The sequence below is a fragment of the Lates calcarifer genome, linkage group LG12 (assembly GCF_001640805.2).
Source record: "Lates calcarifer isolate ASB-BC8 linkage group LG12, TLL_Latcal_v3, whole genome shotgun sequence".
Classification (NCBI taxonomy): domain Eukaryota; kingdom Metazoa; phylum Chordata; class Actinopteri; family Centropomidae; genus Lates; species Lates calcarifer.
In genome coordinates, this window is record NC_066844.1 from 27,095,033 (window position 1) to 27,383,390 (window position 288,358).

The following is a 288,358-nucleotide window of genomic DNA, read 5'->3' on the forward strand; positions in this document are numbered from 1 at the left end:
ATGAATTTTATTTTGTATTTTACTGCTCTCTGTACTTTGATTTGAGAAAATGTTTGGCTTCAAGGTTCAGCTCTGTTGAATTGAACAGACTCTGCATCCAGTTTGAATTTATGGAAATGTCTGTTTTTATTTGTCATGTTGCATCATGGGGATAGCTTAGTGTCTTGTAAGTCCATATAAACAATCAAAAAAAATAAAAAAATAAAAAAATCAAGGGTTGGATTCAGGAATTTTTCTATCACTTTCTTTAAGATTGCTTTCCTCAGTTTTTCAAGGATGTAATGTGTGAATATTAATTACAAAAATCAGACATATTTATGTGGTTGACATTTGTACAGTTTGATGCAAAGGTTACACAGACGAGTGCGACTGTGCTGAGGAACAAACTCTGCTGAGTAGGTGACAGAAACTAACTCCACATGCAGATTAAATACACACAGAAGTGATGGGTGAGATGGTCTGAGTGATTGTGATTCATTTTAGTCAAGAATTTTAATATTAAGAAAGAAATAATTCCTAAAACCAAGAGAATGCCACGTTATGTGCTCTCTTAATAGTTTTTGAGTCCTAAAGCTACCTTTCAATCTTCAGCACTATAATCAGGGAATGACATGTACTTTATGAGGCTCAGTTAGAAATGAGCTGGAAGCCAGGGAAGAGTTTTAAAAGGTTCTCAGTCTGGTAATATGTCAGACACACAACCTGTGGTTTTAATTGGTGCTTAATTGCAGCGTGGGCAGTACATTAATAAGTTATTACCTTGGTCCTCTCTTGAGATACTAGCCAGGCAACTTCTCACCGGGTGCGTGTCATCACATCAAAACTTTGATTAAGGCAGTGGGAAAAGCTCAGACCCTGATCACATTTTTGTTCGGCTTCCAGGCTGATTTAAATGTAAATTCATTTTTATTTCAGCTCCTCCCATCTCGACAGTGTCTCTGTGAGGGAGCAGGGAGGGAGCTGAAAGAAAGAGGGCCATTTTTGCCCAGGTAAGCATATTTAGTTTGTGAGCGTTTGATTCTAAACTAATTTGAATAACTGTGTGAAAGCCAATTTGGTTTAATTGAGCTCTGCTCTTCTGAACACCTGCAACTAGATTAGTGACTGACATTAAGTTGTTTTGCTGCGCTGGGCCTCCAAGTGCTGCTTCAGCCGCTTCATAACTCTGGATTTACCTCCAAACAACACCATATGCTATGTGCTTTGCAGAATATGCAATGAGCTTGGCTTGGTGTTTCACAGAGCAGCAGTGAAATATGGCCAAGAAAGGGAAAATAATACCTGGGCTAATCCATTCTACTCTCCTATGCCTGAACACTGTGACAAAGGTGGTTTATTACCATTACCATCAGTGTATGATTATCAATATGTATTAGGGCACCTCACCATCGAGCAAAGCCCCAACAGGCCATGACAGGCCTAAAACAAACTACGTCTCTGCTCCATCGACGGGAAACATTAAGCACAGATGCACATCCCCCGGCACCACCCCAGTGTTAGCAGAGACCAGCATACACTCTCTCCTGGCCTCTGTCAGCTCTGTGTGCACCTGTGTGGCTGTATGATCTGTGCACCACCAAACTCACTGATCCACTATTACTGTTGGTGAGATATCTGTTTGAATTACATCTAATAACACAATGTAAAAGCACTCTATTACAAGTAAAAGTATGGAGGTATAATGCTAAAAAGAAAAGCAGCTTATTGTCACATTTCAGAAGCTGGAACCATGAAATACCTTGAATGTATTAGAGCTTTAGAAAGGATTAAAACACTATCAAAATAGTTGCAGGTCTTTTGATACTGGGGCTGATTAATGAAGTCGTAGTGGGTCAGTGCTGTTCCGAAAAAGGTCGACAGGGGGCGATCTGAGCTCAGCTACGTCACTGCGCAGCTGCTTGCGTCTGTTCACGTTCACGTTCAAGAGTGGTAGCAGAGTTAATATCAACAGTGTTGCTAACTGTTCTTAAAATATGTCTTCACAGGTAAGAGTACGCAAAAGAACTACTTTGGTGACAAAACACAGTATAAAAGTACACTATAACGCCAGTCAACACGATGAACATGTGTTTCTGTCGCAGATAAGACTGAATTTCACGTCTGCATGTAAGACTGTGATATGTGTATGTGGTGGACGCATCAGCAGTTAGCGCTAGCCGTTAGCTTTAGGGATTAGCCACGGCAGTTAGCATAAGCAGTGCACAGGCTGCTAATGATAGCCCTTATCAAGAGTGATATCATTACAGGTTAGTTTGAGCGCGGTAAAATGTGGCAGTAATGTAGACCAACATGTAGCAGTTCATGTGGTTTTACTTGACTTTTTTAAATTAACTATAAACATTGCTTTGTGTGTATAAATCTGTACAAAAGTTAAAACATACTGCTTGAAACTCCATTAGCTAGCATAGGCTAGCAGGTAGCACGGCTAGCTAAACTAGCCCAGCAAACAATTTAATCAGTTAAATGCGTAATACATGGTGAATATTGAAGAGTTGCGTTAAACACACAGAGTTTTACTCATGCACACCTGAAAATATGTTCATTAGCATATGTTTATGTGTGTGTGTTTTTGTTTTTTGCTAGAGGAAAAGGTAACTGCAGTGTACTCTTGTTTTTATTTCTATAATTCTGTACTCAGTGTTTAAAGTTAGGTTAAGGTTATTTCAGCCCAGTTCACAATCAAGAATGATAACAGAATTGATGCATGTTGAGATGAAATACACTGTTGCAACAGTGCAACAACAGTGTTGCTGACTGTTGTTATAAATATGTTTTGCACAGGTAGCACAGCCCCTGTGAAGAAATGTGTTGCACCAGTCTGGACCAAGTGTTTAAAGCCATTTAAGCCGGTAAGGTATAGAAATATTAAACCAGACATTGTTCTTGAATAGGCAGGCAGACAACAGTTTGGGATATTTACTGATTGTCAGCAGCTAGTTTAGTCCTAGTGACTGCACCCACCTGCAGCTGATGGTTCACGCATCATCTCACTTTTTAACGAAATGGGATTTTTAAATGTAGGTTAACCAGTGGCCTCCGACAGAGCATGGAAACAAGACAGTGTTGGAGTTACCAGAAGGAGTATTCATCCTCTTTTGGCAGAGTTTGCCACCTCCCGTCTTCTCAGCCCTCGTGTCAAGCTAACACATCCCAGACCAGATGAAAATGATTACCAGCCCATCGTGCTCCTGGTAAGACAGCAAACACATTTAGAGTCAAAGTAACATTACAGGGATTAGTAAATATAATGTAAAGTAACATAATGTAACTTTTACCTAACAACAGAGTTAGGCCTCTGCAGCTATGAGTGGTGGCTCATTCCTTTTGATCCGATTTGTTAATCAATTTTCAGGTCTGGAAAACAAAGCCTGTCAGTGGTTTCCTTGTTGGATGTTAGAACACTTACTCTGTTTAGTCTTTAGTATTTTTTAACTGATATTCAGTCACAGATTACTCTTGAACTTGCTGGGTTTGATTCTGGCAGTTTAAGATGCTTACTATCACTCAGTTATGATATTTAGTTACATCGTTCAAGGACAGGCAGGTAAAATAGTTATATAATGTTTCTTTAGAAAACACCTCAACTAAAATGCTAAAAACTACTGAAAACAGTAAAAAGGCAACTAAAGAGTAATTATTTTGCTTCCTTACCAAATGTGTTTGTGCCTGTATGCACTTCCAAAAACAACACAAGTTCACCTGACTGTAGTTAGCTCTTTGTTACTGATGATAAAACACATAGGTCACAACCATGTTCATATTCTATTTACTATTGCGGTGCAGAAATCTGAGGATACTCTTAGTGTTCTTTGTACTTTGGTGTACGTCTTTCTGTCCTGTGCATTTGTCAGATTTTACTCATCAATCATCAGTCCATCTTCACATGAAGGTGGCATAGTTAAGTTTCAGCAAACACCCCCTCAGTGCAGTGTTAAGGAATGGCGTTATTTCCACATCCTGCTTTGAGGGGGGCCCTCAGTGGAGTTTATGTGATGTATATCCACTTAGAGAGCCAAGAGATCCACATAAGGTTACTACTGTCACTATTCAGTAAACCTCAGCCTGCCTGAATGCTCCTTTCAGCAGGGAGGACGCACCGGTGTCTTGTTCACACTTTCATGCTTCGCAGGGTTGATTTAAATGTTTGTATTTTTGTGTCGTCCTCACACGACAAATGCTAGACTTTAGATAACACCAAATTATAGGTTACGTTTCCCTAATTAAACAAGATATTTATGGGAAAATCGTTGTACAAAAATTACTGCTGCGTTTGTTAATAATTCAAAGTGGCAAAGGCGTCATTCCCACCCTCTGTGCATTCAAGCTACTGAGGCGGGAACAAAAAAACGAATGCCTGCAGTTAAATGTCTCTTCAGCTGTTAAAGGATCAGCAGAAACCTTTACGTGTACAGTTTAAACCAACTAATATTAATGTACTAAGGGGTGATGATGATTTAAAAACATACCATGCTGAAAATCATCAATTAAATTGAAGGTGCTTTAAATCACACTCTTGTAAAATTTATATTTGTTTACTGTTGACTATGTGGGAAGCCATGTTCATTAGGCATCATGCCAGGCACTGGGGTTTGGGAAAACACACCAGACTTCCACATGAGAAACTTTGACTTCATTTCTTTAGTATGTAGCAGATGTAGCTCTTCGACTTTGGAAGAGATTTCTGCAAAGGCACAGAGAGGCAGGTCTGTGTATGTTTTTAAAAGACATCATAAAACTCATTTTCTTCCTTCACCTGCAATGGATTTCATAACTTTGCTCTTTTAGAGATTTGTGCACTTGTCCAAATAGTACACTTGTCCTTGTTTTTATTAATTGTCTCCTGTCTCTGTTACTTGCTCCTTTCTTTTTATTTGGTCTGTAAAGTGAAAGAGGATGCAGACTAGGATATTTAATAAATCTGCACTGAACATTTTGCCATTTCTAGGACATTGTATGAATAACAGGCCAGCACCTCAGACCAGCTTTAGAAGTCGGAAGGGACGCAGGGTGAAATAAAATGAATTCTGCAGGCCTGTAATAGGGGAGACATTAAGCGGAGTCAAACAGTTGTAAAATGATGAATGGTCGTTTCAATTTGAATACATTTACACAGAAGCAAAGCCTCAAATTGAGCCTAAAATTTGTTCAAGTACTCCCTTTACTTTCATACCTTAAAGTGGGAAAATGGTGTGGCAAATATTCCTACAGCAGTAAATTATTTTACGTCCATTTTTCTAGTGCGTGACTTCAACCATAGACCTGTATTTGAACATCTTGCTACGGCCTTTTTCCTTTCTGTTTCCTGGATAAACTGAGCGGAAATGTTCTGCGCTTTGAGCACCGTGTGAGCAATGAGAATGAATTTGGACAGCTGTAAAGGCACAGATAGTTACATTGTGCCGCGACAGCAAAACGGGATCCAGGAGAAAAGCCACTGAAAAGCCCTCTGTCAGTCGTTTTAGTGACAGAGCCGCGCCCTTGCTGACAGAGCCCAGGCACTCACCTGATAGCCTCTGCAACACTGTCTGATTACACAGTGGTTACATTCAGCTCCCATTACACAGACAGGTAAAGAGATAATGAAAAAATGAATGACTGAATTCATTATTCATTCATTCATTATTCATTCATCAGTTTAGCTGTTCTCCCTTCTTAGTTCACAATGCAGCCATTGTGGGGAAACTTAAAAAAAATATATTTTTTTTCTTCCATTTTCAAAATTTAAATTGGACATTTGATCCTGTTTATGTGAGTTAAGCTCTGCACTCCCAGAGGAAATCAGTTCTCAACCACAGTAGTGGTGTTGAAAATAATCGCTTCTACGATGCATCGTGATGCGGACGTGGACCGTTCTGCATCAATGCAGTGACACAGCTTTCATCGATTCGATCGAATCGATTACAGCCTCCTGATGTTGCTTGATGACTTTCCGCCCTCGGACAATAAAGTTCTAAAGTTCAAAATGACCTCCTGTTAGCAACACATGGGATGTAGCAGCGTTAGCCGTTTTCTCCCTGAGAGGCTAACAGCTGCCACTGTAAAGGAAACAGTGAACCCAGCCCAGACAAGAACTGATGTGAGGCTGCTGTGACATGTTAGTGAGAACATGTGATTCCTGGACTTTGGTCTGATGGAACAGTAACGGTTCATTACATTAGAGAGGACTGACAGATGATTTCATCTGGAGGAGCTGCTGTCTCATGTCTGTCATGTTTGTCATGTTCTCTACATTCAGGAAGTGTCCTTTCTCAGAGCAGGAGACAGCTGCTAAAAGCTGAAGCTCCACTGCAGAAGGATTAGTTTGGTTTCTGAGGCTGGAACAGTTTCACACACAAATATAGAAAGGCTAGACCTGTACTAGTTATTTATTTTGGTTTGTAATGTAAAGACATTTATGTTGACTTTAATTTCTAATGCACTTTTTAAATAATCAAAAGGGAGTTCATATTTATCTGACTGCTTTTAGTCATTGATGAAAAAGTGGGCAGTAAAGTAAAGATGCACAGCAAGCTAGGCTGACTGACTAGTTAGTTCACTTTGCGAGCATCACCACTGATTCTAACCTGAGCTGTTCATGTTATTTTAACAGCTATTCTGTCATCAGCAGCTCCTGCACACTCAGCGTTGTTCCCACATTATGCATGTACCGGGGGGAGGGGGTCTAAGTAGCATTAGCGTTGTCCCTCTCATGGGTCCACTTGTGGAGACAACAAATGCCCAATGTCACAAATTCAAAGCAGCTGGTAGTCTTGTAAACACTGCATGGGATTACATTACTGGGATTTAAATCACGACACAGAAGAACTAATGTGTGGAGTCACAGAATAAAGGGAGAGTTGCATATAAAAGCAAAGTGAAATAGTTCTGACAGATGGACTGCTGGGGTTGTTATAAGCATAACACCAGTGACCTGCACAGGCTGTGTGTATTCAAAGAAGTCACCTGAAAAACAGCAGCAAACTGTGGCAGCTGGTGAGAGTTTGTGCAGTTCTGAACTGCCTGTAGGAGATTATTCTGAAGTGTATTTCCTCTACACACACTGCTGTCACACATGTAGTTCATTTAGACAATAGTGGATGGGAAAATCAATTAAATGCCTTTAAAATGAACACAGGCTGAAGAAACACGCAGCACTGAAGCTAAAGTTGTGGAGGACCTTCACATGACACTCTGCATAACAAACACAATTCAAGGCTACAGCCAACCATCAGTAAACACAATCCCACTTTTTCACTATGTCCTCTCGATCATACACATCCTTGGAAGGAACATAATACTGGGCCGTAGTGGTGATTAGTACATTTGCCTTTTGTACATTTCCTTTTTGCAATTACATTTGCTCGCCCAGGGCTGTGTAAAAACATTAATCTGGCTCCTGGCTTAACCAATCACAGGAAGAATTAGGGGCAGTGACATCATCAGAGCTGTGAAAATGACTGAAAATGACTGAAATGACTTTGTTCTGACCTGGTTGTACTTGAGGTTAATTGTGATGTGCTTAGAAAAAGGGGACAGGTTTGTTTGAGTCCAGAAGGAGCTGTGGATGAGAGTGGAGTGCTTTGTGTACCACCTGGAAACCACTGCAATTTTCTTTCATCCTAATATTTTGCTCGAAAGGGAGGAGCCCTTCTGTGTCCTCTGGTGCAGCACACAACTACTTTTTAAATCCTCACAAGAATTTTAAACATGAAACTACTCACTGTTTTCTGTAATTGTATCAACATTCTGTGTGTACAGCTTGTTAAAGTCTGTGTCTGTTAAAAGTAAACTGCAGCACCAGAGTAGCAGCCAGGAACACAATTCATGAAATTAAATTGTCAACACACTTCTCATGTAAAGATTATCTACTTGTTGTAAATGTAAACAGCACATTTCATCTGTAGGAAACGATGTTCAGCGAATGACTCGGATCGCTCGGGCCGCTGGTTTCTGCCGTGCTGTCTCGTCCTCCTGACAAGCATAAGCAACGCTAACATGGATTGTAGGCTATGAACAGTGACGTCTCTCTAATTGGCTCGCCGCTGTCTGTACTGATTTACAAGTGTATTGAAGCTGCTTTCTCATGCCATGCACATTATAAACAATTGGACATGGCTCCTGCCCTGCAGCTTGCTCACAATTACTTCAGTTCAATCTGCTGTCTGTGCGCCTCAGTGTGTGTGTGAGAGAGAGGGTGAGAGAATCTGTACACACTGTACTACAATTCATATAAAAAATATTTGTTGGAGAAGTACTGAGATCTACATAAGTAAAAGTAAAAAACAATCCATAACAAAAAATCATTATTTTACTCACAGAAACAGCAATGAAATATACTTTAAGTATCAAAAAGTAGTTTTAACTACTTTATAAACTGTTGGGATGATCATTTTGAATGAATTATATTTTGGTAACACATTATATTAGGATACACACATTCAACACAACGTATGACATCACAGTCCGTCACTATATAATCATTTAAAAGATGTTCTACAAGTTCTACAAATACTTTGTTATAAACAGGAGTCAGGTTTACCCAATATCCTGCTTTAATGTTACAAATATGAATTTAATGTTCCTTAAGTTTTTTCTTTGATAGATTGTGAAAAATTTTAAGCTCAATATTATCAGATTGTGTCTCTTTATAGTGAACAGGAGTTATCTGTTTTTATTAGAAGAGAAGATTGTTTTTCTTTTAAATGTCTGGTTGAGCTCAGTAATAAAAATGTCAGATGATATTTTATTGTTAGTTTTGTGATTTGAATGGAAGGAAGTGATTGTGTTAAATCAGCAGATGATATTGTCTCATACTGATCGCTGGATCATCAATGGAATCGAGTTGAAATTATATCGTGGCAGACTTTGTGATATTGGCAAACATCAAATCATTGTCCACTGAATCGATATAATATCGTTATCTATCTGTCTATCTATCTATTATCTATCTATCTATCTATCTTCTGTCCATCTATCTATCTGTCCATCTGTCTATCTGTCTGTCATCTTCATCTGTCTGTCTGTCATGTCTGTCTCATCTGTATCTTCTATCTGTCTATCTATCTATCTATCTATCTATCTATCTTCTGTCCATCTATCTATCTGTCTGTCTGTTTTTTTTTTTTTTTTTTTTTTTTTTTTTTTTTTTTTTTTTTTTTTTTTTTTTTTTCTTTATCTATCTTTTTTTTTTCTTTTCTTTCTTTCTGTCTTCTTCTTCTGTCCATCTTATCTGTCTATCTGTCTATCTATCTATCTATCTTCTGTCTGTCTGTTGTACTCTTTGTCATACTGCATCCCAGGTCTTTTGTTGTTGGGGAAACAAAGTCTTAGTGACTCACATCTACCATGACATTAAGTAATAACACATAGACAATTCTGTTGACTCAGCACACACCCACTGAGGCATTGAGAAGAAAAAAAAGAAAAAAGTTGAGCAGTGCAACAGATTAAAAAAAAAAAAAATCCTGTGCCCAGTCCGAGAGGGGAAGTTTTCCATTTTATTTTTCATTTTCATTATCTGTCTGGTGAAAGTATAAATGCCAGGAGGATTAGAGAAATTACATGGGCTCTCGCCTTTCCTGGCCTGGTGCTTATCCTCCTCTCTGCTTATCTCTCTCTCTCCTTCTTTTTTTCATCCGTCGCTCCCTTACCTTCTTCGCCCTGCTCTCTCCGTTTACCCACCATCTTTCCCACTCCACTGTCCTTTTCTCTCCTCTTTGCCCGTCTCTATCAGTCTCTCCATGTCATAGCTGCTCTCTTGCCTTCTTCACCTCGCTCCCCTGTGACATACCCCTATTTCTCTCTCTCTCACCCCATCTTCGTTTTTAACCGTGCGGCTGCTTCTCCTGCCACTGTTTTTGTGAGTGTCTCTCTCTCACCGTCCTGCTGGCGCTCCCAATGCGGCTCACGCTGGATCAGCATGACTGGCCCCTATGGGTCCTGCTGGCCGGCCGGTTCTCAGCAAAGAGAAGTGTCTTAAGAAGGGCCCTCCTAATCCTTAAGATCTATTACAGATAGCAGGGCTAACACAGGCGACAGAGATTAGAGGGGGCAGATACTGACTGTATTGATTGGCCTTCTCATCCTGAGGCCAGCCCATCAGCTAGCTCATGTAATAGCATGCTGTAATGAAATTCAGTGAGTACGTCAGAGCCAGCAGCTTGAAATGCATAAAGACTGGACTAAACTGAGGGGAGCTGGTGATACTGTAGAGCCCTGCACTGAGGGCAGCGGACAGAGTGCCTGCTGGTGTGCCACTTTAAGTGGAGGTTATCATCCCTAAATATGTGCAGGCCCACAGTGGCCCAAATTTGCTGAAAGGAAAAAACACTCTATGTTTGGACCCAAGGGTGATTTTTTTTCCTGTAATGTCATGAACTTGTGTTTCACTGAGCTGGTTGGGGATTTTTCTTTGGCAGTCATATTTAGGCATGGTTCTGGAGCCAAAAAACAAAAACCAGCTGGACCACTCACTTTGCAGTCTATTACTGGAGGTTGCAAGGCCAAATTCATTTTGTGCTTAGCTCAAAAAGATATGTGCCAAATTTTTACATTTTTGGATTTTGATAAATGTTGGAAGCGCCCAAGGCTCATTTAGGTTGGTACTTTAAAATTAGGATCAGTATGAAACACTAATTAAACTGATACTTCATTTAAAATAAAGACTGATGATGGTGCAAGCATCTCATCAAATATATAATTGGAATGGAAAAGACTTACTAAGTTTAAAAAATGTTTCACATTTTATTTTACAGGTACAAAATGTTAAATGTATCAAGAGAAATGGGATTTGAATGTTCAAATTGCTGGTAATGACAGGAATTATAGTCTTTATTGGGAAACATGCTGTATACACCAGCATTGGCTCTGGGAGGCATGAGCTCAGAGAATACACATAATATCATCAATTATATGTGGTGGACAATGGTATGTCCCAAACATAGAGACTGAATTAAAGCATTTATCTCCATCCAAGTAATATTATGCTTTCTACAAATTTTACTAGAAAGTTATTAATTTTTTTTCAATAAATATAAAATCCTGCCAAAAAGACAAAAAACCGAGTTGCTCTGAGTTCATACAACACTGAGTTCATAGTTTTTGAATATTTCTCCCCCTGCAGTGGTAATCCACAGCGTAAGTGGTGGACTCGTTGTTGAAGGCCATGTGCAACAGTACTGGGCTCTGTTGTGTAATTTCAATGCAGTGGCCACAGTCACAAGTGTGTGTCACATGATGGTTTGAGTGCATATCTCTTTTCTATGCACTTGCTCCACCAAAGAAAGAGCTGGAGAATCATCAAGAGATTTCCTGAGAGAAATTCTCAATTTACTTTAAAATCCAAACAAAAACACACAGTCATCCTTTGTTTGTTGCTTAAAATCTGTTGTGTAGAAGACAGATTTCTGGCTGTTAGTGTGACCGCTTCCCTATGATAGAACAGTGTCATTACTGCTTTATGTAAATACAGTTTACATTGAAATGATATAATTATTTGGCTGTATAAGCTCTTCATCTTCATCGCAGGAGAACTAACGACACTCAGGCTCTGCTAACCAAAAAAAAAAGATGTAAGTTTCTCCCTTTTTATTTCAAAGGAGAGCATAGGAAATAATTAACAGAGCAGATATAGTATGTACGCAGTAGCTAAAGAAAAAATAAACATTAAAACTGATTTCAGTTGGACTTAAACCCTCCAAGAGCCACATCAAAATAATGATTTTAATGACATTTACACACACACGCACACGCACACACACACACACACAGCATGCCTTATTGGCACCCAGTGAGACAGTTTTGCAGATTATGCCCTGGTGAGCTTTCATTGAAATGAATGGTCCAACATGTTAAGATTCCACATGACTTTAATGTATTGCCTCCAGTGCATTGGCTCCATTTTGAAGGACTTTACTGGCACTGTCCACCAGGTGCAACATGACAGCTGAGTACAGAGGATGTCTCCAGCAACAAGAAATGAACACAGATGAACAGAGGACTGTACCTGTTCAGTGTATCCAAAAGTAAACCTGAACCTTAAAACATGATCTTTCAGTTTTAGTTATTTGGTGTGTGACATACCTGCCATGATATACACTAATAGGCAGTTTTCTCACTTATCTCTTCTGGAGTGTTATGTAAGTAATGCATAAACCAACAGCTTCTTGATGTACACAATACTGTATGAGAAGTACATCTTAGTGTGGCTCATTTTATTGGGAGAATTACAGTTTTTCATTTGCTTTTCAAACAGAAAAGTAGAACAAAACTGACAGTTAGATCCCTAAGAGAACATATACGTATTCAATGTTCAAATAGCTCACAGTTTCCCATTTCGACCATCTGTCTGCCTCCTTTTTTAAAGCAGTTTATGTTTCCTTTCTGTTTTTGTTTCTCTCTGTCTTTCATTGCAGGACACCACCACAGCGCTTTAACTACATTATTACAACAGAAAAAACTCTAGAATTTGTTCTGATTTATTACCAAACAATGCACTATTCCTTAATGTTTAAATCATTCAAGGAGGAGAGCAGAGAGTAAATATAGAAAACATGTGACATTTATTTTTGGCATAACACTGTCAAACATCTGTTATCTATTTTAAAAGCTTACTACATCTGGCCCTGGTTAGACCTCTTTTAAGCCTCTTTCTCACGCACGCCGCCTCCTTAGGCCTCCATGCTTGGAAGGAGCAACAGCCCCCCTGTCCCCTGGGTTTAGCTTGATGCAATGGATTGCCAACAACACGCTATAGCTACAAGGCCTCTGCTAATCACACTATTGATCCTGTAATTCCACCCATTTGAAACTCTTTACCCCGGTGGGCGGTATCAATGAATAAAGTCCAATTCCCAGTCTCTTCCCTCGTTCGCAGAGGCACCTGGTGTCTCTTGGGAGGTGATTGAGACCTGTGCGCCTTCTCCACATCACAGCCCAGCTCTCTCTTTAGTATTCAGCCGCCACAGACTCCACAGGAAAGTCTGCCACGTTGAGAACAAACGCAAATGGAGAATGGCTGATCGACCTCCTTCCCTTTGACTGCATCTGTGTGGAACTGTTGTGGTGTATTGTGTTGTTTTTTTGTTGTGCAAGTAAAGATTGTCACATCAGTGCAAAGAACTGGGATGCAAGAGAGGAGAAGCCTTAGAATGTGAACTCTTATGGAATATCAATAGGCAGAGTAATGGCCTAGTTTTCGAGGTGGCAGAGAAGGCTTTGGTCCGTTGCATGTCACTTCAAAAGCTGGGCCTCTAGAACAAAAACACAAATACACATCTTATTGTCCCAACAGCTATCTTGTGATTACACAACGTCCCCAGGTAGTTAGTTTGTCTGTCATATTGTCAGTGAATTAGATTAACTGTGACAAACCTCCTTGACGATAATTATGCTTTACTACGACGGGAGCAAACTCAGCAATGCATGCTCTCCCGAGAAAAATCAGGCTGAAATTTACGACATCACTCTGCGTGTGCACTTTGCAATAACGCAGATGGCGCGAAGCAGCTAATGGTGGGTTTAATTTTTCTCAGCACTTTGCATCATATTATTGACCCTTTTACTGTGGATCTATGAGAAGATGAGCTTGAAGTCCCAGTGTCATAATGTAATGTTTTGTATGCCTTTTAATTAGACATGCTGCATTAAAGAGAGAGAGAGGAGGAGGAGAAGTGGGAAGGAAACATATTGCAGTGAGAGATGCCAAATCACTTATTCTTGTTTACATATGTCCTTGAGTGGATGTAGGTCAGAGGGCAGGCATGTTAGAATGAGAAGGACATGATGAAGACGTGAGGTGAAGAAAAAAACAGAGATGGGGAGCTGAGGATTATAGAAATAAGAATAACAGGAAGGACAAAAAAATAAGAACAGGATTTACATATAGTTCTCAAATGGATTTACAGGGAAAGAGACTCTATCTGATAGATTTCAGAGAGTGTATCAGTGGTTCTGAGAATACGTAGGTGAGCTCTGTGTGATGTTGACTCCAGGATAAAAGTATTACATGAAATGAGCTTAAGTACTGTAGGCAGAGAAGAGCAGATGAAGTGGTGTCATTTGGAATGGGAAAGAAGTGAATCGGTTGAACCAGAAATGTGGTTTCCTCTCTCGCTCCAAAAGTAAGAGCCTAAAAGAGGCAGTGGACACATGATAGCTGGAGGGGATTTTAAACAAAGCTGCTCAGGCAAAAAAAGACAGATGACAGTCGATGACATGACCAATGTCTTTCCTTAATTCTGATTTATAACTTGGGTCTAATGCTCTGAGCTTTGGACATCATTTTTATCGGTTATGGTGACCTGGCAGCTTCGATTATTTCCAACCAGTTTCCAGGCATTTTTTTTTCACTACTGGCAGAGCGAGCCAAGCTGTTTCCCCTCGGTTAGGAAGTGAACTTTACTTTCAAACTGAAAGCGAGTGCACCCAAAATGTCAGTAATAATCTCTTGTTACACAGAAAGTGTAACTGTGACAGAACAAGTACAGTTGAACCAGAACTTTCTGATGTGCCATGGACAGTTTTGTCAGTAATTTTACTGTTGACTAACTTGATTGTCTGACCACTCATGTCTTTTCCTGTTGACTTCTTTTTTAGCAATATTGCCACATTCTCAGATCTCTGAGTGACAGTGGTTCTATTACAGGTCAGATGAATGGCTAAAACAAAAAGGGGACGCCACCTAGTAGCAGTCATCCTTTAAGAAATCTAAAATGTCAAACAGAGGATAAAAAAGTGTTTTGCATTGAGTGTTAATGTGGTAAAATCTGCTCATCAGATTTAGGCATTTAGCCCATGCAGCGCGGTCACACCTGTTTCCCAAGGTCATAAAAGTTTAAACCTTCATTTACGGATCCAGGCCAAACCGAGTGGAACAGCTCCTTCTGTTTTTTGAGTGTTATTGACAGATTGAAACTCCATGACAATATTTTCTTGGTACTTAATACCAAGCCTTCAGCAGACCTTATATCTACCCAGCTATTATTAGCTCCAGCGACTCACACGGACCTCTGGACGATGAGGGATTGCCATTGTTCAGCCTCTCACTCTGTGGTTCATGTGCTGCTTCCTTTTCATTATGGTCCAAAGAGATAATACCACTCAACAAACCCTAACCGCCCATCCCTTCATTTGCTCTCATCATTATCGAAAGTAGTGATTGTGCTGCTGTGGCCCCCTCCCTTTCTTGCCCTCGACTCACCCTCTTTCTCTGTTATAAGAGGCGCTCTTTGCACTCAGCAACGGCCCATTAAAGTTGTCCCACAGCAATAAGCCTTTGTCTGTGTGACCAAACAGTTGATGCTTGATAAGCGTAATCCTGGCCTGTGTTTTAGTCCCCTGAATGGCGCTGTGTGGGCTGTGAGGCCCTTCACAAAGCTGTTAGCACTAAATTGCTCACTCTTGCTTTGCCTTTTGTCTCTGGATTTGTGAAACACTTTGAGCCGCTTTGCAGTTCTGAGGGCAGTGGCCTCTGTGGGATGGAGTTTATTGAGGACTGTGTTTTGTAGCTGAACTGACCACACAGAAACACGACGTGGCCCAGTTCCATTTGTTTATTGCAAAAGTTTAATTCCTTCATGGCTTTGCTATGATATATATTTTAAAATGAAGTTTAAGTCAGCTTAAAGTTTTCTAATAGCATGCGTCTGAATAACATATGGCAAAGTAGCTCATCTAATTTTGTATAAAATTGAGCTGTCAACTAATTTGTGTTTGTCAAAAAAAAAAAAGAGCGGCTGACAGAGGACTGAATCATGTAACAGCTTCACAGCTACTCAACACGTTTTTCAGAATTAAAATTAAGTCATTAGTTTTCATCTACCAAACCACTGTTTAATGGATAGACTGACTGAAATGTATCCTCTCTGCTGAAATACTGCATCGTACAAAAGGCGCACGTTTGTGCAGCAAAACAGCAGTGGCCCTTTTTTGTTTTAAGATGGTTGTCAAAGTGATTTTCACTTTATTTCCTTGGGTTGTGAAGTGTAAACATACGTCTTCCTGTCACTGCTTTTATTCCCCCATTAAGTCTATGGTCACCCACATCCAACTAGCTTTAGCCACAATCCCATTAATCGCATTAGCACTCAAAGGGGAAGCAGCCAAGTTGGATTAATTGGCCTGTGCTATGCAAAGCAGGCACAATGTAACAGGAATTCAATACAGAGGAAGGCTGATGAGTGATTACAAAAACATTTCACTGCCTGCCCAAAGTTTAGCAAGAAATTATCTCATGCTAAGTGTTCTTTCCTGTGTTCCTCTCCTGTAGACGCTCCTTTTGTCTCTGTATGAATTGACTCTGTCTGCAGCTGACAATGGCTGAAATGCCAGTGCCCTGTTTTCTCTCTGTGTGAGATGTCAAAGCGTGTCAACATTCTCCACCATCACTCAATTCATATTTGTGCAGACTTGAGCCAAGCTAATGCATCCTGTATGTCCCCTCTGGGCTCCCATACATCAGCCCTTGACCCACGGGAGAGGTTCAGGAAGGAGGGATCATTCATTATTTAAATGTCTAAGGCATATTTTTTTCTGGATGCAGTGAATCTGCAGGAGGACATTTGGGTTAATGTGGTTGTCATAGATCCACCAGACACAGAGTCCCACTGTGGAATATGAAGACCTCAGTGTGGTCAAATATGCACACATTTGCAAAAACTAAATTACCATGCTAATGTTGCTACGACTAAACTGAAACTATTTTGTTGAAAACTCAATATTTGAGGTTTGAAGTTCAAGTTGTGTAATGTGAATGAATATGGATGGTGACTAGCAGTTTTACCTGGCTCCATTTTAGGGCACCATTACACACACTGGCTGCTTTTTTTTTTAAAGTTGGACACATTATTATTATCTAAATAAATAAATCTGATATTAAAATTAAAAGTGATTAAAATGATGAATAATTCTCGGATGCAAATGCTGCTGTGATAACTGTTTCATTCTATCACAATTGTGCACGAGAGCTTAGCACCAGACCTTTCTTTTTCAAACAAAACACACCTGCAGTCAAACATAATACAGATGACGTAAGACATTCATAGTCCATGCAGTGCACTGCTACACTGTCACCGGTGGACAAACAGTCTGTTGTGTGATCAACGAGCTTGTGTTGGAAATCATGGCACAGCTACAGTCTGTGCAATACAAAAGTACCTCATATATCTGGAAAATGCCTGCAATAACTGAATGCTATGAATAATGTACAGTGTACAGTATACAATAAATAAGCAATGAGTTTCTTTTTACCAGTCTCGTGTGTCTCTCAACGAGCCTTGGTTATTTCAAAAGGTTGCACATTCATCAAAGGTGCTGGCAGAATAAGAAAGGTCAAGGTTGATGTTTTTCTCCTTTGTTTTTCCTTCGTCTTCTGTTTTTTTGGACCCATCAGACAGATAGTGGAAAACAGATAACTGGATACTTATTGTATGATAGAAAAACACCTGTCTTAAGCAGGGAATGGATAAACTGGCAGCAGATATAGATAGATGTATCACCATGCTTCTCTGGGAAATTCCAGACTACTGTACACATTAAACATAGAGGATTAAGTGTTTTTCCTGAGGCAAGAATGAATATTTAATCAAACCTGGGCTAAAATATCAATTAACATTGCAATAAACTAGAAAAAAATGGTCAAAGGAAGCAGTACATGTTTACCAAATGACTATGAACACACCAGCCACACAGAACAGATGGATACCTGGTCCAACCCAGATGAACATTTGATGTTTGCTAGATTTGAAACATCTGTTTTTTTCTACCTGTACTGAGATCAGATCGAGTGTGGATGATTGTGTGATTTCACTGTATGATTCACTGATGTCGCTGTATGGTGACAGTCTGTTGTCGACTCGTCATTAATGACGTTTTAAGCGTCTGATATTTGACAGAAGTTGTTTTGATTTCATTCAGGTGAGATAAACATGCAAGTCTACTTTTAAACCACAGTTTATTAATGACCAAACTTAAACTGTGCTTTGCCATACAGTTTAAGTGCACATTTTTAATGCACTTTAAATATACTGCTCTGATTTTTCACTTGGGCCCAGTGAACCTATCATACTGTATGTACAGTGAGCGTTCAGCTGATTCTCATTGAGAGCGAACGTGGCCTTCTGATTAAATTGCTGGCTCTGCGACTTAATCGTCAGTGAAACATCTTTTATTCATTACATTGGCATTATAGCCTCATAGGTCTTTGGTGCCTGGTGGAGCAGACCTGTAATTCACTGAAAATATAACTCACTGGATGCAACAGCGACGTCATGTTTTCTGACTGCTAATTGCATTGTCAGACACCCCTGGTGCTTCTGAGACTTTCAGGCCCTCTTTATATATACAACTGTAACCTCGGAAAGAGCTCACCAGTGTGATTTGCATCATCTTTTCCCTCCAGTGTCTCTCCCCTTTAAGGTGTTTCAGAATTAAAACTCTTTAAATGTCATGGCTGCAGTGTCTTGGGGTGATGGGTCTCAGATGGTTGCACTCAGGAGCATTACAGAGTAAATCTGAAACACTGCTGTACACACACACACACACACACACACATCCTCATGCACTCTTGGCTGAAACCTAAATATAGTATCTTATAGTAATAATAAAAAAAACAATTAATTCGAAACAACATGGGCTTGAGTCTCTGGCTTGTTTGTGTTTTGGTCTTTAGACCTGATTCTCAGGAAAAGTAGCCAAAGGGTGAAAGTTCATATTAATTATCAGGTTATTAATTAAAAACAGCTTATAACTAAATCCATGTACATGTATAAATGCAGCTCTTCTACTTCTGATTAGTGAGAAAGCAACAAAATGTCATCATCTTTCTTTAAAAAAAAAATCTGATTAGCATGATGAATTATGAACACACTCACATATTCAGGCTGTGACAGTCTGGACTGATGACACCACAGAGACTTTATATTTACAGTTTGTCAGTAAACAATAAACCATCTGTTGCCTTTTTGTCACTTGTCACTTTTGACACTTGGACACTGACGATGCAAAATGTAGAGAGATCCACAGCCTCCGATATCGACCACAATCATTGACCACTTGTCCACTTGGGGCATTAAGCCTTTAGTGTTTAACAAAATAGCATCTGTTGAAATGAACAGCTTCAGGTCTCTGTCAGACCAACAGAGCATGAAGATGTGAATGAGATGTAAGACAACATCTGCCATATAATGGATGCTGTAATTCAGAATGCTCCGCATGATAAATTTCTTTAAGTGCTAGGACTCCTGCTAACCTTGGCAGTGGTTGTGACAGGCTTCAGACACAGAGTTAGTGTAGACATTAACTTCTGGACGAGCCAACAACTGTAGGAAACTTGAAAATCCAAATGTCTGCATCCGTTTTAATCGTAAAGTCTTTGGTACCTCCAGCATCACTTGTAACATGTCAAATGGTGATCTTAATGGATTCTGTTTGTCTATAAAGAGTAAAATACAGTTTTGTTATACAAGCAAGAAGCCTATTCTCATCATAATCTTGATGAGTTCTGATCAAAGTATCCATGACAATGATGTTGTTTTGTAATGCTGGTATGTGTGCCTGTTGGTGACTGTGATGGATTGACGTTCATAGTCCACAGATGATAAATCCTACTGATTTAGATGATGCTTTGACTTTTTACTGGCGCCACCATGAGATACATATTTGTGTTTTTGTATGTCCCAATCAACTGGATTGATTACCATCAAATTTGGTGCAGACATTCTCATTCCCATCAGGAGGAACTGTAATAACCTGTGATTCCTATACTTTACATGTAGCGCCATCGTCAAGTCAAAATCTTAACTTGCCCAGTACTTACACTAAAGATGAATATGATGAACATTATACCTGCTAAACAGCTAGCAGCAGTTGTGGCTAAGGTCCCTGGCTCCTCCAGGCTGCATGTTGAAGTATCTTTGGGCACGATAGTGAACCCCTTATTGTCCCTGATGTGCCGTGGATGAATGTGTGAAGTGCTTTGTCTGGTTGTTAAGACTAGAGAAGCGTGGTATAAATGCAGTCCATTTAAACATGAGCTTGTTAGCATTGTTGACTTGTTAGCTCCCACTGACCTTAGCATTTACCACTGGGCCAGAGAACAGAGCTGCTTGCCTGGCTGCAGACTCTTGTTTTTATATTTCTAGGCTGCTGTCTAATGGTCTTGATTGTCTTTAATATTTCAGTGAAGGTCACCCTCATGTGTTGTAGTTAAATCCCATAACTGGCACCTGTATCTACTCTTCACCTACTTGTGTGTGTGTTTAGAAGTTGTCACTGAATAGTTGAATACTTCATTGCAGATTCCAGAGGATGAACATGGTAAAAAAAAATGTGTCAGCTTGCATGGAAAATCACAAACAACTCTCCTCAAGGTGCCTTACAATTAAACTCTAATTACAAATGACTGTACCTGTTAGACATTCAGCTCCATACCCTGCCGTGTACACTGTGCTGCAAGAAAAGGTTTTTAGTGAAAATAAGCTATTCAGTGTAGACAAGTAGAAAGGATTTTATTCAGTGAATTCTAACTATATTCTTTTAAGTCTGAGGTCACGGTTTAGCTGTGGATCAGAGGGAGAAAGTTAGGCAGATACCCTGTGAACTCGTGCGCTCTGGAGAACTCTACTTCTTATTCTCCAAGGGTTTACTGAAGTAGAACTGTAACAATTTCTATTCTGATAGGAAGCAAGTATGTGGACCGAAGGGCAAAATCAACTAAAACTGTTTGATCTCCACACCAGCTGATTTACATTTGCAGACCACAGTTCTAATCTGCCCATTTAGAACCACCAAATAAAGGAACAGAGACAGAGAGAGAGAGACTGACCTGAAGCCAGTGAAGCCTAGTGTTTTGTACCCCTGTCCTCCCCCCATCCTCCCCTCCCTCTTATTTTAGGACTGCCTTTGCCTCCTTGTCTCTCTCTCTTTTTCTTTCAACATCTGTCCCATCACTTTCTGTTGAACTGACTCTCCTCTCTCCAACTCTCTCCCTCCATCTTTCATTCTCTGTTCTCATCTCCCTGAAGGGTCTCCATCTTATCTCTGAGATAAGCTGAACTGCCACAGAACCACATTGGTCTTCATCTCTGTCTGTATTCCTCCCTTCTGGGTTTATGGAGGCACATTTGGGAGGATAGATGCAGTTTAATGAAGCATTCACAGTGTGCGTGTGTCTTCAGTGTGCGCACGTGTGTGTGAGTGTGTGGCGCCAAATCACTTTTTACTTCCTTGGATACTCGAGAAATGAAGGGAGGCGCACCTCCTGCACACTTGACAACATTATAAACCTCCATGGTCTTTGAACCATGAGGCCCCTTTGGACTCAACATCAAATAGTTTCCTGTTCAAGGAATTTATTCTGAACTTCTTAATGTAGTAGATATCCCTTGTGCGTTTACCTCGTGAGATATAATACGCCCAAAAACATGCTGCACATCCAAAGTGTAAAAATTCATTTAAATTCCCCATTACTTTGTTGCTGTTCTCTGCATAAATAAGAGGAAAAATATCATTCTCTATTTTGTTGGCTGTATTCCTGCATACTGTAAGATCTCCTCATTCATCATCTCATTCTCTCTCTCTTACATAATGAACACACAAAGACACCACCCACACACACACACACACACACACACTCTCTCTCTCTCTCTCTCGCTGCTTTCGTTCACCCCGCTGGCACAGGTGGTCCGCTCCTCACCTCATGAGAAGCACGCCTGGCCTTACTGCCGGTATGATCTCCCATGAGCCTCTGCTCTACCATTCTGAGTGAGACAGGAAGGAAGTACAGTTGAAAACCTGATCTGCTCTGTTCAGCTGCCGCTCGCTGCCATCTGGCTGCCCAGCATCGCGTGGCAGTACGATGATGCGTGCAGATGTAGGGGAAATCTGTTTGCTTCCAGTGTTGGTTGTTTGGTTTATAAGGGTGGCAGACTGGCAGATGTTAATGGTATGCATGTATGCACATATAGTGCAGTATATAAAATATTCCTGCATCTCCAGTGGTGTATTTTTCATCAGGTGAAGGCCTCAGCTGACGCTGTAGTGTGTGTGTGTGCATGTGTGTGTGATATGATTTATTGGTCAACCGGTGTGTGTTGTTGCTGAATCTGCAACTGTGCTACAGTGCCAGCAACTGATCTTCATAACAACATGTTGTTCTGTGTTAGCGACAGGGACGGAGGAGAAGAATGAGAGGAAGAGGAAAGCAGAGAATGAGAGAGCTTTCCTTTACCTTTGATGCAGTGATTATTTATGGGTCTGTGTGTGTGTGTTTACAAGAGAGACAGACGGAGGAGGAGAGGGAGCACATAGACACTGTTGTCTGACCCTGCCCTTGGTTTAATGTATTCCCTCTGGAAATGCAGAAAGTGTTTTTTCTTTCTTTAATTATAACTTCAGTAGATGTGATAGCTTGTTCTGTTCAACAAAACCTGTTTACAGTTCAACTGTATCCTGAGAATAAGAAGCACACAGTGATGCTTTCCAAAACACTACAGAAGTTAGGGCTGTAGTTTCTTTTAGTTTATATTACTGATGTTATTAGTAGTCATAAGACCTTTATTTATTACATAGTAAAACTTCCATAGTGTAGGTTTTATCAGTGTAAATTCTAGATAAATAAAGGGGTAGTCAAGCTGGAGGAGTTGTGAGAGACAGATTAAAAGTCTGTAGTATGGGTTGAGCTGTGAAAACATTGGATCCTAACTGTCCTACAATAAACCTCATTAATGTTGTTCAGTAGACCCTCCATTATACCGCTGTTTTCACAGGCTGTGTAGGACTCTTCATGACCCCATTTAATATCAGATAGCATGTTTTTAACATCACAGAAATGCAATCTGAAAACATTCTGTGAACATTTAATATGATAATTTGCAGCACAGCTGGTTGCTTTGCCTACTTTGTCCTACAGATGGTTTTTACACAGATGGCTTTTATTTTTTAATACACAGAGCCAACTCAGAGTGTGTGCAGAAGACATAATAGACACTAAACACTGAATTTAGCCTAGGACGTGCAGAACACAATAATAATGGAGAAATATGTTATGACTGTGGAGAGTTAAGAAATGATGGAAGGTAGAGTAGAGAACCTTCTTTAGTCTCATTATTAAAGTGGTTTGAGTTGGTACCCAGGATGGATTAATTGGGAAAGGTGGGCAGGTGCAGCAGGGCCCCAGAACAGTAGGGTCCCTGAAGGCCCCACATTCACTGTGTTGGAATTCATCGTGGTAATTTGATTAATTAGACCTTTGATTGGAAACAGGGCAATATGCACCACTGATAGCACATTATCAACTGATATAATATACTGGGCTGTTCTTTATTTCCTGATTTGAAGATAAGCCTTAATTATTTTAGCTGTTACATATATGGTTTCATATTCTTAAATTAATAATTCATAAGTTTAGTTAAATTACCAAACAGTAAATGTTATAGTATTCCTCAAAAGGAACCTGGAATCAGGGTCCAGCAGCTCATTTTAGTCCTGCCAAGCTAGTCCAGCCGCAGTCAGGACAACTCATATATCCAGATATACACATTACATATTTTTTTTTTTTTTTTTTTTTTTTTTTTTTTTTTTTTTTTTTTTTTTTTTTTTTTTTTTTTTTAGTCCATTTGTTTTTTTTCTCTTAGTTTTCTTAGTCTTCTTTATTTTGTTTTTCTCTGTATCTTATAGATAAGAGTACTAACTCTATATATCTCAGATATTCTTGAATCATATAAATATTTGCTTGACTAGACACTGAAGAAAGGTGACTCTGTTAGACAAATTAAATTCCTGAATTTTGCAGCTACAGTTGAGTATTTAATGATATTGTTTTGAAATATCAAAATATTTTGTGATAAAACAGAAATATATGTTGATACATGTAAGATGACAGCCACACACTGTCTGTATTTGTTTAAACATTTTACACAACTACAAATCTGTCTGTGCAGTGCGCTGTAGCAGGTAGTGTCCCAAAATAAAGGCAGTATGGTAAAGGTCTGATAACGTTTGAGGATTTCCTTCTATAAAGGCCGAGCAGGATTTTCTTGAGCCCTGAGAAGAGATTTAATAGGCAGTTATGCCTTTACTCTGCATTATGGCCAAAGGCGCAGATAGAATTCACATGATGTTGAGTCTGCCGTAATCAATAACCTGTAAACCAAGGATGGATGGTGAGCTGTTATGGCCATAAAACAAGGAGCCACTTGTATTGACATGGCTATCCATACTACTCTGCTAACTCTCCGTCGACTGGAGAGAGATATTTTTCTACCTTTTCCACCTTTATTTGGTGTCATGCTGAGTAATATTAATGCTCAGAGAGATCAGAATCAGAGGATTTCTTGAAAGTGCTGTTTCCTTTTCAAACCTCCTCCTTCAGGAGTTTCATGGACAGCTTTTAGCACTGCACTGCAGAACACTTTTACAGTAACTTGGAAACAAAAAAGTCTGTTGGTGTATGAAGAAACTTAGTGGCACATTTATAGCTCTAATATAGCTGGTTGATGATGGAATAACACCTTTGCATGCTAGAGGACACCTAATTGTAGATTTAAAACATTAATTATACTTTTTTCTTGGCCCTTTATCCAATATTATATCTACATCTTTTAACCTTTACCAGGTTGTTTTAACTTTTTGATATATGAGTACTAAAAAAATCTATGTATTTTAACACATAGTTGACATATACCAACTTTGTTGAATTTGTTTGATGCAGAAGACTGCAGTGTTGCACAGTGTGTAGCAGAGATTGTTTTTTGGTCTGCCCCTCTTAAGCCTCTGCAGGCACAGTTACCAAGAAACCCCTTCTGTGCATGACAGCACACACACGTATCCTCAAGTATGTTTTGGCCTTGGGTAAGTAAGTGGATGACTCAGTGAGTGACTGAATTTTGTTGTTTTTATGAAAATAGAAAATAGAGGGTGATTAATGTTTCAGAAGTCAGATAAGTAATCAGTGTGAAGCAAACACCTGAATACCTACTTGATACCGCAGAACATCCACAAAGAGTAGTAATGTTGTTATTTTAACTTAAAGGAGAAGAAGCTAGTCCCACTTCTTACACACACACTTCTTTTGCCTACAGCTTAATTCATATAGTATCCCCTGATGCTACACTGCAAATGCTCTGCAAAATCATGCCAGATGAGACATTTGATGGAAGTGATATGTATTGATTTTTAATAAGAGACTTCTGCAGCTTTTAAGATATTGCTTTCACAATTAGAGCATCAGCATGAGCCATTAAGCTGAGTGTTGCTTTACACCTACTGTATTTTCATCATTTGGCATTTTGATGATAATGGAGTAAACTATCTCAGGCACCATTTCAGAGTCTTCTCTAAGTGCTGCTAACTGAAGTATAGCTTGTGGTGTATTGGTGGTGCTGGTATATTGTCTGTGCTCATTAAGCAGCCACCTGCTCTGTGTAATAGAGGACTGAATATATGTGACAAAACATGAAAAATAAGATTCTCTGTTACTGCAGTTTGTAAGTGAAAATTTGTGTGATAGCATGCAGACAGTGTGAAGGAGAAAGATGATTTCATCTCTTACAAAAGAAATGTCCTGTGTCCTCCAAGCCCACTTTTCTTCCTTAGTTTCCATCAGCTGTGACATTCAGGAGAAGGCTAAACTCTGAACACATTTTGACAAATTGTATTGGCTATTGTAAAGCACTCATAGTCATCAGGAAAGGTTTTGTGACCATCTTACATCCTATTCAGAATTGTCATTACAAATTAGAAATAAATCAACAACAAGAGAATAAAAGACAAGGGAGCTCAGAGAAGACGCTTTTTCTCTGTAGAAAGAAAACACAGGTGTAATTAATTAACATTAGTAATAGCTGCAGTCGTCCATACATGCTGGCTAAGTTTTGTATTAGAATGCAAATATTTGCTCATTAACTGAGGCTGATGGGATGTCAGTACTGTTCAACAAAATGAAATTTTGAATAGATGGTGGCTCAAGATGATAAATCAGGAGATAAGTTAGTGTTATTACAGTTCGTCCTCTGGGGACCATGAATGTGTTTACCACATTTCACAGAGATCCATCCAAAAGTTAAGGAAATAATTCAACAAAGAACTAAGTCAACCTTTGAGGAAAAGTCAGAGGATCACCAAGGTTTTAAAACATTACATATTGATCCATCAAATAGTTTTTCAGATATTTCAGTCTAAAGTGGTGGACTGACTAAGACACTGAACCTGCCATCCCTGAGCTATGGCTAAATATTAATTTGGAAAAAAAAGGAACTGTGCTCTTTACAGGTAGGAGATTTCCAGTGCCAAATGTAGTTTCAAACAAGAGCAGTGACCTCATGGCACTAAGTCAATTTTAACCAAGAAAAAATTATTTTGTAAATACTTCAGTAGTGATTTCTGTGGAGGATTTTGATACAGGAGACATATTTCACATTCAGAGTTTAGGCAACAAAGGTGAGTACCTGAACAAAACCATAACACACGTAATCATGTTTTACTTGCCCTATGAGAGGATGTGAGAGATGTTGCAATGGCAGATATTTGAAAACAAATGTTGTACTGATATTTTCTGTGTCAACATTTTGCAGCTTGCTAGTAATGTTAATTAAAAATGTTTCCTTTTTAAACCACAGTCTGGGTGACATTACATTTTCCTCCAGATCAGTTTACTGTTTCAAATTTGTTGCACATAAAACATAGAGTCTTAGAGTCAGGATTGTTGTATGTGTGTTTGCTTTTTCTCTGCTGGGTGGATATTTAACCAATAATGTCTCTGGTAATGATGTTATTGGCTCTAATTTTCTCGCTGGGGTCACTTCATAATGTCCACCTCAGGATTTGGGAAACAGTTAAAGCTCAAATGTGTTCAGTGAGCTGGTAAACATGGAACAATGTTAGAAAAATGTTATTTATTTTAAAATGGCGTACAAACATCTGAATATGTACTGTGTATTCTGTTGTGATATTTCATGATTCTCCTTGAAGCAGATACTGAACTCAGTGTCCTCGACCAATTTCCCAAATGCATTTCCGGGCTAAGATTATCCAGGACAGAGCTGTTATCTTAGCGTTGTTATGAGTTTGGAAAATGAAGGGTAATTGGCTCTCAGAAAAACTTCCTGCAATTTGAAAAAGGACTACAAAATTTTTACCATCTATAAAGACACTTGTTTACTGAATGTTAATTAAGAAAACAGCATAACCTTTCATGAGCTAGACTTGAGCATACAATGTCATTTAGCATTAGCAGTATTGATTTTTTACCTGGTACATTGCAGGGAAAAAATTTTAAAGCACGGCACACATGTATGATGTTTTAGTGAGAACCCAGTGATGTTCTGACATCAGTATAGACTCCTACAGAGCAGTCACACCTTTACAATCATATGATTGTTAATCTGTGTCAGCGTCTGCTTGTGTGGTGCAGCAGAGCAGACCGATCTGTGCAGGCTTTCCCACCAGTGGTCAGAGTGATTGAAGCTGGCATTTCAGCATCTGGTTAATGTGAACTGTGAGCCACCTAGCCAGCATCAAAATATGTATCACACCAGTGTCCCAGCAGGTGAACAGGTGAGACCCCTCAGTGGAGCCTCTGGGATTTCTGTGTTTAATCTCTCTTGCCCTTTGCTAAGCAATTTAGGAAGAGAACTGGGATGTGAATAAAGGGCCGTGCTGCTGTTGCTCCTATATCTGAGCTTTTTTTTTTGGAGTTTGCCTCCATGTTAGTGGTGGCTACAGGAGCAGTGAACTTTTTCATGACAAATGAATTTTAAGGTTCATGAGATTTTATTTCTGTCACTTGACTCACACGTCCCTGCACAGTTACACCAGTCTCATCTACAGTTGTAGCCATTTTAGTTGTTACCGTTGTGTCGCTGTTTTTCATGGTAGATAGCAGGCTATGCAGCCAGATGATGTTATTATTATTAACCCCAGCTGCAAAGCTCAGACTGGACGTCAATGAGTGTGTGATATCTTTATGTCAGATGTCTATATATAGTGTTTGGTTTTCAGGCACCTCCATATTATTACGAGCCAGAGCTTTTAGAAAAATTTCCCATTTGTAATTATGAGTGGAATGTAACTCTGATAAATGTAGGTATGGCTCCAGACTGCGACCACTTAGTCACATTTTTTGAGACAGTGTGACTAAAATATGCTTCACATCCTCAGGTTGTGTCCAGAGTTTCCTATACATTACTTTATTTAACTTTATTCAATATCAGTGTTGACTTAGACATATTGATTCTCTAGTTTTTCAGTTATGATCGCACAACTTCTCTGTCTTCTGTCTGTATATCAGCACATACTGAGTTGATAATGACTTTGCTGCTTTTATTTTCACTGGTCTAGAAACAGTAATTAGTTGGATTTAAAATATAAATCAGTTATAATCCTGATTTGAATTTATTCTTTTTTTAAATAATAAATTAAAAAAAAAAAAAAATCCAGTTCTTTAGTAATGAAAAAGAACCAGTAACAGTATGAGCTATACTGATCAGGTACAGATAAAATACTAACCATACCGTACCCATCCCTTCAGCTGGTTAGAGGCTTCACTCTGACTTGAGGAGGATGAGCAAATCACAGTTCAAGTCCCTTCACTATAAGTCTGTTTATCCAGTGATATTTTGTGATTATTATTTTTTATTAGGCACAGTCTGAACACTCACAAACGTGTGAAGGGTTATTTAATCCTCTCACATGAAGTGTAACTCAAATCATTCATGTAGATTTTGATAAAACTTTCCTTTATAATAACACATTGCTATTTCTGTAAATTATCTATTTATTACCAAAGCAATAATCAGTAATATAGTTTCGATGGAAAAAATGTGACTGTGTTTCAGTGATGCTCCTAAACTTTTGGGACGGTGTTATTAATGCTGTTAGTGAAAAAAGTTGGCCTGGACCCCTGATAAGACGTTAACACCAGACCTGTTTGAACTCTGAATGAATCAGAGATGTGCTTGTTTATTTCATCTGCTGTACTGTGCACCGTATATATCTTAGATCTAGTTGTTCTTCCATCACCTGCATGTACAGTTACCCAGCTATAAGCTCATAAACTGCCAGTCCTGTTTAAGGAAAGGAAGATGACATGATTTGCAGTTTATCCTTTGAGAGAAACAAAGTCTAGTAGTTTTTGTCCAAAGAGAAAAAGAGAGTTTCACTTCAGAGTTTGTCCATTTATCTCAGCACCTCAGTGTTTTTTTTAAAACACATTCCCAAGTGTTATTTTCTAACCGCCTACTTTTAAGAAGGACTTCTCTCTTTTCAAAACTCTTGGTATGCACAATCAGGTGGAGAAAAAAAAAGCATTTTTGACAGATGCTGCTTAATCAGAGGCTGAAAGGATTTGGAAAGATGTCGAACAGTGAGGGCTGGTGTTGTAGGAGTTCTCTGCACTTTCCTCCTTCTGGATGATCTGGGCTGAGTAATGACTTTGGACTTTGCACTGAGTTGTAACACTGAATAATGAGGTGAGAAATGGAGTCAGAGGGTGGAGGGCTTAGTGTTGACACTGTTGACGTTTCATGTCAGTGAGTTCACAAACACCAGAGAAATCACTTAGAGCCACATGACTCAATGTATCAGAGATCTGGTGGAGGATGGTTCAGGGCTGCAGTGTTATAAGCTTCTCTGTGTGAATGAATCTGTAATATAAAGAAAGCTGTTGTATTCAACTTTCAAACCCATTAACAGGTTTAATGAAAACTGGTTTGATACTTAAGTTAACACATAGGGCTATGACTAAAAATTCACACGAGCAGTTCATGTAGGGCTGGACGACAAATCACATTAATTTGAATAAGTTGAATTTGGGCTTATGTACCATGTATAACATTTCTACATCGTGAAAATGAAGTTGCTGCAATTTGCACAACAGGGTTGCTTTTAGTTGGATGTCATGCAGATAATAGCCGGCTACATTAGCTGCTGTGAATCACGACAGTCTCGTAAACTGAGACCTGCCGCAGTTTATGGCAGTGTTGTGACTCCAGCTGGATATAGCTGCCTCTGGCTATCTGGTAGTGAATTTAATGTCTGCGGCTGTGAGTGGGACAGACTGAAAAATGGTAAAAAGGTATCAAAGAGTGGAGATTCTGCTTCGTTCAGTCTGTCCCAACCAGCCGGGTACAGCAGTGAACGCTTGTTGTCTTCAGACATCAGGCAGATGTCCACACTAGTTACAAAACACAAACTGAACATGTGGAGGACAGCGCTTAAAGCAGGCTATGTATGGGATAATCTGTATTTTTTTAAACATGCATAATGACGACAGCTTGGCAAGTGGTTCAGTGGTTCTTGCCCAAATATAATACACATTAAGTCCATGTAAAATATGATTTTTCAAACACTAAATGTGTATGTAATTGGTTAAAATTTCAAATGGGCCCCAAGCTTGAAAAAAAAGTGAGGTTTTATGTTTTTTTGTCCACATTGTGCAACCCTGAATTCATGTATCAATTTGTTTAGATTAATCAATAATCACAAGCTCCCAGGGCTGTAATATATGATAATGTCTTCAGATATCTTTCCCCCAGATATTCAGTTTATTATCACGTTAGACAAAGAGACGCAGCAAATCCTCATGAAGGAGAAGTTGGAACCATGAAATGTTTCCTGTTTTTATACCCATGCCATATGGCATATACCCATGCCATATTTTGCTGTGGTAATTGACCATTAATGTGGCAAATATATGATGCCTACAAACATGACAAATGAATGGCCAAATAAAGTATTAAAAATGCCATACATTAACATTAACTCTGACCCCAGATTTCCCTGCTCGGCCTTTCACAATATTTCCTAAAAGATAGTCTGCTCCCCAAGAGATAATGTTATTATCACTGCATCCCTTAGTAAAATGTTGTTTATTCCGTTAATTACCATTCCTTTTTTATATCTGCACTGTAGCTGTGGGTACTATCTGGCACATGCAGCCAGGCAGAGCCTGTAAAAACCCTTCTGGAAGATTCATAAAAGTATAAACCACAGGCAACTCCTCCTGAGGGCCTCTTAATGGGTCTGTGTCTTTCAGGAAGTGTTAAAATGTAAATTATGGAGGATTTTATACTTCTCAATGACAGCCTGGGGAACAGTGAGAGGCAGACCCGGGGATCCTTATCTTGGCAACGGTGTTCCAATAATCTATTTCAGCAACTGCCAATGGCCAGGATATACCTGCAGTACTGTAACATAAAAGCCACAGGACTGCAATAAAGGAGACACACCTTTTCAAGTATAAGCTGCTGTATAAAGATAGACAACAATACTAATTCAGTCTCTGGAGAGTTTACAAAGCCTCTGTGAGAGAAGATACTCATTTTTTACATCTTTACAGTGGCAGCTCCATAATCTCACAAGTACATTTATAGGCTTTAACAATGCCATAACACTCAGTTAGATTGCCTGGCCTGTCAATGAGTCGAATGACCAACTTAGTTTAGAAAGTACTTCTCATTGAGCCGTTGTGATGTTGGTGAGTGAAAGTTAAAATCCCCCCAGAGATGCAGCACCAGTTATCAATGAAAACAAGGCAATGAGCCAGCTGCTCTCACTCTGTGGATGAGGGGAATAGTTTGAGGAAAATGTCTGATAAATCTGTCAGAGGGACTGAGACTATGTGAGAGCAGTGAGAAAAACTAACAATGTACAACTGTACGTACTATTTGTAAGAGAAATATTTTGTAGTTCACTTTACAAGATAGAGATTAGTGTGTGTTTATTTTATCTGACATATTTTACTTTGCTTTAAGAATTATAAATGAAGAGGAACTTTCCAACTTATATGCCTTTTTTCTTGATAAACCATTGCCACGGGCTTAGTTCTTGAAAATTTGACTGCATGAGTAGTACCAGCTTAAGAGCTGTGAGGTGTAAAGTATGGCATAGTAATAAGTCTTTTTCTCCTACGTCTGGTCACATTTGTGTCTGAGATGAATGTCAGTGTCAGCTCAAGGCCATGTATTTGAGTCTTTTAACACCTCCTTTGTGAATATGAAATGTAGTGAAGCAGAATTCACTGTCTGCTCGCCTACTCAACTCATTTCAAATAAAAAAAATTTAATGGTCTTACTAATGGCAATCATCAGGGTTTGGAAAAATGTTAAATTGCCTTTGAAGAACCTGCGTAAACCACCTGATGAAACATTAGGTATAAGCTATCAGACTGGTGAGCAATTTGTTACTCATTATGTAAAAATCATACTCCAGAAGTAGAAGCTACTAATATACAACAGTTTAATTATATAGCAACAGCACAGAGTTGAACATTCTTATTATTCCCACTCATAAACTTCCAGCCAATTCATATCTGTCTCCTGTGAGCAAAGGTTATACCTAAGAAACACATCCTCACTTTGATGAATCTTTGATTTTGTGTCATCTTCTGAGTGAACAACAGAAAAGTCCCTCATTAACCAGAGTGAGCCAGAGGTGGAAGGGGAGATAGAGGGATGGAGAGGAGATTACAGGGCTGTAGATAAAAACACACTTTTAACACAGAACAGCCAAACAGGAGAGGAAGAGAGGAAACCTCAAGGAGATGAAGAGATCTTTGAAGTGACACTCAGGACTTCTTTGAAGCTGTTCACTTGTCCAGAAGGAAAGATGTGTCTGTACTGTGCATTTGGGTTTGGCCTTACAATTTCACCTTTGATGACAAAGTATATAGCACTGCAGTGTGGATTCAGAGCAGTGTAGATTTACCGCACGTCTCCTTCCAGAGAGCTTCGAAAATCTTAAAAGAAAATGGTTTGATTTCAAAGTTATCACTAAAAAGCACATTGCTGCCAAGTGAAGGAACATGAAGTCCACAGGAGCAGGCCAGCAGTCATTTGCTGCTGTACTTTAGCAGGCAGATTAGCATGTTGGTGCCATCAGTGGGGAGGTGTTGGCCTCTGGCGTCACGGCAGATTGGGACAGTGAGATGAAGCTTGTGATATAAACCGTTCACTATCTGACATCAGTTATTGGAATCTGAATGCCCACACCTCGCTGTCCCTCACTTCTATGTCCAGACTGAAGCTTAACAACACTTCAGTCATCAGACTAACTGATCTGTCACTAAGCCCTGGTTTCCTGACTTATTACTGCTGTTCCTGGTCCTGAAGTCTGTGTAAAGCAGTAATATTTATGCTTTCTGAGTCAGTCACACCACAGTAAAATGTGCCGTGAACCACCCAGCTAAATGTGAATGGTTAAAAAAATCTGCAAATATTTCATGAAACAAATCAAATCATGAAAAATTAAGGAGCTCTCTGCACTGAGACGCTGGGGGAGCTGAAACCACGCCCACTCTAAGGTCCCTGTTAGCATCCTCTTAGCACACTGTTAGCATCCTGTTAGCACATTCTTAGTAAAGGAAAACAGTCTTTACACATGTTTTAAGGAACAATTTTCAAACATATAACACATTTGAACAGCGAGTCCTTATTTTCTAACAGAATTAGGCAAAAGCTGGCCTCTTACTTATACAGATCCTCTGTTTCACTATCACTGTGTTTTCACTACCTGCCTCATAAACCTGAAGAGTATTATCATATAAAATATGACTAAATACATACTAACTCTGTCAGTCATTAGTTACGTCTCATTTGCATTGTCTGCCGTTCCCACGTTGCACTTGAGTACTGAAGGGATTTACAGGAAACAGTTCTTGCCACATAAGAAGACTGTGCATATTGCATGTAATTTGTGTGATTACACATTTATCATGTAATATGATCCAGTATAGGCTGCTCAAAGCTGTCTAATACCCCCAGAGATCAATAGACGAGCCATTGTCAACAAAGCTCTTGAGACTTGTATTAAGAGGTTTTTAGTGTTACCACAAGTAACCACAGGTGTCGCCAAATCAAGCAGAACTGAAGTCTAAAGGATTTATTTCAAGATGTCTCCAGCTGACGTGTTTGTGCTTTCAGCTGCCTCAAAGAATGCTCGATAAAAACTCAATTACAGAATCAAAAGTTAATCAGTTAGTCAGGTCCTGAAACAACATCTGTAACAAATAATTGTTTGGTTAAGAGAGAAAATGTTTAAAATTCACTGAAGCCACAGATGAAAATGAAATACTGTTCATACATACTCCTGAGTCAGGTTTATTTATTTTAACACCTGAATTAACCCACGTGTTTCTGATTCTTTGTTCGTCTCACATTTCATGTCCATTCTCTGGAGGATAGTTCGTTTTCTGTAATAGCTCCTTTGTTTTCTGCTGCAAGGTCATGAGTGATCCTGTCTTTCTGCTGAATTACAGTAAGTGGGACATAACAGAGTAGGACACTGTAATCCTAGCCACAAAGCCCATTCCTATCTGCACTGAAACAGACAGGAAAGAAAGTAAGATGAAATAAAGATAACAATAAAAGAAATTTGTGTACAGTCACAAATTGTACATCAACAGTAGGTCGTCTTTAATTTTCAAGGAAAATTCACCCTCTGTGATGTTCGCTCAGAGGTTTTTCTGTGGGTGAAGCTCTGCCTGGAGGGCTTTTTGTGAAGAGAAAAGAAAAACAACAATGTGCCTTGTTTCTGTAACAAAAGCCTCTCATATCATCTTATGTGTCTCTGTCTTATTTAACCTGCCAAAGATACTGGATTATTTAAGAATATTCACTCAGTATGACATGACAGATTTCAAAATGTTGACTTTTTCAGTTGTCTTTTAACTTTTCTTTTTTTCTAAACTTTATCAGAGATTCGTACTGCATGTTCACAGGCTTAGACAACATGTTGGCTGTTATTAGGCCACATATTTACCACACAGCATCTTATCCAGTTTTAAGACCTGGATTATAGTGGCAGATTATATAACAGCCAGTACACTCGGGCTACTTGTCCCTAGATAACACACTCACTGACAAGGAAGACCATTTTTCATTTGTTGTTTGGTTTACCAGCTGTGAAGATATCAACAATTAGTTTCACTGGCAAATGACATTGATGAAGCTGGTACAACTCTTTAATTTATTTAGGAAGAAATTAATGAATGAAAAGAAAAAAACCAGAATGAGCTGATGGTGAGCGACCGACCCGTGACGTCCTGGTCAAAAATGTTACTGGACTGTCTTTCACATACCCAGGAACTACTGTGTGGACTAAGTGTTTTTTTTAAGTTGGTGAAGCAGAATACACACTACAAATAAAAGGTGATTTAACATACACAGACACCGTCTGCAGGTGGACAGGTGTTTTATTGTGTTTTATTACAGTGATACAGGGCTGCCACTTGTAGTGGTCACACTCCTGACACTGTGGAAAGACGTGTGTCCTCCAGGTGACGAGGCCGTCTCCCAACCTGAACTGCTCTCAGACCTTTGGGAGGGAGTTGGCTCTTTGTTGGGTCTTTTTCCTCTTTTCCTCCTTCCCTCTTCCCCTCCCTCCCTCTCTCCCTCTCCTCCTTCACAAACAAGCCACTTGTGGTGAAGTCAGTTCAGGCCCCAGCAGCTCACATCTGCCTTTTCAGTCATTACCCAATATGATGAGGAGATAGTTTCATATTTCACAGTGAAAGACATGATGTCCGTTAGAATAGTGGAAAAAAATGGGTTTCAGAAACTGATGAAAGTGGTTGACTCCGGCTTTAAAGTCCCAGCATGGAAACATTTTTCAAAGCAGTGCTGCCTCAGCTTTATGCAAAAGGCAAGGAGCAGCTTTACATACTCTGCCACCACTACTGACATGTTATCTAACCACACAGCAGAGCCTTATAGAAGCATAAATGTTAATTATTAAAGCTGAAATAAATGATTGTGATTTCTGTGGGACTCAGAGGAGTCTGAATGTACCACTTGAGATTCAAGTGAAAGGACCTTGTGGAGTTTTTAGTAAACAAACCAGGGTTTATATTCACCGTGACACCTGGTGTGTATCCTTGAGCTCCTATAAACATGCTGTGTGATATATGTATGAGTGTGTCTCATTAATGGTATATATTGGTATTTACTGCAATCAATCAATATGAAAAAAGAATTATGATCAGTCAGACCTTCCTTCACATTTTCATCATTATTTCATTAACAAACAGCTGAGGTCTTGAACCTGATGGCTTTCCTCAGACAGCACTCCAGGGCTGTATTTCTGGATCAGGGCTGTTTGTAGTTACCAGTTTATAGCTGTCTTTATCACACAGTGTTGGCCTGCTGCTCCTATTACTTTTTTCATCTTTCATTTGTTGCATGTGATCTTTCTCAGGCCTTGTTGTAGGAAGAGGTGCCTTCTGCTGCCTGCAGTGTTTACAGTGTGCTAACGGCACATGACGATGACACATAACAAAAACATATGCATGTTACTCCACCATAACTGTCCTGGAAATGCTTTTGCTCATGAACAATGTGGTAATATCTATTGTTCAGTAGCTACACTGCAGTATGGTGCTCTACGTGCCGTAGTAGCTCTCATTATGTGCTTTGTGTGATGCGTTCAACCTTAAACACAACTGTGATTGTTATGGTGCATCCATAAGTAGTTTGTGTTTGAATGGAAAAAAAGAAAGACTGCTCACTGCTTTGTCAACATTTAAATATCTCATAAACATCTGCTTATCTGTTTGCACAATTTCAAGGACATACCCCCTGAGGTTAACTACCTTTTCTTTTCGAGCAGGTCTGTAAAACACAAAGAGACGTAAATAAACATTGATAAACAATTAAATAGAAAAAATAGTAAAAACATTACAAACTTAGTGATAGTATACTTCTGAATTAATGCCCCTGATAACAACAATGAGCATAACAGTAAAAGTAAATAGTGAATTAATGGTTAGCATTGCATTTAAGTATTCAGATCCTTTGGGAGAGTAACCTCACCCTAACAAGGGCTATAAAAGCAGAAAAAGACAGACAAACAAGGTTGCCAGTTTGGGCAGCCATTAGAGACAGACTCACATTTTGGTCCTTAGAGGGAGTAAATAGGATCTACTGACAATGTTTACCCACAGGCCATCCAGATCTAATCAAGAGGTGAAAAACGCAGAGCTAAATGAAAATGCCACAAATCTTGTGCTGCACCACTGCTTTGCCACTGCTGTTTTAAATAGATCAATTGCTTCAACTCGCATTGTCAGGCCCTTAATGTCCTCCCCCCAGGCTTGTGGTTTAGCTCTTTAGTCCCATAAAAATAGACTTGATGGATGGCATTGCAGCACTCTGACAGAGGCAAGGGAATCCCCAAACTGCTCCCCCTCTCCACACTCAACCCCACTCTCCATCACCACCACCACCGATCCATCCACCCTCCTGGAGCCAGTTGGCAGGCTGTTGTTCAGCATTTCACCAGCCTCAGTTTGCTTGTATTTTTTTTTTTTTTTTTGGTTTGATTGCATCACAAGTTCATTGTATTCAGAGGTTCTTTCAGGGGTCATTCAGACTGAGGGACAAAGTGTATGTGTTGTAGATGAGCAGATTATAGCCAAGAGGCACGGGGCAGAGAAACTGAGACAGAGAGGCAGCTAAAGAGAGAAAAACAGATAGAGATCTAGTATCATGTTAGTCATCCAAGCTGAGAGGTGCAAGCAGGGGAAAGAAAGGTTGAGAATTAAGCAACAATGTGAAGATGAATGTGTGCTTATGCATGCCATATTTTACTCAATTGTTGCCTCATTTTTAAATAATAGATTCCTCCTTCAATCACCATCAATGGGTTGAGAGATATTGATTGGCCAGCTGGTCTTCTTAAGCCAAAGGCTAATATCCGCTGTTTACTACATATAAATCTTCTGCTGGTACACTAAATAATGCAGTGCCAAGCACGGGGAAGTGAGAGTGAGAGAGGAGGCACATGAGGCTCCATAAGGCTCATACAAATAGAAAATGCTCTAGATCTGCCAGTGATCATACTAAACTGAGACATTTGTCTCTGTTGGTTCTGTCCTGTTGTGCCTGCTTTGGGACGATTAAACTCCAGCCGACATCGGGCTGTCCAGGAGCAGATGAAACCTTTTTAAGCCACACTATGAAAAATGACTAGGTGCAGAAGTGTTTGCTCGTAGTTTTGGTTCGACATTACTCAGTGTAGGACGCATTATTCTACTCCCACCAGTCAGTATGAAGTATTGAAACAATTGCACCTCGGGAAAAACTCTACAGGCTCTGACTTTTAAAGGAAATTGCAAATACACCATTAATGATATAACACAGGCTTTCTCTCTCTTTTATAACAGAGAAGATGTGAAAGTGCAAGGTGCCAAGATCTTGAGAGTTTCATGAATGCAGCGTTTTTTTTCTCTCAATCAAGGTCTAACACATTTTGAATATTCTCACTGAATAGAAAAGCCCCAGTTGTTTTTTTTTAAACTGACTAAAATTACAAAAGTAGTTTGAGAACATGTATTTGTGGCCTTCTGTGCAGATGAAGCAGATTTTAAAGTGACAAAAATGTAGTCCTTATGTTCTCACATTCACAGAAAGCCAGTATAGAGCTAGAGTGAGCTCCTTTTTTTATTTTCATCCTGTTAGCATAATTTAAATTCCACAGTCCAATATGTAAAGTAACTGAAGCCCTTAGTGCAAAAACTCTGGAAGGCCTTTCATAAGCAGTTGTGCCATTTCTCTCGCACGGAACATAAATCAGCTGCCAGCATTGTGTGTGATGTGTGAGGGGTGAAGGGGAGCAAAATATCCTGCTGAGACCTGATGATTACTTCACAAGATATGTAAGCAGCAGCCTTAGGCACAGGCCCACCTGGTTATAGCTTCAGTGTGTACCCTGAATCCCTATGACTGTGAAAATAACACAGATCTCCTCAGTACAGTCAGACCATAGCCACACTCCAGTTGCTGATTATGATTCTATTGTGGTTTTATTAGCATCTCATGATTTTGGGCTTCGCTCTTTAGTGCACATCAGTTTCTAGACTAAATGTTTCTAATTCGCCCTCAGTCTTTGTGCATCTAACCCAATGTCTCCCTGGCTGTTTCAGGGTGGGTTAATGTATCCTCTGCTCTGTTCCCCGGTATGTCCAAACTCTCAAAACAAGGCCTATGTGTCATTTACTTTTCAAGGTGTATTAAATGCATCAGACCGTGGGGTGTATTGATTATTTAAAAGCACCACTGGATGAAATAGATGTGCCAGCAGTGGGAAGGAGCAGAGGGTGAGCTGCATAAAACAACCAATTATATCATTCTTCACCCTCGCCTGCTGCTCTGGACTGTGGACTGAAATTATGGCTATTTAAAACGTTATACAAAAAACAACAAGGGCCTGGGTGGAATATGAATGTGTATTCGGGCACGTGTTGTTCAAAAGTAATCCTTCTCTTTTAGTTATTGTTGCAATTTTTGCTGTTTCTCAAACTGAATAGAAGGTCACTGAATAGAAGGAATGCAGGGGTATTTTTTTCTTTCCCTAAGGCATTTTTATGTGAGAGAGACCTTTTCCATTTTCTGTATAAGGTTTCTCCCACACACCTGTTACTGAGAACGTTCAGGTGCAGAAAAGCCTGTTTGATGGTGATGCCATAACCTGGGTGAAAAAGTGAAGCATGAAAAACTTTGAAATACTAAAAAACAAGTAAGCAAAAAATATAAAACTCATGTCTCTGCCGGTACGGTGTGACACCCCGAAACAGCCATCAAGCAGAAATCAAACAGAAATACAAAATGAATATTGAGGCTACCTGTTCAAAGCACTGCCAGTGGTCACAGTGGCACAGTGTCAAAAGAAAGTCTTGACACAGGACGTTCAGCTGAGGCATTAGCCATTTTTTCACCCTTGAACTCCTGGCTATGTGAGCTCTCAGGAGTCGCTGCCAGCGGGCACTGGTGCAGCAGCGGCTGTGTTCTGCTTCCTGGACTGGAGTGAACAGGAGGAACGGTGGGGATGTTGAGGCTGCTGGACTATCAGGCGGCACACAGCTCTGCCTTTTGACGGCCTGGAGTGTGACTACTGGCATCACTACACAGGCTGAGTACCATCAGCAGACTTACAGGCACACACACTACATGGCACGGTGCACGGTCACAGTGTAAAATCACTTTGTAGTCGACGTGCATCACACCCTAGAGGCATGTGTATGGAGTGTGTGTGTGTGTGTGTAGTGTGCTGTGTGCCCCTGGGCTCGTGGGTGCTGAAGGGGAAGGTTAAGCTGGAGCCAGATGTTGCAAGACACCGCTCCAATAGAGTCCCCAGTGTGAGGATTATGAAAAGGGCTTTCGTGACTGTTGTGCTGCCGCATTTAGTCTTGTCCAAGGTTTTGAACTTTTATTTGGGCAAACAAAGAAACAAAAACTACCAGTATTCATCTGCCTGTGAAGAAAGGTGCGTGATTCAGCGTTGGGATGGTTTTCTTCTTCAGTTTATGCAAATCTAAAACATCACACATTACATATGCACAATGACTGTAGCTGACAGCACTGACACAGAAATCTAAAAAAAGAAAACAAACAAAATACAACAGAAAAGAAAGCATGTTTAGAAAACTTATACTGAAATACTGTCAATGATCTCACAGCATTGATCCAAAATGAAAACATGGATCAGACATATTGTAATGTCCTTCACCAAGCAGCGCACAAAGATGTCAGCTGGTTTCATCACAACTTTTATTAAGCGTGATAACACAGGCTGCTGTGGGCTGCAGCCAATGCTGACAGAAATAACAACATCCCAGAACTACCTACATCGACTCACCTTCAGCCTTTTTCTCTGAGGAGAGACTGTACCAGCCAATCACAGGCAGCTGACATGACAGACAGACTTCACCAACACGTTCATTAACTCTGGAATAACACTTCTTCAACTGAACAGTCTGAACTCAGTTTCTTCAGTAACCCAACACTAACATAAAGTATAACATCACAGTCTGTCACAATGTAATCATTTATAAGATGCGCCTTTATTTTGAAATTCCCCTGGCACTGCACACACCTCCAAACAAACTGGGAATAAAAATGTCAGATGATATTTTAGTTGTTTTTGTGATTGGATATGAATGGAAGTGATTATGTTAAATCAGCAGATGATCTTCTTATATCGATCACTGGCTCCTGAATCGAATGGAAGCAAAGTTGTATTGTAGCAGACTTTGTGATAACGGCAAACATCGAATCATTGTCCATTGAATCGATATAATATTGTATCGTGATGAAGCTTGTGATTTACACCCCTCATGATAAGGGCTCCTCACAGACTAATTACCCACTGTAGACCGAGCTGCTTTACATCTTGGTCCTCTTTGGTGTAATTTTCCCTCTGTAGACACAGTGTGATAAGAAGAACTCGGCCAGCGGGATCCTCTGACCTCTGCACCTTTCCTGTGGATATGAGGGTGAGCACCCTCAGCTCCTCCAGCCCTCATGGGCTCTGATAAGGGCTGGTGTGACATCAGGGAGGAAAGCTATTGGGGGGGGTGGGGGGTGGGGGGCTGCCTGCCGTTGCACCACCTTGTTGCAAAGATAACGAGACCCCCTTGTGATTACGAAGTGTCAGATCAGAGGATTTCATGAAGCTGTGCTGGATTACAGACTCTCTTCCCTGTAGCGCTCTTGGGATAGTTCTCCATAGTGTCGCCTGGGAAGAGGAGGATTATACATACTGGGAAATCATATGGAATTACAGGGCTGTACTCTGTAGTTTTGGCATAAGGCTAAGCGAAGCTGGCTGGGTTACTGAGAGAGGATGAAAGAAGGTAGTGAAAAAATAACTGTCCGTGCTGCAAAAGAAAGTGGGAGAAAAGAGGAGTGATTAAGTTTTTTTTAAGAACAGTGTGGTTTCTTTTCTCATGCATGCCATCCTCAGCTTTTACAGCTTCCAGTTACAGTATACAGTAACCTGTGGGCCCAGGGCTTAAGGGGATAATGGAGAGGAAGTTTTCAGCTGCATGATGTGGACGTGACTGTTTTCTGTGTCTGTCATGAAACATGGAATGACACTCAGAAAATTAAGGAATGATAGGAGAGTTTCAGCACTGAGTTTCGGCACATATTTGAATATCCCTTCTTTTTCTTGACAGCTTCACTTTTTTGACAGAAAAACAACCAAACTGGAATAACTAAATTCAGAATAGTGCTTTATTATGTAGAAACATATAAATGGTAAAAAAAAAAGATTCCAAATGAGACACACAAAAAAACACAACACTAACTGTGACAAAATAATTCTGGACCAGAAAAAAGAAAGCTTCATTTAAAAACATTAAAATAATCATTCATCTAAAGAGCTTTGATTTTAAAGTGATTATGATTTTAAAGTTGCAATCATTTCTTCTTTTGAAATATTAAATGAAATGAAGCTCAGGTATAATTTTTTTTCCCGAAATAGATATTGCATTTTGAAATGGAAGCTGGTATGTATTTGATTAAGGACAGAACTCTGTTTAATATTCTGCTTGTTGTTGGGACTGTCAGAGCTCCTCAGTCAGTCAGTTCTATCGTAAAAATCCACGTCCAGCTTAATCAAGATTCACCTTCTGTCTGCAATAATACTGACGTGTGCACAGTGGTAATATGCAGATCGCATGCATACTCTGTGGACTCAAACAGGATAGAGCAGTTTTTTTCTTGGATAATAGATGGAGACAGGACTAAAGATAGAGGTTTGGTTCGTGCTGCTGGTGTGGTGTCTTAGCTGTCGATGCTGCTCACACAGTGTGACTGTGAATGCCAAGTGGATCTGAGAGCAGGACCTTTGATCTTGCAAAGCATGCCTTTAAAAGGGAGTGTCAGACCTCGTGGAGTGTACATGGCAGACCTGACACAGGTGACGTTAGTATTTTCTTTCATGTCAAACATTTCTCCAAATACTAATTAATCACAGTGTATGGTGAACTGATAGATGAATGGTTTAGGTGAATTTAAAAGTCTTTGAGTCTCAAGCAATTCAGTGCAACAACACCACAAACGTCAAACCTCACTGTAGAGTTGAATCAACACCTCTTTGATAAACTCTCAACAAAAACTAAAAAAACATTAGAAACTTCAGTGGTTGGATTTTGTAGATCTGTTGCAGTCGATTGCATTAGACTGTATATGGAACCTCACCCCACAGACAGTATGTGAAATAAAACACACATTACAATTGTATTAACTATGAAATATATAATCTGCTTGTATGCAGCAAGAATTAAATATTCATTGCAGCTTTCCACAGACAAAAAAAGGGGAGAAAATTTTCTGAATTAGAGTCTGTGATGTTATGTTGATGTGCCGCTGCAGAAATAAGAATTTGTAACTTCAGGTCATCTTTTTATTCTCTTTCTACAATATTTTTATGATTAAAATTCTTCAAGTGAACTTACCGTTTTACTGGGGAAGAAAAAAGAGATCTGAAATTGCATGGGCTTGAGTGGAATTTTACAACACAATTCTACCAAATCTGTCTCCATCTGATGACACAGACACATGCACTCATATTGGAATGAAATGCAAATTGGATAAACTCAGAAGAATTCATTCTGAGTAAGTCTGTCATATTGTCTACAATATCAGTAATGTCTGCGCTGAAATGTGCATATAAGCCTTATTCTTATCTCCTTAAATAAGGGATGAACCTCAGGGCTGCTGTTTGACCCAGAAAGTCGACGTTCTGCTGTTATTTTTCAGAAATTATTTATTGTTCTGACCCACACTTTGAGTGTTAACAGGTTTTATCCCACACTGGTAAAACACACACACACATACACACACTCACAAAACACAAGAGACACAAACTGAAGGAGAGACAATGAATATCAATCAGAAATAAGGTGATCATCAAAACTGAGGTCTCTTTTTTCTCTCCATCTGCAGTTTCCATCAAACCCTCAATCTACCAGCAAACCGTGATCCTCTGACAGCAGCAATCACAACCTATTGAAAATGTCCCTCTCATCAGAAGATGGCAGCATGCAGAAATCTATAAAAGGTTTTAATGTTGTGGGCCTGCTATGATTGCCCGGGCTTTTATCTGTTATTCACCAGATCACAGTGTCCCACTCTCTCCTGCTTGTCTCTGTCAGGCTAAAGACAGGCAGAGAGCATTAGCTGTAATGGCAGCTCCATTGTTGCAGGTAGATAGGTCATATCTTACCAATACTAATTGTGTCTGCTTGACAGAGATAGTTTCTTCCTGCCTCATAATTTGCCTTTTGCCTGCTTTTTTCAGAGGAAACAAGACAAAAAAGAGAAAGGACATGAATATACAAAGATTTTCTTCCATGAGTTGGTATATTGATAATCTATGTCAAAATTATCCTTCCATATTTTGTATATAAGCGAGTGTATGTTGCTCCTTGATTCAACCTTGTGTTAGACTAGAAATTCAAAACTACTAAGATGTTCTGTAATGAAATCGGAGGTCATTTTACTCCTCTAAGGTTAGGCAGTGGACTGAGGGATTTTTTTGTCATTAGTAATAACGATAACCATAGTCAATAAAGCAAGATAAAGTGGTGGGTATTTTAATGGGTAAAAGTTGGTGTTCCAGAAATTCATTTCAGCTCATTTACAGCAGCTATTTTGTCATGTTCTCAGTGGCAATGATCAAAGGCACCACTCAGTCTGTTCCATAGACATTAAAGGAAAGAAATGATTTACCTCCACAAATGAAATACCTCCTGGAGAGCCATGCCCATGCATTTCAATGACTCGCTCCAGAATCCAAGAATGGCATGTCGAGAAATATTGAGGGCAGGGGGTTGTGTTAATAGTTTGCCAATCAGACTGGTCCACCATTCTGACGAGTGCATTCAATTAGATTTTCACATCAAATGAAATTCAGCAACACATTAATTGGTTTGGTCATGCTTTGATTTCACACAGTGAGATTGTGACTTCTGCCAAACATGATGTACTGTAAAATGTTCAGTTCTGCATGTTCCTGCAAACATCAATGAGGAAAACACTGCAGCCAGATTTCATACGCTGAGGAAGTAAAACTACCAATCCTGATAGCATTAAAGCAGCACTCATTTTGACAAGTGTACAGAGGGTTATCGCTTCACATTTGGCATCAGTTGGAGAGCTGCACCCCTTCAGGGCTCAGAGGAAGTGTGCTGTGTTGACGGACACTGACCTCCTCTTTCCAGAACATCACTTGTCTATCAGACTTGCCTCTGGCCCGGTGGTTAAAGAGACGATCCTGTCACAGATTTGACCCCACTGATAAATGCTGCCCGTTAACAACAACATATTCTGTCAAAGTGTCCTTGAGCAGGACACTTAACTCTCATCTGCTCACTCAACAGAGTGTTTTAGCTTCGTGTCAGCTAAAACTCCCAATATGTACAGGAAATGGAGATGAGATGTTCTTCAAAGCTGACCCCTGACCCCTGACCTCTCTGTTCTGATGCCGTACTGTACATGTTTATCTGTGGCAAACACAGTGTCCCTGCTCAGGAGAAGATGCTGAAGCATTCCTGGAGCTTTGTCTCAACTCACCAGTGCTGTCATCCTTCATTATACCATCATAATGTCAGCAGACACACATGAACAGATGCACTGTTTATTTTCATACACACGGACCCTTCATCACTTATATTTAGAAGCTGATTGTGAAATAGATTTAGTATGAGTAGTAATTCACAGTGAGATATATATATGTATACACACACACACACACACACACACACACACATATATATATGTAACATCAACACTTCTGTAAAATGCAGTGAATATCCTTCGCAATTTAACCAAAGAATAATATCTGTACTTTACTAAAACTATCTTTCACTAACTTATTTAAAGATACATATAATAATAAAAAATTATATATACAATATAATACGCAATTGGGACAATCACACATACACCACAACAGCTTTTACTGCTACATATAATTACATAATAAAGACAGGTTAATCTCAGGAAGGATCAGCATTGTAGGAATAGTTAATATTTTCATAAACAAATTTGCTATCTTGCCGATCGATACCACTTTTACAGAACAGTAAATGTGAAGCCACAGCTAGCAGCCAGTGAGCATAGCTTAGACTGCCAACAGGGGGAGCTAACCTGGTCCTGTCCAACGGTAACAAATTCAGACTACCCCACAGTCTAAATGAACAGTGTCATATCTCACTCCACAACAAAAACAAATAAAGTGTGATAATGACACATTTTTGGGTTTAAGGTGGAGTTGTTACTATTATTTACTATATCTTCTTACCTGACTCGTGGCAAGAAATTGAATAAGAGTATTTTCCGAAATGTTGAACTGTCCCTTTAAGCTCAGGGATCTTTTCCCTTTTTGCCCATTTGAAAAGGATTTTAAGTCCAGGCCTGCTGCATCTCATATGGGAGCTGTCTCGCCATCCAGCTTCTGGTAATCCATGCTTTACCTGCAGTGCCAGACGTTCACATGGGCATTAATGCTGGACATCATTTTTATGATTTCAGCCAAGAATGTTCTTATCCTTACAGTAAAAAGTTTTATTGCACATAACTCGCTCAAGCTGCAGGGCAAGTTTCAAAGATAATCTACAATCTTCAATTTGGGGCTGATGCTATAGCTTTAAAGATGGATGGCAGAAGGGGTGAGAGGGGGATGGAAAGAGAGAGAGGGGGAGGATGGGAAGCACAACCTCTCTGTCTCGCTTGCCGGCCACAAAAAAATGGCAGCCTGTTTGATTTCTTCCCATGGTCTCATCGGGGCCTGAGTCACTTCCCTGCTGAGCTTCACCACTGCTTCTCTTTGAAGTGTGCAGCTGGGATTTTCACACAAACTCAGTTCTGTGCGACACATGTACAGAAACACAAGTGCTCATGTCTCACACACACACACACACACACACACACATGCACACAGACACAGGATACACATATATACGGCTGAGAACTTAATTACTTCAGACAGCATGGGCACACTGCTTAAGAAAACTATGAACTTATTGCTGAAGCCAGTTTGGTGATTTGGAGTGTTTGTTGAGTAAAATGACACCAGCTCTGCTCTTACGCCATATTTTGTATCGTTTCCAATAATTCTTGCCTGAGACTGCTTGAGTGAGAAAGGATGTTATCAGTTCATCTAAGGTAGAGCTGTGCATCTTTATTTATCTCATGATGATGCCCATGGCTACTTTTTCATCAATGACTAAAAGCAGTCAGATAAATATGAACTCCCTTTTGATTATTTAAAAAGTGCATTAGAAATTAAAGTCAACATAAATGTCTTTACATTACAAACCAAAATAAATAACTAGTACAGGTCTAGCCTTTCTATATTTGTGTGTGAAACTGTTCCAGCCTCAGAAACCAAACTAATCCTTCTGCAGTGGAGCTTCAGCTTTTAGCAGCTGTCTCCTGCTCTGAGAAAGGACACTTCCTGAATGTAGAGAACATGACAAACATGACAGACATGAGACAGCAGCTCCTCCAGATGAAATCATCTGTCAGTCCTCTCTAATGTAATGAACCGTTACTGTTCCATCAGACCAAAGTCCAGGAATCACATGTTCTCACTAACATGTCACAGCAGCCTCACATCAGTTCTTGTCTGGCTGGGTTCACTGTTTCCTTTACAGTGGCAGCTGTTAGCCTCTCAGGGAGAAAACGGCTAACGCTGCTACATCCCATGTGTTGCTAACAGGAGGTCATTTTGAACTTTAGAACTTTATTGTCATTGTAATCGATTAAGCTGTGTCACTGCATTGATGCAGAACTGTCCACGTCCGCATCACGATGCATCGCAGAAACGATTATTTTCAACACCACTACTCCAAGGGTATCATTTCCTGTCACAATATAAGTGTCTGGACACTATTGTGGATCTGGGCAGTAACAAACGATAGGTCCTCTGGACAGAACTGTAGTTTAATTCCAGCTGCAGTGGAGCAGAGTGAAGGGAGATGAATGAACTACAGAGACCATCATCCTTTGCTCTTCGCTCCCTTCTTCTACAAATCAGTGAAGCTGGCGGATGCTGGTGTTGGAGGCGAGGGAGAACAGAGCAGAGAGAGACAAAGCCTTTGAAACTGTGGATGCTCCGGCGTCTTTAATCTGACGTATGGAAGCTTTTCAGTTTCCCTGTGTTATGAAATGAGAGAAAGGAGACGGAAACAGAAAACTATACGCAGACACAGTCAGACTGAGGTTATTGTTTATTATCCACTGATTTTTGAACTTTAAAATGAATGCCTTGTTCATTGTTCCATAAACAGGTTTTCTTCATTTGCCTTTTTTAAAAAATCTCATATAGTCATTCTCATCAGTTCTGATTGAATTGATTGAATTCTCCTCCACTGTACTTCTGATACTATCTTTAATCTGTTAGCATTTTGGGAGCGGTCACTGCAGGTGTGTCACGTTCATGTCTTTAGAGTATCTATGGAGAAAATGAGATGAGACCCTCTATCTTCTTTCTTCTTCCCCTCCTCCATCAGTGCCTGCTGTGAATAAGAGTGCACAGTCATCAAATGCATAGTCATCATACCTCTTTAGCCAATCGGTTCCAGGCCAGGTGATGGTGGGGGCGGGGGGCTCAGGTCCACAGAATGAGGTTCTTCCTCAAATGAGCTCTGTATTCATTGGTAATCCTTCCTTGTAGCTTGTAGCCTCTCTCCGTCCCTTCCTGGCAATCTGAAAATTTAAATTGGTTCTGCACCAGTCATAGTCAGAGGCTCTCCTTGTGCTCATCACTCACACTAGTGTAGCATATTACAGATAGTGGAGATGGACTAGATTATGTTGGCAGCCTCAGTGATATGTGTGTTCATACAGTGTGACTGTGTGTGTGTGTGTGAGGGATGAGAATATAGGCATGTTTTATTTTACTCAGCATGTTCATGAGGTGTGTCATCTGTACAGCAAAGGGCAACCAAGGTGAATTTAACAGCTGGCAACAACATGATATAAATAATCCCTACTGCAGCCAGACCTCATATAATATAATGTGCAATCCACTATATTGAAACTGCCTACAGGAGAGGAGTCTTAGAAAATTGGCCATCTGCCGGCAATTTGAATGTAAGTTAGTGGTTGTAGTCAGTCAGATGTTTCTTGTGTGTTCATAGTTTAATTTCCTCGTGTCAGGTGCCAAGTTAACCATGACTCAGTCTGACTTACAGTGCTGTGCCAGTGTAATCTCACATACACCCGATGGTGACAGGATAGGTCATGTTTGCCGGCTCAGATGGACAAGAAACATCTGACTTAATTAACTGGTGCGAGGTTTCACACTGGTTTGTGGTCTGATCTGGTTTGTTTTCACACTTTGTCTTGTGACGAAACCAGCTGACGTCTCTGCGCTCTGCTCTGCGAGGGGTGTTACAACATGAATGATGACTGATTGACGGTTTCATTTTAGATCGATGCTATGGGATCGCTGATCATTGAATCGATGTATTGATCTAGATCAATGGCTTGTTACACCCCACAAACTATAGGTTTGAAAATGCACTCGTTCCATTTGTTCAATCTGCACCAGACTGACTTAACTCCAGCTAAAATGAACCAAACTAACTGGTTTATTTAAACCAAACCAAACAGGAGGAAAGCGTCCTCTTCTCTGATCCAGCTCTAATTTTATTTGTGACTGGCCGTATTCCTTACATTTAGCACATGGACCATATGTGGTTATCCTAGTGTAAACAAAGAGGAAATGTGTTCCATTACTGTTTTGCCTATAACCCTGACATGTTTACTGTCAACATCATTATTTTACACTCAACTGCAGAATTATCTGCTTTCATCATATTGCGGAGCGTGGGCTGTTGATTCATGGGAGGATGCTACGTGACATCTCTCTGACTCAATATATTTAATTGAATTTTTGTAGTCCACAACAGTGTTACTGTAGTGTAGATGATTTACAGTGACAGATGTGACGTGTGCTTCAGTATTATAATAATAATCATATTTGTCCAGTACAGTATGCGTACAGTGCAGATGGGGGGTCGACACAGGTGGTGATTAGATCATGTTCAACTGCACCAAACACGTTTTAATGGTCTTTACTGAGTCACTGCCGACTATTTGCAGTGCAGCTAACCCAGAGAAGTAGATCACAGAGCTGTGAGCTGCTGAACCAAGTACAAAAGGAATTCAACACAACAACAGATGTGAATAAATTGTAAATCACCATAATCGTGTACCAGGAGGCCGCAAGAAATGGATGATGTCATTAGGGGCACAGCCGGCGCCTGGTCCCAGAACAGCCTCTCAGGTGGAATGAACTGCAGTCCCACTATTCCCCTGTCGAAAGGTAATGTAGAGTCCAATATCTACTCTCTTCTCAGAGGGGGAGGCTGCTTTCTTGTTGAATAATTGAGACCCAGATAAAAGACCAATGGTTTTGCATTAGACAACAGCGTGGCCTCATTGGCTCTCACTCTCTGTTAAAAGCTGTGTTTCTACACCTTTTGTACTGTCTGCGTTTTCCTTCTCAGTCTCTGTCTGACCCAGTGTCTCTCTCTCTCTCTCTCTCTCTCACACACACACACACACATTCTGCTTTTGGGGGGATAATTGTCTTCATAAATAATTAGGTGTTGGTGTTTCCCCGGCTAATAGCTTCCCTACTGTTTGGATAAGTTACTGATCGGACTGTCCTGTGAAAGATAAACAGAGGTAATGTGTAGGTTAAAGCAATGAGACCTCATCTGTTTCTCCTGAAGGTGAAAATGTGGTCATACAAACTTCCAATTGCTTGGCAGAAGATCTTATCGTCAACATACACATTCCCACCCAGCTCTTGTATCCAGTGATATCCAGTGTGTGGCTTATTGCTCAGGTCCCCTCACCCCTGTATCCTCTGCCAACAGGCAGGTCAGTGCACCGACACATGGCAGAGAGATTAGAGGTGCTGGTCCTGTACCACCACACACTCCTGTTAGAGGATTCCTTTCAACCCTCGAGCTGAATGCCAGGTCCACACTGGCCTTTGATGATGGCTTTGTGGCTTTATGTCCATAAGATATCATTCAACATGCCAAGGTAGAAGTAAGGATCAGACGCACAGTGAAGTGTGGTGAGAAATATCTTCTTTGATTTCTTCTTTGCTTTCAAGACTGTCCAAGTGCTGTTTTGGCACAGGTATTCATTATAGTTAGGGCTCCTTATGTTTGTTTTTATGTTCAGAAAGAAGCAAGTCAGTTGTATTTATTTTTAATAGAAATGATAAAATCAGATTAACAATACAGTAATAATACAAGAACCAAATAATAAAACCAGGTTAAAATTGGATTCAGAAAATAACATTTGCTTCTCAAACCTGCTAAAGTCTAACTGTGAGTTGATTTTTTTAATTACACTGAGAGATGGTGGAACATGATCAGCAGTTTATTTGCATTTTCCTCGTTATCTATCAGTGGAAGCTAATTCAGAGCAGTACCTCTAGACAACAGCTTTTATCTGACTGTGATGCTGAATGTGTTTCAAATTTTTAAAGCTGTGGGAACGTTTTAGAGAGAATGGCTGAAAACACATAATGATGAGCCCTAATTGTACCGTACAGCTTACATGCTGGATCTGAATGGAAAGTGAAAATGAAGTGTGCGCAATAATTGGCTCCAACTTGAGTATGATTAGCACTTACCGTGAAAGGTCACTCGTTGTGACGCGCTGAATAGGTCACCAAAGCCCAGGTGGTCATGGGTTTCTCGTTCCTCTACCACTTGAGGGTATGTCACAGTCCTATGGTGTCCTGGATTTGAGGTTGTCTGTGTCTGGGACAGTCTGCTGTACCCTCAGAAAGATATGGGGAAGAAGCAGACCTTCCTAACTCTCCTCGATTGTTCGTCTAACTCTGGGCCATGCTGTCTGCTAGCCTCTGGATGACTCCTCTATTGTCGGATAAAAGAGTAGGGGGAAGGAGGAAGAGCAGCTATCACGAGCTCCACATCAACACTGAACCAGACCGAGAGAGAGAGAGAGAGAGGGCCCAGGGTATAGAGATGTTACAATAGTCTATTCTTCCTGAAGAGGCACAGATTTTCAGTGAATGCAGCAGACTACATGTTCTGTGAATCAGTGGTGGTCAGCACAGTAGTTTTGGAGTGGTGTGCTCGGGGGCTGACGACAAAGTGGTGCAGGCAGGTGGGATGAACCAAAAAAAAGAAAAAGGGCTGGCTCTGCTGTGGGCCTGAGCTTTAACAATACTGGAGAGGAGCATGAGACGAAAGTGAACTCCATTTGAGATTACACATTCCCACCCAGTGCTGTGATGCAGCTACAGAGCACATTCAGCCTCACATATTCAGATTGTGCAATGATTTATGCCCAGATGTCCCCAGCTGGCAGGGTGCCTGTCAGCTCTGTCTGCATGAACTACCCAGGACTGTCTTCTGATTTGTGTCGTACCAGGCCTTGTGGCACTTTCATGCACCCTCTCTCTCTATCATATGCATATATATATATATGTGTGTGTGTGTGTGTGTGTGTATATGGTATAATGTAATATATATATATATATATATATATATATATATATATATAATATATGTGATAGATTATTTTGTTGTACTTGCTGCAAAATCTTAAATTTGATATATTCCATGTTACTGGTCGTAGGCTACTTCACTGTGAGCAGTGATTCATTATGTCTTGTTATATATCCCGTTACAACCCCCACCCCATCCTTGACCCCTCTCTGATATCACAAACTCCCATTTCTACTCTTCTTTTTCCTGCACCCAGTAAAACTGACAGCATGGTGACAACGTTGCGTCTGTCTCGCCTGTATGACAGAGACTGTATCTGCAGTTCCATCGCAGGTTATTGATCTTAAATACTGTACATCCAGACATTAAAAACATTTTTTGTTTAAAAAAGAGAACATCCATCATCAACCTCTGGATCAGACAGTGAAAACAGTTTTTATGTGGCTTGTGTTTTTGAACGGTTAGAGGTTGGAGGTTACTATGGTCAGAGTCCACTACATATTTTAGTGCAGTATGTTTGGATACCGTACAGTACTGGACAGAGATTCTGGTTGAAAATGAAAAGGTCATGATGAGAGATCTGTTTGACACTTAAACTCTGCATATTCTGTATTTCACAGCCTGTTTAGCCTCTGTATATCTGTATATACACATTAATACTGAAGAAGCTGTGGGACCAGTGTAGGTAGTCATTACACTCACATATGACATACTCAACTCTACTGGAAATGCAATAATGCTAGTGTCCCTATTAGCTATGGTTTAATATCTGTACTGCATCTAATTACATGGATTCCTGTTGTATATATATTTATTTATTTTATATTTTCCGATTATATGGTAATAATTTGTAATAAAATAAATAGTTACATGTTGTTCACTACTCCTGCCAACATTGCAGCTTGTTTTCAGTTTAGTGTGGATGCCTGTGTTGTAGCAGTGCTGTAGATGAGACTAATAGAAGAGGCAGGAATTTATTTTGGAGTTTGTGTAGTTTATTGTAATTTACTCTGTGTTTCAGCATGTGTGTTACGATGCTCCCATGTTCGGAGAAAACACAGGTCCTTAAGTGCAGCTCCCTGTTTTAGTCTCTGACAGCAAAGCTTTATGTGCCGTGCTGAAAACAAAAGCACAAAAACATGTATTTCCACCCCGGCTGTTAGAGCGCACCATCTCTCGTCCTTACACACACATAGTATGACATTTTTGGGCGGTTGCAGTGGCCAGAATCAGCCAGATCCCCTCGGGCTAAACCTTTCACTATATCCAAATTCTATTTTGAACAGCTGTGAGATATGTTTGAACTAATTTTTGGAGCATGTCATGTAGAGCCTGTATCAGTGTTTGTTTATGCTTTGTGGAATGAATGTTTCAGTTTTTCCATCTATATTGAAGATTTTAATCGTATATACAGGATGTTTTTAAATATTTACCTTTCTTATTTAATGTCGTAGCATCCTACAGATCACAGCAGTGCTGTAAAATATTTACAATCCTGATATTTGCTCCAGGTTTTGAGGATTTTTGGCGCACACATCAGGTCAACTCTCTTATGATGTTGTACATGCATGATACAAGATGTTGTATGTTGTATTTCTTCATGTATAATAGAATAATTCAGGGGGCTACTGAACATAGCTGGTGTTCACAATGACAGCTTGACTTTTAGAGGGAGAGACTCTGAACAAAGACTCATATGATGTGGTTATACCGTGGTTAATGAAAGCACATTGAACTGAACATTGAACAATACAAACCACCTACGCTGGCTTTTCAAAGAAAATCCATCAAAAGGCTTCAGGGCCTGTGCCTCTCTCCCCACCGGTAGAACATTAAAATAATTGCCAACAATTATTATGATTGGGTCCAGTGAGTTTGCTAAGTGACTGACAGGTTTTTGTTGTTGTTGTTGTTGTTGTTGTTGTTGTTTTTACTGTTGATTTTACTGTTGAGAAAATGGATTCACTATTAAGAAATATGTCAGTGGTGTTCATTTCTCAGTCAGATTAAGGGCTTAACAAACTGAAACACTCAGTGCTTATAGTGACTGCTTATTCCTTCTTTTCCCTTTGAAATATGATATACTATCTAACATAATTTTGTGTATATAAGTGCGCTCCATTCCCAATCAAACTGTCAAATACGAACTCAGAATCAGTTTTTGACAACACTTAAACACGTAGCAGTTTGGAATGTCCTGTACTCTATCATCAAATATTCTTATTTTCTTTCTTGTGGAGAGTTAGAGAAGAAGATTGATGCCACTCTCATATACGATAAATAAAAAGCTTGTTTGGCTCAGCACAACAACTAAAGCTGTGAGAAACAGAGAGGCTTGCTCTCGGCTTTCTAATTAGTCTATTATATCTTGTTTGTGTAGTTTCGATGTTAATCTTTTTAACTGTCTGGGTGCAGTGACTCCCTGGTCACTAGTAAAGACACCAGGAGAATCACTGTTGTCAGCCAAGTAGTCTTGAAGTAGAATCATTTGCATTTATTTTATCAGGATAAACCAACTTTTAAGTGTCACTGGCATTTTCCATTCATCTCTTCATATATAGAACCAGTGCTGGGTTTTCCACACGGACCTGATCATTAAAACTGGAGAAAACACTGAATAAAGTAGTGTCATGTTAAAAATCAGAGTGGGACATCAGCTGCTGACGTTAATGCGAATGTTAGTGTATCTGCTCATCTTGTTTTTATTGTGGGATTCCTTCAGCGTTCATCGTTCAGAAGGTTTTTACTGGGAGCTGAATTATCCACAGAGGCCTCTTCTCTAAAAAAAGGACGAAATAATTAAAATCTGTTAAAATAACACTGAATAAAGCAGTTTAACATTATCCACAATTATAAAACCCTGCCAGCGTAACATGGAATAGCATGTACCAGTGCCGCAGATATAAATGGATTCCCAGTTAACCAGTGAAATGGATAAGTGCCCTGTAACCTGCACTCTCATGACACTGTGGCACGTGGGTAGTCATCGCTGCTGTAATCAAACATTGCCAATATCAGACATGTGACTGATGAAAGGCCACACCACAGTCTGATGTATTTAAATTCAGCAGACTAATCTAGTGCGGATGGTTGACTGATGGAGTAGCCTATGGCTTCTCACAGGACCTATGAATAATTTAACAGAGACCCAAGTTTAATAGGCTCCATTATAGAAGAGGAGGAGGGGTAGAACTTGTGGTATTTGTTTACCAGGCCTAGGTCTTACTGTAGTTCCAGCTGTTGCATTGATATTTTATTTTCTCCCTCTGATCTGATTGAGACATTTTGCCACAAATGTCACAGCACTCAGAGTCATAACTCAGTCAAATAAAAACACAGACGGTATAATCAGGAGAGCGCTGAAAGAAAAGAAATCACATGCTGCTTTAAATGTGATGATCAAAAAGTTTAGACTTCCTTCATGATCAGATGAAGTGTGGTGTTTGTACAGTGGAAACAGGAACTGCTAGTAGTCAAAGCAACATGACTTTACCATGTGCAGATTTCCAAAAATATAAACAGCTAGGCTCACAAGCTCCATCTATCTATCTATCTATCTATCTATCTATCTATCTATCTATCTATCTATCTATCCTTTCATCCCTGCTCTGTACACCAAGTGTCACAAAAAGAAAACATCTCTCCATCTCACCTATAGCTACATTACCTCTGCTTCAGATTTTCGCTCGGGCACACAGAGATTCATGTGTTCCTTCATCTGCTGGCAGCGGCGTATTCACTGGCACTGACTGATTTATACACAGGATTAAGGCAGAAACACTCACACACAATACACCTTGGCTACCTGGTGTTCAGTGGTCGTTGGTGAGGGAATGGAATCCAGCCAGAAGCTACTGTAGCGCTCTGACATGCTGAGTTTAAAAATTCATTGCTGTATAAGCCACATAGACTGTAACATAATATATGTCATGTAGACTGGAGGGGGGTTATTGTGTGTATTTTGTCCCTGAATGTGTAAAGAAAGAAAATAGAAAATAAAACTTTAAGAAGACTGATTTTGCAGTTTGAAGTGGGAGATACTGAGATGGGCCATTTTCAGCCTAGTTCCACATGCAACCACTTCATTTTCCTGACCTGATGCATGCCAAGTGGCTCGAAAGATCAAGAGCAGAATCTCTTATCAGAGCCATAGAAACCAAAAAGCAGAGGAAACTATTAGTGCTATAAAAGGAGACATCTGTAGGCTATGGACAACTGTTTCTTCATCATATATTTAGAATGTCTGACTGCAGTAGCAAGTAATATATTTTTTGCATATAACATAAAGTATCTATGTTCAAATTACTGTAATAGGGAAAATTAATTTGATCCATTCTGCAATTCTATTTTCAGAATGAATTAATAGTAGACCTAAAATGTTTTCGTATTGAGCCATTTTCAATTTAGTGAAATTGATTCAGAAGATATTTAGAAGGAAAGCTCAACAAAACAGTCCTGACAAGTTTCATTTTGTGGCCACGGCTGCGTTTTGTTCCCCGTTTAGGGATCTTACATAACCAAATAAAGATCTATAAATGAGATGAGCATTTTGTCTATTTCTTTTCATCATGTCTGTGCAGGATGCAGCATTCATTCATTTCTATCTGAGAAACAGAAAGGTCACAGATGTATCATTGTCTGTTTCCCTGTCAAAATGCCCCCTGAGGTTGTCATGACACCAGATACTAAGTACAAAGCCTGGTCTTGCTTTTACCCCTCTCTGAAATATGATGCTTTAGCACCGTGTTGCAGCCCACACGTATGAATATTGGCAGCGATGTATCACTCTGCACACATATCCATCATGCTTGGTCTCACAGTAAATCAGGGTAAGTTAGGTCACTGGTTGACTGGTTGTTGACTCTGTAGTACAGGGTGAGCTGGGACCTGGGCTCGATGCTGGGTCAGGTCCCATTAAGATGACTTTAGCTCATCTCACACATTTCAACGACAGTATCCAAGGTCAGAAAGATGAATAGATATTTCAGCTGTGGATTTGGCTGTGATTGGTGCGCACACACACACATACATACACACACACACACAGGTTAGTGCTCCTCCTATAGATCATGTCTTTCAAAAGGTAATTTGTACTTTTTATGTTCTTAATTCTGATGTGTCAAAGTCAGTAATTCCTCTTCAAATAGGTTATTTTTCCTGTAAATGTAGTTTAAATACAATATTAAAACTAAGTTTATTTTTACTGTTAAACTTTTTAGACATTTTATACAAACTGTTTTCATTTTTCAGTGTTGTGTGAATATCAAGTAGGAGTTATTAGACCCTATATAACTGCAAAAAAAAAAAAGAGCCTTGTATTGTCAGTAACACAAGAGGTAACGCTGCCACATGAAGGGCATTTTGATTGTGATTGTGCCAAATAACCCACTGTTCACTACCTGGGAGGCATGTTTTTCAGCTCAGAGGTACAGAGATTTGATTGAGATTGTTAACTGTTAATGGGTGTAACATAATAGGCTTTGGTCTCAAGGTTTATTTCATATGAAACAGTTAAAAAATCACCACATTAAACTCAGTTGTTGATGTTAGTGGAGGTGGACGACTGGAGCAGGTCTCTGGCACAATAAACACTGCTGAAACAGAATATAGTTACTGTTTAATTAGAGTGCATTTTTAATGCTGCTGCTTGTACTTTGACACCATCAAACCAACACAAACACACACGCACACACACACACACACACACGCAAACACACAGTCTTGGGTAGGGAAGGATCCCCTGCTGAAATTCTCTGAAGCCTCTACTGATCTTTTGAGAGACACCCGTCCAGTCCTCAGGTCCACTCAGCTCTGCTCCTCTCACAGTGCTAATCTGGGAGTTATACCCTGGATCTGCCGGGGTAAGCCGTAACATCCCAAGGCTCCTGGAAATACACCTGGCCACCTGAAAAACAACCTCTAGGGGAAATATCCCAACATGACAGCTTTTATTCTGCTTCATCTACCCCATGGAGTTCACAGAGTCGTGCCAGGTCTCCACATCCCAGCAGGAGTGAAGAGACCTGGCATGACTCCATGCATCTTCCATGTGCAGGAACCCAGACAGGGACAATCCTTTTGACCATCTGGCATTTGAGGCAGAGTGCACTCTTCTGGCTAAGTCTGCAAAGGGACTGTATCTTTCTTTCTATAGAAAGACTCATTTTGATCAAAAAGCCCTCTGATATCCAACTGTGTCCAACTGACTAACACATAAAACCTCCAAAAATATGTGAATATCTTTGAACCTTGCAGCTAGAATACGTCCATGCATGGCCTGAGGTTCTAGAAAATCAAAGTATTATACAGCACATTGGATACTTAACATGGTTGATTCAGCTCTGCAGGTAAACCAGCAGAAAAGATACACCTCTAACATACAGCCCATGCCCCTTTGTAAGAATTTCAAACACCCACGCTGTAGTATTTATTCATTCATGTCTCTGTGGATAACATGAAAAACATTCAGCCGCTGTGGTTACTTAACAAAGGTCTCACAAGGTTGCCCTGTGAGCCACATCAAGAATAAGCCTGTTGTCAACTTGAAGGTAAAGTGGGAATTACATGAGTAATGTCACCATAAGACACAGGAAACATCGTCCAGGCATTTATTTTTAGTAGGCTGGACTACTGAAGAGTGACTTTATAAGTTTCTGTTTGAGTTTTAAACCTAAGAAAATAAAGTAGAGTTCTCACACCAATGCACTGGCTATATCTGGTTCAAAGGATTGCTTTTAAAGCACTATTACTTCTTTAATAAATGGTTTAAAGCCAGAGTACCTATAAATCTGTGATGACTGTTCAGACCTCTCCGATCGACTGGGACTGGTTTACCCAGTGTTCCAGCTGTTGAAACAAAGCCTAGTGAAGCATCTCTTAGTTTCTTTTGACCTCATCTCAGAACAAACAGTATCTGACATCTGCTCCAACACTTACAAATCAAGACTAAAAACTTTTCTCTCTGCCACTGCTTTTTGTATTAAATTTGGGCCTGTTTGTTTCTGCCCTGTAAACCATTATATAACACTTAGACATCGTTTTTATCCATTTGTATACGTCATGTAAAACACTTTAAATTGTCCTATTTGTTCGTGAGGTGCTACACAAATACACTTTGGCTTGCCTTGATTGTCAAATTTAAGAAGTCAAATGTAAGTTAAATGCTTAATTGGTCTCACTTTACTTGAGATAAAAGTACAAGCCACTTCATTTAACTGCAAAAACATATAATAGGAAAATATGTCTGGGAGTCACTTGGCTTTTGTTATTGGTAAATGTTAGAATTAGGGTTTTGTTAAAAAAAACTCTGGGTATAAAAGTCCCAGTAGCAGCCACTAGAAACCATTATACCACTGATACTCAGTTGCTTTGGTTTTCAACCTGCTGACCAACTGAAACTGGCATCCTTAATATTCCTCATCCTCTGTATAAAAACAAACAGGCTGCATGTTCACGTAGAACCCCACTCTCTGTTTATCTGCTTCAGAGCAGCACACACAGTCTGAAATAACTGAGCAGCACAGCTCGGCTGCAGCAAACAGGGGGAGACAGAGGGCTTTGCGACCATTCATCACCACTAATAGGTCAGAGTTTACAACCTGACGTCGGGCATACATCATCGGTCAGACACAGGGACCAGGGGAAAATGGAGGAAGAGCTATGACGGTGCAGGAGGAGTCTGGAGAGATTAGATTATATGATGTCAGCCGCATTCAGTGGCAAACTAAATACAAGAACATCTAAAAGAACTGGCACACTTCGATTCTATTTTAGAGTCAGTCCCACCAAGGACTAGAAAGCAGACTGGACTGAGGTGGATGAAGTTCTAAGCAGTTTAAGGTTGGAGGAAGAAGGTTTGCCAGGCTGCAGGTTTCTGCAGGAATATTTAGAGTATATACATTAAACTCCTGGGATTGCTTCAGGAAGAGTTTGACCATGCGTCATTCATGTTTAAGCTCCTCCTGAAGCAAACCCAGCTCGACAGTATTTCTCACCTGCTGTGGCCTGTGGCTTTTCTTCAAAGTGCTGTCCATCTCTTCTTTTCTCTGCTGTTGAATCAGCTGAACATGAAGCTGAACATGGCTCTACCAAACCCAATTCCCATTAAATCTGTCCTCTGCTCTCCATCTGTGCCACTCAGACAATGCAAATCTGAAAAGGTAAACTTGACAACAGTCTGTGTCTGCGAACCCAAACATTTTCTATGAGTTTAAAATTTTCTGTTTGACTGGAATCCTCAGAGGGAAGATCACAGAGGGATCCATCCTGACAGGGGACCTTTTTTCAGCTCTGCGGATTACAGATTCTCTGTGTTGATGATTGGCGGAGCCCAGCTCGTGTTGACATCCAGGCAGGTGCCTGCCTGTCATTAAGGTTTAATAAGACTCACCACACAGTTCCTCATTAATAGCTGCCCACAGGGCACACTCAGGACCTTTGCATAGAAAGGGGAGAGAGCAGCAGAGAAGAGAGGGTGGGGTGACTTGAAAAGAGGGAGACACTTTCATATGGCTCTACTGATAGAATACTAATAAAGCTGGACACATGTTCACATGTGCACACACACTACCCATTTGTAAGCCTGTACAGTCCTCCTCTGAACTTGACTGCACTGCGAAGCAATCTACTGCCTGTGAAATTCGAATTCAAACGCCAACCAATTACTTCAATTCAAAGGAAAGAGTTTGAGACTCTCAGTCTAAATATTTGAGCTGAGGAAGCGAGTGGAGTTTTGGGAGTAAACACATTCTCTGTGTAGGCCTGATAATGTCAGGAGTGTGTGTGTGTGTGAGTGTGTGTCGTGCATGCACAGGACTGAGGACTTAGAAATAACTCAAACACTAAATCAAAGGAAAGAGTTGTAAATCTACCCTCTAGATACTCACTAACTGCTGAACTCTAAAAAACATCAACCACACAGCTCCTGAAGCCAGCAGTACCAAAACTGTTTTTGTTGATCCTGTTCATGTGCATGAATCTAGGAATGCCGGGTGTTTTCTAATCCCTAAAAAAATAACACAAAAACAAAAACAAATCTGATTGTTAACCAGCTCCTGTGCTTCCTCTGTTGTTTTAGCGTGAGCAATTTATTTGTCTTTTATAACAAAAATGCTCAACACTCACCTTATATAACCTCCAATATAAAACTCTGCTGTTGCATTGCTGGGGAAGCTTTTTGGTGATGTATGTGCTCTGAGAAACCATCTCTGATTGTAGGGTGGAGTGTTTTAGGTGTAAACACAGCACAGACATTAGAGTTGAAGGGGAAGCACTTAAAAGGTTCTGCTGTTCAGAGGCTGAGATCCGTGAAGGGTAAAAACATGTTAGGCAGGTGAAGTGTAATAAAGACAATTGAAGGTATGCACATGTCCTGGTTGACATTCTGATGGGAGGGGAGCAAAGTGTGAGTAACCCTGTCACCTTTTTTTTCATAGTCAGAAGCAGCTACATCTCCTGTGTGAGCTGATGTTTCACAGATGGTTTGGGGATTCATTCCCTTCAAATAAGTCAGCAAGGGAAAGGAGAAGGAGTTAGATTTGTGATAACACACACAAAAGGAGAAGTTGATTATTATAATAATCAACTCCCTTTGATTATTATAATAATCAACTTCTACTTTTGTGTGTGTTATGTTCAGAATTTATTATATTCTGAAGACAGTTTTTATAAGCAGGACTGCTCTGGGTGACCAGCAGAAAGCTGAAAAATCTGGCCAAACTGCTTGAAAAGGCAAGGGATATGTTTTGGCAAAGTTGCCACATTAGTCAACTCAGTCACCTCCTCCACAGGAAATGTAGGGTCTGCCAAGTACATACTTAGCCAGATCTGAGTAACTGGCAACAGGAAACTGGACTTGAATGCAGACACGGGTCTAACATGTGCAGGTTGTGGTTTTAAAAAACGTTTTTCATTAACGTTTTACCACCAACTGTCCAAATTCACAAGGGTCGTACAATCAAAGCTGGTTATTTAAATGTAGGCAGACCTCCTCCTAAAGTAAAGTGGATGTTACAGGGTTAAAAAGACATTAAAATAAAGACATTATGCTCAATGTATCAGCGAACAGTTGCCTAATTACACAGCCACCAGACATGGAGCAACATTAGCATTCATTTATAGTCACGTTTCTGGCAATGTTAAAAGCAATATACACTCCTATTACCTCTGGCTTTGTCCTCACCAGCTTCTCAGGGTAAATATCTTGCTCTTAATCTGCTAAATGTTCCTCTGTTTGCCAGATAAAGCCCAGTATGTTAAGGAATTATGTCCCTATTGGATGAAGCTGCACTTCACTGTTTGTGTCTAATGCAGACATTCAGTGCCAGTGATGTAGTGTGGCCCTTATCTAGTGAGGCGGACAGTAAAGGTGCAGCCATCAGAGTGGTATATAGGTGTTTAGCATAGACACAGACCTGCAATTAACGTCTGTGTTTTCATTAACTTGTGACATATTGATGCTTTTGTCTGGTGATAGGGTTGGATAGTCAGTCTGCCACGTGGTGCTGGGTAGGTAGCGTACAGTGGGTTTACAAGATATTTACTTTTTTGTTGAAAACAGCTGCCTGCAGCTGGTGGATATGAGAGCAGTGAGACTGAACCAAAACAGAAAAGTTACAGGCCGATAATTCCCTGTGGGTTTGTCGCTCAACATGGCCTCACACTAAGCAGCAAACACAAAGACAAGCTTCAGAACACATTTACAAACCTACTGTACTGTATGTCAGTGTACTTACTAAACGGTGCTAGCACAGACTGTCTACTGTATGTTCATAGAGTCTGACATGGAAGAAGATAGCATCATATACAGCACAGACAACAGTACATAGCACTCTGTCTGCAGGAGGTGAGCTCCTGGCTTATTCTAGGCTGATGCATCTCTTTCTCCCTTCACCTCTTCAGCAGTCTCTTCTCCTTCCTCTACTCCCCAGTCTTCTTTTGTCCTCGAAAAAACATTGAAAAACAGAAGAAATTCTGACAGGGACATATTATATGCTATTGAAAAAACAAATAAATGTCTGTAAATAAATAAATAAACTGCACTGAGACTTCCTTTAATGCACGGGGCTTTAGTTTATTCAGGGAACGGACAATAGATGTAACGTTGTCAGACGGAGTAGAGACCGGAGCAAACAGTGTGTGTGGGCGTGTGTGAATGACAAACCAGAAAGTGCTTGTTTTTAAAATGTCCTCTCCATCTCACAAACTGAGTAAAATATAGTGCGATGCCAGTGCTGCTGGAAACATATGGGCATCACATTTTGAGCAGGCTACAGAGAGCAGATAAGAGAAATGTCACACACATAGCTCACCTGAAAAGGCCAATGCTGTTTCATCGCACTTTTCTTCAGATCAGACCCTCATAACTGCCGTTATTTCCACAAAAGCCAGTATATCACTGTGCTCCTCCTTAACCTTGTATTTACTGACAAATTATTTTGACTTGTTGTGAGGTTTTATGCCTCACTCTGTTTGAATCTGAGCTTCAAAAACCCATCTGCTCCTGTTTATTCTTTCATCTAAAAAAATTCTGTTATTATATTTCTAATTATAGAAAAGTTTGCATGAATAAAAAAATGAGAGCAAATTTAAATCTCTCCATTAAATCTGTAGCCACACAGTGACGACCTCACTCAATCGATATTTTCTTCTCCCTATCAGTTCCAGGCGAGCGAGCATGGTAGTGGCATACTATTAGGTTATTACAAAAGCAAATCAGTCAGCAGAATTAATTTTCCTGAAAAATATGAGTCTGGCCAAAGGGAATTAATAACCATTGCAGGAGCATGTAGATGCTGAATTTTCATCACTTTTCCCCAGCCATTTGTACACATGTGTCTGTCTGCTTTGATGATGGCTGGCTGTTGTTTATCATGAGAGATGTTCTCTTCAGTGGGCATCACAATGACGGTGAGTTCTCGAACAGAAATTCTCTTGGAAGTCTGATAAGCATGTTGTCTGCCAGAGGGGACAGAGATATAAATATTCAGGTGCAAATTTACACCTCAAGATGGAATGTATGTTGTGTAATTGCACGTCATGAAAGACAGTTCACATATATGTGTGTCAGTGAACTTCAGAAGTCTTTGCTGTTGTGTGGAGAATCTGTGTGTGTGTGTGTGTGTGTGTGTGTACTGTAAACCATTTATGTGCTTGATCAAGATGAATGTCTTTATCTATCCTCTATCTACAAAGACAAGGGGTGATCAAGCGTGGAGTTGTGATGTGTGGGGCGATGAAAAGCTCGTATGTTCTTCAGGGTGCAGTGATGCTGAGAGCGACTGGAGAGTGGTGGGTTTAAAGGGCCTGAAACGGCACAGACAAAGCACAAAGTGTCTGGTTAAAAAAACATCTTAACCATTCACAGAAGCTGTCCTCTGGTTTCACAGTTGCACAGAGCCAGTGTTCTGGGGTTAAATTCTGAATCTTTATTTATTCAGCTGGCAAGCACTGAAATTTGAAATGGCTTTTGAAAACTCTATTATGAAAGTATAGTGTTGGTTCTCAGTTGTGAGGTTACAATAAGCACTGTAAATATTCAGCTTTATTTTCTTATTTGCTTTATTTTAACACTCATAATGTAAGGCCCCAGATGATTTAATCCTAAACACAGCCCTGTGTGACACCAGGTCTAACATGAACCCTGACCAGCGCCGTAAATATTCATAAACTCCTCTTTCACAGTATTGCAAGAATCACCTGAAGCTCAGTGGCTGTTTCACTGGTGAACAAGTTAAATTTTTAGTAGAAGGCTGCATTAATTAAAGGACTATTTTCCTGAAGCAGCTGGACATTGTCATTTATAGAAAATTCTGATTTGCTGGGGACTATTTTAGCTGTGTACATATATGTGGTGGTAGTGAGGACAGAGTACATAGGATCCACTCAGTAGAAACAGTAAGAAAAATACTGCATTAGACCTGTGTTTTACATGTGTGTTTACTGCATGTGTTTGGGCATTTGATAAAATGATAGCTGCAGGCACATGTATGTGTAAATATGCTAAAACATGCAGAGAAATCTAAAAAAAAAGTCTGAGACTAAAACAGCTGGACTCCTGATTTCCTGCACTGTGGTTTAAAAAGTAAAATAATCTGTTTAATAGGTCTTATCTTATCTGTGGAGAAGGTAATTGAGGTCAGGTAGTGTGGTGTCGTCAACATCTCCACTCTGCAAGTGTCCTCGCTTTCTCCAACTTCAAACACTGACTATCAGACTATGAAACACAGAGTAGAAAGTACTGTACCTGAGGTCAAACACATTAACCGAATGGGAATATTACTATGCAAGCTGCATAGTAACTAATGTTTAGGCTTCGGGGATACTACAGGGCTTTCTGATTAAATGTGCTCATGCGTTCTGTCCCTGTTTCCATCATACAGATGAGGACTTAGTTAATAAGAATGCAACACCACTCTCTCACTGTTACTGTGGGTAGTGTGAGTGGGACAAAAGCAAATTTGCATTCGACAGTGGCAGATGTTGTCATATGCTTAACTTCACTTAATCACCTCTGCACAGTCATGAAAAAATATTCTTTCTGTCTTGATCAAAGAATGACACCTAATGTCCCCCGAAACCAAGAGGGCCACTTCTCTTCCTTCCTCTCTGCGGGAATTATTTGTCTCTCATGTCTTTCACTGTAGCTATCACATATTTCCTGAACCCAGACACCTAACTAGAGAAAGATTTAATGACTGCATTTACATACATGCAGTCTGTATTGATCCACCTCAGATCCCACACAGTCAGCAGATTCTGAATCACCACCATCAACATTAATGTCATAACATGCCAGTTTTAGAGACAGGCCTGTAATGGCGCCACAAACAACTGTAATAGCACACTTAGCTTTTAGCTATTGTGCGTACAAAACAACAGTGTTGTCATCAGCTCCCATGGGGATATACTGTATGTGAATCTTATTCTGTATGTTGTAAGGATTTTTATTTGTCCAGTTAAGTTTGTTGTGCTGAATATAATTTACAAATTGCATACTGATTATGGGAAAGAGAATGTCCACTATTATTAGTTAGTTAGTCTGAATTTTTGCTGCCTTTGAAGTTGATTTTATTTTCTTACCCCATAAAAAATTAAATATGTTATGGAGCCGAGCTCCTCTTAAAGCTTCAGAAAATCAAATTAATCACTGCTATGTGAGAATTAGAGTTTATGACCAAGCCAATAGAGGTGAACCATGTCTGTAATTGCCATATAATACTGAAGCATGACTTGTTGGAAGTGAAATGTGAAAACTGCCTTGCCATCATTTTCTCCCTCATATATGTGATTTCATGCAAATGTTCTAAACCCTTGGAAAAAGAAGTAATGGCTCAGTTTGTATAATGACTTTTTATGCCACGTTTCACTGTTAGAGATAGGAGGAGGCTCAGAGGTAGGAAATCCTGTATATACAGCACGTGTTCAAAACATTTAATGCTGATTTTCTACATGAAATGTTTATGTTAGAATAACAGTGGTTGACGGGTGCTGGTCCTGACTGTAGAGATAAACTGTTGTTGCGTTGTTGACAGACCCTGGTGATGTCTTTCCAGATGGTCTCAGTTTTTTGGCATTACGCCACGCTGAATCTTCCACCACAGCAGCTGAAGTACAATATATTTGTGTTGTGGTACTCAAAGCATCAAACAGTTACACTCATAAAACTCATCAGCAGTGTTTCACAGTAAGGCCTCGGTTATGCATGATAAACTGTAGATCTTGGTGTCAACAGACCTCTCTGTTCAGAATGGAAACAAATACTGTAGTCATCAATGTAAACTGTTCACTGCGAGTTCTGGGGATTAGTTTTTCTGTACCACAAACAGAACTCCATGCAGCTCCATCGTATTAGAGAGGTGGTAGAAGTGTCTGAAGGACCTTGCCAAACAAAATTATTTTGCTCAATTCCATTAAGTGGGAAACTGTAATTTTATTTTGTGAACTAAGTTACCTGACTCAAGGTCAGTACGCTGACATGTTGTGTTTTAACAAAAAAGTTTAGATTTCCTCCATTAAAGTTGTAAAGCTAAAACATTTTTAATAACAGCAACATGTACAAAAACATGTCATACTCGTCTAATTCCTGTCTCCTACATGTGTCCAGATCTCATGAGAACGTCCTGTGCACTGTGGTTGTTTAGTCAGATGCGTACGTTTTAAAAAATCTCTCCATCTCTCCTCTGGTCAATTTATCAGGTTGCCCGCTTGTGTCAGGCTGTCGTGTGGCAGCGGACTCGTGAATGACTGATGACCGTCTGAGGTGTGTAGAGAGGGAGGTGCTGCCAAGACAGACCCCTCCGTGGCAGAGGCAGTCGTCGTGCACGTCAATCAGAGCTCCCTGTGACCTTGTGTCAAATTAAACAGCTCCACCGCTGTAAGACACAGGAAACGCAGCAGAGGCCTTTTCACCAATGGACTCCAGAGCCAGAGGTAAGGGCTCCGTCGTCCTTCCCAACCCACATCACCGTTACGTCACATATCACAAACATATTAAGATATCCATCCACAAATCAGCCATGCCTCTACTCATTTAGTTAGCGGCGAATTGAAAATTGAAATTATGGCTTTAGGCTACCACCCTGATAGCAGTAATTAGCTGTCAGAACCACACATTCAGCTGTTTCCTGATGAAAACCTGTCACTTTAACCAGCACAAGAATCACCTTGCCAAATTGTATATATTATACCATATTCTGTTCCATGAGTTATGGTAGTGTGTATAACTACTGTTTATCACAGGGCTACTAAAGGATTATCACTGTAGTTGTGATATAACGTTAACATAAAGAAGACAAGGTGAGACAGAGACAGAGGAGGAGCACGAGGCTTTTAAAGCTCCTTCTAACATCAGTGTTACACTGCAGTCAGTGGTGTCAGGAGTGGAGTGGGATGATCTCAGCGCTTTCACATTAAATTTGACAATAAGCCAGAATTAACTGTCAGATATAACACAGACTGTTACAGATGGACGCAAAACAATGTTGCTTGGCAACAAGGAGCAATTCTTTTTTTCTTGAAGGAGAAATTTAGATTTTTCCAAACAACCCCAAAGAATCTTTCTCAACCCAAGAAATGAAAGCAATGATAGGCTAAAATACTCCACATTGTGGACTATCACCCAACACTGTGTGTAACATTCCCTTCATATGTTACTGCTTATTATGTTTGAGAAAATACACCCTCTCACTTCTACACCCTACAGACTCACAGCACTGAGTAACCAGACTGACTCAGCTCCCTCATATGCTTCATATCTCCATATTTGGATAATATCATCATCTCATATAATAGGTACAGTATATTAATAACCTAACACTTAATCAACAAATACAGATTTATAGCTAGAATCAGACATTTAAATTGTCTGTACCTTATGTTGTGTTATGGCAGTGGTGAGCTGTGAGTTTCACATCCACCTGAATTAATCCACCTCTTAATACGTCATTATGATGTCACGGCTATAGAAAGAATATAATATACAGAAACACAGTATAACACAGCTTTGCATCACAGACAGACAGGTCATGTAGCCAGAATAAATGCAGTTACTAAAGCAATGCTATAAAAACCCAATTAACACAATTCAGTAGATCTCCAAACACTGCAGCCACAGCTGCTCCACACACATCATCTCCAACAGGAGCAGCAATATTAACTAATAAAATGACAAAGATGTAAACAATAAAATATGGGTAAAATACATTTTACTCACTGAAACTGCTGATTATTTGTAGACAAATAAAAAAAAAAACACCTTCTGTCTAGCAGACATTCTCAGCGACTGAGCAGAGTCGACAGTGTACAAGATTAGAGTGCAACCGGTCCAATACTATGGTAATAAGAGCAGTATTTAGAAGTCCATTAAAATACGTCTTTAAATGAGTAAAGAGAATAAATAAATCCAATAAATAAAGTTCAGGGAGTACAGTATCAGCTGTTCACATCTCTCCAGGTCCAGGGTGCCAGGTAGTTTGGTACAGGGATTAGCTGACATGACTTGAGGGATGTAATCTGCCGTGATGGATGTCAGGGGAGGCAGCTTAGTGGAGGGAGGGGGGCAGGGCAGCTGGAAACATGGAGGTGGCCTGGCTTTACAAACAACCAACAAGAGAAGAGGAGCACAGAGTCCTGGGAACACAGATCCTCCAAAACCCCCTCTAAGAGGGAGGAGTCAGAGGGTCGGACAGCAGGCAAACACCAAACTATTCAAGGAACATCCTGGAAATAAGGGAAAATACAGTTTTAAGAGCTACGAGACAGAAGATGACAGAAGATGGAGAGTCAGTCAGTAGGTTTGATGGCAACATAGAGCTGAGTGTCATCTGCATAAAAAAGAAAAAATAAAGTCAAAGCTTTGATTTAGTGCCAGGCAGCAACAAGTGGAACAAGTGCAGCACTGTGAGAGATGAAAAGCTTTTCTTAAGAGAAACACATTGTGATATTTTGATTAGATACCACCCAAAACATGAGTGCAAGATATTGTGAGTTCTATATGATTTTTAAGATAATCAACTAACACATAATGATGAACCATGTTGAAGGCTGCAGAATAAGGAGAATTAAAACAGACTGAGTTGGAGTCTATATGAGTTTATACTTTTACTATCTGCAACCATTATATTTCAATGTTATAGTAGAATAATGCAACAATGTGAAAAAGACAAAATAGAGTGACAGATTTCTGAGACATCTCTTAAGTGGCCTGAAAGCCTCACACTCCCAAGAAATGATCACTTTCAATCATAAATACACGGCAGTTAACAGTGTGGAAATAATTTTTTGGGCAGAACTTTCTGAAAGAAAAGTAAAACTTTAGTTTATGGCGTCACAGGTTAAGTTAATGTGCTCAAGAGGCCTTGACTAGTGCTCATTCAGTATATTTGGCAGTTACTCTAAGATTAATACATGAACATCTTTCAAAATCAGGCTGACAACCTTGAGATATTCCTATTGAATTGTATGTTCGCAAATTTGCAAAGAGCTTTCCAGCCTGCTGTAGAGTAGCAGTATTCACACAAAGTACATGGGAATCTAAGAAGCAGGGATTCAACCAAAATTCAATCTGGATCCACTTATTGTATATCGTGTCCCTCAGATATATAACAGTATGCACAAGCATAATATAAGAGTGTGGTAGAATATTGCTCTTTCTCCATTTATGAGCTGTGGATCCACAGTAGAATTGTGTTATGAACACAAAATGCTGATATTTCCTCCTCACACATTCTTAAGCTCTCAGTGAAATAGACTGGTGTGCAATAAATTGCTTCTGCGTTGGGAACAAGCCCTCCCCTTCACACACACACATACACAATGTAATGCAATGCCTTGGTAATATTATATGACTAAAGAAACTCTCTTTGGGAAAATAACTGGATTTTACCCCCAATATAATGTCTCTGAGGGGCGTAGAGAAAGATTAATGTGGTAAATATGAAGGACTATTTTTAGGTCTCCTGGACTGGTTAGCATTGAGTCAGTCTGGTTGCTGCTCCACAGTGTGAGGCAAATGAACATTAAGTTTGATGAGGAGAGTCACACTTTGCTCTGTATATTCACGTTGACGGTGCGGGGCCTTGATTGGAGCGCAGATTCCTTTATTTTCTCTCACCAGGCTCCAAAGCAGCGTAGTTTCAAGCTCTGATGTGGTGCTTCAGTGTCGTTTAGGTGAATGGATGGATGTAAAAGAGCTGCAGTGACATAGAGTCTGCAGATAGTTTCAACTGGCAGGGTTCCTTTGAAGGAGATCCCACTGCCTGCAAGAAGATAGGATCAAATCAGCGCAGATTATCAAGTCGTGGTACTTTACAACCCCTGCTGGGGGACTGTGATCTGCTGTGGGCAACAGGAGTCTCAGTGATATCTGAGAGTCTTTTCTACCCACATGCTGCAGAAGATGAACAGAGAGATAGAAGCTGATATACTTCAGATGTCTGTCAAATGGGTGAGATAACTGGGCTCGCCTGTAGCCTGAGCAAAAGACTGGGACAATGTTGCTTGATGTGATTTGTTGTATTGATTTGTGTACACCAATGTTTTATTTACGAATCGCACTCTAAAGTCATCTTCACACCATCACACATACAGATGGGAGACAAATTAATAATACTGAATAATGAATGAATGAGACATTTAGAGACCTGATCGTGGCTGACACTCAGATACTTCGACTACAGCCCAGATCTGAACCCAACTGAACCCCTATGGGAGGTTTTGGAATAAAGTGTCAGACGGCATCTTCACCACCATCATCAAAACCTGAGACTGAGAGTGTCTTTAGGCAGACTGTTCATGAGTCCAGGAGAGCTCAGACTCGTAGAATCTGACAGAGAGGCAGTGAAGACACTTTATGTTGGTTTCTCCATTAATAATTCGTCGTCCATCTGTACATAAGCGCACACATGGAGTTATCACTGTTGTGTGGATATAGTTTATGATACAGATGAATACAGACGATGTGTATTTTTCGGTCTCTGATGTATGTTTTAGCTCTGTCTGTTGTCTGTGGGCTGTAAAGCCACAGAGCCTCTGTTTATTTTATGATGTTTAAAAGCACTTAAGTGGCTGTGAGTTATAACTGCAGCCACTTTGTTGTGCTGTACTGGCTTTTCCTTGTTGTCAAACTCATTAATAAACACTCATATTAATAAACGTTTTTTTATCCCAATATATGAGTGAGTATAAATGAGCATTTCATGTCAACCATAAATGTGACAGGGATATAAAAGGATAAACTTGTTTTTTATTGACATAACATTAGTAATATAGCACACGGTTAGTTTGCAGATCTGACGATGACCTTTTTGAAGGTTTAGAGAAATAGAGGAAATGCTCAATAGATTGCTAGAAATTGCAGAAGAATTGTCTCTTTTATAAACTCAATAGGAAAAAAGCCTCTTAACTCAGAGCTGCCATACACTGAACCACCATGTTTAAATGCATTGGAGGTGGTGATTTCAAGTAGAAGGCAGTGGCTTGAAATACACATAGTAAAACACGGATGATGCACTATTGATTTGGGCCTCCGGTTGCTCTTCTCTGATCTCTCCAAACTGAGAGGGGTATGTCTGGCAGGTGTGTTGATTTTAACCCAGGGCCTGCAGCTCACTTTGACACGGCTAAGAAAATACTCCAGTACAACTATAGATAGATCTGATAGAATGTGATAAAGAGGAGAGCGAGACAGAAGAGCTGCACTGAAGCTCCAGGATGCTGTTGCTCCACTTTGTATGAGCTTCAGTGTCTTGTTTTAATCTGTCTTCATATCTGAGGTATTTAATGTTTGATAATTGCAGCCCTGTTTTTATTTGTCCTCTGGGGCTAAACTGCCTTTTGTTGCTAGTGTGTGACTGAACATCTTCTCTGCCTCAGGATCTCGAGGTTAACAGCTAATTGTGCTCGTACAGTTTTAAGACTTGATTGAAAATAATTAAATGTAAATGTTATTTTTGCTTATGTAAGTAGGCAGGTGTTGGTTAGAATAGAGTTTCTGTTAAGGTGAATTTTTGTGAATTGGAAACTCTTTATATTCATAATGTGTGTGTGTGTGTGTGTGTGTGTGTGTGTGTGTTGTTTTAATGTATTTTTATCCACCGTGAAAACTTGCCTGCAGGGATAAATAAAGTTTATTGGATTGAATTAAATTGAATTGAAATGGCCCTGCAATGGCTAGAGTGAACCTTCAATAAACCAAAGACCCTTAATTTGACACATAGCACAGACAAACCTTTATTCAATTAAAAAAAGAAGTGATGGAGTTGGTGTGTATTGTCCTGTATGGAAACAGTATCTGCTCATTTCTAAATCTTGGCAAGCTGTGTTTAAGTTTTTGCTGTAAATATCCTGATAGTCCTCTTTTCTTTTTTTTAACTGATGCTTTATATATTTTATTTTAGTTTGTGTGTTTTCTATAATATCTGTGTATTTTTTTAAATAACATGCCCTCAAACCAACGACTGGCTTCTTCTCTAAGTCATATAGAAGTTAGACCACTATATAAATTGAGTTATTTGTTTCCATACTTTGATTATGTCTTCTGTTCTGTCAGAGGGATGATTGTTTTTTACCTGAATTTGTCCCCTACAGCACTCCCTCATGCTCATCACACTTGCCCTTCAAACTTGTATTATAATTTACTCAGGCTCTTTGAACCATTTTTAACCAGAGGATTAAAAAGAGAATTTGTGGTGTACTGTATGACGTCAATTTTTAAATATTGCTTCTAGACTTCTTTGTCTAGAGCTGCCGTCGCCGCCCAAAGGAAACACACTAGGGTTGCTTCCCGTGCCATCATAAGAGCAGAAATTCTGTTTGGTGTAGTGAGGTTGCATGAATAATTTATGCAGTTCATGGTGCTGATAAAGGATCAGCTTTAATTTAGCTCTCTCCTACAGCCCTCCATTTGAAAATGAAGAATTGTCCGTGCTCCTGATATGAGATTTGCTTTGAAGCAGCACTGTCCAACAGTCTCCAGTAGGAAATGTTCCTGGTGCTGGTTTGGGATCAGCTTTGAAGCAGCTCTTGCCTTCAGTCTCTACTGTTTGGGAATGAGAAGTTGTCCTTGGTGCTGATTTGGGATCAGCTCTGAAACATCTCTGTCCTACAGTCTCTATTAGTCTCCTGAGTCTGGTGTACATGGTGCTGATCTGGTATCAGCACTTAATTAGACCCTTCTCACAGTATTGTATTTGAAAGTAAGGAGTTATCCATGAAGCTGATTTGGGATCAGCTCTGTCCTTCAGTCTCTCACAGGCTGCTGTTTAGGGATGAGGAGCTGTCCATGGTTCTGATTTGGGATCAGCCGGTCTCTCCATTTGCAGATGAGGCGTTTCCTGTGGTGCTAAACTGGGCAGAGGACCATAAACAGCAGCTGACAACATTTTGACCTACGTGCTGCTGCAGCTTCTCAGTGCTGTACATGTAAACATGCCAGGTTAAATCATACTGCAGGGCTGAGTGTACGACGTGTTTAAACCAAATACAGACAGTATGAAGCAAAGTTTGAAGCAGCAGCCACAGTAATGGGGCAGAGGCAATATTGGAAGTGCAGGCCAGGATACAGTCATGTGAGGAGATGGCTGTAATACACAGCAGCAGTGTGGCAGGAGAACCATCTCTTTATTGGGAGAAAATAGATTGCTTCAGTAACCTTTGACTGGTGGCTTCCTTTATAGTCAGTTTGCACATGGGAGCTAGTGTAGCAGCAGCGAAGTGTCCCCAACACCACCTTTACCATCTACGGACCTTTTACCCATGACCCCCCCGCCCCCCGTGTCTCTCATGCTGTCCTGTATTGATCTGTTGCTGCTTGTGTCTTACAGTACTATATCCACAGATATTTATGTTTGTAGCTGCTGGTCTCTGGTTCCTATTATGGGCTTGAGCGATAGGCACGGGCAGAGTTTCAACACCTCGCTGCTGAGGAAAAATGTAATATTCAAGAGACATGCCCTTAGTCAGCACTTCCACCCCCCAAGAGCTGGCTGTGTAAAATGACCGGGGACAGCAAGTATACTGAAGCGTGGGGTAAAGGTTGAGCTGTGAGGAAAAAAGATGATTACAAGACAAAATCTTTGTTTAACTCAACATCGAATGAAGTCGGTACTTTACTTGTTAATCATGTAAAAAAAAAAGGTCTCAGAAATCATGAAAACAGACTACATGTATCCACAGCCAGAAATCTTTTGTCCATTTCATGTTTCTACAAGTATTTTTTCCCTCTGGGTCCAGGAGTTGAACTTTCCAGTTACCAGGTTATAATCTGTAATCTGCCACTCATGAAATCCTTATTTGGAATAAACTTCAGAGCAAATATAACCCGTCTCTTCTCTCTGACTCCCCCTGCTGCCTCCTCTTCCTCTCTCTCTCTGCGTCTCTTCATCCTCTGTTCAGCAGCTCAGCTCTCTGTGAACAGCCTCTGCACACTGGCTTTTAAAATCCTTGTTGGTACATCAGCTTCCTAACCTCCCTAACCCTGCTGACTGAGCCTCCGAGAGACTCCAGCTGGTTGTTGGTAGTCTGCACCCAAAAAACCTCTCCCTCTTTTTCCTTCTGTCACAGTCTTGTCCCTCACTGCATATTTCTCAGCCACACACACACACACACACACACACTGATTAGCAGGTGAACCACTTCAAGGAAACAGCCACTCTTGACATTCTCACCTTCTCAAATGCCCGAGGAAAATTCATCTGAATACCACCTCCGGACTTCATCACAGTCCATTGTGCTCGAGTATTTCTTCATTTCCTTTTACCTTTGTTTTCTACAACTCATGCAGGTCATAAAAACTGGTATTGAAAGTCATCTGAAAACCGCGGTGGCCCCATCTGTCTCACACTGTGCTGATGAGAATCAGCGAATCAACAATTTACAACACTGCACAGAAAATCTACGTCTACACTTTTGTATGGACTTTCCACTGAGGAGCAGAGTTACATTGTGGAGTTGAGGAGTGAAGACATGGTGGACAGTGTAGCTAAGTTTACCCATGCTGTAGCTCTGAACGTTCTGAATTCACTTTATATTTTAGCGTCAGAACACAGAATTATACGAACATATCTTTGTGTCTGTGGACTGTAAATGTAATGGTTGTGATAATGGACTGATACACTGAGTAATCAGGCTGTAGTTTAAAGTGAAGCCAGTGAAGGAGTTTACACACCTTTTTATACTGAGGCACGTGCTCATACCTCTCTCTCTTTCTCTCTCGCTCTCTCTCTCTCCTCCACCTCTCCTTCATTTGTAGCTTCCCTCCATCACCACCAGGGGCTTCTCCACACCGCGCCGTGTGTGTGCCGAGAGCGGCTCGGCCGTCCCCCCTCTCTCCCCTGCACTTCCTCGGAACGGAGACTCCAGACGCGCAGCGCGGTGGCAGACAGGGCGCACGGAGCGTCTGTCCTTCTCATTTTCACCATCACACGGAATCCTATACCTTTCATTCCGGGAAGAGGCAGCAAGTTGATGCCCCCGGCACCGCATCCCTCGGCAACTTGACACGGCCAAAGGCATTTGTTTCCGCCCGCACGATAACAGAAGGTAGGACTTTGTTGGGGAGGTGTTTTAATTCAAAGAGAAAGTTCACTGTGCAGCGGCTTGCTCTTAAAACATGCAACTCCGCCGGACTTGCATCACGCCCCTCGACGTTGCACTGTCGGAGTTTTGTGTGTACTGCAATAGGGGGGAAATTGCATAAATGCATACACGGTGATTTTTGTGTGCTTGTGTTTGTGTGCGTGCGCGGAGACAGAAACTGTGTGTTTGTGTGCATTTCACTGAGCCCCCTTTTTCATCTTCACTTCAAGGCTGAACATCACCTTCTAACTTGTTGCCACTTGAAACACAATTAACGGCGGGTTTAGTGCAGGCGCTGATGAGCGCTGCGCAGGAGAGCAGCCGTGGTTCCGAGCATAAGAAACGATTTAGACAGTGAACGGTCTAATTCTAACGGAGTGGGAGATTGTGTCCGACTGGTGAATGTGCGTTGAGAATTGCGTCATGTAAATTTATTGTTGCAAAATTGGAGTCAGATCTCCACAGTGAGATTGGGCAGCACCAGTGTGCGCCTGCGTTTCATTCCCTGTGGCCTGGCTGCACGAATTTAAATCCTCCGGTGTGAAGAATTTGCGGCTTCCTGTAATCAGGAGTAGAAATGTGTGTAAACATGCAGGCCAGGCTAACAGTGACAGCAGTGGCCCCTCCGACTCGCATAAATGAAATGACATGGGTGTAAAGTGATCGCACGCACCCCCTGCACAGTGGGATGCGTTTCCGAGGACTGCAGCCACTTGATGCGCCAACAGGATGCATTTGGAAGTTGGATGTGTGCCACTGTGCACTAAAGCCACGCTGCTGAATGACTGAAAGCAGACTTAAACGCACGCTACCGTCAGAACAGTTTTGTCTGGAAGCAATGCTACACCGTGTATCTGGCTTTGTGTTAAGCCTTTAACGTTAAAGTGTGTTACAGAGAAAAAGGGGCACAATTAACGATCCTTTCCTTTTGTAAATGAACTCCATCTCTACTGTGCACATATTCATATTAACACAAATGACTTAAGGCTTAGTCTCATGTGTTTAATATTTTGAATGGTTTTAAATCTTTGCGTGGATCTAATGGGTATTCACAGATCAAATTAGCATCAGCAGCAATTCCTATCCTGTTTGCTTCACACATTTTGCTGGACAAGATCCAAAATGTAGTGCAACATGCGTTTCTCAGCAGTTACTGTTTGTTTGAATTCTGCTTCTCTCCCTCTCTCTGCAGCCTCTCATTCAGCTCTGCTGCCTAAGATTTCTTTTAAGTTGATTCATGCAACTCAACCACTCAAATTATTTGTAGATGTGACATTTAGATTTCTTAAATATCATCTGACATTTGTGTAGCTCATAAAGCCGTCTCTGATGAGACAGATGGATGGCAGCTCCTGCTCTTATTATAGAAGAAGCTTCATTGTGATGTGATTGAGCTTCTCGTGATCTCAGAGTCACTGCACGGCCGTACGTACATCACACCTGCAACACTGATCCATTTCTCCCCATCACAACTTAATATTTGTTTTGTTGGGAGGCAGACCCTTCATCTCCGTGGTATCTGGATGAAATACAACCGATTCCCAACAGGAGGACTCGTGTGTGTGTGTATATGTGTGTGCGTGCTTCATATTGCAGAATATGATTTGTGACCGTGGGGTTACACTACACTTTAAGCTTGGATATTACTGCATGACCTTGGCTGAGGTTAGAAATGCTCAAGTTTACTCCTTTAGGGCATCTGCCTCGTTGACCGTGTGTGTCGGCATGTACGTGCACGTGCATGTGTGTGTGAACACATGGGAGCTGTGTGTGTGTGAGACTGCTGGCACGCCTCAGTTTACCATTTATCCCGAGCTAATTGGTGTTTGGGAAAGTGAAAGAAATGCCTCTCGTCCCAATAGACAATCAATGACTTTAATTTCCCAATTAGATGCTGATGTGTGAAGGAATCGGTCACAGAGGCAGGACCTCTGGGTGAAGCCCGTGACCTTTACTGACCCTGTGTTTGGAAAATTGATTTTGCAGGAAATAATATAGGATGAAAATTGGTCGTTGTGGAGATCAGCAAAACTTACAGCAAATTTACAGCAGAATCAATGCTTTAAAGTTCTCTTTAACATTCACTCTCTGTAAGAAGAGGCGATTATTTTTATTTCAGTGTTTATAAATGATGTAATCAGTGTAATGAAATTATAACTCAGTATGATTCTCTAACAAAATACTTTGATTTTTTGGAGTAACAATATCTAAAGAGATGGTGTGAAAATCCTGTCTGAGTAATTAAGGAATTAAAGTATTGAGTCATTATTTTAAACTGTAATCATGGTGCGATGTGGACTGCATGCTGAAATTAATTTTCCATATCTACTCACACCTCTGTAACATTGTTCAAATGCCTCTCTGTGTGGTGTTTGTTATTCTTATTGTAATTATGTCATATTTATTTACTGAACCCGTCTTTTGTTCGCCTGCCTACCATCGCACCCGTACACACTGTGGATGTTGTTACGAGGCTTTAAGATCAGTTGATTGGCTGATGTACAGGGACACGTGTGTGTGTGTGCGCACAGCACCATACACACGGAATATAAAACCTTTTGTCAGCAAGAAAAAAATAGGAAAAGGAATAAATTTGCCACCTTACTGTCCATTACAGACACGTATCTGCTTTGTATCCCAGACTCCTCATTTATTCAGCCGGTGGTCTAACCAGCGTGTACATTACAAGGGCCATGTAGCAGTAACCCAGATGGCAGAATGGGCTGATTGTGATTTATGTACCAAAAGTGAATGCATTACTGTGAGCTTCTGGAGTCAGTGCCAATTCCAGACAGGCATTTTCACACATTTTTCAACACGCAGACCCACACAAATCATGGATACACAAAAATAGAAGTTGACTTATATACAAAACTTTAATGCTAATGTGTGTGCATGCAGTAAAAGTTCTGTCTCTCACTCTTTTTATTTCCCTCCCTCTCTCTCTATTTTTGTCTCTCTCTCTCTCACACACACACACACACGTCCTGAAAAATCGTTTAGATGAAGCAGTCCACTGTTGGGAGACATTGATTACCGTTTACCAAGCTGGAGCATAAATGTAGTGTTAAAGGAGAGATGGCTTGGATAGACAGAGGGAGAGACACAGAGAGAAAGAGGCTGATAGATGGCAGTAGTGTGGCAGTAAAGATGACTGATACAGGGGTAAACAGAGGGGACTGATTAGGCCAACTAACTGATCTGGACCTGTGGTTAGGAGCCTGGTTCATTCTCAGCGAGCTTAGTATCCACACACACACACTCTCCTTCTCACACACACCTTCAGAAAGTCACACTCCTCACTGCTCACACCTGCTGTCTTGTCGCCGGTCAGGGACGGTCAGCCCTTAGTCACTTCATTACCCCCTCTGGGCAGGGACTGCATCAACCATATTAACTCTTAAGCTCTGTGATGGAATCTCTGGGTAGGAGGAGATAGAGAGCTGAGGGCTGCAGACAGGCTCCGTGCTTGATTTTCCAGTCCTGTTTGCACCTGATTTCAAGGAGAAGGGTTACAGGCAACACTTTTAGAGCACTGTGGCTTTGCTGAGGAAACTCTGCTAGTTTTTTTGATGCTTTTACTTGTGAAGAAGCAGGCTGCTAACACAGTATTTTTGTCATTGTTGGAGCCGTGTTAGAGATTCAATTTCTGTGAGGCTGTGTTGGAGCACCTGTCCAGGTGTATACCATGTGGTTCACTGTATCATCGTCATGTTTTATCACCAGTCACTCAAGAGAAAAATTTTAACATGTTTCGAAATAAGCTTGTGTTTTGTGTGAGAGGATTTATACCACGCTGTGTCTGTATGATAAATATAAAGCTACAACCAGTCAGCAATAAGTGTAGGTTAGCCTAACTTAGCATAAAGAGTGGAAGCAGGGGGAAACAGCTAGCCTGGCTCTGTCCAAAGTTCAAAAATACACCCACCAGTACCTCTGAATTTTACAAACCAAACACTACATCTGTGGTATGTGCCAGAGGAAATCAAGTGTTAACTTGTAAACCTTCGACATGCTGGTTGGGAGATAGCTAGGCTAGCCTTTTTAACCTTCTCCCAGTCTTTTTTCTAAGCTAAGCTAATTACCTGCTGACGGCATCTGCATGTTTAACATTGTCATAAAGACGTGACAGTTGCATTGATCTTCTCATCTAACAGATAATACTATTCTTAATCCTCTAAATTAAATGAATCATTTGAAATATTTAAAAAAACACTGACACTTGTAGTCATTTTACTCTGTGTCAAAAATCAGTAAAGTCTAAACATGCATGGTAAAACAACCATATTTTTTATGTTCACCTACTGTATCAGACAAGTGCTTTGGTGATTTTATATTTATATTTAAAAGCAGCTCAAAGGTTTTCTCTTAATAATTATATTGTTTGACCCAAAAGCTGACAGGACATTGCATTGGTTAGATGCACATTTCTAAAGGTCACAGGCATCATAATACTGTAATTCCCAATGGAAGCAAAACAGCAAAGAATCAAGCAACAAGAGCAGCACATGGACACTAACAAGTTTCAGACAGCTGCTGGGTCCATCTGTCCTTATAATGCAGTGAAATCTGTGGATATGGAATCAGTCTCTTCAGTCTCTTTGAAGCCAAAGGAGTAATATTGAACGGAGAGTTCAAACAAAATCTGAATACATGCATTCAACTATACGGTAAATGGAATAATCAAAGGACTTTTGGGCAGTGAATTGAAGAAGAGATTTTTGGGCAGTTACTGAGATATGGAGATAATTTTAAGCATCGCACTGAAATGAAAAAAAAAAGAAAAATTCTATTTAGGTTAGTTAACATAACACACAGTTAACATTATAGCATCATTCTTATGTGACAGATTAAGGAACATACAGTATATTGTGAATTTAGATTTTTTTTAATTAATCTGATCATTTTGTGAGTTTGCTTTGTTCATAGCTGAAAATTACAAAGATACAGGGAGGAGCCAGCCTGATTGCAGTGATGAACAAATTGCACTTGACGTACAGTACACTGTTGATGGTTTGACGAAAGAAAGGTATTTCATGTTCTGTTCTCCCAGTGTGCTGTTGTTTGTTCTCCTGTCTTTCCACCTAATGTACACGATTTCCTGGAGGCTGGATTCCATCTCTGGTGATGGGATCCAGGTAGTCAATTCTGCCTTCTGTAGCTAGTCAGCTGGTCCAGGTCTGTGCCTCTTGCACTGGAGTGGGAAGAACAACTGATTTGTAAACAGGCAGTTCTTCACCTGGATGTCACGGTTCACAAAGACTCTTCCTCGGAGTCTGGCATAGCCCCACTGGCAGAGCTTATGCGGTGGTGTATTTCTGCATCAGTGTCGGCTTTGGAGGGATGAAGGCTGCCAAGGTAGGCAAAGTCATCCACATTTTTGAGGCTGAAATAGTTGATGTCTATTGAGACACACAAACGCGGTGAATTACCACACACACACACATGCTTGTGCACACATGTACACGCACAGATATAAGGGGATTTTTTTGTACGCAAGGAGATTACAATGAAGGATTAGAGGTGATGTGAAGAAGAAAGTTATTATCATATTGTTTTGTTTGTGCTTCATAGATTTATGCATGCATCCCAGTGTGAGAGGAGGCTTTGGGGTCATTTTAATAAGTAAACAGTCTACATTCAGAAGTAGTTAATTTTATTCTTTGCTCGGCAAGTGACTGTGATGCCAGTAAGTATGAGCTTCATTCTGTTTGACAGGGGAAGCTCATGTTTTTTCAGCTCTTGTCTCATCTCGATTATCTACTGGCAGTATAAGGTGACATTTTTGCAGAGTGAAGATGCTCATTGACAACGAGTGTCCCTGAAATGAGATTTATGATGGGCTGTCACTTTCAAATACTTGCAGAGTGACTCAGGTACAGCCATGATAGAAAAGACCCATCTCTCTGTAGTTTAGTTGGCCTGCAAACTGGACCATGAAACACTTTGTTATCAAGATAAGCCTCTTCTATGAGTTTACCTGGTTCATTAGGTTAAAAGCTGGATTATTTTCAGTAGAAATATAATGTAAAATAATGTAGTATTTTCTTTATCTTTAAATCAGTGGATCTGAAAGTTTCCTATTTGAGCTGTTTTAAATTCAAAGAGTAGCACTGTGGCTCAGTAGTTAGAACTGGTGCTGCAGAGCAGGACACCCACGCTCACTGGTTTCCTCCAGCTGTCCCAGTTACCTGCCATAGTTCAGATTCATGTGTGTTATGTTGACTGGAGACTACAGATTGTCTATAAATGTGAATGTGAATGCAAGCGAGTGTCTATCTGTGTAAGTCCATCTGTGAACTGGCAACTTGTCAAGGGGTATTTTCCTGCCTTCTGTACAGTCTACGCTGGGACGGGCTCCAGGACCTTGTGACCCAGACCAGGAATAAGCGGATAAGACAATGGATGCATGAGCAAACATCAATACACAATTTGTATATTTGTCAAAATTACCCCCAAAGCTTTTCATTCAGTGTGTGGTGATATACAGCCCAGCAACAGACACTTGGCTCTGTGAGCAGCTAATACAGGCTTTTCTTTGTCTTCCTCTCTCTTTCTCTCTCTCTTGCTCTTTCTCGTTCTCATCTCTGTCTGGCAGGATTTTAATCTAGTGGCTGATGAACAAGGTACAGTATATATAAGTCAAATGAGAGACAATTAAAGAAAATGAGGAGGAGTCATAATGTTGATGTCAAGTGAGATAGGTATTGTATAGTGTCATATACAGTAGTTGCTAGCCTACAGCAAGGGTTGATTTATATAAATGTCATAATACAGTGAACATGTCAGTTGTTTTATAGGCTGCAGTAGAAGCTCTTTTCTCCTTCCTGCTTTGCAGCATTAAACATGGGAGGTGATGAATCGCACTGGTAACATTATAATAAGTGTTTGCATAATGTAGAGCTCATAGAGTTTCAGTCTTACACTAACTCTTGCACTGTTCTAATTTGTGGCAGTTACATTGTATGTGGACTGACAGAGAGCAGCAGGTGTGTGGTAAGTGGCAGCCTTAAGAAATGTGTCTGCAGTCTGCATGGATATCACTTTCCTCCAGGCAAAGTAATAACTCTTATTATAGCCCCTTTTAAGGACTCCTTGGGACTGGAACTAAGTTGTTTTCCAGTGTGATGCTGTTGGCACCTTGCAGAGGCATAATAGAAAAGACATCCTTAAATAATTGTGCTTAAAGTGATACCAAGCTGTGGAGCAGATCTCTGTCAGGCATGAGAAAATGAGTCCCCTTATGAAATATGATGTGATGCAAAAATTACAAGTTTGATTGTGCAGTAGAATTTTCCTCTGTGGGAAAGGGGGTGGATGATTGAATAGTTTAGATATGAGAGCATGGTATGATGGTTTTCTGAAATACTCCTTGATGTTCTTTCCTCTTACTGCCACCCACTAGTGCACATACACAAACACCAAGAAGAACATTTTATGTGTTTGCTGAATTATGTATTGAGAACACACTCTTGGGGATAGTTGTACAGTCTTACTAATGGTATTAGTTTTTTCTGGGTAAAGCATGTTTACACACACACACACACACACACATCAGCATGCGCAGAGATAAGTGCATGGGCATGCGCACACACACAGTCACATCATACACATTTTAGAGTAATGCAGCTTGCCTCCATGCTGAAAGGTTCAGAAGTTCCTTCCCCTGTGGAAACATTTCCTGTTTGGGTAAAAATTTGGAAACTTAAACATGCACTGGTCAACCTGCTTCAACTCCGAACTAACTTTACTTCAGACAAATACTACTACTAGTTACTGCCTTCAGAGGGCATGAAGATACAAGAAACCCTCAATGTTCATCAATATAACTCCTGATTTAAAAAAGTGAGTGATCATTTATAGACTCCGTTACCCTTCAGGTGTCTCTGCGATGCAGCCGACATACACCGAGGTCAGTCTGTATGAGTGATCACCTTGCATCACAGATTATGGTCTGGAATCCATCAATTGAGCTGTCTGTCCTGGACAACAAAGCCCTCAGCTCAACATCCCAGACAAATAGCTGATAATGTTGAGTTATAGCTCATTTTTCCATTGAATAGCAAAATAATAATCTCCTCAATACCTCATAATGGAGCAGAATTTAACAGTAACCCCCAGACGTGTGCCCAAGAGGGGATGAAAAAAAGCTGTATTGTTAAGAAGTGGTGAAACTTTGACATAATCCTCGTGGCTCCCTCAGAAGCAGACAATGAGAAACTTGCATAAGACTCAAATATCACTTATTCAGTGGTATCGCAGTGCTCTAATTGTGCCGTGAACGTCTGGAGTCTCGAGTGACTATGTCAAAATCAATACTACACGAGCTGGCTGAAATGTCACCAAAATGAAATTAAATTAATGGAAACTGATGTGTAATGAGGAGCAACTGTTTTTGCACTCAGGTCACTGTCATTGTTGTGTACTCTCCTTTTACCCTCTCCTCAGTCAACACGTTCAGCTCTTACATTCAGATATTGTGTCCGTAGTTACCTGTTGTATATCAGCACAGCACAGATATAAAATGGCCTTTTCTCTTGTGTTTAGTCTCCTGTCTGTTTGTCTCTGTATTCTTTGTCTTAGTCCCCATCCTCAATCTCTCTCCAGGTCATCTCTGACTTGCTTTGTAATTCTTCTGCAGTTCTCCCTCGGTTCTGCCTGTCTGTAACTGCAGTTCACGGTGACTCAGTGGTTTCAACTGTGGCTTTACATCAAGATGAATGTCATTGCTCCACGCAGCCTAATTCTTTCTGTGTGGGGTTTACATGTGAACACATTAACGTGCTGGGATAGGCTGCAGCAGCACAGACCCTGTACAGTGTAACCTCTGTAGAAAACAGATGGACAGAGGATGTTTCTGCTTCTTTCTCCTGCTTCTTTTGGTCTCTTGCAACAACATGCAACATTTCCAACAGCCACAGCTCTGCTGAGCCCAGACCATCATTTGTCAGCTCAATGACCACTGAGGTGTCATGTTGAGTCATAGTGATGACATATTAAGGTTTATTCCACTCTCCAATTTAAGCTGTGCTGAAAGAGTGTGGCCCATAATTTCTTCCTCCATCTAACCTCTGCAGGTTTCCTCTTCTTTCTGACATTCCAAACAAAAAATGTAAAAGTCATTCCAGCATTGTGTGTGTGCAGGCAGCCTGGGAAAAAAGCAAAACGTAACCAAGACATTTTAAAAGCAATATCAGCATTTTAAGATTATCAGGGGGCTAGAGCTCTAAGTACAGCAACAATTCTAGTTTCTTATCATGTTTTTACATGTTAAACATATATAGTATTAATTTAACTAATAGTCATGAATTGCCAGTTTGAAGGGCAAAATATGAGCAGGATAACATCTCAGAAACTGTAGCAGTGCCTTCCCCTGCTTCAGAATGAAGCCAGGTTTAAATTTGGCCTGATTCTGATGTTGGTGGAATTTTCAGAATATTCAGGGTGTGAGACTCCTTTTATGCCGATGATGCCGTTCTTTAATTAACCAAATGTTTACAGTTAAAAACATTAATGAACAAACTGCGAAGGTCTGATCCATCAGAACAGGGGGTGCAGATGTTGTCCCATGCTGGCAGACGTTGTGTTTATCATCTACCACAGTGAAGAAGAGTGCATCTCTTCTCTTATCGTGTATCTCACAGGAAATTGTGAAAACGTGAGCAGAATAATGAATTTGCTCTTAATAAAAGGCAGTCAGGCATTGATTTGGCTCATGATAGTCCTGGTATGATCTTTATCTGTTAACTAATTTTTCAAGTCCACAATGATCGGACTAAGTGGTCCACAATGCAGCTGATGAAATCGGTATCAGTAGTGTTATAATGCTGGATTAAATCAGTCATTAAGATAAACAGTAGAGTAAAGCTGGCTCTCCTGTCATTAATCCTCATACATCCCAGTGTGTGTAACATGTACAAGGCTGCACAGTTCAGACATTATAGTTACTTATTTGACTGTTTGTAAAGGACAGAAATATTTATAATAGCTGAGCTGATGTGGAATATTTTTACCATGCAAGATAGAACGAGTGGAAGTATGTAGATTTTAATTTATCCATTAAACTAACTGGATTGTTCATAGAGAAAATAATGAGAGAAGAGAGGCGATGAAAGAGAAGGAGAAGGCGAGTAACATAAGAAGAATGGTGTGTGTGTTTTTTGTGAGTTTGTTTGACTGTTTAATATATTCCTAATCTCCCCATTAATGCTTGCTTTGGAACTTTCTGCAGTATTAGAAAAAGTATGCTCAGAAGCCAGTTTTCAATTATAAGAACATTTCAAATTGTAATGTAGATATAATGCTGGAGAAGTTCAAACACAGACACTGGCTGCTCTGGGAGCAATGGCTGTTTTTTCCTCTCTTTCCTTACCTTGACTAAAGTTGTCTGCAAAATTACAAACAAGGAAAAACCTGAGCACAACTAAGGACTGTTGAGGAATGAACATGATGAAGAAATAATTGTGTTTTTGTCATCACAGTCAATAAATAAGGGTTGATGTGGTGACATCTGCAGGTGTCAGGTTACGTACTCTGTGCAACTGTGCAACTATAAAAAAAGAGAAAATCTTTAAGGCACTGTGAGCATCAAGGTCATAGTCAACCAAACTGTATATCAGTACTTCTATTCTTAGAAGCTATAAAAACAAACCAGAGAGGAGTTAAAGACATAGACAACAATTTCAGTATCAGATTGGATCATGTACTGCATGGTACCCTCAAGAGTATGAGATATGCAATCTGGCAAAAACCTTAAATCTCTCAGGCTCAGCCAGCAAAGTTAGTACAAGCAGATCTGCAGACGTTGAAAGTTCTCAGTGAGCTGAGGCTCTTCCAGAGAGTGTTGACTAGACTCTAAAACATAGATAAGTTGAGCCTTTAGATGAAGCTACATGGCAGTCTGATTCTGAGGTATCTTTGAACAGCTGCCGTGGTTGTGTCATTTTGAGCAGGGATGTACTCCCTTACAACACAGCCTCAGTAGTCTTCAGTAGATAGATGCAAGGGAAATTCACATTCACATATCACATACAGTATCACATACAGAGTATCATACAGAGTATCATACACAGTAGAAAAAAGAGCAAAATAAAAAAGGAGTAATTAAAGAGCAAAAAGAGCAGGCACGCACGGAGCTGCTGAAATGGCTGCCACTCTGGAACAATGTGACTGTCAGTGTGACTGTAAGTCATTACTCAGTACTGCACTGATTTGAAAACTCCTACCTGAAAAACATTCAATAATGATACTATACAGGAGTGTGTGTGTCATGCTCTCTACTGGCCTCTTGAACTGGTTGGTGGTCGGCTGTAGACTAAAGAACCGAATGATTGACACAATCAAACCACTGTGGAGCTTGTAAAGCCTAGCTGTTAAATCTTAATTGCAGAACAGCAGTACAGTCTGCAATTTTGTGCACAGTGCATGTATTTATATTGCAACATGAGTGCTCATTTAACAGAATTTTGGAGACCGGGATCACATCTGAATGAGCAAGTGCATAAGCCTCTGACAGCACCAGTGATTATGACTGTACCGACTTAATTCACTGAGCATCCACAAGAAATTACAAGCTTCAGTGGGTTATGTGGTGTAAGTGTTTGGGTGTTTTTTATGTACTGTTTACACATTGCTGAATTTGCTGTAGTCACATTATCTGTCTCAGAGAATTTATGATATGAAAATGTCACATCTGTTTTTAATGGTGCACAGCTGCATGCACACATATCAGTAATCCGGGGACGCGCTGGGATTTGTACTGATAATACATATCTTTGTAAAGATTAAACTACCATGTGTGCATGTGGCAGTGTCTGTTGTGTGTGTATGTTTGCGTGCACACCAGAGTTACTACAGTTCTGGGCCTGTGTCTCCTCTTTGTTTCTGCAGCATAATGGGCTTTGTAAGATAATACCCAAGAGACATAACAATACTTCTGAGCTAGGGGATTGTGAAGCCGTCCCAGTTCGCAGCGCCGCTTTGGCTCCGAGCTCCGGCTATGATTGGAAAACCAGCGGAACCTGGATTTACAGGCAAATGATATTAATCGCTGCCGTGGTCCTCTTCACTTCATCATCTCCTCTCTTTTCAATCACCTCCCTCTCAGTTTCCAAGTTATTTTCTCTGTACTTTACAATTCACTCCAACAGTGACACCCGGTGTCGAGATAGGTTCATTCTTTGCAATGTTTATCTTTATCGCAGCAAAAAAGACGGACCTTGGAATGGACCTTCAGCTTTATACTAGCAGTAGCCAGTTTACTATTGTCAGACCCCTCATTGCCTCAATAGCAATTTGCAGGAAAGAAAAAAAAAGAGAAAAACGTTGTCCTATTTAAAATTCATCATCATTATTGTGAGGTTACAGAACATCGGTCTTTAAATCTTTTGCAAACATCTCCATATTGACAGAGAAATACAAATTTTCTGCTCACATAAATTATGATTCTGACATAATACTTCAGTGTGTTGTTAAATAAAAAATGAAACAACTTTGCACAGTTGGGAAGGGTCTGTGTGTTAACTAGCTCCAATTAGCAGCTAATGTTGGGTTAGCTAGCAGATCAACCATGCAGACCACAGAAAAATATTGAAACTAACATTGCTGTTTATAAAACACAGGCTTGAGTTAGAGAGAAACCTCTGGACAGAATGTCTTAGTCTCAAAGCATGAGAGTTCCTAGCTCCACATTTTCACACAGCTTCAGTCCCGAGCTCGTGTCAACACACCAGCCCAGTCATCGGCCAACAGCTAGACAGCAGTTGGCTGCAGCCATCAACCAGCTGTTAGTGCTGCTGGGTCAAAGATAAATCAAACAAAGCCACCAGTGCCAACAGGACTAAGAGAACAGTTTACTTCTTTGTTCCTCTGTAATCTCATGCTGTGTTTGTTTTATTAGTGTGAAAATGGTTCAGGGAAACTAGTGATCATAGCATTAGCTGCTAACAGTGGCTAGTCAGCAGAGTTAATTCAGGAGATGTTTGTTTTCTGATCAATTTAAACTCCACCAAGAGTAGGTGTTGTTTATCTGTGGTAAAATAAGTTACCTGATAAAGTTTTATCAGAGTTGTGTCATCCTCATGTTCTGAAAGGTCACTCTCAGCGTTTGTCTAAATGCTATGTTAGGTTCCTCTGCTAGGAAGCTAACAGGATGGCAGACTGATAGGATAAGCTGAACTTTAAGCCAGATAGTTATTGTGTGCTGATTATGAGAAATATCTCATCTACCAGACGGCAGGAAGCAGTGGTGTTATCAAGCTCTGGAGGCACACACACTGTGGGTAATTTTATGTTCCTTTTTTTTTTTTTTTTACTTCCCACATTACTAGGAAACAATTCAGGTTGAAAATTGGTGAAGTGGTCCTTTATTTAGCTGTTGCATTTACTGTGAGTGAAGTGGTTCAGAAATTGTTCAAGTGCTGTTGACTGTCCTGCTGTTTAACAACACTGTGTATGTTCTGTGGGGAAAAAAGAAGACAAAGCATTGTGCCTGCAGTTCTGACAGTTTGTGTGTCTGTTCCTGGCCTGTAGTGTAACCCTGTTTTGTCTATTGGTGTAAAACAAATTTTCATAAAGATAGTTTTGTAAGTTTTGCAGTCTGAGAACGTTTGTGTTCTTTGTTCGCAGCGTCAGAAGTGAATTTCTCTCTCAAATTGTTCACTTTATCACTGTGATGAATGTCAAGCATTGAGAGAATGATGTAAATATTGAATATGAATCTTTTCATTCCTATCTTTGTACCATTTATTATTTGCTATATCGTCTTATCTGAATTAGACAGTGTTGACTTTAAATTATACAATTACATCACATACACTGGAGCATAGAAATATTCCAGCAAAGCAAATTATCTCACAAACATTTCATTTCTTATTGCTCTTGTGCCATTTGAATTACTTTTTCTTTAATTATTGATGTAATTTAGTAGAGGTGAAAACGTGTCATTAATAACAAATAGATGTTAAATATAATGGTGAAACTCACCTCAGACAACAGGCATAAATGATGATTGTGACAGCAACATGTATCAGGCTCCTCTGGTAATTGCTTTGATATGAGAGACGTTGCACTCTAGAAGACATTGAAATAGATAGCATAATTCTTTTTTGTGAGGGATGCACTGTTTATTAGAGATCCATCAAGTGAGATGGGGTATTGCACTGTAACTCTCCAGTACCTGTGCTTATTTATTGCCCCAGCTTGATGCATCTAGAAGGCCTGTAATAGAACTGATAAACAGGACAATTATGCTCGGAGCTCCTTTAGCTTGTATTGATAAGGACATTTGGCACTAAAACATAAACTGTCTGGCCTTCATTTCTCATGACAGGTTACAGTTTAGTATGCCCCACAATCTTATGGCAGCTAATTTTACACCCAGCCAGTCACTTTCTCAGCCAGTCAGTTTGCTTATCCAGACAATTAGGATGTTGGAGGGGCAGAAAAAAAAGGTGAGATTACCAACCATCCCTCCAGTCTATTAGTCGAGTGCGCTTTTACATCTTAGTGTAGCAAAACTGCAGTTTATTCATCATTTTTTAAAAGAATAACTCTGCCATGCAGCCTGTGCTTTATCCACCTGTCCAACAGTCCACCTCTAAAGCCACTGTCCTCCCTCCAGTTTTGTCTTGGCTTGAGTCAGTCCTTTTAAGTTTACAAAGTCTGTCGGCCAGATAAGCATTCTCTTTGCTTCAGAAGTCTCAGGACTGAAAACCCTCCCCTGCGTTTCTAATTCAGGCGTGCTGCATGTCTATTTCAGTCCAATATTCAACGACACCTGAGAGATGATAAACAAACAGCAGAGCTGGCAGCTGACGTTTTTAACCTGTCCATCACAGCGTCCCAGTTTACATGTAATGCTGACGTTGAAGCAGCTGTAATATCAATGAGGCATTTATTACCAAAACACTGTGAATGGGTGAAACTTTGATTTGTTCTGGTTTTAAGAGCAGAGGTAACACATGACCCTGTTGAATCTCCTCTGAGGCTCTGAAGCTCCCTGCACATCTGATCTGATTGGAAAAAACACTTGACTGTCCTTGACTGTAAGTACAGTAGTTGAAAGCAGACAGCACACACTGAGTTATCATTTGTAATAGAGGAAATGGTTTTGACTGCCTGTTCCTTTGAGCATGTTTGCACCATGTATTCATAGTTTTATATCTTTTTCATGTTTTCAGGCTCTTCTTCAGCCCTGCACACTGTGCTATCTTTAAAATGGTAATGATGGTTGGGAAATATGAGATTCCAGTGAAATGTTTTCTCCTAAGCCTTTGACCCAACAGAAAAACCCATGCTCTTTGTTTCAGCACTCATTTGAATTAGGAATGATAGGTCCCTCTTGAATCAACTAAATTCTGAATTGCACTGTCCACCTCCTCTGACTTACATGGACTTCAAAGAGTGTGTGTGTGAATGGTTCCTGAGCTCAAAACTCTCACGTGAAGAGGCCTAATTTCTGCCTATTATCCCCCATACTCTTCCACTGCAATGTTAGTGGTGGGGATGTGATATGACAGACAGGTTCCAGCTATATGAGTCTTCACCCTCCTACCTGCATACTTATGAGGGATTAGGTGGCATCGCAGGCTTTATATAAAGTCTCAGTAATGGATTCTCAGCTCTGTATGTGTTTGTTTGTGTGTGTTTGTTTGTGTGTGTGTGTGTGTGAGAGAGAGAGAGAATGTTTGAGGCAAAAACAATGAAACATTGTGTGATTGTGTGTGTGTGTGTGTGTGTTTGTGCACGCACCTGGGTCTTTGTGATGTCTGAAAGGTTTCGGTGTCCACAGTGACTGGGTTGTCAGCGTGAATGACAACTGTGCATGCACCTGTCACAGTCCTTTGAATATGCTCACCACTGCAAGTGAGACAGAACCCCAGAGTTACTCAGGGTCATTTTGTGTTTGTCTGGAGTTGTAATAACACACTGATGACTCCTCAGGTAAACTCAGTGGCCTCCTTTGTGAATATGTGTGTTTTTGTGACTGTGTGTCTGTCTGGCATGACTGAACTTCTGTCCTGACAGTGTGTGCTGCACAGACTTGATTGAAGTGGAGTCAAGAGACAAACAAGTCACCGATATTGAAGTGGCCTCCAACTGCTCAGCACAACTAGTGGTTAAAATCATCTCACCTATCTGGAAATTAGAAATATAGATTTCTTTTCCTTCAGTTTTGCAGCTATGGGGGAAAGGGAGCAGCAGTGTGATGGAGAAACAGTCCCCTGGTTCGTTCTGGTCATGTTTCAACGTATGAGAGGTGGAGGAGAGGAGGGGGAACTGATGAAAAACAGAGTAAAGGAGTTGAAGGTGAAATGACAAAGTGGAGTGTATAGTAAATGTCACCCACAGCGGATTAGTGGAAGTCAGTTTCAGACCACCACAGTAAACATCCGTGTCCATGATGAGACTGATGGTGCTGATGTTGAGGATAATCTGTTGGGAAAGTTTGGGTCCAACTGGAAGGGTTGGTGCAACATTATGACGGTTTTATGTTTCCTCTAAGCAGCTGTGCATTGTTGTTGTAGATTTAGTTCCACTGTTGATATGCACCTTCTCCACATTATCATTAGGCTTACACAGAGTGACACCGGCTGTATTAAGTGTTGTGTGTATCTAGTAATGAGCCTTACAAATGTGTATATCATTTTATCTCAGTTGTGTTCAAACACATTCACCCTCATCAAAATGAAAACAGATTTTCCATTAGATGTAAAGGTGCAATGATGCGTGCACTGACAGGTTGAAATAAAGCAAAGAATATAAAAAGTTCTCACCTACTATTCAAATAGATGTATCAAGGAGGAGCTGCTGAAGTTTTTTTTGTACCTCAGGGAAAAAGCAAAATGAAAAAAAAAACAGCATGTAGTGAACAAAAAGACAGGATGCAGCTGCAGTGGTTTTTCCAGCAGAGGTATCAATCCTACATTTGTGCAGGTAAAACTGTCCTTCAACATAAATCCTAAAACTCAAACAGTACACCTCACAGATTTGTTCAGGAAATTGCATAACTTTGAGGCACAGGATCAACAAAAGATTATGTAAACAAGCTACAGGGACTTCTGAAGCTTGAGGCGGGACTTTGAGTTTTATGACCTGGATAATGGGGAAGCTGGAAGTCTTGAAATCCTTAATGCAACCACTGTTTTCATTACTTCTAGGGCATCATGTGAAGTCTGCATCAGAAAGCTTAAAAACGTTCTTTGTAAAGTAGCACACCTGAATGACTGTTGTTCTGTCGGTTGTTCTTTGAACCCCGGTGCCCAGATGTTTGCCATAAGAAAGAAAAAAAATCTTCTTTGCCTCCTTCAACAAAGTCATATGTCTAAAAACCTTAATGTGGATATTTCTAGTTATTTTTATTAACAATACAAACGTATAAATCAAACTCAAATATTGGGCTTCATTTGTCTGCCCCCCATTTCACGTTTCCTGTTTCTTGCGCGGTGGCACTGAGGATCTTTATGAATCATTGGTTGTTAATGGGACATTGACTATTCCAGTCACAGCAGGAGAGAGGGGAGGGGGCAGCTGGGAGTCCCAGGGGGGCTCAGACCCGTGGCAGATCCATTATTCATGGTTCACCATGGGCTTGTAGCGAACACTGACACCCGACCTGCCTAAATCAAACAGGGCCAGTGAGTTTAATGCCCCTTGGGAAATGTGAAGCTCAGGTAAAGGTGGGGGTGGGGGTGGGGGGTGAGGGTCAGATCAGAAAGGAGAGGAGGGAGGGGTGAAGGGGAAGAGAGGGAATGACCCTTCTTCTTACTCCACTGGCTCCTGCTTGAAAGCTGTCAACACAGTAGCTCCTGTATCAGTCTCCAGTCTGTCTTTCTTTTTTTCCTTTTTCTTTTTCTCTCTTCCTTCATTTCATCATAGCTGTCTCTGTCTTCTTCTACCCTGATGACACCAAAAGGTTTAATCATGAAGGTTAGTGCTGCATTTACATGATGGGATAAACAAGCTTTTCTCCATCATCTATCAGACGTTTAATGTGCAGATACAGTCCATACATTGTGTCTGTAGTGGTGTTAAATTAGTCAGACCTCAAGAAAACAAACTGAAGTTTATGAATGATACTTGATGAATGAAGTGGGAGAGGGAGTGACAGTGGATATGGAATTTGGGGAAGAGTTTGTCGTGACTACACTGAAGGATTAGCGAGCCCTCCGAGTGGTTGTTAAAATGGTGTGAGGGAGATCAGCGAGACCTCACTGGTGTGTCCTCTCTGTGTCATTGCTATGCAGGAGGTTTAGTAGTAAGGCTCCATTCAGCCTCTGAGCCAGAAGGTGACACTGTGTTGAAGCCAAGCACTAAATACCCAACAAGGGACTGATTGGCTCTCGTACACCAGCATTAGGATGAATTAAAATCATAGGAGGCCTGGGAAAACCTCCGCTGCTGTCATGATGAGAACAGAACACGGCTTGGTGGCGTAAATATTCCTGTAGCCTATATCTCATTACACGTGTTTGTGCATCATCTGTATGTACAGTAATGAGGTTCCATGGCTTCAAAGAAAAACAAACTGTAACTCATAACAGAAGCCATCGTCTTTGAATGAATCCCCTGCTCTTCTTGTTACTGAGCTGGAAAAAAGCCCCTAACCAGTTGACACCCTTAAGATACATTTTCCCGTTGATAACCTCTGCCTCAGTGTAACAGGTCTTTACCACCTTGTTTGTGCATGGCTGGTTTTCTGTTGAGTAATTGTGTAAAATCTGTGCAAAGCATAGCTATGGTGCAACTACATTAATATTCTTTTATTTATTCTGTGATTAGATACAGATTCTAATGAATCCAGGGACTGCTTTACTGTGTTCGTACATGATGCACAACTCATTTCCCAGAAACAAAGAGCCCCTGAAGTCTCTTGTAATTACCCACAGAGATGTTGAGTTGTTGGGTTGCGTGTTTATCAGCTTCAACTCAACACCTCCCATGGGCAGCCCCCTTCCTGTTCCCACTGCACACTCCTCAGCACTGTGTAGCATTTTCTTTGATCTTACAATATTGCTAATCTAAGTCAAATTTCATGAATTTGCTAATTAGATAATCATTATCTTGTCTCTACATAAATTGACATTGCAGTCAATAGTCAACACATGATACTGAATCAAACAGAGAAAGCAACAAGTAAACATGCTGTAGATGCTGCATGTTTATGCCGTGTATTAACAAGACAGTGAGAACTCAGAACGTGTTCTTTTTTATCTGTTCTGTCTTGCTGAATGCGTGAGCTTTTAGCATGAATTTTCTGAAGCATTTGTTGGAAGATAGCCAGAGGCACTCAATGTTTCATCAAATCTGCAGTGTCACTTCACTGAGCTTGTCACTGCATTAGCTATGTTGCCTCTAATAAATATGCTTTATTGGGTTTACAGAGTTTTAACAAGGAACAGCCAAAAAAAAGTTACTTTAATTTAAACTTTCTTGCCAGTGTTGAAAGGCTCTCACTGTATGTAGATATGCAGGCGACACTGCAATGCAGAAGGCTGAGAGAAAGAAATTGGAAAGCAATCAGTGTACCAATCAGAGTTGAAAGGAGACCGGTTGTTCTTCAAGCAGATTCATATAATGTCTGATATAGGTTCACAATTCTACACAACAAATCACCATGATGAGGGAGAAATTATCTCACAGAAAACCAGGGAAAGCAATTTTCAAGTAATTTTGGCGTCGTTGACTAGAGGTCAGTGTTTAGACAGACAGAACAAGGCAGAAAGGATTGCAGTGGTGGTGGCCAGGTGCTAAAATCTCTGCTCTGGGCAAGGATTATCAGTCATTAAAACATTAAAGAACATGGACTTGTGCATCTAGTCTTGTTTGTTTTATCTCCTCTCCTCTCCTCCTCTCTCTCTCTCTCCTCTCCCTCTCCTCTCCTCTCCTCTCTCTCCTCCTCTCCTCTCCTCTTCTCTCTCTCCTTCTCTCCTCTCCTCTCCTCTCCTCTCCTCTCCTCTTCTCTCCTCTCCTCTCCTCTCCTCTCCTCTTCCTCTTCTCTCCTTCCTCTCCTCTCCTCTCCTCTCCTTTCCTCTCCTCTCCTCTTCTCTTCTCTCCTCCTCCCCTCTGCTCTCCTTTCCTCTCCTCTCCTCTCCTCTCTCCCTCTTCTTCTTCTCCTTGTTTTCTACAGCCTCTTTCCATCCATTGCCAAGCCTCAGATTAATGCATTTGACAAACCACTGAGCAAGAAAGGGCATTAATAGCTACTCAAAGCAGAGAGCTATCATGGGAACCCTTGTTGTGAGAAAATTACGCATCTTCAGACCCGCAAGGCGGTATGCAGGGATAACAGAACACTTCTACACACTGTTTTCTAAACACTCTTTTGGACAAGCCTGAAAAGAAAGAGGCGGGGGGAGACTTGGGCTTCGACTGGCAAGACAAGGCGAGGCGAAGGGGGGGGGGTCTGTTCCCTGGATGCATGGGTATAGGCTTCTGAAACAGCTCGTCCATAAAGGCCTAATCACCAAATGACATGATGATCCAGCGTACAGTGGCAGACTGACAATGAAACACTGTTTCATTCCTTTAAAATCACCATGGGTCTCAAACAATGGCTGTACACACAGTTTTCTTGTGTGTGTGTGTGTGTGTGTGTGTCGCTGTGCATGCATGTGTGCTCACACTTGTGATAATTTCTCTTTATGCATCTATGCTGAATTCAAAATATAAACACTTGCCTAATTCTCTGGTGGTTAATTTGCATAAACTTTAGAGTGTTTCTTCTGTTTGATGTTACTACACATTTGCTCTTGACAAATGACCACAAAAATGCCGCAGTGTTTACTGGTGTCTAAATACGTAGTGTATTTTGACGACTGTGTGACCTCCAGCACGTAGTCCTCTGGTGTTTTGAAGTGGCTGAGACACCAAAGACTCAAGGTGAAGAGAACATGCATTTAGTTCCAGCCTTTGAACGAAAATAATGATCAGAATGATTTAAAAAAACTATTTCCAAATGCGTGACACATTCAAGGGAATGGTGTGAATACATTTAGCTAATTAGCTTTCAAAATAAGAACCAACCCAAATAAAACACTGTCCCTGTTCCACCCCCTGTATTTTTTACAGAGGTTTATGAGTGTCTCATTTTTTTAAATTAGTGAAATTTATTTAATGGAAAAAATGCAGTGGCCTCTCTATCTATTTTTTCTATAGTTCTAATGACTTCGCTTTTTATTCTAGCAAATATTGGCAACAAAGGTTTGCTCACAAATGCAATCAGCAGATATTTACGTAGTTTATCCCATAGGATTTAGTGGCACAATCCCAACTGTTTATTCCTCCTCATTAGTATTCAAAAATAATAAATGCACAGTCAGTACAGGAACCTACTGTAAGTGATTGATGCTGTCTGTATTTAAAGCAGCCACCCACCACCAAAATAAAGAAGAAATAAATATCTGCTTAATGACACTTTATGTAACCGCTCACACTTCAAAATCATACGAAGTGTGAATGTTATATTCAGATTCTGAACAACACAAAACAGAGAGATACAGTTCTCATTACAAACTGAACAGGAATTAAGTCGTCCATTTAGATTCTGCAATACACAATTTATGACCAGTACTGCTGTTTCCTGCCAATGCAGAGAGTGGCTGTGCCCTTTATGCAGCCAAGTGAGAGTGTGAAGGTTGGTGTACTGACTGAGCCCTCAGCGAGTCACACTGTCACACTGGAGACAGAAGATCACATCCCAACACTTAATGGCTTTTTTTAAAAACATAACCATCATCTCTCCCTAACTTTAACATATGAGTCTGTTACTACATTATCAAAAAACAACAACAAAAAGTTGTTCTTGTAGAGGCCGTTAGTAGAGCTACACTAAGTCCTGGCTTCTAAAGCTCAGTTTTAGAAAACTTAAATCTGTCGAGCTCCATGTCACCATCAGCTGACGCCTCATCTACATCTGCTTCTCCTCGTCTCTGCTGCACCTGAGAGAGTTTTCCTCTTAAGTTACGGTTATCAAAAAAATCTCAGACAGATTTTTTTACAGTTTCATTTTGCCAGATTACATGACCTCCAGTGTTGTCCTGCATACCTGTATGCTAAACTCTCTTATACCTGAACAGCCCCCATAAATAATGTGTGTCCTAACATCACCTCAATCTGATGAATCCCTCTGTGCTAAATATCAATTACAGTGATGATTCTACAGCAGAGGACTGAAGTTAGATGAACAGAGTTCGTGGTGTTTCTTAATACAAACTGCACCTGAGCAGTAGGAGATAAAGAACATTCAATTTTCTGCCCCTGATTGAATGTTTGAGAGTTAGACTGTGTAAATAACATTGGGCTGGGTGTATGAACAGGTGCACACACACTCACACACATTAAACATACACTGTGCAACTCAAGAGCACTAATGTCTCTAGCCATATTCATTAATGCACTAACTATAGACATAATTGTGTTCTCCAACTTCCTTATTGTAGAAGTAGTATGTGTGTGTGTGTGTGTGTGTGTGTGTGTGTGTGTGTACACTAAAGCAGGGGAAGATAAAAATTTGAAGCTTCATTTGAATGGCTCTGGGCTGTTGACAGGGGTTCAGAAAAATGCTTTTTCCGCTTGTATGAAAAAAAAAATCCCGCTTGCACACACAAACCATATCACACACACACACACACCAGGACACACAAACATGTAAACTTCTGCAAACACACACACACACAACTGCACAGTCTCACACACATAAGCGCACATCCAGGCAGTGATCTGACAGGTGAGAATGGCTTACAGCTAGGTTAAAGGGGAAGCACACTACATAAGCAGGTCACCTCTCCTGAGACACAGCAATTTTTCAGAGTGTTGCACTAGAGAGAGAGAGAAAAAAAAACAATGGAACGCAATGAATAGGTACAACCAGGTGATCTTTCGGTTGACAGTTTGTCTCCCTCTCACCTCTGTCTGTATCCTCTTACAAGTGGCTTCTTCATTAAATTCAATTCTGCGCCTCAAAATAAATAAATAAATAACAAGAATTCTGGCAGCCTTAAGAAAAATGGCAGTGAATAATTTAGAGTGTTATATAACAGTAGTAAGTTGTATGACCTTTCCTTTTTAACACTTTGTCCATGCAAATGGTTCATTTCGAAGCATTCCTCTGAGTTTGCAGAGCTCGGTGCAGGATGAGTAAGGCACATCTTGACCTTGACCTTTCTCTTAGGTGTGTGTGTTTGTCTGTGAGAAAGGGAAAAAGAGTGTGTATTTCTGGATTTAATAGACAAAACCACCTCTTACCAGAAACAAGAGAGCTGTAGCTATGATTCACTCTGTGCAAAAAGACTAAAACCTGCATGTTTTCAACAGAATCTAGAGGACAGTACAGTGTGGTAAATTAGTGGTGATATGACAAAGACTATTTGAATATCTGTTCAGTTTGGAAACATAACTCTAAATGTGGCTTTGTTGTGTAAATCTGGTTCTGTGAATGAACATAAAATACCATATCATCTGTGATTAAACCCTCCATGACTGTAATTTGTTGTTAGATCATTCATTCATGCTGCACAAATATACTCTCATAAATTAATGAAAGGACACACTTCGCTCACAGTGTCGAGGATAATCTCTCAAAACCTCCTACTGACTTTTAAACAACAATTTTTCCTATATTTAATGATACTTTATTGATGTGTGGAAAAAGGATGTCAGTTGTGTCTCAGTGAGTACTTCTCAAGATAAGATGAGTCAGACTGTTGGCAGAGTTTTCTACCGTGCACTCTCAACATGTAGCTAACAATGGTTTCTGTTTGTGGAAGCCAGTTGGACTTTGCTCATTGAACATGTTTGACTCCCTTGTTTTATAGATTGTCCTGTGTGCACTAATGGCTGCCACTCCTGTTAGAACATGGTCGAACAGGCAGGAAAAGTCTGAAAGACCTCTTACAATACATCTATCATCTTCTTCATAATGCGGCGGCCACAGGAGCTGCAGCCACTTGTGGAGTTTTCCAGCCGAACAATGGTTCCATTTGGACGGGTCGATGAATAGTAGTTCAGACAGGGTCATTCAGAGCACTTCTTTTTTCTATCAAATGGCTGGAGAATTAGAGGTTCAGGTTTAAAGAGAAAAAAAAAGAAGAAATAAGACAAGACTCCTAGGTCTGCCTTCATCACACTGTGAAGATAAAAGCCTCATGACTAAGGTGAGATGCATTTTAATGTCGGGGAGCTTTTCCTGGAGAGTCGACACTTTGACACCGAGGCAGTGCCTGTGTCTGCTTTCTGCTGCTTCTACTGTGCTGAAGTCTGACTGGAGAGACAGGCAGAGCAACTTTCAGATGTTGGCAGGCTGTGATTAGTCAGGCCTGTGCTCAGCATGCTGCTTATTCTCAAATTAATTTTATCATGTGCCAGTTCTGACAAAAGTAATGTGGTAATGGAGCGCAGTGATAACCGTAAGCAGCGGTACTTGTGTTTGTCATTTTAGTGGAAACAGTATCCTTTCAGTGCAGAAGTGTTTTTTCATACCATCAATATCTCGGCTCCTACATGTGTTTCCTCACTGTACAAAATCTAATTATTACAATATGACATTAACATCAACGTCCTGAATACTAATCGTTTCTTTTATTGTTTTCCTTCTTATATGGTTACAGTATTCATGATTTTCTTCACAGTGTACTTTGCATTAAATTGGATCTGAGCAGTCAATGAATCTTATTACAGTACCTATAAAGCATAATATCTAACATTATGCATGGTGCGTGTTATTACTTTTAACCTCAAAGCAGCAAACAAATCTGATAAAAGTAATAGAGGAAAAAACAGAACTTGAGCTCTGTTGTAAGTCGTAACAAAAATCTCTTAAATTCAGCCTGAAACTGCACCTGATGGATGGTAGCAGTGCTCAGCTGCTTTCTTTCACCCTCTTTTAGATAGTATCATAGCTTCAAAACAACTGAAGACCACTAATTGTTATTTTCTCAAACCATGGCCAGTGTTTTTACCTGATTAAAAGTGCAGTTTCCCCTTTTACTGCCCTCACTCGTCTGGTGATAGGCTTTATTTCCCAGTCAACCCTTATTTTCCAGGTTGTACAGTGAATGTGAGAATGCAGGGCAACCTACAAAGACCTGACGAATATGTTTGCAGCTGTGTGTGACTGTGTTCATGTAGCTGATGCATTTGTGAGTTTTCTTTTTCTCCCAGGTGTCAGTGTAACGCTGTACACATTAGGGGGCAACATGCTCACTCAGGTAGATTTAGAGACGGGGGCTGTAGCTAATGGTGCTGGCTAACAAGTGACATTCTCTCATTAAGTGGGAAGATTTGTCTGAGTGGCCAGTTAGTTGGAGGACATTACACAAGGTCAGAGCCTCTGGCTGCCTTGGGAGAATAAGTGAAGTAGAAAAGAGGCAGAGGCAGACAGGCTAAAAGACAAGATACTCGCTGTGCTGTCTGAAAGCTTCTCTCCTCTCTGACTGGCAGAGCTTGATGTGAGAGGAGTCTGAAGTCTGGACTTTGGTCACTGCTCTTTTTGAACATGGAGCTATTTCAGTCCTGGTTAGGGCATGTGTGTGTGTGCGTGTGTGTGTGTCAGTCCATGTATCTATTTAAACTGACTTTGCTGACCATCACCAAGAGGCGAGGCGGATCCTCTTCCTTCCACAAGCCAAGGATCCACCTCGCCTGGAGGGTTGCTAGCAGAATGGGAAATCAATAACGTCGATAGGATGAGCATTAGGAAGGCCAAGTGGTTTTAACAGCCCCATTGTCATTCCACCATTTTTGTAAAGCAGTTTGTGGGCCATTCTTTCTACAGTCTTCAATTTTCAGTAGGCTGAGGAAGACAGACAGCTACAGAGACAGAGAGACAAAGACAGGAGAGAGCGATAGAGAGGGAGCCCTCAGACAATCAAACTGGAAGCATATTTCTGACACACGTCTTCTGTTCGACAGGCATTCACAGCAGCTTTCAACATGTGATTTTTTTTTCCAGACCATCAGCCTCTGGATTGAACCATAGTTGTTTTCTCATCAGCACTGAACACACCACACAACCTGCCCTTCACCAAGGAGGCCGACCTTTTTCAACAGGTCTCCTAATACTACATTTTGATTTTTTAATTGTCATCAAACAGTTTGTTCTGTCTGTCCTTTTGACTTCAGACCAATGACAAAAAGAAAAACAGTCAAATATTTAGACTAATCCAAATTTAATCTGTTCAGATGTTCACTCTACTATCACAGCTTTAATAGGCCAGTATTGTGTATTGTTTCAAAGCGTAATCTGCAACAAACAACTGAATGTCTGTGTTTTGTTTCGTGCTACAGGACCATTGTCAGTCTCTGAGCAGAAAATGTGCCTCAGTATCAGTAACAGTCATCCAGGTCTATCTGGATTGAAGCTATTCTCTGGTGTGAAATCAGAGATAAGGAGTTCAGGGCACCCTCCCACTATCTATGCGACTGTGGCGACAGTAATGAAACTTTCTAGTACAGACCAGTATAACACATTCACAAGTAAAAGTACTAAATAACTGTAGTATTCTGATATAATTTTCATTAATTTGCCATCATTTCAGATGTTTGGCCTTCAGTTTCCATCAGGGAGTCTTAGTGACGTCAGATTTTTGCTGTTACAGTTATTCAGATGGTTAATTTCCCCAAATGCCACTGTTCTCATTAAAGCGTCACTTTGAGGTGTCATTTAGCCTCACATCCATCTACAAGCATCACATAGATCATCCTGTTTTTTTGGTGACATTTCCTCAGACCAAATCCTCCTCACACAGAGAGGTTAATCTGAGTGTTAATCTGAATCTTAATGTCATCCCTCATCTCTACGCTGCAGCTCTGTCCTGTACAGTTTGTGCTGCTGTGCTTAGTGTGCACAATTGTTTAAGTTAGACATTTAAATTCAGCAGCCACACTTCGCCATCATAAAAGTGTGGATCATTATTATTACGGATGAAAGCATTGGATAATTATTGGTCCAGGACAAAATGGGTTCTTTGTCACTAATAATTTCTCTTAGCGAATGCACTGTTAAGTCTTTTAAAAGGTCATCTCCACAACGATAGCTCAACATTTCTTCTGTCTTTGTTCTGGTTATACATTGTTGTTCACTGAATGTGAGATTCTGTTATGTTTGAAGGAGAAGTGCTTTTATCATCAAGTGTTGGCAGTGAATTTAAGGAGTTTACTCATGGGCAGATACACGGGTACAGTAATGTTCAGAGGTGGCAGAGAGAGATTGGTGGTGATGAAAGAAGTGTGTGGATGACAAGAGAAAGGATTAATGGAGGGTGAGTTATACCTTGTTCTCTTATTACTCCCTCGCGATTCACACGTCACATCATCTTATACAGAGGCAGTGACTGTAGAACTCGTGTCTCACTCTGAAGAGGCATTTTTTATTTTTCTGTGCAGCTCTCAGAAATTACAAATAGTTATATCCAAACTTTCTCAAACGAAGATGGAAAAGTTTTAAATGAAATAAAAATGATTCTTCTGTCTAATGTCAAACAGAATTCTACCTCAGTCTATATGAAGGATGAATGCATGAAATGGAACAAGCGTATAGAGATGTGCATTCACAGTAGGTGTTTTTACTTTGAACACGTTATTTTCCTCTTCTTTTTTAACACCTACATCATTGCACTCTAAAATCAGGCAAGACAAGTAAGCCCATGGCACAGTGAGATTGTTTGGGTCCATGCTGAGAGTCCCATTTTTCAAGACAGTTGCCTGTTGACAACTGTCTAACTGTGAGATTAAAAAAAATGCGTGTACCAAAGACAAAGAGATCCACAGAGACAAAATAGTCAATTACAAAGCCTGTGTGAGTACGTAAAGAGAATCACAATCTATCGTCTTCAGCTTCTGAATCACAGCTCAGCTCAGATTTGTGCATGTATCAAATATAAATCAGTAAGTTTCAGCTTTCAGTTGCTAAAAAGTTAACTATTAACGGGGAAGATAAAGGACTATCGCTCCCATTTCAGACGTGGTTTCTCTCTTCTAGGCTGCCATTTTCTGAGGCATCTTCAGCCTGAAACGTCTTAATGAGGTCTTCTCTGGGAGCAACAGGGTAATGCTCACACGCCTGCACACACACACTCGAGGAATGTGCTTCTGAAAAATAAGAACAGCTCAAGTGTTTCATGGTAGATTCCTGGCTGGCATGAGATGAAGTTTAAAGCTCCTGTAGACAAAGACAGTAAGGTCAGACATACTGTACAGATGGCTGAATGTCAGACTGGAGAGCATTTGAAAAACAGCTTCATATATAGTACAGACTCTGCTGTTGCTTTCTAGATAAACCTGCAGCTTGAGCATTCCTAAAACCTCAGCTGAAGCATCAGTCAGAGAATTTATGCTCTGTCTGATGATTTCAGATGTTCAGTCAATACCTGAACGAAAATAATTTACAGTTCATTGTGGATCCAATTTAAAGAATGATTCCTGTGCTTTTCAAACATGTGCTCTTTGTCTGAATGAATTTGGCATCAAGTTTTTGTACTGTGTATTATAGCTGTGTATTACTTACTTAAATATCAGCACAGAAATTTTCAGTCGTCATCATGACTGTGTTGGATAGACCAATTTAACAGGGCTTCACCTCAGTCTGGCTCCATAAACAGATAAGAATAACCCAGAGCAGCTGAGAGAGCCTTTTTCCTTGCCTCGATCATGTTATCTTAAAGGCATATTCTCTCACTTCTACCGGATACTGTCATGTTTCTCAGCCCATGTTTTATTTCTCTGCTCTGCACAGGGGAGCCTAGTGCCAACTGAGAAAGGCAAGGGAAATTGCACCTTCTCTCTCTGTCTTTTTGACTCGCTGTAGAGCTCCCCCGTTCCTTTTCGGAGTAGTAAATAATGCTTTTTCATTGTGTGCGTACTCTAGCTCAACAGTGTGTTGAAAGCATTTTATGAAAATCATGAGTTGTTTGAAGTTGAAGCTGATTTCAAACGTAAATCTCTTGGTCTCCTACCTCAGCCCCTCCCCCCTCCTCATTCTCTTTGATATGCAGGCGGTGTACACAGAGCTGATTGAATTTGTATTCATTTTTTTTTCCTCAGTCTTTTTCTTCTTTGAGACCTAATTTCATCAAATGCATTGGAATTACTGAATTTCTGGTGGTTGATAACCATCCCTGCAATCATTTAGCCTTGATGTCTTTTGGAGAAGATTGCTGGATGAGAGAAGAAGAAAAGGTGGATGATTGACTTGGATATTTGTTTTGCTTTTTAACTGCTGTTTGAAGTAGAATACACATGAGAGTGGAGGTGTGTGTGTGTGTGTGTGTGTGTGTGTGTGTGTGTGTGAGCCTCTAAAGCTTCCAGCGTCGATTCATTTAGGGTGATATGCTCCTCAAAAATTCCCCCTCCCCCTCCCCAACAACCCTCCCAAACACATACAGCTCCAGCATATTGACAGCAAAGTCACATTCACACAAATATACACACTCACACAATGCACACAATGTTCAGACTTTAACACACCAGCAAAATACATCACTGAGGGCTCCGTCAAGCCTGTCAGATTTGACAGCCTGTCTGTCATTAGCATAGTTTTGCCTCACAAATCAATACAATCTCGGGCCGTTTGAGCCACTTGTTGGAGTCGGTGTGTGTTTGAGAGTGTGAGTGAGACGAGTACAAAACACAGATTGCAACTGCTAGTTGTTAAGAAAGCTTTCGAGGCTCATGAGTCTGCGGGTATATCTAAATATGGATGAACAGATACAAACAGTGCACACTGAGAAACAGACAGTCACACATGCTCCCACATTGACACACACACACACACACACACACACACTGAGTCATAACTTGCTGTGTTTTTAGCCATAGGGAAGTCCTTTATCCACATAACTAGATTAACTCACAGTGAGCTCTGATCAGCTTAATTTGGATTCAGCCTACTTACCCCTCCCTGGTCTGTCCGTCAGTCTGTCTGCGTGTTCTTCTGCCATTCTGTCTACTTGAATGGCAAGATATTTCCCTGTGTGTGTGTGTGTGTGTGTGTGTTATTTAACCATTTCTCTCTGTGTAGTCTTTAACAAAGATTACCACCAGCAAGTTATACCTCCACACATTTTTAGCCCCCCCCCTCACCATAAGTCGTGCAAAGCTCATTTCACTATACTTGTTTTGTTGCCTCTTAAATAACATCAAAATCTTTTCCCTGTGGAGTGAACAGATTCATATATTACAGCTTTTGTTTGTCCCAAAAAGAAACACACTTGCTTCAGGTACATGATCTTTTGTCTTTTTTAAAACGACATGTAATGAACTCATTCTGTCTCCGTGTCTTGGCAGAGTGTCAATGCAATATATTGACTGCCATGGTCCCTCATTGTTTTTGGATTGCAGAATCTTTAGGATGCCCCCAGGGACACTGACTGACAATAAAATAACACAGGGGATGTGGAAACTTTCAATTTCCTGAGTAAATATCTCATTTCCCAACATTTCTACAAACAGAAAATTGGATACAGCTCTCAAATCACATCCTCTTCTGACAATTGACGACACATGATGTTATTTGTGTGCTGCTTTTGTGCACAGACAATTGAGTTTAGACAGAAGCATTCTTGTTACAGTTTACTATTTCTGTTAAAGTCAGTCATCCTTGATGTAATGATGCCATTCAAAGCAGCTGTTCTGCCCAATCACAGTCATATGCTATTAGGCATGGCAAAACCCACACCGTTTACACTGCCATTAGATTGTGTTATATTTGTGCACATGTGACAACAGGTGATTAAATATATGTTTAAATGTCAGATGGATCAATGAAACTGTGGTAATTAACTGTCAATAAATATTTAACAGTCTTGTTGTCTAGCAGTTTTAGTGGTTCAAAAAATCATAGTTCAGACACCACCACAAAAAATACAGTGAACTACTATTTATTTGGCTGCTTAGTTTGTCATTAATTATTAAAGCTCTCTGAATTGCATCACTGAACTGATGAGGAAATGTTTGTGAGGTTTATTTTGTAGATACTGTTCATACTAAACTTAAAGTCATAGAACCAGTCCATGTGTGAAGGAGTGGGTGTTTGAAACCCCCTGCCCATGGGCCAGTTTCTTAAGACTTGGTGGATGAGGAGAGATTGGTCATGGGGTGGCTGTGGCTCAGGAGGTAGAGCTGGTTGCCCACTAATTAGTAATTAGTAATAAACAGCGGTTCGATCTCTGGCTTCTCCAGTCCGTGTCAAAGTATCCTTGGGCAAGATACTGAACCCCACGCTGCCCCTACGTTGTATGAATGTGTGTGTGAATGGATGAATGTGACATGTAGTGTAAAGCACTTTGAGTGGTCAATATGACTAGAAAAGCGCTATATAAGTACAGTCCATTTACCAAGACGAGAGAGGTGGAGAGTCTCATCACAGCGCTCAGCTTGTGTTCATAGAACTAAGGTTACAGTGCATAACCATCAGGAGTTACTTACTCTATCTGGCAGAGATGGGGGCAAGATGAGGGAGGAAGATGGAGAAAGGAATGGACACAAAATGGGAGGGGAGCAGGATAAGGAGGCATGGAGAAAATTCTATGAAAGGCCAGAGGGAAGGAGGGGACAGATAGCAGGACAGAAAGCATGAGATGCAGGGGAAAAGAAGGGGGATGGAAATAATGAGGGATGGAAGGAAAGTGGGGATAAGGGAGGACTGGAGGAGGAGGAGGGGGCAGCAAAGAGAGAGCTGAGTGGAGCTGAGGAGGCGCTGGGCCTGGGGGATTGCTGCGCGTTTATCCTCCTCTGCAGCAGGCTTCTGAAGCACTACCTCAGGAAAAGACTTTAAAGCAGGGTGGCTGCTGCTCGGCGCTGATCTGTTAATACCCGCAGATACATGAGGCTTCGCCACAGTACTCTGGGGGGGTGGAGTGGGACAGTGTGTATAAGTCTGCATGTGAGTTTGTGTGTTTTTTTTTTGCTATGTGTTCAAGGATCATATCATATCTCTGCAGACGATATCCCATCCCCACCGCTAGCTTGTCCCAACTCACCCGGAGACATGAAGTTACCGAAGCGATTAAAAGATTAGATTGGACTATCATGTGGCTGTGTGTCAGCATCGTCACCTAAAGCTGCTGCTGTGAGGGGGGGTGTTATGACTACCCTGTTTTAGGATCCTGTATAAATAGACTCCCTCCCTCTGGGAGTTGGTGTAAAACTCCCTCAGAGCCACAGAATGCAGCAAAAAATATACACACTGGGAGGTGGAGAGGCTGCATGGGATTTGTGCTGGCTGCTTCACGGACGGCCATGTCCTGCTCCTGAGGGAGGGGGGCATGATTAATTCAACGAAAGTAAAAGACCTAAGGGGGAATGTAAGATGTGAAAGATCAGCTTGTGTTAAGCCATTTTGTTTCATATACAGGCTTTTACTATGATGTGAAATCACAATCTGCAGATGGAGGTTTTACAGTTGTGTTTAATTATATTTGATGATGCTGCAGAAAATAATGGTTAACATTTAATGTGCTGTGTATGTAAGCAAATCCACCTGGGTCATGGAGGAGTCTGTGCTGTCGTCCATCTTGAAAATCTACTACACCACTCAGGCAATAGAACCACCTGCTCTCAGACTGGATTCTGTTCTGTGATTGGACGGTTCAGTCACATTCAGGTGTAAAGACGAAGTGAACATTTGTGCTTGTAACTTCAGTGTGGGAACTTTGAGCAGAGTTTTTTCTGCTTAATGTCTGCACTCAGATGTTCACTGAAACACTGATAGACTTTGTTCACATGTTTTATTCACAGTCTTTTTTTTTAACAAACACAAATCTTTTCTACACATACACAAATTTTGAAAACAAAATTTCTAATGTAGATTTATTTTAAAACTACAAACTGTGAAGTTATTTGTGAACATCACTCAACAAGCTCCAAATTTCTTCAGAAAATAATTTGTGCTGTCCGGCCCCTCAGATTCACTTTGGGTGACAGGATCAGTAGCAGGTGACAAAGCAACTGGGGAAATAATACAAAGTTTCACAGAAGCAACTCACCAATGTGCTGTTAGTGTGTGTAACATTGTAGGGACTCTTGTCCCATTAGGAGCCACAGAGCTAGTCCCCACAAGCTAAATCAATACTGAGACAGTTGGTGTTGGTCAAGGATAGAAATGAGATGAAGGTCCAGGGGAAGGATTATAGGTGTACAGTGGCTGTGGTTGATATGTGTATAAATCTCCATAGAATAAGGGTCAATAAATCCAATGTCCTCACACGTTGCAGAACAGCCAAGTGAATAATAATAAAATGATTAGTAAAAGACACATGCCAGCAGCAGAGTGAGAGACTGTTAAAGATATCACAGTGACGAGGTGACTGCTTTGTTATTTGCTTGAAGTCAGGGACAAAACTACAACAAATTACCGTCGTGGGGACAGAGTAAATGATACCTTAAAATGCTCTGAAATGATGAAGGACACTTTGGCGCCACAGTAAAAAATAATATGACAGGAAGGACAGAAAGATTAGATAAAACAACAATGAGACCAGTGAAAGCCCAGTTGGAATCTGCAGCGTGTCGGTGTTTGATGGAGATAATCTCAGAGCTTCAGCACGTCCTCAGGCCCCATGCAGCTGCTCAGCAATAATCTCCAGGAGATTCCTTTTGTTTTCTACTACAGACAGTTTGACTTCATGCTTAGATGTCAAAACTCCATGTCCCAGGCATGTCCAGTTTACAAGTTTGAACATTTAGTTATCTTTTGTATCAACTAGTCAATAATGTAATGTTTTTTCACGTCATCTCAGTTTGTATATAGACATCCCAGCAGATGTCTGTGGAGATTCTGTTGGATTCCCAACATATATTTCAAATGCCAGGATGCCACCATTGTCTTAATTCCTGGGTTATCATATTTTATTTTTCCTTTTTAGGCAGAGTGCTGCCGTCTAAAACAGACAGACAGTTACAGCAGTACGTCCTCCACTCTGTTTCCACTCTCACTCACTTGATCCTGTCATTATTAGTTAGATGTGTCTGTGCCTGTAGACTATTAGTTGTTTCTTATCGACCCAGGCCACTTACCCACTTGATCAAAATCACCTGTGTTCTCAGATAACATGACAGGCTATTAGAAAGACGTGGTTAACCAGGCGTTGATATCGCCCGCAGTACTCTTTAATGACGGTGTAAACAGCAGTCCTGCTGGGTCACTGCTCTGCACCACTTCTCACATGCTCCTGTGTAAATGTGTTTTCTCATGTATCATACAAGGTGCTCCTTACAATACGAACAGTACAATATAATCTCATTAAAAACTGAAGAGGTTCAAAAATGTAAGACCAGTGTGCTGGAGATTCAACATATCTTCAACAGATTTAGGAAATTATTCACAATGTTAGCATCTGTGGCTAACAGGTATTTTCTACTAGTGTAGATAATATAGTGTAAATCTCATGTGACTGCAATGACATTTAAAGTGATTTAAAGAGATTTAGGTTCTAGTGATTTAAAGAAAACACTCACAATAAACCATTTCAGATGTAGCACAGAAACCATACAGCTCTGCCACTAGGTGTCTCACAAACAAAACAGTGACAAAAGAAGTAGTTTAATGATGTTGTGAAGTAGCTGGGATTGTGAGAGCTGTTGTCCTCATCACCATTGCCGTCACTGCAATCAGCTTCTCTTGGATAAGATTCCTTCAGTGTCAGTCGGTCAGGAGCTTTTTACTGGGAACTGAATTATCCACAGATGTCTCCACTCCCAGTAAACACACAGAATAAAGCAGTTTCATGTTAAAAATCAGTTTCTGTGACGCTGCTCGGCTTGTTTCTCTGATAATGTATATGACGCCATAGATAGGTGACCAAGCGAAACGGACTGTTACCTTGATTAAAATCACAGATTTCTCTGGGGTTGAAAATTGCTGTCAACATTTGGGATAGTGTAAGTGCACAACTCAGCAAAATATATCATAGGTCTAGTTTTTAGTTTTTAGACATTTTAATGCAGAAAAATGACATAACAGTTATTAATCATTTGATGGCTTGACAAAAGTTTCAAACACTGAAAATGAATGCATTTGTAATATCTAACATTATTAGTCTATGATGAGTTTGTTGAAGTCTCCTCAGTCTCTAAAAGAGTCAGAGCTGCAACATGAAGTAGACTGCACAGACCAAAGAATGGATGTTCATGCCTTTTGAAGTCTTGAAATTGTATTTGTGCTCACATTATATTCGGCCAAACATCTACCCAGTTCAGATGACCTCCATTCCAGCCCGTGGAGAGAGATTGTAAATAACGTTCCAGTGAATTAAGAGGCCTAAATCCTGGAGCTTCATCTTGCTGACAGAGTCTGTGGCTTCTAATCTCGACACACTTAGCGGGCAGCCGGGTTTCTTCAGATACCTTTTTTGTAATGCCATCGTCAGGACAAAGTTTGTGTGATTAGATTTCAGTTAGACTGTAATTAACATAGTTAAATAGCTGCACCACAATCTCCGGGGACCCCTGTGTCTTACACTCAAGGTAAGGAATCAGAGGAGGAGGTGGTTTGGAGACGTAAGGCAGGTAATTAAATGAAGATTGTAGGCTATTGAATGATCTCCTGGGCAAATAAAGTACCTCCTCCTTCCCTCCTCTAACCCTCACTCTCCCGCCTTACACCTGAGATGAAGATGACAGTTAATGATGGTGTTTTTTAAAACCACTTTAGCTCCTGCCCTGTAGCTCATCCCTGCTCTCAGCAGATAGACAGAGGTTGTTTTTCTTTCATCCTTTTTCATCGTGGGATCCACGCTATTTTTCTCCATGTTCCATTAGCAAATTGCTCCCCGTCTTTCTCTCCTCCTTGTTCCCACCTCTCCAGCTGCCCCCTCACCCTCCCATTAGAAATCTAACTGGGGAATTTATTTGTCTAAACTGGGAGAAACAATGAAGTTCACCCCAGGGTCTGTTTTATTTTTCAGAAGTTGGAGAGGAGCCACAGAACGGGAGAGAGACTAATGTTGGATGGCACAGTAAAGACAACCTGAAGGACCTGAGAGCCATCATTTGCACAGAGTGCCAGCAAGGTCATCTGACTGAGGGATGGTGAGTCTGTTATTTGCATATGCCGTGGGCTATGAGGTAATAAGGTCTGCTTAGCTTCTCCATTTTAATCATTTTAAAAAGTGTTAAGACAACCATTAGTAAACTGACCAGCAGAATGTTTAATTTGCGCAGCCATTATCCACTTTAATGCATGTATTGGCCTGGATAAGATAATCCTACACATCCTTTTTTGGAGAGGAGAAACAGGCAAATACAAGCTGTATAATTTTATTGTCAGTCTGTACAATTGATGCTGATAACAGCCATAAAACCTTCACTCTAGTATTACATACAGTAATTGGCTGACAGGCCATAAAATTACAGGTCTGGTTTGAGAAAGTTGGGTTTATAAAGAAAATAATTCCTCTGTAAAGCACTGAAGAGGTAGTATTAACACAGCAGGCAAGTCTGGGTGGCGTATAATCAAAGCAAAATCTCCTGCTGAATAAATACATTAATGTGATCCATTATTACTAATCAATCTCTTACATTTACCACATATTTGTATGCATAGCACAACAGCTGCATCACATTTGGGGTAATCAACACTTGATTACCATAATAAAATAAGTCAGTTAGTTAAAGCCGAGTCGATTAAAAAGAGAGAGAGACAGTGTTTCCTATTTGTGTGTGATTCACTCAATATTCTGTCCTCATTTGTGTCTCACTGCAGCATGTGTATTCCCAATGCTGTGGATTACCCCACATCCAAAAACTGCTGAGTCAGTCAGCTTAGAGCCCTCACAGGCCGCTCCTTGTCTTAATATGTCTAGTCCTGTGTCAGGTCTTTGGATATCAGGGTTAATATCTAACTGAAGGATCCAATCTTCCAGATTATGTGTGTTTGATTTTGTTTACACCATCTGCCATCAGATGTAATTGAATGTACGGCATGGTATAATCTGATACATCCGGGGGTGATGTTTTGCTGCTGCTGCTGCTGTCGTTTTGTGTGTGTGTGTGTGTGTGTGTGTGTGTGTGCAGTCTTCCATAGCCCATAGATGCCCTGTAGGAATCCGAAATAGCCTGTAGATGTCCTGCAGGAATCAGTCCTGGCCTTATGGTGAATCATGCTCTCGGAGCTAAAGTCTTAACTCATTAAGGTGATATCCGCTGCATTTGATTAAGGTGTTGAAAGATGCTACACATTCTAATGAGCATATTATAAGTATTCATCAGTGTATCCACATTTCACAAAGTTCCTGTTTTCCTGCCGCTGTAATTTGAACAGTTATAGGAGCTTTCTGATAAGATCTTTTTATCATTATTATATGATTCTTTGGGGTTAGGTATTATTAGTGTTTATAGTGGTGTATGTTTAATGTTTAATGGAGGTTTTTTAACGCAGCACTTGGTTATCTCTGTGAACGTTTAACACCACAGTCCCTCCTCATTTACCACAACCTACGGCAGCTGATATTTACACTTGACATACACATTAACATTTCAGTCTGACGCTGCCATGTGGAGTGATGAGTGAGCAGGCACAGCAGGGTTCAGTGTCAGGCTCAAGGATACTTCGTCAGGGCACAAGGCTGCAGCTGAGACACATCAGCAGTTGAGGTGATTAAATCGTCCCTGTTGCAGCCAGGTGTCTCTAACTGGCTGATATACCTCCATATCCAGTCATTCCAGTCATTCCTATCTCCATTCAGAAACACATATACAGCTACTGCTACTGAAAATAGTCATCTTAGGAGAGAGTCTGATATCTTCTTTATACTCTGATATTTTGGAATAACCCTCAGAGAGTTAGATGAGAGAAGATGGATGTCATTCTCATATCTGTCTGTTAAATATAAAGCTACAGCTAGGAAATAATTAGCTAATTAGCTAGCTCCCCCCACCCCTGCTTAAACCAGAGGCACGGGGGGTACAGCTCTGTAAAAAGAAGCCCCCAGCAAACTGGTTTTACAAGGATTTATGTGCTGGAGTTGTTTATGTGCTGTGTTTTTTGAATGGATTAAACACATTTGATATAATGTGTTCATTTGTGAGCTTTAGAGGAAGATTTTTTTCCCTCACTAGCTGTTTTACCTTGCTTTCAGTCTTTATGTTGTGCTATTTAACTATAATTTACCATTTTGTCTATTCTTCTGCTGTTATTCATGCATATCCTGTCAAAAAGATCCAGACCTCACATTAATACCTACAGGTGATGTAAAATATTAGAGGAGGGTGTGTTAATACAAGCTTCAGCAACAGCATTTGTCATTGTACAACAGTAACTACAATGACTACAGTAGACTTCAAAGCTTGAGAAATACAAAAAGAAGATGTTACATGTGACTTATTGTGTTTTTAGTTTTTTTCACCCTGCAGAGAATCTGCAGTTCAAAGAGGTGGACTAGTGAAAAGTATGTCACTGGTACCACGCCAGGAAAAGGTATTACTAGCTTTAAATCCTTCAGCACTGATCAAAACCACACTTACTACACACACACACACACACACACACACACACACACACACAAATCCATGCTTTGATGGCAATAACTTGAACAATAACACCAACAGCAGTGACCTTTGCGTGTTTGGGTCGTGGACCAGATGACAGTCAGCAGTAGATCATACCATGTGGCTGGGGATGCTCCTGTGCTGTAGTCCCTCTGTTTTCTTACACCGTCTTATTCTATATTTATTTTTGTCCATTTTTATCAACTGCAGTATCATCAATAATGCATCAACAAGCAGGGTTTTATTTTAATTCTTGGCCAAACATGGTCTTTCAGATAAAGTTCTTAAACTGTTGTTGTATACAGTGGGTCAGCCCTTAGACTGCTGTAAAATGATGTGTACACTTCTGTTTTAATCAGTCCTTCTGTTAGTGTTGGAACAATAAATTCAGATTTAGCCCAGAGGAACCGTTCTGCTCGGGGGGCTATGGAGTGATGAGAGATGGGAAATGCTCTTTTAGAGTGTGTTTCTCCAGCCCCAGAGGTTTAACAACTAAAAGATTTGGATTAACTTCTTCAAATGAAAATATGACTGTTAAGTCTGCATGTCTGCATTGGAGGGCTTTTAGAGGCTTTTCCAAATCTCAAATTCTCACAGTTTAGTAAAATTTGTAATGTGCAAGCTTTAAAATCGTGTGAATATTTACAGTAGGTTGTCAAACTATATTGGTTTTTCTCATCAGTGTGTTCATTCATGCTGTATCTGTAACTGTGTGTGTTTGGCTTTCTGAGTTCATTTGCTTGTGTTCTCACATGCCTCCATATGTCTCATAATCCAGTAGACTGGCACACATCATAGCGTTGGGAGCTGGGGAATTCAGAGCCATTCTGCCACATTCATCAGTCTAAAGAAACAGGAAGAGAGAACTTATGTGGCTGTGTTTAGCATATTACACAATATAAAGAAAGATTTCGACTGTGCATGGGGGAGAGGCTGCCTCACTGAATGAGGAATCCGCTGTGGAGAAGATTCAAAGGGGCAATTTTACACCAGCTTATGAGCAAGTAAGTGAATAGAGGGATGCACACTGTCTAGAGACCGCCAGATGTTACACATGGGAATCTATCTGCAGCAAGACTGACCAAGGGTGGAATTATTCTAAATTGGCTCTGAAAAATTGGGTCCTCACACACAAACAGATGAAGAAAGTATTTAGGGAACAGAGTGTTTTAAGAAAAATGGTTGCCAGTTTTCATTCAGTGTCTTTTTCATTACCTCTCAGAAACTAGACAACAGATTTCCATCACATTTGGTGGGAAGTCCAGCCACGGGCCAGGGAACGATTAGTTTTTGGTGCAGAACCCAATTCACATCTTAAAAGGATTTCTCCACATTACAGCATTTTTCAACATTTTTGTCATTTTTCCATTAACTCCTGCTCTTAATTGAAAAAAGGAAACTGGCTCATGTATCTCCTGTTCACATCGGTATTTAAATGTGAGCTCAAATGTGGTGGAGATTAAACATCTTAAGATATTTCTGTTATTGAAATAATAACACAGCACAGAGCAGTGTGCAGACTTGGCAGAGGTTCAGTCTGTGCTCTCTGAGTGCTTTCTAGTTTTGCAGCATAATTGCAGAGTACTGATGAATCAGCAGAGATAATGCTGTCATGCCTTATACAGTGTAATATGACGAGAGATATGTTCACTTCCGAGCCACGTAGTACAGTGGTGCATTCTTACTGCTGTCTAACACATTACAGGACAAACCTTGTGTTAGCTTCTGCTTATAACAATTTAAAATCTACGAGTAAAGACTTGACATGGAAAGTATTTACTCGTTTGTCTTTAGGAAGAATATTTCTTTTGTGGATGAGTGGATAAAGATGGATGAATAATCGTGCCACACACAGCTGAAGAAAATATATAAATGTCACACAGGGCAGTGATGACAGCAGTGTGGCCTGAGCAACCTGACAGCATATACAGGTAAATACCTCATATTCTTTATGAAGGCTACCTGGCTGTTCTATTTTCTGTCAATACACAGCAAATCCCCCCCAGGTATGATCATTGTGAGACTGAAATCAAACAGAAATAAAGTTACACAGAAAGAAAGAGAATTGTGGAGGTAACATGGTTACCACCAAAGATAGCAATGGTCAACTTTCTCTAGCTACAACAGTGCAAAGAAACAAGATATGATTTTATACTATATTTCAAAGATACTGCTTCAGATGGCTAATCTTATAAACACAATAAAAACACACCGAGTGTGAGACCGCTGTGTGTTCAAACCCTGTTATCCATCTCCAGAGATGCTGTGATTCCATGGCAGATGGGAGAGGTGAGGCACCAGCACAGAGCACACTGATCATTACTCTCGGCAAACCGGGTTTGTGTGTGTGTATCTTAGAGATTGAAGCAACCACTGGTTTAATCATTCGGTGTGTTAGCTATGGCAGGTGGTTGGCAGTCAGGCGTGCTCCATGGTAAATCCAGCTCCTGTTGTGTTTATTGATCTTTTATCTTTTAAGTAGTAACAGGCAGGTCTTTTGTTTTTGCATCTGTAAACACTGATGGTGGTTGTAGGCTGGGAAGTTGATGTAGACATTGATTGTGACTGATTACAGAATGGTGTACAGACACGGTCGGTGCATTTAGATGTGAAGAGGTTCCTCTTTAACCTTGCTGCACTCCTGCCACATTTCTTCTCTAGTCATAAATGTAAAAGAATTGGGAATCTTCTGGGTAAATCCAGATTATTGACTTTTCACCAAAGTTTACCACAATATAAATAATATAAACACTCACTGTTAATAACAGTTTACAGTACATGTTGTTTCCTCTTTATTACAGTATTATATCACATGTGCCCCTGCAACATAACCTAGCGAAGAGAACAGCGTGATTCTAACATTCAAACTAATAAGTTCCCATAAGTCTTTTCTCTCTGTTTCAAAAGCTTTCCTCACATTCTGCGAGCTTTCAGTCCTTCTTTGACTTCCCTCTCTATCTTGCACCAGCTGAAAAAAAAAAAAAGAAAGAAAGAAAACCGACAGACTTGAAACCGGAATGGAAATTCTGCCAGGCGCTGCCACCTCCTCAGATGCAATAGTGAACTGAGCAAGGGGATCTTTGAGGAAGCAAAGGGACTTTTAATGAACAGGCCCTTTATTGATCTGTGGACAAAACAGTCGTTAATTATGTGCGGGTGGGCATTTAATTGAGGGAGGGAAACAAGGTCCCTGCTTGCTAAGCTAATGCGTGGTCAAGAATGAAGAGAATTTGATTGAGTCCTGTGCCATTGGGGTAAAGGATGAGACACAAACTATCACTCAGCCAATGCCTCCGGATCTTCCCCCTCTCCCTCTCGCTCGTGTGTCTTTTTTCTTCTCTGTCTCTTCCTGTCTTTGTCTTTCAGTAAGTGCCACTCGCTGTGTTATTCCACTCCTCCTTTGTTTCCAAATTAGGAGGAAATGCCCTCCATCTCCTCATTTTCCACAACTCTGTGTGCTCCTTTGTCATCTGCTCAGCCCAGTCTGGTTCGTGCGTCTTTGATTTTCTGACTCGTATAAATGGCAGCAGTGAGGAAGTGTCTAAAGTAATAGAGAATATGGAAGAGGAACATATTGACTCAACATTGCTCTGTATGTGTGTATTTATGTATAATTGCATCCATGTTTCTGAGGTCTGTGCAGTCTAGTGTGTCTCTTTGATTTGTGGTTGTCAGTCATCATCAGGCAGCCAACTGTCTTATGGCTCTGCTTAGTAAAGTCTTATTATGAGCGAGCACAGCTCTCCTCTCTCTGTGCTGCCTGTCTTTTATTGTCTCTGTGAACTTTCTGAAACTGTTATTTAATAGGTTCTCAGTTATAGTTGTTGTCAATGATTCTAACTGCAGGATCAGATTCAGATGATTGTTCTTTTCTTTTCACTTACAAGAGCAGAGAAACAAAACTCAAGAGGAAAAATTTAAGACAAAACATTAATATTAATGACAGATTGGCTGAAAAATGAGATGCAAGTTTAACATAGAAAAGTAATTATTCTTTAAATAAATGATTGATTAAATTATGGATTTACCTTCATTAATGACAGACTGTTTGACAGCTCACCACAACACAGTAAATACAACAACACAACACAGTAAATAAGAAACAGACTTAGACAAAGCTGAGCAGCGTATACGTGGGGTCATCGGGGTGGTTCATCAGTTTAGGAAAGTCAGGTGAGGCTGAAGTCTTCAGTCCTGGTGTAGTGTACACCGTAAGCAGTGAAGTAACCTCCGTCACTCACTGCAGATGAATGGTGGTGTTTAACTGAAGAACTACACAAGGTGTAATCCCTACAGGGGATGGGTTGCGTCGCTTGAGCAAGAGTGTATAAGCTCAGCATGACTTAGATTCTCATTAAAAGAGGCTTATTTATCTCTACACCTCCTAAAGAATCAAGGCTGGCGTCTTCAAGTCTTTGGGCTGGCAGCAATTACCATACCTATCAAGTAGCTTTTATAACGCCTGTTCTGTGTCATAAGAAAGATGTGCCAAGCTATTACTCAAGCTGCCGGCACTTTTCACAAGGTGTAAGTGCTGAATGCGCTCTCAAAATGGATTTATGTAAAGGGATCAGTTTCTGTGCATGGCGAAAAAAAAAACACATCCATTTTAGAAGCTAAAAATACAGCTTTGCCATCTTTTCCTGTCTGGAGAAAAGGGAATAGTGTGATAGTTGTTTCAACCTCTTGTGTTGGGGATTTTAACTGCAGCTACGCTTAACACTATGTTTAGAAAATGGTACTCTAAACATCAACTTTTGCCTTGAATGAGACTGGCAATCAATAACAAAGCACACATATTTGTAGAGAGAAATGTTGACTATTTAATTTTATCTCATTGTGTTGACCATTAAACTTTAAGAGAATACAATATTTTTCAAAATTTACAACCAAAATAAAGAAAAACACAAATACTATACAGTGGTATAATAAAGAGATGAAGGAACAGGATGAATATGAATGAAATGTATAAGTGTCAGATAGAGTTATATTGTTCATCATCAAATGAAAGCTTTAATCTGAGAATGATTACGGGCGCCTGATAAATAACCAAATGTTACCAGTAGGAGTATTTTTAGTGGTAGTTTCATTCCTACGAGGATTCCTCATAGAGGAATGCTTGATAAATATGAGCCCTGGTTCTATATGATGAAACACAAAGTAACTCTTTGAGCTCAGCGTATCCAGTGTACATTTACCATATGACAAGATAAATCCATTTATTAGTCTAAGTTGAATTGTACCTCTTTAATAATGCAAACAGTCTTCCAAGTGTTCACCTAGTGTCAGCGTCTGGTTATAGAAAATTCCTCTGCTGATAGTATTGTGTGACCAGCCATAATATCCCACTGCTGTTTGGAGGGCTATTACTGTCATACTAACCCAACAGGGTGTCATTATAAGGCTAGCAGCTGCGACTATTTGTTTTTTCCTGTGCCACCGCAGCCTCACAGCCGAGTGTGTTTCTGTGTGCAAGCATTAATGTATACATGCCTCTGTGTGTGTGTGTGTAATCTACAATGCTCTTTTCTCCCAGGGTCCATAACCTCCCATTGCTCTATGATAAATGTGTGGTACTGTGGTGCATGTGTGGCCTTAAAAGGAAACGGTTGGCTGGCCCCTGCGGGACCACTACATACTGTGTTCAGACACGTCATTACTGGTATGGATCTATTGATTGTTTGTTGGTCTGGCTTTTTTCTTTAGTTGTTTTTCTTTTCAATTAGCTGCACTTTCACACAAATTAAACACATCAAACGTGCTGAATTATTTGCCATCGTCATTTGTGTCTGCCCTCACCAGAAAAACAGCGTGAACAAGTCTACATGTTTGTTCAAATGAAATGTGTGTAGCAGCAGTGGTCGCACTAGTATGATATTGTTATGCTGCTGAAAGCAGCTCAGGGTGAGTGAATGGACATAGAGAACAAAGTGTGTGACTCAGACACCAGAGACCAGTTTTCATTCCATCTCTGACAAACACATCTTTTAAACATGAGGACAGTCTTTCTCTGACATCAGCCAAAGACCTTTATTTGCCTAAAATTGATAACATCTTAACCATAAGTACAGCCGATCAGAAAACACTCATGTGATGCCTTTGTCATAGAATGTATCTGTCTCACTTCCATATCTGTCATATTGGATGTTGCACAAAAGTTTATTTAATTTCATAAACTATATTTCAGTCATCATTAAGAGCACAGCAGCTCATGTATACTTTACACAGGTGTGTTGTTAAAATACTTTACATTCCTTCCTGATGCTGGTTTTTATTTCATATCGTCAGGAAAGGAATGAGCTGAGCTGTAGGTGAAACTCTGTCCTTGAAGCACGAAGTGAGGACAAGTCACATTATTGATGTGTAATGGATTTTACCCAAACGCTCATCAATTACTCTTCCTTATAATCAGCTTCAATTGATTACAGGAATTACATACGCATTACACGGTTAATATAACATGAATGTATGTGTGTGTACTCGTCTGTCTGACGCTCATCACTCGGTGGAGTAAGGCCTGTGTGTTTGTGCTCAGTGTGAGGTCAGAGGCAGCTGGTTACTCACAGCCTTGGATAGCAAAGTCAACCCACACACACTACTCACACCTTCAGGGCCTCACTGTCTCTGGCTCCACACGGTTTGAATCACTTATTCTATCCTTCTCTGGACTCTACAGGTTTTTCCTTCTTGTTTTAAATGATAACATGAAAATGGAAGTTTAATTATAAGCATCTGATCAAAGGTTATTGCCTGTACAACACAGATGGTCAATGCTGCATTTGTTGCTCTTCTCTAAGTAGATTCTTTCTCATTTGAGCAGGAAAACAAAACTAATGACCAATCTGTTTTCACTTATCAATGCAGTTAGACCTTCCCTCCCTCCATCCCAAAAAACTCCTGAACCTGACAAGACATTTTCAATTTCCAGCAGCGATCTCAGCTAACAACCCTGGCCTACCAGGATATATAAGGCCATTACCATTCATAGGAACAACAAGGAACAAGGCAGAGCACAGGTCCCATAAGACTAACAGCAAATGCATGGTCTTGTCTCCCTGTGTTAAATCAACATCATGCTCTGTTTAAAAATAATTTTTCTTGAAGCTTTGCTCCCACTGTTTGTATCTTTGCTGTCTGTGAAATGTGTTTTCTCTGAAGTAGGATCAGACGAGCCCTAATGCTTTATTTTGGCAAGGCGGCACGGCAAACTTAGAGGACACTGATTGCTTGTGTTCTCCACTCTAATGCTCTTGTTAATTCTCCAATGAAGCTGATTGCCACATTCAAATATGCAGAGGGGGTTAGAGAGGAAAACTGTTAGCCGTGCAGTGACGAGGTCCTGCGGCAGCCTGCCATTAATTCAGCCACTGAGTTGTTTCACCTCTTGTCTTTCCCTCTCGCTCTCTCCCTCTTTGCCTCTCACCCTCCCTCTCTCTCCTTTTTTCTGTCCCTCACCCGCTTCACATAACGCTCTAGGAATTAAATTAGAGCTCGCGAAATCTTCAGACATGCTTATTACCGGGCTGGCATTGTTGTAATGTGTCTGACCTTGACCTGTTAAGGATTAATCCAAGCAGACAGGGCTGAGCAGGCGCCCCGGCTGATTCCCATGCAGAGCACAGACACCAGTTGTGTTTACCAATCTGAGATAGAAGAGGAGAACAAACAACAAGTACCAGCTCCTCACACAGGGAGAGCAGTTTGGACTGGACTCAGTGTGTCACCTCAGACGGCAGGAGGCGAACGTTTGTGTGTGTCAGTGTACCTGCATTAGTGTGTATTTGAATGTTGAGTGCCTTTATTTGCAAAGGTTGAAGCTGAAAGAACAAAGAGTCACTTACATCTCAGCCAGCACTCAGGTCAGTGAAGGGCTGGCATTTCTTATGGGCTCCATCTACTGTATACTGTGGTTTTCTACAGAGGCCAAAATGGGCTACAAGCAGGGGCCACGTGAGTTACTTTGTCCCCACTGTTGGGGCTGACGGAGGCTACAAAAAGCTACTGTATGAATGAGAAAATAAAATTAATAAAGTCTTATTTTTGCATTCTTCTCCATGTCTTCCCAGCCAATCCCTCCCATTATTAAACACAGAAAGCAAACACTGACTGCATTTACCAAAGGAATGATCTTTTTTTCTTTCAGAACACAAAGCTAAGAAATGTAATAATAAATCTAATGAGCCTATGTGTTGTAAACAATGCTGTTGTACTGAGATGCTGAGTGGGCCACACAACAATAAGCCTCTAATAAAACAAACTATGAAAAACCCCGGTGAAGGACTAATCAAATGCTCCCAAACTTAAGCTTAAACAAAAGGCCATATCTGTAATGACATATTCAGTGGAAGCAAAGACAGAGCTACCCACAAAATGTAGAACAGGCTTTGTAAATGTATAAAATAATTTTCAAGGCAAGACAAATGTATTTGTATACCACAATCACATACATGCATGATATTCAGCATCATTTAAATAAGTTAGCTACAGAATAAAGAGAAAGAGAGAAATAAACGATGGAGAAAACAAAATAAATGTATAAATATGTAAAAGATTCAGTGCATATCTCAAAGCAGCAAAGTTTAATTAAAAACAAGATTTAAGCCTGAATTTAAAAGTGCTCTTATATTATTTCCTATGAGCTAAAAGCAGCATCGCCATCATTCTGCTGTTTGACCTGCAGAGAGAAGTCATAATGTAAAAGATCAAAGATTCATTTTGGTTCTTAAAACATAAAAACAGTCTGGAGCTCCAGTTTCTTTGTCTTTGTAAAGACTGGAGCAGCAGTGTTGTGAATCAGATGTCTGAGGGCTTTTATAGAAAGCTGTGAAGAGTCCATCAAAGTAATCTAAAGTAGCAAAGATAAGGTGTGGATTGGTTTTTCTGAATCTTATTTGGATGTGAATTCTCTGATTTTTACTACACTTTGAGGAGCTAATGGTCTGTTCTTGTTCTTGTCTTGACATGGCTGTTTGAAATCTGTCAGCTGGGCATCGACTTTCACTCTTCTTTCTTTGGCACCAAACATCATTTCACTTTTACTCTCAGGCAAAGGAAAATTTGGCAACTCCCATCACTGATTTGCTTTTCCACTATAATCCACTTATAGGACTGTTCTCAGTAACAGTATGAGTGTAATTAGTTGAGTAAATACAATGTATTCATATAGTCGTTATCCTCCACTTCCACTGTAAACATGCAGCAGTGAACAGTTTCTGTATTTTTGTTTATCATGTCAGAGCACCGGTGCTTTCCCTCCTTTTCCACAGCACAGCGAGCCATATATAAAATACATTAAAGCACCAGCAGCATTTGAATCCACTGTGTGTGAACGTATGGCTCAGTATGGTCTGTGTCCCGATCAGAGCTGCTTCCACAGCTTCCACTGACCCCTGGAGCTGATCCTCTGTTGTGAGGGGCCTGGTGCACTGTATGAGGGGAGCAACTGCAGAGGCTTTTCCACATACTGTAATCATTGTTTACAGAGTGCTGCTTGAAATATTTGATTACTCTTGCAGTGGTTTAGCCTGGCAACATGGCCCTGACTCAGTTTTACCCTCATCATCTTCATCTTCCTCCTTGTCCAGTCCCACCTGCAGCATTTCCTCACTGTACATTATGACCCTGTCATGCAGCCAAGAGCTCACACTGAGCAGCCATCTGATTTTTAACAGGTTCAGTCAAATACAGAAAAAGTACAAGAGAAACATTCACATAAATAACTACATTCAAATGAGGACGAGCTCAGACACATTATTTAAAGATACAAATGCACAAAACTCAGATGTTGATCTTGTAGATGAAACTCAAACACACATACACACATTTGAATTAGTCTGTGAAGAGTTAATACAGTTATTACAGTCATCCTCCATTTGTATTCAGACAGGCCAAACCAGGCAGAAAGATCCTCACCGGTCTCCATTGTTTACCATGCTGTAGGAACATTACACATGGTACTTTTGTTTTCTTGTGGCACAAACCAGTAATTTAATCCGGCACATGGGCCACATGCTGATTTCTGTGCAGAATTTCAATACAGTGGAAACCAGAGCATGGCTTTGGAGCCACACAGTCTGTTCCTAAAAAGAAGCGCCACCTCAGATTTGAATTACAGAGCTGTCATATTACACAGTGGAGTATGTGATTCTATAGTGAGGTCTGTATGTCTTTGTTATCGGTGTCTGTGGGCTCTAAAGCATCCATCTAACTGAAAACAACATGCAGAGTGAATTCTCAAGTGGCAAGGTGATTTTTTCCAGAAGAGGACCATATACTCTGCTTCTATGTAGGTCATTAGTTCTCAAAATCCTCTGCTCTCAACGGTGCTAATCGGTTGCCTAAATTTAGTAATCCTGTTGGCAGTGGGGGCAGAGATTCTCTGAGTTTGGCTTCTACAGCACTTCTTAGGAGCCTGCAGAAATGTTGTCTCACAGGTTTAGCTGGTTCCAGTGTCTTCCAGTGTAGAAATAGCTAAATGATTTATGAGTTAAATAATTATTTTTGCTGTTTTGTTGTCACTGAGCCATAATTGAACAATGCTGTCACAATAAGTTTTTATCTTCTGACATTCTCTCAGTGCATCTGTGCAGTATTGATACTGGCATGGACACTACACACAAGAGACAGCAGTTTGATATAGTTGAATATAATATGTGGAGGAGGATTTGATTCAGATTGACCATTTTAAGGATCTGTTTATTAAAATGCTAAAAACACCTTACAGTCTAATGCAAGAACACTGCTATTGGATCAAGTGAGACTGAATGGATCAGTGTTTGTATGATGGCTCTTATCAACAAGAGGTGGTCCAGAGCACTTTTAACAGATAACTGTTAAAATGTATTTTTTATTTTGTTTGTTTTGGGTGTGTGACTTTTTTCCAGTTGCATTCATAATTTCTTGAAGTTTTAATATTTTAGTTTTAATGTAGGAGCTAAGAGCATTGCTAAGTGTCCTCATTACTTTGAGTAGAATCATAAGCAGTTCATATGGTATCCCGTCATACACATCTGCATTATCTCATGTGAATAAAATGACGTGTTGCTTTCTGAGAGCAACATGCTCTACCTATCATGTCTCTGGTGCACACAGCCCACCCCCACATGGTGCTAGTCTTCACTTTTCTGTCAGACACTAGTGTCAGTGTTTACCCAGGCTCCAATTAGTATACAATGTGTCTTGTGCATTTCCACCTGCACAGAGTCTTATCTGTAGCACAGAAATATGGGAATGAAAAGGGAATGGAGTTATCTTTATTTGCAGTCGTTTCCATAGCAGCCTGCAAACTTGAGCCCCTGACCCCTCATTTGGACTCTCGCTTAGACCTGTAGCCCCTGTTAGCCCTAAAAGATTCTTTGGCTTTTTGCATCTCTCTCTCTCTCTCTCTCTCTCTCTCTCTCCCCCTCTCCCCCTCCCTCTGCCCCCTCCCCACCCCTTCTTCTCTCCTTGTCTTTGTCTTTATTCCTCTTTTCTCCCTCAGCAATGTTTTGTGATTGGCAGCTGAAGCTTGACTGCAGTAGAGTTAATAGAGAATAGAGAGAAATACCTGGAGGATTTACAGCTGAGTGGAGACGCACAAATAAGATAATGACTTGGGAATAACAATTTCGCTGCACCGTTTGGGAAGGCACTGGAGAGAGCAAAAGAGACGGAGGGAGGAAAAGAGAGAGAAGAGACAGACAAAGGAAGTCTCAAAGACAGTGAAGAAGGGAGGGAGAAAGAGAGGCAGACATAAGTGAACAGATTCCAGGGGCGGCCGACTTAACAAGATTTTTCTAAATTGGAGAAAATAGTCGGGATCCCTGTGGGTTTTCGGAAAAGATAAAGCTTTGTATTTTTTAGACAGGTAGCACTGATGAACTAAAACAGTCATTTTCCTTCCTGATGCATGTGTTTTGATACGAGTCTGGCTGATTGCTGACCGTATCCTTTGTTTCCTCGTATGTGAGTGTGTGTTTGTGTGTGTTTGGTGTCTCTGCATTCGTCTTATATCGAGCTCTGTTTGTGCCCTTTACATTCCTCATCTAAAACAATGGCTAAGTACCAATATAAAGACATTTTTCCCACAATGGCAGAGCCGCCTGGTGAGGAGAGATAACCCACTAAAATTCATAATGCCCGAGCATCCCTTTAACTTTGCCAGACAGGAGTGGGTCACCCATCAAAACCATAATCTATAGTCATTTGGCTGTCAGACTTGTTGGTTGAGTTATAGAGGCTGGCGGTACTCAGAAGGCCTTCTTAAGGGACCTAATCTCAGACTAAAGACAAGGGCTCTTGGTGATATCATTTCCCCCCTCTCGCTTCACTGCTCTGTCCCTCCATCATCTCTTTGACATCACTCAACGCTCAACAAAGTAGCTAATGAAGCAGAAGAGCAGAGAATATTTGCCTGGTAATTAAGAAAAATGAAAGGAAGTGGAGTTTGAAAGCTGACACGGATGCACACTATAATTGTCCTCTCCTTGACGTGGGAGTATGGTGAAGGCTATACTTTTCCAGTACACTCCTCTTAATTCAAGTCTCATTAGCTTCTCACACTTTGCAGCCCTAAGATCTCTGTCTGTTTCACAGTTTCATTGTCACTCCATTTCTCCCTCTCTCTCTTGATCTGTTCACCTCCCCAGTTCTATTTGGCATTTATTTGTTGTATTTGTTAACGAATCAAGGAGCTGAGGAAAGAAGAATGCAGCTAATGCAGTCAGCCATTCACTGCCGAACGTGTTCATCTCCGACAGCTGCTCAAGCTCTGCTGAGTTTCTCTCATGAGGAGAACAGCCGAACCGAAATTATGTCCTAGAGGTCACCCACAGTGTTACAGGTGTTTCTATAATTCCCCAGAAATACTAAACCGGGCACAGGGTTCAAAGCTTTCACATCAAATCATTAAACCAGTTCTGGAAAAATCCACATAAAAGTCCTTAGTCCTGCTGACCTCACATTATTAACAGTATACTGCTGAGTTTATGCAGCACTGAATGCAAAGATGTGGAGGTTTCCTTAGCTCGTACACACTGTAGGAAAATTCACTTCTGTCGAGAGCACGGCTGGAAGTCTCAGAAAATTGTTCAGAGGTGTACCATTACCAAGTGGGCCCAAGGTACCAATTTTTCTCACCGTTTCCTGACAATGTTGGGTGCCCATTATATATGGATGCTCATTTTATATTTCAGTCAGAAACACGTAGAAAACTGTAATAACATAAACTAGTAATTTAGTAGAGTATTATATATTTTTGTTCCTCCTAATCGGAAGCGATCCTTTAGAAGATCACCAGAGGCTTAAAGAAGCTAGAGAGGGATTTCCTCATCTTACCTGACCTTCATCAGAAAGAAGGGGATGTACCCTAGAGTACTTCTCCTTAGCTAGTTGTGCTAACAGCAGGGTCAATACAAGTGTAATTATTAAGGTAATTTACATTTTAAGCATTTGGCAATTTTAGAGTTTGTCCTTGAAAATAATAATAAAAAAAAGGATTTCTATAGAAAATGCCCTTCTGTTAACAGAGTTTTGTTTGTATTAACAAGTATTTGGTTGTTTTCTCTAGAGCCAACATAAGAGAACAGACAGCTCAACATTTATTAAGCTCTCCTGATTTCTATTACAGATATATATTTATGAAGTACAGAACATGTTGATAAAGCTAAATTTGATAAGTCATTTCTCGAACCAGACATATCATAGCATTTGAAATGTGTATTGTAACTAATCATAACTTCATGTCAGAACGTCACATATTAAACTCTCATGTTTATAAATGAAGTCAACACTCATCAGAACTCAGGAATCTCTGTTTGTTTAATTACTGCATGTTTTCTCATAGACCGGTATTTTTTATTTTTATTTCAAGGACTTAGACTGAGGGGCAGTGCAGAGAAATTGCTACCATTCCTGGTTGGGTAATCAAAGCAATTAATATTTAAATAAAATCCTGAGCACATTATTATATCCCAAAGGGAATAATTTGGGTGTGTAAGCTCCATTTTAAAGAGCTTTTGAATGGATGACTAATTCTATGCCAAGTGTAGAATTTGACCTTTAGTTTTTACATTGATTAACAATATTTTCACATCTTAATTCTGTTACATTTGGCCATTTCAGGGTATTAGTGTGCAAATTGTGCTAGATTTTTTCTTATTTGCGAGCCCATTATTAATAAGACAAGTGTATTACTGTGTCATTTCAACAGTTATCTCCTCTCCTTATTGTTAATCCTCAGAGTAGCTGACAAGCATCCATTCTTTATCTCTGTTTATTCAACAACTTCTACTGCTGCCTGTTTTTCTGAACAGATGAGTAAAGTAGAAGTAATATCTGATGTTGTGACCAGCTGTTGTATTTTCTGAAGGTTGTAGAATAATAGGTGAGCATCTGAAGCAGTTATTATTATTCTATCATTTAGAAAAAGAAAAAAGAAAAACAGAGCTGTCTGCAGTCTATAGAGCAATTCTCCATATGCATCCAATTGTACACACCAGTGAATTTAGTGTTTTTACTTGCTGATGAAGTCCAGGAAGCTAACTCGGCTGGATTTAACCCCACCGCCCCGTCGAGCACAGCCACCCTCCTCCTGCCGGTCCAGTCCCAGGCCACATGCCGGGATTCTGATTGACTTCTGATGGACATTATTCCCTTTATGATGGTAATAATAACTTCAATATTGTCCTAATGATAGTGATCATAATGCTGGGGACTCACTCTCCCAATGGTGTGTTGATAGCCGTGCGGCAGTCTCAGCAGGGAGCGAGTGAGCTGACTTCAAAGGTGTGATTTACCTCACAGTAGAGTGCTGGGCATCGCAGCACACGGGGGTGGTTGTCATTTTCTTGGTGAACTCCTCCTTTTTGATCCTGTAGTTCAGTATTAGTGCTGTTCACCTGCCAAGTGTGTGAAGACAGAGAGAAAGGCTATTAAGGCCGTCTACACTCCTACCTCCATGTACTGTAGTATCTCTATAGATAGTCCATCCATTTAGTAATATCACTATTATGGCAGTCTTGGCTGTGCACTGTGGTGCCAGTTTGGATTAGACAGATAAGGAAAGTTACACAGAGCTCATCTTGACATTAATATTGATCAGTTCGCCAGTAAACGCCACGACTTTGCTTGGCCGCAAATTGAACTCTAACACTCATCCACTCCCCTCAACTCTCCCTGGAATCCTTCCTGCACAGGCCTGGTCATTTTCATGCAAAAGATTGCCTTTTTCTGCCTCGAGGAGAATACAATGAATAGATTGATTAGGCAATATCGTAATGGGGATAGGGTAATGAGCCTGTCAATCATACAGTGGACAGTGTCTGACAGAGAAAATACGCCCAGGCAGCAGAATTACTCTGCTAGTAGATACTGTAGGCATGGGGAGGGAGGGGGAGGGAGGGGGAGGGAGGGGGCTAAAATGGTTGTAGGATGAGCCAAAGAAGATTGCTGAAACAGAAACTCTGAGCTTAGACTTTTCTCATTAGACAGCAGAGACACTCAGATATTACTGAATGAAATAAAAGCACATATTGCACTTGAGGGTTTGTTCATTTTCAGTCATATATTATTTACTTGTTGTTAACATACACAATGAGGATTTGTACTCATGTTGATTTCTACCTAAATATCCAAACTGAACATCAAAGCATGAAGCTGTTGAATTTGTTACCACTGAAATGAAGAGCTCTTTTAAAGACAGGAGCGAGCAGCAGCATCATTATTTACAGGTCTGTGTTTGTCATTAGACATCAGCCTGTTTGTTTCCTTGTCCTGTTACATCTGGGATGTGAACCAATCCACAGGTCAAGGATCATGTTGTGATGGTTCACATGTCTAATGTGTGATGTAATTCTGAAAAGCCATACATGCAGCTCACACAGGCGACTGATAGAACCTTCATCCTCAGTGCCTGGTCATTTCCAGTGTGAACAAGTGCATTATAAACATAAAAGGAAAGAAACCTTCTCCATGCCATCCCATTTGTTTTGCTGCTGGGCATGGAGAGCAAATTCGCTCGTATCTGAAGCCGAGCAATTTGTTTCATTTGACTTCTCGCACCATAAACTGTCAACTCTGGTTCCTCTAACCCAGAAGAGCTTTGCTACAGAAAACAAATGGGCTCCATAATGACCCTCTCCAGCAGAGTTCAGTTTTGGGGTGTGATCTATGTATTTATCCAAGAACGTTTGCTCTGTTTATCTACGTCAGGGTGGATAACTAGCGAGTTTCTCACTGTGTGCCTCAGTCTTTGTCCTTATATCTTTTCATGGATCTCATCATTTCCTCAGTTGTTAGAAATTGAGGAACAACTTAAAATATTTATAGGGCTTCGGAGAAGCTGTTATAAAATCCAGGACACTTTTAAAGGTGTGTTTTTCAGATAATGGTCCTAGTATTTGTGTGTGTGTGTGTGTGTGTGTTTATTTGCATGTCTGTGGATGCTGCAGAGAGACAAATGCAGGGGGAGCAGTGTTTGTGTTTGTGTGTTTGTAACTATGAAGAAGTGAATGTTCAGCCAACTATTGATTTTGGAAAAGGCTCTCACTGAGAAGATGAGGAGGTGTGTCCTGTGAAGTGGCTATTATGTGAAATCAGTTGCCGTTGGCTGATTCTGCGCGCTCTACATTCATTGCTTCCAGTTCTCCAAAACAGCTTAGGCTGCGTCTCTTTAGGACGCGGCCAATTTCATTCAAATTCCCTTTTTTTTAAAGAACACACCAGTGCCTAAACATGCTTTGCAGGTGCATCCATCCTAATTGTTCTGGCTCTGCGCTGAATTAATTAATTGCCTTGCTTCTCTTGGCCCTTTGAAAGATTCTAAATGGATTTGTGTGGAAATCTCATGTTCTTAAAATCTTTAAAGAAAGTTTGTTGTGGTTGCTGTAAAGCTAATGTGGAGCAGGTGCTGCTGTGTATACAGAGTGGGAGGTTTCTCTTTCTCTGATAATGATCGAGGACAGAGTCCAGGATTTTAAACATGAGCTCGCAGTCGATTAGATAATTACATAGGAACTGGTATTTGGAGTAATTAGTTACTGCAAAGTGATTACATTAGCCTTACTGGTCTGATGGAAAACCTCAACAGAATAATGACACAACACATAGAAGTCAAGCCTGAGTCAACACCTGTGCAGTAAAGTTATTTTGTTTAAGGTACATTCAGACATGTTTCACAGGTGCAGGGCAGTAACTGTATGCACACAGGGGAGAAGGAGAAATGCCCACACAGTTCTCACAGAAGTGTTTCATTAGCAGGGATACCTGCAGATATGTCATTTTAAAATGAAAATACAGTATTAACAAAAATGTAAGCAAAGCAAAGCAAAGTTCTGGAAAGTCGACTGACACCATCTCATTCTCTCTCAACATATCATCTGTGGCTTTGAGGCATTTTTACTGGACACATGGACACAGGGATGAACTGATGAATGATTCTGTGACAGGTGAAGACAGGTGTATGGCCTTTAGAAAGTGAATGACGTGACAAACTGAGCACAGGTAATCAATTACTTTTCTCAAGTAACTTCCTCAGCGCTGACATTTACAAACCAGTAGAAAGGGATTGAAACAGTCTGTGTCCTGGCTGTTGGCATTTGACATGAAGTTCTCTCTAATTCCTGAGCAGCTACATAATAATTACTGCAGTTATACAACCCAGTCCCCAGGCTCAGAGGCTTGACCTTTCCACAAATAACATGTTCATTTCCCTTAATGTGAAAACAGGGATGTCATTTCCTATTGTGTTCTCCAGATGCAACAACACAGATGCCATCTTGAATGAACTGTCTGTCTGTTAACGCACACGTGTTCTTATATGTGAAGAGGAGGTCAGAGCTGAAACATCCACGGCTATGACTTCACCGCAGTGTGCCCATATTTCTTTTGTCACTGTGTTGTGTTTTTATTTTTTAGTTTCTCGATTGTTGGACTGTAGTGATTGTCGAGCCCTGACTGGGGTAGCTCTGCACCCGGGGCTCAGAGAGAGAGGCAATTTCACAAACACACAAACACTGGACCATCACAGAGCGTGGAGAGTGAGAAGAAACACACAGTCAGGTTTGGTCCTTTCTGACCACAATCTGGTCTAATGGGAATCTTATGGCTGAGTGAGCCACACAGAACACAGAGCGAGGATGTATGGCCACCCAGTGAAAGCATTCCAGCAGGAAAAATGAACTACACTGAGAGGAAAAGTAAAGGCCATATTATAGAGGGATGAAGGGAGGACAGAGGGGTGGGGGGTGGAAAAGAAACAGCTAAAAGAGGTCAATGACATGTTTCTTTTCTCTTTAGGAGACAACAGAGTTTAGAATCACGATTGTATTTTCACACCTAGATTTTACTGTATGCGTCCAGTTGTTGTCAGTAATTGCTGTAACTGACTTTTCCACATGTATTTCTGGCACATGTGGTCGTTTTTCTCTGGCAGAGGAAGTTTCAGCACACAAGAGGAGAAGCTGTGTTCAGTGTTTGCCCTGTTTTTACTTTGTACATATTTGCTTGTTGCTTTGAGCACTGAGATTGGCTGTTGTCTCAACATATTGCATTTGTGGATTCACACAGTGATGAAGAGGGAAGTAAAATAAACATGTTACTGCGTCTGAAGTCCTGCTGAAATGTTTATTCCTCTGAATATATTAAAGGATTAGAGATCGTATGTAACATGATTATGAACAAAGCAGCTGAAGTGTGATCAAAGTGAGGGAGAGAGTAAACACACACACACACACACACACAGACTTACACTTAAAGACACATACACAGGAGACAGAAAAGGTGAGGGATAAACAGGAATTATGAGATGGATTAAGAGATTACTCCAGAATGAGATTTTTTCATTAGTGAAAACAAAACATTAGCACCGTAGTTCGCGATGGGAAAAATGTGGAATCTGAAAAAATAAACCATTTACATTGTTAAGATTTTGCCTGTGATTTTTCTGAGAGCTGTGCTTAATAAACATCCATCAGACTCTTAAAGACATGCTTTCACTCTACAGGCTCGATACACAGTGCAAGCATTCATTTAAGTGTCAAAACACGATATGCTTGGCAAACTATAATTAAGTGTCTTGTTTTTCTTTTATCAGTGTTTTTTGGTTGCACAGCTTGTGTGTAAAATGTGCAGATGCTTTAATCAGATAAAGTTCAGATGCCAAGGTAATGTGATGACAACATGTGAACTAAAATATCCACATGAACTCACTGATGAGCTCTGTTTGATATCTGACAGAAACACTTTTCTGTTTTTACTTTCTTCTTTCAGATGCTCTCTCCAGCCTTTGTGCAGTGTGGTAGTAAATACTGAAAGGTAATATTGTGCACTCTTAACCATTTTTATTGGCTTTTAATTAATGATTAAAGATTTAATGGTCACTTAGTCATGAGTTCAAAGAGATACCATAGGTATATACATACAGGGTTGCAGGTATTCATCTGTACTCAGTACTTGTACTCTATCGTCTCTGTTTATTCCCTGCTTACCTTTGCATTAATTAAACGAAATGATGAGTAAGGTCAGGTCCTGTTCAAGTTCATGCATTGAAGTTTAAAGTGTTATCATGTCCTCTGTGATAATATCAACAGTTAACAGTTAGTATGTTACAGTCAGACCAGCAGGAAACAGACAGCCAGCCACTGGATGAGACTCATCAGAGATTCTTTTGATTAGAATCCTGAACTCTTTATCATGGGCAGGAGTGAATTTTACCCACCTTAAAATCAGAGCTGGGCCGGGCTTCTGTACTCACACCATCCTTGTTATGAGGTCCTTATTTGCTTTTCCAAAAGCTTGCCTCCAAATCATCTCGTACTTTCAATCCCTCACTTAGCTGTGAGACTTGACTTCATTTCCAAGATAAAAGCATCCCCAAAGTCCTCATCCCTCCTCCGGGTTCTCCTTTGGCTCCTCAGTGCACTTTGTTTGCCACAAAACACCCAGGTGAATACATCACGTACAGGTGATAAATGTGGAGAATGTTGCTCAGAGAACAGACAGGGAATGACAAATTGGTAAAAAGAACAAAGTGGATAATTTAAAGTGCATCACTGAATTTACTCTCCATACCTGCATGTCTGTTTTAATATTTATGAACAATGTAGTGAAAAATACTAAGCAAGTCTTAGTAAATTACTTCAGTGTTGTTGCATGGATACGCTGTGCAGTGGAGGAGTTTACACATCAGAGCAGGTTGCACAGGACACTGGTGCCTGATGCTCAGTATACCTGTTTATAGGCATCTCTTATCAGGACTCCACGCCAAGTGAACCAGAGGCTAGTGTGCAATAGTGTACGCTTCCATCGCTCTAAAATGTTCAGTGATGCAAATCCCTCTGCTCCAGACCAGGCTCCTGATCCATGATGCATCAAGCCTCCTTTCATAGAAAGAGCAAAGAAACCTGTCATACTTAAGATATTCAACTTGTTGACATCATGGCAGTCCATGCCAAGTCTCTTAGTCTTGCATTTGCATCAGCTAGAAGCAACTCTGAAAGGCACCAGTGGTCTCTGGTTGTCCTGAGAGGGGCCTAAGTACAGTCGGCCTGAAGCTATAAGGGCAGAGTCAGAGCAGTGTGTTGACAGACACCAGCACTCTTCTACCATCATGGCCCCATGTGCACTGACAGCTGTCAGCTACCTGGGCCATCACCTGTCTCGCACAGAGACACACACATGCCTACATGTTTGCATGTACACACACTGACACGCATAATGTTGCTTTTGCACACGCGCACACACACACACACACACACACACACACACAGTTACAGAGGAGAAAGCTTTTGGCTTGAGTGCTTAGTCCATTCTACCCCTTCAGATCCCACTGCCCTTTTCTTTTTGTTTGTTTCATTCACATACTACCTCTCTCTCTCTCTCTCTCTCTCTCTCTGCCCTCTCTCCCTCTGTCCCAGCCAAAGCTGGGGATATAGAGCGCCAGCCACCCGTGAGATGAGCGATTTAGTAATTGTGTAGCTGGCAGCCCAGGCACGGGAGCCTGTGCAGCAGTAGTGGACACTGTGGCATGTATGGGTGCAAAGACTAGTCCAGTGGGGAGACAGACAGGAAAAAAGACAGACAGGCAGGGACAGTGAGACTGAGAGTGGGATGGAACAGGGGTCGTTCTTGAAAAAGAAATTTAAGAAAAATTAATGGATGTAAAGAGAGCGAAAGAGAAAGGAGAGTGGGTGCAGGCGCATCTTGGTATGTGGGTGGAAGCTTTGAGTTTTGAAGAGTAGCAGCAGTATTGGCATGGGAGAGAGGGAACCAGGGAGGAGGAGACGCAGGGGAGAGCAGAGATTTGAAGAGAAAGGGAGGGAGTGAGGGACGGGGGTGGAAAAGCAGCAATTAGTGTAATTAGGAGACCAGCTTTAGCAAGGCACTGACAATATGTCACCTCTCATTATAACCCATAAGCAAACTCAGCAGCCTAATGCAAGGCAGCACCCATTCTCTAGACAGTTCCCTGTGTCAATGCAGATTTTGTTCTCCCCAGTCACGCTCGGCTGCATATCATTGACTTGCCAATACAACATGGGGTTTTGGATTCAGAATATAGAGTCCAGTCAGGGGAGAGAGAGACCCAAACAATAGCAAGGTCCAACTAGCATGCTGCTGGAGTACAGGATGTTTGGCAGCCAAACAGAGTCTGGAACCTTGTTAAACTACAGTGGCATTGATTAATTCAGATAGATGAAATGTGTTCGATGCCTGTGTGGAGCTGCTGTGAGAGGAGGATTATATGTTGTGGTCAGTTGAAATTGATGTCTGGATGATTATGGCATGTGAGTTGCTTTGTGCTCTGAAGCTGTGGATGATTTACATCAACTTTCATAGACTCTGTTGATGTATGATTTCACATGATAGATTTACTTTTATCTCCTTTTCAAAACACACACTGACATTTTGTGCAGTTGACAGGAGAACAGGTAACTTTGAGGTTGATTTCATGGGAAGAACCACCTGTGCAGTCTATGAACAGTTATAGACAACTCTGAGTGCTGATGCTTTCTTCAGAATCAGGCTCATTTCTGTTTATTTACACATCTTTCATGAGCCAGTACACTTGTTTTCATGGCAACACTACTGTACTCCGAAGCAAACTGTTGTTTTCTTTTATTTCTCCTATTTTTCCAGTCTCGCAGCAAACGACCCATTAAAACTTTACCACTGCTACATAAACACTTTACAGAAAGAGACATGTTTTCTGTTGTGCCTCTGGTTCTGGTGGTTTTTTCTCACCCCTCCGTGACATGGCATGGGGCTGCTGAGCCAAGTGACTGTGACAAATTGGGATTGGAAATGACAAAATAGGCTATTTAATAAGCATGGCGGAGGGGATTGGACTCTGGTGTCGGGTTCACTCGAATAAGCAGACTGTCTGAACTCCTCCTGGGCCCGGCTTTGATGGCAGCTTTCATCCATCTGATGGGGAGATTCTGGCAATGGAAGATGGAGCCGGGTATGCTTCGCTATCTACAGTGTGTGTGTGTCTGTGTGTGTGTGTGTTAGGCCGTGCAGTCGTATGTGTGTGTGTGTGTGTTTTGAGTAAATGCAAAATCTGTGCACACATCAATCCGAGGCAGAGATATACTGTGGCGAGTGAGTGGGCCCAGGGGGAGGAAATGTGGCCATGTGTTAACCTCACGCTATTAACTTCCAAATATAAACTCCTTGCTTCAGATAGTAATCACTTGTGCCATTTTTTTGTCACTGTGGACCCTGAAATGAGAAGTTGTTATTAGAGAGAGAGACGCAGTGATATTCCCTAATGATACCAGACTCAACTGAGTTGTCACACTGTATGTTTGAGTGTGTGTGGGTGCAGAGAGAAACATTAGCGTGTGCTTATGCACATGTGTAAGAGTGTGCTGAAAACATGAGAGGTGGTTCATGAAAACGTGTGTTTGTGTGTTTAAAGTACAGTCGTCATTGATTTGAAGATGCTAGCAGCGTAAAACAAAATCTGGAGAAAATGTGTTTTGAGGAAGAGATAAAAAACAGAGGGAGTGATGCTGAGACTGTTAAACAGACGACGGGAAAAAGGCAATAAAACAACAAATAAAAATGACAGTGGAGTGCAAAGGAGAAATGAGTGAGAAAGATGGTGTGGATGGGCACAGGGGAAGCATTATGGAACACAGAAAAGGTGTAAACGGCAGGGTGACGGAGGGAGACGGTGAGTAAAAGCCAAAAGAAAAGACAACAAAACAAAGTGACAGAGAAAGAGGAGAGAGCGGAGGGCTGAAGAGCAATAGGTTTTAGAAGTTGTTGACTGAGTTAGACACAGTGACAGAGAGAGACTAAGACAGAGAATGGCAAAGAGATGCATGGAATATAGAATCAGATGGTGAAGGAAGGTGAGAGATGAAGAGTGAGGGAGTGTGTGTGTGTGTTTCTGTGTCTGTGTGTGTGGTGCTTGAATACATTAACAAAATCAAATGTTTAGACTTACGTATGCATACATTCTCTGTCTTAAAAAACAGTGTGTGTTTCTGTGTCTGTGAGTGTTTGTACGTCTGAGTGAGTGTGTCAGTTTTTGATTATACCAGACTGCCAGAGGAGAAAAAAGTTTCAGCCCAGCAGGAGAATCCTGCATTTCTGACCAGCTCCAACACACACACTAATGTCCGTGAAAACATGAATTATGAATTAAAGCATGACATTTTCCACTAATGCACAAATTCAGTCCCACAAGGAATTTTATATTTCCCTGCCTCAAAACATTGCATGGTTCAAAATGTGGTTGTAGGCTATAACTCACAGCTGCTCAGAACTCGAGGATTGACCGAGTCGAGCCGAGCTGTTGGTGACTGTCATGTCAGAAGTCAGGCCTCGACCTTCCTCTGATGAGAAGAGATGACTGCACACTCTGTGCTTTTGTTGTGATACCTGTGATTAAAACTGTTGCACATGGGTTCACCTTGGGAAACTAAGACTAAGAGTCCACATAGTCTACATGCAGATCTGTGAGGCCATACACATATGTTTACTGTGATAATGCTAATTTACTAATGTCTAGAAGGTGTGTTTACACTTATCACATCTTGATTTCGTGTATTTGCATCCCAACTTAGCACTGAACACAAAGTACAGCTGATACTGATCTGCATTGGTTTTGTTGGTATATAATAAACCAATGTGTTGGACAACTCACAACTCATTCATGGCAATCCATCTTCCATCATCCGTCCATCACAGAACAGTAGATTTTAAGCCACAGCTTAAAATTCTTCTGATAATAAAAAGAGTCATTTCACAAAATGAAAAATGTATTCAGTGTTTTACAGCCCTCCTTCTTCACTGATTGTGTACGATGGGTTCCTGAGGGTTTGCCAGGGGCAGCATCTGAGTTTGACCGTTTGAGCAACGATTTTCTCTCTGAATGTGAGAACCCTGAACTAAACATATAATGGAAAAAAGTTTTTGAACCTGGACAACTTTCATAAGATTCTTTTCAAAGTCAAATATTTCAGAGCAAGAAATTCAGCAGAATTTAAAATTCAACACTGTGAATATTAAATTGAAACATTTGATATTTTGTTGACATAACTCAACTCATTATGGCATTATTATGAACCTGCTTCTGTACTGGTAGTGCTAGATGAAAAGTCAGAGGATCCATGCTCCTGGGCCCCTGAATATCTGTGCTAAACATCATGTCAATATATTCAATAGTTAATGAGATATTCCACACTAAACCAAAACTATCAGTCTTATGATGGTGGAGGAAAAGTCACAGAGCTTGGGACCATGCATGTCTGTGCAGTTGTACAATTTAACTGCTGAGATGTTTTAGTCTGTTGCTTTATATATATTTATACAGATATACTGTAAATGTGTGTGTATATGAACTGAGCCACAACATTCAAACCAGTAACAGTTTGAATGTCTGATCTGAACAAAATCCTCAGTAACATGAGGGGAAAAAACAACAAAACACACGATGCTGGTAGGGCTCTCTACTTATCTGTCCTGCCAGTACATTAAAGGATCTGATGAGGTGTTGTCAGCTACCTGCTTTGCCAGCTTTTGTCGCAGCCGTGCTGTGTGTGTGTGTGTCTGTCTGTGTGTGTGTGTTTGCAGCAAATGACAGCGCTTTAAAAATGAGCCAGCCTGATCTGCTTTACTCTGAAATCACTGACAAATGGTACAAATCATTGCAGAGACTGAATCATCATTTTCAGCCCAAGTTAAAAAGTTTTTCTGTGAAAAAAGAAACAGCCTTGTATTTTTCACTCAGTAATTCACAGTACTCATATGCACTCCACACAACTCTCTGAAGTGGCATCTAATCTGATTTGGTCAGGAAAGGCACAATAGAGAGGAGAGCAGGCTAATGGCAGAGCAGAGAGGCAAAGATAACAAGCTTATCACAGTGTGGAAAAAGTGGGCAAAAACTTGTTGTGGAGACAAATCCAAATAGGCTGACCAATTAGCTGACTTGTCAGCCTCCTCATTGCACATTTCAACATATAATCCTAAATGCTGAGCCCTTCTGATAGTTTCAGGAAAATTACAGCGATGGATAAAACTTTCCTCTTCCTGTTGTTTCTGTTGTGTGTACTGTGTAAGGTATTGTTTGTTTTATATATTGTAATCTCTCCTCAGTAAACAAATATGTTTTCATATTCAGTTACCACCCCCATAATGTTAGGATAAATTATAAAGTGTATTAAATGTTTAGTTAGTTTCTCAGTCCATAAAAACATGAAGATATTTTCATTATATTTCAGTCATTGTCAACCTGTTTGCTGCTTTAAAACCAGAGAGCATCTTGCTTTATCTTGCTGCCTCATTCATCTCTGTCTCTGCCACACACACGGCATCTTTTTAAAGGGCACAGAAAACAATATGAAACTTCATTTGTAAAGCTACATTAACCTTACCTAACCACAGTCAACAATTAGTCTGTTACAGCTACAGTAAATACAGTCAGCGGTTAGAGCATGACAGAGTTAAACAACAGAAGCTTCACAATACCTGATGTGATGAAAATCCAGTATGTAAACAGTGAGTTTCCTTTCATCTATATGCATTAAAACCATTTACAGGATAACAGTTAAAACACACTGACCACACTAATATGACCACCATCAGACTCACTCTGCGCTAATTAAAAACACCACAGTAATGGAGTAGAACCTTAGCTTCAGGCAAACATCTAAGCCTGATCATTTCTGAGTAAATCACCATCATAATTATAAAGAACAACTTACTTTACATCATGTTACACTGTGATAGACTCACAATAAAATGATGGCATAATATCATTCTAGTAGTGATCATAATAATCATTGAAGTACTTTTTACTACACAGCACTAGAAAACAAATGATTTATTTATTTACTGTTTAATCATTAATATTATTGGCCAGATGATTCGACCCACTGTGTCTGCTGTGTGTCTCTAGTCAAATGCATTGTAACACAAACACACACTGCTATATTAGAGGGCTGTCTGTCGGCCATTGGCCCCATGCCTATCAGTTCACAGTGATCAGTCTTGCCTGCCTGTCGTGTGTCCGCTGCCAGCTGTCAAAGGGCCTGCTCTGGGCATGCCCACTGATGAGAGGCTGCAGCCATGCTCTAGAATCAATCCAGCACTCTAATAGGTCACGAATGGCTGCACAGTGCTTGCCAATAGCTTGGGATTGAAGAATGAGTAGAGGAGAGGGTGGAAAGAGATAGAGGAAAGAGAGAGATACACAGGGAGAGACAGATATGTCAGCTATATTTTTCTCATCAGCACGTTTCACTGGCCACTCTATGGAAAGAGAGGGCAGTAATTGACATGCCACTAATTTGATTTGCAGTCACTAGTGAGGGCTTCAGACTTCGCTGTAGTGAACGGAAACTTTGAGTGAAGCCAGAACTCACTAACATAAATCTCTCCTCTCTGTCTCCGTGTCCCTCTCTAACTCATTAGAGTTTCCTACTTTTAGACCTAATTATGAGTAAATGTGTACACACTTAATGAAATTCCCTAAGTGGGGAGGGAGAACAGAAGAAGAAGAAGATTCATTGGAGGACTGTGGATTTTGTTTTTAGACACCACGCAGTTGGTGCTCAGCAAATGATTCAGTTTGCAAAGCAACTTCTGTGCCGTTGGTGCACACGGAAAAATATTTGATACAAATGTGCTCTAATTAAACATATTCAAACTGCCTGCCGCACTGTTAAGTCATCTAGTGTAAGGGAACAGGGAAAGTGTAGATAGGCAAAAACGAATTAGTTCTATCCTCCCAGTGCTGTTTGCCTTTGAGGCACAGAGGAATAAACAGTATGTTTTTATTTCTTTGAAGTTATCACTCCACAGCTCAAACATATCTAATTGGAAACTTGAAAAGAAATATTTTTGATCAATTTAAGTCAAGCAAGAGTTTTCTCTCCCTTTTTTTTTTCAATTGCCTGTCATTCAAAGTGCAACACAAGGTTTACTCCTTTTTATCTCGCCGAAGGTACATGTGATACATTTTTCACAGACAAATAAAGACCTTTAATTTGAACTGTAGTTGTAGTTGATTCCTGCACAATGTTGTAAAGCATTTAGCTTCAGCAGTGATCCTTCAGAACTGTACTCTGATCTGTTGTGTACTGAATAGGGAATGGGTACAAAGTTGTACTATGTGCAAGAAGTGATGCATTATTTTGATGGTATTTACAGAAAGCACCAGGCAGATCACCAGGCACCTACTTGTGTGTTGTTAAAGTTCAGACTTGAAATAGCACATTGGCGTGGGCAGGCTGCTACAGGTAGCAGTGAGAAAGAGAAATAGGATCCAGGAAGTCTACTTTAACGGTCCGTCAGAATTCCTGACACTGTACAGCAACTGTTGACATCTGTGGAAAGGTATCATGGCAGCAGTAGTTTTACTGATCCATTTTAATGATTCCAAGAGAAACAGTAGAACTGGCACAGTGCTACACCGTTCACACACAAGGTTATCTGCATGTGTTTGATTGGCAAGTGCAGTGGTTTGCCTCATCAAGCTGCTTTGCATCCTGAAATATTTCTTCTAACTCTTTGAGCTTGGATGGCAGTTAAGGATACCTAATTCTAACAACAGTAGTTGTTGCTCCAAAGATTAGGAGCTCCTCCTCTGCTGAGTGGAACCACAGAAAGAGCTTCAGTCTGACCGAGCCACTCAGACTCAGACCTGAGCAGATGGTGGAGAAGCAGGTTTCATATCTGCGAGGGATTACTAACCCCGGGAGTTCTTTGCATCTCTGGTGTAAGGCAACGCAGCAGACAGGTGACAGTCTGTGTGACTTTTGTAGACAGATAGCCAAAAACTTGGCTTACAGCGAGTGTGGAACTGGAGACTCAGAAATGTTGGAACTTGCTCTTAAACATCACAGTGGAGTTGGTGTGGCTGCACAGAGACACAGCTCTGCCTCAGCTGAGAATGATAATAGTGTGTCATCCCTACTGCCAGGCAGCATGGTTTGGCCATCATCCTCTGTGGGGGCAAGTGCTGGATCTTAGAGAGGGGCACAGGGCAGTCAGAAGAGTCCAGTCACATTCTGTCTCAGTGCTGTCAGAGCAAAACTCCATCTGAGGAGAATGCTGGAAAATAGGCCGATCACTGCCAACAAGCGCACTGAAGGCACACAGTGCACCATGGTGTTGGTCTGCCATGCCAATCAGTCCAGGGCACAAAGGGGAGAGTCTATCTATGCCGAGAGACGGCGTTATCCTCCACTGCTGAACTGTCTCTGTGGAGTTCAGAGTTGTTATGTCTGGTCCTGAAGGAGAGTGTGTGGGATATTGGGTCGGAGCAGCCATTTTCTGCACTGAAGGGTTGCTGGCAGGTTCTGGTTGATTGGAGGACATTTTAGTTTATGGTTCCTGTGGTCAGTACATTGGTATGTGTATAAACTTGCTAAACTAATGTTATTCCCATTAAAATGTACATGGTAAACATGATATCTGCTTAACATCAGTGTGTTAGTATTGTCTCTGACATTATGACTGCATCCTCACAGCTGCTAGCATGGCTGTAGACTCTTAAAAATCTGTCTGTCTTTCTTTCTCTTGAACTTGTCTAATTCAAGATTCAGGATTACTATCAGTCATCACATGATCTGATTGCTGCATGGATACTTGGCTGGATGTAGCACATCAGCCCCTGCATTACTCAACAGTATGCAGGGGCTGATGATGAACGACAGCATCGCCAGTATACTGTAGTGTGCATTACATGTATGTGTAAATCCCCATACAGTTCCTCCATTAATAACACCAACTGGTAACAACCAAGTGAACGAAGAGCTCTAAGCTGTTTAAGTTGTTCCTGAACTGTTTGCTCTGGAGATTGGACACCCCCAGAGCAGTTGGTTTCCAATACCACGGACATTGCCTTGACCAACAGTCTGAGAAGGAATTATTTCCGGAAGCTCCAAGCTTGCTACCGGGCAGGAGGAGAGCAAGATTAGAAGTCCTCTCCCAGTCGGCAGAAATACAATAGGTTAAACCACCTGCTGGCCTGAGGAGCTTTTCTTCCACTGGTGTTGCAATCTTCCTTTCTTGAGGTTGTAAGGCCAGAGACATACGAAATGTTAATGTTCCTCCTTTTTTGGTCATACGACTTGTGTTCTGAAAGTTTGAAAGAGACCATTAATCACACCCACAGCTAACCACAACGGTCTGTCTCATTCCCTCTTTTAGTCTTTCACTCATTATTTCATTTTTCAGTTCTGTCTTTGTTGTTTTGGTCTCGCCCTCTCTCATTTCACCCCCTCCCTCTGCCTCTCTGTCTCTGCCCTGTTAGCTCTGTCTTTCTGTGTAGCCTCTGTGCATGTTTCACAACAGCCAAGGACCGTATCTGCCCCCCCCATTGCTTTCCAGTGTTTGTCTGAAGTATTAGGGGGTTGTTGCCTCATTGGATAGAATTAATTGATTAATACTTTTATCCAATTAGTGCTCCCTCATGCAATTAATCAGCTGGCTGAGGTTAGGGCCGCTCCATCAGTCGGACGAATGGCAGACAGATGCTTTGGGTCTGGTGTGTGATGAACAATGACCTCCCTCTCTCCCTCTCTCCGTCTCTCCCAGTCTTTCCCTCCTCTCTACCTCCTATTTTCCACACACCTGGTTTCCTGTCCTCGTTTCACTGTTTTTTCATTGCTCTCCAGCTCACAGCACATTGTTAGAATTCTTGCTGAACACAAGAATCGCTGGTGGAAAACAGTTTCCTCCGGATAATCCCAACAAAACCAACACATTATGGGCTGTGTGGCTCAGAACACACAGAGGTAAATGAAAGGCAAGATGAACAGAAAGTGGGTGTTAGAGGATGTTTTTTTTATTTTCCTTTATTTGCTGTTAAAATGACAGAACATGAGCTATTTGGGGCTGGTAAAAATGATACCATTCTAAACCCCTGGCTGATTTGGATACTCCGATGACCTTTAAAAGTATCAAGTAGAAAATATTGCCAGATTCCAGCTTAAATTGCAATTATGATAACAGAAATTCTCCTCTCTGTTTTACAGGTTTGTCCTTTTCCTGCCTTTATATCGCTGATGGAGCTGTGAGGATGGCCAAAGAAATACCATAGAACCTTTGAAGAATGAACTTTCCAAACCACTGGATTGTTCTGGAGGGAAAAGCCAACGAAGATCAAACAAAATCACCCACAGTAAAATCAGCTGACCTTTTCTCATTTCAAGGATTCTGCTTCAGGAGCCAAGGCCAGTCGTGACTTTTTAAGGACCTTGACTACAGAGGACTTTTCTTGGGGAAAAAGGTTCTAGAGAATAACTTTTGGGCAGCTTAGTATTAAACCACCTGAAACACGCACCAACTGTTTTAAGTGACATGGCCAGAAGTGAAATCAGAAGCAAACAACAAAGACAGGAACGGATGGAGACCATTGCTCTTGAGAGGCGTGTTCCTCAGTGCCATTATATCCCTGTCTCCTCCCAGCTCCCCCACTGATCACTGAGCCAGTCTAGAAAAATCTGTTGCTGTTTCCTCCAGAAATTCAGCTTGAAAAACGCTTAGCAGAGTCTTTTTGTTTGTTACTGTAGGTCATACTTTGAACTCTGTGAGGTGGGGAAGATACTATAAAAAGAATCAGAATGACTGACCATGTTACAGTACAAACAGCTACTCTGCAGGTGGTAGGAATCCAATATGCTCAGTGACCTTCCTTGTATTCAGCAGATAACTTCAGATTGATTCGTGATCCCATGGATTAACTTTCAAGTTCTCACACAAAGACCTTTTAATTTTGCCCTGGTGGAGTTTTATTTGATACAAAACTACAAGTGAAAAACTCTTCCTGTCTGCATGTATCTTTTATATTACATGTAGACCCAGGTTGGATATCTCTGTCTTTTTTTTTCTTTTTCTTCTGTTTTTAATCGAAATGGCTCCGTCTTGGACAGCAGGAGCTTGGACACTGTTGGCAGCATTGGGTCTTCTTAGCTGCTGTAGTTTTGGCTGGTGTGAGGCCTCAAGGACTAGTGGTTCAACCACGGGAGGGAATGGATCAGAGCAAGGACCCTCATCACTTGAACGAGTTAAGCGAGGATGGGTGTGGAACCAGTTCTTTGTGGTGGAGGAATACACGGGCACAGAGCCATTATATGTAGGAAAGGTAAGACTTAAGTATCTTAAGAAGAGCTTTGTGAATAAACATTCATTCCTTGAGCTGCTTTTGAAAAGAAAAAAAATATTAATAGCATGACAGCCTCAGGATGCAGTTAAAATTCAGTCAAGACAAACTCAAGGCTAACTAAGTAACTGACATTACTCCAGACAATGTTCAAAGGGATTTTGCATGAGAAATTTCCAAGTTGTAGTTAAGTGAGTGCAGATTTCTGCACGCTTTTGTCATCAGGATGCATATATTATCAGTAAGAAGCTTGCCCAGTCACATCACCTCCACATAGCAGCAGACATTTTTATAATGAGCAGAATTAAAGTCCAGATCAGTTCCTTCCTGGTGAAAATTAGTCTTGTCCTTGAGGAGCAGAGCTGTAAATATACAGGTCTAAAATATAAATATACAGCAACACAAACATGCCTCCAAGGACAGACATTTGTTTAGAGACTGATTTACTGTTATAGGAGATACACAAATTCTTGTCAGAATACTTGTAGTGATGCACACAAGTCATTTTAGACCATAATAAAATCTCTGCAGTTAGTGTGCAGTTGCTGTACTACTCATACTACAGTGAAATGGGTTTCCATTATGATTATCTCCTGCTATATTTACCTACTGAAGGGATTCACAAGGTTACATTGAGTTAGTCATATTTTATAATGTATAAGTGTTTCTAGACTGACTGCCCCTCACAAAAAGACCCAGAATAACCCAGTTTACAAAACAGGAACTTATGATCTGGAAGAAGTTCTGATTAGAGCTTTGGTTAATTTTTTTTTTTTTAAAGGTCAAAGTGAAAGCTCAGCTGCTGTAAGTCAAAGGTGTTTGTGAACTTCAGATGCAAATTGTTGCTGCAATTTCACAGATTGACATGACCTCATGACCACAGCTTTAACTGAGCCACCCCTCTCACCTCAGGGACAAAGGTTCATTTGGAGCCAGAGCATTGCTAAACAGACAGCAGCACAAAAAACGTACTTCTATTCAACTAGAATTTCATACTTCAGAGTCCTTGAGGTCAAGACCATGATGGTTTAAGAATGAGAAGAGATAAAGAACAAGCTCTGAGAGATGCTATATCTAAAAAAATAAAACTATTGATGTTGAGAGTTAAAAATTTAAAGTACTAAATTTCAGTTTTTCACTAATGTTGTGTGGTATTCTTTAGCTACAGCAGGAATGGCACACATGAGGTCTCATACAACTGAAGAGAGAGAAGCTGCTGTTTTTAGAGGAGATTGCACCTTCAGCTGTCAGTAGTTCTGTAGCTCCTGGAGTCATTGTGGTTTTAACTTTTGTTTGACTCCTACGTTCTTGTTCCTGTTTTCATCTGATGATCGGAGCCTCGTTGTTCTCTTATCCACTCTGCTTTGTTGTGCTGTTGAGTCCATGAAAACAGTAGAGGGCAAGTGGCTACTCACAAACTGGGTACTTCCTGCTGATGCTTCAAATGAAAAGCTTTCCAAATGTGAACCACTGGAACAGCTTGTTGTGGAGCAGCTATGCTAAGTTTTGACTTTAAAATGATACATACTGCAAAGAGAGTTTGGCCCTGACTGTCTGAACCTGCTCTACATCTAGATGTGGATTTTTGCATATTTTTGCTGTCAGCTTTACCTGAAGACATATGAACCGAAACAAGAGGTGATAAGCAATCACTGTGAGCTATAAACCTCCACCACATCATCAGCTGCCTCTTTACTATGCATATTTATCCTGTGCATACTTATCCCCATCACAGGATGAATCACAAGCTCCAATCATCTGTTGATATACAGAACCTCTACAGTACAGACTAAAGAAAGCTTTGTATCACTTTGTTAAACAGTAATTTAACTCATCCACTATTCAACTAAATCCTACTACTACTAACTAAAGTAATTCTATTTCACTTTGGACTTAAGATCTAGGAACCATTTTAGGAACCTTTCAACAACTTTACCTGCTCTTCCACCAGAGAAATCTGATCTGTGATCACCCCGGGCAGAGTTTACTGTGCAGACAGTTTCTCACTGGTCAAACACACAGTAGCTTCATTCACAGGCAACAAGAGACTAAGCAACAAAACTTTAATATCTGATTGTATCATTGTGTTTATCTACTAAACCAAATATAACTAGCTCATAACTAGATCATAGCTTTATTGAAGCCTGACTCTTTCTTCTCTGCATCCGGTAATTACACCCAGTCTGTGCTGTTGTGCTTCTGTGTGTGAAAACTGTGTTCAAACATTACTCTTATTTTTTAATTCATTATCAGAGCAATTTGTTGTCCAGTCTTCACCGCTTGCTAGATGCAGTAGAAACACACACAATGTGCAAAAGAGTCTCCTCAGTCCCACTTTAGCTCCTGTGCCTCTTTAGTTCCCTCAACTATTTTGTAAGAAAGCAGATTACTCAGTGATGACAGCCTCAGCGGCATCCTTCTCTTTGATATTGAGGACAATGTCTTGACACCAGAGATGTGATTATTGAATGTTATTTTTCTAATGTAATGACAGACAATGAGTATATGTCAAATCAAATCTGTTTGCAAATCATCTCTTCTGCCACGTGTGCATTTGGGAATATTTCCCCTCGTCTTTTTTTCCTCTTCTCATTCACAACCCATTCGTCAGCTGTTTCTCAGATGAACCTCAGTGAGCTGATGAGAGTGGACAGCATGTACGATTCGATTGCCTTACATAGGACATGATATGAAAAGACGGCATATTAATGCAGACAGCATGAGACTCAGCGATGAGTCACACACATCAATCATGTGATCCCCATTGTTTCTAATCATTTAGACATGGCAATTGACCAGCTAATATTGGATCTGCATATATTGATCTCTCTATTCTTACAAATGAATGTAGATGTTCTCCTCAGCAGAGCTTGGTGTTACAGAATAATTATCCTTTGGCTATTATTTATCTACCATTGTGATTGTGCTGCATCCCTGCTGGTAAGACCGACAACAAAGCCAACAGGCAGCACTGTCTGTGTGCTGGGAGACAGGGAGATAGGACAGAGAGGAACCGAGTGATCCATGAAGAGGGGAATGAAGGAAGAGGGGACACTGCAGAGGGAGAGAGGGAACGAAGAGGCTTCACACACCGGCTCGTGATTCATTACAGGACAGGGGCCAGAGGAGCCAGTGAACTGATGTAAAAGGGTTGAAGGAGCTGGGGGGAGTGACACAGCAGGAGTGAGAGGAGAGATGACTTTATTAATAAAATTAAAGTTAAAGTTATTGCACTTCATGTGACCTGTGCACCGGCCAGCGCTATCAGTACTGTTAATGGTGTGTGTGTGTGTGTGTGTGTGTGTGTGTGTGTGTGTGTGTGTGTGTGTGTGTGTGTGCGTGCGTGTCTGTCACACAGCTGCTGGATTTTTGGTATCAACACTTTAATTTGAGCGGTGGAGGATTAAAGCCAAGCGGTGTGCCTCTGTACCGGATAATTGCAACAAGCTTTTTTCCTCTCTCTTTTTTTTCCATATTACTTTACCCCAACTCAGCAAACTTGCCAAGCTTGCTCTGTCTCACACTGTGGCTGCCACTACTCTGCTAATGAAATCAGATTTACCAATAAAATGATCACTCACATGACATTACACTGGCAGCTGTGGTCAGTACATTTAGATAATGAATCCTTGTGGACTTAAATGATCTGACAACTGTATTTTTTTCTTTCCAACCGCTCCTCAAAAACGTGTTGTAATGAAAGGAAATGGGAAGTTTACTTTAGTGTGAGACAGACTTGCTGTTGAGCCCAGATAATCCTAAATGGCTGTTGTTAAAGGTAGTAAACGAGGTAAAAATGACACATTTTTTCGGTCTTCGGTTGTGTTGCTCTCTCTCCTCAATTTTGACGAAAGCTCTCAGACATAAATCCATTGTGTGTGTGTGTGTGTGAGAGTTGGACTATGTGTGTAAGATGTGCACATGCTTTTATATTCCAGTAACAACAAGAGCACAGTTCAAGGGTTTTCTGTGTAGTTTCACAGTGTTTTTTCAGCGCTCTGGTCTTTATGGATGTATCTGGCCGAGCCTTGCTGATACCATTTCAGCTTGAACAGTGGAAAAAAAGTGCTGTCCAAGATGCTTCTTTGTCCCTTTCTAACTGTTGGCATTCAACTTGAAGCCAAATGAAACAGATGGCCTCATCTTTTTTCTTCACCAAAATGTCTACATCCCTCTGAAGGAAATCAGTTTGATTTATGGTGTATTGGCGTTTGGCTGCAGCAGGTTTGGTGCACTGTTGAACACACAGTATAATCCTCAGTGAGTTGTAGTTTTTTATTGGTTGTCTTGTTTTCTGAAGTTTGAAGTGAAAAAAGTTGTTCAAAGACTTTTTAATCTTTTAAAGATTTTCCTGATGTCGTATGAGATGTACCTGAGAGATGTTTGGTGGCATAATGTCGATGCTGTGTGTGTTTCTGGATGAGAGGAAAAAGAGTTTGGTCATGGACACAGACAATCAGACAACAAAATGCACATACTACGCCTGTTAAAGTAATTCTCCTCGTTGTAATGATCCAAGCTATAATTAGTCAGATCTGAGTCCAGTTGTAACGACAACACACAGCTCTCATCAGAGAGGAACAGAAGAGCTCAACATCGCTGGGATGGAGAAAACAGGAACTGTGGAGCTGTGGGACACGCTGTTTTAAAGAACCATACTCTTAGTTTGCTTCATCAGCTTCTGAAATTTTTTTTAAATACTATTTTAAACACTGTTTTTACCACGCTGCTGTATGTGGCTCTCTGTGCCCCCCCCATGGTCTGTACCCTTCCTTCCCTGTAGCTGTCTCCACCTAGCCTGTCTCTGATACAGTCACCTTGTTAACACTTTGAAGCTGTTAAGATCAGAGAGCTTGACAAGCTGCAGTGAAATGTGGCAGGCCTACTCCTGATTACACAGACTTAAATATAAGACAGCCAATTTGCTCCTGCTTTGAAACCCTCAATAAACCAAGGATTCAGTGCAGCCCACGTTTCCACTATCTCCACTGCAAATGTAAAATCCTGCTCCGCAAATGTCTCACTATTCTGTTCTGTCCTACTCTTAAGCTTGTCATTAGAACATGCCACTCACTGGTTGTTCAGAAGTTTTCAGTGTCTAATAGTCAGTATTTTTAACATCTCAAACTGCTCTGTCAAACATTTACTCAGAGGTTGTTTGTGCTTTTAATGTACAAACTCAAAAGAGCTGACTACCAAATAAGAAGCAAACTTTCCGTCACCACATGTGAGTCATGTGTCATCCCCCTCAGCAGGTTCGCCTACAGTGACAGCCAGACACTTTGTTATGACCCAGAGGTGAACCTGACAGGGCATCAACAACCTCACTCTCCCCTGAGTCACCCTACAGCCCTCCACTGTAAACCCCACAGCATTCCTATCTGCTGCTTGTTCAAAGTTTAACTTAAGCCAGACACTGAATCATAATAACTGAAGCTGCTGTGACAAAGTCACATTTTAACTAAGTTGTGATTTTTTCAATCAGTCATGTCCCTGTGCCATGTGCAGGTTGAGACTGTTATTGGTCGCTGTAGTCACTCTTCATACCGGCCATGAAGAAAATTCAGCTGAAGCTAATATGAAGCTTCAGCAGTTTGAGCCAAATGAAGGTGCAACCAGTAACTTGTTCACTGTGGGAACACGAGTATAGTGTTTGTAACCCCCCCCCCCCCCACCACCAAAAAAAAAAAAAAGAAAAAAAAACTTACACCTGTAGCTGTATTCTTCATGGCTGTTGTAGCAGTCCAATAATCATTACATTTATTGTAACACTGCCATGGATTCAGTGAGTTATGATGTCAGCTAAAACTTGTATTATATATTTCTTTACATTTTGGCTAATTAGCTTTATAAAAGGATGCTGAATTAGCTATTAGCTATTAAAGTACCTTAATTTCCTCCATGAGCTGTATTTTCACAGCCTCTGCTGCAGATCCCCCTGCTGACTGTGTTGATAAGCTGGCCAAATCGACGGGCCAAAAGACAATAATTAACTTCCCATTGTTTTTAACCCGTCCCTTTCACCTCATGTAGTATTTTACCTCCTGTCTGTCCCTGCTATGCTTCCCCTGCAACTCTCCTGCCTCCCTCTGGGGAGACATGCCTCACACTGGGTTATCAGAATGACACACAAAAAATCTAACTCTGTCAGTTAATGTGAAACTCAAATTGTTCTTTAAAATGGCAAATTGTGATCGGTGGTGATCCATTCTCACTGTTGAAAAAAGTATCGGCTGTAGAAATTTCTCAAACTGCAGATTTCCTCCGCTTCTCTGCTGTCCATCCATCTGCTCAGTGTGTGCCAAATACTCACAGTTGTACTAGCTGCGTCCTCACAGATGGAAGTGAATTATCAGACCAGAGTGGTCTCCTGAGGTCCTGTGTGCGTTTTGATACTTCTTTGCTGTGAAAATGGGTCACTGCTGGGGTCGGTTGTTTGTGACTGAACTCAAGCTGAGCGATGTGAGCGAGCTGTTACCTGTCAATGTGGAAACTACAAACTTTTTATGACCACCTCTCCAGGCTGCGGGGGCACTGTTTGATCATCAAAAGCTAGATTTTGTGTGGAGTATCGATTTAACATTTATGGTGTTTTTGTGGGTCTGCATGTGTATGTTTTTTGGTGTTTTCACCCCTCTCTCAATACCACTGACCAGGGCAATAAAACACACAACATGAAAGCCCGAACACCACACTAGCCCAACAGACGTAGATGCTACATTGTGAGGAGAGTTCCTGCTTTCTCCATCTTTATCTCATGTAAATTTGTTGGCGGTACGTTTGCACTCCTGGTTATTTTTTGCTAAGCGAGTGACGTCCTGGCTCTGACCTTTAGTTTGCAGAGAACAACTTAGCTAAGCCTAGTGTGTGTGTTTTTCAAGCTGCCAACTTGAATCACTCCAGTGAAGATAGACTGACAGACGGATGGGTATATCCAGCCTGAGGGGGGAGAAATAGCATCATCCCAACAGAATGATGAACTCACTGTGTGTGTGTGTGTGTGTGTGTGTGTGTGTGTGTGTGTGTGTGTGTGCGTGCGTGTGCGTGTGTGTTTGTGCAAACACGCATAGTAGGTAGGTGTGTGCGGCTGGGTGGGCACATGTATGGCAGGTAGGGACTCACATGCACGGTGCCAACATTTGTGCAATTGAATTAACACATGATGACAACATTTGACGCACATTCATGAGCTTACAATCTGATTTAGAAACACACAGAGAGGGTAAGACAGAGAGAGAGAGTCTTGGGGAAACGTATCCAGTGGCACATGAGTATTCACACTTTTATTGGATAGCTCTCACAGTTTGGACCAACGAAACTTCTTTTATTATAACTGAAATATTGATACCGCCAAAATATCCGGCAGTATATTTTCTCTTACTCTTCATGTATTTGTCTTCAGGATGATTCAGAATGGTGAGAAAAGGCAAAAACAGATAAAAAGGGAGGGGAAAATGGATGAGGGAAGCAATATCAAGGCACAGGCTTGCATTATTCCACGGTTTTACGACAAATACTTAATGAAAACCCCCGCGAGGGTGATAGGAGCCTGTATTTAATTAAGCCTTAATAAAATATTAACCAGGGAGGCCAGGGCGATTTCCCCTCTTCCCTGGTCTGCTCAGTAGATTGAACCACAGTTACACTGCATAGACAGCTCTGAATTATAATTTCAGATGGAAGGTGAGTGAGAGAGAGAGAGGGAGCAGGTCTAAAGAGCCAAAGGGGAGGTTGGGATGGGGGACTGATGCTACTCCTACTGCTGCCTCTGGAATGTCTTCTAATCACATTACAGGGAAATATAGCTCTGATTTATAAGGGCTCTTTTAAGTTCACTTTTCAGCCCCGGCACCTCTATGTCTCTACCTTTAACAATCTTTGAAATGACTTTGATCTCCTAATTTGGGCGTCACATCCTGTGAAGGGCACAATGTGCAGAAAAGGTGTAAATCATCACTAGAACTCTGGTGTCTTTTTTTTCCCCATGACATCGGTGATGGCTGCTCTATAGGGAGCTCAGAGACGGCCTTAAGCTAAAATTGCTGCTGGGGAATAAGATAAGGGAAATGTACCAATTTCTTTTGGTCACGGCCGATGACCAAATGTCATTTTCTGACAAATATCAATTACACAAGCCATCAGTATTCACAGCGGCTCAAACTTAACAGGAACTTTGATGCAAAATGTGCAACAAATAATCTCAACTGGAACGGTCTGTGTTCCAGCCATCAGTGAAAGGAGCAGGCTCAGGTGTCATCAGGTGACCTAAGTCTAGCTGGTCATGTGATAACAAGTGGTTGAAGATCATAACCTCTGTCTCGGTTCAAAGATCATGTTTGCCATCAGATGTGAATGGAGCACTTGATCTTTCTCCAGCTGCTCTGACTCCGGGTCGATTACCTCTGTCCAGGTGAGACTGTGACCAGCTTGGGTCTGCTGAAGGAGTCTGCACGTTTCTTTTGGCCAGTGCATCCTGGCCTGCCTTCAAATGTACTCCCACTAAACACAGCGTTGGCCCAAATATAAGATGATCCTGAAGATACTAAACAGTAGAACTGGTGGGAAGGTTTTAAAAAAAACCTATTCAAAAGAAGGACCGTCTTCATCAATGAAAGTTTTTCTCTTGTAAAATGTGAGAACATAAATCCCACGTTCGTACTCTCACACTGTGCTGTCAGGCTCTTGAAGCAGTCAGGATGATTTTCTCTGGCTGTCAGCATTTTTCAGACTGTCTTTATGAGCTCCTCATTGTGGCTTCATGTGGCAGCAGTAATTCTTGGCTGTTTGACAGATGATTTGGTCTCAGGTCAGTTTCAGCAGTAAAGATGTTGTAATGCCTTCCACTCGCTTTCCTCCATGGCAGCAAAGTACGCCTCACAAACCATCAGAAACTCCTGTACATTGAACCAGGCAACATAAACACTTGACTAACAAGCTAGCCTAGCAATGTTACAGCCACAAACATCCCATAATGCAACATTCTCTGGAGGAACTGATGTCACACTGGTACTTTTCAGTTCAAAAAGAATGTCTGATGTTGTTAATATGTAAATGTCCAGTCCTTGAATATAACATGACCCTCAGTTCTTGTTTGACTTTACAGATCCACACAGACTCAGATGAAGGTGAGGGCAACATCAAGTACACCATCTCTGGAGAGGGGGCAGGCACCATCTTCATCATCGATGAGCTAACGGGAGACATCCACGCCACAGAGAGACTAGACCGTGAAGAGAAGGCCTTTTACACGCTTCGGGCTCAGGCCCGGGACCGGCTCTCCAACGACCCCCTGGAACCAGAGTCAGAGTTCGTCATTAAGGTCCAGGACATAAACGACAGTGAGCCCAAGTTCTTGGAGGGTCCTTACATCGGCAGTGTGGCGGAGCTGTCACCCATTGGTAAGGCAGGAAAAACATGTAGTGCAATCAGACTGGGACCATCTGGGTAGTAGTTTGAGGCTTTGAGCTCAGGATGGCCCAAAGGTGCACATACACTACAGAATTACCAGTTTTATTACAGCTATTTCCATGATGCATAAGTAGAGTCTATACATAATACTTTGTCCTGGGCTCAGGGGAAAGTAGAAAGTGCCAAATAGTGCAGTATGCTAAAAATCTCCCCCATAGTGGAGATGGAAATAGGAAAAGCAGACTGGAGATTCTAGATGAAAATAGATGTGCAGTCAGTGAATTCACTGTGGATGAGAGGGAAGTAGAAAGGTGACATGGACGTTTGAGGAGGATCCCCACATGGACTGTGTCAGAGCTGTGACCCGTAGGTAGCAATGAGATGGAAAATGAAGGAGACGGTGCAGGCATGTAAAGAAAGGAGAGGTAGACGAATTGCATTTCTCCCAGATGAGCTTTGTGGCTGTGTTCTGACACACTGTTATGAGGCAAATGATAAAGAGGGGAATAAGGGGGAGGGGGAGAAGAGGAGCGGGGGAGAGGTGCTTCAGAAGAACAGATAATGGTGAGAGTACAGCACATTTTCACACAGGCTTTTGACATTGAAACCACAATGCTTTTAATCTTGACAAACATGTTTGTATTGTGAGCAGCAGCATTAGCAGCACCCAATGGCTGCTTAAAATTGTCAGTGAAATGGAAAAGACAGGTGAATGGGGGAGTCAGGGGCTTCATTAGCATGGTATTAATGTCAAAGACGCAGCTGATGTTTCATAAACAAAATTCAGTGTAGCTGCCAAACCATATCACAATACCATGTGTGCTCAGACTGCTGTGTGTGATACCGGTATGTGCATTTGTGTGTGTGTCTACGTGTAGTAGAGGCGGGGGTGGGGGGGCTCTTGTTTGAGTGACTCCAGGAGTGGTGAAAAATGGAATAGCTCTTCTCTGTTCAAGCCTGATTAGAATTAATTCCTGCTTCCTCAGCCTCCTCCAAAACTATGGGCATTTCTGCCTACAATGCTCTCTGAATGGTGTGTGTGTGTGTGTGTGTGTGTGAGAGAGAGAGAGAGAGAGAGAGAGAGGCAGAGTGAGTGAGGGACAATGCAATGGAAAGGTAGCAAAAACAGGAGAAAGATAAAGAGAATAGAAATAATGCAGAGTTTTAGAAAAACAATGCAAAACCTCAGGAAGCAAGAGAGCTATTATCTCCTCGAGGAAGAGAGAGATGGAGTCATGGTGACCGAGCTTAGTTAATGTCAGTTAATGTAATCTTAATGATCAAGACCCTTCCACACTGACTGCCCCCCCTTGTTCAACCCTGTCGCACCTCATTCAAATTACACACTAAATGAGAGTGCAGTTCATGTTTTAAACATCGTCGTGGAACACTAGCCCTAATGAGGCAACAGCTACTGCTTAGCCAAGCATTCTCCTGCCCCGTCCCTGTTTCTTTCCACTGTTCTCCTGTTGAATATCAGCTAAGGCAAGCAGTATTTTTTTGGCATGTCAGTGATAAGGTCACAGGAACAATGACAATAACTAAAGGGAGTGAGAAGAAAAAAAAGGAAAAGGTGCCGGACAGAGCAGCGTGACTGCCACGTGTCTCTCAGCAGCTCATGGGTTTTTGCTCTTTGCTCATTTCCCTCCCACCACCTGTCTGAAGCTCAGCTCACACAGGAGGAGAATACCTCTTGTCTACAGGTTGAATTTGACCCTGACGAGTACTGCCTTTGTAACAAAAGCCTGGTAGAGCTTATTCCTCTTTGCCAGAGACCTCTGTTGTTGTTACAGTCACAGCAGTGAGCTACACTGAGAGACATGTCTCTGAATTATTATTGCATGAACATGGACACTGTTGTTTATTTTGGGTCAGTCCCACTCTCTCTGTCCTGCTGCTGGAAATACTTGCTGCAGGACCAAATGTGAACTCCTGTTTGAGGAGCATCTGCTAAAAACTACAGCACCCAGCTGTTTTTAGGAAATCACTCAGCCCTCTTTGAAAATGAAAGATAATTTTTAATCAGTTTTTACTGTCATCACTAAGAGCAGTGACAGTGCTGAGTGCCCCAGACAAAATAAATGGGCATGTCCAGAGGTGGGCTAAAATCATTGTTTGTATTTATTGGATTTATTTAGAAAAAGAGAATCACCAGCCTAATCCTTTAAGATAAAGTCTGAATATTTAGTTCATTTGTTTTTGTGACATGTCCCTATCTGTCTCAACACCATCCACAATTTAGTTTTAATGTAATGTTCCAGCTGTGAGTAGCTCCTCTGTTTCTTCTGAACACTGTAGCATTCAGTAACGTAATAACAGTAATAAGATGATGCTGACATTTTTAAGACTGTATCTTTAATTAGTTGTAGTTTTTTTCCTTTCTATATGCACCCTATACACTGAAAACCTGGTCAGAATCAGTACTTCTCGTGTAATTTGAACACAGCTCCTGTGATTTAAACCCGGGGTGTGTTTCATGCTGTGATGGAAGCAGGTTGCAGGCATTAGCTGCACCAGTGATACGCTCACTGTGCTGTTTTACGGCCAACCATACAGCGAAGTGCCTTGGAAAAACGTGAGGCCATAATAGTAAGAAAGTAATCAGTAGCCCGCTGCCTGAGGCATATTCATTTTTACTTATCACTCCTGTCATGTCTCCCAGTGCATGTCTTTGTCATAGCTTTACAGCCTTCATCCCTGCCTCCCCCTTTCTTTTTGCAGAGGCTTCCTCTGTCTGTCTGTCTGTCTGTCTGCCTGTCTGTTTAGCATCTCCTGCCAAAAATAACACTTGTGTACGTAGCCTGTTTGTTTTTCAGGGTTGGTTACCTCTAAAAAGGAAAAGAGAGGGCACATAAAGCAGGAGTAGGAAAGACGATGATGAAGTGCGAGGGCCTGAGCTCTGTGTTGTCCTGTGGAAATGCGCAGCTAATGAAATTGCAGCCTTAAATCAAATTTGTGCAGCATGGGTGATTGAATGTTGCTTTGAGAACCATGCATGTCTTTATGCTGAGCCAGAGGAGGGAACATGGATGGAGCCGCCTCTGCAGAATGCGAGCTGTGTCCTCTGACTCACAATGATACAGACTGTGAAAGATAGATTTAATGCAGCGTCTTGGTAGAGGACAACCTGGACTGAATGCAACAAAAACCAAACCTGGATCTGACTAGAAGACATTTCTTAGTACTGTTTAGTCTACAGATGCCAAAGTCTAGTTCATCCAAACTCAGACATCAGTGTGACCTACAGGTAAAGAGCTCTGACTGAGTTGTCGTGTTCTCTTGTATGTGGATTGGACTGGTCACTTGTCCCAGCTGAACACACGAGCAGCAGGTTGTGGAGATGAATGGATACGTGCTGTTGTCTGGTCAAAGAAACATCTTTATATTTGTGGGCAGATGCATAAATCTTACTCATATAGTGGTGCATTAGAGCAGCGAATCCTCCATCTGCCTTTGGCCTAATGTACAAATAATGCCTCTTGCATTAACAGTTTTAATTTATTACATGTTTCAGTGTTTTTCAGGTTTAAAGGAGATAAAGATGAATTGTACTGTGAAACCAAAAACTGTGCTTTATAGGTCTGTTTGATTAATGGATGCTTTTCTGCAATCCAACAGGTTATCTTTCTCTTTATGGCTCATCATCCTTTGTATTTTCTGAATAAAATTGGACCCATCATTAATGTAAATTACCTGCAATATTAAAAGCTAATGTTGCCTTGTGTCCATTTGCAAGGTAAAGTTAGAGGCACAGATCCATTCATTATATAATACCTCTAATTCATCTCTGGAAAAAAGCGTCAGTGTGTGTCATCCTAAAAGTCCCAGTAACATTTACAGAGAGGCCACTTCCATAAGTTACATAATGTGTCAATATGTGTGTGTATGTGGACGTAAGCATTGAGTGAGGTATGGACAGTATATATGTTCAGGAGGAGTCAACAGTTGGACAGTTTGGAAGAATGTGGATGCCTTTTTGTACAGAAAAGATCAATGCTCATGCACACTGTGGAGCTCGAACCATCAGCATGTAGCCAGCAGCTGGGGAGCTCAGTTTAGAGTAAAGACTGAAAACAGGGGGAAGCAGCTAGTCTGCCTCTGTCCAAAGGTAAAAAAATCCTACTAGAACCTCCAGGCTCACTACACAACATGTCATAGCTCATTTCTGAAACTTTTGGACAGAGCCAGGCTGTTTCCCTCTGCTTCCAGCTGAACTAAATGCCTGCCTGCTCCAGCTTTATATTTAACGTTCAGACATGAGAGCAAGTTTGATCTTCTCATTAAGAACAGAGTAAACATTTGATCAGATACATGAGGGTGAGCTACTGTACAGTAAGTTTAGTTTTTGAAGATGTTGCTGTGTGTTGCTGTAGATACTTGGATCATTATGCTAACGGATGGGAAATGTATGAGCAGGGTGCTGTGGAAAAGTATGTTTAGATGGAGAACAGGTGATTTGGTAGGTGGAGTGCGGTCTGATGGATCTCAGCCTGATGGTGTCTTGTAATGACAAGGAAGGAACTTTTCATTTTTTCAGCTTTAAATTCAGGCTGAGTTTACATTGAGATGGTTTTGGATAACTGTATGTCTGTGTTATTACTGTGAGTAGAAGAGAATGATTAATCGATGGCAGGGCTTCAGGATGAGCATGACAGAATCTGAGTGGAGTTCTGTTTTAGGTTACGTCAGTGTGTTGAAATGCAGAAATGCAGCAGTCAGGACACATTTGTAGAACTCAGCAGGGAAGTCATCAGGTCCTGGTGTTGTAATAGTGGTCAAATTGTTATGTGCAATTAAGACTTCAGGTGCTGGTATGTTGGCTTGTTCTTCAGTGAGAGGCAGCAGGTAAATTTAGCTGATGTTTTAATTTGAGTTGTGTTTTGTTTAATATAAGTTGGTGTAAAACCTGTGGAGGAGACTGTGTGGGTTTCCCTGCTTTTACTGTATTAATACTTTAATTATTCCATTTAATTTGCTGTGTATTTTTAAATTTTCAGATCTGATCTGTTTGGTCTGCTAGGAATAGTGTTTTCTTATTTATATCATTTAGTTGAAGTTATTTTTTGTCTGTTTCCAAGTGAATTCTGTTTTTTTTCTGTTGTATTACTTCCACTAATTATTTGGTTTTATATTCAAAATGAGCTTTTTGTGGGTTCTTTGTTAATCAGATGTGTTATTTCTGCTCTTAATGCTTCTTTTCCCAGAGTAGTACTGGGCTTGATTTTTTTTACTTGCAGCAAAGCTTTCAGATGCTTGAGAGGTGATGGAGGCAGGCGAGATTTGTCTTTAAAATGGTGCTCTCAGGGTTGCAAAACCCACTTAACTGAAGATAATAAAATATTTGTCTAATGAAAATGATATTCATTATGACTGTCTTGTTACCTTAGAGACAAATGGATCAGTACATTTCAAGGTTTAATGTGTATATTTATTTAAAGAAATTTAATGAACATCTGTATTGAGGCACTACGTTAAATAACTGACTGTGGAATTAAACAGAGATGGGAAAATACTTCTTACTGATTGTCCTGTTCCCTCACGCAGTGTGTATCTCACAGCATTAATTGATTTTTGCAAGAATTCAGCCACTGAATTTACCTTTCCGTTTTTCCGTTGTGCTTACTTGTCGATACCAGCTTGCTTGCGTCGGATGATATGTTGGACTAATGTATATGTTTTGGAAAGCCTCATCATTAATATTTGAAGTGGATCCATCTCTTTTCCGTTTGGTTTTCCCCAGCCACAGTCAGTGTTTAAATATTTATGCAGCTTTGAGCTAGACCTCAAAAGTTTAAAAAACCCAGAGGCTAAAGTAATGTCAAACTGGTCTGCTGCTGGTCTTGTTTTCCACAATTCTACATAGTCATATGGTTTGGCATCTTCCACTGTTGAGTACTGGATAGATTGAGTTTTTAGACACAATATCCAGAAGACATACTGTGGAGAGATTATTGGCAGTGGCACAGTGGCACCCCAAGCGAATGCGTATGCTCCACACGCCCAGCGATTATTAAAGTAATAAAGACAGGCCTTTTCTAATTTGAAATCAGCATTACACCATGTTACAACACGCATACTAAGACATCCGTCACTCAGTTTTGTTTTGTTTTTTCTCTGTCTTTATGCAAGCTGACTGACAATCTAGCACAGTTAGTTTGGTTTGAAGCCATTTAGCCACTCAAGCAGACATCCTCTCCTACTACTCAAAGGTCAGGTGACAGCGAGCGAGTCGGGCGGAAATGTGGCGAGGAGGAGCAGCTCCTGATGGCGGAATCACAACGGGGTGAAAAGTTTCCACGGAGCTAATCCTGTGATTGATGTGGTTCCATTAGAGAGGACCTCAGGACCTCTGAGTGGCAGAGATGTGGCACGACACGACGTCTGTGCCGCAGCCTCTAAACCTCAGGTAACACTGACTGACAAGTCACAGTGTCCAAAGAACAACGGGAAGGCAAACAGCATCCTGATAATGGACATTAAGCTGACCGCTATCCTCAGCTATTATCCTCTAATGATACAAGCTGATGTGGTGTAGAATTACCAACACAAGGAACAACAGACAGAGCTCAGAGAAGCACAGCAGCTGTGTCAGACAGTATCCTATTCTCTATCAAAGACACAGTCTGATCTGTGAAGCCAAGTTGGAGAAATTGACAAACCGCAATGGCCATTAAACAACAAAGATAGAGCAGGACACTGTTTTAAAACCTTTTATCTACTGAGCTCACGTCTGCGTCCAAGAATTTCTTGCATTTCTCTGTAGCTCAAGGCATGTTATCTCTGTAAATGCCAGTGTAGCTTTGTAGTTGTTGTTGACCAAATGTTTATTTTAATGGAAACTGTATTGATTTCAAGTATCAAACGCTGAGTCTCGGAATATCATCACTACCACAGTTTCCTGACACATAAAATATGCTGTGGGCTGTGTGTATGGGCAGGTTTGCTGCTGCAGAAGATATCTAGCAGACAGGTACTTCATAAAGTACCTGAAATTGAGGTAAAGGGAATGACGAGACTGAAAGCTCAGGGAGCAGCGCAGAAGAACTGTGAAATGTGCTTTTTCAGTGTCTTCTTGAAGGTCACTGCCCTACCTATCCCTGTACACAAAAGTATCACATTGATGTCAGACTTCAGCACAAAATGCACAAAATGTCTGACATTTGAAGGATGTTTGTGGTAACTGACACAGAGAACAGCACCAGGCAGATTAAAGTCCTGGTCAGTCATGGTTTAAAAATTCATTTTTACTCATTGACCAGTATTGTTGGAACTTTTGTGACAGTCAAAATGACTTTTCTCAGAATTGTTTTGGCAGCTGATCTCCACACACACAGGAATTCATAGTTTAAGACAGAGAGCTAAGAGGAACTTTGTAGGAATTCATTTATAATGCAACAAAACAAACCATTTAGGTAGAGATTTCCTTTGTGGATAAGTTGTTCAAAACAAGCAACACATGTCTTCTTTCTTTTGGTCTTCTCTTCCTGTTCTTTTGATGTCTCTCTCTCTCTCTTTCACACACACTCAGCACAGGAGATAAACCCACATCCACTCCTTTTGTATGTAATGTGAGAACTCCGCAAGGGGATTAGAGTAATAATCACCCTTCCGGTTGCTTTGGTCCAGAGAGGTTACCCAGGAGGCTGCAAATTGCTGCAGTCACCGTTTGGACAGCCGGGTTCTGTCATGCTAACAGTACATGAGACATTTGGAGCAGCGGGATCACAGGAGAGAACAATGCGACAAGACAGGAGCAACTTACAATCAATATTCTCTGCCAGCCACCTTTATGTATATGACCAGTAACATCCACCATTATGCGCTCGACCACAGTGCCTGACATAATTGATTTTGGCTCATCTGTGTGTGTGGTCATGTGTATGAATCAGTGTGTGGGCGGGGGGAGGGGAGCAGAGGGAGAGTGTGATTCAGTGTGTGAAGAGGCTTGGACGATGTGTATGACAACAGCAGCATGATATAGTCACAATTGTGAAACTGATTAAAGCTCTCATTTTGTCATTACTGTAGCAGAGAAGCGTGGACACTGTCTTTAGTTTCTTGGACGTTATTTGTTTTTACATTGTGCAAGAAAAGTCATGTTGATACCTGGCCTTCAGGCTGTCAGGGAGGGAGGCATCATTCAAATCAAATAATGTACATATACATGTGGTTTGATGTACTAAAAGAACTACTAACAGTGATGTTTGTTTTTCCAGGTACAGTTGACAACTTTTTGTTATTTTTCTTCAGACAGATGCTTGAACGTATTGTGAGGTTGAGATTTAAAGCTGACACACAAATAATGATCCCATCTATTAAACAACACAAGTTCAAAGGCTAACAAAGATTAGATTTACAACCTCTGTCAGGAGAGATGAAAAATATCCTTAAATCCGTGTAGAGATCTCGACGAGGATCAATGTAAGCAGGCCGTTGGCTTTTATGACATGGCAGATTTTTCTTCCCTTTATACTTGATTCTCTCTCACCCTCCTTTCACTCCCTCACTCTCTCCCCACCTCTCTCTCTCCTGGGGCATTTATGTGGATGAGAGAGGAATGAATCACAGTAGAAGTAGTGAAGAAATAACTTTTCATGTGAAAACACCTCAGCTTTTATGGCTTTACTAAATGATCCATAATGCAGGCGGGGAGCACTCAGTCCTGCAGATTAAGGCGGGTCGGAGTGGGAAAGAGGCTCAGTGCTGCAGCCGTTAGACCCCTCCACTGAAGTTCGCACCAGTACAGCACCAGCTGAGATAGGCACAAATCTCTTTTACGAGGCTGCCTCTTAAATAGCTGTCAGTCTAGTGTCTCACACGTGGCGCACTCCTCCAGCTCCCCTCACGGTAATTGAACCATCTCTCCCAGAGTGCTGAAATGGTGTGGGGAGCCATTCCGACAGCCTGTGTTGATACCATTAAACCAAACTCATGCATAAATCTCAGTATATAGCCATCGTCACCCACCCTCCACTGAGTCCTCCACGCCCCAAAAACATCCCTCCTCCCTACTCCATTTCACCATCAGATGGGTTAGTTTTCATCTGAATATTATTTACATTATCCTTCAAGGGATGTCGTGCACTGCTTAAATACCATTTGCAACACAGACTGTATTACTGTATTATTATTTTGGAGCCACTGTTGCTCCCTTTATGTTCCTCCCACCATGACAGTGTTATAGCATTGTCACCTTGTGCTCCAGTAAGAAACAGACTAATCAGTAGAAAACAATCATTTCTAAGCTGCATGTACCAGTTACAATAACTGCTGCAGCCATTCAATAGTAATAATAAAATTAATATTGATATTTCACCCATTATAATAATTATTAGAACTGCCCAACTATTGATTTAATTAGCCATTAATCTCATGTCCACAGTGGGATTTTAAATGCCATACAGAGGGGTTATCACACTATAACAATAGAATTTTAACTATTAAATAAAGATGGAAAATAATGTGTAATAAACAGCTGCCATTCAACCCCAATTATGTCCCAGTCAGTTTGCTCTGCTAGAGGATTAACAAGGAATAACAAGGCCCTATCCTCATTATAACTGCAGAGCAATGAGATGGTGTAAGCCTGTCTAGTCCTCCATGGTGAGGAAAGTCACTGGGAGAGACAGTTGTTCTCATGAATGCTCTGATGAACGCTAGGGAAACAGCAAAATTATAATTTTCACCATCCAATTATTATACTGAAAATCAGCTATGTTAAATTTGAAAATTAGCATAGGAAAATTAGCACAATGCTGATTTCCCTCTTTTAATATTGTTTTAATGTCGAGAGCCACAGTGTAAATATCTGCAGGCTGCATACATAAGCCTCACCCTAAGCAGAGGCAGTGAAGGCACGAGTAAGTGAGGTGACTAAATATTTACAGTATTTGTTAAACAAGTGTCAAAACTTGGCTCAAACTACTGGCAAAATTAAGGTCACACACGTTTATAGAATAACTCAACTCCAAGCTGAAAAGTGTTGATTCATCTCTTCCAGTCGACAGTTGCACTTCTGACCTTGCCCGGTTTCTGACCAGGTGTGCGTCAGAAATGTGTCAGCTCTGCTGCACCTGTAAGAAAACCCAACCCAACACATATCTCACACTCTGCTACAATAAATACACACTTTTCTACACTAATGCAGCAAGGTGAAAACATTAACCACTGGGTGTCAGCAAAATAATTTCCTCCTAAGTGTTAATCTGCAGTTAAAGAAAAAGAAACTGAAGCAGTATCACGAGGTATAATTAACCGTGCCATTCAGTTTAATTTGTCTTGTTGTTGCATGGATATGTGAAGAATGTGATACTGAAAGTTTTGTTGCATAACCAAACAAATTCAGCCCAAACAAATGTGTCCATCAGGGGGAATAAAGAGAGACAAACCTGTATATTTTGGTCATTAAAATTATTATTGCAGCAGTACTGTCTGCCTCATCTGAGAACAATTTGTGACTCAGGTTTTAGTTAGTGAGAGAAAAACAACTCTTTAGATAATGAATATCTGGAGCTTTTCTCCATTAGACATATTCTATTACTGCTATATGCATTACATTCCAATCTGCAAAAAGTCAATAATTTCTATTGAATTCCCACAAGTCTATCAACTGTAGAATCTGCCTAAGTGAGACGCCCACCATGCCAACAGATAATGTAAGTAATGACTTTTCCCACTGAAAACACTGATTCATGCCAGAGCTTTAATAAGAACCTAAGTGCCAAACTCACTGCTTCACTTCTCTTTTTAATATAAACACAATAAAGAAGCATTTGCATTTATATGGTTCTTCCAAGCCATCTGACGTTGCTGCCAGCCAGTACCCAGAAACAGCTGAGCGTCAAACTGATTGTTACCTGGGGAAAATTAAGATAAGGGAGTAATCCCATGGATGAAAATGGCTTTGTTGAACCCACAGCGGTAGGGCCAACCAGGTAGGCAGAATTAACAAACCCCTGCCTGTTGCCAGTAATGAAAATGCCCAGCCTCTATACAGCCTTATGTTTTTAATACGATAAGAATGATATCTCACTCATCCCCCAACTGGGATGTAGCATATCTTGATCTTCTAAGGATCAGGCTGGTGTGTACTTTTGCATATTTGGATGAGTTAATGACGGAATGATACGACTCAGAATATGAATTAAAAGCTCATCCCATCCTCGTTAATATGCAGCGCTTTGAATCCACTGGGAGCTGCAATATATCAGGATTTAACTGAGAACCACACGAGGTTGTTGACAGTACCAGAATTCATGATTTGTTGGTGCTGCACATGTCGGAGAAGCACTGATCCATCCGTTTGTCTGTCCGTTTCCAGACTTATCCCTTTTCACACTAATTGTTTCTCAGGATAATTTAGCTTTGAGCTAATTTGTCACATTGTCATGTCGTTCAGAATAGCACACCCTCATTTGTTTCAGTGGTATCTCAGACCAGGTGGAGTGCCACATCATATCCTAGCTATATGTTAGCATGCAGACAGACCGGCTCCTAGCTACATACATGGAGAACAAAAGAGCGCTATAGGTGACAGCAGCAGGCTAGTGATCTGAGCGGTCTGATTTAATGGCCGGGTGACTTTAATGATAATCCACCGGCCTGCCCTCCCTCTCTCCCCCTTAGGAGCTCCGTTGGATGACAGGAAACAAACAGTGCTCTGACACTTCCCACTAATTAGCATCATTAGCATACGGCCATTATGTGGCTGGACAGTAGCATGACAGGGCTCTGAGAAGGGCTACAGCGGTGACCTTTGGTGGACAACACCAGCTGTCAGTAATTACCCATACCACTGGCCAGAGGGATGGAGACAAAGACTGACTCCTTGTCCTTGAGGACCCATGGAGCCCAGGAGCGCCTCCCTTTTTATCTTATTTTTTCCTGTAAGTGAAATCATTTATAGAAAGGAATGCACTCACCCGCTCAGAGGCAGGTATAGGGTTGTTTCTTAACCTAAAAAATGAAGAACCTTTAAGTTTTACAGGCTTTAGACTAAGCTTTAACTAAAATGTGTGACTGAATGGAGAGATGCGCCTCCATATTTTGCTGTGTATGCACAATGTTGACAAATATACAACACGGGGATGGAAAATCATATCTTAAATGCCATCGCTCCACAAATCTCAATTTTAAGGTTTCATGTGGAAATGACTGTATTCTCTGCCTAAGTGCCAGTAATCACCAGTAATTGTTTGCTGTAGATTTGTTGAGCTTCTAACAGTCTTTGAAGAGATAATGTTGACTTCATGACTGCACGTTCCCTTTCATCTTGTAGCGCAACTTCTGTGCTGATGAGAGGCGAATCAGCTCTGTGAGCCTCGGTATAGTGAAAAGGTAATTTGAAACATCAAAAAATGTGTTTGGAAAATGATGTGCATAAAGATGAAATAGTTACCTGGTGCAGTGATACTAAAATGCATTAACCTCCCTCCCACAAGTATAATCACAGACCAGTGCGCATGAATGAACACACAGGTGTGTAGCAAACTGACAGATTACTGTTTTATACTTGTGAGTCTTGTTTATTGACATGGTGCCTTCTCAAACCCACAACTTTAACTATCACAACTGTGTTCCTGACCTCACCCCTTAGCAAACAGTGTACAGCTCTTTGAAAGACACTGTGTCCCACTTTAGTACAAATGTCCTCACTCTCAAGGTCTGAAACTCACACTGGTCAAAGACAGAAGTTCTAGAGTTCTACACACTCACACACGCACAACAAACACACACACACACACACATCAACACATCTGCCCTTCCTTATGCAACATGTCACACACACACACACACACACAACAAACACACACACACATCAACACATCTGCCCTTCCTAATGCACTATGTATCAACTCCTCCTCTTTGAGTCTGCTTTAAACTCACATTTTTGGATTGCAGCACTTGTCTAACGTTTCCCCAGTGGCCTCGAGGCTCAGAAGTTTTTATTCTCTTTTTTGACATTTAGTTGTCTCTTTTTCACAGGAACCTCCGTCATGAAGGTTACTGCGTCAGATGCTGATGACCCTACATACGGCAGCAGCGCCAGAGTGGTGTACAGCGTACTGGATGGAGAAAAGTTTTTCACTGTCGATAGACACACAGGTAAGAACGATAACAACCACACATTCGGCACTCCATGCACTTGCTCACAACATTTTTTTTTGTGCTTTTTTCTACAGTTCCTTAAGCAATCTCAAGCTCAGAGACCACAAGTCCCAGATCAATCACAATTCGTGGCCAAAAACATAAAATCAATTGGCCAAAAAGAAGCAACTTTATAAAGTTTTAGCCAATAACTACTGGCTCCTCTTAGCAAGCACTCAAAATACCATATGGCAGAAATTGCTTGGCTCAACACAGTGTTTAGAGCCACTTTCTCTCTATCTTTGAGGAATTTATTTTGTATAAAAAGGAAGCAATTTTGTTCAGACTCTTCTGGTATCATCAGTCCAAATGGTCTGGGTGTTCAGCACAGAAAAGCCTCTATGTTCACGTTTCACCCCACACAAGCTGAAGACCCAAGAACAACACTTGTGTTTGGGTAATAGTTCCACCAGCTCCAGATTACCCTATATACACCCTATAAAGAATCCCTGCAGCTATATAATGGAAAATGTCCTGTTTCCCTGCTGGCCTGGAGCTTATAGGAGTGATACGGCCTGACCCACAGTCTTTCAGGAGCAGCTTAGCGTCGGTGTTGCCTTTGACTGCCCCCCCAGGGAAACGCACTAAAGTTTTAATGATTCCTTTTTTGGTCTCCACCACTTTGATTTGGTCAGCCTGTGTGCCTGGATGATAAATGGACCTGCCTTGGTGGGACCAGCCAGGAGACTGGATGGATCATTCCAGCTTCTGTCTCACGACCCCCACTCCACCCACCCTCTTTCCCCATTTTGTAGGCGGACGGGCCAGCCTAATAGGTGCGAGTCAAGAAGGTCAAAACGAAGAGGAGATAGAACAGCTGCGAAATCTGCCTCATTAATAACACTCTCACTCACCCTGACAACAGACTGAGCAGCTAGTCACTGTGTTTCTTCTGTCGCTTTCACCATGCTGGAATTGTCTGCAGGTGTTTTTGAGTATCTGAGTCGAAGGGGGGATTTTACAGACTGAACCGTCGATTCTATACGGGGACATTTCATTTTATTGTCATTTAAAAGCAGATCATGATGTTACAGAAATATATAAAATTGTAATTCACTCAAATTTAAAAAGTAAACAAACAAACAAACAAAAAAGCATCCTGCATCCTCCATTCAGGAAAACAGTGTTTGATATCAGATTCAGTGGTTTATAAAAATTCAGACTGACATATCTGGGACCTACAGTTACCTGCAGTCTGTGTAATGTGAGTTTTTACTCTCAGGATTATGACAAATACTACAAAGTAATAAATAGCATCGATAACAACATGCTCAGTTTACTGTGGCATTAGGCACTGGTGAGTGTGTGTGTGAGTTCCTGCATGTGACGCCTCAAACCTCCACCTCCTCTTCTGTCTCCTTCTAACTGGAAAATAGGAAGCTTCCACATCGTAATGGCCAAATTAACAAGGAAGTAAAAAAATTAACAGCAGAGGAGGTGTATCGGCTTTCGCTGGTTTCGTCCACGTGGTTGGCTCTTCTGAATGCTAGATTTGTCCACAGTATTTACTACAGCAGTATGTACAGATGACAGGTTGCTGACAGTGCACACGGCGGCAGAGGAAATGAACACTGTGACAGGCACAGAAGGCGACCTGACGCCTTAGTCTGGGAACACTACCTCTTTTTAATTTTTACGGTGGCCATGAAGGCCCAAATTACACGACAGCTGGTTTCGTTAGCGCACGGTAGAGTTAGATTTCCATTGCCCAGCCAGATGAAAACAGAAGTGCAATTGATGTGAGTAAAAAAATGATTGGAACATTTATTTTATATTAATGTAATGCATTACCATTCTGAGGCACTATTTCACAGTTGGTGTACATGGCCCCATTACTCGGTTAAATTGGTTAATGTTAAGGCTACGTGATGTGCATTGGAATATGGACCAAGTAGACTTAACTGACTGAATTCATGAATTCAGACTATGCACAGTAATCTACACACAGCCTCTACCATGATGTTGGAGCAATGGTGCTGTGTACTAGCTGCCGATCGGGGCTTTACTCTTGACAGCCCTAATTTAGATGCATCCCTTCTGGCTTTGGTGGATGAAAGAGGAGCATGTCGTCTCCCTAACTCCAGTGCTGCATGTACTGTATTTTGGCTACTCATAGGAGGATGGCCCAGGGCTGAGTGTGACTGGAATCAGTGAGTTGTGTACCCAACACAGTGCAAACCTTTGGGAGTGAGACAGCACACCAAGACCAGGAAATGCATCAATAGATTCTGATGTGGAAAATCCCAAGGGGTGAAGTGGAATTATATTATTATGGCACAGTAAACCAGCCAGCCACTGATGCTGCTGCTGCTGGACTAACAAGGAAAATGTCTCTTTTAAACCAGCGTAGCTAGTTTGTGAAAGTGTGAGACAGAGATATATAGAATGAAAAGAGAGGCTGCAGTACTGGTGCTTTGTGCAGCCAAATCTAGTTTTTCTGTACACTTAACAAAAGATGTCATATGTCCCTACCACAACAATAACAAGACATTGTGGTCCAGAAATCACAGTGAACATTACCTTTTACTAGCATTGGTCAGACTCTCTGTGTTTGGTCGTAGTAAACTGACCACAAATGTTTACCAGAGTGACAAAACATTTTATATTTTATTACTCTGGAGACTTGTGCTTTACCTCAGTCAGCAGCCTGTTTTCAACTGACCACTGACTCTGTTAGATGCAACAGAATGTGCACTGTGGAGTAAATGAAGTCCTGTCACTTGTTTTGCCTCTCTCTGCATGCTCCCCAACTCTCTCTCTACATTATATCACATCCTCCATGTCCCTTGCTTTCTCTTTGGAAATCCACTTCTCAGGTTTGAGTGGTTTTACCCACCATGGAAGAGTTGTAATGCTGTTCAGGGTGGTTGAGGCATGCCTTCATTCTGACCCTATATATTATTCATTTTAATACAGCTGAGCCATAAAATGGTGTATAGGCAGAGGCGCAAATATGACACAATCTCCTCCATCCAGCTTGTCTGAGGAGGTGAAATGGAATGTGCTGCACTTGTGCCTCCATAATACAGTGCTTAGCAGCAGTTGATATTCAAACTGAGAGGGGAAATGTAGTTAGTTATAGCATAAGTGCTAACCACTAATGTAACCTTTCCGTTGGCCTCACTTACTACTCCTACTTTTCCCTACTCTCTCCCTCTCTTTCCCTCTCTCTGTCTCCCTCCTCCATCCCTCAATCATTAGGAATCATCATGACAGCAGTGGCAGATTTGGACCGTGAAACGCAGGATCGTTATGAGTTGGTCGTCAAGGCAACAGACATGGCAGGACAAATGGGCGGTCTCTCCGGCTCCACCACGGTGACCATAGTGATCACAGATGTTAATGACAACCCGCCGCGCTTCCCACAGAGTGAGTGTCTCCTGCACATTCTCTTACTTTACACAGAGAGACGGAGATGGTGAGACTCTGCCAGAGAGAGTGAAGAGGCAGAAATGGCTGAGACTGTAAAACTGTGAAAGAGAGAATTAAGAGAGGAAGGAAAAATATTGAGGAAAGTGAAAGCCAAGACAGACACATGGAGACAATGATAGAAGACACACAATCTAGTTTGCAACCTGGAGGCCGCTGACACCAATAAGGCAGCATCAGCAGCCACACTGAGCGGCCTGCATGTAGTCCCAGAAAATCACCTAACTTAAATTTATGGGCCAGTCAAACCCGCAGCCCATAACAAAGTAGTCCATCAAATGTGGAGAACTGATGCGTTCCACTGCACATTTGATCATTCTTTTTTAACTGAGGCGCAAGAAAAGGATTGAATCAATACGGTTGATTGTTCCCTCATTGTAATGTTATAGATTTATGATGGTGAGGTGGTTTCTGTGCTAAATGGCTTTCACATGACTTTCAGTGCATACATGCTCAACAGGTAGCATTAAAACGTGCCACTAAAATACAGTCTGTCTGTCTGGTTTATGTTTTGACGTGCTGCACCAACAGAAGAACATGTAGCACAATAATAAGTGATTGTACCTCAGGTTTCACTGTGATGTTCTATAACCACAGACACATTTTCATGCTAAACGCTAGCCCTAACTACACAATAATTAGTTTTTAGTTTGTCCACTTTTTTGGAGTTAAAGCATAACACTGTTACTTGTGTTACAGCTGGACTCACAGCATCTGACAGTCTGGTTGATTGTATTTGATATGTCTCCACACACCTTTTCTTATTTCTGTTTAAATCCTTTTTTCATCTCAGTAAATCATATTTACCCAGTCTGAGGGATAAACCCTGCAGGATTATAGTATCTCCACTGTATGCTATGGGGAATAGATAGAGTTTGGAAGGCTGACTCAAAATAAATAAGATGCAAAAGAAGATGACACACTGTATATGTAAGGACTTTGATTTTTTTTTTTTTTTTTTTCACGGTATGTCCCTCTGGGGAACAATAAAGTTTTATCCTCCTACTTCTATCTTTTTATCTTGTGCATAATGAACTCTGGCAGACCTTAGACATTCCCCCCAGTCTTTTTTTCAGTCATTTGAAATGTAACTTCAGATTTAGGATTTATAATAAGGTCACATGGGGCTAGAGCTGATCCCAGCTGACACTGGGTGAGAGGTGGGTACACCCTGGTCAGATCCAGGATTCAAACCCAGTACCTTCTTTCTTATGAGGTGACAGAGCTAACCAGTACACCACTGTGCTGCCCACTCACAGTACAGTTAAGCATTCTTTTATTGTTTGACATTTTAATCTATTTTAAGGGTTTATACTTTAATGTAAATCCAGTGTGAGTCTTTATAGGTTGGTAACGGATGAGTGTTATTATAGCACGTGGTGAGAAAACATTGTGATGTGTTCAGATGCAGGAAGTTGTTAATATAAGAATGTGATGTGAGTGTTTTACACTGTTTTATGTGAATGTGATTATCACATTGACAATAACTGCTTGAGGTCTACTTACTGCTGTTCTTTCATTATAATCCCATCCCAGCTTCATTTTTCCATTGCCTCTCTCTTCCCCTCTTTCTTTGTCAAATCTCATTTCCTTCTTCTTAGTCCCTATCCATCTCTCTCCCAACATCCTCACCTCCAGTCCTCCAGACATCCATCTGTCTTTCCTCTTCCTCCCTCCACTGGCGTTCTTCCTCTGTCCTCTCCAATCCTCCTTCTTCTGTTGTGCTTTTTACACCTACAACGTTTTTTTTGTGCTAAACCTAACTCTGTTTGTTTTATCTGTCCATATGTCGTCCACCTCCGGCCACCTTCTCCATATACCAGAGATGTATCAGTTTTCTGTGTCAGAGGGAGCGGCTGTTGGGACACCAGTTGGGCACGTCATTGCCACGGACGCAGACATGGGCGAGAACACAGACATGAGCTATCTGATCAAAGAGGGATGGGAGCTCTTCAAGGTCACAACTGATGTGGAGACACAGGAAGCTGTTGTCTCCATCAAGAAGGTATGGTTAACTCAAAGGAAAGTTGCACTGCAACATTAAGCAGGTGTTGATTTTTAGCAGTACACAGTCAAGGTCATATTAAATAACCAGTTTTCATTTCTACAGCGTTCTGTGTTCAGTCTCTTTCCTTCAGAGTGTGACAACGATGACCTGAACGAACTGGCTCAGAGTTTTTTCTATGTGTGCTGTAAATGTACAAACACGATTTTGCATGCATCACTATTATAAACACGGATGAAGCAACGACTAATTTATGCTTGAAAATGGTCACCAAAAAATCAGCCACTTCCATTACCAGGCGTGCCAGCAACACTGCCTGTAAGCATTTGCTGTGTCTTTTAAGTTAATGTTTAAAGGACGTCTCAGGAGACTGGGCCTCTGTTGATTAGTGTAAGTTAATACTGTGTGCTCCAGCAGCTACTGTACAGCTTTCTTCTCAGTGAACTGAACAACTCTCAAACTCAGGGTGCACTGAAGAGGGGGGGACGAGAGATGATTGGTCTTTGATGATTGATGATCATCGGTTGCCCGCTGGGGTTTGTCAGGTGCTGTCAGTACTGTGTCTCCTCAAAAGTTCAACTGTTTTTTCCCACATTGCAATCTGTGACCAAAAACCTGAATCCTAGCAGTTGCATTTTTCCACTGAGAAACACAGATGTCAGAAGTTTTTCTTCTAGGTGACACATTGCTGTTGTGAATGGGCCCTAATGGCAAAATTACCATGTACCATGTGACATTCAGCCAGCAGCAGTGTTTTGGTTTAGTGGAGTGCCAACAATGTGGCAGTCTTAACCAGTCTAGCCACCAGTGGTGATGACCCAGTGGTTTGCTAGTGCTGCTGGCATCATCATAACTTGAAACAAACCAACTTGAACATGAAGGGTTTCATGTACTTCCATGTACTGGCTCACTGCTGACACTGTTGGCATTATTGTAATAAAGCTTCTGGCCATCAGTGTCTGTGCTGAGCATGGTGCCACTTTAAATGGTTTATGGCCTGTTGTGAGGTGAAACTGTTCATGTAGAATCTTTTTCATCCTCCAGCCACTGGACTTTGAGAGCAAGCGCACACACAATGTGGTGGTGGAGGCAGTAAATAAGCACGTGGACCCCCGCTTCGTTGACCTGGGCTCTTTCCGAGACCAGACCATCGTCCGGGTCAGCGTGTCGGACATAGATGAGCCCCCCATCTTTCATCCAGCAGAAGGCGCCATCATGGAGGTGCAGGAGGATGCTAAAGTGGGAGCGCTGGTCGGCATCGTCACGGCCAGAGATCCGGATGTGAAGAATAAACCTGTCAGGTACGATTAGGGATCTCAAGCCAACCACACCAAAAACAGAAAAAAGCATTATACTGTTAAAATAGCAGAATGTGTATCAGAGGTTTTACTATCCCAAACCCTGATTGGTATATACTGTCCAAACTTTACTGTGCAAACCACCACTACATAAAATGTAATGCGGAGAGTGGACTGGAGCTCTAAAGAAGAGAATAGTCCCTGACCCAACAGCACTGAGTTTGTACTTGTTTATGTGGGGTTTGAGTTATTAATAATATTAAATTTGCTCTAAATAAAAACCTTTTGGCTGTGTTAAAAATGTGGCATATAAAAAATAGATGAAACTGCTTTTTGCAACTGTAGGTAGCCTGATAAAATATATCAACCAAAACAATGGCAATAGAACATTGCTGTGCAAAGATAGCCTCGCTGCCTATTATGAATAACAACATCACAAAGCAAAGTTTTGCATGAGAATGAGTACCTCATTTTTATGTGGCTTGGACGGGACACTGCAGCTCTGCATTGTGGGCAGCCACTGTTATGCATTCACTGAATCTACTGTGTTTTATTCCATAACTGTAGATAGATTTTTATTGGAACAAAATTTGTACTATGAAACTATAACTCACCAACTGCAGGTAAATACACAAGTAGCTGATAGGCTGAAGAGCAAAATCTTTTCTTTTAACAATTCCTCTTGAAGATGGAGTGAAAATCCAAGCCAGCAGTGAACTGTGGGACTTGTACAATGGATGAAGCTGTTCAGTACGTCTCTTTTTCTCTCAGATCATCGTGTGTGATAAAAACAGTATCTGGTAATCTTCTGTACCAAGGTCTGTGCTTTATATGTCCTCAGAAGAGCAATTGTAGTGTGAGAGGGGAATATAGATAAGGGCTAAGACAGTCTCACTGACAGAGGATACAGCGACACACGCAGGGCCTGTGCAAATTACCTCGATTAAAAATGCATGAGGCTCAGAGTTCCAGGTGTAATAAAGTACAACACAATGGCAGCACTGTCGTTCACCAGTGTCTTGGCAGCCTGCAGCTGAAAGTGTGTGCGCGTGATACGTGTGCAAGCATATATGAGTGTGTGTGTGTGTGTGTGTGTGTACATGTGTTTGAGTAAGTGAATGGACGAGTGACTGAGAGGTTTGGCCAGGAGCCACCTACAGGGCAAAGTTAGCGAGCTCTTGGCTTCTGACATTAGACAACACCTTCTTTTAACTCACTGTGGGAAAGCAGCAGTTTGTGAGTTTGAACTTTCCTGCTGCAGATGAATCATGTGTGAAAGAAAGGGGTCTTTGATTCTGATGGTGAGACTTTGTGTGTCCCATCCCACAAAAAATGGTTCATTTTTCATTTTTATTTGTTATGGTAGGCATGTGGCGAGACAAGAATGAATTTCTGCTGCACAGTTTGAGGTTTGGTAAAGGTGTAAACGTACTCCATCCAAATCCAATCAGTGCCCTAGATGGGATGCATGCTAATGTTAGATGTAGCAAGGGTGCACACTGACAGATACATGAATGCACATGCACATGCACATGCACATGCACATGCGTGAAGGCTGTATGTTAGTGTTTAACATCACTTCAGAGTCACGGTGCCATTTTAAATAGAAGGTTTGATATAGGTTTGATTTTCATGTCATCTCATTTCAAACATAGGTTTCATTTCTTGACAGTGACATGAATGAAATACAAATACAAATGCAATTAACACCCACACTATTCTGTAAAGGAAATGATTTTAAATGTTGTTCTCCTGCCACATCAGTTCAGCACATGGTTCTCTTGACGTTATGTTTTATATCTACAACATGTGACCATCATTCTCAGGAGACCTGGGAGAATGCTGGCTGCCATGTTTGTCAGAGAGGCTTTGAGCTGATAATGCCCATGGTACTTTTTTATGCTCTATGTGGGCATGAGTAAGCCAGCCAGTGTGTGTGTGCGCGTGTGTGTGTGAGAGAGAGAAAGGAACAAAGAAACCTTTCAGCAGATTTTTGTTGACTCACCAATCTTTTGAGAGCACCAAGTACCCCAAAGAAGGAAGGATGCATTTGTGGTTTTTCTAGAGCGCACAATGAAAATTTAATGTTTGTTTTTTTACTCTGAATAGGCAAAGAAAGTCAGTATATAGCCAGTTGCAGTGAAGGGACATGGTGCTGTTAGAGCCTCAGGACCTGTGACAAGTCTCCAGTAAATGCACTGAAAATAAAATTAAGATGAAAACAATACAGAATTCTTGCATCACTATAGACGCTCTCACCTCTTTCTTGGCATCTATATCTTACTCTTCTGTGTCTGTCATTAAAGGTTCTCCATTGATCGGACCACAGACCAGGAGATGATATTCCATATTGATCCTGATTCAGGAGCCATCACACTGGGCAAGATTTTGGACAGAGAGACAGCAGGATGGCACAACATCACTGTGAAGGCTGTAGAAGCAGGTACATCTCATCACACTGGGTTTCTACATCAGCAAACACACTGCTGGGAAGAGCGGGATATTAGTTATCATCTAGTGACTTTTTCACCTTGTCATAAATTGTCTGAAAACACAATTTAAACAAGCATGTATAATTAACAGGGCTGGGTAGAGTCTGAACCAAAGTTTTGTTTTGATGTTTCCACTGTAGGTAGGACTCAAAACGTGGAATAAACACGCTTTCATGATAACACTGATATAATGCAATTAAATGAACAAATAATTGAAATGTATTTTTAGAATCATTTACAGTAACACTTACTGAGCAGCCATCCACTCCTCTCTCTCATATCACTGAAGGAAAAACACAACAACAAACCTTAGTGAAACTGTTTCGGAGGAAACCTCCTGCATTTGTTCGAACGATTTACTGCCCAGTTTTTAAAAACGAGAAAGTTAAAATTGCTCTGATGATTGGCACACTTTGTCTGCACCCAGTGTCTGCCAGAGATGGAGACTCTACAAACTGAATTAGCTGTTCAACATTTGCTGACTCCCACCAGGAGTGATAAGAGATGACAGACAACCTCAAACTGCTGCGATCATTAGCTTCCAAAGCTTTTGGCACCTTTTCAGCAGCAGGATGTTGTGGCTTTTAGCTTTGAGAAAGACAGAGAAAAGGAAAGTGCTCTGCAGTTGTAGAAATGGACGTAAGATTTTGTTGTAAACAACTTGATTGTCTAAGAACAAGATACAATGTCATGGGATGAAAATGGATGTCAAACTCATTAAACCAGTAACTGAGTAAGTTAAATGAACAATATTCTGTGTTGTAATGACATGACTTTGTGTAAGATATAGTTCTAATTCTGCAGCATGCACTGATGCTTAACATAAACAACAAACATCATTAATGTAGGCAGAACTTTTAGAGTGTCAGAAAACATAAGTAACTTCTGCTTAGTTTAGATTTCTTTGTAGTTTTAGCATTTGGTAGACTTGTCAGTCAAGTCTGCAGGTTCAATCATTTGTTCCGAATATTGGTCTATTGGCTACCGTTTTCTTTTTTTCCTCATATGGGTCACAGATTACATCCTTCCTTTTTATTGATCAACTTCACCAGCAAACCAGCTTGTCAGCCTGAAATCGCACTGAGCTGAGTATTAGCCATCAATGCGTCATTTTGCTGATACCAAGGGGAAAATACAGCCCTCATTTTGTCACTTCTTTAGAGCTGACAAGCACATCACTGAAAATGAAGGAAGAGCTTACATTTTTTTTCATCTCACTGGTTCCTTTTGTCAGAGCAAAGAACATGAAGAATGTAATAACTTGGGGAAACTGGGAAGTCATTACCATAGCATTAGAAGTAAAGTTGAGAGAGGAGGAGGCCTGGTATTCCCCACCTTTTTCAATCTTATACAGATGAAGTGATTTTGGGATTGCAGTGGAAGCAGAGGAGATTGCATTCTGCATCTTACTGTTATTCGCCATCGCACACAGGAAGGAAGAAGAAAACAATGCACATAAACAAAGCTAATTTTAAAATGTCTTCATATTTGTTCCTCTCTCATATAGCCCCAGACTGTGATTACTCCAATAATCAATACAGAGCCTAAACTGAACAGTAAGCAGTCTCACCCAACACAAACATTAAGACAAAATTAGAATTTGAGTCTTTTTTTTTCCAAGCTGTAATTCCCAGAGCAATTTGAGCGCTTTTGTGCTCTGCCTCTTTGTGCTTGGCATTATGTCATAGGAACATTTTAATGTTAATTGAACATTTAAAGCGGTCCTACCCCCTTCCAGTATCAGACATAAACACATGCCTGGACTTGATAGATAAAGCCTCTCACATTGCCTTCCAGTGAAACATCCGGACAGACGGAGTCAGTGGTCAACGCCATCAGAATTCCCATCCAGAGCGGTTTCTTTATCACCTGTTAGCTCACAGAGCGGTGGGAGCTGTAGACGCACAGACAGCACAGACAGCACAGACAGGAGACAGAGGAAGGAAAAAAAGGCCTTAACAGAGGGGAATAAGGGGGGTGAGGGGGGTGGGAGGCATATACTTATGAAGAGGCAAGAGCCAGAGTATTTTAAGAAAGGACTTCATTTTCTTCATAATGATTTTGTTCCTTTTTTTTTTGCTGGGTCCCTCTGCTCATTAAGGCTGGAGAGCCACAAGGTCAACTTGTCGGAGGACATTGTTAAAACTAGAGTTTTGTGGCACAACCCTTAATTATTCCCACAGTCCATTACTGACCTTTGAACTATTGTATTGCCACTGTATCACTATTGGACAAGTGACAACAGCTTTCTGACATCACTTCATGTCTGTGCCCTGGAATTAACCCCAGCTGCAAAACTGCAAGAAACACACTAAATGTCAATTATTGCATATGTGAGTGTGAGCTAAATAAAGAGCTTTTAGTTCAAGTACAAGTATGAGCAAACCCCACTGTAATGACGCCCCACTAATCAGACGGGAATACACACACACATGCACACACACACAGCATGTCTTCAAATACAACCAATTAAAAATAGAAACTGCTGGCATTTCTCTCCTGCAGACATTGTCACTGTAAAAGAGGACACAACCTCTCATCTGTATAGTACTTGTCTTCCTTCCAGAGAACACAGAACCTCCTGAGTACAGGAGTAGCATTTAACTGCACTGTCACTAGCCAGGGTACTCGTACTTCCTGACAGTCTTCTCCATAGAAACATATCAGGGTAAGTTAGAGTGACATATAATTTTCGAGAACTGATAGCAAGTATGATATCACCTCGCAAAACTGCTTTTTTACCCAGACAGGTTGGTGGAAAAAAAGAGCAACACCCTGAGGGCAAAAAGATACAGAAGTAGCTGGAAAGTCTTTATCTCTTGCACTGTTGCAGGGAAGAGACATTTTCTACATCATAACTTTTCTTACTTGCTGTCTGGCAAACAAATGCAGACTAAAGAGCAAAGGGGGAAAGAAAAGCAAGTCCCATTTGCAGAGTGTAATATGTGTTTCACATTAAACGAGGAGTCAGAATGAGATGAAATTTGGTAACAAAGCACAGAACAGAGGGTGTTATTTTTTTTACAAATTATGCACCACAGAGGGTTTAGAATGCTCTGCCTACAAAGACTGTAGTAGATGCAAAGCAGATATATCGACAAGGGTGGGGAAATCTAATAATGTGTAATCAGGGAGCAGAGGTTCTGACCCAGCTCATGTGTTGTTGTTATATAATCACTCACGTGTCTGTATTGTCTGTGTAGTTGTGGTGGAGGAGGAGATCCTGAATACTCAAGCAGTTGTTTGATGTGTTTTGTTTCCCTACACTCGGTAGGTTGACATAATTAATTTGTCAAACAGTGGTCATGCATAGTATATAGAGTGCTTGTGGGGAATTTCTGGCACTGAAAGCCACAGAGTTACTCAGTTGCATTGTATTAGTCTCAAATGATTGTAAATATGAATGGTTCTAAGGACATGCCACTGTCATCAGGGTTATTTAAATGTTGTTGTTTATTGTGTATTGTTGAGTTTTACAGAGTAGTAGCTGTTCACTGGGATGAATATAAAGTGAACTTTTTGTTTGGTTGCTTCATCATCTGTTCATTGATGATTCTAACCACGCTCAGTGAATTTTAATGAAACACAGAGACTTGATACGTCCATCACTGCAGCGCAGCATGTTCATAATCACACTATTGTTCAGATTAGCCTTATCATTTATTAGTCTGGTGTAGAACTGGGTAATTGTGCATCTCTCCAGTGTGTTACATTATAAGACTTTGAGCGATTGCCGTTAGTTGAGGGACACATCTTGACTTACACATCTAAAACTTCACATAATAACATTTTAGAACTGTAGGATAAGACTGATAATATGAATGATTGCACTTGACCAGTTAAACTCTGTCTACTAGTTGGAAACAGTTGGTATCTAGCTAACACGTCAGATATTTAGCTAGTTAGTAGTAGTGTCTGCACCAGCAGCCAGCCAAGTAGACCTACAGTTAGCAAAGAAATGGAGTCAATGGAAAATCAAAATATGATTCTGGAGGTATATGAAATATCTCCACATGGACATGTTTGAGGAATTTTCAAAACTCAGATTGCACCAAATTGCCAAGACCAAAAAAGTACCACACTGATGGAATGACGGAGGCCTCTCACAGTTTTCAGTCACCAGCAGAGGTGTGTTGGCAGAGACACTGTGAGGTTAGGATCACCGCCAGTTTATTTCTCAGTTTGCAAACAAAGTTTAGCTGAATATTTCCTCTGAAAAGGGCAAGTCTGACAGCATCACCCACTTCTACAGGAGGACAGTCTTGTATAACATCACCAGATGTGTCCTGACATCAGTGAACATAACAGCACCACTGACAGAGGATATCTCAGGAGAACAAAGGGATTAAGTGTTGCTGCCTGTCATCTGAACTGTCCCTGAAGTTCATTCAAGAGATGATTGTTTTAGGATTACAGCAACTCTAGAATTACAGCATTCACACAACTTAATCATGTTACATTCAGACAGTCATCTGGATGAGGTAGTAGGAGAATTCATCAAGAAACATTTCCCTACAAAGAGCTGATGTCAGTGCTGGTTACATTTATATACAATCATCTGCTTTTGTGATATTTATAAAGGAGCAATTAGCTCTGGTTGCTTGGTGGATGAGTTGTGTACTATGGACCATGTTGACATCGGTTGTTTGTGTTTAGATGGAAAGTCTAAATGCCATTTGCAGGTGGCACAGAGAAAACCTATGCACAATGTTTTGACTGATTGATTCCTTATTTATGAGTGGAAATGTTGTTGTATTTTTTCTCTGTTAACATGTGTGAGCTTCTGTAAACATTTTGAAAAAGGGTGATTGTTGAATTGTGAAATCCTCATTTTTTTTATGAAGCATGTACCATATAATTTGCCCATTTCAAAAATGTTTTCAATAATTCACTGTGTTCAGAACACCTTGAAATATTTTGTGCTGTTAGCATGCGGGGAATTTTATAGCTGTTAGTTCGTAAACACACAAAATCTCAAACTGTAACGAAGAGATTCAGGTCAGACATTGGTCAGTCTCTGTAATATTATATATATTAACTATATTGAAGACAAATGGCCGTAATACTTTGTAGCCTCTGTTTGGTGGCTGGGCCTCTGGCTCAGTGAAGAGACCAGGAGCAGACACTGTTGAGTACGTCTGTATTCTCATTTTTCCCGTCCTGCCAAAAGTGACATTTTAAAGCAAACTGTTTCCTCCAGCAAAGAAGATGAACCATTTGGTCACAACCAGTGTGACACTTCTGACACACACCCACACACACAGACATGCAGGCACGCACATGTATGCAAAGACACACACACACACACACACACACACACACACCCTCACATCCTCTCGCTGTCTTCCCTGAAGTTATGTCAGAATAATTCAGTGCCTGAGAGATCTACTATAGTCATGCTGGAAGATTCGCAACAGCTGCTGTGTGCCGCACAGATGCAGAGCATGCCAATAATCTGCTGAAATCCTTTTATTCTCCTTCTCTATCTGAAGACAGATTTAGAACAGCGCCACTTGGTCCAGATGAATGAACCTGTCTCACTGAATAACTCCTTTTTTCCCATGGAGAGAGTTTGGGGTGGGGGTGGGGTGGGGTGGGGGCATTCTCACATTGTTTCATCTGTTTTCAATTCTGGGAATTGAAATGTAAAATGTGAAAGGTCTGATGATTGCTGGTTTTCATTCTGGCACAGCGGGGACAGCAGCATAATGTGAAGACGAAATTAGAAGAAGAGGAAGAAGAGAGGGGATATCTAGCACCGGTGGAGCTCTCTGTGCATTTATGTTCTCGCTGCTCTGGCAAAAGCAGTCAATTAAACCCCAGCATTGATGTGAGGATTACGCTATTAGCTGAGACCCGCATTCTCATTAGCTGCTGTGCCACTGTTGGGCAGAAGTGTGCAGTGAACGAGGGAGAGAGCCTGAGAATTTTTGACTTGCTGTAAACCTGTCTGTTCCTTTTCCTCTGTCCAGCCTGTGGCACGTCTGTATGTCAGCTGTCGACATTTCTGTCATCTGTCCCACTCAGAGACGGAAGAAGATCATAGACTCAGTGACTCTGAGTTCACCCATAGGTTTCTGTTTTCCTTGTTCTTCTGTTACATTTACTCTTGACATCTTGTGACAAATAGCTGGAACCAGAAACTCCAAAAAAAACTTGTCACCTCTTTAATATCTTCATTATGTGACGGTAAATTTAAAAATTGCTGTGAGGACAAATCAGAGGAAAAGTCATTACTGAGATCCAAAATTCTTCACTTCACAGTGTTAATTTAGTTTATATATATTCTCTACATGCATCAGTAATCTCACAATGTGAAGGTACTCATTCTTAAGAGTGAGGTCACTTAATTGTACTTAACTATCTGCTGTATTTACATAATTACAGCAATTTCCATTCATTCAGTGGAGTTCTTTTAACTGTGAGGATTTATGTGTTTTTCCATCAGTGGGTAATTGTCAGGGGCTGCATGTTGTTACGTTTTCTGTAGGGTGCCACTCAGATGCGTGAACTGGGTGGTGACAGCTGTGTATACTCATTTATTCATAAGCTGTGTACTCCAATTAACCAGGATATCCAGACCAACACTTGAAGCTCATTTAACACAGAGATAATGTTCTCTCTCTCTCTCTCTCTCTCCTCTCTCTCTCTCTCTCCTCTCCTCCTCTCCTCTCTCTCCTCTCTCTCTCTCTCTCTCTCTAACTCACACACACACATGAGCGTGCACACACACACACACGGGGCCTCAGGCTCCCTTCTGTACTGTACATGGTGTTTTATGAGTAAAATGGAAACTCTGTCAGACATTATCATATGATTAAGAATGGGAATTAAGATTCAAGGAGAAGTCGAGCTAATTTGAAGTGGGTTTTGATTGTACTAATTATATAATCTTCTCCACTCCCACGTTTACATTCTGGCCCATTAAGAAAAATGTCTTGAGAGTGCATCATGGTGTTATTCCTCGTGTTTTATCTGGTTGAAAATGGCATGAGAAATAAAATTATAGCACTACAATTGCAATTTTGTCAAAAGCATTTATTTGTCATTATCATCGTGCTGAGGTGTGTGTCTTGCACTCAGACTATTAAACAGCTATATACTGTAGTGTCATTATCAGATTGTGAGGGCCTAGAGACTAAAATGGAATTTTCTACCATTTTCATGTCACTCTCTGGTACCAGAAAGTGTCATTCAGGTAATGGGTGCAATTTGAGGAGGCATTAGATTAACACCCCTTCAGCACTTAGCCACAATGTCAAACCAACTGTCTGCTTCCTTGTGGAAAACTGCATCCATCTGAGTCTTGTCTCACTCATAGTGAAGGCAGACAAGAGCAGCATCAAGAGTGTTGCCCATGGAGTCTTACACCCTGTGTACACCAGCCTCTTACTGCTCTGTCAGCGTCTACACTCAGCCAAAGGACTGCCGGCTGGTCATTTTGGCAGAGCTCACAGCCCAATACACAATCCCCCTAGTTACACACATACAGTAAGTCAAAAGAACATTGGCTTGAAATATAAAAGTACTCTTTGGTTTGTAGTTGTGTGAAATGAAACGTGCCGTTTGAAGCTTGTGTGGACAGCTGTTGTACGGATTAAAGTAAAAGCATATCTGCGCTGTTGGATGCACATGAGGTGGATGACTGGAAATCTGAGAGGACTTCAGTGTACGCAGTCTGCTTCTTCAACCAGGATCAGAACCTCAGTCATTCACTTGTCAGGTGCTGGTGTTGTGTTTTGTGGTGTACTTTATCCAGCCTGATTTGCCTCTGTCTACCTTGTTAGACACTTCATAGAAAGTTGTTCAAAGACCCTCTGATAAGTGATATGTTTTCCTTTTGTCTCTCCTGTAGATAACCACACCATGGCGTCCCACTCAGCCGTGAGTATTCGGATTCTGGATGTAAACGACAATCCTCCTGAACTGGCCACACCGTATGAAGCCTCTATATGTGAAGATGCCAAACCAGGCCAGGTAAGCTTTTCAAAATGAGACCATGCTCTCAGTCAGATGTGTTGATATGTACGTATAAACTCTAAATTAGATGGACAAACCTAGGTTGTGATTACTGTTCGCTGAGCAGCATGTTAAAGATGAATGTTGTGGTGATCAAGTTTCTGTAGTTTCTGTTCACAGATTAGTACTGATGATAATGAAGGTTAGAGTTAAAGCACCTGAAAACAGTGTTGTACCAACTGTATTTCATTAATGTCATAAGAAGAAAAAAGATTTGTTACAGTGCTACAAAGAAAAGTGTTGCATGTGGCCAGAGTAAACTCAAAGCTAATTACTGAGCTGGAGTGTCTCTGGCTGTGGATTGTGTATTAGAACATGAATGTTTTTGACTTGCATTATACACATTAATCACAGTACTGTAAGAAGAAGTAGATACACTTAACAGAAGCAATTCACACATTAAATTATCAGCTAATTTTAAATTATCCTTAAAGGAAAAATAACAGAGAAAGAATTATTAATACTTTTAGTATTCTTAATTTATGCTGCTCTCTAAACAAAAAAAACCCTCTGTGGACACTGCAGCAGTTCTTGCTCGCTCCTGTTCATACATGACATGACTGGGGTATTTTCCAAAAGTCTTTTAGTGTGAAATGTGAACTGATCCTTTAAAGCTGGTTTATTAGTGAGTCACTCAGACAGGAAGACAAGAAGCAAAGACAAAGCTCTCTATTCTGACTTCTGTCTTCACTGAGAATATTAGAACAGAGGAAGTGTTTGGATCAGGTAGGTGTCTGATACCTGGACCAGTCTCATCCTTTCGTCTGTTACGTCTTTTGATTTAGACTACATTAGTGAGTCACAGTAGCAGTGCAGTCTCAGGCCTGTCTTTAAATCAGTAGTATGTTTTGCTTCATACATAACCTGTGTGGATATTTTAGAAAAGGAATGACATAGAACGAGTAGCATCTTCCTCCCATTTGCATTATTCTTGATTTAGACATTAAGATCAGGATCACCAGGTGATGTACACATCGATAAGGATCATGAACGCAAAACAGACATTCTGAATATATTGAAAGAGCTGAAGCCTTTTTAACAAACAGTAAACAGGTATTGTTGTTTTATGGTAAAAGTCATAAAGTAGCAAAAGGCAGAAGTTTTCAGATTAAAGTGACTGCAGTACAAGAGGAGTGTACCTCTCGCAAGTTAATGTTACCATATGTTGTGCCATATTGTAAAAGAGGAAAACACTATTTCTGTATCCTGAGTAAAGATCCATTTATTTAAGATTTCTAAAGTCAGAGTTCACTCAGTAAACTGACCTTTCTCAGGTGATTAACTATAACAACAGGTGCTCATATATCCATCTACAGTCCAGACGGGGGCTACAGTCAGCCTCCACATAAATCTGACAAGTTTGGAACATTTTTCCACAGATCTTTCTATATAGGTTTTCTATTTCTCGTCTTTCTAGAAGTGGCTCATTAGTTCAGTAATTTTGGTTTGGATAATTTTCAGTTGCAGACTATGATCTATTTGACACTTTATACCGAAGGCAATGAATAACTCAGCTTCTGGGAAAAGGCAGAAGGTTAGTACCAGAGATAAACTGTTTTGCAAAGAATGCATTTATTTTCTCTGTTTCTCAGTTTACTCTAGCTGGATGCAGATTAAATGTCAGTAGGATTATCATTTTACAGATTTCAGTAGTGGATTTCTGTCTGTTTAAACTAAAGAAAGGTTTTGGAGAATTCACATTTGAATGGATGAGATGAGAGATTGTGGGGCTTTTTGTCTACAAAGGTTTTCTGCATGTCATCTAACTTCATCACAGAAGACATCAGTTATCAATTCTTTGAAAAGCTACTGATGATGGTTTTATACAGTGTCTCTCAGAAGGTAAGACAGCAGTTAGTGCAGAGTTTCATTAAGTCCTAAATGTCAAACAGGTGAACTCTGAGAGAACAGCAGGTGTGAACAAAGAACAAAATCGTGGACAAAATTAAATTCTGGAATGATTTTTACATGCATCATTACCAAGCACCAATAAAACAGTGGGAGTGTGTTTTAAAAAAAATCAAGACAAAAGGCAGAACCAATCCTGCACCATTATAAATGGACAAAGTCATTAGGGTGTTTTATTCTCCTTACATAGTCAACAGGCCCTGGGCTAAGTTAGACCCAATTATCATGTGCAGAGCAAAGGAATAATTAAAAAAAGCAAGGCTTTAAAGTGGGGCCTCCGTGCTGGAAGCTGCATTTACACGTGTAATGAGGCTCAGGCCTCTCCTCCCCTTGATCCACAGACTCTTAACCACTTATTGCCCCCCTGTGCCTCTGCAGTGCCGTCCGCCGGTGCCTTTCCAGAACATTGTCTGGTCTGATCTCTCTCACTCCCTCCTCGTTCCCTCTCCCATCTGCGAGAGCCCACATTAACCTTCAGCTCCTAATCACACAGAGATGATTAGTCTTCCAGCAAAAAGATCACTGCTGGCTCCTAGCAATGTAAAAGAAAAGTTTATTTTAATGTTCTCATTAGAGAAAGTATGTAATGAAATATTTCAAACTTAAATTACAATCCAAAGCATTCAAAAATATATACATGAGATTATGGCACTGTATTTGTTTTGCTGTCTGTCTTCATCCATTCATTCATTTGTATGTGTATTTATGGCTGTCTGTCTACAAGAGATCGACAAATGACAGGAACATCTGACAATCTCTGTTCATTTTCATCCGTTTTTTTCTTCTCTGTTCTGGAGTTTTGTGTCAGTCTTTGTGCCTCCCGTCTGTAGACTCTGTGTGTTGTTGTGGGGAGCGCTGCCTATGTCGGCTGCAGAGATTGAATGAAAATGTGTTAGCCTTGGGTCAAAGGCTTTCTAACGCTCATTTTCAGCCTCAGGGGTAACCACTGGGGGGCATGGGGGAAACAATTTTCTCCTCCATGTTATTTTCAGAGTAGTATTTTAAAAACTGGTTGCCACTGCGTCTTTACCTCTGAAAAATGGAGCGAGTGGTTTGAAGATGTTTTGGGTCTGACGATTCGCTTTGTGTTGTGCTGGTATTTGTATATTCTTTTCTCTGACTAATGGTAGGAATAGCTATTGGTGGCTGTCCAACTCAGACAGAGAAGTGAGTGAATCAATTGACTGATGAGTTACACATATATAATGTATATTTTTCTTCACTGAAGAGAGATCAATGAAAGTTTAGGTAATGACAACATGAAGGGCTCTGAACCAAAAAATTGCTTTGCTACAAGAAGAAGTCAGCTGGTTATGATGTTTCCCTTCAATAAGTGAAATTTTGATTCACAGTATTCTAACAAAATCAGAGGTGCTGGCACTCAGCCCTCGCCTAAAACCCTTGGTCTCTTGAGGGGTAATTGAGTTGCTTGGCAGCTGTCCGATCAGAGCAATTTGGCCACATCTGATATTCAAGCTAGCACTTGTGGTGTCAAGAAACACTGACACACCATTCTTTGTGGGATGACATGAGGTGGAGGAAGGTGGAGCAAAGTGGATGATGTCTGGCATCCTTTATGAATCTCTGCCATTGATGAATTAATGGATATTTTCTCCTCATACGGTCTCTGCAGCACAAAGCAGCTCTGTGAAATGACAGCCACGCACACACCTGCAAACACATGCAAAGATGTTGATAGGTCTGCCCTTACATGGCCCAATTCATTATCTATTGTCACACATTCTCACTTTATTAATTCATACAACAGACTTACACAGGCTTTTTAGTAGTCCCCATAAAACATGCAATCTGTGCATCAGACTTAAATAGAGACAGAATCTGAAGTCAGGGTAAAGCAGAGGATAAAGCCAACGTCACACACACTGGAGGAATGTCTTCGGTGAACATTTCATTCATCATTCAGCCACTGTCAAGGTTTCCAGCCTGTACAGGACTGTTTTCACCAGGTGCCAGAATAGACCTAATAATAGTCAAGGATGTCACATTAAATCTCATTCCATTGTCTTCTTATCTGAAAGCAGGAAAGTAGTAGAACACTCATAATGAAGACAGTACATCTAAGACTACAACTGAAAATAGTGGATCTTTATCTCCCTGGAACTGACACTTTGACAGTCAGACATAAAAATAAACATAGAGTAGCAGTTTCGCTGTTATGTTATCATCACATCAAGGTTCCCCACATTCATAAGATTTTCTATGGGGCTCTTTTACCTTACAATATAAATTCAGAGGTCAGGGTTCTGTTGAAGCAGAGGGCTGTTGCCTGATATGTTGAAGTACTTTGATGTCTGCTGCCTCCCAGGGTGCACTTATTTATTCAGTAAAATAAGCTGCCAAAGGAGGAGTCCAGAGGTATAAACATCAGCCAACAGATGTTTGCGTGTAAAATGAGTCTCAATTTTGTTTCAGCTCCCCAGAATGTTGTTAATCAATTTGGAAACTTGGACAGGGCAACAGCTCCTGGAAATAGGCATAATTAAGGCCATTTTTCTTTCACCTGGAATAGATGTCAAGCTCTGGTGAGCTGCCCTCCTTTGCATGCATATATGCATCCGAACCTGGAGAACATGCACTTTGCTCACTTCATCTGGCCTCTGTGAAAAGGAAATCTGAAGGGTTATTTGCTGCTTTGTTCAGTGTCTAGTCTGTTCCACCTTCTTCATGGGCCCACTACTCTGGCAGAATTAATTAGAGCCCACACAACACCTGTTATTTTACAATTGAATCGACTGTCAAATTACTTTTCAAATTCAGAACTTTTCACAGAAGAGTGGTCCTTTAGTTCCATGTTTGGCACTGCAAATCAGCTGAAACCCACTCGCGAGGCGTTATGAGTATCACGATTGATGGCAGGGCTTGATCGTGGCTAATTATAAGTAAACAGTAATTTATTTTATACCTAAATCGTTCAGTCAAGCTGTCAGTGGAATAACGAGGCATATACCATACTGTGCGTGCTGTTTTTCAGTTTGGCTTTTGAGAGTTTTAATTTTTACAGAAGTGACACTTTACTGTGAAAATACAGCCCAGAAAGTCATCCATCTATCCCTGTATCTCTCCATCTACCTATTCAGCTACCAGTCCATCCATCCATCTGTCTGTCTCTCCTTTTCAACTGAATATATTTGCTCTCTCTGTTTACCATAAATTATATCATAAACACAATCATCCATGCTGTTCATGCACAGGCGGCACAATGAAAGAAAGACATGTATGCACACACCCACACACATGCTGCTCTCACATAGCCTTCACTGTCACACTGTTAATATGTCAGATCAACCCCCAGTTTACTGAGCTAATGAGGAGCGTTCCATTGTCTCCTGTTGTGTGCTGTGTTATCACCCAGTCTCGCTCGTGGAGTGTCAGCTCCCTGGCTCAGGTCTAGCGTTCGGTGGAACCACAGAGAAAATCAGATTAACCTAAGCCTTTTAACTGCGGTTGGGTTTGATCCCATTTGAGAGTTGGCAACACAACCTATTTTGTTTGTGTTTAGAGGAAGAATGCATGTGGAGGTAGGGGGGAGGGAAGGGGGGAGTTGGCTGAGCAGTAAATAAAAAGAATGGGTGACACAGGCTAAGCAGCTTTCGCCTGGGGACACAGTTCAAGCCAGGGCCATGACACAAAGTGTTAAATAGCTTGTCACCTTTTATTTACGGATCCTGCAAGGGGTCTTAGGCAGGTCAATGTCCAGAGATGGAAAGAGAAGCAAAACAAGTGACTTTACAGTAAGACACAATGAGGGAGAAAAATGCACTTACAAAAAGGCACATGGTAAATACAGATCGCTTCTGCACTTATATCTTACTATCATACAGAACACATGTGCACGTCCATGCCAAAAAGAAATCCATTTTTAATCAATTTCCAGAGCATCAGTGACAGCTTCATCTGCACCGCATATATATTTCTATCCTCGTCTTTTTATGTGCCGTTTGATTTCTGTATGGGAATACCCAGGTCGCAATGCTAAACATTTGAAACAAAGCCAAAACACTGTAAAAGGTTTCTAAATGTGCTTGAGGTGGAAAGGTTGGCACTCTGCTATCACTGAGGTGTGGTAAGATGTAAGAAAGGCTCGAACAAACTGATTTCTCACTCAGGACATGATGTTTCAGAGCGTGCTTTTGCTTCTTCCTTTAAATGCAGAATTATCGTTTTGCTGCCATTTACTGTTTCATGCCTCTATTCCACTAAAAAGACCTAAAAATAAAAACTAAATATGGCATCCACCATGAAGGCAATGTGGTGTGTGTAGACAGAGGAGACATACATTTGTTGGAATATTGGGAAGCAGCTGTGAAATATCATGAGAGCTTTAGAAAATATAATGATGGAGTTTGTCTTTGTAGCAGATCTGCAAAAAACTAAAATAGAAGTTGAGAAAATCTGTTGTTCCTGTAATCAGAAATTTCAGGTTTAGTTTGCAGCACTATAGAGATCATATTTATTAAAATGTTTTGAGCACCTTCAATTGAAAATATTTCTCAAAAGAAGAAACTTTGGAAAATGATTTCCTTAGTCATTACAGACTGCAGTTCATCCTGACTTCAGTATTCTTATGTATAATATTTTTCTGCTGTGGCCGTGGCTATGATACTGTGATAATGTCCTTTTGATTCTGTAAAGAACAAATCAGTCCAGTCTCAGACTCAGTCACTGTTTGCTATCAGCTTAGATTTTTTCTTCCAATGGAGAACTCCGATCCAAAACTGTAGTTATTAGCATTCATTTTATTCCATGATGCTTCTTCAGGTCAGTTCTGATCTTTTCATGTCTTTGGAATTTACTCTGTGTAAAGCACAGCAGAAAGGGGGTGTCCTAGTGGTTTTTGCTGTGAGGCTCAAACTCTCTAACATACACACACACACACACACACGTGCATGCACACACGCATATTCTGTGCTTTTGAGGACCCTCATTGACATAATGTATTCCTTCATCCTAAAGGAATCGTGTTGTATTTAACAAAAAGTCCAAGTTACTGTGGATAATGGTGGTGTGTAAATCCATAGAATGCATTTACTTTATATTATCATATTGCTTGTAACTTTATATAAACAAAGCCACAGTGGAGCAGTTTATATCACTCTGCTAAAAACAGGTTTTAAATTGTGCTGCAGTTTAACTACAGTATGACCATTCAGCCATCTGAGGAAAATAATACAAATCTTAGCTTAGTGATGTTATTGTAATTATAATTCACAGGCTTTTAATCCAGTCTTGATTTATACCATTCTGCATCCATGTCTTCATTTGCCCATTTTGCCAATCTGCTGCACCTCACTGACATGTGAACACAATCTTTGCCTCTCAGCCCGTTCCTCGCCCACCTCGTGGTATTTATCTGACTGAATGCAGAGGGACAGATATCATATAGTGCCATGTGTGCAGAAAAAAGGCTGGGTGGAAAGCCAAATACTAAGTATGGCCGGGGGTAACAGAGGCCTGTCAGCTCTGCCGCGCTGTCTCACAGCTGGCTGAGCTGGGTCACTGCGACAGATCACCTCAGTTTGGCCACGGCACCGCCAACCTCCAACCCCTGGGAGAGTCCGTTTGAAACAGCTAAATGTTAAGCCTGTCTGAAACACAAACACTCACATCACACACACAAGAGAGCAACACTTACTCACCTCATGCACACGCAGAGGATACTACAACAAACACACACAGGCAAATATTAGACATACAACAGAAGTGAGTAAAAGAAGAACCCAACCGACCCAGACGAGGAAATAAAAACCCAGACAGACTCACAGTTTTGCCAGGCAGTATTTCATGAGTAGGAGACAGAGTGAGTCATCTGTTCTAGTCACCAAATGCCTTTTCCTTTTGTCTTTAAAATGTTAACGTTGAATCACACAGACCGGCAGACTAGACAGACGGCAGTTTCCAGCTTTTCGTGTTGTCATATCAGTGTTTACTGCATAACAGTCTAGGTGCATGAAACTCTTGATATGTGTCATGTGACGCAGTCCCTTTGGTGCTTCAATGGTTCTCTGCAGGTGGAAATTCCTAAAGCCTAAACAGGACAGGATCAGCCTTTACTGTCTCCATGACAAATGATGTTTGCTGGTGCAGACTAAAACACCATCCTACTTATACCTTTCTAAATGAATGTAAACATACAGTATATCATTTTAACCAATCACCATTTCCATCTTTTCTCTGAAGAGTGCAGTGAAGAGGCCACTGGTCTGGGGATGTAGGTTTTGTGCAGCATGAACCCTGGCTGCCTTCACCGTCACTAAAGTCAATATATTGTAACACAGATGCTTTGACCTGAGGCCTGTTCTATCAAAGCGAGGTTACTGTCTTATCAGAGTAACTTCAGGAGTAACTTGGTGACGTCAGGTGTAACTTCCTGGTTAACCTGTACTACGAAAGGTGGATAGGTTTTACCCAGGATCTGCTGCCATGGTAATTTACGCTGCGTCTCTAAGTTTATGTTCGTGGTTAACTCAGTGTTACTGGTGTTACTTTTACCTAAGCTACCGCCCCACAGGTAGAACAACCAATCGATATTGGCACGACTGAGAGAGGCTGACTCTGCAGGACAGGGTTTGTCTAAAGACCGTCAATCCTCCCCACCCCCGACCCCCCCCACACACGCACAAAATAAATAAATAAATACAAAAAGCCAATAAATGGTGTTTAATTCTCTGTATTTTCCATTTTCAATTTCAGTTATTTAATTTGTATTTTTGTGGCAGAATTTAGCGTCATTAGTGTTGCATATTATCGATTTGAATAATAATTTAAATGCGACAGGCTGTTGTAATTGTAGACTACAGACCAAAACATGCAGCATTAAATAATAAATAAATAAATGTGAATGTGAACCACTTTATAGAATGTTTCTGTTTGATCCAGGTTCAGTTTCCACTGAGGCTGAAATACTGTTAACATGAAGTTCATACTGAACATAACAGCATTACATTCATACATATACAGCCTGAGTGTTCCAGGCAGAACATCATTAACAGGAACAGCTCATTCTCAGACATGTGACCCACGTGTTGACTGTAATCCAAGTATCTGATAATGATCACATATGTTCTGTGTCCTTACATCTCATATTACAGATGAAGAATCCAGAGAACATGTGACCAGTCTCTCTGTCTTTGTTGGTTTGACATTGTGTCGTTAGAGTCTCTTTAAATTCCTCTAAACCCACAGAATTAACGTGCGCTCTTCATCTGAGAGATACGGTGCACGCCCCTTTAATCAACACGCACTAACTCTGATTAAGTTCACACCGACTCAACTTACCCACATCTGAACCACCGTCGTAGCGTTTAACACAGATCGAGGCAGTCAGGGTTTGTCAACCCGTGACTTACCTTGATTACCTGAGTTAAATCAGAGGAGGTTAAACTCCCTTCGTAGTATAGGCCTCTGGTGTGTATATTTTGTGTTTTTTGTTTAGGCTTTGGAGCTTTACAAGCTACCTATATGGCAATTAGTGAAATGTAAAAACATAAAACATAAAAATGTGTTATTTGTTTGTCAATTAGAAACTCTGATCTTGCTTGAACAAAAAACATATTGTTTTGCAAGAAAAGCTTTGTATGTAATCATATCTTAGCTTTTCACCTTTGACATTGTGGCCCCTGAAAACCATGACACCAGCCATGTTAGCATCCCGAGTTCAGAACAGTGTACTGAGACATTCTAATTCTCCACTGGACACCATGAGGATGATTTTTACCACTAAGAATAATGAAAGTGTTGTTTATAGTGCATCCAGGCCTCAGAGATGAATCTCTCTCAGCTCATTTTAAGTTGTTGTGTATTTATTTATTCATTCATTCATTCATTACCTCCCCGCTGCCGTCATGAAATGGTTGATTTCTGCTGCGAATGAGAAAGCTGCCTCTCTCACAACCTTGACCTTTCAGACACCTCTAGTGCAAATGGGCTGTACTTTTGGGAAAGTCTCCCCTTCTAGCTTTCCAGAGATGCAAGAGATTTAAGGGGGTCAGGAAAGGGGACTACTAGATAGAAATCTAATTAGGTGATTGTGCTTGAGGGAGCTTCGCTAGCTGCTCAATAAACTCCCACACGTTTGCTCTCCTCCTCTCTCATTTCCCTCTCTGGCTTCACTCTCTCTCCTTCAGCAGCTTCCACTCACCCTGAGATGCCGCCTGAGAGTCCCCCTGCTGAGGGCACAGTCACAGAACGCACATCGTGGCTCACTTACTACTTCTTCACTGCTGTTCGTATTTCTTCAAAGAAATGAGTAGATCCAGCCCTCAGCTGAAAATAAAGCTTTTCCTTATAGTGTCTCATTATTCTTTTACCTTTAGACTGAAATAAACATGAAAGGGCTCCACAGAGTGATGAGAGGATCAGATCTGTTTTGGTGTGTTGCACTTAGTCATGTTCTTCACACATCACTGTGGATTGCATGGTCTCTGCTTCTTCTTCTTATGTGTGAGAACAAACATGTGTGTAAAAATGTAGTTATGTTAGCTAACTGCTACAAAGAACAAACATGTTGTTCTGAATGAAAACGTTTTCAGCCTCAGTAACACGTTACAATGCAGCAGTGGTCTCCTATTCAGCGATCCGACGTGAACATGTTCCTTAGATATAATTCCAGTTCTATAAGTATGTGTGAAGCTCAAAGTTAATTAATGTATGTAAACAGTTACTGTGGGGTATAATTAAATCATGATGTGGCCCAGTCATGTACATTAATGTGTCTAGAGCTCCCTGCACTGTCTATAAATTCACCTTTGACATAAACCTGCATGGTACCACAGGTCATGTGAGTCAGTCATGTGATGTTGTGGCAGGTTTTACACCTCTCCTTATGGGCAATGCTCCGATCCAAAGCAAAAAGCAGCGTGATATTTAAACCCTAACCATGACGGGGAACACACATCAGCTGTGCCTTTTCACATCCATTCCTCACACTGGCACACCACAGATAGAGTCAAGGAGCCATAGTCAGTTAGCAAATGTGCTAACACTGCTCCATTTCCTGGTGCTAGTGGTGAATCCTGACCTTTACAAGAAGGTGTTTTGATGCACATTATACACAACTGGTGTGTGCTGCTCTTAGATAAAACCCCTCTGCTCATGGCTAACTGTAAATAACAAGAGTGGTCAACTTTTTGCAGACACATTCAGTATGAACAACAGCTTTGTTAAAGAGAAATCTCCAGCATTACATTTCAGATCATTTATTTTACTGCTGCATTTTAATTTATATCATAAAGCTACATTGTGACATAACATTAACTTCAGTCTATCCTATTCAAATCTATAAGAATTCAAGCCTCAGTCTGGATAAGGATAAGATTTGAGACGTCATATTCTGATGTATATATTTTTTGAGTCATCGTTGTCAGAACACAGGCTATAATTTCTTGTTCATCTCCATGTGCTTCTGTGTTTCTCGAGTGCAGATTTTGCAGCGTGCTAAGGAAGAAGCATGTGATTTACCCTGAAATCATGCCATAGCATTTTGTAATTACAAAATAAGCCATATTATCCCAAACAGGCTCCCTGAGCTGAGGGTATGACTAAGCCTGTTCTGTGTCTGTGATGCAACGTCAATGCTGAGGAGCTGTTTATTGTGAAGGTACAATTGTGGCCCGGAAGTGTGCTCGGCAGTAGCTTAGTCACAGTAATGCATAGCCACCGCTCAGGCTTATAATTTTGTGAGTTTTGTGCGGTGCTCTAAATGAATGAGGCTGTCTCACACAGACAGGCAACACGAGCATTAAAAATCACACAATAAAGCAGATGTCTTTATGTAAGAGAAAGGTGCGGCATATATCTACAGTATTATTGTTTGAATAATCAGTTCACAGGCAGATGTTGAATGAGGGACACATTTTTCTGGAAAGGACAAGAATGAGAGGGAGATACTTTGGAGGAGATAAATACTGAGGACAAGGAATCAGAGGAAAAGAAAGTCACAGTGATGACTAGAGAGAGCAGACAGAGGAAGCAGAGAGGTGGAGGAGAGAGGATAGACAGAAGAGTTCAGTCCGGTAAACAAAGCCTTCTTTAACATTTTATAAGCATCTGGCCTGTTAAAAGAGGAGACTGCTACTGTAGCTGCTGAGTAATAGTTTGATATATTTCCCTCGATCTTATCTGATACCGTGAGCTTTTGTGAGAGCAGACAAAGGAGTTACAGCCGTCAAGCGTCCTGCTTTAATCATTCTGAGAAATGCCTGACTTAATAGTAGTTCTGGGGGGTTGTTTGTCATGTGTGTCTCTGTACCTGTGTGTGTGTGTGTGTGTGTGTGTGTAAGTGTGAGTCGTCTTATAAGGTTCAGGAAAAAGGAGAAAAGCCAGTGGTGGATCATTTCACAGCCATTCACAACTTAACATCCCTAAATTTTATCAGGAATAATTTGTCTGATGGAAAAAATCTCTCATGACTCACTTTAACATGTTCTGGTGCAAGAGTTGTCATTTAAGCCTTCTGTTAAGGATTGGATTTTATATTCAGAGGAAAGATATGTGCCACTGAGTTTGTGGTGACGTGTGGTGTGTACAGTGGGAGTAATATTATAGATCTATAAGCTGGTAGGAGTGGGACGGACTGTTACTAAACAAACACCTAAACTGTGGAAATGGTTAAAAGAGAAAATAAAGAATCTGAGCTTCCATAAAGTGAGTGACAGCTCTTAGTTTTTATTCTATCATTGTCTTATTGACAAAACATCATTTGGCATCTGTGCTCCACATCTGCAGCATTCAGTGCGAGACAATAGAACAGCAGTAGATACTGTACAGCTGATGTTTGGGAAATAAAGACTGATCCAAACTTCCACAGACACTGCTGCACTGATTCTTTTTTTAATGCTCTGCTCTGCTCTTGCTCATTAAGTTGCAATGTTCACAATTTCAAGTCAACCTTAAATTAAAAGTTTGACATGTTGTAAATATGCTCACTGGCTTTCTGGTGGAGAGTGAGAGGATAGAGATCACCCTCACATCTGTCTGCTCAACATCCTGTAAGGCTACAGAGAGCAGCCAGTTAGTTTAGCTTAGCTCTACGACAGGAAACAGGTGGAAACAGTCTGCCTACCAGTCATCTCTAAAGCTCACTAATTAACAGGTTATATCTGGATAGTTAAGTCCAGACAAAAACTTCTCAGTAACTTCCTGGAGTTTGTGCTGGTTACCTAGCAACTGCTCAGCCGAAAATAGTCCATAACTTCCTGTTAAATAGCAAATTTTTGTTTTTTACCCCCTGGTTTTTGTATGGTGTAAACAAATAAGCTATAGAGAGTGAGTTTATTTATTGTATCATTGTAGGATTTTAGGAAAATCAGATCATCACAGTGAAAATAATTGTAATATGTTTGTTCTCTGTGTGTCTCTGTGTCATGTACAGTTGCCAAAAAAAAAAAAAAAAAAAATGCCATGACTGACTTAGGAGGAAGGAGGGTTGATGCCAAAATACTTTCTTATTATTTCCACAGTGCTTTAGTTGGGCAGCATTAGCTCTCGCAACAGTAGCTGTAGGAAAAATCAACAAAATCATTCCCCAAGTATCATCAACAAGAATAGATCTGTTCTGAACAGAAAAAAACTAACAGAAAGAACAGTTTCACTTAGCTCGAGGAAAATGTCAAAGCACAATCTGAGTGATCAGACTGATTACAGTTTATGTGACCACATACTTTTGGGAAAATGACTTGTGATTACAAGGCATTATTGGAGCTCCTCTTTTCAGTTAACACAGTTTACATCATGACAGATTTAAGACACAAAGATTTAGGTTCAGTTTTAATTTCTGCAGTCTCCTCTGTAATGCTCTGCCCAGGCCTTCACCTCCATCCTCCCTGTGTCTGCTGTCTCAGCTAATGCTGGAATCAGGAGCTTGCTAGCCTGTGAGTCAGCCGTCGTGATGTCTCCTAGCTTTAGCCGGTCGCCTCTATCCTTTCTCAGAAAGGGAGTGTCTGTCGTAAACAAAGGTGAAAGAATCCGAATAATAAGAAATATGTGGACTGGTACGTTGTGTGCCAGCAGAGGAAACAGAGACGACGTGATGTGAAAATATCATTTATCAGCTTGTGGCTTGATGCTGGCTGCAGAGTAACAGGATGAGAGGAGGATGATTGTCACTGAGAGACCTGTGTTAAGGTGAAAGGATCTCCGGGGGCTGTTTGATGTCTGTTCAGCTCACACTGAATCCTATCTCACCTTATTGTGTGCACACAGAGTTCTCAAAATTGGATCACAGTTGTGTTTTATCTTTGAATGTGGATCACTATTATTGCATTAGATAGGAGGAGCACACCCTTACCCAGTCTCTGTGTCTGTCTCTCTGTTCGCCTGAACATTTACATTTTGGCTTTGCTCCCTCTTAGAGCAAATATGGCAGCCTCACAGAGTATCTCTGTCCTTTACTGTTCAAAAAAAAAAAAAGCTTTTCAGTGAGGCATTTTAGAATGATTTTGCATTTCTAACATTAAGACGTTTTTGCATCACTGTGTCAACTTTCTGGAGAAAGAAGTTTTTATCTCTCTGTGACTGTAACCCCTTTGAACTTCACTTTCATAGGAAGCCTTCTGCTTCTGTTGCATCCAAGTGTATTCGCTCCACCTCACTCCCTCCCTCATGAAAGAGGCATTTGAAATGTAAAGTGTGAAGTGCTGTTCATATTCATTTTCTTGTTTCCTTTGAGTGGATCTGAGCAGAAAATCTAACCCCTGTTTCTTTTCTTTCTTGTCTTTTTATTTCCTTTTCCACTCTGGTTGCTTCTCTTGCCTTAGCTAATTCACACCATCAGCGTGGTGGATCGAGACGAGCCGCAGTCCGGACATCGCTTCTACTTCACTTTGGCCCCTGAAGCCTCCAGCAATCGACACTTCACCCTCTGGGATGTCAAAGGTGAGAGGCTAAAAGGTCTCACACTGGGGTCATCGGTGAAGAGGCATATTTGGCATTATCAGCATTATTTGATTTTCAGAGTATAATGCTGGAATCATACGTCTGTTTGTTGTGAGTGTGCATTTTAAGATTGTGCTTGAAAGCGATGTAAACATTTTCCAGGGTGATTGGCAGTGTGTGTTTTGTGAAATGCTTGAAGGCTGATAACGTAAACCTTAAGGCAGTACTGAGTCTGAAAGACTGCAGCTCCAAAAACTCCAAAATAAACACCAGTAATTTGAATGTCGTAGTTATCGCATTCAGGGGCCAGATGCTTAATGATTTGAGAGGTTTGGAAAATTGCAGGAGACTTTTCAGGGAGATGGCAAAATAGTGGTGTTTTTTGTTTGTTTGTTTGTTTGTTTTTTGGTCTGTGATTTAGCATTTGAGTCAATCAGGCAAATGTTTTATCATTCCTTTATTTTAGATCAACACCACCTTTTCTGGTGCTCTGAGCAGAGTTATATGATTGGATATGCCTTTGCATGTGTGACAATTTTTACACTTTGTCTGAAGAAGTTTGCTTTACTGTGGAAACTGCAAAGCTGTGCTGAGCATCTTTTTTCAGTGATAACTTTACACGAGTCATTATCCTTGACATAACTTTTTCTTTTCTTGGCTCCTCTTAAATAGGACGTTCTCAGCTTACACAAATTTCTCAAGTGTGAAATTTGTATTTTGTAAAAACAACATTTACAGTGTGTGTATCTGCACGATGTCAGGAAATATTTTTTTAAAAAACCTCTGTTCCCCAGTGATGGCTTTGCTTTGTTGTAAAGATGAGTTTTTTCATGCTTGTCTGTGTTTCTTGCAAACGTGCTTGCAGAAACCGCATTTAGAGATGTGTACCTAAGCGAATATGACATCTGGTTAAATCAAGATTGATCTGACACCAGGAAAATGTCAGGGGAGCAGCCTGAGCTAGGGAAATGTCACTGTGCGGAGTCAGCGAGATCTGCTGAATTCCTGCTCACATGCATGTGGATGGATACACGCATAACACGAGCCTTGTGTAGTGTACAAATGCATACTGTATTCACACACACACACACAGGGATAAGCAGGGAGAAGTATGACAGAAGTGTCCCTCTGGCTCTTTCTTTCTCCTAACCTAACCTAATTCTAACCTTAACCCTAAAACCAAGTCTCATAGAAAGACAGACAGACAGATAATACTGCAGATGCTGTATGTTTTCTTTTTTGAAAGACAAACAAAACCCCACACAGACTTTTGATCCTCCCACCCCCCTTTTTTCTACTCTGGTGTCTCTTTTCATGGACACATTTGTCAACCTCTCACTTTCAATCTGTCACTTCTTCTGTTCCTCATCATGGCCTCACATTGCGTTCTGTCTCCAAGCCTTGACACACAATGATGAAAAGACTTTTTTTTCTCCCCATGTTGCTAAACTCTTTTAAGTCATTGCTAGCAGTCTGTAAAGCAAAACCTCTCCTTTACAAAATAAACTTCATCACATGACAAACTGCCATCATGTTACCTCGAAAATGTCCTACATCCTGCTTTAAAAGAAATCTCCTGAGAAATGAAGCTGAAGAAAGTCAGAAGTTTACATGTTGGTGAATTACTTTTACTTTGTGTCAATCAACTGTGGAACTTTTTGAAATCCTGTATTAGGTTGTTTTGGGACACAGGGCTGGGTTTCAGTAAAATATCATCTTTCTAATAAATGTCAGTGCAGGACATATCAGTAACAAAGCTAAAGTGATGTAATATCCAGGAGCAGTCATACTTACAATGCACTGTTGCTCAGGCCAAGTTTTTAAGTTTATTGGTTTTGATTCAAAATTACAACATGCCTCAGTCTATGTGCGTTCATGTGTCTGTAGAGAATCTTTTCCTAAAGCAGACAGCCATGGAAGAGAATGCTGTGTAAAAGTCAAAATGACAAACCCAGGGGCATAACATTCCCGTACATAAACGGTAATATGAAGATTGTTCTACACGTGCCAGAGGAGCTGTAGGGCGACATGGATAACAGTGATATATGTTCTGGGAGATGGATTGCTCAGTATCCTCTATGAAAGTCTTACCCACATAGACGCTCTGACTCTATTTGTCAAAGCCTCCTCCTGTATTCTATGTTACATTTATCTGTGTCTCTGGCAGAGAGCTCATATATACACTGGCTCAGTGTAATTTCAAACAGTGGCTCCCTCACTCATTTTCTCTCCTGTTTGTTGTTTGCTTTAGAAAATGAATCGCACAAAAGCAGTTTACCTGTGAAATCATTTAACCCCAAGTTAAACTTATTAAGTTAAACAATCCTGACACCCTTTGTTTTGAGTCCTTGAACTATGCATCATGGCAGATGACAAGGAATCGGTTTTTGACTTTTTTCTGTTCTGTTCTTCAAATATTAAGTCACTCATATGTAATTCTCTGCCTTACCTTGTCTCTCTGACTCCCACCCACCCAGACAACACAGCTGGCATCCGGACCCAGCGGTCAGGCTTTAACCGCCATGAGCAGAATGTGTATTTCCTGCCTATCCTGGTGGTTGACAGCGGGCCCCCCTCTCTCAGCTCCACAGGCACCCTGACCATTCGTGTCTGTGGTTGTGACACAGGTGAGAGCTACTGTAGGAGCTGCACCATTACTAGCATTATCATCACTGTCACCTTCTGCATCAGCAGCAGCACTGCTAAAAAGGTCATCTACTACATGCCATTGTTTTGGTCAGCAAACAGTTCTTATCAGCTTATGTTTGTGGAAAACAAAATAACACAAGGCCACAAATCTGCAGACAAACGGCCCACAACAGTGATTTCAGCTGGGTGAAAATATAATGTATGCACGGTGAAAACTGTATTTTTCCTCTTGATAAAACTGTGTTTAATCCTTGTCCACTGAATGGACTCATAACTGGTGTTGAATCTCTACAGCAAATGCTTTTTTTTCCTTTTACGACACAGAGGGAGCCATCCAGTCCTGCAATGCCACAGCCTATGTAATGAGTGCTGCTCTCAGCCCTGGGGCACTTATAGCACTACTGGTCTGCATGCTCATCCTCATAGGTAAGCAGATGCATGTTCACATGTATGTATGGATGGATGTATAAGAGATAGATGGATGCATGATGGATGGCTGGATAAGCACAATTCATTAGTAGAGCTTTTCCTGGGTTGTTGCTAAGTTCAACTAGTCCAGGAGGAGCATGAAGTTCAATAGTGGGATATACCATTAAAATGCCAAGTGTCAGGGCTGCACCATAAAGATATGACTCCATATCTCCTGCTCATAAAATCATGCAACCAAGCATGTGTCTTTTAGTGGATTGACCACTTTTAGAAGTTATCCATATTTCACGAATGGAATCAAACATGCAATGGCAGAAAAACTAAGACGAACGACATAAAAACAAGATCAATTTTTCATCTCTCTGTCATGAGTGGCTTTCCTGTTGGACATTTTGTTGCTGCATTTATGAGGGGAAAGCTTTTGTTTAAACAGGAGTGAAGATGATGGCCGGGTTTATGAATGATCAGGCCACTTAGACCTGTGGAACACAGACGGGGGGGGGTTAGAGAGAGCAAACAGGCAAAAGAGCTGCCTTAGCACTTGTCTCCCTCTGGAACAGCAGGCTTTTAATAGACAAGGCTTTCCAGACATTCTTTGATTTTTATACACAGACATGCACACAACATACACATGCATGCGCGTGCTCACCCTCTCTGGGACCAAAGAGGTTTGGTATTGTCATATTTGAAAATTTTATGAGTTCGCTTCTTGCTCTCCTCCCTCTGTACATCTTAGCATCCCACTCCTCAGTGACAGCGAGAAACAACATTGCTGTCATGGTGTTTTGTCTCCCCCGCTCGTGCCTCTACACGTTTTACATGGTGCAGGCAGTGAATGATGGATGATGTGACAGTAGGCAGCTTTAACTGTGACCAACATTGCTCTGTATTTCTTTTAAGAGCTTTTCTAATGAGAGTTGTTAAAACTCTGTGTCCATTAACTAAACCATCTACTGGAGTGAACTTCAAAAGCAGAGCATCATTTATTCATCATGGTTTTAAAAGCCTCAACAAAAATGTCATGTACAAATCTGAGGCAACCTCTGCTGACTATATCAAAAAACTGTGTTTGCAGTGTATTGTCGGTATCCAGGGATAGATGACATCCCCTCAAAGGCCTGAGAAGAAAACAATTCTTTGGCCTTTCAGCTTTTCGAAGCTAGACCCTGAGCAGAAAAACAGTTACATGGTACAAAGATTTTTTTTGCAGGATGAAACTATGGTTATAGATTAGACCGTGATGCTTCCAGTGTTCTGGTATCATTTCATGTGTCGAACCTTTTTTGATTCTGCTGATGACGTGTTGGTTCCAGTGGAGTCAGTGACTCTAATTGCTGCTAATCCCGTCCCACTTTGACTGACTAATACAGACTGGTAGAAAATGGGCTGAACTCATCAAAGCAGTGAAAGGAGAGGTGAAGTCGGAGCGCTTGGCTTCTGCCAGTCATCATGTGGACAGAACAACTGAGGGCTGCAGGTGCTGGAATCAGGGGGTGTGAGCAGTGTTTTCACAGCTATCATGTGGTGTGAATAACATACAGGATCTTATCTCACTGAGTGCACACCACCCAATACTTCCCTCTTCCTCCTTTATGTAACACACACTAAATGCACACACTAATGTGTCTGTTCGTGCATGCTAAACACACATTCATCCACTTAGATAAATCAGTCTTCACCTATTAACTGCAATGCAACCCTTTCTCTCTATGCGCCATTACTGTGTGTGTACCTTGTCTTCCCAGACACACACACACACACACACACACACACACCTTTCCTTTGCACACACGGCGACTACCTAACCAGCCAGCCAGCACTCCCTCTCTCCAGAGGCTGGACCACCTCTATTACATCAATTGTTGGATGATGAGAAAAATGAAAACAAATTTCTGCCTAATTACCTTACAAACAAACAGTCCCTCCATCAGTTCATTTATAGGCCTGATGTGATGAATCCATTCCACTGTGTCGCAGCATCTGCATGCATCCATTCCAATTACATCCCATCTGCTTCTGATGAACTCCTGGGTGGGGGCAACCGGCACAGCCCAAGGGTAAATTAACCGTCTTGTCAGGAACGCTTATCGCAACATCTGTACACATGGGGACCAGCTTTGTATGTATAGGAGGCAGCTATACACGGTTACATATGCTTCCTACAAAGGCAAGTTCTGTATAAGGTGGTGTATTAACATTGCTGGGGGCGGCGAGCTAATCTCCAAGTTAAATAGGTTTTCAATGATTTACAGTTCAAGCATCTGTATACCTAATAGGTAGCGACACTCACACGTTATCAGTGAGGAAGGTCGTCACAAGTGAGATTATCTGATCGTCGGTGCTTCACAGCGATCTGCCACATACTGCTGCAGTACGCTTTCCTGAAGAAGCAGCTGAGATAGTTCATAACACCAAGTTTTCTATCTCCTATTACTCTCCTCATTAGTAAGTAATTGAGTAATTGTCTTAGCACATGTTTAGTATGCATGGCAGTGTGCTCCGCAATTTACCACAAACCATGACTGTTTCCTCAACCCAGTGGCAATTAGTTCACCCCATTCATGGCAGAGGAGAATAAACACAATGGTTACAAACACTGCTTTCCCAATGGAGCCCAGCAAACAATGTAAGAGAGGAACGACTGTACATTATCAGTCAGAGATACTGCATAAAATCCCCATTCAAGATCAGCAAGGCTCTTTAGGCTGGCACAGCTTTTTAAGAAAAGGAACACATGCGACGATTTCACTCTGCAAGCTATTTCTTAGGCCATTTACACCATATGAAGACAATTACCAGGAACAGCAACAAGTCATTTGTACAGATCATATGCTTGAAATGGATTGTTTTTGGGGTTTTTTTCTCCACTTTGCTCAGGAGAAAGAAAAGAGTAGGGGATGGAAATGATAACAAAGGTGAAATAAGGTGTTTTGTTGTCAGTTCCAAGGTCACTTTGAGAGAGTACATACATCCATACTAATACATGTGCTTTAGATTTCCTGTACACAGCATATAAAGTCCCTGACATCGATCTAGTTTGACTGTGAAACGATGTGGGCACATCTCATTTTCACAATGTATGGATGAGGGTACTGGTGGCTTCAGAGCATCAAACAATCTGTGCCGTCCCAGACAGCACAGGCCCTGCTATAATTGATAGTCTTTTTAACTCTCTGGGCTTGTAGGCATTTGTTTTAGGCAACAGGCTATCTGTTCCACAAGATGCATGGTGCCTACTGGTTAATGATCTATCTAAATGTCCCTTCACTGGCATCCCTTTAGAGTGGTTGCAGCAGAAGAAGGGATTCTGTCTGTGGTTACACAGTCCACAGCTGACTGACCACAGGAAACATCCTGCTCCCAAACACAGTTCAGTAACTAAGGACAAGGCACTATCCACTTTTTTAAATCACTGAAATTCCATTCATAATAAGCCTGACTAACCAATATCCAGTGTTTCTCAGTGTGACTGAGGATTACTCATAACTATGTTTTAAAAAGCACATGAAAGAATCACATTTATTCTGACCAGTTATCCATTATAGAGAAGGAATGGAATGAAGCTGGGGCCATTTCATCAAATGCAACACATGATCTGTGATTTGCAACATGAGATCATTTGATGTATTTATCTCAGTAAATCTGTTTCTGCACAGTTTACAGTGGCAGGAACATCCTCATGGAGGTGGGGTGGTTGTCTGAGCTAAGTCAGACTTGTCTAATCAGAAATGTAGGCAGTAATTAAAATAACTAAGCTGAAATGAAAGCCTCATTGATTTATCTGTACATACAGCCTTTGTTTTCCTCTTCTCTCATCAGTCTTTACCGTGATCCATCTAAATTGTTTTCCCTGTTTTAATTCAAACTTGATTTTTCCAGCCATTTCTTTCTTTTTGTCTGTGGCTGCTTTATAAGTAGTGATGGAACCACAAAGTCTTAGTTTCATTCAACTTGGATGAGTATTGATATACAGATTGGTCTCCATTAGGCCTTTTGAATCATATTTCTGGGCAAGGCAATCAGGATTGTGAAAAAAAGAAAAAAAAATCAATGCTCATGCATTTGTAATGTAAAACTTGATAATATATTATCCTCCCCTGCTGTGCCTTTGCCCTGAGAGGTGAAACCAAAGTTACAATGTGAGTAGTTAGAAACTTTCCTATTCAAAGTATTTGCAAATCCATCATGCACAGTGCATATTTGATGTACATGTTTAGTACAATTATTTTCTTTAGTAAATCTGGGTTTGGTGTGTCATTATTCACAGCCAGATGAAGAGGAATACCATTTTTACATGCAAGCTCTTTAAACTCAGCCTGACAACCCTTAATCCACGTCTACTGTGCAGCAAGAGAGTTAAAGCTGCAGATTTCAGAACACTTGCTGTAATGACTGTTTATAAAATCCCTTAAATGGGAAGATGTCTTTCCCCTGGCTTTTATCTCATCCTGCTGTTCGGGTTGACAAATTCAGATTTAACTTGTTGAGTGTGAAAAACACAAGGGTGCAACATGTCCCAACACTTCAGAACAGCAAGGTTGTGTTTATACACATTCAATTAACCTGTACATATTTAATGATTCTGTGGAAATACAAGCTTGGTCTTTCTCTCTCTCTCTCTCCCTGTCTTGTTCTGTGTCCTTCTCCCTTAGTCCTTGTCTTGCTGATCCTGACCCTGAAACGCCACAGGAAGGGCCAGAGGATGGCAGAGGACGAGGAGGACATGAGGGACAATGTCATCAAGTACAATGACGAGGGTGGAGGGGAGCAGGACACCCAAGCATACGACATGAGCGCCCTGAGGAACCTCTATGACTTCCCAGAGGCCAAAAGCTGTGACTCGGGCCCGGACATCCGCTCACTGCCACAGTGGATACAGGCCAACCGAGTGAACGGTGGTGGTGGTGGCGGCGCAGAGGGAGCTGCGGCCCCAGCGGCAGACTTCTCCCTGTTCAAAGGCTACATCCGAAAGAAGGTGGAGCAGGCTGATGCTGACCTGTCGGTCCCGCCGTACGACTCCTTCCAGACGTACGCCTTTGAGGGCACCAGCTCACCAGCGCTCTCACTCAGCTCCATCCACACGCTGTCCACCACCTCGGAGCAGGATTTCTCCTACCTCAGTGACTGGGGACCACGTTTCAGGCAACTGGCGGGCTACTACGCTCCAGGAAACCCTGAGGAGGAAGGGTCCTAGCACAGCTTCTCCTCTGCAGAGAGACGTTTAAACTCCCTCTTCCTCCTCCTTCCTCTCTGCCTCCTCTTTTCACCCTCTGGCACTCTGAGATCATCAGAGCCAGCTCTGCGTACTCCTTAAGAACAGAGCATCGCCTCTTTATCTCTTTGAAAGAAAGTTCCCAGTGTCAAGGTTTGAACTCAAGTTTTTTAGCACTCTTCTGATTGGTCCTTGCAAGTTTTCAGACTTTAAGATGAAAGCTGTGGTGATGATATGAGAGAAAGGAAAGAAAGAGACAACCAGTCACCAAAATTGCCATTTAGGCATGTGTGAAGGGAGGGATTTCCTCTGCCAAACCAGAAACGAGAATCCTTATTTTCAGCTATGAGACTGTTTTCAGAGTTCAGAGAATCAGCATTACATAGATAGGCTTAAACCACGCCAAGGCGAACTGTCTGACAAACGTATTTATTTAAAGGAGGAAATATTTATGTATTTATTAGTTTTTATGTATTTATTTATTTATTTACACCATTATCACCATGGTAACTGCAACAATGAACAAGGGAAGAGAGAAGGACATTAGAAAAAAAAAAGGAATGAGAGACAACGCAGAAGAAAGAAATGGATCACAGTGGCCGAGGACTCTACACAATGCTGGCACAGAGGTGACGTCTGGGTATATATATAAAAGAAAATTACATTCGGGAAAATATTTGTATTTATTTTCTATGACCACTTTTGTAAAATAACCAACGTAATACAGATAGATGAAAAAGGCAAATGGAAAGAAGGGGACAGATGGAGTAAAAGAACTGCAGAAGAAAAGAGCTGCCAGTTCGGTCTGAACGTTTCAGACTGACGTACTTTTGCTGTATTTTAGTGATTTCTAAAAGGTTTTGGGTTGTTTTTTTTCTTTTTTTTTTGGAGGTCACAAACTGAGGACAATTGTGTGTTAACAATTTCTTTTCTTATCCTCTCCACAGCCAATTGTAAGGCAATAAGGCACAAACCACAACAGTGATTTAAGACTAAACAAAATGACTGTTTCATGGAATTGGCTGATGGCCAGCTTCGTCCCACAGGGAGCCAATCTTCATTCCAGAATTGTGTGCGAATGTGTACAATATGTTCAATTCATTTTATATCCTGAGATGTTTGATTTTGATATTTTATTTCCTTGTGGGGGGAGGGAGGGGGCACCAGTGATGACAGGATGGCTGTGTGGAATTACCAGAGGGGAGAGGTTTAATGGGTCAGACACGATGAACAGACTGATCAGATCCACCTGTTATCCACCTATTCAATGTTGACCTTAACTTGCAAATGTATTGAAAATTTAAAAAAAAAAGAAAAAGAAAAAAAAAGATTAAAACAAATAAATATTTAATTTTTTTTTGGTAAAAACCTACATCTCCCTGTGTGCACTGAACTACATCACTGAGTGAATTACTCAGTGAATGAGATGACAAAAGATGAGGTAAATAGAGCGTCCATGTTACTAATTATTGTTTGTCACTTGTTTGCTGAAGATGTCTCCTGAATTATGAATAATCATGGAGCTAGTTTGTGTTTACACTGGGGGTAGTTTCAGAGAATGGTTGTAGATGGAAACAAACAGACCATATGACAGGCCAGAGCCAAACAAAGACTCTCCTCTCAGCGTGGCTCCCTCCTGGCTGCCTTCTGCCAAACTACTGTAATTGTCGTAGTCACCAGAGGATACTGAGGCATATGAAGTTGCTTTCATCTTTATGATCTGCTGCTAAAATGGCCAGTCAGACAGTGGCTGGGATTCACATTCAATTGCTTTCATAACTGGGTTTCAAAGAAAATGCCAGCTTTTTCCCTGTCACTAGTAGGTCTGCTGTATCCACTGACTGTTTGCTGAGAGCTGACATTGAACTGCATCTCACACATAAATTATCCATCACTGCTAAACAAAGAGAAGCTTTCTCCAGACTTTGTGGTGTTCTCTTATGGAGCTGAAGTGGCAGCAGCTTGAAAAAAAGGAAAGTCCAGAATTGTTGCCACAACTGGCAGCACAGCTGGACTTCATGGTGTTGCCATGGCAACATTTCAGGCTTTTACTCATTATCATTAATTATATGAATGACCATCTTTAAAACTATAATTCCCTGAGGATATGGATGAATAGTCTGGAAAAATGTGCAGAGTATTTAAAGGAGGTTAAAGTTGAAACCTAAATTGATTTCACAATTTAAGTCCCATTTTACATTACTGCCTTTAATCAGTATGCAGCGAACTCTGTGTACTTCACTGTATGTTTTTATTTATGCAACTTTGCCAAGGAGTGATTTGGCCATCCATTATTAATCACAGCCTTTAGCCTAACAGCCTCTCCCAGCTGACAGGCAAATGGAGGGGGTGAATATGTGCGTGCCTTTAAAGAATCTCTGTGCGAGAGACAGTCACCCAGACGGCCACAGGTCATGTGACTAATGCTGTGAAAGCGGAGGTTAAAGAGTAAGCACATATTCAGCAGAACAAAGCTCCCCTGGTCACTCTGGACCTATTTTCCCTGCAAATGAGCCTCTTATTCATCTTCCATCATTATCAGAGAAAATGTCACTCTGTAGTGATGACCTGCACATGTGAACATACGAGTGTGCCCCCCCCCCCAAAAAAAAGCATGAGGCCCATCATTAGTTATGCAGATAGATGTTTTGTGATTGACAGTTCTCTAAATATCCTCTCGTCTTTTCTCTGGACTTGGCTCAGTAATGACAATTGATTAAACATTTGGAGGGGTGGGGGGGGTGTATGAATTTGCACCGCAGAAAATATCAATCATATATAGCCTAATGGCTGAATAGCACTAGTTATTTTGTTTCCAGACACATTCAAAACAAAAACTTTCACCTTCAGTGGAGTAACAACAAATCCATTTAGCTAAAATACACCGCATAAGCAAACCCAGGCTTTACCACAACAAATGCAAATGCAGCACTCTGACAAGCTAAATTAATAAAGTGAGAGACTGTTATGGTTAGATGGCCATTGACTCTTTACAAAAACTGCACTCAGGTAGAGTCGTGTTTATTCACAAAGTGACATCTGTGTCCAGACAAGCACCTCATTCAAAGCTTGGATAATGACTACTTTTTTTTTGTTTGTTGCCGTTTTTGTGACAGTGAATTACTCGAGCCTCTGAGGATTATTCAATTTATTTCATACAAAATTAAATCAAAAAACAAATAGCACATTTATTTGCATACTGCTTTAAAAACTCTGGACTTGAGGTGGCTGAAGAATCTGATAAACAGCTTTGTGAGGTATAAAAAACAAAAGTAAGACAAGGTAATGATGGGGTGGGGATGGAGGGGCAAAGGCATCAAATAACAGCACACATCCATTTCCTAAACCATTTATCCTGGTTAAGGTCGCAGCAGGGCAGGAGTCTTTCCCAGCATGCACTGGACCAGAGGCAGGCTACACTCTGGACAGGTCACAGGGCTAATACATACACAGACCCATGGGCAATTAAGAGTTTCCTCTTCACCTAACCTGCAGTGCTTTGTACTGTGGGAAGAAGCCTTTACAGGAACATGGATACCTAGCACACTCCACAGAGAGGAGCCGGTGGACTGATGGGTAACTCTGAGGTGACTGCACCACCATCAAATAAAAACACATTACAGAAATAAGGTTGAAGGCGTTAGGATGATATTGATTGTGTTATTGCCTGATGTCCTCAGGCAGGTTGTTCCAAATCACAGAGGCCCTGATAGAAAAGGCCCAGTTATCCCTTCTTTTAATTCTAAATGTTGGATCAGCCAGAAGGGCCCTGCTGGAGGATCAGAGGCTGTGCAGTGGCTCACAGAAGGATAAAATGTGTGCAGTGTAGCCAGGGGCAGACCTAACCAGGCTTTAAAAGCAATCAGTACTATTTTAATTAGAGTGATGATTTAGCTTTTTTTGCAAGCTGGTAACATGGAGGATGCTTTTTGATTCAAAGTAAATCTAAACAAATGGCCTTTAAAAAATGGTCCAACAAGTAATATTTGAAATCACCAAGAGCTGAAAGTACTGCTGATCCCACTGGGAAGCAACAGCCCTGTGCAGGTTTCATCTGCTGAATGTTTCCTTTTTTTAGTTTGTTTGTGCCTCTGGTTCAGTCCCTCTAGCAATTTCAACTCCCCCAAATGAAACGGCACTCTTCAGTCACTTTCAGTCCAGGCCAAGTTCTCAAAACGACTCAAAAATGTCATAGTAACCAATGGCCAGGTGAAATAAGTTGCAAGCTGCGAGACAAAAAGACCCAGATACTTTCCACAGGTGTGGGATCAAACACTGGCAATACTAATATTAACCTGTTTCTGCTGGACATTAAAGTACTATACTATGTACTATACTGTGTATGTGAGGCAGTTGTTTAGATGATGTCATTTACTGAGTCTTGTTGCTTTTTCCTTATTTTAAGTTTTAATTGAACTGTGTTTAATTGTCCCTGAGACATCAGCTCAACTGTGCACAGCACTTTCTGCTGTCTGTGCAAGACAGAGCAGTAGAGTGATGTGACTGTGTGTACAATACATTTAGCCTCTGTGAATGGTTGATATTTAGTAAGCTGAAGGAAGTTTCATTTGTTAGTGTCATGGAAATGAAAGGCGATTACGTGGGCTTATGATGATGCAAAATCTCCATAAGCCTCTTTCCCTGCAGCAACTCTCAGAGGTTACTAAAAGTTGATTTTTTTTATTGTCGTTTAATCAAATTGCTTCATTAAATAAGGATAAATGATGAAGAATGAAGAGACTTAAAGAAAGGAGTATGCGACGGTGCTACAGTCACTCCTTCACCTCAGCTGCTTTTCATCGTACTCTTTTGGTCCAGTACAGTTCATTTTCCTTCATTTAAGAGTGTGTTTCCTTGTTAACTTGGCTAAATGTGCTACCCTCATTAACAGGTGCACATAAAAGCCCTCTGCTCCACCAGGTGTTGTCAATTTGGACTTTACCAAGTGGGATTTGTGAGGAGGGGGGAGAAGCATTAAGTGTTTTTTTTCCTTTCCATTTTGGATTTTCCTTTCCTTTCCAGCTGAGTAAAATTATCTCCAGTCTGATTGTAATGTTGTAGAGTAATTGTGAGGAATTTTTTTATATAGTCAACTGCTTTAGTTCTTTGTTATGTCCGACCCTGGCTAATGTCCATGTGGTTTTGCCCATAGGGTATTTAAACCTGCTATTTCCTTCAGCAAGATTTTTGTGTGTCTGTGGGCTGAGGGAGTCTTTGTCCCTGTGTGTGTTTGTTTTGTTGGGTTGAAGCTTGGCAAAGTCAAGAAATGAGACTGAAAAACCAGAGCTTTGGGTTGTTGGTTTTATTTTTGTTGCTTAAAAGCTCCCTGACTCTGTGGCCCTACAGCCTTATCAAAGGGTTTTAAAGTCCACACCCAAAACAGTTTTAAGAACAATGAAACATTTCACTCTGGATGTTATGAGGATTGTACTTGTGGCCCTCAACGTATTAGTTGGCCACATAAACCACGAGCAGATCTCCGAAAGATTAAGACTCCACTCTAAGCTGGACCTGCTCTTTGTAGCAGTCAATTCAAAATGATGACTCCTGTGTAACTCATTGCACGTTGACAGTGTAGCAGACAATTGATTTGACGCTGTCTCTGTGTTACTACTTTTGAGTCTGCCACTGCAGCATCTCTGTCACTTGAAATAACGGAGGACATCTCACCGAGGCCTCACCATACAATGTGGAGAGCATTAGTGCTGTATAGTCTCTTGACATGCAGCCTGAGTGGGTGCTGTGAAGTGTGTTATTTCACAGCTTTAGATGCATGAGCGACAAAGTGGTGTATATAAAATGACTTTTACATATTGCTAACATGCAAACATATGAGGCAGAAAACCAGCAGTGTTGATCCTACTGCTCTCTGCAGAGTGACGAGGAAAAAAACAAGAGAACATCTGTGAACATGACTCTCCTGTGCTGGTGTTCTCTTTCATTTTACCTTATTAGTTTATTTAGTTTAGCACTATGAACAAAACCTATAAAGAAAAAGTTTTGCACCAGATTTATTTATAAGCTACTTTTCCTGGACAACCTGCAGCAACATCATCTTTGACTGGGTGAAAAATAAACGCATTTTGTGTGTCATAGTTTGGTATGGTGATATAAATCTGATTTTAAATTATCTATGACGTACTGACATGTTGAATATAACATTTCAAATGGATGCTGTGGTGAGAGAACCAGGGATAATACTGAAACATTGGTGCATGAGAAGCCTGTCTTCTCTCTTCACACCTCTTCTTTCTCATTTCTGGCAAACCAGCAGAATCATCGCTGTGTGAGGAGAAGAGCTGACAATCTAACTACCAAGTTTACAGTTGAAAGGAGGCTTGATCCACTCCCATATCTCTTTGTAGATGCCCTTGAGACCTTATTTCTGTGGCCTTGCTCTCTCTAAAGCTCCGCTGGAGCCGTTAGATGATGCCTCCCTCCCTAAGAACATCACTCCACCTGAGCTGACATCAACTGTCATCACATCTTCCTTAAATGTTAAAAAGAGAAGAAAAAATCTCTTGTCACTTAACAGAAGCCCCTTGAGGCATCAACCTTTGAAAAATTAATTGAAATAAAATGGCACATTCAGAAAGCTGAAGACAATCATGTTTGATGTCGTCATATGCCCCCACAACAAAAGGCTGCTTCTGTTCGTCCTTAAGCCCCACGCAGCAGGAGAGAGTCCTGCAGCGTCTGATCCGGAGCCTGCAACACACCGTGCATACTAATTTTTTTTAATTCAGCCATTTAAGCAGCACCTCTCAAAGCCAAGGAGACTTACTGTACAGGCCCACATCTACCTGTCAAAAGTTGTCTTATTGAACATGCAACACTTCATCAGTGATGTTCACATTTAAGATTTATGGATGAATTAATGGGTGTTCAGGCAGTTGATCTCTCTTCTGGGAGGTGTTTGAAACATGAGCTTCTTTTCCCACAGGGAGGTATACGGAGTCTCTCATGCCTCGAGCCATGCTGCATTAGCCTCTGTGTAATAGCAGGAAGACACACATGGAGCATATATCACTGCATGCAGAGGAATTCTTCCACTATCCCCCACAATTTCTTGCCCCGGTTGGATCAATTGTCCTCTAAATAGAGATCGTAATTCAGCTCAGGGTTGACAAAGTACCAAACTCGTCAAGGGCAAGGGTAGAGCTGTCCTATTGTGTTTCTCAAAATTTGTCTTCGATGCCTGTGCTTTTTGTGGAATCACTCTGTAAATCATGTTTTTGTTGTTTTGGACTCAATTTCTGGGGTATGATTTATTTTTGAGTGTGAATACTAGATGGATATTTACGTTCTCTCCCTCTTGATTGACTATTCAAACATGTTATAGTGGCCCTGCAGATGTGAGCTACCAAACAATGACCAATCACTTGAATTGGAATTCAATATACAGTAAAATAACAATGCAAGATGAACTCCAGTAATGGTAACTGAACACTGATGAGCAGGTATGTGCTGCCAGTTTGATTTGTTTGCCAGCACTTTGTTTTCAAACTCGTGGGAAAATTGGCCACATAAAAACGGCATTTGGCAAAACAGGTGTAAAGTTTACACTTCTCACTTTTTGTGTCGTTGAATGAGCATTGTGTCGTCAAAAATCCGCGATGACTTTGTAAATATAAATGTCATCAGTGCTGTTACAATTCATTGCTATTCATGAGCAGAAGATGTTATAAGGTCATCTCAGTAAAAAGGACTCGAGTCTCTGAAGGGGCCACTTCAACAATGGACGTAATAGAAGCACAGTCTGCCTCAGCCTCACACTCTGATTAGAAATCACACGTGTCTGCATTAATAAGAGACTACCTAATCTACGTATGGTCATGCCAGTGGCTGAACAACAGACACGTCCTTTAAATAGGAAAGGAATAGTAAAGGGCAGGAGGAGCTCAGCGGTGAGCTCCTGTCTCCTCAGCTGGAGTCTGTCTGTCCGTAGACATGCAGGTTAGATCAGTTAGACTGGGGATTGTCAGTGTATACTGAATGTGTTAGCCTGTGAGAGACTGGTGACCTGTCTGCATTCACAGTAAGGTGGAGGTGGAGCTCTGCCTTTGGAGTATAGAGACTTATGGCTGAAGCAGAAGTGAAGCCAGGTCATGAGTCCAGTTTAGCCCCCAACAGACAGGCCCCAACCCCCTCAGAACATTTTGACACCAACATCTAGTGTTGGTTTTACAACTCTACTGCTAACCTTTTATCGGCTAACATGCACTGAACAATTCTGAGGATATTGGAGGACTTGATCTTGATCTTAGCCCATGTGCTGCTTCATAGACACAGGGAACAAAACATTTAGTGACATTTGAATAAGAACCAAATGACAGTATTTGGGCTGTTTGATGAAACCGCTCAGTCCTGATGAAGCAGATTAACCTGAGTTTTCAGTGTTAAACTCTTGACTTACGGTGAGTTTTAACTTGGATGGTAAATGGACTTAACTGTACACTACATATGACATTCACCCATTCACACACACACACACACTTATATCTAATACACTCCAACATGTGGACTGAAGGAGCCGGGGATCGAACCTCCGACCTTCCAGTTTGTGCACAATCTACCTCCTGAGCCACAGCTGCCACTTTGATTCTTATTTTTATTCAACCATTAATATTTATTTTCAACACAAATACTTTTCAGCAGTTTTGAAAAATATCTCCTCCAGAATTTGTGTGTGTTTGTCAGCCTGCATGTAGGTATGAAGCTTGCATTGCTGCTTGAAATATGCTATGCTAAAAGGAATTTGTTCTCGCCTCCTCTCTACTTACCTCTGACATTTCAGCGATGAGGAGAGGAAGCAGACTCGAAGACTTAGCCTTCATACATTATTAACTGCACGGCAGCAGAGAGGAGAGGCCCTAATGGAGAGAAACTGCAGCAGGTCTCCAGATATCAATCCTCTGAGACACTTTCATGTCTTTTCTCATTTGAGTTGAGTTGGATTCCTCAGATACTATAGAGAAACAAAATGGGAGTCTGATATGTTTATGTAGAGTGTGAGCCCTTAACAAAGCTCATCAAAACACCATTGATTTGTCGAGGAGGTATGGCATATACTGTAGAGTGAAGGAATCAATTATACAGCAATGCATGTGATCAGACTATGAGAACGTCGTTTACAGTAAAACCACCTTGACTGAGTTCACTAATGGCCGTTTATCCACGTCCTGTTTCACCCATCTGTCATATCTATGTAAACATCTGGGAAATCTCAGAATCCCACACCTCTGAATGGTACCCAGAACACAGATATAACAAATAACAGAATAATTAGATGAGACTCTTGGTTGAAGGTTGCCAAGCATTACCATGATAATAGAAATGTAATTAGTAATAACACCTAGGAAGTGGAGGCTGTCTCTGGGGTTAGCGACATTCTAATTTTTTTTTTTTTTTTTTTTTTTTTTAACACCAGCGATTAGACAATTTGTGGTGTTGTAAGGCTCGCTGCGGCTTTGAATGAGCCTTTATAGCTTTGTCGAATGAAATAATGTGAACCGCCTATCTGGGTATTTTTGTACGTGCCAGAATTATGGGTTTATTGAAGCTGTATAATTGCATTTTATTGTTTCTTTCTTTCACCTCTCCCCTCCTCTTGTGGCTCATACCCCATCCACCCTCGGAGGAAAGTCCCTTTTTATTTCTATTTTACTTCTGCACCGTAAATTTGATCTCCTTTCATTATGCAAATCAATTTAATTTCAGCTAAAACCTGGAGAGAGCGAGCGGGAGAGACTTGGCGAGAGAGGAAGATGAATTAGAAAAAGATGAAAAAGAAATACAACAAAATGCATTCAGAATGAAGCATTAGATTCTCACTGGATCTAATTTCAGTAGATTAAACCTTCCTCTTTCCCCCTGTCCGGCCTTTTTATCCATGAAGCATTCCAAGTTGATTTAGGTTGACACCTGTTTTGCCCTAAAACAATTGCACTCCTTGCCCAATGTCGGAGGGTGAGAGACAGATGGAGCTTTAGGATAAACTGTCTCAGTGATTACCCTCTCTGTCTTGTACAGTAAGTCAACATTATAAATCTCAGCGGAGACAGTGGAGCAGTATCGGCCAACTCTAAAAGCCAATTACTTTCTCAATGACCTGGCTCATGTAATATTTACAGCGATATAGTGGCTTCTACTTACTTCAAGTCTATGAGATTGTGATGTGGAAATAATAAAATTATTATCTTACGTTTTCAATATTGCTCCGTATCAAATGTGGCCATTGCTCAAGCGTGACAAGAAATATTTACAGAGCAGCACAAAGATGAAAGGTGATTTTTTAATTTTTTAAAATTTTAAATATGATTTTTGAAGTTTGTTTTTCCCTTTGCACACTGAGGATTTTCTAAAGCTTTTTTTGAACTTGCTTTGATGTTCATTTAATGCAGACCACACATGCTCACGCAGTCTGGCATGTTTTCCTCTGAATTGCTGCTCTTTTCCTCCTACACCCTCGACAAATTTAATTATGATTACCAAAGAGTTCATAATCAAGCAGTTTGTTAAGTGATGTGAAGGCAACAGGACAGACCCTGTGGTGAGAAGGTTGCAGCTCCTCTCCACACGGAGCCATCCAACGAAGTGTGTCCATGCTTTAATGTGTCCGTGTGCTCATGTGTAAGTGTGCGTGTGTTTTAAGTGTCTGCATGGGGCTGGGCAGACGCTGGGGTGTACTCAAGCTGTCTCAGCTGGCCAGTCCATGCCCACGCACACCAAATGCTTGCCCCCCTCCCCAACACACACATAGATTCAACACACACACTCACACAGATGCAGACAATGAATGCCATTGGCAAGGTTATTACTCAGTCTCATGTCCTTACAATCCTGCTCTCTTCTCCACTTTTTGATCTATTCTCTTTTTTGTATGAAAAATAATGAGAATGTCATTGCAGATGCATCAAAAAGGTCCAACGTCATCTTGGTTGGATGTGGGAGGTTTTATATTTTAGTGCATAGCTGACTAAAATAAACAGGGTAAGTGCAGTGAGTTATATCTGACGTTTGGCATTCATTCATTCGTCTACATCTAAGGCATCTATCAAACACAACAACACCACACTCTTCAGCTTCTGAAATTACTACTGAATTGAGTCAACCCACAGCAACAGTAATTCAATACTGCCAGAAGAAGATTCTGCAAAAAACGTGTGAACAGCAGCAGCTGTAGAAGAATGGATGAAGTTGGATCGTCTGAGCTTCCAGTTGTCTGGTCTGTTGCCTGTACCTTTTGATTTGTTTTGTTTTTTTCAGAGTCACCTAATGCTGATTAAAAATGCTATTTGACCTATAAAATGCCAAGTGCGTTGTCACCAGGACCTATTGTACATGAAGTGTGTTTATGGTATTTGTGGCCTCAGTTTCAGCCAAGAACAAATGCTGCCAACTCCCGTTTCTTGGCTTTCACTTGACAAGCTTTTTTTTTTTCTTTGCTCAAGGCTTTTAAGTCATACTTTCAAAAGTAGACTGTTGTACCTCCTGATAGAGGTGAGGGGGCCCTTTGGATCAAATGTCTGTTGTAAATCTTGTTTTGCTGCTATTGTGACCTTGTTTGACTTTCTGTAAATACAGCCTGACCAAGCTTTAAGGGCGAGATTAAAACGGTCATATCTGGAGGAAATAGTAGTTGTTCACACGGACAGCTGGACAAAATCTGTTCAGACTGATTCCAAATTATGTAACATTCAAGATCATCTTTAAAACAGTCAAACTATTGTAATAACTGAGTATATACATATTTATTTATTTATTTGTCTCTCTTGAGACTGTAAAGATTGAAACCACCTGAGTGTTGCTGATAAGAAACAGTTGGAACCATATGCAGCACTAACAAACTTGAAATTTGAGGCCACATTGTTCAGCTATTCATCAAGTTTCCATCAGACAATCATCAACTGGAGAATAAAGTTGATGTGATTGCCATTTCTAGCTAATCAGTGTAGTTGTGTGCTGTTGGTGGAAATATGTCAGTATAATTTTAATCAATGCAATCAATTCTAATTCCCTCAAACAATGAAGATGTGCTTAGTTACCAGAGGAAATATGTATAGTATCAGTCTGATGATGGAGGGTATTTTATTTCACATTCACTGACACTGTAAGTTCATAAAATATTTTTGTGTGAACAGTGTCTTAACTTCTAACGTAGCATCTCTTACTATAGAAGGACAGACAGACTAGTGGACAGAATTAGGATAAATGTGCTACAGAATTTTCACAAATGTTAAGTATCTTTCTGATATAGATAATTAAACAGATATTTAAGTGTCTGAATCAGAGCCCTTCACCTTTTTTGCTTTGAATTGATGGAAGTTTATTAAGCGGCATCGATGAACATCTTTTAATGTTTTTCATGGAGCTACAGATTTACAGAGAGCTTCTTATTTTACATTAATCATAAAAATGGCTTGTGATGTCAAACTTAAACCAAGCTGTCCACTCAGAGTGCTTCAGTGAAGACTGATGTTTCAGCCTCAACAGTTCTCGACAACATCTGCGTTAGGCCTCAGAGTGATGCTGATGTCAACAAAACCATGCGGACTCTGAAAACCAGGACAGTTTCAACAGCCTACTTTTCCTCGTACAGCTGGCTGTGGCTGACCAACAGGTGGACCCAAGGGCGTAATTTTCCTTTTAACTTTGGTGGAGACATCTGCTTGGAACTGCTCACTGCGACTACAATTACAGTCTTCACAGGAGCAGTATGTTCATAATGGAATACCATTAACATGCATTATACACTCCTTATACTATATAACCCATTTCATTAACCCCATTAACATGAAGGTTTTGGAGGGGAATTTCTTGGCACTGATAACTGATTTTAAATGTAAAGATAAATGAGTGAATTTATTTTTCATCAACAGTCTGAACAAACAAAGCGTGAACTGCAGTGTCTTTGTTTCTGTCATATGTTTGAAGGGTGGTGAGACTGTCGTGGACACAGTTAGGGAAAATAGTTTAATTGAAATGACACCTATTGCTTGGGATTCAGGAGGGTGATCAAAAAGGACACAGTGCCACTTGTGAGACTTTTTGCCTCATCAAGACAAGAACTCTTTTTTACCACGGCAGTTTTTCCAAGACAGCATCCTGCGCTCAGAACTGGAGCGTGGAAGTGAGCGAGGTGCCCTGAGAGACGCTGCCTGCCAGTCATATCACTGTCTTGTGCACTGAGATGACAGAACTGGCAGCACCATGAAAATGGTTTCAGTAAAGGGTAAAGGCCCAGTCGGATGTTGGCTGTCTGAGTGCTGCCGGTGTTTCTCCCACAGCCCTCCAACAAGATGATGCTTCGACGTCTTCTTGGCCAAGCCAGCAGCAGTGATGGGTCCTGCAGAGCTCACAGCACTCAGCTCTTCAGCTTTGGCCAGGGGGAACAGAGAAACCTCTAACTCACCATTCATTACTTTCTGCTGCGCAAAGAAATGGCATGGCAGGAATTTTGTGTTTCACCTTTTAAGGGAAATCTTGCCTCACCATGCATCAAGGTCTGACTGGTGTCTGGAGGATGTGTCTGACTAGGAATCACCATCTGCCTCATTTACGACTGCAGATTCATCAGCAGCAGGCTGTCTCTGCACCTCTGCAGTGTTTATCATTGACCATGTCATTTTACAAAGTTTAGATTGGACTCCAGCTTTGCCACTTTACTAACACACAGAGTTTTTCATCTCTGAAGCGATCTGAATTCGCAGTTCTTACAGAAGTTTGTAGTGGACTCTTTCTTGGCTAGGAGCAGTAACTAACTATCTGGAGTCTCTGCTGGCAGTTGCCTAGCAACTGCTACCAGCCAAGAAAGCCTGTTGCATAACTCCACCACAACCATTCCCCAATAAAATGGTAAATTGTCATTTTCACACTTAAGGCATCATATAGATTGGATAACCAAGGAATGACATACTGATGCAGTGAGCCTTACATTGCAGGTTGTTCCCGTTGGACAGAGTCAGACCGGCTGTTTCCAGCCTTCAGTCTTTGGCTGTGGTCTGATATCTAATGGAGAGATGTGAAAGAGTATTTTTCTCATCTGGTGAAGGAGTGCCTTTTCAAGATGTTGAACTATTGCTTTAAAGCTCGTTTATTCAGTGAGGTAGAAAAATGTGCTTCTGTTTCCGATGAGAGTCCAAATGGAGTTGAAACTTTCTCAACTCCTCCAAGTTGTTGCCATTAAGTCTTTGAGTCTGAGAGCCTGGTGCCATCGTGTGTGTCCATGTTGAGTTCACAGTGACTGGTATCTTGTCACTTCTCCAGTCACTGAGTCAGGGCTTTTCCAGTCTTTGCCTCAATATAATGACATTTTTATCACAGATGTAAAAAGCTCCAGTTACAGTGATTCCAGTAAAAGCCAGTAGAACAACACTGCTGTATTTATTCATTTGTGTTGGGATAGTACTAATGTCATTAAGTCATATATAGAGGTTATAATGGTAACCCTACGTAACCTTATGACATACATTAATATATAATAACAAATATTATGTGATTTAATGTGTTTAATTTTTTTTTCCAATAATGAATCCTTAGTTTATGAAGGAGATATGTCTCTGCTAACCTTCTGTCCTCTTATTCCTCGGGCTGGATCAAAACCACCCGTGCCCCTGGAACTTCCCTCTAATCCACAGTGAGTTCAACAAGGCATTACACACACAACCGGCATGCACAGTATTTGCCCTTTGCTGAATAAGCTGGTAGTGCAGGAAAGCAGATATACCACACAATTAATTATCAGTGTTTGTACATCATTAATTTTTATTAAAGCCAGCTGCAAGTGTGAGTGAGCTGATTCTCTCCATGCACTGGTAAAACAGATAAACTGATCTTTAGGCCTTTCTATGTCTAAAGAGAAAAAATCAGACGTTTGCAAAAAGATGAATAAAAAAAAAAATAATGAACCCTGACTCAGACAGAGTGGACCTCTTAGATTCAGCACAGGCAATCAATAATATGCTTGTCAAAGCAGAAGGGTTGGTTAAATTATGGACAAGAACCAATCATTACCATAAACTGTGTGGTTCATTAACAAATATCCTCCATATCATGTCATTAATCTAAGATGCCCCCATTAGTACATGTGTCTCAAGTGGGCAGGAACACACATCTCTCTCTGTCTGTGTGTCATACAGTCTGCTAACTCAGGCCTGTGACACTGAGCCCTGTAAATATTACTTCTAATGATGGTCTGTGTAGGTGACTGACCACTCATACACTGACAATACATCACTAGTTTACTACTGTCCTCATAAAATGTAGAAGCTGTTGCTTTATAATGCAAATGGATTTCTTTATGGTGTGCTGATGGATCATCTGCTGCAGAGCAGGAATTCATTGCAGTCTGACGTCCAAGGTATAGCCAAGATTAAATCCTTTGAATGATTGCATTACAAACCACTGGTATATGAAATGCTGCCAAATTCATCTTTTACCACAACAGCACCCCAGAAGTGTACCTCCAGCAGTCAGTCTCACCATTGTTCTATTTGTATTCACAGGGGCTTGTAATTGCCATGATAAGTGCAAATAAGTGCAATTAACAAAGCATGGTAATTGCCTCCCATCTCTCGTACCTCTCTCTCTCTCTCTCTCTCTCTCTCTCTCTCTCTCCCTTCCCTAATGATCTTCTCATTGTGGCAGACAGATCTGCTGCAGATGAGAATCTAGGACCAGGACGACAGCAGAAATAAATAATGGTCATTAGAGTGTGTTCAACCAACGCAGCACCGGGAAGTAACTTGCTCATTTCCTGCCTACATGAAACCTCCATGGCTCCCTGGTTCCTTTTGCTTTTTTTTCCCAGTGAGATTTATAGATGAGTAAAAATAGGGTTGTGAATCTGATTTATCACAACAAAGCTCTTTGGCTGGATCTCTCTGCCACTGTGCCCATGGTCCTCTCAGGAGAGCTTCACCTGGCACCCAGCCACCAGCCACTCCACGTCTCCCTCCCTCCTCTCTGTTTTTTATGGTTCTGTGGCACAGAGCTAATTTCAGTCAATTTCTGAAAAGCACTCTGTTATATTGTGAAATGGGTCTCCAAAGAGGTCATAAGGGATGAAGTTTCTGGTTGATGGGATGTTACTCTATGTTACAGCGTTTTTCAGATTTACAGTGTTTGGCAACAAATATTCTAACCTTCCAATTTTTATAATGTCAACAAACAGGATTTCACATTAAGCTGCTTCGGTAAAGTAATTAATAAAGCATGAGCTGGGACTCATCAGGAAGATGCTCCTGACTGATCTTTTTTAAAAATATATCAGCTGAACACACTGTTTGCCAAGCAAGAGAAAAAAAATCAAGTGACAGACAATTTTCTTTTAAAATTTTTTTATTGTGTTTCAGGTGGTGGTGAGAGTCGGAGTCAGAGTGGTGTTGTATGGGACTACATGGCATTGCACAGGTGTTACTTTATAAATGGGTGGAAAGAGGAAAAGAAAATGTTGCTCTGGCTGTGATTGACCCAGAGTCAAAGGTTCAGAGTCGATTACTGAACGTTTTGGAGGCGACAGTACAACAGCTTGAGGAAGGATGCTGCCCAACTCGCTGACTCATCTTTCAACCTGTGCGCTCATTCAGACTGGAAAAAGGAATTGCTTTGGTAACCCTAGCAACACTTTGCTACGTCCACTTGTGAAAATTGATCTGAATGGTGCTGGTGATGTAGAAATACACACAATTATAAATACATACAGAGAAAACACATCAAATACTGATACCAATCATGATTTTAATGGAGTTAGTCAGGAAACCTGGAAAGAGTCGGAAATATGGGCCGAAGGTGTCAAACCACATGAGAAGTATTTTTTATTTTTACCTTTTGTGGCCTTAACTAATGTAAATAGAATAACAAAATGACACATTACACCAAAGAGTGTCAAAAATAAGACCATATGAGCCGAGTGGTTTAAAACCCCTCCGTGCCTCTCACAGCTGTTGGCATGAGATACAGAGCAGCATCTCACACATCCACAGTGGCATAATTACACCATGTGTGCAAGCCTGGTGAGTGTCTCTCAAAATCTGAAACATCACTGTTTTGTGGATGTGCCAACTGCACACGCAGCTGATTGTTGGTGACTGATGAGCATGAGCCACACTCAGTCTCTGCTGCTGCAAAACACGACAGCCACAGGAAACATGAGGGTACCAGGGTTCACACAGTGTTTGTTACTGTATCATTTTCATCACATACAGGTTTGCATGTCTACTCCTATACAAAATGTAAATGTATAGATGTCAAACTAAAACTCAACTCTGATTATTTTCTGTCGCCTCCAGAATGTCATCAGCACTGTGCAAAGGAAGAGAGGATCTGCACATGAGAGAAAAAGTCAGAAATACACAGATCTGTATGTGAAGCTGTGGATGGAGCTAAACCGGCACAGTGTTTCAGTCAGCCCTCACCATTACTTCCTCCCAGGTATTGCTCCAGGTGTGATAGTTTTCTCCCTTGTTTAACAGGGGAGAATACACATGTCGGAAGTGATTTCCTCTAAGGCTTTTTACTTATTACACCATCTGCCATTACAAGGAAACCTTAAAGCTTTGACAGGAACAGGAAGAGCAGGAGGCACACACAGTGGCCCTGTTCCTAATCTACACTGGGGAGAAAATTCTCCCAAAAAATCCAGCCCGGGGGGGGGGGTGGGGTCAGAAAACACTGAACACACTGTTCGTGGTGATTACAGAACACTGTTGTTACAACATATGCATCACCATTAATATTTACATACCAGTCTTTTCAGAGATGAGCTGTAATAGTCCTTCGTGCTCTGACTTTTTCCTGTTTTAGCTCTAAACACTGTTTGTTTGAGTAATGGTTCGGCCAATTTGGGACTTGAAAAGGACAAGCTGTATGTCACTACACAACAAGCTATGTGCACAGTACTCTAGTCACATACTGACCCAAGAGAGCGCAGCAAGGATGAATGACTGTGATAATACAGCTGGTCTCCCGGCAACAAGAAGGCAGTTGCTTTTGACTAGATAGAAGCCAGGGGATGAAAATATATTAACTAAATTAATTGAAAAGACCCCAAAAAACCAGAGGACTGAGAGATATGTATGTGGGCCCTCCTGTGGGGAGATGTATCGAGAAAACAAGGAAGAGAGAAACTCATTTTCTTTCAATTATGTATCAGGCTATTGTTCCACAGACAGTTTCATATAACATTGGAAGCCTGGGACTCATTTATACGTGAAATCTCTTCAAATTAGACCCTATTCTGTTTTTGGACAATATTATTCTGCTTATCCTTTATAGTCATATAGTCACAGAGTAAGTAATATATTAAATCTATAATATATTAAACGCTAGGTTTGAGTACTCTAATTAATTATATTCAGTATAGGTTACAGTAAACTAGTCACCAGTAATCAATAATGAATCACTGTTAATGTAGCCTCACCACCACCACCGATTGTTGTACCTTGTTAAATGTACAACACACTGTTCCATTATCTTTATACTGTTTCCAATATTTCAAGCAACATTAAACTATAAAAGACAGCCTCTACTTATTTGACATTCCAACAAGAATGATTGCATTAGATGTATTGTGTTGTGTTGTGTCTCTCTGCAAACCTATGCGCATGCCTCACTTCCCCATTTACTTGAAATGGGCTCATTAATAATTAAGAGAATGATTTGTGGTCCGGCTGAGAATTAGCCATGGGCGAATGTCCAGTGGGCCAGGACGGTGATCAAAATGAGGTTCTGATGAGCCTCTGTAGAGGAGGGAAGCAAAAAGCTGAACAAAAATGAAAACTGTGAAATAATCGCAGGAATAGATGCCATCAAGGTAACTGCTACTTGAGGGCAGACTGGCTGAGTTTTTGAAAACCGTTGGACAGACAACAGACTTGGTGCCTCCAAGGTGAATGGTACAATACAGGTTTTTATTCTTAAAAGAAGCTCTTTGAAAAAAGTGAGTGTTTTCATGATGGCTGCTGTGGCTGCATTCACGGCTAAAACGTCCCCTTTATAGATGTCAGTCCTCATCAGCTGTTGTTTGTTTGGAGCCGTTGCATTACTGTTACTGCCACTTCTTTGATGGGTTGATGGAACTTGGTTTGTAGTAGTGAAGCCATGAGTGGAGTTTTTTCTTTTTGTTTTAAAAGAAGATTGTATGTTTTTTTTCATAATGAAACTGTACTTCTACAGACCTGCTGTGCTGTGGTTTATAAAGAACATGTCCTGTCTATAGTGCTTGATGCAGACGTAATGATTCCAACTGTCTCTTCAGTATTCACTTAATCAACATAACATGTCGTCAGGCCTGCTCCTGCCTCGTCTTTGTTTATAAGTTGCTGGCACACTCATGTAACACTCTCCATACTTTCTCATTGTCTCCCTTGAACAGTCGTCTGACATGAATCTCATTAAAGCAAAGGCAGCGCAGAACAGAGAAGCCGAAATATCAGCGGTGAGCTCTATTATAATAATTTTTCAATCACTGTGAAGATTGATGTGTTGGTGGAGAAAGCTGTTTCTGTCTCCTCCACCCCCCCAAGGTCTGACTGACTCTTTGGACCCATGAAGAGGCTGGGTGGCCCCTCATTAAGCACATTCTGGATTACAGCTCCTGGCCAGGGCTATTTCCAACAACATGCTAGTGCATTGTAATGAGCCTCTCTGTGTGCTGCGCAAATACACTCAATCTCCTACTTTAATCACTGAGGAGGAGATGGGCTACTCCTCAAGCCCTCAACAGGAGCAGTGAAAGGAAAGGGGGATTTGCAAGTTCCTCCATCCTCTGATGACACATAATCTCCTTGGGAGATGAGTGTTCTGTCTCAGAGCTCTGATTGACATGTCTAGCATTATGATGGAGTGAGTTAGGAGCAAAAGCTGGGAGAAATGCCACAGCCTGGAAAGATGAGGCTGAAATGGTTCACAGGGTGAACAGTAATCCTTTCAGCTGTCTGGTCATTCTGTTGGCCGTGTAGCTGCAGATCATCTGTACGTCAAACAGCTTAGAGGAGAGATTCAGGACGTCATGTACCGTTTGTATGGCGTGTCATCTTCTGCATATATTACTTCTGCTATTCACAGCATTACATTCCTGGCATAGATTTAGGTTTGTAATAAAAAACTTTATTTGTAAAGCACAAATAGGCGGCGATACAAACAACACACAGCAATGAATAAAACTGTCACTGCAGTAAATTCTCATCAATTCCTACAGCTCACCTGTTTTGGTTGAATCACAAATACAGTGTAAAAACATCTTAACTGAATCCAACTCAGTCAGTGGATTTAAAAATCCACAAGTGTAGGCTAATTAAAAAAAAACAGCCTTCAGGCACAGTACCCGAAGGCTGTCATGAGACGAGCTTTGAGTGCTTTCTGTTACCTGAACAAATTGCCCTATAATAGCTCTCCAGCATTCTGTACTAACTGCCGAGATTAGGTAAATTTTCAGTATACAGGTCAAATGACGACTGAATACTAAATGCAATCAGCAGGAGAGCTAGACTATGGTAGAGACATAATATTGTTTCATCGGGAATGGGATTTTTTCTTGTTTGTTGCTATTTAACCAACATAATGAAAACAATTACTGACTAGTCTTTAAAAAGACAAGAAAAAAAAATTCCATTTGAGCGGAAAAAAATCAGGAAATTTGAAAAATAAAAGCTGAAATATGGCAAAAGGTAGATTTATTTAAAATTCATTTTTGCATTGCAGTTCCTGCCTCTGCTTTAGACGAAGGATTCATGTCGTCCACTCCACCAGAAAACAAACCCCCATCAATAAGAATAACAAAGGCATGTGCAATCATAACCTGCACCTAATTATAGTCCAGGTTGGGGCCTGTGATCCACCAGAGCAGCTGGTAAAGACCCCACATGAATGAAAAGAGACATTAAGACACACACTCTCCTGTGTCACGTTAAGAACACTGTATGGCAGCAAGTCAATTAAGGAGGATGAGGGGAGATGAGATTCTGCTCAGGGCTCTAAAATAGGACCTGGGCTGGCTTCTATACATTACTGAATATACCCTTTAGAAAGACAACAACAGCTGTTTTCCTGTAGGAGAAAACACATCAGTTACACAGTTTTCAGGAGGCAGGCTTTGTCATGAGATACAATGTAAATAGATAACTCTCATTTTTATGCTGTTCTGGATGTCAAAAAGTCTGACAGAGATCAGGATCTACGGAGAGATCCCCGTCTCTGGGATTTCACTGTAACAGAAATTCTGCACTGGAATTCCTCTATAAAAGAATCTCTCTCTCTTTGGAAGTCCTAATGTCTACAAGTTTGACAGTGACATAATCAGAAACAATGTAACTGTGCTTGATTTGCTTTGTTTTAAAGGGCCTGTTTGACCAGACGAGAAACAGAACTCTGACTTTTTTTGAAATGAGCTGTTGTGAAAACACCTGCTATAGGCATTTATTGTGATGAAGGACCTGTTGCTGTCTCTGGGAGGCTGAGGAGGGAAATACAGCAGCAGTGACTGATGTCATAGTCTGCTGTAGTATGTACAGCAATAAGCAAGAGAAGAGCTTCCTGCTCTCTGTGTACTGTGAGCCTCTTCGACAGTTTATCCATGTGGCAGAGCCAGCGCCTGGTGTGCTCGTTTTTCATCACACTGATACACCTGTGGTGATGCGAGATGATGTCCCCATATATCTGCTTTACTGGCACAATGTTTGGTGGAATAATTCATGGTACCATAAATGCATGGCTGCTGGATATAGAGAAGAAAGAATTATGGTAGTTTTATTAAAACTGTAAATCCAACTACTCACCCATGGTTGAAAAATGGAGAGAAAAAAGAGCGAGGGAACATGCTCATGTCCACTGCCAGTTTGCTCTTCAGTTGACGGCAGCTTTTGAGTTCATTTACAGCTTGTTATGATACGGCTGAGGGGTGTGGGTTTTGTGTGTTGAGAGGAGGCCAGTATAATCTGTCTTTCAAACAGGGAATGACGTGGGGAGGGGAGCGGAGGAGAGCAGGCAGAGTCAGGTGTGCAGCCTGCCTAACTGGTGGCCGTATTACATTCCACACAGGCAGCACTGGTGATGGATTGACGCCAGCTGGAGAGAGGCAGTCCTGAATCAATTAAGGTGAGTTCATGAAATTGAACAGAGTTAAAACCTAGGGGGTGTCTTTTTTTTTTTTTTTTTTTTTTTTATTGGTAATTTGATCAAACCTGTGCTCGCCCTCAAACTCCAAAACCTAATGGGTGATAATGGATTGCGATAGCATTACTTTGTTGTGACACAAAAAATATATATTCTAAAAGTTACTATTCCAGCTCATTAGGAATTTCTAGTCCATTACTAGAGGCCAGTGGACCTTGAAGAGCCCCCAGTATATTTATGTACTCAGTAATGATAACATGAAGCATTAAATATAGAAGTGTAAAACAGAGTAAGGAAGTACAGGAGAGAGGGAGTCTGCGGTTTCTCTAACTACTCTGCTCCACATCTGGTCCCTTTGCCCTCTGATCAGAAGATAACATTTTGATTGACATTTATGAAGGTCATTGGTTAATTACCAGTAACTCTTCACCTTTAATTACGCATCAGTGGTATTATGTACATGCTTATTTGCTCAAGACCCCAATCGGTTTGACAACGTTTCTTATGCAAATTGGGCAACAATTATCTTCCCCATCAATGATGGAGGAGGCAGGACTTGTTTGTTCCTAACGACATTGTTTGCGATATTGAGCGTGTCATTAAGTCCTTCCCTGCAAAGATGCTGTCAGGGTGAACACCCTTTCATCACAGCTGTACCCTCCCCTGCTCTGCAGGATAAAGCCACTGCAGAGTTGACCTTAGTCACTTCAACAAACAGAGGAGGTCATGTATCTCTGTATGTAAGAACGTGCACGTGCATCCACACACGTTCTGCTATCAACAAACTGAATCAGCTAACTCTGTCAGAGGACATAACGCTCTGGACATGGAAACACAGCACAGGGATAACGAGCCGATACAGAGAAAAAGGATGAAGGCAGTCTCTATATGAAACTCACTGCCTACCACATGCAAGGAATGACATGAGTGACATAAATAGAGAATCTGTACTTGAAGATGTGAAGGTTTATTCCATTAATGTTATAATGGGAAAAAAACTGCAGGGTAATTAATTCTATAAAAATACTCCCTGTAATTTCAGGTGATTCAGTCTGATATGCTCTGTAGCTGTAAGTGTAGGAGAAGTTTATGTTCACTTGAATTGTACCAGGAAAACTTCAAAAAGATTGATGAACAATTACGTTGTGTGGTTTGACAGAACAGAGGCTGCTGCACCACCCACACACTCCTGACTGACATTCCCTTCTCACACACACACACACACCTACATCACACCCATGTTTTCCAACGGAAAATAAAAATGACACTAAGTTCAGTTAGTAGCCAAGGTGATAAATTCTATTGTCTTGGTAGTAATAATAATAAAATACATAGTCAGTGTCCCACAGGCTGAATGTGGATGTGGATGGCTAATTATAAATGCCAGCATAGAAGCCTACAGAGCTTGCCAAGTTTATGAGAGTTCACTGAGCCCTCAGCAGAGCCAGAGCGACTCGCATTCTGCTCTGAATATAAATGTTAATTCATGCTGCAGGGAATCCAGAATTGGGTAAAAGAGCAGTACCATTACCATCATCTCTCTCTCTCTCTCTCTCTCTCTCTTTCTTCATCTCCTGGTCTCTCTCCATCTCCATAGCTGACTTCGATGCACTCCTATCATGGTAGTTTGTGTTCATTCTCCCTGTCTGATACATTTCCTGTTTACTTGGAGGCTGCCGCTGACCCGATCTTCTCCCTCTCTCTGACCATTGGCCAGGCTGATGAACTGGAACCCCTCGAGTCCTCACAGTCGACATCCACAAAAATTCATATAATTTACTTAACATGTCCATATACTACACCAGCAAATCTCTTTAGCAAACCTCTTGGCAGAGGAGAGAGACCCAGAGATTCAGGCAGTGGTTGTCAAAACTCATTAACATGCAGTGGAAACATATCCTAATTGGGAATAAGATGGAAAAAAAGGAATACTGATATGGACTTTTGTAAGGCTTGTTATCAACACAGTATAGTGTTTCTTCTGCCTTGAACCTCGCCAAGAGCCAATGAGACATTTTATTCATTAGTAGTGTAAGTAGTACAGTATGTTTCTATTTGCCAAGTCAAATAGTGCAGAGGCTTTGGGCAAAACTTGGGCCTTAAACTGGTCAACTACACATGTAAATGTTTTTATGATCATGCCTGTGTTCCTGTACTATGCAATCAAATTTGTGTTTCAGGAAATTTGTTTTGCTAAAACTTGTCATCTTACCAAGCTGAAGTGGGCACTTGATTAATACTTGTAGACTGGGCTTAGAGGAGAGAAAACTCTCCCTGCGCCCTCTCACTCATACGTACTGTATGTGACATGTGAGTGTAAAGGATTCAACTCAATCCCTCTGGAAAATTGCAACCCTCTAAACGTCAGTGAAAGTGAATTTCATGGTTAACCGTCTGCCAATCTCACACCTCGTCCTCCTTCACGCAGCTTTCAGGAGTGATTGATAGGATTCAAGTCATCCATCCTGGGACTTTTTTTGTAGATCACATTAATCTTTGCTGCGATTACTTTGCACAGGGAAAGGTCATGTAAATGTAATTAGACGTGTATAAACAGCAAAACTACATCTATAGTTGTATCTGACTATAAAAAAAACAATTATTACACGTGGTGATGAGTACACCCGTGAACAGCCCACATGGATCCATTGTCTAAATGTACATGCCTGCAGTATGGGAAAACAATTATGTGCTGTTTCTGAACATGGATGGCCTTTCATTCCTTTGAGAATGAGATCTGTTCTTAGCTTATATCACGGTGGCAGGTAAGAAGAGTTCAGTGTGAGCACTATCCATAATGCCCAACAGAGCTGCACTAACTGTGGAAGTGACAAAGTGTTGAGTCTGCAGTCCTCTGACAATGGTAATCAGCCCTCTGCTACTGTGCAGGCCTAGTAAATAGTGAGAGTATGTGTGTGGTTTGTGTGTGAGTGGAGGAGAGTGTGTGTCTTCAGAGGTTATGGACAAACTGCATATTTTTGTTATTTAATTTGGAGGAAATGTTGGATCAAAAATATGTTGCAACCCAGCAGCACTTCAGCTCACAGAAAACATCTAATTTTACTATATGCTAAATGGAGGGTATGACAAACTCATTCAGCATCATCCTCTGACAGGAGACATTTTATTGATGAAAATACCAGTAAGAAGCAGCTGCATTAATACTGATCGTGGACGAGTAAATCTTTATACTGTACAAGCACAGAATACAAGCTTAAATCATATCACTGTGTTAGTGGACGACTGACTTTCCTTCTGAACACTGAGGTGGACTGTCCTCCATGATGCTTCCCTAACCTTAACAACCTTGATTTTCTTAAGGATGATGTGCCCGAGGCAGGGCTCATCCATCACCGTGGCACAGGTCGTTAACCTCAGTAAGTATTGGGGATCTAACTGTTGGCCTGAAACATTGTTGGGGAAAGTGGCTAAGTATCCTAAATATCTTGTATAGCCACAGGGCAGGGAAACAATAAATGACCATCCCTTTGGCATTTGTCTCATCTGCTCAGGGTCTCTGTGGAGCCGACCCGCCCCCCTCCACACACACACACACACACACACACCAGATCTGTGTTTTTTGCTGTATCTCATGTTGCTCTAATCCCCTCTTCCTTTTGCTGTATTCCATCTGCTTTCTTCCTCTCCTCTCTCGAACTCCCTTTGTCCTCTGTTGTCAACCTTCCCCTGAGACAGTGTTGTCACTTCTCTTTAGTCTGGCTGCTCACTGAGGCTGCGCAGCTGTAATAGTTTTAGATTCCAGCTAAACCTTTGGCTAACTGAGAAGGAGAAGAGAAGGAGGGGTGAGAACAAGAGGGACAAGTGGAGAAAGAAGGGGAGGTGTGCGTTTGAAGGCTGCAGTCATCAACACAGGCAATTAATGACTTTGAGAACAAACCTCTGTCTTCTGTCTCTGACCCTGGGTTATGCATTTTCTTCATCACCCGTTTTCAACTTATTTTCCTCCTCTTGTTTTGTATTTTAAGCAGTTCCTGCGGGGACATGGATGCGTTTGTGGAGTTTTCCTCCTTTTCCTTTCTGTTTTTCTTGTCTTATCAAAGAAATGCATTAAGGGCACAATGGTATTCCTGCCCTCTCCCTCTCTTCTCCCTCCACACAATATTTCCTGTGACAGTGCAGCCCCCTTACAATGGTGCTTTTGGACATGGTGACTGATGAAACAGCCGAGGCTGAATCACTGGCTTTGGGGCTTGAGGCTGTGGGTGGTGAGCTGTAGAAGGTTACCATGTCACAGGCATTGCAATACAAAAAAGCTTCCCTTTTAATAAGAGTCTCTTCATGACATTTGTGCCCCTCACATGGCACTGCAAATCCATCAGCGACCGCATTTAATGAGGTTTTGATTTAAAATGACTGAATTTCTGGGAGCAGTTTTCTGCTGAATATTGTTTGGGGGAATCAGGGTGATTTGTGCACTGACCAGGTTGTTCATTGAAATGTGCACCGCTGAATTTTACAGATTGTTTTGTGGAATTACATTGTGCAGATTTACTCACTGAAGCATAAATGTTTGACCTGCACAGATAGCATGGGGTTGATATGGGCTAATAAAATAGATTAAGAGTTTTCATTTGTTATTCCCCAGACACTCCTTTCCCTCAAATGTCATTAAAACATAATACCTTTTAAACTATATCAATACCTAAAATGATCGCTGCTTTGCTTTGCCCCTGCAGTGAGACTGATCCCAGCTCTGACTCCAAGTGGATAAACCCGAGTGTCTGAGGAGAACAATAACTACCCATCCTGCTGTAACTCATGTACTCCTGCTTTCTTTCTTTGCTTTATATGGTACTGTACATCAGTACTCATCAGCTTTATGGCATCGCTGTCTTCTGCTAGTAAAGAGACTCACTTCGAATTCAAATACACTGATTTGGCTAAAACAAAACATGAGTGACTGTGTGGTGTTTTTATTGGATGTATTATAATAAATTAGAATTTGATTTGAAAACAGTTTCTGAAATATTTGCTTTCCAAATGTCATTAATTCCTGCCAACCAGTAATGCCAGGTTCACACTATTTAAAGCCCTGAGCAATGTCACAAAATGCAGGAGTGTCTCCAGTTAAAGAGACCCTGAAGAAATCCTTTTTCAAGTTTCAAAGCAGAAACATTCAATTGAAACCAAACTTTTTGTAAGGTTACATTAGTTGTAACACTGTTATCACATCCATTCAGTATATCTGTGTAGAAAGTACAACCCATTCACATTATCACATAATCATATTTTATATGAGAGTCTCCAGGCCTCTTAATGAATGCTGACCCAGGAGGTACTGATAGAATTACATGTTGAATTAAATGCCTTTAATTCAAAGCACCCAGTGTTTTCACCAGGGTCAAACTTTAATCTCTCTCTCTCTTTTTAAACCATTGATCCTTGGTTTATTTTTCTCTGGTTTTAACTTAAAAACTTTAAAACAACAGTACATTTTATTAAACTGATGGCTTTGTCTGTAAAATATCCATGAAGCAATTATTAGTTTGTCAAATCTGTGTTGATTTGATACCAGACAAAACAAAATAAGGTGCTGTTTACTACAGTCATTGGACGGTTTATCAGTTATTTGGTTTGAGCTGATACCGTCATACACCTGAGGCAAAAGTATTTTTGACCTCCAGTAAATTTTATTAACACACAACGCAAGAGGCATTTTCATATTTTATCCACTCTGCGGTGCATGTTATTCATTAAACCCAGCAGAGCTGAGCTGAAAAGTCGGCCAATTTTACCCTGCAGATGTAAAAATAGGAAGAAGGGAGGTGATTTTTATTTAAGACAAGACGGAATCTTTGCTTCATAATCCCCTGTGCTCCTGGAAAGGTTTGAGACCTTGCTAAGCCTGTAATCTCTGCCTCCCACAACTTCACAAAAGTCAATATCAAAGACCAATTACCAGTATAAATATTGCACATTTCCTGTCGTAGAGATACTATAAATAAAAAATCTGGTAAGTGTGTGTGAAACAGGAGGGGGTGGGGGTTTCCAAAAATTTAGGAGAATCTGTCAACTCAAATATTTCTGAAATATTTGTTGGCCCAGATATAGTTCTCATAAATTGTACTTTGTTTGTGTCTTGTATCACTCTCCGGCATGAAATGTACTGTGGATTAATTCTTATCTTCAATTATATAACAGACTGTAGTCTTAATAACTACACATTAATTTTCATCCTCCCTGAAATCAGATCTGATCATCTCAGTGTGAACCTCCTTGTAGTTTGTCATTTTTATCTGCCTGTATTTCCTTTGTCTCTGTGGACACCCTAACCCTGTCTGTTTAATTAAGTAATGTTAGCCTCAGAACCCGACTGGGAGCCTTCATTAAACTCCCTCCATTATGCAATTTCTACATCACTTACTACAAGAGCTCCTTCAGCACTAGGCTAGCTGGTTGTGTGCAGAGGAAGGGGGGGGACCCCCAGAGGTAAAATCAAATCAATACCTTCAGGCAAGGGGAGCTAACAAGGTCTATCTAGTGTTGTGCTCTGCTTCTAAGTAATGTCAGGGGACAAACGTGCAGGTTCACAGTTAGCCTATCACAAGTCTAATGGAGTAGTGCTCTGTGTTTGTGAGTGTGTGTGGGTGAGTGTTTAAAGGTGATGACTTGATTTGCTTCAAACCTTCCAAAGGTACAGATCCAATATAGATATTCAGGTAAACTTATTGTCACTGATGCAGTGAAGTGACAGTTTTTTGTTTGTTTTTTTTTTTCAAAAAAAGATTCAAGAATATTTTTGTCATCAAACAACTTCTCTCTCTGCAGAGACTGTCCTGTAGAAGAAAAGCCTGTAGGTCGTCTGTGGCAGCAGCTTATTATGACCCATAGTTATACTTGGTTGTTAGGTGACCTCTAGCAGCCGTAGAAGTAATGACGGAGGCAATGGAAGAAGTTAGGCGACGTAGGAGGAGGAGGTTGAGTTGGATTGATGGGTGAATGAAACACAGGACTTAGACATGGGAGACGGTTCTGTTTCCAGTTTGAAATAAGTAGTTAAACTGCATGTTTAATGTTTTATTGTGAGCATGATGACAGAGTTTGTTTAACAAACGTCACCGCTCCATAAGATTAACCACCTGTTCATTATTGCAACCATGACGACAAAGGACTGACTCTATCTTTAAAATGAATAGACAGAATATACTTTGCATCATATGTATTGCAAGATAATTCTTTCCTATTGAAATGGAAAAGATAAAATTTTGAAATCCCCAAAAATGACACAGTGCACTCTGCTTGCTGAAAAATAGGAAACTTGCTTCAACTGTATATGGCTGCAAGGAGTGTTTATACAATCTCACAAGCTGCTGAATGCACAAACAGACTCTTTACAGAAGGCTGTGGTATTTTTCTCTCTGCTGTGTACCACTATGTGCTTTGTATCATCAAACAAGATAAGGATAAACCAAGAAAAGAAAAGCAGAAACCCAGATCAATTTCCACCAGGTCAAACAGTCCTATGACCAGGCTGATGGAAACACATCAACAGTGTTGATTCACTGACTGGCCTTGGTGATTCTGTTGGTGTGTGTGAGCCAATTCTCTGGCAAATCGAACTCTTGTTAGCATGGTTAGCATGTCCTGATTGAAGGGTACAGCGACTGCTTGTGCTCTTTAATTGCTGCGGCTTGTGTTCATGTCATTGTTGATAAGAACAGAAAAGGTGTTGTTTGTCCATTTCACAGAGGTGTTAGTCAGCTCTTGATTCTTTTGCTAACCCCCCCGTGCCCCAGTCCAATTATCACTCCAGCTCCTTCCAGTTCACAGAGAGAAAATTACAGAACTCATTCAAAAATGCTCAACATTTAATGGACTGTGATGAAGAGAGGGGTCTTCAAGTTACAAATTAAAACTTTCATTTTTGCATTGTGGACATTGTTATTGGTCAATCATGATGTAATATTAATGTCCTTCTGTGTACTGAGGGACAAATACTTGAAACACCCCAAAAGGACATATATAATGGCTTTGTATGTGTCCATACTTTTTGTGTGTTTTGCATATATGTGATGTCAAAATCTTTGTGACATTCCTCTGTCATCCATTTTAATTAGCGCCTGTTTCAAGTCTTTCCAGTGGTTGCTGTTATTTAAGCCATTCTGCGTTCCACAGCAACAACTTCTCTACTCCCCTGCTTAATTGCTTTGTTTAACAAAGTGGCAATCAATCATACCATTCACTAGTTACCTGTCATACTATCCAGCCGTGAAATAGATGAGGGACACCGCTCCATCTTTTCTTTCATCCAAAGCACTTTTACTCTGCCTCAACCATTTTTTACAGTCAGTGAAGAAGAGAAAATGTTTTATAATCTGTCAATCTTCATCTCGTGCTTTTTCACTGTTCACTCTCAAGTAATTGATCATTCACAGTGAATTGAAAATTACTGAATAATCAATGAGTCCTTTTGCTACAAAACATACCTATATGCAGACAATGAAAGGTGTCAAAAATGATATTCATTACTCCTTCATGTTTTCATTTTATATATAAGTCAGCTCTCAGGGGGAAAGGGAATGCTCTCTGTTTGGCTGTATCAAGTAAGGTATGTTACATATGAATTATCAGTTCGGTCTAATAGAGGTGAGTTCCTTTAGATAATCCTGATAGTATACAGTACCTGAAAGGGCAGGAGAAGGATGTGTTTCAGGGAAGGTTTTTTGGGAACTTTATCATTTGATTAATGGAGCATTGATATGCATAGCTTATGAAATGAAAGGCTGGGAAATTGCTTTCCTATCTTGATGGGCTGATAATGCGAATGGGATGGGGGACTTGCCTAGCTCAGTCAACAGCACCTGTCATTACACCTTTGGTCCCTATCAGCCCAGCGATCTGTCTTCTCCCGGTCTGCTTCAGAGGGGTAATCTCACAAAGCAATTAGGACTTCCTCCTTCTCCCCACTGTATTTAAATGGCAAATTATAATGTATCCCTCCTCTCCAGCTGTGGTGGAGGCGATGGCTGCAGTTGGATGTTTGCTCAAGATGTTCAAAGAGTAGAGAACAGTCTACGGCTCATTAGTTTTGAAAGGTAAAGTACATGAAACACTATGCAGTCACATACTTTACTGGAGTATCTTACACTATTATAGATACACAAAACAAATGTTTTATTAATTATCCATTGTGACAATGTATATCACATGGTTCGGAGATGCAGCCTTTTAGGTGGCTGACTATGTGGATATATAATCTGTGCTGTCATTGACATTCATATTAACAAAGATGACATTTGAGGATAAAACAGTGCAGCCTGATGACAGCACTGGTTGGTTGTTTGCTTGTCTTACACTGACCTACATATTTCTGACCTCTTTTGCTCCTGTGAATAAACATTGTCAGTCAGGGACAAGGCAGAAGTATGACTGTTATACCACCACAGTGATGCAATATGCAACAATCAAACAATGATTACTTCTGATGGATAAAATTGTTGCTTCCCCATTTTTCCTCTACTAAAAAGCTACCGTGAGGAATGACTGTTTAAGTAATCATAGAAACGATGATACAGTATATCTCATGGTCATACATAAACACAGAGTTAAGTTACATAAACACATCATCACAGTAACTTCGTCTTGTTCCTGTTTAATTTATTTTTGAAGAAGAAAGAAAATGTCTTCCTTGTCACGTCCTCCCTCTGTGCTGGCATCTGCAAAATCCAACTAAAACTAAGCTGTCAGTGAAATGGACGCAGGTGGAAACTAGAGCACAAAAACACAACACTAACCACCGGATCTCAGCATCTCTGTCTTTGTTGTCCCAACTAGTGGTGGCACTGCCTGGTCAGAGCCACAACAGCATGATCTGTGGTGCTGATTTTTATCAATAGTGACCTGAGCTGACACATAAAGCAAGTTTCTAAGCCTAAAAATCCAATAAAATACACAGGAAATAATAGTGGTCTCAGTGTATGAGTGAGAATCTGTGTGTCTGACAGATGAATGAACTGTGGTGACCACAGCCCAGTGTGAGCCATTTATCACTTCCATCATAACTTTCACAGTATGTATTTAATAAGTTACTGTAGTTTTGAGTAATACAACATCTAATGTATCTAGAATATAACTATGTCAAAAGTTGAAATATCAGTAGAGTAATGGGAGCTTTACAGTAAATAAACAAAGCATAACTATGTCAGACTAAACAGTGAGGAACAGAACAGTTCTCTGTTCTGTCACATTAAAGGTTTTACTCCAACATTTTCCCAGTGTAACATTTTGCCACAAGAGCATTCATCTTCTCCAGATAAAAGAGCTTTAATTCAAAATTCAGAACAGATTTATTAGCCCTCTGAGGACAGTTGTGCAGAACACCTCTACATACAGACAGCACACAAAATAAAGGGGAGAGAAATACAGTTATTAGAATATTTCCACTGAAATGTGATGCTTTGGAAATATCAGCAGTGACGTTACAAGCTGAGAGAAAAGGAGAGTTAATTCATAGTTGTTGATTGTGCAGCGTCTCAACTGTAATAACACCATTAATCCTTGAGGAAGGCACCTGCATGCCTGCAGACTGTTTTGTTGAAGTACATTAATTTCAATCCACTTCATCCAATTACCTTATATTGACACGCCAAGGATAACCAACAGCAAACAGAGGTGACGTAGTCACAGAGTTATCTGTGTTGAACTGTATAGGTACACGGCTAAGGGGTATGTGTGTGTGTGTGTGTGCGCGGTTCAGTTTCACACAGGCCTTGCCCTCTAACAGCCCATTGATCCTGTGAAGCAATGCACTGAAATTTGTATGTACTTGTTGGTTCTAATCAGTCAGTACTGAGTGAAGTATGTCTCGACACAGCCTGCTGTAACAGATGCTTGGAGCAGATGATGTTTTCAGACAAAAATGTGTAGATCTAAGAATTGTTATTTCTGTACAGCTGCATCAAACTCATCAATACTTACGGCCATTTTCCTGTCAGCATTTTTCATTCCTGTTGCTATGTAACAGGTTTTATGAAAAGATGGCGTCTCTGACACTTGGGTGCCAATTCAGAGCTCTTGAACCAGGCTAACCCTCTCAGCTTTACTCTCTCTGCAAATACTTTAAAACAGCAACACACAAATGAGACGATTACCTGAAGATTACCTTACTTGTGCACTCTGCCCCACACTGCAGCCATCCATAAACCTGATGGAGGTGTTCTCCATTCTTTTTTCTGATCAGTGGCAGATGTCATTTTCCAGTCTGTGCCACTGCCTGGATCTCTGCTCTGTCCTTAACCTGCTGCATGTTACAGTCTGGTGATGTTGTGGGCTGTTGAGACCTGTTAGAAAAAAGAATTGGGGCCTTTTACTTTAATGTTAATGGATTCTGTGAATAACCAGAGGCAGGTTATCTGAGATTCTGCTCTGGTCTTTCTCCTCATTGGGGACATTGATGTTGCTGTGTCTTTGTTACTGCTCAACAGGTTTGACCCCCTTATCAGTAAAGTGTAATTAGTTTGTTCCACATACAGTACGTGGACAGCTGACTATCGCAGATCCACTACATCTCCGGCCCCTTATAGTCCATGTCCTAGATTTTTCACACGCCTAAGTGTGCAGGTGGCTAAGGATGATTAGCTGAGGCATGTGTTCAACACAGTATCTTTCAGCTTTATGTCTCTGTCTCCTTGGTTCACTCCCTCACTTTCCTGTTAGCCAGGTACAATATGTGCTGTTTGCCTTATCATTACTGTGTTGCTGCTCTTGGCTTATCCTCCTCATTAGCAAGTGTGTCCTGCAGCTCATGTGGTTTTATCACTTTTGTCACTGTTGGGCACCAGCTCTGGAGCCTGAAGAGTTACTCATGTTACTAGCATGCTTCTTTCATGAGAGAACACACCAAGACAAAGCAAACAGAAAACAGACAGTCTTCACTAAGATACTGTGCAGACCAGCAACCAAAGGCCTATCCACTGAAAACAGCCGCTCAGGCATCGCATTTATATGACAAGATGGTCAAGGTGAACAGGTAGGCAAGGATTTATGAAGCAGTCAACTGTTGAAAATATTATTTCTCTTGTCATTGAGATTAGAGAGAAAATGTGAATTGTCATTAGGCATGTATATGTAGTGCCTGCTCATTTGGTCAGGTCTCAGTTAAAGAATACTGATCAGTCTTTTTTCTTTGAGCCAAAATATTACCATTTATAATGAACAATGTGCATGACAAAGAGCTTACATTTTAAACGTGTAATAAATCAGTTACACTGTTAATCTGTTGATGCTGAGAGGGAATTTAAATATAAGACACAGTGTTTATTCTTTGATGAGTCAAACTTAAACTGACATTGGACAATAGAAGCCTAGCTGAGATAATGGAGGGGATCTTTGAAGTGAGTGTAACAGAGTGGTAATTTAATGATTCAGACTTTCCAGGGGGTATGGGGAGTGTCACAGCTATTGGAGGCTATGGGTGGAGAGGAAGTGGTCGTTTTAGTGATTTTAGAACATTACAGGATATTCCTGTGGTTAGTCTCACCACACAGGTTAACACGCTGCTGTGACTGTTAGAGCCATACATCCACTCAACAAGAATGATGAAAGAATGATCCCAGAACAGATTAAATTTGAAAAAGTGACAAACCAGGTTAGGTTTGGTATTAATTGCAGCATGTAGCTTGGGCTTTTATTACAATACAAACACTACACCTCCACACATCCTAACACCTGTAGAGCCTGTCAGAGGGTGAAGCCTGTGTGAAATAGAATAAAGGTGATACATAGAAACCTTAGTTTAATGAGCACAGATTGTAACCTCAACACCCAGCCAACAAAACAAATCCTCCAGATGAAATGACAGAATACTTCATCGGTAAACGTCCTCCAGAACAACACCTACTGATAGGACAACATGATGTGTCAGTATCTTCCACAGTCATTTACAGATCACTGCTGCAGAAATAAAACCACTCTGTGTTTTAAAGGTTTGGTTCTGTTGGTTCTAACCACCTCCCTCTCTGAACTTTGGCTCTATAACGACTCCCTCCGTTGTTCCCAACAGTCACTGTTTCCTCCTCTCTCCTCCGCTGGAGGGCTTTGTCACATCAGTGTTAACATGACTGTTGTTTTTGGACATTTGCTGAAACGTCTGATGTGTCGTTATTTTCTTCGTCTTGTCAATACGTTGTCACTGAAGACTGATGGATGCACTGGTTATGACTGATAGTGGCCTGGTAGTCTTGAATGTCGGTGGCTCATTCCAAATAGCTGATATTTTCTCCTGTAGAGTGGAGTCATGGCAGCTATAGAACACACTGGAGGGCTTCTGGGGTTATGGTGTGCACTCTGTAGGTATAAACCTGGTTGCACTTTCCTTGCAGTTGGATAAATCTTTAAACATGACTCCTGGGTGGATGCTTAATCTGCAGGCAGTGGAGAAGAATGACTTTTCTGCTTGGCTGATCGGGCCGCAGCCTGCTGGCCCAGTGTCTTGTCAGCGTCTGAGTGCTGACTATCTTGTTTATAAATAAAGATGTTTGTGGATATCATTTAATTCAAGCTTTTGACATTGCCAGTGACATCAAAGTCATTCCTTTTGGCAAGCCTGTACCGACTGGGGAAAAAAAAGTGTTTTCATTGGGACAGAATGCACAGAAACGTGGCCCTGCATCCCTGAAAACTGTTTACCAAGCTGCTTAAACCGACCTCTGTAAAAACACTCACTGATTGGACAGGATCATTTGTGTCATAACTAAGACTGTTCATTCTCAATCTGCTTTTTTCCTTCCTATCTAATTAATGGAACTGTCTTAATTATTTAATTGTCATTTTCTGCCTTCCATAAAGGGTTAGGAAGTGTAGTGACAGCAGATCATGTAATCTGATAATAGGCCTGGAAGCCTGGGTGAGAACATTAGATAGAAATTCAATAATGCAAGATTTGTGCTCGGACAATTGGATTTTGATTGGCATAATTGACAATTACCATTCACTGGCATGTAACACAGCCCATTGTTTAGTGTATGTGATTCATTTGTTGTCAGAACAAACAAGACACTGTGAAACAGAACAGTGACAAACACCTGTCCTCTGTTACCCGCAGTGTGTATGTGCTGAATGTGTTGGTTGTCATTAGCATTATAATAAAAGGTCTGTAACAGTTGCTGTGTGAATGTGTTTCAGCAATCCTGTCTCGAGCAGTGTCATGACTGTCTTGTATTTTATTTTAATAACTTTTTTCCCCAAGAATTAGAAAGCAGACGATGTCATCTAATGTTTTTGTGAGGAAATATATCACTTAGATTATATTTCACTGTGACTTAGTCCAATGTCATTTCCTCATTCATCTGTGCAGAATAACACTCTTACATCACACTGGTAATAGAGTTGGTGAATTCATGAAAAGTCATGTCATTTATGATTAAAGGACCCACAGCTTGCCACAACACTACAAAAGGTCTGAGCTCTGAACGCCTATTGCTGCTTTTCAGAACCATAGTCTATACAGTCAAATCAGCTGTATAGAGTTTAATGTCCTAAGGAGAGGCTTCATGATGTTTGGGAAACAGAGGCTGCTGAGGTTAATTACAGGTGAATCCTAAAACAGAAACACTGTAGAAAATGATCATAAAATGAGCTCAGTGGTGGCAGTTAATAGTTAAGCTACTAGTCACATCACACCAAATAATGCTGTACTTAGAAAACCCTGAGTGTTCTGAATGGAGCTTGGTGCATTTTATTTCTTATAAATTCAACTTTTCATTTGTAAAAGGTAAATGTAGAGGTAAATGACACACTCATGCTTTAAGTTGCAGTTCACCCAAATTCAGTTGTATTATATACATTGTGTTATTGATATGGTATGATGCATGAACAACATGAATATATATTTTCCTTTGAATAATTTCGAGGATTCAACAAAAACAAAACTCTTCTCAAATGTCACACTGACAAGTGACTGACACATATCTGAAATATATCCATTAAATTCAGATCTTATATTAATACCATTATATTTATAAAGCAGAGTAAAGAGAAAAAGATGACATTTAAGTCTGCTCTACCCTCTGAGTGTGAGCGCTTGGTTGAATAGGGGAAAATAAGGAAGGCAAGAAAGTTATTTGAGTTCCTCAACCTTGCCTGTCTCGCTGCCATCAAACCATTTATCTTCCCTTTTTTGTTGTTCACTGCTCATTAGTCTTGATTTAATTTTCTTTCTCTGTGCCCACTCGCAAAAGGCATCCAATTAGGTGTCAGCCATAGTTCCTCTTGCTTCCAACTCTCTGAGCTGGAGTGTTAAGAAAGCAGGTAGACTGAAAAACACAGGCTAATTGATAGGGAGCATAATTTTAAGAGTCTTGAGAGATTCTTTGAGGAATCACTGTAGTCGTTAGTTGAGCTGAAAGTTTGTTGTGTTCACTGGCAAACTTATTGTGTTTTATATTGTATTTGTAGGTAATATGTCTTGTGTTCTCTCTGTCATGTCAGACTGTGTCCACCATGGTGCCAGTCAATCAATCTGATGTCTGATCTGATATTCACTTTATCTCATCTCTCATCTTCCTGTTTGCACATGAAGCATACACACCGTTTGCCTTATGTGGCTTTGTTAAATGCTTCAGATTGATCTGATACAGTGTTCACTACCTGCATACTAAATACAGTATGCATGAGTCTGCAAACTCCTCACAGACAAAATCTGCTCTTAATTTTTGTTCTTTCAGGAACAGGAACTAATAAGTACAATGTCTGTGGGATACAAGGATCACAAACTGCACCTGTTGTGAAAATTTGCATGCTATATAAAAGCCATCTCTAATCTATGGTATAGCATATTAAATGGAACTAACTGATCTCTCTTGACAGAATCTATTAGAAAAACTCTGCTTCCACTGTATTGCTTAGTCAGCCACAGCTGAAAATAAATTTGGAAAAATCACAGTTGAGTGCAGAAAGCAAAGTGTGGAAATATTTTTGAAATGCACTGCATCAGTTTAAACTGCAATCAAAGTAAGTTGGAAACTTTTATGATTGATATGATTTCAAAATTGCTTTGACCTCATTGTGCAGAAGGTTTGATGCACAGAGACAACCTGCCCTGCCCAAATCACCAACAACACAGAAGGCTGTGGTTCACTTCCCAACTCAAAGTCACATGATCAGTTCTCAGAATAAAGCAATGTTACAGTGGTCAAATGCAGATCATTTAATCAGTTCAACATATCTCATTACTTTAACAGCATTATGAATAGTAAACATTTATGCCACCATTACAGCAAGTGCTTCCTGCATGTTCTTTTTTCAATTAACAGATTTATTGTTGAGACTATTAATTGTCAAAAAATTGTGAGAAAATAGCCCATTACAACTTCTCAGAGCCCGAGGTGATGACCTCAGATGTCTTCTTTTGTTTGACCAAAACTACAAAACCCAGCAGAAAATTCTCTTATTACAGAAATATTTCATTATTTCTGCAAAAATGTGATTTTTCTGCTGATTGACTGAGCGATTAATCAGCTGAATGTTTCTGTTTTAAAAGCTGTCATTTCATAATGAACAAGATGTTGGAAAGTTAGACTGTACAGCCTCGTTATCTATATTGATACAGGAATAGTATCTTGCAGAATGCATAATATCATAACTAATCCTTATTTACCTACCAGCCCTCAGCATTGTCCAGACATTATAGGGTTTACTTTAGCTCTTATTTCAAACGGAGTGGCTGAACATGCTGATCTTGGCTGCAGGCCACCTATTACCTAACAGTCTCTGTCCACCTCATCTACATGTGCAAGCTACAGAGAAGATACTATCTGGAGAGGAAATGAAAGTCATTCTCACCTCTTACTAGGATTTTGAATAAGGAGAGTGGGACCTCATCATTCATTATGACACTGATCATCTATAATGGTTCAGATATGATAAAAACCCAAGCTCATGTAGAAGTACCCTCTTTTCCAAGTCTGATTTCTATGGATCTCCAGGCTTTAACCTTGAACAGTGACAGATAATAGGTTTGTCATTGGAAAGCTTCCCCCTTCCCACATAAAGAACCTTTAAAAGAGATATATCGCTGGCCTCCAGTTGATGAAGTCTGCAGTGTTTTGGGATTATATCTCGATTCATTCTAATTTACCTTCCTGCGGGTCTCTAATTTGAATGACCCTGACAGGATCATTAAAGCAGAGGTTATCAACCCTTAATGTAGATGAGATGTGTCCTTTAGCATTGAGAATTGGTCACCTTTTTCACTTTCACACTCACCTGCTAACTGTCTCCTTCACTCTCACTGGTGGGAAATGTTGAGCTTCTTTATCCAGTCAAAGGCCAAAATGAGTGAATAAAGGTCTGGTTCTTTATCTAATCTACAGTGGCCCTGAGTGCCACATTTCTAAGATTTAGATTTGGTTTTAGACATTAAGACTATGAGCAAATGAAATACTTCTTAGGATACAACAATTTCAAGATTTCCTGGAAAACTGCATAAATTATAGCTTGAGAACAGGACATGTTCTGTATGGATTGAAAGTGGATGTTTCCTTATGTGGTCACTATTACAGTTTGTGAAACACCTAGACATTGTGTCTGCTGAATGTGTAAACATGTAACTTAACAAGTTTACCATATCAACTTTATGAGTTGATAATGTGTCAGTGTTGAAATTTGGTCCTTTCCAGTATTTCAAAGTGATTTCTTCAGAGATTTCATGCAGCTAACCCAGGTGACGCTACATGTCAAACTACAACAATCCACTATACCAAAGCTATTCTTGCAAGTAGTTTATTGTGAAGAGGTGTTAATACTGTGATACTGTCGCACTGTACAAATCATACCAACCCGGCATTTATGGGATTTTTCCTAAGAGTATAGTTCTGAAAATAAAGGGAATAAATCTGTACAGTAACAGCTTTCAGTCAAAGCAACAAAACAATATATTGCCATACCCCAGAGAAAGGAAGGTTGGTGAGACAGGATGATTCGGCTTCTGTTACTAAATGAGACTATTGCAGTGGATTAGAATGAACTCAACAACATTTCAAAGTGACCTGAGAACAGACAGACATGGAGACCAGGCATATCAGTCCAATTTCCCTCTAATTCTTCAATATCCACAACATTCCCCAGGTCAGAACTCAGAGGTGTGTATATGCATAAAGATAGTCAACATTGGAGTTATTTAAAATTCAACAAAACTCAAGTCTATTGGTTTTGCTTCTGTGTATAAATCCGAGGTAAACCTTTTTTTTTTCCCATACTGCCTCTGTTTTGGGTCTTTAAGCTGCTACAGTATAATCCTGATAGCACTGTTAAAAAAACAGAAAACTGAACCTGTCTCATCTTTTCTTGAGGTGTAGTACAGGGTGGGTGGGTTGAATAAATGTAGTGGTGAATACATTTCCTCTCGTCATCTGAAGTGACATCTTTGACATCCAATCAGAGACAGCTAACTTTGTTGAGATTTCAAATATTGTGTTTAGTAGTTTGTTCTATAAAATGCTGTGTTCTGCACCTCATGTTCTTTACTTTGCCTGATATTAAAATCAGCTTCACATTACAGGGCCAAAGCATTGCAATTATTATAGGCTGTGTGGGCTGAAAAATTGGTCAAGTCAAGATTTGAATTCCCACGATAAGTTACATTATTCAAGGAAAGGTGAATACAGAGGAACACAGCCAACACTGAATAAAAACTTGCCAAAGACTTTGACTTGTGGGATAATGAGATTTTGTCTGGCACAGCGGCTGGGCGTTCTGGTTATTGTGGTTTAATGTAATTAGACTTTGGTGTGCCCATTTTAAAATGCATCACTCATGCCTGTTTTGTTTGTGGTATACTTAGTCACAGTGCTTGTGAACACTTTGTTGACCCCTGCTCTCTTTCCCCTAGTCTTTTCTTAAATGTGTGGACACATGCAAAGTAAACAAATTACACAGAGTAACAGTAGCAAATAGGAGCATTTTACATCTGCCTGTGGGTTGTTTCTGCTGCTTCAAGATGATGTAAAACTTGTAAGACTTGGTTTCTAAGTGTTTGTTCCCTCAGTGTTTCCCAGCATTCACATGCCTGCATATGTGTCTGTGTGAGTCTTTCTTTTGTTGCCTGATCAGTGAATTTGTGTGTTAACATACTGTATTAAACATACAGAATGAAATGAATAAATCTTACACACATCGGCAGTGACATATAAATTAGCATTTTAATGCAAAGCCCACATGTGATCATAGAAAACAACAGTTGAAGCAATGAAATGTGACTGTCTGTCTCTCTTTTTGTGTCTTATTTGTTTCAGTGTTGTGCACCATGGCATCATTACTTCTCTTGTGTGATCAGAACATTCATGCAACATTTCAATGGAAAATGCAAATGAATTTAATTCAGCTCAGGCAGATCCTAGCCCATCTTTTCTCAATCTGCCATATTGATTGACACCCGTGTATTAGTGCCTTTTCATTCGTTTCTTTGGATCAAAATGAAACGCTCTCTATTGAATTTCACCCCTGCTAACCACATGAGAGCCACTTGAATTAAGACCAGAGGTTGGCTCGCAGTTTTCTTGATGTAGATCTTGATGGTGTTCCTTGGGTCAGTTTCAATCAGCATAAAGTCTTTCAGCAGTTGAGCCTTTGGCATTAGTTTCTGTCTTTGTTTTTTTCACTTTCTGCCACACATTTCTCTCTGTATGTTTTGAACTGTGAGTTTATAGCGACTCAGTATGGAGAGCTCTCTTACCCATTACAAAGCTCATACATCACACTGACAGTGAATTCATGATTAAAGACTAAGGAGATGGTGATTAATCTACTTTTAATTACTCAATCATCCTTGTCTGAAGAGTTGTTCGAGGTCATATTTTTCTACCCTTGACTAAAGGTAAATGATCTTTGCATTTTCAAACATGAAGATGGAACTGGATCACTGAATAAAGGCAGAGACGAGTAGAAATACAACATACTGTGAATAGTTGTCTCTCTATTCAGACTTTTACAATCATGTCTCTTTGTTGTTTATGTGTGGTATTTCTTCTAATGTCACAGAATACAAAGTTAAACAGATAATGTCATTTAATTTATAGGCTGGTATGTGATTGGCTTTATCATTATCATTACTAAAAGTTGTACATTCATCTGTAATAAGCTATATTTAATTTTCCAGCAAAGTATTCCAAATAATGATGCACTTCTGTTTATTTTAAAGTTACAGGTCTGTTTTTAGAGCCAGAGAAAAATGGCTGAAAGTTTTCTTTTTTCTCATTTTTTTTCTACAGCTGTCCACTTATATACTGTCCAAAATAATTGGTTTGTGTTTTCTGTTTTTTTTGTTTTTTTTTTGACAAGGCCTCTTCAGAAGTGAGCTTTCCATATTGATCCAGAGTTCTTGCTTTGTTGGTAAAATTGCCACATCGGCCATACAGTATATGTAACAGTAATTTCTAATCAATCAGACAATCAGCTTTAAAAGAGCAGAGACAGATAGATCAATATAACGTTTTAAAGGGTACTCCTAAATTCTGAACCTTATGGAATCATTTTACCCATGATCACAAGGCACTACTAACTATCCTTTTGCTTTTTTCACCTGAGGGAAATTCTTTTTCACAGCACTGTACAACAGTGAACGCATATGATCACACGACCAAGACAGAAATACATAAATACGACACACTCTTGCCTCCATCAGTGATATTTCTGTCCTCTGCCCACTTCATTTTGGATCAGTTACAGTAATAACAGGTTCCTTTGACACTGGTACATAGAAACAAAGGCTACCTGCATTCAACCCACAAATAGGCAAATCCTGTCAAGGTGTTTAGTACCTGTTATCTTAACCTGCCTCCTCAGAGAAAATCATTGCAGAGGATGTGTAAAATTCAAACTGTCATGTGTTTAACAAGCAAATAAAAGTGAGAACAAAGTGTGTAAAGTCCAGTATTATAGAGAACTAGTCACCTGTGCTCAGGCCTGGTGTGTTAAACTAAATGAAACTTCTTTAAAGTTAACTCAGGTTCATTCTGACACTGATGAAGGTGCATGGCTGAAAGGCTCGTCTGTAAAAACAGTTCATATGAGCCATTTTCTACTCTGCCCGCTGAATGAAGTTTAGATAGCTAGAACTTCTTGGTTAAGTTTGAATAAACATCACAGTCACAGTTAAAAGAAACCAACACTGGCTGTTGGTAGGACTCAGAATGTAAAAGCCAGTCTCTGATGTCAGTGTTGTACATCCAAACATCTGCCTCAGCCTCCTCTGTATGAGCTCTGCCTATACCTCTGAATATTATTAACACAATGACAAAAGGTTGTTTGTTAAATCATAAACAGAGGTCATTTGAAGTTTTTGAACAGATGACCTGAGCTGTTGTTTTGGCTGAGGACAGTGATTTGTAGACTCAGTCACTCCCCCTCTCTTTCTCACTCTTCCATATGCATCTTGCTTTTAATGGAGAGGCTTTCAGATATTACCAGAGGCAGTACCTCAGGCCACTGTTATCTGACTCTCTGTGTATACATGTGCACATACATTTCTGTGATAGTGTATAGGCATTATTATGATAATGATACCATCTGACAGCAACTCAGGAAACCTCACTGAGTCATCACTGACATTACCTCTCCTCCTTTATCTGTTGTACACATGAACTTATAGGACTGACTTACACTGATTGCAAGTACAAGACCTTCTTTTTAAAGAGGCAAATAATCATAATCAGTCACACTTTCATCAAATACCTATTCATATGAATATGATATATAATGTACATGGATACATAAACTGTATCACAGATACTGGAGAAAGGTCCAGTCAAACAGACCTGCTGGGCAGGGGGTGTTCTTCACCTGCAAAATATCACTGAAAGAAACTCCAACTATCTACGACCTAAACAAGTAAAATGAGTTTAAAAAAGACTGAAAATGATTGATGCAGAATGAGGGGGCGTACACCCTACTGACAATTTAGAGTCACCAATTAACCTGCATTCTTTGGACTGTGGGCAGGAAGCTGGAGTACCCAGAGAGGCACAAGGAGAACATGCAATCACTCAGCACATATCTACTAACACAGACTCAAACATGATATTTTTATATTTCATAAATCAAAAACACCAAAAAAAAAAAAACAAAACCTGCGCACTGAATTCATCCTGTGACTTTTCATCTTCTCTTCAAACCTCAACTCTACAGTTTTACTCAGAATGCTTGATGTTGTGGTGGTGAGCAGTGAGGTAGTCAGTAAAAACTGAGTATATAAGCCTTTTATAATTGAAGCCCTAGGCAACCAGTGTCCCCTGGACACTTAAACATAATGAACACACACTCTCCTAACAGATTCAAGGGTATTGAGAGGATGGAGTGGCAGTTCTGTCTTGGTAAGAAAATAGAAGCTTTCTGCCTCTGGTTTTAGACGTTTCCTATAGATATTTATGTTTTATATGTTAGAACATGTTATTTCTTTGTTTATTTGTCAGGGTTAGTCTGTTGTGAATCTAAGCTGCTGTTCTGTAGGGATGAGCTGTAAAGATAACTGAGGTATCAAAGATTTGATACTCAAAGAAAGAGTTTTGGTGGAATGTCCTTTTAATTTAGACTCACCATGAGTACATACTGTTACTGTGTTTTTGGAGTCAAGAATAAATGTTATTTGCTTCAAGAATCTTTGTGTTTAGACTAAATGAAGTGATACATATCCAACAAAGGAGAATAGAAACAGCGTGGGTGATTTTCTCAATAAAGAGGAAAAAGTTATTGTTTTAATAGTGGTGTGCACTCTGTAGAGTAACAATTTACACCTGCAGACAAAGCTCAATTACTGGCCATTAGACTGCTAATATATTGTAATGAATATATAGCCTCTGCCCTGATCTTATGATTATAAATGCCACATTAAGGCAACAAAGTTTTATATATGAAATGAATAGGGTTTAATGATTTTTCTAAGCTTTAACGTAGTACAGAATCACATTTCAGATTCTCTCAGATGTCTTTCCAAGCTGTGGGTAGCTCTCCTAATTAGATAGGTGTTTGTGTGCATTGGAGGTATTGCCAATTACCTCAGTGACAAAGCACAGACATTAATGGGAGATCGACTGCAACCAGACAGCAGTGTCTGGAGCTGCAAGCCCAAATAAAAACTCTTGTAGACAGGTCATAAAGCCAAAGGTGAAATCCAATTAATTCCTCTATATCGGTGCAGATAACGACACTGAACAAGAATTATAAAACATTTGTGCATCTTAATGAATGTGACTGTAATTAACCTGTGAAGCCTCTTCCCAAATCTGCCCCTAATTAAAGCAAAAGATAAATTGTCTATCAAATCAACTCTCCTCAGTCAACTCATGCCCAGGATGCTGTGTCTACCTGATGGTGGCACAGAGACTGTGCTTTAACTCCAGTAATTAAGATATCATCTTGAAAGCAAAGCCCCGGGCTACACTGTTAGATTATCATATACAAATATCAAGATGCCCCAGTGGAATTAAGTCTATACTGGGTGGGTGGATGAAATGCTTGTTAGGGTACCATCTACAAGATTTGGAGATAATCAAATGCAAAGTATTTATAGTCTGGCGTCCTTGGTCTTTCATACACTGGATGGTCTGTGATCAGATGAATTAAAGAGACCAGCACATGTTTGCAGATACAGTTTTCCTAACTAACTTTTTGGGGTTCTTTACTCACCTAACTCTTCTTTCACATGTTGTGTAAACACTGTGGAGAAATACACATGGTGCTGGAATTATCTGGGGTCTGCTGAGTGTGACAGATAGCTGATGAAGGAAATCTTAGCCTGGAACACACTCTAGACAGAATACGGGACAGATGTAACCCTCTCATGTGCAGGCCAGGTTTTTTTCTGTGCTGTCCTGTTGCATTTCCAGTGATGTGTTGGCAGGCTGTCGAGTCTGCCGGTGAAAAAGAAATACCACTGAATTTACAAATGTTCTGTATCTGTGTCACTTGTGTTACTTAGCAAGTCAAGCTCACATGCATGAGCATTCAAACCCTGAATTCCAGCGAAAGAAATAAAAATGGCACATGCTATGTTGGTATTCAGGCTATTCTATGCTGCTAGTGTCATGTTTTTGGTTTTATTTTCTAAGGTCAAGGTAAATATCACATATTAAACAAACAGTCACTTTTAATGACAATTTTTTTCCTTTTCTTATTTGCCTCACTGAGGGAGAGACACACTCACACAGCACCTCAGGTTCTCTCACAGAGGATCTGTGGTTTTAAAAACATGACATGGAGGAATCTACAGCCTTATTAGTCTGCTTTATTAAAACACCACTGCTCATGCAGAACTTTGCAGCTGGTGTGTTCACTCTTTTTACACAGAAATATTAATTTGAAAAAAAAAAGCTCTCTTTCCTTTCAGCTTGCATCTTTACAGCTTGGGACTTGCACAGAACTGTAGTGCAGGGTTATTATATTTAATAGATCCAAACTAAAACTGGCTAAAGATGGTTGAAAAACAATAAAACTGAAGTGCTTTTCCAAAAGCTTCACTGAAAACATTATTAAAACTCAATACAAGTAAATTAATCTCTGTCAGTTTCTCTCCACCCATTTTGGGAAAATGTGGTCACTCAGCACGCTGTGATGTCTTGCTGCAGAAGGGCTGCTTTGCTCTGAGCCGTCAGAAGAGAGGCAACACTTCTGACAAAATCTGGTGAATCTTGAATGTTGTTGAGTGTTGTCTTGAAGTTTATATCAAGTGCTCACCTTAGATGATACAAGTGCATGCGTGACCCAAAATTAAAAATGCTATTTGAGGTTCCTAATTACATTCATCTTGCTCAGTTTCAGGCAGTTTGAACTAAAATATGTCTTTGTAAAACAACAAAAATGTACTTATATTTATCTTTGCTCTTAGCAGTTTAGAAATGAAAGCTGCTGGAATAAAACCAAAACAAAAGAAGAGAGAGGAAAAAGGAAGAAGTGGCCTATGATGAAATTTTTGTCCCTTTGTTTTTTGATTTCACATCAAACTAATAAGTTGAAAGTAAAATTCAGTATAGAAATAAAATAATAAATACAATGGTGTGGTTTTCAATCAATAACCTATTTTATAAAACAACTACAGGAAAAATACGAATAAATAAAATTAGGTTTATCGTCAGTGAGAGGACTGAGGAGACAGTGTAGATTCACACACACACTGTGATGCTAAATCAACAAAACAAGGAAAAAAATTAGAGAAAAAGACTGTGTGACAAAGAGAGAAAGAGACTTGTAGTGTCTCATTTTCTCCAGTCTTTGCATGTGAATGGATCCATGCGGGTCATCGGTCTTGTTTCCTCCTGGCTCGCCTGTCGAGTTGGATATATGTAAACTGGCCTTGCCTGCGGCAGCCTTTAAAGGATATCAGTTTGTTGGAGAGTGAGGGCAGGCAGGGATGCAGGCCCAGCTGAGTGAGCAGTTGTGTGTGAGGGGGGGTGAGGGGCAGGAGGGGAATGCGGCGGGGTATTACGTCCCCCAGATTGAGCACAGTCCCTCAGGTTCAAATTCCAGCGTTATGCAGGCCTGTTGACTCATGTGAACCTTTTCCAGTTGCTATCCCCCTGTAGAAGGGGGACGTGATGTGGATCTGTGTGCATGTGCATTACTGTGTGTGTGTGTGTGTGTGACTTGTTAGGGGGAACCCAGTGCAACGCTCAGCAGCAGCAGCAGCAGCAGCAGTAGCTTCAGCTTTAGTAAATCTGCATAAATGACAGTGTGTAGCTGTGTCATTGTAGTTTTCTCTATCATAAAACCAGTGAACAGTGGGACGTTCAGGTGACAGAAAACTGTGTAAGTGTAATTATGCACAACAGAGCACAAAGACTAATCAATGTAAACTGTCACATTTTCACAAGAATAAAGAATAATGTTGCATTTTGGCCTTTTTTTAAAGTGAAGTCATATTTAATTATTGTGTTTCCTTTGGATCACAAAGGAAACCACGGGATTAAAACAATACTGTGGAAATGTGCTTTGACTTCACTCTAACATTGTGGTTAAATTCAGATTTAAAGCATTTTATTTGAAACTAGGCAGCAAAGTGCTCGTATCAAATATCAGAAATGATTTCCTCTATCCAAGGTAGAGTTTCTACATTCACTGGAAATGTTGTCAAACTGCAAACACTAAGTAACTTAGAGGTCATATACTGTATGTGACCTTTGCACTGCATAGTGTGATGTGGAGCTATGTACTGTGTGTGAGTGTGTGTGTGTGTGTGTGTAACGTGCTGTACTGTACACACATTGGTGAATGTGTCATTGAACCGTTGACCCTTCCAGCTTAAGTGTTGCTCACTCTCAGCCTGCTTCCTCCACTCCTCTAATTAGAGTTGCCAGTCCTGACAGAAATCCTGTCACAATCCGCCTGCTCACAAATGGCACTCGCCTGTTCGTCACCCCTATTTCAGAAAAGTGTGAAAAACCAGAGAGGTGACACATTCTCACCATCTCAGTTCATCTCATCCCCTTCCTCTGTCTCCCTTCTCCTGGCTGTGTGTGATTGGTTGTGCAGAAGAGCAGACATCAAGGTGTGTGTGACTACCTGTGCAATTAGACTGGTGGTGAGAAGAAACAAAAACCTCTGCCCTGAAATAGCAGCAGCTTGTTTTAATTAACCAGTTGACACGATACGTTTTGCAAACCTTAGTTTGTTCTTATATATGTGCTGTGATTTACACAATGTCTTTGTACTTCAGCCGAGCTGACAGATTGTGATAACTTTACAAGTTGCATACACAAACAAAAGTGTCTTTCAACACCCCGGCAGTTATAAGAAATAATGCTGTTTTTTTCTTTCATCTTTTATTATATGAAGAGGTCGCCTGAGGAAACAAGTGGTTCTGAAGAAAGAACTAAGGCTATGCTGAGAGAGAGAACAGAGGGGAATGATTCTGTGGTTTTTCCAATATGTCGTGATTGTGGATAGCGTCAGCAGTGTTCGGAGCTACCTCAGCTGCGGTGTCATGGCAACTGCACAAACCTCACAAGACATGTTCAAAAACACCAGAGAGAGGTGGTTCAGGCATACCCATACAACACATTTGGATTGTGTGTTTCACACAGATGCTTAAAAGGATATACACAATGTGCACACACACACACACACACACACACACATTCATTAACACATAATAAAATAGATCTTTACACCTGTAAATATCTCAGTGCAGACATGAGTAGAGAACCTCTTTGCTGGCAGATTTTGGTTCTGCTGTATAAAGTCATATTTACAGTATATTTGATGATTAATAAATGTAAGGCAGTGACTTCCTGTACATCAGCTACAGCCCTGTAATTTACATTTAACAATGTGTTGTAATCATTTTATCAGAAATGGATTCAAAATGAAATAAACCCCTCCACATTCTTCATCATAGTGTGGGATGGCACATTTGTTATAGAAAATGGGCTAAACAGGCTGTCACTGTTAAGATGATCTGTAAAACCTACATACACAAACATATACACAATGCAGCTTCTATTTTGGTTGTTTGTAGCTTTTCAGATGTCTTGGAAACTTGAGGCATCCCAGATAACTAAAGACCCCTACCCTTAGTGGCAATACTAGTTATACCGGATCGCCTACACTCCTGATCCTCAGCTGACCTCTGAAATTTCTCATGCCAAGCCAGCTGGCAATTAGGACTACGAGAAATGATATCAGGGTCAACATAAAACGCAGTGTGGTGAAAAGCTCCAGTGAAAAAGAATAGAATCTGCCCACATGACCTTGATAATGGAATGTGAAAATGTAAAAAATGTGGAATTGTCCATTATTTGGTTTAATTTTTTTTCTAGTGCAACTAGCTGAAGATCTACATTATACAGAACCCCTCTCTCGCTCTTGGTCTCTCCTTTCTTCTCTGTTTCTTTAGTTCAGAACCTTTCTGTTAGAGATGTAGCTAAGATGACCTATAAGCAAAAACAGCTTTGCAGATGTGAAGGAGAGCCTTTCACTACTCACTAAGGAACGCTGGGTCTCTTGTGGAAAATAGGCTTTTGCCAAGGGAGAACAATTTCCTGCAGTTATCAAAGTACTCAGACAACTTGCTTCTCTACACACAAAGCCGTCCAAAATGCTTTTTTCATATGGGAAAACTGCCAAGGCCTCTGGCTCAGCTGTTAACGCCTCTGGTTCACATTGTAGCATGTCATTGTAGTGGATACATAGATGTCTATTCTCACCGGTCATATTTTTACAGTATAGAAACTGTGGTCAAAATCCTCACGCCTCTTTTTATCAAACTCTATATTCAGTATATAATAACTGTAGGTTATAGGTTGAATTAATCATGATGTGCTGGTGCAGTTCGACCATTATAGATCTATGAATATGGTCCTTACTGGTTTATTTTTCTTTAGCTCACTCGACCTCACCTTTTACTCAGTTTTTATGCTTTCAATGCAAATGGCTCTGCTCCTGTCTTCAAGTACAAACTCTCACATAACAGGCACATTTTAAAACCTGTCAAATGAAACATCACATTCTTTTCTTTTTTTTAGATCATTCTAAAATAACACTGTAAAACAATAATAAATTCAAACAGATTCGAAACATACAAATATGTGATTGGATGTACTCTGCTGTATAAACTATTTTTAAAAGACAATGCAAGCTGATACATGTGATTTTCAAGGCTATATACTAATGAATGATTATAATTCTACACAAAATATGCACTTTCAACTCTGCATCTACCACAGAGTTTTCACACAAAACATTAAAAACACATTTTGTTCATCCTCAAGTTGTGATCAATCATATAACCATGGAAAACACAATAAGCAAATACTCTCCTGCCAGGAAATAAAAAGCAATCACAGATAATCTAATTAGACCACGAGTACAACAGAGTAAACCATAATTTACCACACTAATTTTATAACAGCCTCTTATTTAGTGTTAAAGTGATTAACAATTGTATTGCAGTGATGCTTAAATGGGATTGTAGTTGAAATGAGGAGATATGTTTCCAAACACATGTTGCTGGCTTAGTGATGTTTGTATTTAAACATGTTTCTATGAAGCAGCAGAGTGGACACTTTACATGAAAGAACTGTGTGTTACAGATGATCCTTAAACACTGTCAGTATGAGCTCCAGTGAAAGCTCCTCCTCAGCGAACCAGTGATTAGCAACAGAACAAGCCAGGTGGATGCCGGGTGGTCATTTCAGTGTGAATGCATAAAGAGCTATAGCAACAGGTTGAGCAGCAGCAAAGAATGAGCGAGTGAGTCTGCCAGCATTAATAGGCCGCCCAGTTGGTGATGGCAACCCAAAGAATCGGCTGACAAATTATCTGAAGCAGAGCACCACTGCCGCTTACCTGCTCAGCTAGATCCTCAAACTTTACATTATTCCCTGAGTTTTACAAACATCAACTCAGCTAAGGAAAAAAACATTAGGTTTAGGTAGTGGTATGCATTACACGTGCTTGCTGCTCACATTTCTTCACATTATGAAGAGCCTGTACAACCTTCTATCATCTCATGGTTGACAGACATTTCTACACACTACCCACACACAGATCCAGGCCTATGTGGGTGGTTAGTCTAGCTCTATCTGTGTTGGTCATCTGTGTTTTTGGGTTGTATTTGTGTCAGTGATGTGTTGACGGTAAGAACTGGAGATCTTCCTGCAAATGTCCCTGTGTTGTGTGTCTATTTTTGTGCATGCAATTTCCACGTGATAGATGTGTAAATCCAGAGAGTTAACTATCATGAGGGTTGACATTTGTAACACTAGCTTTTTCCAGGTTACCCCATGGGGGAATTTTGCTGGCAAGAAGCAGCTTGGATGGGGAAAGGGCCTCTCTGTATTAACACATGCCAGTGTCTGTAACTGAGGTGCTCTTTGAGTTTTGAAGGTGGTGCCAATGGTGGGGCCCCTGAGGGGGGGCAGGCCTCAGAGTGTGATAAAAACAGAGTGAAATAGGTGTCATGGTGACACTTTACACCGTCTCCCTCTTACCCCTTATCTGAGCCCTGCTGCATGTAGTGAGAAATTCTGTCATTCTTCATCTGCGTGATCAAAATTCAACCCATCACCTGAAGCAGTCACCAGTCCACCAAACTGCTTCTGATTCCACAATCAGGAGAAACATGTCAGACAGTGAGCACTACAGACTGATATTCATGGTAGAATACTTGATAATGCTTCCAGTTATCACATGAGAAATCAGTGGATCTCTCGACTCAATGGAAAACAACATCAATAACCTTTTCTAACTATTGAAGGTCCTGTCAGTAGAGTCAATGTGAATAGCTCCTCCATTTCCTTTAAGCATAGCATTTCAGTGGTGTCCATCAACACCACACTCAAAAATCAATGTTGTATGAACATTGGCATCTTTGATGATATATACAACTAGACTGGCTGGAAAACTGGGCTGGGCTTTTTGATCCAGACCTAAACTGGTTCAAGTGACTTTAGCTTCATTTGGAGATTTTGTGCCTGAGTGGATGAACAGGACATGCACAGTTCCCCAGGGCTCATTCTGAGTGTCCCTGTAATTTAACTGTGACATGTTTTGATTATTTGCTCTGTCACTGAGAAACTGCAGCATCATACATTTTCTCTGTATGTGCACTGAACAAATCAGCTGCTGGAAATGCTTGAATTCAAATTCTTAGATTATTTTTCTCTCTGTTTTTTTCAGTGCCTGGTTTGGACTGATTTCCATCTTGGTTGCTGCCATCTCCCACAGTTGGTCTGCGAGCTTGTAGTCAGTCATGTGTCTCCTCTGATACACATGGAGTCACCGGCTGCTGCTTTCCACCTGCCAGCAGGGAGCGTGTAGAGGTCCACACTGTCTGACCCAGATTCCAGCAACCTCCACACAGACACAGAAAACTAAATGTTATGAATCATTAGAGCAGCACCAAGGACAACTTTAATAAAACAACATTCTTATTTGGAAACTCTATTGATAAATGTCTGGTGTCCAGTGTAATACATTACAGTCCAGCTGTGTGAGTGTGTGAGATTTGATTGATTGATGAAATTTTGTGTAAATCTGAGGTCTGAGGGAACCTCCACCAGTTCAACCTCCGAGACAATCACACTGCACTTTATGAGCACATCGAGTTGAAATGCAAGAGTGGATTAAAGGACGAGTGAAACCTCAGAGAGAATTACAGCATCACTAAAGACAACATCAGCCAACAACAATTAAACAAATAAAAGGGGCCCAGATATAGGACTGCCCCGATTATAAGAAAACCCTAGAGATAAATACTTTTTTCAGATAGGAAGAACTTTTTCTTTTTAAGACAGTTTCCCTGAGATAACACTAATATAGGGAGGAGCAAGTCCTGTAAAATGTAAAACTCACATTTGTGTTGCATGCTCACGCTGTCTCCTCTTGGGCTCTTGGGAGTGGTCAGAGTCATTTTCTCTGACAGTTTCTAAGTCCGAGCAGTTTTCAGATGGTCTTTTTGAGCTCATCAACTGTGACAGCAGTAATTTTTCGGCTGTTTGACAGATTTTCTCACTGATTCATTTCTGCAGTAAAGATATCTGGAGACTTTATGAACTGAATTTATTTCATCTGTGGGGGCAGAACACTTCATACAAGCATTCAAAAACTTCTGCAGCGGACCAACACTGGTACTGACTGACAAACAGACTCAAAAACACTCACAAGCCGAGCAACATTAAGGCTAAAAACAACAAATAATTCAACACTCTATAAAAGACCACATTACACTGGTACCCTCTCCCTTCAATTGTCCAATGATTGAATACAAGACAACTGACAACACTTTTTAAAACCTAATTTCTACAGAGAAATACCAGCTATATTTGGGCCAAAATGGTAGAACACATCTGGTATAGACTGCCAGCCTCTAACTGAGGATTTAGCAGGAAGTAAAGGAACAAATACATGTTTCCTCCATTAGTGTTGCCTATGTTATAGATTTTATTAGCCAAAAATCAATACTGACCAGTAGTAGCCTCTACCTGTGGAAGAAGAATGCAACACTTTCATATCCATTCAGCTGAACCAGAGTGCTTCTCAAAACTACATTTTTTGAACATAATTTCTAGTCTACTGTCCTGAGAACTACCATCCACCTACCAGCCTATAATCACACTCACCAACAAACATTACAAGCACAATTATAACTTGCTCTCAGTTAATAATTAGTTTTTGTTAGTTTCCTTTAATTTCACTGTAAAAATAAACAGCTGTAAAGACGTCTACAGTTGAATGTACCTGGAAATTAAAAGGATGGAAATGTTGGATTTACCAGTGATGCAGGAGCAAAATCCAACCTCCCTTTTTAAATGACTCAAATCTGTTTCATCCTCATCCCTTGCAACTCAGAGACCAAATGTGTGAACTTTCTGGACTCCTTTGAGATGCGAGCCTATACAATTCTGTGTGTGCATGTGATTTTTTTCAAGCTTCAGAGAATAACGACACGGTCCTGACTTGATATGGAATTCCTTCTGAAAATTTCCATGTGCCACAGCCTCAGGAGTTGGAGAGAAGAGAAAAGTGTTGCTTTGGCAATTGTCTCATGCCCCCACCATGTATGACACCTTCTATCCTCTTCAGTAGAGCAGAGTATTTCCAGTTCCTTTTCTGGGCTTAAAAGTCTGGTGTGTGGTGAAGCATTACATCAGGCTGAATCTCTCACATTGTATACTTGACACACTGTAGGGGCTAGAAACCCACTGTACTCTACACTAATTGGAGGCCTCCAAAAGGTTCCACTGCAGCATCATCTTGACAAATACCCACACTTCACCCACTGTTCAGTGTCCCACAGAACCAGGCATGTCAAAGCTTTATGAAGAGAACTTAAAGGTGACACAGTCACTAGTTAAAATATTGACTGCAGTGTGTGGCTTCCCCCCAAAAAAACCTGTGTTTCTGTTCTCAACCTCAACATCTTGTGTCATCACATGGTTTTCCTGCACACACAGGTCACAGCATGCCGTGAGCACAGAGATAACATATGACACAGTTTTGTAGAGAGAAGGGAGAAGCAGAGGACGAGGGCATGTTTAAACTTGTTTCCACGACTGAGAGGAGAAAACTAAACATACTGCACAAGAGGTTGTAGACAGACAACTGTAAAATCATAAACATTTTACTGTTTGCACACAGATGTGAACACTACACCAACAAAATAGTGCTACTGTAATTAGATATACCAAATACAATGATTTATATGTCTGGAGCTGAGATAAAGACGTGTCATGTTGGAGAGAAACTGTGATCTGTGATAATATCTGAGGAAACAATAAACCCATTTCAAGTTTCTAAACAGTGTAAATAAAAGCTCAGCTAACTGCAAGATTGTTGGAAAATCTTGCTGCAAAGGGCACTTCATTATTTTTGTCTTGTTTGACAACTGTTTATTGTTGGTCTCAGTCTAGTGAAGGTTACCTGTGATATCGCCTGGAATACTTGTACTGCTGTGACGACACAAATTTAGAGGTAATCAATCAACCTTTGTCTTACTACACAAAGCCTGCCTTGAGGGTTATGGAAATCTAGCGATGATGCTGTCCTTGCAGGCAGTGCTTTTTACTTTGTTCAGTAGATATGTAAATAAAAAAATGTCTTTCTTCCCAAAAACACAGACTCTATTCCATGTAAATGCCATATCAGTGAGGAACTCCTGATTACTGATTCTCTCTGCAACACAGGTGTGACAAGTACAGAACAAATAACACATTCACATCCAACACTTTGTGCTAGCAGTGCGATGGTAACATTCATTATCAAATTTAAATTCAACAGAATTTAGCTGTGAGTTTGTGGCAACTCGCTCGCTGTCTGAATGACAGAAGCCTGATGATTAACACAGCAAATCAAGGGCAGTGAAATCACGGCCACATTTTAATCACACCTGTTGTGTCTCTGCCATCTATGTGATACACAAGCACACAGATAATATTTCCATTCATCCATCCATCCGTCATCTATATGTGAGGGTCGCAGGGGGCTGGAGCCTATACCAGCTGACTCTGGGCGAGAGGCGGGCTCGAACACAGAACCTTCATGCTACAGATAATATTTGATAATATTTGTAGATTATTACTACAACACATCATTTTAATGCCCATTTTTACCCACTGAAGAATTACACTTGCACTTGTGTACTGATTTTGTGAGTTAGGTTTGTTTAAAGAGCCAAAAATCACACGATTTTGTGATCTGAACAGTATTCAACAGCAGCCCCTCTGCTTGCTTCACCCTGCTGTTGCTCTGACCAAATTGGAAGAGTAATCAGTGGGACATGAGACACACCTGGGCCCGGTGTGCCTCATGCATAGATGCCAGTGCAGCAGTCAGTTTCCTGGGCAGATTTAACACCATAAAAATCTGCCATGTGGTTTTATTGTTTCTTTTTATTTGTTTTTCAACATCTATGCAGCACATTTTCATTCAGCTTCTCCCTACACGTCTGACTGTACAGATTCCTCCCATCTACTCTTTTCACTTGTTTTTGATAATTTCGTTGTAAATAAGTGACTTTGGTATTTAGTATTTCCCATTTTTGTTGCAGTCTAAAAGCTGGGCTGTAAAAAGAAATAAATGTTGCAGTCACAGACTTTCAACAGAGCAAGTCGAAAACACAACATTTAATATTTTATGACATTATCCAGTTGTTACAGCAGACATTTACTCATCAAACCAACAGAGCAACATTTAGCATTTATTTAACGTCATGTTTTTAGCCACACAACAAACATAATATCAACCACTCTCTTTTTAACTTTGTCTGAATCAGCTCCTGTTGTTTAACTGCTACATGTTCCACTATGTTCCCCAGCTAATCACTGACTCTGTCTGTCTGCCATTTAATGCTCAGCAGGTTGGGTACAATGAGTTTATCAGAGCTCAAAGCAGAGGCTGCTGACAGCAGAGTTTGCAGGAAAATGCAAAAGAAAATGGGTCAAAGGATTCTGAGTAATTAGTTCACTTCACAATAAATGGATTTCTTGAATACTCAGAGTTGGGTGATGAATCTTGGTGGGTTTGTCAGTAGTGGCAATGAATTTCACATTATCATTTGATCATTTGATATTGATTAGTGCAGTTTTAATATTAAATGTGAAATTACAGGGTTAGACTAAATAAGAAACACAACAACTAAAGTGTTCTTTTGTTTAACTGTAAATGATCTTAAGCTAAACGAGTCTGAAAAGTCTTGTCTGTTATGGTTATTAAACTTTTCTCCCTCATTCCTACTGTTTCTGTTGTTTCCACCCTCCACCATGTTTCGTGTTTTTTCCACAGTTTGCCTTTGTTTCTGTGTGTGTGTGTGTGTCTCAGCTAGGGTGTGGTATTCCAGATCATTCTCCTCCCAGTTTACCTGCACACCTGTGTCTAATCTACTCATCAGCTCACCTGTTGCATTTAAACCCTGGTCCTGCACATTGTTCTTCCTCAGAGTGATCCATGCATCAGTGTGGTGCAGATGCTGACTCGCTTTGCTCTTGTGTTGTTTTTTTGACCCTGGCTAATCATGTGTTTGCTTGCGTTGCATGTTCTCTGTTTGTTCTGCCACTCTCTGCTCCTTGTCTATTTACTGATTTTTGGATCAGGCTTTAATCAGCTCCTCTTCTTCCTCTCCCTGCTGTATCCCAGCTATCAGAATCCTATCAGATCCTGCCTTCCCTGCTCCATACAAGTTTAATCTTAAGTTTCTGTTTATAATGAATGGCCTGTGTTTGAACCTCGACTCAGAGTCTTCAGAGAATCTACTACTGGGTCCAACTTAAAACCCTGATCTGACCCTAACCCTTCTCCAGCCCTCAGGAAATTAAACAGTGAAATTAAACTTGACAAAAACAGTTTGAGGAAACCCAGGGGTTCCTCATCAAAGACCAGGGGGAGCTTCAGTTCTTCTGGGATGAAGGTTGCTAATCATGCATGCAATGGCTATATTTATGGTCCTTTTTTTGTTCCCAGTGGCACTCATTTACAGTATGAGCTATGTATACAAAATTGGAGACCTAACAAGCAACAGTGCCAAGTGCTATCTTCATACAGAAACCAAATGAATGTTCATCCAAACATGATTAATGGACCCACATATCCATTTGGAACAACATGCTGTATTTGGCTGGCACACATGAAATTCTAATTGTTTAGGAACCAAACAAATTTGCATGCTTGTCCATGAACACAGTGGTATTTTCTCATTTGTCATTTGGCTAACCTATCAAGCCACAGTGGTAGTGTCATGGCATGACGGCAGCTTGGCAAGCTTGATCTACAACTTGGCATGTGTGCAGGGGGAGCAAGTTGTGTGTGTGTGTGTGTGTGTGTGTGTGTGTGTGTGTGTGTAAATGACTGTTTCAAAAACCTAGCAAGTAATGATTCATGTGCGCTGGCTCAGAATTGCCACATCTCTACCTGTGCAGGAGTAACTCCAACAGCAACTCCTTGGAGGCATTGTTTTTTATTATTATCACCCAAGACAATATCTATTGAACCAAGGAGCTATTAGAAATGGATTTCACTATGAGGAGCTCAATTGCAGAATGAGTGCCTTTTTTATTTTTTGGAATTTGAATCAAAATGGAAATGAGGAGTGACCTTCAGTAACCTGCCCGAATCAACTGAAACAAGCTCAGTTTGTGGTATTGTAGCCAGGGAAGAAATCTCATCTCAACAGCAGTTTCTGTGTGGTCTGGTGCATAATTCAAACTGAGATGAAAGTGAGCTGTTTACAGTCTTCACTTGTAAATGATGCACCCGTGCCTTTGTGTCTCGGTAACACCATTTCTCACTGGGAACTGTGATGTCTGTGGAATACAGTCTGAGGTTCATTCAATTAATATTGTTGGGTATGTTATATCAGATAGCAGGTAAAAGATAATATCAGCTCACTACCTATTCATTCTCAGGCCCTTGACTTTTTTACATCACAAGACATGCAGTGGTGGTCAAACTCATTTTAAGTTTAGTTGATTTATTTATTTTTTTCTGACTCAAAGACAAAATATCTGAAGAATGTGTGAAATGAATACACATGAAAATGAGAAAGAACTTCACCCTTCTTTAGCCATGGTTTAAAATGATCAACATAACTGGAAATTTCTAATGGTCAAAGAATCTCCGATAAAAGTCTTAAATGGTTCTCTGTATTAATAAAGTTTCAGTGGATACTCAGCCACTAAAATCCTCCTGGACTCCAGACTCTGGAGAAAAATGTTCTTCTGAAGAAAACTTAATATGCCTGCATAAAAGAGTTTTTGCAGTATCCTCATGGTTACACAGTGACTGATGATTAATGATCCTCACACACACAGTTTCACAGGATCACATGCCTGTTATAGAGAGCTCTGATCATTAGCATGTTGTTTTACTGTTAAGGGCACAACATGTTCAGAACACACATTTCCTTCACAGGGGGAGTCGGTATCTTTTGTTGTGCAGCTGACCTGACAGGGTCAGGTCCACACAGTAAATTGTCTCATGTCACAGTGAGAGGAGCTTTCTATCAGGAAATGAATAACTTCTTCATATAGTGAAAGTGACTTGTGAAGCTGTATTTATTTCTTTAGGTAACAGCCCAGTGTCCAAGTTCCAGTTTTTATTACACCACTAGCACCTTGGTTTTCACCACTTGTATCATTTACATGAAACAAGTAACAGTGGCAGTCTCTACCTGCAAATGTAGACATCAGTGTTGCCACCTAAAGGCAATGAAGGAAACTACTGCCACTAATTTAGCCACCTGCAGGAAATGAGTGTTACAGCGCCTGTTTTTTTTTTTTTTTGTTTTTTTTTAATTACATGCTTCCTTTTGATTTTGCCTTTTTCAACATAACTGTGTTCTAATCTTTGACATGCATTGCTGAGTGTTTGAATGCTGTGGGCATTCAGTTGCATACTAAAGCAGGGGAACACATAATGGGCTGATGTATCAGAACACTGCAAATACTCTACACTTGTCTTTGTTATTCTGATGTTAAACTGCAATTTATGTGTTTCATTTAGAGTTACAAGCTAATCTTAAATATCTACCACAACATCATAACCACTGGGTAAACACTCTCAGGGTTGTCTTTATTAAACCGTAAATTAATTACTGTTTTAAGTTAAGAATCCCACTGTACAACAACATTTAATCATGTACAATCATAGTCTTTTCACCCTCTCACTAAATACGGTTGTATAAATGAAACCATTCTCATTCGGCCCGACTCCCTGCCAGTACTGTATGCCCTTTACACTGCATCAATTAGTGAGTACATTTTATGGGCCATTTAAACTTGGCTCAAGCAGTTAAGATTATCAATGGCGGAGCTAACAGTATTTGCCCTAAAGAGAAGGCCCTCCCATCAGGATAAGTCTGCCTGCCCTTCCTGCAGAAGCGGATTGAGATTCAATTGCAGTGACATTCACTTTATGACAGAGTGATCCTGGTATTCACAACCGGGCTGAGATGCCCTCCTGTTTAAATAAGGGCATTTTGTTAATTGTGAGGCAGAAAAAAAACTAGATTGGCATTTGTCTGGTGAGAAGGAGGGCATAATCAGGCGGATCGGAGGCTGAGGAGTGGAGACAAGGGCCATTATGTTCTTCCAGTGCAGACACTTCAGAGGAAATGATAACCGGAGCTTAGAGTGACAGAGTAATATCACACACTCCCCTGCGCGAGGAGACACGTTCCTTTTTGCTGAGGAGGACATGAAGTTTAAAAAAAAAAAAAAAAAAAAAAAAAAGCTTTGAATTTAAAGCTTCCATTTGAAGGCAAATTGATGGCTGCTCCAAGAGCGGCCGACTACTCCACTTCACCCCCTCCAATGATATTAACAGACTGTAATTAATCAAAGTTTTACTTTTTCTAATTGAACTCAACTTTCGATTTGCCGGAAATGAGAACCTCTGACATTGGGTTGTGATGATTTCACATTATGCCAAAGACAATTATGTGCATGTCAAGAGTGTTGTATTACCAGTCCTAATAACACCATGTCCTCTTTTGGAGCCACTGCGGTCATCTTCCATTGCAAAAATACTCTCCAGACAGAAGAAGTGTGGGCGGCAGAGATAGCAGGGAGGTCAGTGCATTGGCTGCCTTTGCCAGTCCTACAGCGTTCAGAAAGGAGCTCGGAGTATCTGGACAGAATAAGTCTGGAGGATGATATATTGGTTCTGCTTGCAAAATCATTAGCAGTAAAAGAAAAGCTTCAGTACCGTATGCTTTAATGAAATTTGGTCTCAGCTTTGAAACAAACTATACCTAATTTAAATTTTGAATCAAATATTCTAAATAAGTACCTCTTACAACACACTGTAGTTTAACTGTATTCCAGCTGCATTCTTTTTCCCAATTTGGTAAAGACGAAATAGAATAAGATCAGTCCAAACTGCTAACTCAATTGTATCATGCATTATTTAAATAAGACAGAGGGAAATAGAACAGTAGAAAGAAACTCAAGTTGCATGATAGTCTAAAAAAAAAATCAATAGCAATGTAAGACTCTAGCTTGGAAGCTAGAGAAAGATAGCAGTCGCAGTGCCTTCAGGATCAATTTTTCTCACTTGCATAAAAATTGCATTTGCCTTTTAAAAATAAATTAAAGGATTATGTTTAATCTGATTATGGTACTGTTTGCCATTCCTGTAGCTCAGGGCATTTTGGACACTGGAGGGGATATACATGGCATTAAATCTGTCTGTTTTCTCTGACACTGTTGACAGGAAAAGGTGTCTCTGCGGCCATCAATAAATCTTGTGAGTGTGTGTCACTCAGCCTGTGAGTAAGTGTCACTTGTCTGAGGTCACAGCAAAACAGTGCAGTCATCCAGCCAGTCAAGTGTCTGAAGTGCCCACTGTTCATACCAATTATGATGGACCTGGGTTATTACCAGAGCACTGTAGGAAATAAGAAATTCTATATCTCCTATGAAAAAAATGAATGTTGTTTAAATGTTAATTTGTGGACTATTAAGAAAGACTAAAGTCTACTTCTAAATCATTAAGAACCCTCAAAGAGAGATGAAAATATTTTATTTTTACATTTAAGATGTTGCTGCTATAATGGCAGACAAACCCTAAAGTTGCCCTTTTTTACAGTTTTTCTCTTCTCTCATTTTTGTTGGAAATGTTTCTCTTTGTGGAAGTGACTTTGACTTTTTTTAATATATATTTAGTGTGTGAGATGAAGAAGAAGCTTCCGAAGTTACACGAACCAGCCTGTTCAACCAATCTGTTGAACACAGCTCTACTGGCATCAAATATTGGCAATGCTGACTCATGCAAAATGCAATTACTGCATAATTTATTACTGTCTACCACTCAGTAGCTTTGGAGTGAAAATTGGAAATATTCATGTTACGATGCAGGTTTCAAATTTTGAATAATTCAAATGTAGAAAATATTGCAAATTGTGGTTAAGCTTCCAAATATCCTCCTAAAACTTGGATGTTATTGGGTTCAAATCTCAAAAGCAGCAGGACAGGTTTCTAAATGTTGTGTCATAGAGGTTCACTGTATGATGGCTTCACTCCCTGTTCTCTCTCTATGTTCAAAATGGCTTCAAACTGACTCTTTGTAGAGGTTGAGGTCAACCCTGTGTGGTGGGGTTCATCTTCTGTGCCAATAACCCGTAATATCCCAGGTGGGCTCTCAAGTCAACAGCCCAACCACAGCTAGCTGTGCCACCTGCATTGGACAGCTGCTACTGATCTACCCAATCAAAGACCCTATAAAATATGGCTCCATGAAGGGGTTAGTGAACACTTCTTTCATTTATTACCATTCACCTCTTGTCAGAACTGCCCCAGAGGATAGAGGATTGTTGGGGTTGCAAATAGAGGGAGAGTAGCCTACCTGCTACACCTGCAGACCATCTGTGGCTTTTTTGTTCCTGGTTTAAATAAACACTGATTTACCACAAAGAAGTGTGGAGTCCTCTACGATCACATAACAAGGGTTCAACTGGCCTTTTGAAATCTTCTGTGGAACCAAGAGTGTAACACAGCACGTTCACTCACACGGTTAGAAATCAGAAAAAAAATTGTTACTTTTGACCTAAATCTTGTTCACTGTATTAATATAGTGGAAAAATAATAGTACAGGTAGATTTACAAAAGCATGGGCTACAGGTCATATAGTTGCATTGTCACCTGAATATACATTGACAATTTTCTATAAAGCTCTATCAGCAACACACCAGCCTTGTAGATTTGAGCAAAGTAGCTGTGGACAGCTTGAATTTCTGTTGGTTACCATGGATTCTGATGGTGAACAACTACAACAGTCCCTGCAGTATAATGTCCTCATCCACTCCTGGTCCATATGCTCAGTATGTTCCAAACAGTGACAAATGTTTGACATTAGCCTGTCTCAAATCAGCACAGCCAGTCAAAATGGTTAGCTTTGTATTACCAATCCCACTGAGGATCAACGTTCCAGTCTAGTTTTGACTTAGTTCCAGTTGAGAGAGATTAAATTTCATCTGTCCACTGGGTATTGGCAAATGATTGCCTGCAATCATAAGACCTTCATAATTATATCTACGATTACTGCTGAGTTTCCTCTTGTTCTGTCATCAAGTGGTTAAAGCTAATTTATGGTGTTATGGGATAGACTGACAGACTTGTCAGGCTGTCTGTCAAACTCAGGCATTTTGAATGTTGCTTCCTCAGCTGTTGACTCTGACCAAGACCACACCAAGCTTTAATTAGGATATTCGGCCTCAGTAACTAAAAAAAGATGGCCACAAGAAGAAGCTAAGTTTAGCCAAAGCCTGGGTTTCACAGAAATATGGGTGTCATCACAGATGCTGTATCCATGTGTTTCTACAGTCTATTGCCACAGAGTAACAGCATGAATTGATTTTACATTCAGTCCTGCTTAATGCAGTGTATTCTCCTGTGTAACAGTGAAATAGGGTTTCGTACCATTTGGTAGCTATAGAGTGTCATGGTCCCGTTTGTCCAGGTCAGTCTGCAGAGCTGCTCTGTGTGAGCAAAAAGCTCAGCATTTTTTAGACCTCAGAATGAAAACACAGTAACAGGACCAACTAAAAGTTCATTATATCAGTGTGTATAATGTATGTGTGTTCAGGTTTATTATTATTATTATTATTATTATTATTGTAAGTTAGTGCAAATACTTATACATTACTTTTGCCAGGGCCGATGAAGAGAACAGAGAGGTTTGATATTTATTTGTTGTACTGTCTGTGACTGTCAGTTTCGTAAGACCACTGTAAATTAGACACATTATTGATCTACTGTTATTGATCCAAGGTCTGAGTCACTGTATCTGTTGTTACCATGTCTGCCAGGTGCAGTCAGGGACACACATTTAGTTTGTGTGTGTGTGTGTGTGTGTGTTGGCCAGAGGTATATGTTTTGCGTTGGTTTAAATAAAGACATAAAAGCTTCACCTCCATTATTTTTAAATATGAATAAACTAATGAACTTCACTCTGTTATTATTGTTGTGTAATATGAGTTCAGGGTTCCCATACTGTAAGTAAAGTAAGGCCCCATAATGTACATGTCTTAAGTTGAGGGACTTGTTGACTTGTTGGACACTGCAACCACTAACTCAAAATGCAGTGACAAAAAATACATGCATCTAATAGCCATGGCATTGTTCCCGTAACAGAAACACCATTCACCCTCGAAGCCTTTTTATTACAGTGACTTTAAAACATTAAGCTGAGCTAGGACTTACAGACAATAACAACAATAAGCAATTGTGTTAAGCAACAATGCTGAGTGGGTGGATGTGGGTGTTCATGTGAGCCTGTGTTAGATACACTTCATCCAAACACAATATGCCATTGGAAACATGAAAACAGTAACAAGAGAAAGCATCCAGCCTTCTAACACAAGAAATTGGGTTGTTATTGCTATGTGACCTATGCCGCTCAGTCAAAGTGTACTCATCCACTACACATTGGATGTTTTCAGCTCAGTAGTTCCCTAGCATAGACAGGAATGATCAATAAGGCCCTCTTTTACTGCTTCACTTCACAACTGTCTAGTCCTGCAGCTCTGGAATAGTTTGACATGCACAGACATTGAGGTAAACAAACTTAGAATGGCAAAGGTGAGTTTAAAGGGCCCAACAGGAGGCTTCTTTTTAAATATTTTTTAACTTTGAGTCTTCCTACCTCTACCCAACCTCCTTTCTCATTTTTTTCAGTCTCTGGGGATGCACACATTTTTCAGCATGTTTTTTCAGCTGTACCACCAAACTACTCTCCTCTTTCCATGTCAACACTTTTGTCTCCTTTTCATAAAAAAAAAAAAAAAAAAAAAAACATTGCAGGGAGGATAATTTTTCTGCACCCTGTTTCACCTTATTCCTTTGGACAATTCCTCTGTGAGAAGGTGTCGTCTGTGATTTGTACCACCTTGTTTGAGGTTTTGCAAAGGGAATCATTTCAGTTTAGCTTCACAGTCGTGCTGGGCTCACAACCTGAGGCTTTGATTGTTTCTGACAGACAAATATGGTTACAGATTGGAACAGCACTACAACACGAAACATTCTCACACAGAAGTATGATTCAATATATGATTTTGTGACATACTATGAAGCCTAGACCCTCAAAACAGCTTTAGCTGTGGTTGTGATGCCATTTTAAAAACATAACTTGCCCAATGTCACTTACACTTAATAAAAATAGTAACCTCATCACTATGTATCTTATAGCCATTAAGTAAAATGACTTTATACACTTTAAAGCTCCCCTCTCTTTTTCTCTGACCCTCGGAGCTACAGTTACAATCGTCTGTTCAGAAACACAGACCTCAGTGTCTGCTCACTCTCTGAATATGCTGCTCTTGCCAAGCAAGATCCCTCTGCTTTGGGCTTGGGGAGAATTAAGTCATTAGGCTCATGCCCAAATGAAGTCACGGTGAGTCATTAGTGTTAAAGTTTTTTGTAAGTGTTTTTTTGGCTAGTTGAGTCCTAAGTCATCAAATTCTGAACTCAAATCTGAACACAGGTCCACCTTGACCTGAGTCCACACCTCCTGTGTAAACACCACAAAATGGATGATGAAGTAAAAATTGCATCGTGAGAAATTATGGAAAGTCTAAGGTTTGAAACAACATGATCATCATTTTTTAGCAGTGACAAGCTTCTGTGTTAAACTCTTAGTGTCCTAAAAAAAGGTTTTTAGAAATGACAGAACATGTAAGAAGACCAAGCACTGTCTGTTTTTTTTTTCTTTCTTTTTTTTTAAAGCTTAATCATCTAGCACATTTTTCCATCCCCTCTTGTTTTTCTGAATGGTATTTAAAGCATGTTTCCTTTTCAACCACAAGCTGAAGGACATGGACAGGGATATATATATATATATATGTATATATATATATATATATATTATTCTTTACATTCATTCAAGGACAAATTGATGAATCACATTTTTACACATGCATTTTCTGGGGAAGTATGATCCCAATTGCTTGTAATATGTGATTGAACTGCTGGCATCTATGATTAGCACTAATTAACATATAGTGTAGCATAATTCAAAAAACATTTATTGTGTAAATGCCTTTATTTTCTCCAGTAATCCTTTCTGTTTCTTGCCATATTGGAAAGATGACAGTTGCAGTGCATTTTTTTGTTAGAACAGAACAAGTGCAGGCCTCAAAACAGGTTAATAGCTCCTTGTTTCTCCAGCTGTAAGCATTCTGAACAAATGAGAAAAACTGACTGTGTGTTTGCATGCAAAGAATAAAGGTGAAGAACCTTTGTCACAGGAGCCAAGTCTGCCATTCATTTCAGTGATTTTTCGATTTGTCTATTGAATTATCTGTTTTATTCATTAATCTTTCAGCTCCAGCTCATGTTGACCTTTTTATAAGTGGTTCTATATTTATTGCATATTCTGCACACTGTCACAATAATTATTGTCAGTGATCAATAAATACAGCAGGTCATTCATCCAAAAACATGTTCTGTCCTACAAGCAGCAGATCACCAGATGTGTTTGTCTTTTTGTTAAGACGCTTTATGATAACTACTCCTGTATATGTGTCATTTTCTAATTACATAGCTGCTGCTGTCAGCTCCTGCTCCGAAGGTACTGCACAATCTTTCATCCATGGGTTCACACAGAACAAATTTAACATGATTTCCATATTGTCTGATTTCTATCTTAGAATTTGAAGAGTGGAACGAAGGCACATTCACACGAGGCAGTTCATCTGTTTGAACAATCTACAGGCCCCCTCTTGAATATATCCCTCAATGCATGCTAAAACAGGCTTCTAGATTATCACTATAATCCAATATTGTGCATGTTTCCCATGTTAAGTTGTGGGATACACAGAATAACAATTTCAGATCTTGAATTGGCAGTGTATAATAGGAGTGTAGTCTGTAGGGGGAACAGAGCCATTTGTTTAGGAACAGTGCAGGCAGCCCCGGGGTATGGAACAAATATGTGTTTGAAGCTTTTGTGTTTCTATGCACGAGACTGAACTGTGATGTTGTGGGTTATGAGAATGCTCTAAAGCTGAAACCTTCAAGGTTACAGCAATAGACTTCCTCTCAAAAATAACTGCAAAAATGTTTTCATGTTCAAACATGAAGGTAGGATACAGATGCCTCCTCTTCTGCTGTGTCCTTGTGCTTAAAGCACCGAGAAACTAACAAGTGCTCCTGAGCTTTTTGTGGACTGTAGGTTAAATGCCATGCCTATAATCCCCATGTAGTCAAACTTTGCACTCACTTTTTACATTTATATCCAGTATGGATATCTCCTGATGGAAGGCCACCAAAAAACATAGTTTTCCACTGACAGATGTTGCTGGTATAATTCAGAGAGGAAAGCGTTATTTCCATCTGTAGAGGGGGAGGCTTTCTGGAGGGCTGAGTGTGCACATTTGTCACTGTGAAAATTAAGGGTTAGATGGGAGGGAAGTTAGGTTTGCTTTGCCTTCTGTGCATTTGTGTGTGTGTGTGTGTGTGTGTGTGTCTGCTTACACGCAATAGAGTTCTATACACCATATTTGATCATGCATTTCATAATCATTAGGTGAGGCCCTGGCTGTGGCATCAGCCTCTCATAGGAGAGCTGCAGTTGTTTATCTGCCTGTGCTACTGCAGACAGCTGTAAATAAATGAAGAAGGAGTAACTCCTGAGGGAGTGTGGGGACACTCATGTTGGGATTTGCCAACTAGTTTTGTCATGGTAGGCTTGGTTCTGCCTTTTTTTTTCCTCATACAACTTTTGTCCTTTTTTGTCCATGTTTCATTTATCCATTCATCATGCCACAACTTCCTCTTACATTAATTCCTGTCGTGGTAATAGAGTTTTCCCTGATTAATCTTTCACCCATTTTACTCTGCAGCCAGTATTGCAGCAGCACCCTACTTATTTAATTTGAGAAACGATCTGAAAGAAAAACTCAGGATAATAAATGTTTTCTCCTCTGGGACACTGTTTGGTACAGGCGACATCCATCTTTGTGGAGCTGCAACCCCCTCCACCTAATTGATCTGGTTACACATGTGGGTGCATACATGTTGTCAGTTTACATCACTGTACTGCTGGTACATGGAGGACAGTCAGAACTTATGCTACATGTTTGAATAATTTGTTGTGTTTGTGCACCTCCAAGCTACATTTCACTGGAGAACACACATGTAATGGTCTTGAAGCAAAAAAGATGACCAAAAGAAGTCACACAAGTAAACTAAAAGTGACCACTGATTAAGATTACACTGAACATATTCTGCTTTATGGATTGAGACATCTAAGCTGCATCTGCACACAGACATCCCTCCTCACAATTAACCGCAAGGAGGTGGAGCTGATGAGGATGTCTCTGCTACGGCAAACAGAGAGGCCTATTCAGTTTTAGCTCCCGCATTACAGTTAAGCTTTGCATACTCCTAATCCTTATTGTCTACAATTAATGAGTTTCTCTCATATTGAGAAACATGCAAATTGAGATTTCTGGTTTGGAGACTGCAATTATGGAAGAGGCTAAGGGATATGAGACCCTAATTATGTGCTATCATTATTGCCATGGCTACTGCTACAGTTGACTTAGTATGCAAGGGTGGAAAAGAAGAGTATGAAATATTACGCAATCCAGTACTTGCATGTGATACAATAGCTAAATATTAAAGGGAAAAAAATAGCACAAAGTGTTGAAAGATCAAGTGTTTTTGTTTCCATTCACATGCTGATGAATAATACATCATAACCTACCACTGCAGTTACACGCAATGCAATTTAATTATACAATGTAACCATCAAAGTACTGTGTTATATGGGAAACTGTGCTTTGTAGCATTTAGAATTGTTTGAAAGTTTTCCTCAGAGGAGAGGGAAGGACGTGAGCTCACAAGGTGAAAGTTTGTCAGAAAAATGGTTGAATCGAGAAAAACAAGTGCAATGACAAAACTGATGTGGTGTCATACAGCCCTGCACACTGCAACTCTGCACAAAACACAATGTTCCATTGTCATGGAAATTTGACACCACTGCATTCACCTCTCAAAACACAACACAACTCATGGCACAAGCCCACCCATTGTAGACAGCCCATACACACATGCTCACGTAGGTTCAGAAGCATTCCACATTAACAAACTCACTTTTGTCAGCGTGAGCATTGAATTTAATCTGCTTTGATTTTGTAGCAGACAGAGCACGCAGCCCTATTGTGAGTGCCATCATCTCAAAAGAGCTTAGTGGGCAGAACTGCTATTTGACGGAGGATAAAACACAGTCTTACAGACAGAATCGATGCACTACTTCTAAACTGGCCTGGATTATGTTTGCATTCCCTATATCTCTGTCTCCCTCCCTGTATTCAAATGAAAAGATGATGTCTATCACAGAGGAGCAGCCCCACCACACCATCTTCTGCTGTTACCAGCTTTGTATATGGGCACTTACTCCCAGTCAAATCCATGCACAGAAACACTGTTCAGATGTACGACTTGCGGAGCAATGTAGCCAACTCGCTGTGCACTTTTAACTTCAATGTCATCCACCAGTAGATTTCCCTCAAGGCTTAGCTGATTTGTAAATGGCGCTGTTCTCCCCTTTTGTGCTGCTTACAATGTGCCTTTGAAAAATAGAGAAAAAATAATAAGTTCTATTCCCTTTTATCCTGCATTGTGCCACTCAGTGCACCTGGGGAAGTGTAGCACTTGCCTGATAAGAGGAATATTGAAAGAGAAGCCAACTGAATTCAGTATTTCAATATTTTCTCCCCCTACTATTCAGTGTTGCAGACTCAAAAGAGTTTTGCAAGACACTTTTAGTCACCCACACTTTGACTCATGCCAAAGATATTATTTTACATAATGATTTAAATTTGACTGTTAGCAGTGTAAAGCATTCTGAATGAATAAATATTCATCCATTAATTATTCATCTGCTTTTATATTGATCTCATGAAGTGATTAATCTGACTAAGGCCCCGTCTCCAGAATCCCATAACATATTAATCACAGGTACAATCCACAGTGCTCCTGCTGCGTTGTCTTGGCGACACAGGCTGTGAGGGTGAGAGAGGGCAGGAGCTTGAAGGTATACTAAAGAGGAAGCCTGTAATGCTAGTGAAGGATTCTTCCACCCATGGCTTGTATATGACAAGAGGGTCATGATGTTCACATCAAACTGGAAGACTTGACCTCCGACACTTTCCCTATGTGAAGGGCTGTGGGTAATCGGCATATCCTTTGCCATTGCTCCACAAGATTCTCTGCCTACTATCTAACTCACACACCCTCAGTCACCGCTGCCAGGCACAGTGTATGATTGCAGGGGCAGCTCTTTCCCCTAAGAGGCCTGTGGTGAGCTAAGCTGAGTCACACAGCCAAAGCCAAAGGATTCTGGGTAGTTGAAAGCAGCTTTTCCGTCACAGCTACCTTCAAAGACCAGGAAGCCATCCAGAACACAGGGACATAGGATCAAAGGCCCAGAGAGCTCTTGCTAATTAGTAGGTGGGAATCCTGTAAATGCACCACAAACTATTGTCTGCTACTGTCACATTAGCGATAGCAAAGGTTGAGCAAAAGAGGCTATAAGAGGATGTGGCAGGATGAGGGAGGAAAAAGAGGGAGGGAGAGAGAGAGAGTGAGAAGGTCAAGATGAGAGAAGGGACACACAGTCCCATTGTGTAAAAGTGAATGTTCTGTGTGTGCGTTGCTTTGTCCCAAAGTGAATGGCATGCGTAGGTGTGTGCTAATGTAAGCCAAGAATGCAAAGTCACAGCACCCCTTTCTCCTCTGTAACAATCTCCCACAAGGCGGCGGTGACCTCCCTCTCAGTGTCTCTTGTCTGGCACCACATCTTCTCCACTTACATGGCTATGATAGAACATCATACCTTGCAGAAACAATACATTTCCTCACACCCCTATTTGTGTTGCTTTGGTTCAAATTCCCACAGGTTTTAAAATGAACATTTTTGCTATGGAGCTTTGTTGAAAATGTGGACAGAAGGTTGATCTGACACTGCTGTGTATTACATCTTTCTATAAACTGTTGGTTAATGCCCAGATCCTTGAGAACTGGCTGCAACTGTTAACTGTTCATGTGACAGAATGATATAAAGCTTGGGTTACGTTGAACCACCTACTGCTGAACTGAAAGCACACATAACTACAGTAAGAGCAGTTCAGACAGAAAGATGTTACCTGGTGTAATGAGCGAGTGTGTAGCCTGCTTACTCTGAGGAGGCTGTTCCTTAGAGCCTGAAGAAAGATCAGTCCACTCTCTGCCCAGCCCCTGATGGGGAGGAACAGGCCCGGCAGTGGGCTGCTGTCTGACTACACACTCCTGTGCCCAAGATCCAAAAGGCAGAGCTGAGGCAGATAGTTCTCTCTTCAAATGAGCCACAGCTAAGGTATAGAAAGGACACCACAGATGGGTGTTTCTGCTGATGATGCAGTGCTCTTTGTGGAGTGTGCTCCAAAGGCCTGTGATCTTATACACTGTCTGAAGAGCATCAGTCAACGCTGGTCTATGTATCGAGAGGCCCCTGGTCCGCAACTCATGAAAGAGAAAATAATGTTGGACTGGAAAAAGGACAGAAGTTGAGGCAAAATGCACATGTAAGGGGTCACCTTCTCACATTCCTCCTCAGACTCAGTTTCAGAGTGGGGCTGACAGTTTGTTCTCATTTCCCTCTGCAGACTAGTGGTTTCCCCTCCCTCCCATCTCAGATGCCTGGGGTTCAACCAGGCTGGCAGTGCAGTGGTGAGCATTTGTCAGCACAGATTGACTTTTTTGCCCCATGAGGTGTCGATATGCTGCACCTGACAGGCCGCTGGCTCTGCGCAGTTTGCCTGCCTTGTTAAGTCTGACACTGACAAGAAGTGACTCGGTGAGAACTGACACACAGAGGAAAATCCATGGCTACAGCAAATATTTGATGATGTGATTTTCGCTGGATTGGAGATGGAAGCCGATGTTGACATTTATGTAACATCTGCACAGTCTGGTGGTCCTCAGAGTCTGTCTCTCTCCCTAGTTTTATCTCTCCTCTTTCTGCCTCTTTACATCTCGCCATGTTTCCACAGTAGCAGTGCTACCAGAAACACTCACCTTTGTGGATTATTTAAGAAAGAAAGATGGTTTGAAATCTAATTAGCTGACAGCAGGTGATGAGTGTTGAACGTCACCTGGCATGTTCATAACCATATGCCAATGTGGGTTTTCAATATATAGCTTCATATACTATCACATGCTGGCCTAAAGCATACACAATGGATCACAGAGCCAGAGCAGTGTTTCTTCTCATGTCGAGATAGAACACACTTCCCATGGAGCACTGGTGTACAAACTGCCATGTGTTTAAGAGCCAAGCAGGAAGTATAAACATTTAAATGCCAACAGGGAACATATGACAGAATGTATTATTCATCATTTTCATTTGGAAAACTTCGAAAAACATCTAACAGACTTTGAACCAGAGATGACTACAACTATCTCTGTGCAAGAGATACGAGGTGTCACAGACAGGACAGAGCAGAATATGAAACCATCCAGATGTTTGAGAAAGGGATTGAATGGTAAAAATGTGATTTGAATGGTAAATCTCTCCCTGTAGTAAGCTACACACACACACACACACACACACACACTATAACCTGCCTTTAACAGAAAGTAGGAAGGGTAGAAACAAAAGAGAAGGCAAAACATTAAAACAGAACTGTATGTTTTTTTTTCTGGGGTGGTTCCAGTGGGGCCATGAGAACACAGTAATGACTTTAATGAAGAGGACTTGTTCTTAATCGAGATTAGATTTCTGTTTTATCTTGCTGCCACATCAAGGATCCTTTAGTTCCAGTCTGAATGGCGTCTCATTGTGGTCCATTACGTGGTTGATCGACCATGTTAATTTAAACTGCATGCCATCAGTTAGCTGGTATAATTCTCACAGACTACAGTGCAGAGCCTCTGGTATTAAAAAGTGTCAGAGGGCAGAGATTTTTTTTTTTCAGATCTGGACAACCAGAGTCACCTGTGTGTGTTACGTGTTTATCACTGAAGTGGTTCGTGTGTTCTCTTTTCTGCGTGGTGCAGTGTGATGATAACATAATAAAAACCTTGCTCCTCTGAAGTGGACCAGTGTTTCTCATGGTCAGACATGTCACATGTTTGACCATGTGACCGTGTTGGATAGACTGTATGTCTGACAGCTTGAGTGTACTCCGCCCCCCTCCTGCATGGCAGGCTAGCAGAAAGTGCCTTTTAGCGCAATTACATGGGTTTCTACACATCAATTAGCAATCCAATTAAGTCTTGATGTGATGAATAGCGGTGAATAGGAGCGGAGGAGCTAGTGATCTCGCTAATAATGATTTCGCCGATTACACTGATCAGTCAGTGGCTAAGAAGACAGACCCACCAAGGTCATCAATTAACACACAGAGGGAGCGGTGGGGAAAGAGCGAGAAAGCCTGATACACAATGTTATCATGTCATAAATAATAGCAGTGTAAAAGTTATGGTTTGCATTCCCTTCATGATAGCACTCCTAATACACAGCTCTTCATGGTGAGAATAATGGTGCAGTGTTTTAACTGAGCAGTTTGGATGAGGGTATGATCCATAACAGATGAATGAATAATGCCTTTTTAGCCAATTCATGAGATGATTAAATGAAAATTGATGTACTTTAGTGCTATTCCAGCTTCTTAGTACAAATATATTCTACAGTTCATTTGTCATTTAATTGTAGTTGGGGCTCATTTTGTGTGTTTGTGTGTGTGTGTGTATTTAAACTTGTGCATCAGCTGGTTTGCGTTCCTGCTCATTTTACAGAAATATTTTTGGTAGTCCATTAGCTCTGCACATGATTCATTATTAGCATGTTACCATGGGATGCTGTATATCACAGAGTGACCGTCCAGATCAGCTGTACTCTGTGGCCTGTTGTTGTTTTCAAAGCCAAGTTAAAAGGATAAAACCATAATTATTCTGGTTCATGAGTTCAAATACTGTCGAGCTGTTTCAACCTTTTCCCCTCCTGCCACCTTTAGAGCTCCGAGCACCTTCCTAATATTTGAAGATTCACGCATACTTGGTTGCTCTGGGCCACTGGTTAATTCTATTTGGGTCAGTGACTTTAATGAATTAGATTTCATTCCTCTTTTGCACTCTCTCCCCTTCCCACTTTGTCGAGCTCTGATTAGATATTTTAGAACTTGAGCAACGCACTCCCTACAAAGTGAAGTTGTGGGAATTAAATTATTCTAAAGGAAGGTCAACAGAGATACAGTGTGTAGTGTTAGTTGGGAAAGTCAAACATCAGTCATCAGTGTGTGAACTGTTTGAAAATTAACTTCTGTGATATTTAAAATGAACTGTTAAGGATATAAAACAGTCAGGAAGAAAACAGATGTAGTAAGTAAACTGATGTGACTTGATTTAGAAGAATACTCAACAACCTGTGGAGCAACTCTCTCTGTGCAACTGCAGGTGCGCTTAGAGATTGAAGAGCACTCTGATCTTGTGACAAGTTACATATGTTTAAACTCTTTCTCACATTAAGTTTGACAGTGTTATTAAATGATAAAACATGTAATTAAATAAGTAAATGATGAACTGCACATCTTTCAGAATGATTCCATTCATCCGTAGTCACTGAGCCTGCAGGGTTAGAGTGACTGGAAACCAGAACAAAAAGCTTGCATACTGAAAGTCTGTGTCTTTATATCAACACTGCTCATGCACAGAGCTCTTTGTCCTCCACTTATTGCATTCATTTTCCTTATGTGTAACATTTTCAAATCAAACTATTTCAGTTGGGTTTCCACCCATTCATGACAGCACTGACCTGATCCCAAGCACTATTTGTTTCTCTCACTGACTCCTGGGTAACTGTACCTCACTGTGTAATTACCATAAACACAATATGGGAACCAGTGAAATGCAGTGAATCAAAGAAATGAAATGGACCCTTTGATACCAAACAAATGTCTGGTCTTTCTGACACTCAGTGGAAGTAAAAATAAGATTTACTGTTGAAATGAATGTCTGTTCCCACCATCTGGATTACCAGTTTAATCATCATCATAAAACATAAAACAGCAAAACATGTAGGGTAGATACATGTGTTTCACTGTTGTCATCACACATATGGTTACACTGTGCAGGTCACTTCAGCGATCTCTAGCAAAGCTCAAATATGATACGTTTGTTGTAAGTCTTTAGGCAGCATTGAAGGTTTTCTCTGTCTTCCTCATTAATTAACAAAGTACGGCAGCTTTAGGCTAATTCATTTTCAAGAAGCCAGTTAACAATCACAACATTACAAAGTTAGACGATGATGATTCACTTGGTTCCTCCTGAGTCAGTAATGATCTAGCAGCAGCACTGCTTTGAGTAACTGATGTGCATCTGATAACTGGCCCCAGGCCCAAATTATATCTTCTAATGGTCCCACTTTCAGAGACTCAGTAGCACATCTAGGTAATGCTTGGTTTGTGAATATTTCATGAAAAAACCTGTATGATAAACACTGATCTTTGTCTCCTTGAAAGTCAAGTGATCAAAATCACAACTACGAATAGCTCTGCAAAAGACTGAGGGTTTTATTCATCAACTTATCAAACACTAGCCAGTAAAGTCTAGATTAACATAATGCTCTGGAGAGAGGTATACCTCTATCACTGCTGTTGACCACAGACAGCTCAGCTCTATGAATAGACTGCTGGTCTATTCAACATTTCATAACATACTCAAATAAACAAAACATGATAAAAAGATATTACATTATTAATTTTTGTAGCATCACTGTCCTTGTTAAAAGAGCTCAGAATCTCAGTGATCAATTATTTACATTCTCCACAGTAACATTACACAACAAACACTCCCATCCACTGTGGATGTGCAATATCAGCACATCCGCCACAGTAACCTTTAGCCTGTGTATCTTCAGCTCCTCTTCTTTTCTTCTTGCAGCTTCTTTGCAGAATCTACTTTGCAGAAAATTGTGGATCCTTCATGAATGGCTGACTGTTGCTGGTGTGACATGCTTCTCTGCAGCATATTAATGATAATGGATCTTAGTCACAGAGTTCATGTCGTCAGTCATGATGGTATTATAATAATAAAGTAATTTAAAATCCAAGATGGCCAAATCATTTCTTCCTCACTCACACGTGGGTGAGTTGTGAGTACTATGACTATTTTTTTTCTTTTTACATCTGTTTTGGTTCAAACATCTCTAAAGATTCTTTAGTTTGACTTCAGTCTTGTGAGATGTGTGTGTGTTTGACACTTCCATGTTTCTGATTTGTTGCTTCCTCACATGGCTGGAAAGACTTAGTACATCACAGCTCAGTACTTGTTAATTTAGTCATGGTTTGTTCATGTGCTGGTGTAGTGCTTTGATGTCTGACACTTAAAAGTCAGTTGTGCAGCATCAGCATTTTGATCTCAAGCTGTTTTCCACAAATCAGAGCCACACACTGAAAAAGCTGCTAATTCTATCTTTGGGTGTAGAGCAATAACAAAACGTACATATTGTTCCTTTAAATGTGTGCACTGAAAATAATTTAGGTAAAACTTTTGCTGCATTCACTGTTTTCACACAGATGTAACTGATGACTGAACTGTGCCGTCCTGTTAATAATATCTCTCTGAATCACATCACATAACTTTCCTATCTGCATGGTGATGAGTGCGGTGTGAGCTGGTCAAACTGTCAGGGGATTCTGGGAGAATATCTCAGAAAGCAGAGCTGTAAATTCAGTACTAGACCTAAAATAATATAGATGATAGGGGGAAAAAAAAGTTTTTCCGAAGCAAAGATGTGAAACACTGTAGATAAATTAAAGGCTCAGTGCCACAGCAGAGGGAAGAAGTTAGGTGATAAATTCAAAGATGCTAATGACTTGTGTAATTAACAGGTCTCCTGTTTGCTGCAGACTAATTACTCTCAGATTTCTGTACAGTCTGTATGGCTCATCACTTCGTTGCAGTCACTGCCAATGACTAATAAGATCCTCCAGTTTTCAGTTTGTACATTGCTGAGTAGTGGACTTACCGATATTAGTCTACAGGTTGACAATGAGGCCCTGTATAATAGTCATGAAACAAATACTGCCTTACTGTAACCTAGAGTGTTTAATTGTTGTTGTTGCTTCAGTTTGATTGTGTAGTGATGTGCATATGTACGAGCAGCAGCTCATACAGGTTTATTTGTTTTCAGGAACACACTCTCAATACAGTTCCACAATATCAGCATAGAAATGATAAGAGGTGTGTGGATGTGTGACAGTCACTGCTTAAGGTCAGAGAAATCTTTTGTCACAGCTAGAACTGAGAGCACACGTATCCACACTAAGTGATGCTGTTGGCATCCAGCATGAATTCCAGCTTCTCTTGTTCTGATGCCTAAAGCATCTTATTGTGCAGGTTTTCTAACAAGGGGCGTTTTTCTCTTTGTGGTCTCTTTCATTTACTGAAGTCAGAAGTTCGTGGTTTCATTATGGGTGCGAATGTGAATTTCAGCAGCAGTTTCCTTACTTCTGCAGTCTCTGCAGCTGTATAGAGAGTATCCATATTCAAACTCAGATGTGGAATCGTCCCAGGTTTAGAGTTGAGAATGTGTTTTATGCCACAGAAGCCCAGTGGAACATGGGTTAGAAGCAGCTGGGTTGGTGGTATTACATGGGGGTGCGCATTGTACAGTGGGTTGGCCATCCATCAGGGAGACTGCAGCTCCCAAAGGCAGCCTCTTCAAGTGCAGCGCCTGGCCCCACTGCTGCACACACACCCTTAACTTGCTCTAGTTATAAACAGGCACGCACAGACACACATGCTCATTCACAGAGACCAGAGCACATACACAGACATAGGACTAAATAATATAATTACCACATTAAAAAAATGACTTCAAGGGTGAAGTAACTAAACCACAATAAGATGACAAGCAGTGTTAAATAAGTGTTTTGGGGACTGATGCACCTGACACTCCCTCTTCAGTATTTTTGGATCACAACATCAAAAAGAGACAATTGACACAACAGTTGCTGTAACCCACATAAATAAACACACAAGAGAAAATAGCAGAGATTGATCCACAGAAAAATAAAAATTCTGAGTTTACTGAAGTTGTATTTATGACAGAACTGCTGTTTGGAAGCTGGGAGCCATAACTCATTATATAGAGCTAAAAACATAAGCAATAGAAAAATAAGTGATACAGTTTGCTTCTTCTTTCCTGCGTTCAGACAGGTTTTGAAAAGGCAGTAGATACCATCAGCCCACAGTCCACGCTGCCAGCTGCTGAACACCTTTGTTGGCTCTTTTCTCATGTTCTGAGGTGAAAACACCCCCATTCACATATGTGTTGTCAGGAACACAAGCACTACGAAGCCTTCACGTGGCCCTCCAAATTGCCAGTGTGAAGTAGATTTTCACCTCCTCTGTAGCATTCAACCTTGAAGCCCTCTGTCATGACCAACAGTCCAAAATCTCATAACACACAGTTCACAGTACAGTGATACTGTGTATATTGTTATATTGTTATGTGTGTTATATTGTCCACCT

At 40.6% G+C, this 288,358-nt stretch overlaps 1 protein-coding gene and 1 long non-coding RNA gene across 3 annotated transcripts; both read left to right on the forward strand.

The window, feature by feature from the left end:
• The first annotated feature begins 1,909 nt into the window (after positions 1 to 1,909).
• On the forward strand, positions 1,910 to 67,677 carry LOC127143093 (uncharacterized). 2 transcript variants are annotated; one of them, XR_007814279.1, is made up of 4 exons: positions 1,910 to 1,985; positions 2,782 to 2,849; positions 3,022 to 3,191; positions 67,457 to 67,677. It is a non-coding gene; the product is annotated as an uncharacterized LOC127143093 (long non-coding RNA). The 2 variants fall into 2 exon arrangements; XR_007814278.1 differs by lacking the exon at positions 67,457 to 67,677 and adding an exon at positions 43,695 to 44,209.
• An 8,296-nt stretch (positions 67,678 to 75,973) lies between these two features.
• Positions 75,974 to 210,936, forward strand: LOC108902125 (cadherin-22). The gene is made up of 14 exons (XM_018703869.2): positions 75,974 to 76,297; positions 112,231 to 112,354; positions 145,285 to 146,393; positions 155,515 to 155,809; positions 168,804 to 168,923; positions 172,167 to 172,334; positions 174,218 to 174,399; positions 175,444 to 175,700; positions 178,004 to 178,140; positions 186,045 to 186,166; positions 200,890 to 201,007; positions 203,485 to 203,634; positions 203,981 to 204,082; positions 208,738 to 210,936. The coding sequence occupies exons 3-14, from the start codon at positions 146,163 to 146,165 to the stop codon at positions 209,277 to 209,279; spliced, it is 2,424 nt and encodes an 807-aa protein (XP_018559385.1). The 5' UTR covers positions 75,974 to 76,297; positions 112,231 to 112,354; positions 145,285 to 146,162; the 3' UTR covers positions 209,280 to 210,936.
• The last annotated feature ends 77,422 nt before the right edge of the window (positions 210,937 to 288,358 follow it).

What these genes read in the sequence shown, in the direction of transcription:
- LOC108902125 (XM_018703869.2), top strand. Translation starts at nt 146,163, where the DNA reads ATGGCTCCGTCTTGGACAGCAGGAGCTTGGACACTGTTGGCAGCATTG. An exon ending in GGCGGAGCTGTCACCCATTG is followed by an intron (nt 155,810 to 168,803) that starts GTAAGGCAGGAA and finishes TCTTTTTCACAG; the next exon opens with GAACCTCCGTCATGAAGGTT. An exon ending in TGTCTGTGGTTGTGACACAG is followed by an intron (nt 203,635 to 203,980) that starts GTGAGAGCTACT and finishes TTTACGACACAG; the next exon opens with AGGGAGCCATCCAGTCCTGC.